Below are 212,943 nucleotides of genomic sequence, written 5' to 3' on the forward strand. Positions count from 1 at the left end.
TCTCACATAACTAGAATGACATTCACTTTTTATAATCTCTCTCCCTCTTTGCTCTGATATACATGAGCCTGCAACTCTCATCTATCCAGTGTTGCACTTCATCATTTATTTCCATATGGAATCATACCCGCACGAAGGGTTCTGAAGGAACTGCAGCACCCCATATCAATTGAAATACATTTGTCAAAGTTATAGAATGACTGCAGTCTCTTCAAAAATAAATTAAATCAATCAGAATAGCCTACTACACCGTGAAAAGGCCTACAATTTAGCCACAGAGGACCAATAGCTTTAAAAAATAAAATAAAAAAGCCGAGCTGTGAAATGTAGCCCAATAACAAAGAATAGCCTACAGTCGGGAACCTGCGGCAAATATGTCACTGAAAAAAACAGCACACAAACCAAACAGGTCTTTGCAATATTTGAAATACAATCGAGGGAAAACAAAGTTTGGAAAGAAAATGGCTCCTGCTGAAAAGAGAACACTATGCTGTAAGCTACCAACATATTTGATCAACTTCCCAATATTGTTTTCAGTGGGCAGGTGGGGCCCACCTGTGTTGAGCCCCACCTATTTAGCCAAAAAAATATATATATATAAAGTACCAGTTGAACGTTTGAACACACCTACAAGTTTTTTCCCCACAATTTTCTACATTGTAGAATAATAGTGAAGACATCAAAACTATGAAATAACACACATGGAATCATGTAGTAACCAAAAAAAAGTGTTAAAACAAATAAAATAATGTTATATTTGAGATTCTTCAAAGTAGCCACCCTTTCCTTGATGACAGCTTTGCATACTCTTGGCATTCTCTCTACCAGCTTCATGAGTTAGTCACCTGGAATGCATTTCAAATAACAGGTGTGCCTTGTTAAAAGTTAATTTGTGGATTCTTTCCTTTTTAATGCATTTGGGCCAATCAGTTGTGTTGACAAGGTAGGGATGGTATACAGAAGATAGCCCTAGTTGGTAAATGGCCAAGTCCATATTATGGCAAGAACAGCTTAAATAAGTAAAGAGAAACGACAGTCCATCATTATTTTAAAACATGAAAGTCTGTCAATCTGGAAAATTTCAATAACTTTTAAAGTTTCTTCGAGTGCAGTTGCAAAAACCATCAAGTGCTTTGATGAAACTCTCATGAGAACTGCCACAGGAAAGGAAGACCCAGAGTTACCTCTGCTGCAGAGGATAAGTTCATTAGAGTTACCAGCCTCAGAAATTGCAGCCAAAATAAATGCTTCACAGAGTTCAGGTAACAGACACATCTCAACATCAACTGTTCAGAGGAGACTACGTGAAAATAGTACAAATTAAGAAAAACACTTGAATGAGTAGGTCTGTCCAAACTTTTGACTGGTACTGTATGCATTTGTTGTTGTTGTCACGTGTACCCTCTCCTGTCTCTAGGTCACCAGGCTGCTCATTATGGTGGACACCTGTCACCATCATTACGCGCATCAGCACATAACGAGACTCACCTGGACTCCATCACCTCCTTGATTACCTGGCCTATATGGTTCCTTCCCAGGCGTCAATGTTTTTGTGCCAGTGTCATGTCTGTGTTTGTTGTTTTGTATTATGTTTTCATTTATTAAATTATTCACTCCCTGAAATTGCTTCCCGACGCCCAGCGCGCACACATTGCAGTTGTTGCCTGTTTTGCATGTTATTTTGGCATTAATACGTGTCACATATCAGTTTGCAAACAATGCAAATGCAAACAATGTAAAAAATATCTTTGAGTTAATAAAGCCGCATACAAACAGTCTCTTTTTTGCTTTCTTGAGTAAGGCAGCTCCAAAATACAGGTGTTTAAGCCTAGCTCAGTGCTTTCTGTCGGTGGTGGGGCAACCAGCGGAAAATACAGAGCGTAAGGGTTGGTAATGTTCTCTAGTTGCGCCGTAATTGGCTCAGTGATCTGTCACTCATGGGGACACTACGTCAGTGCAAACTCTACAGGGGAGAGCTCAAAAATTCAAGCCCCTTGGGTGTTGCCATAGATTTACATTAGAAGTGCCCATCTAAGAAGCCTCAAGGTAATTGGCCACAGATAAAATTTCAAATCACGTTATATCCACTGTAGCTTTGATTGGACTGATCATGTCAACATAATACTGTCAAAATCTTAGCAAGCTAGACAAGCATTCATCGTTGTGAATCAAGTTGACAATCCACTGGCAAATTATTTTCAAACCTTGCCATATAAAGAAATTATAGATGAAATGTATCGATGCTCATCGGCCATTGGACAAACATTACACAACAAGTTGGAAATCTCAAATTCAAGAGTGGTTTGGAAGGAATCAGTGGCTAACTGCAAGCATTGCAAAGCAATTCAATGGAGATGATGTGTGGGCCAAGTTTGGGTTTAAGGGTCTCTTTTCCAAGCTTAAATGGAAAAATATTCACATGCAACACCATGGGCCAGAAAAGGTTGAATACATTGGCCATACTGTCAATCCAGCATGACTTCTTCCATGTTCAAGACAACTGAGAACTCTGAAAAAAACTAGCTCCGCTGGGAAAATCCTTTTTGAAAGGTCATCCAACTCAGAATTCCAAGTCAGGAACTTGGGCCTCTTTCTAGAGCTCCAACCTGAAGATCACTGACATCGTGATTTGACCTTGTTTTTTTCAGAGTTCACAGTTTTATTGAAAGCACTATACATCCAGAGAATGCCAGACTTTGATGACTAAGTTTGATTACAAAATTTGCCCACAAGGACCGTCATGCCACCTTCCTGTTCAAGTGAGCACAGCATAACAAGGTGAGTCCAACTAGGTCTTATATGCTGCTGCATAAATGATGTAATATGCCTGGGAGATATGTATATCGTAGCTAAGAAAGCAATACTAAGTGTATGTTGTGTAGTAAGCTGTTAGTAGCCCATGTGCCTTACCCTAATAATTGGGTCCCTTTCCCCCTTCATAACTTAGCCTACTGTTCTGACTTGCTGCTGCACATGTTTGAGTTTATTTCTTTTATTTGAGTTTGAGTTTATTTTTACAGGGACCGTGCACATTAATCAACGTTTCAGTAAAAGTGCCGGGTTTTAGCCAGCCGGCTCATTTTCAACCGCAGTCCCTGGGCAGGTTATTAAAAACAATTACAATATAGACAATAGCAACATAGGACAAGCAAGACATAGCATACAGACAGACAGAGCAACATAGAACAAAAAGCAGCAAGACAAAATTCATAAAAGCAACAAAGTGTTTCCACACCTCACAAGTTACAGACAACAGACATGGAAAGCGGCAACACACAGCTATGTAGCCTATAGCCTGTTTTAGAGATATGTCATCATTGAATATTGCAAGAGCTTTCATTGTCTGCTGTAAGAACAGCCCATGTTCTGAATTCTGTCGCTACACTTTTAAAAAGTGCTGAACAAATAGTTATATTGAGTACGTCCGCCTTGAGTACGTCCGCTCGCTCATTAATGTCTTAATAAAAATGACGGATTACCTCTTATCCATTCATCGTTCCTTTATGCTATAGTTTGTACATCTCAATTGTCAGTAGAAACCACATTAATTTTCTCTAAGCAGGTCAGCCATATCAGCTATGTTTTTTTAAAGCAGTAAATGAGGCTGAATGAACTGTTTCGCTGCCAGACAAGGCTCTGCTGATATCCAGGTGTAGTGGTGGTAAGGATTCACTCCATGGTGCTGAAAGTAAGCTCTGCTGTTGGGACAGCTTTATGTAGGTCCTAACAGTTTGTTGACACTGTTATAGTGCAATTAATGTATTGTTTAGTGTCGTGTTGTGGCTTTGCTAACATGCATACAAAAATGTTGAGTTTGTCCCACTAAGATTTACATGCTAATATCGCCATTGGTTGTTTTACAAGAGAGATAGAGCGAAATAGGCTTTGGCACGAGCGCATCTGCCAGCCTGGGAGTGAGCTGCGCATCAGTGTGTGAGTCATTTTTAGGACTATAATTTCCTCCTCATATTGTAGCCTACAATGTCTCCACCTAGGCCTAGGCTATAGATGGATTCAAAGATGCTGCCAAAGTCTCCAGTCATGTAAAATGACATAGAATTGCACGAAATTTGTTTATAAAAGGCAAACATTTTCCCGGATAATAGACTACAACAATGTTTTCCCGTGTGCAACTTCTGTAAGTGCTTTTATTCTACTGCTCTATGCCACAACGCAAATGCGATGATATGCATGCAATGCCTTCTGGTACCTCAGAACTCCCAGGTCAGCCAACTCTCGCGCTCACTTTTTGTTCTGGCACCTCCCAATCTACAAATTAAGCACTCGTATTAGCCATCGTTTTGGAAGGTTATGAGGTTGGCGGTTGCAAGCTTCATGATCACCAAAAGGTGGCGGCAGTGATGCATTATCTGAACGTGTAGAATTTTCCCTTGAGCGATGTTGAGTTGTGTAGCCTAAACAGTATACCACCTTCAAACTGAAGTTTAGCTGTCTTTATACATGTCCGAGGTAGTCTATTGTAATAATTACAGTGAGTAGTTATTGTACATAAATCGAATGTTGGCTAATTACAAATATCCTCTCAACATAATTACAAACGTCCAACTCTAGCTCTCCATACCTATTGTGGCGTCTATTTTCGATGTTTCCTCTGCCATTCGTGAGGGTGTTGTGGCAGTACTTGGTCGCGGTAGTCTTGTAATTTACTTTTTAATGGTACTACTCCAATACTGTACTTAACCCTGACTCAGCTGGCTGCACATGTTGTATAAGGATTAGGCTCAACGCTAACTTCGAGACGTCAACACTAAAAGAAGGCGGTTCTTCATTGAGCCCTACAAAATCCAAAGGCAAAAGAGACCAGACTATTTTCTCTCAAGTCTGCAAAAACGTTCTGTTACAAACCCCCCGGGAAAAACTTTCTGCAGAATGGAAATATCCAAAGCAGATGACCTTTCGACTGAGCAGGCAGCCAATTTACTAGGTTCACCTGGTCGAGACAATCAGATGAGACAGAGTGGACAGGTCCATAAAAAGAGGTCGAAGAACCGCATGGTAATCGTTGCGGTGAGTGGAATTACTGTAACTTTTCGGGCTGGGTAGGCTATGGTAAAACTAGGATCAAGTGTACCTGCGCTGTCTGCACTCTTGGTGATGTTATATGGCATGATGATACAATATAACCTAGCCAAACTTTAAAGCCAATTACCAGCATGCATAGCCTACATTTCAATTCATTTGTGGGCATGTTATCTTTTGGATGGCACCCATTCAATGATTCGTTCATAGGCTATTGCAAGCGAACATGTGTTTATGTTATCGAATTTGATAGGCTATTGAATTACATAAAGGAGCAATGACATTGTTTATAAACAGTTGAGTAGGCTAAAACGATCTTTTATTTTGGGTTCTGATTGGGTAAGACAGTTAAACTAAGCTGATGAGGTATTTTTACATTGTATTTCTTTTAAACGTTATTTTACCAGGTAAGTTGACTGAGAACATGTTTTTATTTACAGCAACAACCTAGGGAATAGTTACAGGGGAGAGAGGGTGAATGAGCCAACTGGAAGTTGTGGATGATTAGGTGGCCATGACGGTATGAGGGCCAGGACACCGGGGTTAACACCCCTACTCTTATGATTAAGTGTCATTTAATCTTAAGTGACACAGAGAGTCAGGACACCCGTTTAACGTCCCATCCAAAAGATGGCACCCTAAACAGGGCAATGTCCCATATCACTGCCCTGGGGCAATGATGTTCAATCATTAATGGCGATATAGTAGCAATCCTCCATATATGAGCCACGTTACAATTCTCACCTAGCGGATTAATCCGATTGGCACGATTCGTAGGGTGTTTGCATTTCACACCAGGGACCTGGGTTTACTTCCTTGCCCGGCTGTTTTACTACAGTGGTGTCAGAAGTGAGATGGCGGCCATGAGGCCATCAGAACGCACTACAGGACATGTGAGGGGGCCATGCTAGGTCAAAGCACAAGGACCTGCCTTCCCATTTGGAGGGGCCGTTTAGCGATCCTCACCAATTCCCACCAAGCCAGTTAACCTCTTTCGTGTGACGGGTAGGGTGTCTGCCAGCGACCTGAGTTTACTTGCCTGTGCCAGCCATTGACGTTGTGGTTGTCTGAACTTGCAATTACTATATCCTTACGTTACAGCGCAATGTCTCAACAATCAGCTTGCGTGCACTTGGACAATATGTCCTGTCAGACATGAGTCAACTCTCTTCAGGAATCATTCTGCAAACATCGGTTTAGAGTTGTGAAATATTACAACAGATGGCAATATTAGAGCTTGTTGCCATACAGGCTGGTCTCATAGACTAGACATAACATAGTAAACATAATGCCGGGACACTCAACTTAGTATGATATGTTACATTTGGTATGGTTGCATAAGATTACTTAAGGCAAAAACATAAGGAGGGGAGGGTTGGTTGGTCTGAGTGGATGGGCAGGTGTATAACGTGACCGACCGCCTAGCAACCCGAAGGTTGCTTGTTTGAAACTCATCACGGGGACCTTAGCTAATTAACTTTGCAAATACTTACTACTGTTTAGTTACTTTGCAACAACTTAGCATGTTAGCTAACCCTTCACCTAACCTTAACCCTTTTAGCTAACCCTTTACCCCAAATCCTAACCGTAACCCCTAGAGCTAGCTAACATTAGCCACCTAGCTAACATTAGCCACAACAAATTGGAATTTGTAACTGTATCATACATTTGCAAATTCAGAACATATTGTACATTTTGCAAATTTGTAATGTACGTTTTGCAAATTTTGAACATAATGTACATTTTGCTAATTCGTAACATGTCATATGAAAGGGATGATCGACATCCGCAAATGAATACATATCATACGACACCAGTCAACGGTTTGGTCATTCTAGGGTTTTTCTTTATTTCTACTATTTTCTACATTGTAGAATAATAGTGAAGACATCACAACTGTGAAATAACACATATGGAATCATGTCATAGCCAAAAATGTGTTAACAAACCAAAATATATTTTATGTTTGAGATTTTTCAAAGTAGCCACCCTTTGCCTTGATGACAGCTTTGCACACTTGGCATTCTCTCAACTAGCTTCATGCTTTCCCAACAGTCTTGAAGGAGTTTCCACATATGCTGAGCACTTTTTGGCTGCTTTTATTTCATTCTGCGGTCCAACTCATCCCAAACCATCTCAATTGGGTTGAGGTCAGGTGATTGTGGAGGCCTGGTCATCTGATGCAGCACTCCATCACTCTCCTTCTTGGTCAAATGGCCCTTACACAGCCTGGAGGTGTGTTTAGTAGGGATGTACAATATATCGGCGAACATATCGGAATCGGCCAATATTAGCTAAAAATGCCAACATCGGTATCAGCCCGATGTCTAGTTTAACGCCAATGTTAAAATATCGATGTCAAAGCTGCCATGCATACCTATATAACGTAATGACGCCACGTAAAATGTTGCAACACAGCATCCCTAATCTAGCCAACAATGTTTGCTGTGTGGATTGAGCAGTCAACAAGTCAAACAGTCATTTGAAGGAGTAAGAACATTTCAGCAAGACGACTCAAAAGCAAAATCCATTAAAACCAAGATAATGGAATGCATTGCCCTTGACAATCAACCGTTCTCTGTCATGGGTGATGTTGGCTTTCGCCGACTGGTCGAGCACCGGTACACACTATCAAGTGCGCTATTTTTCAGATGTTGCCCTACCGGAGTTACACAGTAGTAGCGTCACTGCTATTAGCTTCACGACATACATACTATGGAACGCCGTTTGGGTCTTTGCGTATCAAAACATATATAGTAGCATTGTCAAAGCTGTACAAAGAAGTCTGTAAACACCAGCCACGAACAATGTGTTTTCAATACCGCGTTGGTAATAAAGTATAATTTGTTCGACCGCAACTTCAGGGGTAGCTAGCTTTAGCTTGGTACCAAGCTAGCACCAATACAACCAGCGTGAAAACAATGACCAGTAGAAACTGCAGTCATTTTCATTATTCTCAGCAATGATTTAGGAATCCTTGAATCCAAGTATTGTTGTTCGCCTATTGAAATTAAACTTCAGTTCATGAAAATAAACTCAGCAAAATAAGAAATGTCCTCTCACTGTAAACTGCGTTTATTTTCAAACTTAACATGTGTAAATATTTGTATGAACATAACAACATTCAGCAACTGAAACAAACTGAACAAGTTCCACAGACATGTGACTAACAGAATTTGAATAATGTGTCCCTGAACAAAGGGAGGGTCAAAATCAAAAGTAACAGTCCGTATCTGGTGTGGCCACCAGCTGCATTAAGTACTGCAGTGCATCTCCTCATGGACTGCACCAGATTTGCCAGTTCTTGCTGTGAGATGTTACCCCACTCTTCCATCAAGGCACCTGCAAGTTCCTGGACATTTCTGGGGGGAATGGCCCTAGCCCTCCGCGCCAACAGGTCCCAGATGTGCTCAATGAGATTGAGATCCGGGTTCTTCGCTGGCCATGGCAGAACGGACATTCTTGTCTTGCAGGAAATCACACACACAACGAGTAGTATGGCTGGTGGCATTGTCATACTGGAGGGTCATGTCAGGATGAGCTTGCAGGAAGGGTACCACATGAGGGAGGAAGATATCTTTCCTGTAACGCACAGCTTTGAGATTGCCTGCAATGACAACAAGCTCAGTCCGATGATGCTGTGACACACTGCCTCCAGACCATGACAGATCCACACTGATCCTCAACACTGGAGCCTTCAAGGGTGTGTGCTCAGTCCCCTCCTGTACTCCCTGTTCACCCACGACTGCATGGCCAGGCACGACTCCAACACCATCATTAAGTTTGCAGACGACAAAACAGTGGTAGGCCTGATCACTGACAACGACGACACAGTCTATAGTGAGGAGGTCAGAGACCTGGCCGGGTGGTGCCAGAATAATAACCTATCCCTCAACGTAACCAAGGCTAAGGAGATGATTGTGGACTACAGGAAAAGGAGGACCGAGCACGCCCCCATTCTCATTGACGAGGCTGTTATGAAGAGGGCATGACAGCCTATTCCCCCTCAGGAAACTAAAAGGATTTGGCATGGGTCCTGAGATCCTCAAAAGGTTCTACAGCTGCAACATTGAGAGCATCACTGCCTGGTACGGCAATTGCTCGGCCTCTGACCGCAAGGCACTACCGAGGGTAGTGCATACGGCCCAGTACATCACTGAGGCTAAGCTGCCTGCCATCCAGGACCTCTACACCAGGCGGTGTCAGAGGAAGGCCCTAAAAATTGTCTAAGACCCCAGCCACCCCAGTCATAGACTGTTCTCTCTACTACCGCATGGCAAGTGGTATCAGAGTGCCAAGTTTAGGACAAAAAGGCTTCAACAGTTTTTACCCCCAAGCCATGTTCGTCCTGTCTCCCTGTAGCGCTGTCTTAGGCATACTTCTCTGTTTATCATGTATGCATAGTCACTTTAACCATACATTCATATACATACTACCTCAATTGGTCTGACCAACCAGTGCTCCCGAGCAATCTACATTGTGTCCCACCACCCGCAAACCCCTCTTTTACGCTACTGCTACTCTCTGTTTATCATGTATGCATAGTCACTTTAACCATACATTCATATACATACTACCTCAATTGGTCTGACCAACCAGTGCTCCCGAGCAATCTACATTGTGTCCCACCACCCGCAAACCCCTCTTTTACGCTACTGCTACTCTCTGTTCATCATATATGCATAGTCACTTTAACCATACATTCATATACATACTACCTCAATCAGCCTGACTAACCGGTGTCTGTATGTAGCCTCGCTACTGTATATAGGCTGTTTACTGACCTAATTGTTCATCTAATACTTTTTTTGCACTATTGGTTAGAGCCTGTAAGTAAGCCTTTCACTGTAAGGTCTACCTGTTGTATTCGGCGCACGTGACAAATAAACTTTGATTTGATCCTCCACCTCTAAATCAATCCCGCTCCAGAGTACAGGCCTCGATGATAAAAGCGAATCCGACCATCACCCATGGTGAGACAAAACCGCGACTCGGAGGGTGAAGAGCAATTTTTGTCAGTCCCGTCTGATCCAGCGATGGTGGGTTTGTGCCCATAGGAGACGTTGTTGCCGGTGATGTCTGGGGAGGACCTGCCTTACAATAGGCCTACAAGCCCTCAGTCCAGCCTCTCTCAGCTTATTGCGGACAGTCTGAGCACTGGTGGGGGGATTGTACGTTCGTGGTGTAACTCGAGCTGTTGTTGCCATCCTGTACCTGTCCCGCAGGTGTGATGTTCGGATGTACCGGTCCTGTGCAGGTGTTGTTACACGTGGTCTGCCACTGCGAGGACGATCAGCTGTTCGTCCTGTCTCCCTGTAGCCCTGTCTTAGGCATCTCACAGTACAGACGTTGCAATTTTTTGCCCTGGCCACATCTGCAGTCCTCATGCCTCCTTGCAGAATGCCTAAGGCACGTTCACGCAGATGAGCAGGGTCCTTGGGCATTTTTCTTTTGGTGTTTTTCAGTCAGTAGAAAGGCTTCTTTAGTATCCTAAGTTTTCATAACTCACCTTAGTAGCCTACCGTCTGTAAGCTGTTAGTGTCTAACGACCATTCCACAGGTGCATGTTCATTAATTGTTTATGGTTCAGTGAACAAGTATGGGAAACAGTGTTTATACCCTTTACAATGAAGACCTGTGAAGTTATTTGGATTTCTACAAATTATCTTTGAAAGACAGGGTCCTGAAAAAGGGACGTATCTTTTTTTGCTGAGTTTAAATAGCTAGCCAGCTACTTAACCCTGTTGCCCAAATCCAACGTTATAAGCAACCAGCTAGCTTCATCTGGCTAGTGAGGCTCGACCGGACCGGGTTATGTATTATGTAACTTGCAGTCCCATTCAGATCCTGATTGGTCAACAAGCTTATGACACGTCAAATAGGCTTTATTTGACATTCAAGGACCCAAACGGCGTTCCATATCCTGGTTGAGAATGAAATGAACAATGAAACAGCACAGCAAGTAAGTGAAATAAATAGTTTTTGATTACGTTTTACTGGTAATGGGGACGTGTAAATGCCAACAAAATAATTTTTTGATCAGTGTGTGTAACCTTTTTTTAAAACTAGGCAGGTTAGTTAAGAACAAATTCTTATTTACAATGACTACTTCCCCGGCCAATCCCGGACAACGCTGTGCCAAATGTGCGCCTCCCCATGGGACTCCCAATCACGGCCGGATGTGATAGAGCCTGGGTTCGAACCAGGGACTAGTGACGCCTCTTGCACTGAGATGCAGTGCCTTAGATCGCTGCGTCCTTGTGTGTGTTAACTATTTAACTGTACTAGAATGCTTAAAAGGCCGCATTTTTTTTAAATATTGGTTAAATGACACCAATGAGAAGAAGAGACTTGCTTGGGCCAAGAAACACGAGCAATGGATGTTACACTTGTGGAAATCTGTCCATTGGTTTGATAACTCTAATGAACTTATCCTCTGCAGCAGAGGTAACTCTGGGTCTTCCTTTCCTGTGGCAGTCCTCATGAGATCCAGTTTCATTATAGCATTTGATGGTTTTTGCGACTGCACTTGAAGAAACTTTAAAAGTTCTTGAAATTTTCCGGATTGAATGACCATGTCTTAAAATAATGATGGACTGTCATTTCTCTTTGCTTATTTGAGCTGTTCTTACCATAATATGGACTTGGCCTTTTACCGAATAGGGCTACCTTCTGTATACCACAACACAATTGATTGGCTCAAATGCATTAAGAAGGAAAGAAATTCTATAAATGTACTTTTAACAAGACACACCTGTTAATTGAAATGCACAATCCCATATGTTATTTCACAGTTTGTCTTCTATTATTCTACAATGTAGAAAAAAGAGAAAAAAAACCTTGAATGTATTGGATTTACATACAGAATAATAATACAAAAAGTCAACCAATAACAGGAATCCTTCATGATTACATGAAGCAAATTGACATTTTTGAGTAGTCTTGCTCAATTAACCTGGGGTTTGTATAGCTACTCCCAACATTTGGGTTGTGAGATGTGTATTTTGTTTAGTGTCCTGAGGCGCCTGCTGTAGGTTTCCATCAGACAGGGTGTTTACTTTCACTGGACCTCGATACTTTACCCTTGGACACCCAGGACACCAGCCAGGTTTCTCAAACACCACACACACTATTACGCACGTGTACACACACACTCTTGCAAACATAAACACATCTACACACACACATATATACATACTTGCACAATATTTCGTTCTAATATGGCTTTTCCAGTAAGCCATATGCGGCTTACGACATCACACATGTACAGCATATGATTCATGAAACAAAGTCTTCAGAGTTTTCAAAGCACTCCAAGATTAGGACCTGAGTTGTCTTTTATGCTCTTTACTACAGGTTCTTGGTTTTAACCCACAATGAGAACACGCCATACTGATTAGAGCCCAGTTCTAATCCTGACAGGTCCTGCTAGCCTCTAATGAGACTCTTGACTCTCTTCAAGCCTTGATTATTAAACTTCTGTATATCCCTCCCTTTTAACATGGCTGACTCAGTTGAAACTTAAAACCACTGAGAACCACAGTCTTTGAACCGCCCACTAATTAAACATGTGGCCAGCCGTGCACCCTTCCATGGCCAGAAGAGCCAGTCGGAGCAGACCACCAGGCAGCCTGGAGGAGGGGAGTTGTCTTACGACCAGCATTTACTTCTCAGTTAGAGGGCCAACACCCAGATGTGGAGAATTACTGACATTTTATTTGTACCCAGAAGAGAGGTATACATTTGAATGGGAAAGATTAAAGTGTCATACGACACATTTTTAAGAAGATTAATTTGGGTATGGTCTTTAGTATTTCATTTATTGTTTTGGTTGATTATTATTCTAGGATGTGTCTATTTAAAAAAATAAAATAAGTTTGGTTTCTTTTGATTATAAACGACTAGATGTTTTCCTCATACACAAGTTACAATAATATTTCTCAAGGTCACAGCAGGAAAGACTACTGCCAAACGTCTCATCATTTTTCTGACACAATACTTTTCTGTGGTATGCGATGTCACTTTGCAGTCTCGATTTACTGGCCTTACTAACAGTGAAAGTGATTTAAAATCCCATGTACACAATATAAAAAAGCCACAAAACAATCCCCAGAAGATTGAATACTGGGATAAAGCAGAGAAAGAAGTACTCTGGTTTAACCAGAGTGAGTGCTACGTAGCGTCACAATAGGGATAATATTTTGATCGGATGAGAAGAGATCCAAGATGGTTTTTCAGGACTCAATGCTTTCATAACATTATATACCCATGATATGTACTGTGCTGGCCTCATACCTATCCAACATACAGTGCATTTGGAAACTAATTCAGACCCCTTTTTCCACATTTTGTTATGTTACAGCCTTATCCTAAAATTGATTAGGAAAATATTCATTTAATTAATCTACACACAATACCCTACATTGGCAAAGGGAAAACTGATTTAAAAACAGAAATACCTTATTTACATATGTATTCAGATGCTTTGCTTGAGACTTGAAATGGAGCTCTGGTGCATCCTGTTTCCATTGATCATCATCCTTGAGATGTTTCTACAACTTGATTGGAGTCCACCTGTAGTGAATTCAATTGATTGGACATGATTTGGAAAGGCACACACCTGTCTATGTAAGGTCCCACAGTTTACAGTGCATGTCACAGCAAAAACCAAGCCATGAGGTCAAAGGAATTGTCCGTAGAGCTCAGAGACAGGATTGTGTCGAGGCACATATTTGGGAAGGGTACCAAAATAATTCTGCTGCCTTGAAGGTCCCCAAGAACACAGTGGCCTCCATCATTCTTAAATGAAAGTTTGGACTGTTCGTAGAGCTGACCACCAGGCCAAACTGAGCAATCGGCGGGAGAAGGGCATTGGTTAGGGAGGTGACCAAGAACCCGATGGTCACTCTGACAGAGCTCCAGAGTTCCTCTGTGGAGATGGGAGAACCTTCCAGAAGTCCAACCATTTCTGCAGCACTCCACCAATCAGGCCTTTATGGTAGAGTAGCTAGACGGAAGCCATTCCTCAGTAAAAGGCACATGACAGCCCGCTTGGAGTTTGCTAAAAAGCAACTAAAGGACTCTCAGCCCATGAGAAACAAGATTCTCTGGTCTGATGAAACCAAGATTGAACTCTTTGGCCTGAATGCCAAGCATCACATCTAGCAGCATCCCTACGGTGAAGCATGGTGGTGGCAGCATGGTGGCAGCATCATGCTGTGGGGATGTTTTTAAGCGGCATGGACTGGGAGACTAGTCAGGATCGAGGGAAAGTTGAACAGAGTACAGCGAGATTGATGATGAACACTCCTGAATGCTCTGGAGCAGGTTATGGTTCACTCTACCTTGGGAGCACCATTCACATAACCTCCGCCGTGACCATGGCCTATGGACATGTTGCACCATTAAGTCAATGTTTTTACCTTGTCGTTATGGATTATCATAGTCTTCATCAGACATGTAATCAGGCATAGGAAAGATCTGGTAAATAGGGTTCTGAGGTGTCTCCTTCAGGGGTCAGTAATGACACGGCAAGAAATGTCAACAGCTTAGCTGCACAGTTTAACACAAATTATTTTTTATTTAACCTTTTTATTTAACTAGGCAAGTCAGTTAAGAACAAATTCTTATTTACAGTGGCGGCTAAACCCGGACGGCGCTGGGCCGATTGTGCGCCGCCCTATGGGACTCCCAATCACGTCCAGATGTGATACAGCCTGCAATCGAACCAGGGACTGTAGTAATGCCTCTTGCACTGAGATGCAGTGCATTAGACAGTTATACGTATTTATTGAAAAAACACATTTCCAAGACATAAATCAATCAAATAAACATTGTAGTTCCCATAACACCAAATAAGAACTGAACCCTTCAAAACGGATTCCAATCGTTGTCTGGTTGGTGTTAGTTTGCGAGATCACTGCTGAGCTCTTTCAGATGTTCCACTACAATAGTCAAGTTATCCTCACCCAGGATATGAATGTACAGCAATGGTCACCTGTAATTTTGGATAAGGCTAAATTAATTACAGGCATGGTTGACCACACCCTATTTCCCGGCACTCATCCTTCTGGCGTGTCTTCATGTTCTTCTTCAGATAGTGTTTCAGTTCGTCCTCCCGAATGGCACATGTTCACTGTCCTTTACAGTCTTATGTATTGTCCATTTTCCTACCAGTACACCAGCAGCATGAAGGAAGTTGACAGGATCTCTCTCCATGCTCACTCTACGTGGACTCATGTCGCACAGCGTGAGAGAAAAATACATGAGAGAAAAGGCAGTTGATGGCTTTGACTGGATGCTGTGTACAGGTTGCTGGCTCGGACTCAAGTCTCACGGTAGCAGTGGTGCAGGACCATACTGAATGCCATTGTCGCCATTGCTTCAGACGGTTGAGGTTCTGACTGTTCTTGGTCAAATTATATAACAATTTCATGTATCTAGATGGAATCTGTAGTCACTTTCGTCATAACCTCGAGAGGCCTGACCAGAACAGCAGTTTAGTTTAGGGCATTTCTGATTCAGAAAATCCAGACAAATGATTTACTGTATGACAAATGATAACTCCTAGCAATATTCTGAATACAAATTTCTAAAACAAATGTCAAAGAGAATAAAAAATACACAGTTTAAACCATTTTTCCCCAAATTGGATGAGCTGCACTACCTGAGTCACTTGTGTGGGTTGTAGACTCCGTCTCATGCTTACCACTAGAGTGAAAGCACCGCCAGCATTCAAAAGTGACCAAAACATCAGCCAGGAAGCATAGGAACTGAGAAGTGGTCTGTGGTCACCACCTGCAGAACCACTCCTTTATTGGGGGTGTCTTGCTAATTGCCTATAATTTCCACCTGTTGTCTATTCCATTTGCACAACAGCATGTGAATTGTATTGTCAATCAGTCTTGCTTCCTAAGTGGACAGTTTGATTTCACAGAAGTGTGATTGACTTGGAGTTACATTGTGTTGTTTAAGTGTTCCCTTTATTTTTTGAGCGAAATTATATATATATACATACATACATACATACATACTTTTGCTAAAAATTATAACCGTTTTTTGCTTTGTCATCATGGGGTATTGTGTGTAGATTGATGGGGGAAAAAAATGAATCCATTTTTAGAGAAGGTTGTAATGTAACAAAATATGGAAAAAGTCAAAGGGTCTGAATACTTTCCGAATGCACTGTAGGTACTGGAACCGTGCTGGAAAGATAATTTGACAATAAAATATCCAAGCCAGCACTGTATGGTTTGAGTCGGCAGAATACTGTGAAAATGGTAATAGTGGACTATACAGGATACAAGATGCTAAATGTATCTCTTTTCCTTTCCAGATGTTTTACTTGTAGGAACCTTTTCCTGCTTCTGCGTTTCTTCCTCTGAGTTCTAGGCCAGGGTTACTGTGAAGCACTTTGTGATAACTGCTGATATAAAAGGACTTTAGAAATATATTTGATTGCTTGGACTCCTACACTTGGGGAATTTTATCATATTTTTTATCTCGTCTCACCAATAGGTACTGTTGCTCTGCTTGCTGATGATCACTGTCATCGTGGTCGTATTTGCCTTGAAGCAGCGCTGCGATGTTAAAGGTACGGTTTAGTTAACAATGAGCCATCTCTGTCTACGGACCTTTTTTGTGCTTGGCAGCTGTGCAAAACTGACCATTTGTAAACACAGAAACAAACCCCGCCATTGTCTTTATGAACTCGCCCACTGAATAGACGCTTTTCAGTAAAAATAGAAATCCTGTTCAAGTCTAATTTAATGCATTGAATGTCCAGTTTAAATGGTTCAATATTTTATTTTGAGAAAAGGCAAAAAAACAGCTACGGGTCAGCATTAACATCCATGTTAAGCACAGCATTCATTGTGTTTTCATCCAGAACTAACCAATCATATGTACTTTTCCCTGCTTTTTGTAATCTGTCAAATGTTCCCAATTATTCTGAGGAATGTAAATAACATTCTGAGTAATATAAATGTAATTCTGTGTAACAAGTCACATTCTGAATAACAAATGACATTCTGATTAGCGTAGTTGACATCCTGAGTAACACAATGACATATTTTCCTCATCCCCTGTAGTGACAAGCTGTAAAAACAGGTGTGTGACGGGCAGCAGGGACAAGTCTGCATCGTGCCACTGTGACCTGTCCTGTGAGAAAGAGGGAAACTGCTGTCTGGATTACACTGAGGTGTGCGTGGAGCCTGGTAAGTCCCTAGACTACCTCAAGTGTTACTGCAACACTACACTACCAGAGGTATGTAGAGCAGGAGAGAATGGGCCAGGTTACCCACCAGCTACCCACCATCTATTAGCCCATAATGACAAAGGAAAAAACGGAAATATCGCATTTACATAAGTATTCAGACCTCAGTACTTTGTTGAAGCACCTTTGGCAGCAACTACAGCCTTGAGTCTTCTTCTGTATGACGCTACAAGCTCGACACACCTGTATTTGGGGAGTTTCTCCCATTCTTCTCTGCTGATCCTCTCAAGCTCTGTCAGGTTGGATGGGGAGTGTCGCTGCACAGCTATTTTCAGGTCTCTCCAGAGATGCTCGATTGGGTTCAAGCCCGGGCTCTGGCTGGGACACTGAAGGACGTTCAGAGACTTGTCCCGAAGCCACTCCTGCATTGTCTTGGGTGTGTGCTTAGGGTCGCTGTCCTGTTAGAAGGTGAACCTTCGCTCCCAGTCTGAGGTCCTGGACGCTCTGGAGCAGGTTTTTATCAAGGATCTCTCTCCAATTTGCTCCGTTCATCTTTCCCTCGATCTTGACTTGTCTCCCAGTCCCTGCCGTTGAAAAACATCCCCACAGCATGATGCTGCCACCACCATGCTTCACTGTAGAGATGGTGCCAGGTTTCCTCCAGATGCAATGCTTGGCATTCAGGCCAAAGAGTTCAATCTTGTTTTCATCAGGCCAGAGAATCTTGTTTCTCATGGTCTGAGAGTTCTTTAGGTGTCTTTTGGCAAACTCCAAGTGGGTTGTCATGTGCCTTTTACTGAGAGAGGAGTGGCTTCTGTCGGCAAATCTTAAAAGCCTGATTGGCGGAGTGCTGCATTCAGGCCTTCTAGAAGGTTCTCCCATCTCCACAGTGGAATTGGAGCTCTGTCAGAGTGACCATCTGGTTCTTGGTCACCTCCCTGACCAAGGCCCTTCTCCCCCGATTGCTCAGTTTGGCCGGGCGGCCAGCTCAAGGAAGAGTCTTGTTGGTTCCAAACTTCTACAATTTAAGAATGATGGAAGCCACTGTGTTCTTAGGGACCTTCAATGCTACAGACATTTTTTGGTACCCTTCCCCAGATGTGTGCCTTGACAATCCTGTCTCAGAGCTCTACGGACAATTCCTTTGACCTCATGGCTTGATTTTTTTTCTCTTACATGCACTCTCAACTGTGGGACCTTACATAAACCGGTGTGTGCCTTTCCAAATCATGTCCAATCAATTAAATTTCCCACAGGTGGACTCCAATCAAGTTGTAGAAACATCAAGGATGATCAATTGAAACAGGATGCACCTGAGCTCAATTTCGAGTCTCATAGCAAAAGGTCTGAATACTTATGTAAATAAAGTATTTGTTTTTTATTTTTAATGAAAAAAAATACATTTCAAAAAATCTTTTCGCTTTGTCATTATAGGGTATTGTGTGTAGATTGTAAATGTAATCCATTTTAGAATAAGGCTGTAATGTAACAAAATATGGAAAAATTCAAAGGATCTGAATAGTGTGTGTGTGTGTGTGTGTGTGTGTGTGTGTGTGTGTGTGGGGACTTAAAGATTAATGCTTTCTCCTGTACAGAATAAATTATTAACACCATTATAAAACACATTTTTTTTTTTAGGTGAACTGGAATGTTCACTGCAGATGGCAGGCATGTGGACTTTGAGATAAGGCAGAGCATGACAGTGTGGTCAATCGTGTGCAACATCATCCCATTTTTTATTTATTTTTTAACCTTTATTTAACCAGGCAAGTCATTTAAGAACATTCTTATTTTCAATGACGGCCTGGGAACAGTGGGTTAACTGCCTGTTCAGGGGCAGAACGACAGATTTGTACCTTGTCAGCTCGGGGGTTTGAACTCGCAACCTTCCGGTTACTAGTCCAATGCTCTAACCACTAGGCTACCCTGAAACCCACAGTGCCAAGTCCTCCCTTTTAGGGTCCTTTCTGGTGTAACAGTACTGCTTCCAACACTCTCCTCACCTCGAACCAGGGACCCTCTGAACACATCGATAACTGCCTCCCACGAAGCATCGTTATCTATCGCTCCACAAAAGCCGCAGCCCTTGCAGAGCAAGGGAAACAACTTCATCATGGTCTCAGAGCTAGTGATGTCAACACTAACTAGCTAGCCATTTCACACCGGTTACACTGGCCACTGTGGCCAGCGGTCCCCTAGCTTCCATGTGGTATTCTCGGCAGTGTGGTTTCCCCACACATGGTTTTATATTTTACATGACATTTTAGTCATTTAGCAGATGCTCTTATTCAGAGTGACTTACAGTAGTGAGCTCATACATTTTTCGTACTTGTCCTATGTGGAAATCGAACACACAAACCTGGTTTTGCAAATGCCATGCACTACCAACTGAGCCTCACAGGAACATGTTGGTTTTTCCCCTTGATTATTGTAACATGGATGCATGTCTCCTAAGACTAACTGAGCTTAGCATCCCCCTGTCAGACCTTCCACTTGACCAGTAGGGAGGGAGGTAGAGAGACCATCGCAAGTTGAATCGGCACTTCTGGTTCAGTCTGTGAGGAGATGTTCTGTAGACTCACATGTCAGTATCTGCTGTTGCTAGCTAAACAGCAACACTTACAGTAAGCTGGCTCTTAGTTTAATATCTTTGCACCAAAGAAAACAAGTGATGTGTGAGTTGGCTGCCCAAGGGCTTATATGAAAGCCACACCACCCAAAAATATATACAATAGCCAGTTTGCGTAGAATGCATGCTAGCAAAGCCACTACACAACACAACGCTAAACAATACATTAATTGCACTATACCACTGCTACACCTGTTTGGCAGCTACTGACTTTAACAAAAACATAGCTGATGTTGCTGACTTGCTTAAACAAATGTGGTTTCTACTGACAATTGAGATGTACAAACTATGGCATAACACCGAACCCAAACCGGCTGCGCGCGTGCGATAACGTGCATAAGTTTATTTTGTCCGAATACACCAAACGCGATAACGACACGCATGTTAAAATATCAAAACAAACTCTGAACCAATGACATTAATTTGGGGACAGGTCGAAAAGCATTAAACATGTATGGCAATTTAGTTAGTTAGCTTGCACTTGCGAGCTAATTTGTCCTATTTAGCTAGCTTGCTGTTGCTAGCTAATTTGTCCTGGGATATAAACATTGAGTTGTTATTTTACCTGAAATGCACAAGGTCCTCTACTCTGACAATTAATCCACACATAAAACGGCCAACCGAATAGTTTCTAGTCATCTCTCCTCCTTCCAGGCTTTTTTAAGCGTTTAGCTTATATGGCGATTGGCATCTAAACTTTCATAGTTTTACTACGACAACCGGCAACAGTTCGTCTTTCATTCACCCACGTGGGTATAACCAATGAGGAGATGGCACGTGGGTACCTGCTTCTATAAACCAATGAGGAGATGGGAGAGGCAGAACTTTCAGCGCTATCTACGTCAGAAATAGAAAGGAGTTCTATTTTAGCCCTTGGCATCGCAGACGCTCATTGGTGCGCTTGAGCAGTGTGGGTGCAATAATTGAATAACATGGATTTCTAAATATATTTTGCGATGCTCGCGCACGCGACGTGTCCGGTCTGGTCAGCATGTGCGGGGACGACAAGCGGATAGGAGGCAAGCTGTAATTTTGATTAAGATATTAAGTGAGCTAGGACAGACGTAGTCAATATAACTATTTGTACAGCACTTTTGAAATGTACAGCGACAGAATTCTGTCGGTGTACATTAGTGTTCTCTCTGTACTCTGTTCTCTAAGTCAGAACCGTAGGATAAATAAAGTGGGCATATAAGCAGACAATGAAAGCTCTTAAAATATTTGATGATTACATTTCCCTAAAACAGGTTATAGGCTGTGTGCACCACCAAGTCAGAACAGTAGTCACATTTAAGAGGGGTAAATAGACCAAATTATTAGGGTGAGGCACAAGGGCTAAACAGCCTACTACACAACATACACTTAGTATTACTTTCTTAGCTACAGTATACATTTCTTAGCTACAGTATGCATATCTCCCAGGCATATTACATTATTTATGCAGCAGCATACATTACATGTTAGGACTCACCTTGTTGTGCTGTGCTCACTTGAACAGGAAGGTGGCGCAGCAGTCCTTCGTGAGCAAATTTTGTAATCAAAGTCTGGCTCTAGAAAGTGGCCAGAGTTCCGAATGTTTACAATTTTTTGGATCAAAGTTCAAAACGTATTTTCTCAGTCGTAGCTCATTTTACCTGAGTTCCCAGTTGTCTTGAACTCACTAAAGTCAGATTTTGCAGTTCCGAATTAAGTTATTTTGAGGACGGCACAAATCATGCTTCATTGACAGCATGTTTATAATTTTACACTAGGAAAAGCGAACCTTAATCTTAGACTTGGGACCACATACCCACTCCACTGAATATCAGGCTAATGATTGCTTTACAATGCTTGCAGTTAGCCACTGATTCCTTCCAAACCACTCATTGTTGAATTTGTGATTTCCAACTTGTTATGTAATGTTTGTCCAATGACTGATGAGCACCGATACGTTTTATCTAGAATTTCTCTTAATTATTTCTCTTCATGTGACAAGGATTTGCCAGTAGATTGTCCACTTGATTCATGATGATGACTGCTAGCTAAGATTTTGAAAGTATAATGTTGACATGATCAGTCCAATCAAAGCTACTGTAGTGATTTGATGTCATTATATCTGTGGCCAATGACCTTGAGCCATCTTGGATGGGCACTTCTAATGTAACTCTATGGAAGCACCCAAAGGGCTAGAATTTTAGAGCTCTACCTTTAGACTTGGTGGTGACGTAGTGTCCCCATGAGTGACAGAACACTGAGTCAATCATGGCATAACGCTCCATATTTTCTGCTGGCTTGATACACCACCACAGAAAGCACTGAGCTAGGCCGAAACGCCTGCAGTTTGGAGCTGCCTTTCTCAAGAAAACAAAAAAAAACACCATGTTTGTATGCTGCTTTATTAACTCAATGATATATATATATATTTGTTTGCAAACTGATATGTGACACGTATTAATGCAAGAATAACATGCACACAAGCCTGTTTGTTGCTAATAATATGGGCTCAAAACAGGTAGTGCTCTGTCTCTGTCTGTTCTAATGGGTAATACTCACTTGCTTTACTGTAGTGCTTTGTGAGAAGCAGACAGCGGTAGGAGAGATGACAGATTCTTCAAATGCTGCTCTCTGAGTGTGTCCTTAAGTTGCACTCCTACAAACAAACACGCTCACACACACGTACTCGCTCTCTTCCTCTCTTTCTTCCTCTCTTTCCTCCTCTCTCTCTCGCGCTCTCCCCTCTCTGTCCTTCTCTCTCTCACATTCTCCCTATTTTTCTGTCATAAAATCTGTTTCTCTCTCTCCCTCATACTTAAATATTTTCCTGTCATAAACTCTCTCTCTCCTCTCAGGTCAGCGTTGGACCTGTTCCAGATTCCGCTGTGGTGAGGAGAGGTTGGCCAATGGCCTGTGCTCCTGCTCTGATGACTGTGTGAAAGCAGGGGACTGCTGTGCAAATTACTACAGCTCCTGCAAAGGTAAAACCATAGACTAAACTGTCCCTGCAAGGATTGCAGTCCCAAACAACATACATTTTTGCAACAGACCTTGGTCAAATACATTTATCATATAGACTCAAATATTTTAGATATGCTTGTTTTAAGACTATATCAAGTGCACCTCAAATACTTTCAAGTATTTTTCCCAGGTCTGTTACGTAAAGGCCTATACTCAGACAGTTTACAGTTGGTTGTTGACCGTTAGTGGGTGGTTGGTTGTTTAGAGTGGGTGGTTGGTTGTTTAGAGTGGGTAGTTGGTTGTTGACGGTTGGTAGAGTTGTATTCCAAAGGAAAGTAAAGGCTCACCAGATATTAGGACATTGTGTCAAGGGATTTTAGGATTTAACACATTTGCACCTGAATATAAACTGAATTCCACCTTTGATTGTAAAATCATCTTCCTATAGTTCCAATGCACTCAGTCCCACAGATAGACTTGTGTGTGTTGATTTCTGATTGATGTTGGTCTCTCTCTTTTCTAGCTCCTCCAGTGTGGTGGAATGAATTCCACAACATAAGGCCCTCTCAATCTTTCACTATCCCTGACCATCTTATAAGTGCTTAGACCAGTGTTTCTCAACCTTATTTGTACCAGGTACCAGCAAGCTAGGGCCTTCCTATTTGGACACCTACTTACACTAGCACTTCTAGAACTGAATAAATGAGTGTCAGAGAATTGAGGTTGAGAAACACTGGCTTAGACTATACAGGATCTCATATCTACATTTTAGAGCTGTTTTAGAGTCATCCAGTTGGCTTCATACGTATCACTCTTAACTACCCTAATAAAGCTTTAACTCATGGTCATTTCAGCTAGTATTCACCATTACTTGGCTTGCTTTAGCCTAAGCGATCCAAGCACAATGTTCACTTCATACATTTAAAAAATATATATATTAGATGTGGTTAGATGTGGTTTAAGTGTAATGTGATTTTAGTCTAGTAGATAGATGTACTGTCGATGTGTTTGGTAGTTCGCCACAAATGAGTGACGATAGTATGGTTGATTTTATAATACTTTCCAGTGGGAGTGAAGTCTTGGATAGAAGAGGAGTGTGAGGACATTCAAACACCACAATGTCCTGCCAGGTAAGTCATTTTCCACAACTACAGTACTTTCTCTGTGAGAAACACTTTCATACACCACAGTCTGAAGATAGTATCTACTGTGGAATTTGGAGGTCCCACTGTGCTTTAAGGCACAGCACAGTCCTTGATTTAAACAATGTGCTGTTGTTACTTAGTCACACTACAATCTGTGTGTACTACAGACAAAAACAGAGCACATTATGACGCAAATGCATTGTGTACAAGTTGAGGCCATTTGCTCTACTTGTGAGACTAAAACAGGATTAACACAAATGTTATTCCTGGCTTTTATGATGGAGAAGTTGGAGTGAAGATGTTCAGTGTCTATATGGAAACTTGGCTAACGGGGCTGTGTATTGAGTGTGTGTGTGGCATGTTGTGCGATTAAGGGTGGGACCACAGACTTGTTGGACTATGGAAAAGTTAACAGCTGGTTGTCTTGAAGCCATTTTTAGTCTGAAAGACTTTCCCAAAGGTCTAATTAACATTGTTTTTCTTTTGAATGTTTTTTCTTCTTCTTAATGACTGACGTCACTCATTCTTGTCTTTTCTCTTTTGGGGAAGGGGAGGATTTCTATTGGCTATAACTTCAAATTAGGGTTTATTTTGTGAGTTGTTAGCCTTTACAGGAAAACACAAATCTCCTCTGGTGCGGCCCTCTGTCATGATGAATAGATAAGTTTAAAATGCCTATTACTGAACCACAGAGAGCCTTAAATAACTTTAACATACATCACTTACCTCTGTTATCCCTCATGTTGGAGAAAAGAGAGGGAGAGCGGAAGGAGGAGTCAAAAGGAAGGAGAGAGAGAAAAAGCAACTGTTGTGTTCGACTGAAATCTGTCTTTACCCTGCATTGCATTTCAGTTGAAAAGGGGAAGGGGAAAGTTTTTAAAATGGGAACATTTTTAAGCCACAGGCCTTAGAAACATCTGACTCATCTTGGATGCAGCCATCCAGCCCCAGACCTCTTCCTGCCCTTCCCCTCCTCTCTGTGTGGGCTGAATCCATCCTGCCTATCCGTCTCATCTCGTCAGCTCATGTCAGTTCCCCACAGTCAAAGGGCTTGCTTTGTGTTCCTCCACACAAACCCACAGCACAACTACTGTAACGGTGGAACTGTACCATCCACACTGTGCCAGACTCAGACAGTTTTAGATTCATGCTTTCCAGGAAAAATGTATGTTCTGTTTTAACCTCAATACAGCTCATTCTCTGTTTGTATCCCCAGTTTTTCCAAACCCCCACTGATCCTGGTGTCTATGGATGGCTTCCGGGCAGGTTATTTAAAGGCCTATGGCAGTCTTCTTCCAGTCATCAGCAAATTACGTAAGCACACCATTGTTTTCTGGTACTTAGGGCAACATTTGGCATGAAACATTCTAAAGAAGTTATCTGGTTGAAATTTGGTTTCTGGTTGAAACGACATCAGATTACAATCAAGTGAAGACGTCGTGGAGGAAATGATCCTGTTTCAGGAAACTATTGTTTATTTGTCCACTTCTGTCCGCACCATCGCAAAAGACGTCAGTCTGACATCTTTTAAAACCATTATCCACATGGTGAAATGATCCATTTACTTTGGCAGCTTTTAACTATTTTTCGTCTCCATCTATTTCAGGCAACTGTGGCACTTCTACCTCATACATGAGACCTGTCTACCCCACCAAGACCTTCCCTAACCACTACACCATTGTGACTGTAAGTGTTGATGCTTGTCTTAGTTGCTCTAATATTGAACCAGTTACTCTGCAGAATTGTATACACAACTGGCCTATTTGTTTATTTGAAAATGGAATTCACTTAAAAGAAAGATGACTCTTTAAAATCACCTTATCCATCAAATTGTCACTTATGACTAATGATAACAAATTACCTCCTGTTGCTGGATGGCTAGGACATGCTGCACCTCAGGAGAAACTGTGTTGGAGGTGTGCAACCGTAGGTGGTGATTTCAGATCTACTGGACAAACCCACACCTTCCATTTAGCCTCCAGAATTCTTTCAACACAGTGGGTTAACCGGTGGCTCCAGTGGGTTTAACCGGTGGCTCCAGTGGGTTTAACCGGTGGCTCCAGTGGGTTTAACCGGTGGCTCCAGTGGGTTTAACCGGTGGCTCCAGTGGGTTTAACCGGTGGCTCCAGTGGGTTTAACCGGTGGCTCCAGTGGGTTTAACCGGTGGCTCCAGTGGGTTTAACCGGTGGCTCCAGTGGGTTTAACCGGTGGCTCCAGTGGGTTTAACCGGTGGCTCCAGTGGGTTTAACCGGTGGCTCCAGTGGGTTTAACCGGTGGCTCCAGTGGGTTTAACCGGTGGCTCCAGTGGGTTAACCGGTGGCTCCAGTGGGGTTAACCGGTGGCTCCAGTGGGGTTAACCGGTGGCTCCAGTGGGGTTAACCGGTGGCTCCAGTGGGGTTAACCGGTGGCTCCAGTGGGGTTAACCGGTGGCTCCAGTGGGGTTAACCGGTGGCTCCAGTGGGGTTAACCGGTGGCTCCAGTGGGTTAACCGGTGGCTCCAGTGGGTTTAACCGGTGGCGCCAGTGGGTTTAACCGGTGGCTCCAGTGGGTTTAACCGGTGGCTCCAGTAGCTCTCTGTGATGAAGTGGCTTAGATGTAAAGTTACAGATGATATGTCCACTTAGTCGTGCAGCTGTCAAAGCACTGGTGTGTGTTACTCCCACAGGGCCTCACTGGTGTGTGTTACTCCCACAGGGCCTCTATCCAGAGTCCCATGGGATCGTTGACAACAAGATGTATGACGTGACCCGCAACGCCTCCTTCAGTTTGAAAGTTCCCGAAAAATTCAATGCCAAATGGTACCAAGGAGAACCAGTGAGTGGATGCATTGGAATACACAACAGTGCAAATATCGCACCTTCATTCAATGTTAGTTTACTGCTAGAACTTATTGGTTTGAGGATAATATGGCCCTAGTGTTAGGAGAAATGTAACTTGACTGGTAGCAAAACAGGTTCTCCGTTTCAGGCTAACATTCCACTCCTTGTGTCATGTTAAGAATGACAAGGAGTGTAATGATAACTCAAACAGACTGGTACCCAGGCTAGAAGAGTGGTGCTTGGGAAGACATAAGGGGCCCTGTTGTTGTTAGAACAAGTCACAGATGGCACTTTGAGAATATTTCCTCCTGAAACATTTAGCTGGAAAAATGCATGAGGAATAATAACATGAATGTTGTTGAGGAAATTCATTTGAACGGTGTTTACTAAAACAACCCTAACTATGAGACATAATGACATTACAGAACAATGTTTACTAAAACAAGAGTTCCATAGGACGTCGCACAGCGTCGTCCGGGTTAGGGGAGGGTTTGGCCTGGGGGCTTTACTTGGCTCATCGCTCTCTAGAGACTCCTTGTGGCTGGCCGGGTGCCTGCAGGCTGACTCCGGTCGTCAGTTGAACGGTGTTTCCTCTGACACATTGGTGCAGCAGGCTTCCGGGTTAAGCAGGCGGGTGTTAAGGAACGCGGTTTGGCGGGTCATATTTGGGAGGACACATGATTCGACCTTCGACACTCCCGAGCCCGTTAGGGAGTTAGGGTTAACCCATTGGGAGGGAATTGTAATGTGGCTCATATCGTGAGGAGCTGAGGATCATTACACTGGGCCCTCCAAACGGGAAGGCACGTCCCTGTGCATCAACTTTCTTTCAACCCTGTGCATCAACTTTCTTTCAAGCCTCTTCACACGTCCGCCAGGCTTTCTGGTGGCCTCACGGCCGCCATCCCACTTCTGAAACCAATTTGGGGGGGGGTAGCCCCAACTGCGACTCAGACCTGGGTCCAACGACTGTCAAGCCAACACCTTAACCATTACACCAAGAGGTCTGAACCTCTTGATGAGGTTTCTAGGTGTTAATATCGCTACATTACCCCCTTCCTTCGGGAGAGCGTGCCCCTCACATCTACATGCCTCTCCAATAGCCTAACAGGCACCATCTCACTTCTGACAACCAATGTAGCGAACGGAGGGAGCAGGAAGCAAACCCGGGTGGCTGGAGTGAAAGGCAAACAGCGTATAGGGTCAGTTTTGATGAATTTATTGAGCTATTAGGGTAGCTCTTTCTAGTGGTCTGTGGTTGTTTTGATGATCAGAGCACCTCCACTGTCTGTCTCTCTCTCTCTAGGTTTGGTTCACTGCCATGGACAATAACCTGAAGTCAGCCACATTCTTCTGGCCGGGCTCTGATGTGGCAGTCAATGGAAGATTACCTGACTTCTATAAGAAGTATGACAAGTAAGAGACATGTGTAATGGTCTTTCTTATCCATGTTTGTTTGTCATAATAAAGAGGAGTAGGTAATTATCCGATAGTGAATACCCCATCTTTTTGTTTGGTAGGATATAAAGTATGAATGTGTTATTTGGAGGTGACCAGCATTTGCTGTAGTGTACTGTAGCAGTGTGTAAGCTATCCATAGTGATGCTTTCTCAAGTAAGAAATAAAGCAGTATCTTTGTTTTAGGAGCATCTCATTTGAGGAGAGAATCTCAACCATATTTCAATGGCTGAACTTGCCTCAAGGGGAAAGGTATGGTAATATGCTTCTTATAACCTTTAAATGAGCATCATTTTGAAGGACAGTCCAAACACTGTCGTCATCTCTTTCATTTGATCGGACCTCACTATGTAATCAGAGTCCTTTCATTTTGTTTTCATGTAGGCCAGATTTTTACACTCTGTACATGGAGGAACCAGACTCTGCCGGCCACCGATACGGACCAATGAGCAGCCAGGTCAGATCCATCTCTATTCATTCAACCCACCAATCAGGTGGGGGGTAATTTATAACCAATCAAAGCAGGCCCAGCAAAGACCACAAAGTAGTCAGGCAGAACTCCTGGGCCTTGTATAACATGTGGTGTTATGAATGATAATATATATAATGTATTTGCAGGTGATTGAGGCCCTGCTGAATGTGGACAGGATGTTAGGACTTCTAATGGACGGCTTGAAACAGAAGAACCTTCACCGCTGTGTCAACCTGGTGCTTCTGTCTGACCACGGTGAGCAGCATGTTGCCACAACACACAGCCGGATTGTCCTGTACACACAGTGGTCTCTGCGATCAACCGAGGAATCAGTAGCCTTGTTTTCTACACAGCATTCAGATGAAACAGTAGATTGGAAAGTGACTTGTTGTTTTAGCTCCTACTGGAGCAAAGGGCCTCGAGGGGAAATGTACAGTACAAGAGAAACAATGTTTCTCAGAGATAAGCACTAAGAAAGTCAATTGTGAAAGCAGGGGAGGCGGAGGTAACCCATTTAGTGTTTTTTGGCAAATGAAAAAAGACAAGTGGTTTACTTTATGGGTCTGCTGTAAATCATAAGGTGATGCGATAGTGAGCATCCACTACTACTCAACATGAAAGAGGAGTTGGTCTAGGGGGGAAAAGGGATGAAAATAAAAGGAAGAAGTATCTGATTTTCCTACATCCCTAAATATTAGTGACTCAAAGAAAAAGAGCTCATATCGAGTCAGTATCTGGCAGCTAAATGATGGCTAACGTCCCTTAGCTGTTGTATAACGGCTGCATAGCTCCTGCCTAACCTCCCTTAGCTGTTGTATAACGATGGCATAGCTCCTGCCTAACCTCCCTCAGCTGTTGTATAACGGCTGCATAGCTCCTGCCTAACCTCCCTCAGCTGTTGTATAACGGCTGCATAGCTCCTGCCTAACCTCCCTCAGCTGTTGTATAACGGCTGCATAGCTCCTGCCTAACCTCCCTTAGCTGTTGTATAACGGCTGCATAGCTCCTGCCTAACCTCCCTTAGCTGTTGTATAACGGCTGCATAGCTCCTGCCTAACCTCCCTTAGCTGTTGTATAACGGCTGCATAGCTCCTGCCTAACCTCCCTCAGCTGTTGTATAACGGCTGCATAGCTCCTGCCTAACCTCCCTTAGCTGTTGTATAACGGCTGCGTAGCTCCTGCCTAACCTCCCTTAGCTGTTGTAAAACAGCTGCGTAGCTCCTGCCTAACCTCCCTTAGCTGTTGTATAACGGCTGCATAGCTCCTGCCTAACCTCCCTTAGCTGTTGTATAACGGCTGCGTAGCTCCTGCCTAACCTCCCTTAGCTGTTGTATAACAGCTGCGTAGCTCCGGGCTAATGTTGTATAACGGCTGCATAACGCCTGGCTAACGTTGTATAATGCTGCATAGCGCCTGGCTAACGTTGTATAACGGCTGCATAGCGCCTGGCTAACGTTGTATAATGGCTGCATAGCGTCTGGCTAACGTTGTATAACGGCTGCATAGCACCTGGCTAACGTTGTATAACGGCTGCATAGCGCCTGGCTAACGTTGTATAACGGCTGCATAGCGCCTGGCTAACGTTGTATAACGGCTGCATAGCTCCGGGGTAAGGTTGTATAACAGCTGCATAGCTCCTGCCTTAACACACAATCCACTATCAAACTCAATCATTAAGTTATTGTCTACAGATTTTATTGTACAGGTAGCAATTCAGAAATAAAACATAACAATTAACAATGTAGCCATAGTGTATATTATCACAACATATTGTTTTGTTTAAATGTTATAGTTCCTCTATTGAGTAACTTTTCGATTTGTCTTCCAGCCTCTGGCCTGTACTCTGGGGTCTGCCATTGTGGGGGCATTTGAATGCTTACTGTCAGCCACACGTACTGTTTGTTTTGGCTGAGACAATGGATGGTTCCAAAATGGCTCCCTATTCCCTATTTAGTTCAATACTTTTGACCAGGTCCCATAAGGCTGGTTCAGAAGTAGTGCACTATTTAAGAAATAGGGTTCCATTAGGGACGCTGCCCTAGCACCTGTTGTGGGGGAATCACATGGCAGAGCGAAAACTTTTGTAAAACAAGATCAGATTGAATGCTGAAACCGCTGTGAAAGATTTAGCAAAACGAGGATGAGGGCGCCAGGGAGGTTTACAGAGGAGAGGTCTGTAAAGAAGAGATGCTCGCAACATCTGCATAGCATTTGACATGTGTCTAGTCTTGTAATTATGTCATTATGCGTGTAAAGGATTAACGAAATGAAATTAATTTGGTGGCACCGACCGATGGCTGCTCAACTGGCCTTGTAATAAGCTCCACGTTGCAGGGTTGTAATTTTGATGTCAGGTTTTTATAATAACAAATGTCATATGGGAATCTTTTTTTATTTAGCCTATAACAAATCATTGCATTGCTCTTGGGTTATTTTGTCAATGTTATTGATGTGATTGTTTTGATATTTTGATTGATTGGGAAATGGAGGATATAATCCTAGTAACAATAATCTGTTTATAATTTCAAGTTAACAGTTTGTTCAGTAAAAAAAAAAAGGTTCTTTGAAATCTGGTACAGATTAGACCACTTATGGTGCTGTTGAAGTCTTATACTGTCTTTTCTCATTCTCCATTTCTCTGCTCTAACTTCTCCTATTGCTCTGACTGCCCAGTTGCCAGGAACAACAATACAAACAATGGCAATTGTTTTTTAAATGATGTGTGTGTGTGTGTGTGTGTGTGTGTGTGTGTGTGTGTGTGTGTGTGTGTGTGTGTGTGTGTGTGTGTGTGTGTGTGTGTGTGTTTTGTGTGTGTGTGCGTGTGTGTGTGTGTTTACTGTAATTGCAGGAATGGAGGAAGCTTCCTGCAAAAAGGCTGCATTTGTAAGCTCGTACCAGGACAACATCGACGACTTCACTGTCATCCAAGGCCCCGCTGCGCGAATCCGACCCAAGAACCTCCCAGAAGACTTCTTCTCCTGTGAGTAACTGTTGATGATGTCAACGTGTCACTTCCAGCTGTTTTCCTCCCTCTTCCTGGCCTTATGTTGAAACACCATTCAGTGTTACAGCTGGTCCCAATTCCCTCCTTCCCCCTTAGATTTTTGTAAGATTTAGTCATGTGTAAGCATTAAGGTAGAAGCTTCACCACTTCACTGGGGCAGCAGGTAGCCTAGCGGTTAGAGTGAGCTGGCAACTGAAGGGTTGCTCCTATCAAATCCTAGATGCCATTGCCTACCATTATGCCGTTGAGCAAGGCACTTAACCCCCCACAACAACAGCTCCCCTGGCTTTCCGGGTGTGGCAGCCCCCCGCACATCTCCAAAAACCTGTATATATATGTGTGTCTTTCGCAGGGGCTGGGTTAAAGTATTCGGTTGGACTATGTGTACAATTGACTAAAGTGATTTTAATCTTAATCGCACTGTACCTATGCAGACCATCCAGATCTGCAAACATAATGGGAGGGATACAGCATTTGGGGCCAAGGGGAAGGGGCAAAGTGGTTGAGGGCCAAGTGGAAAAGGGTCAAGCGGTTGGGTCCAAGGGGTCAAGAGTGATTTGGGAAGGTCATGACCCTTGAGTTACCAACTATGTCTGTTTTTATTCCCCCAGTCGACTATGAAGGCCTGGTGAAGAATCTGTCGGTATGTGAAGTATTTGTGCCCAGTTGACTTCTGTGTTAATAAGATTAATTGAAAAATGATTTGCTTGCCTTAGCTTATGTCAAACAGGCCTCTCTCTCTGTCCCTTCATTGACTCTCTGCTCTTCTCTTGCTGTGTGTTTTGAAGTGCAGGAGCCCTGACCAGCCCATGAGGCCCTACCTCAAAGAGCACCTTCCCAAACGGATGCACTTTGCTAACAACGTGCGCATTGAGAAGGCCCATCTCTACATGAAGCCTGGCTGGCAAGCAGCTCTGTATGTCATAACATAACTCTTGTTAGCTTTTTTTTTTCATAACACATTTTGTGTTTTTACATCTTTATTCATACAGATGTAGGATCTTAATTTGAACATGAGTGAAATAATCCTGCAAATGGGAAATTAGCTATGATAGGCTATAGTTTAGTTGTTAGATCTACTGAGAGAAAGATAATTCTGGGTTTTCAATTAAGGTTTTCAATGAAGGTATGTAAATCACAAGGCTCATTCTCTGCGACAACCGGTCAAATTAAGATATGACATCTGTAGGAACCGTATACAGTATGAACCATAACCCTAAATGTAATTTCTTTGAAAACGCAACACTTTGTTTTATCACATAACCTAAGCTGCACTCTTGGCTTTACTCTGGAATTAAGCCAAAGTATCTGTTGTGGAATAACCTAAGTAAATAAGTACCATTTTAAATATTTAATAGCCTACTCATCACGGTTCACTCCTTTTTCAAGTCATCAGTTCCAGGCAAAACTAAATCCACACCGGTTAGAACTACACATTATCCACTGACATTCACTTTAAACGTTGTGCCTACATGCACTTGTCCCTATATACATTTCTCCCTACATGCACTTTGAAAGCAGTTACAGGTACTTGCAAAAGGTGATCCCACTTTATATTTCTACGGAAAAGTACAAAAATGTATGCACTCACTACTGTGGGTCGCTCTGGATAAGAGCGTCTGCTAAATGATTCAAAAGTAAATGTTTAACTCTCGTTATGTTTGTCTGTTGCAATGAGACATTATTCGACAAGACGACTCACGAGCCCTAATTTGACCGCTGACATTCTCAACAGCTGCCACATATGAAAAGTGATAGTTGGTCTCCGGTTAACAGAAAGTCTATTAACAGACCAACAGACATTTTGTTTTGCCCATGTTTGGGCATGTTTTTTTTACAGATGTCTTTAATGGGTGCTGAAAGCTGTTCCTTGTTGTTATGGTTGCCACAGTTGAGGATGTGAGCTATTATTAGTTGGGCTGGTTTATACAGCTGTTCAATTGAAAACCCCTCAATTTTAGTGTTGTATAAATATATATAAAATACAGAACTCCATGTCATTAGTAAAGATTGAAAAAAGTAAGGGGCCTAGACACCTGCCCTGAGGAATTCCTGATTCTACCTGGATTATTTTGGAGAGACTTCCATTAAAGAACACCCTCTGTGTTCTGTTGGAGGTGTGATGTTTTTTCTAGGAATTGAATAATGTATTTTCATCTCTGTTCATCCACAGACAACCTAAGGAAGTCAAGTACTGCACAGGTGGATTCCACGGCTCGGATAACGTCTTCAAAAACATGCAGGTCAGGGAAGGGTGAGAGGGATGATGCTGTACTTCCGTTGATACTCTGTGATATTACAGTATGGACACGTGGTTATGTACACATCCAGGGAAACCCATCCGAACATACTGTCTCTAACTAAAAAACAGCTAACGCTAATAGCTACATTACACTTGAATCACATGGAGATTACCTAAAAAACACAACTCATTTTTTATTTTATTTTATTTTGATGTGAAGTTCTATGATGAAAGCACTACAGAGAGGTAGCCTGAGTCCCAGATCTGATTGTGCCATCTCCTACAGATATAGCATCTTAATTTGATCACCCTTTTGTTTGCTGATTTGTCACATGCACCGACTACAGCAGGTGTAGGTAGACCTTACTGTGAAATGCTTACTTACAAGCCCTTAATCAACAACGCAGTTCAAGAAAGAGTTTAGTTTATATAGTAAATCTTTTTTTATAAAAAAAAAATTTGAATCAAAAGTAACAAAAAAATTACATAACAATAACGAGTCAATGTGCGGGGGTACAGGTTAGTCGAGGTATTTTGTACATGTAGGTAGGGGTAAAGTGACCATGCATAGATAATAAACAGTGAGTAGCAGCATTGTAAAAACAAAGTGGGTGTGGGTGTCAATGTAAATAGGTCGGGTGGCCTTTGGATTAATTGTTCAGCAGGCTTATGGCTTGGGGGTAGAAGCTGTTAAGGACCAAGACTTGGTGCTCCGGTACCGCTTGCCGTGCGATAGCAGAGAGTACAGTCTGACTTGGGTTACTGGAGTCTTTGACCATTTTTTGGATCTTACTAGGTGACACCACCTAGTATATAGGTTCTGGCTGGTAGGAAAAGCAAACTTAGTGTATTTGAGTTTTTAAAAGGCTTCTAACGTTTGTAATTTTCTTAATTTTTTTGTGGTATCCAATTGTTAGGAGCTACTATCTTGTCTCATCGCTACAACTCCCGTACGGGCTCGGGAGAGACGAAGGTCGAAAGTCATGGGTCCTCTGATACACAACCCAACCAAGCCGCACTGCTTCTTAGCACAGCGTGCATCCAACCTGGAAGCCAGCCGCACCAATGTGTCGGAGGAAACACAGTGCACCTGGCAACCTTGGTTAGCGCGCACTGCGCCCGGCCCGCCACAGGAGTCGCTGGTTTGCGATGAGACAAGGATATCCCTACCGGCCAAACCCTCCCTAACTCGGATGACGCTAGGCCAATTGTGCGTCGCCCCACGAACCTCCCGGTCGCGGCCAATTACGACAGAGCCTGGGCGCCAACCCAGAGTCTCTGGTGGCACAGCAGAGACTGGTGCCCTTAACCACTGCGCCACCCGGGAGGCCCTACGCTTGTAATTTTCACTTAAACATTTCCGCCTAGATTTGCAGAAAAATGTATCAACCCCTACAAAAAAGTCCATTATAATCCACATTTCCTGTAGCTGCAGGATTATTTTCCTGCTATAGCAAACTGGCTCAAATTAAGATCCTAGACCTGTATGGCCATTCTCAGGCCAAATGTCCCAAACAGATCTGGGAGCAGGCCACTCCAAAGGAGCCCCAGTTTGTTAAATCATGCCTGACATTCTTTAGGTTAAATCAAGCTGTGTCCTCCGAGAGAGTCAAGTCTCTCCCAAAGTAAACCCACTGCAACACCATCACCTATAACAGTACAATGTCCTCCCATTTGGAGTTGTTGTTTTCCCATGTACATTTTTACTAGGTTTACTAGGTTTTACTAGATTTCTCCCCGTCTTTATGTGTATGTTTCCGGCCTTTAGAAAAGCTCTCCCAAAATAAGCCTGCTGAAATACCATCCCCTATAACAGTATGCTTTGTTCCCATTTGTGTTGTGTTTTCTCATGGCTATGATTACTATAGTTTACTAGACGTCTCCCTGGCATCTCCCTGTTAGTCTTTATGTTTATAATAGGTTTGTGTATCTTTCTAGACGTGGTCACACCTGGAATGTGTTGCTATAATTATCCCTGCGACTTTACTCGCTAACCTAAATAAAACAGGTGCATGAGTCAAATGAAAGTCTGCTGAAAATATCTTCTGTGTGTCTTGATGCAGACCGGAAGAAAAGCAGACATGGTTAGCAAGTAGCAACATCACCTATTTAATTTAGTAGCCACCCACGTTTTAAAGGGGCAATCAGCAGTTATTACATACATTTTTGGACTTATAAATTAATTATGTGCCCATTGACTCATGAAGAATACAAGTTAAGAATGCCTCATGAACTATCATACCCCATCAGAACCCCAAATATACTGTAAGTTTGTTTTACTTAAATGTTTGTAAACTAAGTAAATGTGACCAAACACTATACAGCCGCAACATGGTTAAAGCTATCATTTTGATTTCATGGATGGTTAGTCCTTGCATCAATAGCTCTGAATTTGAGAGTGGTCGATTTCTCCAACCCCATCTCTCAGCTTTTTACTTAAACAAGGGCCCGGAGTCCCCTTGTTATTGTTTCTACTGCTGATTGCCGCTTTAAGGCTCATCTTATGATTATTTCAAAATGTTAATTGCTTTTCAACCCACCTTTTTGGAAGGTCATTTAAGTACTTAAACTCCCACACGGTTTACTTTTAGCTATTCTGATGTTTACACATGGTCTATTTGTGGTTTTGACTCCTTCGTAGGTGTAGGGAAATTTTAACTAAATGAGATGGTGCAATTTTGGTTACTTTGTTCTTCTCTCCATATCTAACATGTCTACTCCACTGTCATGAATAGCGTGTCTCTATCTATTCATGTGTCAGTTATTCTTGTGAAAATGAATTAAGTTTGTTTTTGTATTTTTCAGGCCATTTTTATCAGTTATGGACCAGGGCTGAAATACAAGACCCAAGTTGCACCTTTTGAAAACATTGAAGTGTACAATCTCCTGTGTGGTAAGCCTGTTAGTCAATGGACCATTTAACATGGGGACAATGTCCTGTTGCATAACTAGAAAGGATTAGCCTGGGTGCCAGTCTGTTTCCGCTCTCTTGCCAACTCCTGATGGAATTGTCATGCCAATGGAGTGGAATGATATCTAAACAGACTGGTACCCAGGCTAAGTAATACTTCTCTAAAGTGAAATGATTTCAGCAGGCCGAACTGGCTTTACATTCATTATAGCATCATTTCAACCACTTCTATACAGAACTCCCAGGACTATTTCTCAACATTGTGATACGTTTCAAAGAGGATGTGCCAGTTGAGAAGGCCACAGCACCACCACTGGAAACTAAGTCCATAGTCACACAGCTATTCTGTACAGTTAGCCCATTAGATCAAATCTAGTCAGTTAAAGAAAATACCTTTTCAACTCTCTACTATCACTTTATTTCTCCCCCCATCTCTATCTATCATCCTCTCTCTTTGCCTGTCAGATTTGTTGGACGTTCCCCCTGCTCCTAACAACGGGACCCATGGGAGTCTGAACCACCTCCTGAAGAACCCTCCCCACCGCCCCGTGTACCCAGCTGAGCTCTCCTCTAACTCCACCTGTAAGGCCAGTGGCCTTGCCCCCTCTGACCACCTGGGCTGTAGCTGCAGCACCCGCACCAAAGCAGCGGTATGACCATGGGGTACAATCAGGGGGGTGTATCCTCAAACTCGCACATCCATCCCCAGAGAGCAGGACTGGGAGGGGAGGGGTAGACAGAGGGTCTGTCCTGTCCATAACACTCTAAATACTCAATGTTTGAAAGGTGCTTCATTGAAAACTAATATTTATCCTCACTTTATGATTGATATCCCAGAAGCACTCAGAGGGAGAGAAGTTGACAGACACACTAACATGCTGAAAATATATGTTTCAGGAGAAGACTATGAACAGGCAACTCATCAAAGACAATTCCAGTGAGTACACACTTCATGGGGTCTCTTTGTAATGGCTTAGTAGTAAAAACTTTGCCAAACACTCCAGTTAGCGTAACCATGGCTCTATTTTGTCTATGATTATGTTTTTTATCACACCCTCCCCTCTCGCAGTTTCCGGAACCAAGGCTCTTCACCTACCATATGGAATCCCTCGAGTTCTCCAGGAGAATTCAGAGTACTGTGTCCTGCACCACGCAGACTACATCAACGGTTACAGCAAAGATACTCTCATGCCCTTATGGGTCGCCTACACAATTAACCCACTGGTGAGTCTTTATGTGCTTGTGTGAACAACCAGGTTTCATACCCAGGTATGTGTTAGTCTGCTTAGCTAAAGCCGAGGCATTTGCTTGGAGGTGTTAACGCAAGTCTTCAGAATCTTAGGAAATGTTACCCCTCACGCGTGGTTCTAAACCACCTCCATTACACTCTGGCTCTCTTTAATGTCTACAGATAGATAGTATGTTGTGTTGGTGATGCACTGTTGTATTATGTTTCTCTGGTTAGTGTTTCTCTGGTTAGTGTTTCTCTGGTTAGTGTTTCTCTGGTTAGTGTTTCTCTGGTTAGTGTTTCTCTGGTTTGTGTTTCTCTAGTTTGTGTTTCTCTAGTTTGTGTTTCTCTAGTTTGTGTTTCTCTAGTTTGTGTTTCTCTAGTTTGTGTTTCTCTAGTTTGTGTTTCTCTAGTTTGTGTTTCTCTAGTTTGTGTTTCTCTAGTTTGTGTTTTTGGCTAGGATATGAATTAAGATGTGTGAAGAGCTGAGAGCTGAGCTGCTGCCTGGCCCTGCTAGCTGGCTGTAGATCTTCCTAACTCGTGCTGGCTTTCATAGCTTCTTGTGTTTGTCATTATGTGGTGAAAACCTCAATGTAAATCAGGACGTCTCTCTACAGTATATCTATCCCTGGCTTTCGTTCTCTCAACATCCTCCTTTTATTCCATTACTTTCTGTCGAAAAGCTATTAAGAGGATGGAAAGTAGATGATTCATGGTTTTATTTTATCTCAGGAGAAGGTAACGGGAAAAGCACTATCCTAATGTATATATTGAGTCAACCCTGCAATAAGGAATGAAACCAGGTTCACATAAATAATACCAGAGCTCAAGAACTGGAATCATCTCTCTCGTCCCCATCAGAACAATGTCCAGCCACTGAGTCCAGTAGCGGAGGCCTGTGTCCGTGCAGACGTCCGTGTGGCGCCGCTCTTCAGCCAGAACTGTGTCAGATACAAGGACAACCCTGCGTTGTCCTACGGCCTGCTGCATCCACCCAGTGAGTACATGGGAGATTACACCCCAAAACCTTTTGTTAAATACCTACTCCATATTACTGTACATGCATATAGCCAGCGGTGCATCAGATTCTAACACTAAATCAGGACAGTTCTCATACAACTTTTGAAGACCAGTTGATGATTTAAATGAATTGTTAAATGAAGTGTTTGTGTGTGTAAGTGATTAATTAATGTTGATGTTTCAGATCTGGGTGCCAATGGAACAGAGGCAGAGTCACTACTCACCAGCAACATTGCGCCCATGTACCCTGCTTTTAAAGGTGAGCAGGTCAAGCTAGCTGGCTAAGAGACATAAATCTCAGGTACTGTGCAATAATAGCTCAAACACTCAACCAGGTATGTGTGATTTCTTATGGACATGCAGCTTCAGGAAATTACTTCTTAGGACACAGTGTGTCTTTGCATGATGTATGGTCCTTCTGTGGCTCAGTTGGTAGAGCATGGCGCTTGTAACGCCAGGGTAGTGGGTTCGATTCCCGGGACCACCCATACGTAGAATGTATGCACACATGACTGTAAGTCGCTTTGGATAAAAGCGTCAGCTAAATGGCATATATTATTATTATATATTATGTATAGGCCTACTATAAGATTTTTCTCACTGGACTAATGGGTTTGTTTTATACTGATCAAACATACTATGTAAAGTATTAATTCCATGTTTCATGAGCTGAAATAAAAGCTCCCAGAAATTGTTCATATGCACAAAAATATTATTTCTCTCAAATTTTGTGCAGAAATATGTTTACATCCTTGTGAGTGAGCATGTTTCCTTTGCCAAGATAATCAAGCTACCTGAAAGTTGTGGCATATGAAGATGCTGATTAAACAACATAATTGCACAGGTGCTCCTTGTGCTGGTGACAGTAAAAGACCACTCTAAAATGCAGTTGTCTCACAACACAATCCTACAGATGATTTGAAGGAGCATGTAATTGGCATGTTGACTCCAGGAATGTCCACCAGAGCTGTTGCCAGAGAATTTAATGTTAAATTCTCTACCATACGCCGCTTTAGAGAATTTGGCAGTACATCCAACCGGCCTCAGAACCGCAGACCACGTGTGACCACGCCAGCCCAGGAGATTCTTCACCTGCGGGATAGTCTGAGACCAGCAACCAGGATCTTGACCTGATTGTAGTTTGACTGTTGTAACCGACTTCAGTGGGCAAATGTTCACCTTTGAAGGCCCCTGCCACATTGGAGAAGTGTGCTATTCACAGATAAATCTCGGTTTCAATTGTACTTGGCAGATGGCTGTCGTGTGGGCGAGTTGTTAACGTTGTGAACTGCGTGCCCCATGGTGGCGTTGGGGTTATGGTATGGGCAGGCGTAAGCTATGGACAACGAACACAATAGCATTTTACCAATGGAAATTTGAATACATAGAGATACCATGATGAGATCCTGAGGCCCATTGTCCTGCCATTCATCCATCACCTCATTTCAGCATGATAATATGTCGCAAGGATCTGCACACAATTCCTGGAAGTTCAAATGTCCCAGTTCTTGCATGGCCTGCATACTCGCCAAGGACACTCTAGACTACAGCATGTTCCAGTTCCCGACAATATCCAGCAACTTCGCACAGCCACTGAAGAGGAGTGGGACAACATTCCACAGGCCACAATCAACAGCAGCCTTAATAACTATGTGAAGGAGATGTCGCACTGCATGGTTGGTTGGTTGGTTGACTGGTTCTGTTCCACACCCCTACTTGTTTTTTGAACGGTATCTGTGACCAATCGATGCATATCTGTATTCCTAGTCATGTGAAACCCATAGATTAGGGCCTAATGAATGTATTTCAATTGACTGATTTCCTTATATGAACTGTAACTCAGTAAAATCTTTGAAATTGTTGCATGTTGTGTTTTTGTATTTTTGTTCAGTGTAGTTTCTATCAGTTTTACTTTTACTCTTAGGCTTACAGCATGTAACACTCCCAGCCTGCATCTCTATTCTATTTTGAACTAGCCTTGGCCAATTAGGTATAAATTTCAGCCCAAAGATCCAACTGCTGAGATAACGTACTAGGACAGTTTTTCCCCCCTTGTATTTCCTGTTAGATCGTACCATTTTTCCTAGGATCTAAGGTTCTAGTTGAATAGTGGAAAAAAGCTTGACTCCGTAGTAAATATTTAACTCTTAACAACAAGCTGTAGATTTAGGAGCAGGGTTTAAAACTCTCACACCAACTGAGAAATCTCAGATTGGTCTGTCAACATAAAAGCTTCCCTGTGAATTTACATGGTAATCTGACCATGGTCATAGTGAGCCATATTTATTCAGTAGACATAGGATCTCTGTTACATTTTGTCTAGGGGACAGTAGTGTACAGTAGTGGTGCAGCAGGGCGTTACCATATCAGGCAGTGGTCACGGTAAAAACCCAGCCCACTCCCTAAGCTCTCTTTTAGTGTTTTATTGTTCACTTTCCATTCTGTGTAACTGGCTTGACAAAAGTGATTGCTTGCTATGCTATTCTAAAGAAGGGGAGTTTGTTACGTTTAAAATCCCACCCCATTTTGTACTCTCTGCTTGGCACATAATGTCATTTGTTAGAACATGAGCACTCCTGATGCAACAACTTGTGGTATAGTTACTCATAGACCGTCAATGTGTTGGTAGTAGACCTAAAGGTGTGTTCCTGACTTTCCCAGACAGACAATGTTGCTAATGTGGTGTGGGGTCATGTCTACTCTGATGGAAAATAATAGCACAGAGTTTTAAACACTGGGCTGTAGGATACTGTTTGGGACTCGGTTATGGGATAGCGGTTAGGATGGTACAATATGATGCCACCTTGTGGGTTCCATATTGATGAAAGGGATATGCAAATAGTTGTTACTTTTGTTGATGCCTGTGGACAAAGGTAATCCATCATAAAAGGGGTTTATGAAGTATGATATGTCATGCAAGGGGATTTTGTTTTTTAAATCCATGAACAGAAGCCCTCTGTGGATAACTTTACAAACACTCACTGCCCTCTGGTGGCAAATGGTGAAAGTCTACAGCGTAGAAATGCTGATCTAGGATCAGCCCCCAACACTGCCCATTTAATCACATTTATTATGATCTACAGGGCAAAACTGATTCTAGATCAACAGTCATACTCTAAGATATTTTTGTGAATACGGGCCCTGAAGACATTGTTCAATGACTTCTTGTTTTAATAAGTATATGATCGTATGTTTGCAGCTGTTTGGACGTACTTCCATGACGTCCTCCTGGTGAAATATTCCCAGCAGCTGAATGGGGTCAACGTTATGAGTGGACCTATCTTTGACCAGCACTATGACGGACACTTTGACACTCCTACAGTTAGCACACCACAGTAAGTGTTCATCATCCATGCATGTTGTTGCTGCTGGCTTTTTTTAAATTCGCAGTTGTACATGAACATGTTTCCATCTTTCTCTCCTGCAGACATGAGGCTCCCATCCCCACTCACTTCTATGTGATCCTGACCAGCTGTGGAAACTCTTCCTTCTCCCCTGCTGACTGCCAGGGTCCCCTGGAGACCACCTCCTTCACCCTCCCCCATAGACCAGACCACACTGAGACCTGTGCTGTGAGTCACACCGCTCTGGCTGGCTGTCCTACTCTTTCCTACTGGGCCACCTGAAAAGCCTGTTGAGGAAATGTAACATGTCAACAGACCAAAGGATGGCTGAGATAATCAGACCTGGTTTAAATAGATGCTGTATGTCAAATAATTTCAAATACTTGAGCAGCACTTCATTTAGTTAGCCGTGTACAATGCAACCAATTAAATCGTCTCAAATGTGCACATTTCAAGCTAAATCAGCTGCACCCGAAATATTTTCAGGAATTTCAAAGTATTTGATTGTGTATTTGACCTAGGTCTGGAGATCATATGGGATCCTCTCTAGTTTTGCTGTTTGTAAAGATAATCTATGAATATTATTAGTGACTCAGCCCTCCTTTTCCTCCTCCTCCCTGTCTCCTCAGAATGGCTCAGACTTCCAATGGGTCCAGGAGTGGGCCCAGTTCCATGCTTCCCGGGTCCGAGACATAGAGCTCCTGACTGGACTCAGCTTCTACCACAACAGGATATCAGTGGAGGAAACGCTACAGCTCAAGACATTTTTACAGACTTTCTAAGATTAAGAAGTTGCCTCCGGCAGGTTTTAGTGCCATATTTTTATCTCTGTAAGGCCTTATTACACATATGCAAGTAAAAAGGCCAGGGCTAAATGTGTAGCCTTGGATCCCATTAAATTAAAAAAGGTGTAACACTTATATTTAAGTGCATAAAGAGGGAAAAAAGCTGTACTGTTTAAGTGAGAAATTGCCTGAAAGTCGCTTGAACCTCAATCATAGACTTTAAACCAGAAAGGCATACACTGAAAGAAGCCAAGTTATGAGACATAATATAATAGACCGTTGTCTGTTTGGACTTGAGCCAGAACACTGAACCAAAGAAGTCATAATTACAGTGCATTTCAAAAGTATTCAGACCCATTTTCTTGTTACAGCCTTATTCTAAAATTGATTAAATAAATACATCTACACACAATACCCCATAATGACAAATATAAAAAAATAAAAACGTTATAGAAAAACTGAAATATGACATTTACATAAGTATTCAGACCCTTTGTTATGAGACTTGAATTTAAGCTCAGGTGCATCCTGTTTCCATTGATCATCCTTGAGATGTTTCTACAACTTGATTGGAGTCCATCTGTGGTAAATTCAATTGATTGGACATGATTTGGAAAGGCACACACATGTCTATATAAGGTCCCACTTGAACCCAATCGAACATCTCTGGAGAGACCTGATAATAACTGCAGTGACGCTCCACATCCAACCTGACAGAGTTTGAGAGGATCTGCAGAGAAGAATGGGAGAAACTCCCCAAATACGGATGTGCAAAGCTTGTAGTGTCATACCCAAGAAGACTTGAGGCTTTAATCACTGCCAAAGGTTCTTCAACAAAGTACTGAGTAAAGGGGTTGAATACTTATGTAACTGTGATTTCAGTTTTTTTTTATATACATTTGCAAAAATGTCTAAAAACCTGTTTATTATTTTGTCATTATGGGGTATTGTGTGTAGATTGAGGGATTTAAACAAATCTATTTTAGAATAAGGCTGTAACGTAACAAAATGGACAAGTCAAGGGGCCTAAATACTTTCCAAATGCACTGTAGATCCATCTACCACTCTGCTGAACCCCAAACACCCCTCTTTCATCCCAGAAAAACAAGGGGAAAGAGTGAGAATGGAAGAAAATACGAGGAAACCGGCATATAAATAGGAATTCTATTTGACTAAGTGATTATAATAGCTGGGACATTCTCAGGAAACCTCAGACATTCTGGAATGCAAAAGCTTGTAACGGCCACTGGCCGAAGGCCTGAAACACTGCCAAAGTTTTTGACTCAGATATCTGTGATTTGGAGAGTTGGCTGAAAGACATGGCATGGATGCTCAAAAAAAAGTGTTTAGTCTACAAGAACAAAAACAGGAAAACCACACATTCCACACACATGTTCATGGTTGCACTTGCCAAATGGTGTCATTGTATGTTTGACTAGATAGTGTGTTTATTTTGTTAATATCAATGTTTTTATATATTGAGTTTATTTTTATTGCACTGTCACTGTAAATTAAAGGTTGTGAAGTTGATGTGGGGAATTGGGATTAAATTCTTGACAGGACTATTGGTGTGTGTACATAAGTATGTGGTGTACATGTGTTGTGGTTGCAAATACATGTACATGTGTGTACTTTGGTCGTGACAGGAACTTAAAGTAATACCAAGATTAGTATGACTCTAAAAGACAGTATACAGTGTATGAAACAAGATATGCAGTACATGACATCCAATGTACAGTTGAAGTCAAGTTTACATACACTTAGGTTGGAGTCATTAAACTCGTTTTTCAACCACTACACAATTTTTTTGTTAACAAACTATAGTTTTGGCAAGTTGGTTAGAACATCTACTTTATGCACGACAAGGAATTTTTCCAATAATTGTTTAGACAGATTATTTCACTTATAATTCAGTGGGTCAGAAGTTTACATATACTAAGTTCACTGTGCCTTTAAACAGCTTAAATTCCAGAAAATTATGTCATGGCTTTAGAAGCTTCTGATAGGCTAATTGACATAATTTGAGTCAATTGGAGTGTACCTGTGGATGTATTTCATGGCCTACCTTCAAACTCAGTGCCTCTTTGTTTGACATCATAGGAAAATCACAAAAAAAAATCAGCCAAGACTTCAGAAAAACAATTGTAGAACTCAAGTTTCATCCTTGGGAGCAATTTCCAAACACCATGGTACCACATAGATGTCATACCGCTCAGGAAGGAGACACGTTCTGTCTCCTAGAGATGAATGTACTTTGTTGCGAAAAGTACAAATCAATCCCAGAACAGCAGCAAAGGACCTTGTGAAGATGCTGGAGGAAACAGGTACAAAATTATCCATATCCACAGTAAAACGAGTCCTATATCAACATAACCTGAAAGGTCGCTCAGCAAGGAAGAAGCCACTGCTCCAAAACCGACATAAAGAAGCCAGACTATGGTTTGCAACTGCACATGGGGACAAAGATGGTACTTTTTGGAGAAATGTCCTCTGGTCTGATGAAACAAAAATAGAACTGTTTGGCCATAATGGCCATTGTTATGTTTGGAGGAAAACGGGGGAGGCTTGCAAGCCAAAGAACACCATCCCAACCGTGAACCATGGACGTGGCAGCATCATGTTGTAGGGGTTCTTTGCTGCAGGAGGGACTGGTGCACTTCCCAAAATCATTGGCATCATGAGGTAGGAAAAGTATGTGGATATATTGAAGCAACATCTCAAGACATCAGTCAGGAAGTTAAAGCTTGGTCGCAAATGGGTCTTCCAAATGGACAATGACCCCAAGCATACTTCCAAAGTGGTGGCAAAATGGCTTAAGGAAAACCAAGTCAAGGTATTGGAGTGGCTATCACAAAACCCTGACCTCAATCCTATAGAAAATGTGTGGGCAGAACTGAAAAAGCTTGTGCGAGCAAGGAAGCCTACAAACCTGACTCAGTTACACCAGCTCTGTCAGGAGGAATGGGCCAAAATTCACCCAATTTATTGTGGGAAGCTTGTAGAAGGCTCCCTGAAACATAAGACCCAAGTTAAACAATTTAAAGGCAATGTTACCAAATACTGATTGAGTGTGTGTAATCTTCTGACCCTCTGGGAACTATTATTCTGACATTCTTAAAATAAAATGGTGATCCTAAAATGGAATTTTTGCTTGGATTAAATGTCAAGAATTGTGAAAAACTGAGTAGTTCCCTAACATTCAGAGATTCAGATTGTTTAATAGTCACATGTACAGGGTTGCAGGTGTGATTGCAGGGTACAGTGAACATCTAAGGCTTGGACCGCCAACATGCAGGACTAGTGAAATAAAATAATGAAAGTGGTAATGAAAATAATCTAAATAGAACTATGTCCATCATAACTGGAGCAGTGATGAATATATACATGTCCATTGGGGTGGAGGCAGAGTAAAGGCTTGAGGATGTGGGGTGGAATGATCATAGGGCGAGCAGCAGCATGACCACTGAGTGAAATAAAAACTAAAAAGTAATAATATACATATTAACAACTGCCACAGGGGGTCAACACTGGCTCAGTGAAAAGCTCCCACTTTTAGTTGGTGTTATGTAAGTTGTCAGTCTTTCAGCAGTGTGCACCAATTTATCCACAACAAGCAAACTGACAAGTCAAGAGCATTTTGACATGAGTTAAACTAAAACATTGAATACCTACATTATTTTCCCATTATGTAAAACAATTAAAAGTTAGCATTTTCCTCACACATCTGCCCATAAGTAATGACAGCTATAGTGACAGTGTACAAACATCTCTGCAAAGGATGGGCAGGAACGACCTTGGGGACTCATAAAGCCTTGTTTAACACAGCAAGACTGTAGTGGACACTAATATTTGTCATGTATGATATTATAAATACCTTACAGGCACCCTGTAATAAGACCTAGCAATTAGCCTATTAAAATGGTTATCTGACTCCATAAAGATACATTTACAAGCATTAGGCAATGAGTTGACGTTGACTAACAAGAATTGGTCTGGGAATGAAATATCTTCCTTTAATATAGACCATTAACATTGTACAATGAATGGATTCACATAAAAGGCATTAAGCTTAAGTTACAAAGCAATAACAAGCATTACAAGGCATTATTCCAAGCATATAGATCCTAAGGTTAACTCATAGGACAAAGCACGAACAGAGATGTTGACTAGGGCAGAGGCCTAGAAGTCTAGGAAATGAGAACTGATCAAACAACCTTCCTCTGTGGACTGAATGCAGGATTAGAGAGAAAACAAAAGCATTTAATTCCATTTATAACATCTGAAGGTGTAACCTTTCAACACCAAACCAACCACCATTGACCAATCAAACAATACCAAATTTACAGTGACCAAAACACTCCCAGATCCAATCTCCACAGGGTGTCACGGCATTTAAAGGCTTGTGTGGGTGAGCAAGCCAAAGTAAATAAGACTGAATTCCTGGGAAACGTTGGCCACCTGTTTTATATGTTATTTTGGCATTAATACGTGTCACATACCAGTTTGCTAACAATGTAAAAAAATATATATATACTGCTCAGAAAAATAAAGGGAACACTAAAATAACACATCCTAGATCTGAATGAATGAAATATTCTTATTAAATACTTTTTTCTTTACATAGTTGAATGTGCTGACACAAAATCACACAAATTATCAATGGAAATCAAATTTATCAACCCATGGAGGTCTGGATTTGGAGTCACACTCAAAATTAAAGTGGAAAACCACACTACAGGCGGATCCAACTTTGATGTAATGTCCTTAAAACAAGTCAAACTGCGGCTCAGTAGTGTGTGTGGCCTCCACGTGCCTGTATGACCTCCCTACAACACCTGGGCATGCTCCTGATGAGGTGGCGGATGGTCTCCTGAGGGATCTCCTCCCAGACCTGGACTAAAGCATCCACCAACTCCTGGACAGTCTGTGGGTAGGTGGAACGAGACATGATGTCCCAGATGTGCTCAATTGGATTCAGGCCTGGGGAACAGGCGGGCCAGTCCATAGCATCAATGCCTTCCTCTTGCAGGAACTGCTGACACACTCCAGCCACATGAGGTCTAGCATTGTCTTGCATTAGGAGGAACCCAGGGCCAACCGCACCAGCATATGGTCTAACAAGGGGTCTGAGGATCTCACTCGGGACCTAATGGCAGTCAGGCTACCTCTGGTGAACACATGGAGGGCTGTGCGGCCTCCCAAAGGAATGCCACCCCACACCATGACTGACCCACCGCCAAACCGGTCATGCTGGAGGATGTTGCAGGCAGCAGAACGTTCTCCACAGCGTCTCCAGACTCTGTCACGTCTGTCACATGTGCTCAGTGTGAACCTGCTTTCATTTGTGAAGAGCACAGGGCGCCAATCTTGGTGTTCTCTGGCAAATGCCAAACCTCCTGCACGGTGTTGGGTGTCCTGCATGGTGTCTGTTTCTGACCGTTTGAGCAGACACATGCACATTTGTGGTCTGCTGGAGGTAATTTTGCAGGGATCTGGCAGTGCTCCTCCTTGCACAAAGGCAGAGGTAGGGGTCCTGCTGCTGGGTTGTTGTTGCCCTCCTACGGCCTCCTCCACGTCTCTTGATGTACTGGCCTGTCTCCTGGTAGCGCCTCCATGCTCTGGACACTACGCTGACAGACACAGCAAACCTTCTTGCCACAGCTCGCATTGATGTGCCATCCTGGATGAGCTGCACTACCTGAGCCAGTTGAGTGGGTTGTAGACTCCGTCTCATGCTACCACTGGAGTGAAAGCACCGCCAGCATTCAAAAGTGACCAAAACATCAGCCAGGAAGCATAGGAACTGAGAAGTGGTCTGTGGTCACCACACTTTATTGGGCATGTCTTGCTAATTGCCTATAATTTCCACCTGTTGTCTATTCCATTTGCACAACAGCATGTGAAATTTGTCAGTGTTGCTTCCTAAGTGGACAGTTTGATTTCACAGAAGTGTGATTGACTTGGAGTTACATTGTGTTGTTTAAGTGTTGCCTTTTTTTTGAGCAGTGTATAATCATTGCGTTAATAAAGCAGCATACAGTCTATTTTTTTGCTTTCTTGAGTAAGGCAGCTCCGAAATGCAGGTGTTTCAGCCTAGCTCAGTGCTTTCTGAGGTGGTGGGGCAGCCAGTGGAAAATAAGGAGCGTATGGGGTTGGTAATGTTCTTTAGTTGCACTGTGATTGGCCCTGTGTTCTGTCACTCATAGGGACACTACGTCATTGCAAAATCTACAGGGAGAACTAGAAAATTCAAGCCCCTTTGGGGCTGCCATTGAGTTACATTAGAAGTGCCCATCCAAGAAGGCTCAAGGTCATTGACCACAGATAAAATGACTGATCATGCCAACATCAGACTTAAAATCTTAGCTAGCAGTCATCATCATGAATTAAGTCGACAATCTACTTGTAAATCCATTTCAATCCTTGTCATATGAAGAGAAATTATGGAGAGAAATTATAGATAAAACGTATCGGTGCTCATTAGCCATTGGACATAAACATTACACAACAAGTTGAAAATCGCAAATTCAACAATGAGTGGTTTGGAAGGGATCAGTGGCTAACTGCAAGCTTTGCAAAGCAATCACTTCCTGGCTATTCAGTGGAGTGGGTATGTGGTCCAAGTCTGGGTTTAAGGGTCTCTTTTCCAAACTTAAAATTATAAATAGTCTACATTGGCCATGCTGTCAATCCAGCATTACTTCTGCCGTGTTCAAAACAACTGGAAACTCGGCACTGGGAAATCTCTGACTTCAGTGAGTTCAAGACAACTGGGAACGAACTCCGACTGGGAAAATACATTTTGAACAGGCATCTAACTCGGAATTCCAAGTCAGGAACTTGGGCCGAGACATTGTTTTTTCCAGAGTTCCCAGTTGTCTTGAAAGCACCTTAAATCTGGAGAATGCCAGATTTTGATGACAAAGTTTGATGTCAAGATTTGCCCACTAAGGACCACCGTGCCACCTTCCTGTTCAAGTGAGCACAGCACAACAAGGTGAATTTATGCTGCTGCATAAATTATATAATATGCCAGGGAGATATGTATACTGTAGCTAAGAAAGTAATGCTAAGTGTATGTTGTTTAGTAATCTGTTAATAGCCCATGTGCCTCACCCTAATAAGTAGGTCCCTTTCCCCCTCATAACTTAGCCTACTGTTCTGACTTGGTGGTGCACATGTAGTCTATAGCCTGTTTTAGAGAAATGTCACCATCAAATATTGTAAGAGCTTTCATTGTCTGCTTATATGCCCCCTTTATTTATCCTACAGTTCTGACTTGGTGTACAGGGAGAATACTGTAAGCCAATGTTCTGAATTCTGTCGCTGTACAGTTCAAAAGTGCTGAACTCGCTCAATGTCTTAATCGAAATTACGGATTGCCTCTTATCTGCTCGTCGTCCCCTTATGACATAGTTTGTACATCTCAATTGTCAGTAGAAACCACATTTGCTTCAGCAAGTCAGCCATATCATCTATGTTTTTTTAAAGGCAGTAAATTAGGTTTTGCAGCCAGACAAGGCTCTGCTGATAGCCAGATGTAGCAATGATAAGGATTCACTCCATGGTGCTGAAAAGAAATCTCTGCTGTTGAGACAGCTTTATGTAGGTACTACAATTTGTGGGCACCATATGTCAGCTTCATAGTGCAATTAATGCATTGCTTAGTGTTGTGTTGTGGCTTAGAGTTTTCCACACCAAGATTGACATGCTAAAATCGCCACTGCCTGAGAGGACCATAAAACGTTTTTTGCATATAGTAATTCAGAGTTCACCCTGTACAGATAGATAGATACAAGTTACCACTGAGATCATACATCCATATAGATAGCATCAGAGTTATCCTCAGTAAACAAGTTTCAGTGTCACGACTTCCGACGAAGTTGGTTTGTTCGGGCGGCGGTCGACGTCACCGACCTTCTCGCTATTGCCGATCCACTTCATCTTGCCTTGTCTTCCATCACACCTGGTTCCAATTCCATCAATTACATGTTGAGTATTTAACCCTCTGTTCCCCCCCATGTCCGTAATTGTTTGTTGTTGTGCTTGTGCGCGGTATGCTGTTAGTTACCGGGTTTTGGTTTGACCCATTTATTGAATTATTCTGTTGACGGTGGTTTATGGTTATTAAACACAACCGTTATAAATCAGTTTCTGCTCTCCTGCGCCTGACTTATCTGCCGCCAGTAGCATCGCATTACATTCAGACAGAAACCAGACATGGATACTATAGTAGTATTCTACCATTCAGTGCTCTGGATACTGTACCAAAGAGATAAAGGGCTGACTAATCCTTAAATAAAAAAATTGTCCTTTGTTCCTTGACCGTTTTCTTTGCAACTCCAGGTGTCAGACAGCACAAATTAAGGCAGAGCCTACAAGACCACAACAAAACCTCTCACAATGGGTTTCCATTAATAATGGCTAATTTTACAAAAATACTTCCTCCCCTGCCACACACACCCTAAACCGGGCCCTCAACAAAGAAAACCAAAGGAAGAAGAAACTGCACCCGGGGCCACTTCAACCAACCTCATTCACCTCAGCTCTGTCAAGCAGCAGTTGTGTGACAACAGGAAGGAAGGAAACAGAAACTGAAGTGTTTTCCTTGTTACCTTGGCTGCACATAAGAATCTGCCTCTCTCAGGGTGACCACGAGTCATACAAACAGCACTGCACTGAGGCCTCAGCTCAAGAGGTAAGATCCTGTCTTCATCTGACTGTTTTACTTTTTTTGGTGGGGGGCTTTGAGAAGAAACGGCTCATGCAGCTGATACCGTAGTTGTTCTTCAGTAAGTGTCACAATTGTTTTTTCTTTGTTTGATTGGTTTGCACATGAGGCAATTTTAAGGATAAGATAAGAAACTAGGTATTCCATGAGGTCAATGCCTCAAGGCCTTGTCAGCTTGGTGGCCTCTACCTAACCCTGGCATTTCTGGATGATTCTTGGGATTTAGTCCTTCCAGTTGCCATCCACAGTATAGGACTATTGCATATTCCATTACTGCAATGCTCAGCAGTATACTAAGGAGGTAAATTACTTTTAGAAGTGATCTACAGCCTCTACAGAGCATTTAGGGTTTATCTTTATGACTGTGAGTGGTACTGTAGGTGTTTGAAATTGCTCTCATTCTGAATCTGCTGCAAAGCAATGCATAGGTTTCTATTCTGTGGTTGTTTCATCTGTGCTCTCTTTTAGTTGTCTGCATAGCCATGGCTCGGCAGCCGATGGGCGCTTAGATCTCTTCTGTGAGAAACACTGTTGTAGTCACCACATGTCAATTCCATTTCAATTGAGTCAATTCAGGGAGTTAACTTAACAATTCAGGGAGAAACCCATTGCTTATCCTTGCCTAGATTGACTGAATTTAAATTGATCTCAACCCTGGTGAGAAATGCAACCTATTTCAGAGGAGCTTTATTTGGTATCTGTGTTGAACTGTGAGGATACAGAAATGCAATGGTGGAAAAAGACTCCAACACTCAGACATCATTTACAAACTAAGCACGTGTTTAGTGAGTCCGCCAGATCAGAGTTATTAGGGATGACCAGGAATGTTCTCTTGAGAAGTGTGTGAATTAGCCCATTTCTTGTCCTGCTAGGATTCAAAATGTAAATAGTAATTTGTTGGGGTGTCGGGAAAATGTATGGAGTAAAAATAGTAATTTTTATTAGGAATGTAGTGAAGTAAAAGTAAAAGTTGTAAAGTAAAATACAGATACCCTAAAAAACTACTAAAGTAGTACTTTCAAGTATTTTTACTTCATTACTTTACACCACTGAAGAAATGGTGGTGTCTCCTGTTGCTATGTACATCTCTTCGGACGAGTTGAGTAAGGTAAGTAAGTATTGGTTATCAGCGAGGTAACTTCTTCCAGGAAACGTTTCTATGCTTGGGTAACGTGTCTGTGGGCCCCATGAGTTCTCACAGCAGACAGACACGTTTGTGGTCCCACACACATACACCGGGCCGGCTCCAGGCATAAGCGGTCACTTAGGACCCCCGGCTGCTGTGAGAACGCACTATACTCTCATGGTGCCCACTTTTTTAAAAATTAACTCAGTCGGGGTCTCAATTTACTATTGAGAGTAAGAATAGTACAATTCAATTTCAAAACTTGGTTGTGCATCAGCAGTTTCTCTTATTATGTCAGTCACTCAATTAGCTGACAATTGGTCAGCTATCTAAACTTGTGTTAATCATGGCCGAATACCAACCAGGCACACAGCGCACATGACTAGGGGGCCTGACCACCATGTGGCCACATTGATCTTGTTAGTCATTCTCACTCATATCATATTAACATGGCATAAGTCATGACAAATTGTGTAGAATTGTAGGAATTTTGCTTTCTGTCCTATTGCGGAAATTCTCGTTTATGTTTCACCTCCGAAGAATGACACAGGCTGATAATGCGTATTCACTAATTGGGGATGGGAATGTTGTGGTGATTTCCACGTGGAGTGGAGAAATAAAAACAAGAACCTGTCAGTGTAGCTAGCTAGCATGCTAACTTTATCTAGATAGCTAAAGTTAAATGTTGTTGCTACACTGTATTCAAAAGATTAGCCAGATGGCTAGGCTATGGCTGGTTCTGGATTTGTCAGAAGTAGTTAGGGAAAACTTTGCCACAGATGGATAGGAAGTATCTTTGACTTTGCCATCTATTGTAATCTCTAAAGTTTTGGCATTTTCTATATATTGCGGCAGCGAATGAGCCATAGAAAGAATAACATGAAGCTCCAGTAATATGGCTAGCCTAACTATTGAACGGTTTGGACTACATTATGATGGACACGGTGCAACCTTTAGTATTCTGCTGCAGGCTATTCGGCTTAGCTACAGCAATGTCAAATCAGCCCGTGCCAGTCTTGGGGAAGCTACACTGAAAATATAGTTTACTTAGCTACCAATTACTTCACACTGGAACTTCAGTTACATTAAAGCTAAAGTTAGAAAAAGTAGTTCACTACATCCAAACTACTAGATAATTATCATATCTAAATCTGAAATGTCATAGACCATAAATTGAAAAAACAGATCACTCTGGAGTCAGATGACAACAGAATGTGTAATTTAGCCTAAACACAAAAATAATTAGGCACACAGTGTTTCAAGCTAAAATTAGGCAGGTTTTATGTGAAACAAGTCTGTAAATTCTTGCCAACTTCACCTATATTTGGTTTTCATTTAGCAAAAAAAAGACTGTAGTTCCAGTAGTTAGCTATACCACATGTCAAAAAGTAATGAACTGAAAACACTACCAATATTTGAATTTAGTTAGGCTACCACCAAGCTACTGTAAAATTTAATTAAACTAGAAATGTAATTACATATAGTTCACTACACTGGCCCGTGCACATGACATGTTTCTCACAACTAGGGGGAAGTTAAATGATACAAAGTACAATGACTTTGATCATGATGCACGCGGCAAATTATACTGTTATGTATCAACAACCTGAACGCATCTTACACGAAACAACAATAGAAATGTAACAGCACAAAATAGATACATCCGTAAAAAATAAATGTGCGGATGCCCTTTCATTATCGGATAGACACTTGTGATTTCTAGATGCACTTATTCAAAGCAGTAGCCTCGTACGAACCATCCTGATCTCGCGAGCTCACATTCTGTTTCTCTACACGAAACACAGTCTGCATTAAACACTTAAAATACACACCCTCAAATTAAGTGGACACTTTATTTGTTTTATTAACAACAAATCAATACAGAAAGTACATGTATATAGATTAGTAGCACCATTTCTAACTTATTCAAATTCGTTTTTACTTACATGTGTATGTTGACTATATTGACGATGAGGTTCCAAGCTTTGGCGGACTTTTCTTAGCGGATGTACAATCATTGTGAATTGAATTATTGGGCGTTTCAGGCTTCGAAGTGAACATTGTGCACTTGAAAACTCAATTAAAAACGAGGGCTGACGTTGCAAACTTCTTTTGCTTGGCTAATTATTTGGACTGACGACAAATATAACCGAGGGAATTCCCCAAAGGGCATAGGGCTGAGGGTTTAGGGCCGTCTACTTCGAGCTTGAAACGGAGCCAGAATGTGAGCTGGCGAGATCAGGGTGGTTATTATAAGGCTATCAAGGCAGTGGTCAAACCATTCATCTCGGAGCGATGGGGGATGCGGGATTCCAAAATGCAATCAATTTCACCATTTACAAAATACAGACTGGCTCAAAAATAAGTGAAACTTGACAAATTATCTAATGGATTATGATAATTTGCTGGTAAAGAAAAGTGGAGGTGTAAAACAAGACATTTGCTCCATAGTTCAGGCGAAAAGCTGTTTGGCTCAGCTAAATATCATCGATTATATTGCTCAGCTCACTCGCGACTAGCAAAGAGGAAGAACTTTGCAAGTGTTTCTGATTAATAAATGCCATGTTGGTTGGTGGTAACATTCAAATAAAACCCAGCCCTGAAAAGATATGTAGACTGAAAAGTATTAGCTTGTCATATCACAAGGCCTGCAGCATACCACCCTGCATCCGACTGCTGGCTTTCCTCTGAAGCTAAGCAGGGTTGGTCCTGGATGGGAGACCAGATGCTGCTAGAAGTGGTGTTTTGGTGGGCCAGTAGGAGGAACTCTCTCCTCTGGTCTAAAAAAAAATATCCCAATTCTCCAGGGCAGTGATTGGGGTCATTTCCCTGTGTAGGGTGCTGTCTTTCAGATGGGATGTTAAACAGGTGTCCTGACTCTCTGTGGTTGCTTAAGATCCCATGGCACTTATTGTAAGAGTAGGGGTGTTAACCCTGGTGTCCTGGCCCAAATACCATGCTGGCTACCTAATCATCCCCAGCTTCCAATTGGCTCATTCCCTCCTCTCCCCAGTAACTATTCCCCAGGTTGTCTAAGTCAATTTACTGGTAAAAAAAATAATAGGGCAAATGCACTGAAAATATCTGAAGTTACCACATTGGATTTCCACATCAACCTGAAATATATAATACAATGATTTATTGACTTAAATTGTTGTGTAAATTATGGATATTGTCTTTCAGCCAAAAAGTAATAATTTTGGCTGTTTAAAATGTCAAAATGTTCTCTCCGCCCCGTGGTAAAATTGCAAGAAATAAACTGTGAAACTTACATTTTCTCTCTGCCGTCAAGAGCCACTAAAATGTTATGCCATCCATGAGGTGGGCCCCCCCCCCAACCAAATCTTGCTTAGGACCCCCAGAAGGACCTAAGCGAGTGTGTGTGTGCGCACGTACACACACACAGTGAGGTGTCCTACTGTCATTACTGTGGTGGATTGAATCAGGTCACCGTCACGTCTGGGAATTCATCATCCTCATTAACCAAGCATAGCCCTCATCCCCATTATCTACACTTAAGCTGTCATGGTGGTCTGCTAGCGCCAGTAATCATTAAATTAGTGCATTTCACCATAACAGTTTAACGGTTTAATATGACGGTCAGAAACGGACATTTGCCATTCAAATTTAGTGCTGTAAATGTTATTGACGTTAGGCTAAAGTCTGATGCTGCATTTGAAAAACAGCTCCTGAAAATACCTAATATTTTTTATAACCATAATTTCAACCCCCGCACACAATTGAGAAACAAGTGGAAGAGCTACTTTTAGTTATACATGGAATATTAATATATTATAACATTGTATTGTATAACTACAGTATATTATCAAAAGATAGCAGTTAATTGAATAGAAAACTTGTTACACTTGTTGCACTCTTTATGCTCAGTGTCTCCTGTCCACTCTCTTTATCAGAAATGCAGAACATGCATCCCAAATGACACCCTATTCCCTATCTAGTGCACTACTTTTGACCAGTAACCATAGGGCTGTAGGGAATAGGGTGTCATTTGAGACAGAACCATAAAGATGCTGCTGCTTCGCCATGGGGGATTGATCACATTAATTGTGACACCGATTGTTTACAGTGGCCCTCTGCTGTCTTGGAGAAAGGCAGAGACAACACATGATGGCCACCAGTCACTAATGAGGCTCTTTTACCCTTTCTCACCATGCTTCAGATTACATCTCCTCTCCCAAACCAAAATACACTCTGATGACGCTCTTTCTCACCATACTTCACATCCCGCCTCCCAAACTAAAAAAAGAAAAACAGACACATTAATAATGCAGCGGTTGGCATTTGGATAACGTGTGTGTGTCTATGTGTGTGATGCCTTCACTGGAGCATCACTACAATACTGGCAGAGTAGTCAGCTTGCTGTGACAGGATCGGTGCATGTGGGAGCTGTGGCAGGACCAAATGGGATTTACTATTCTGAGCAAAGCACTGTGACATTAAGGGCAAGTGTACAATACAGGAGTCGGGAGGAAGGGCGAGATACGTTCAATGGGTTATCAGATGGCTGTGATACTGTAGCATTATACACAGCACCAGTGGAGGCTGCTGAGGAGAGTACAGCACATAATAATGGCTGCAGTTGAGTTAATGGAAACCATATATTTGATACCATTCTACCTATTCCGCTCCAGCCATTACCACGAGCCCGTCCTCCCCAATTAAGGGGCCACCAACCTCCTGTGCACAGCATGCGGCATTGTCATTCTGTTGGTCTTTCCCTGTTCTGCCTTAGTGAGTGGGATGTTACTGTGAGGGCTACAATGACTAAATGACTGGTTGCTCTTTTCTTGTCCTAGTGAACAAAGTGAACATCAGTCATCGGACTTTGTGAAGAGGATCCCTGCGACTATAGGTCAGAGTTTGCTTCTTGGATGCAGCACTATGAGTGGGTTAGAGAGCAGAGCTTAAGAGGTAGTGCTGGTCACCAGAGCACAAACATATCACGGTCTGTGATGCGAAGCGGAGAGAGCTTCTGTGAATATCGTGACAGGGACATGGGATGTCTCTGACTGTGCAGCGAAATCAACATGACTTTCATTCTGCCCTCAGTCTGGTAACAAGTGAAGACGTCGTCCAGCTTGAAGCAACATCCGGCACCCAATAAAAAGAGAAAGAGGGTGGAACAAAGGGAGGAGACAGAAGAAGAATAAGCGAGAGAGAGAGAGAAAAGGAGAGACTAGAGAGGTAAAGTGGAGAGAAGAAAGAAACTCACATTTTTACAGATGGATCTGGGCGTGCTCAAGGCTCTGGAGAGAGAGAAGGTTCTGGAGGTTCTTCAGAGAGACAAACTTTTACGCAGCACGGATGACGACAGAATAAGGTAGACAACATAATTTACTTCAGCCAAGCTTTTCACATTCACTGCATGGACACACTGTATAACAACAACACTCAGAGGGTACTTCAGGATCTGTGGAGACAATGATAACGCTTAACTGATGCCCCTCAAAATAGTATTCACAATCGTTGGTATAAAATGTATCATTAATACTATAATGCATTTAATTAGAATGAATTGCCAGTGGCTGACTGACAGGAAAAGTGGATGCGAAGAGATGATCAGTACAGTTAAAGCACTGCCATCATTACTGTACCTCAGGCTGCTGAGGGGAGGACGGCTCATAATAATGGCCAGAACGGAGCAAATGGAATGGAATGGCATCAGACACATAGAAACCATGTGTTTAATACCATTCCACTAATTCCACTTCAGCCATTACCACGAGCTTGTCCTCCCCAATTAAATTGCCATCAACCTCCTGTGCTGTATCCCCCACCTGCGACCATCTACTGTTACAGGAGGCTGAAGACGGAGCTACAGGAGATCCGAAGGAAAGGTGCCAAGGGTTTTGCACGGCAGTACAGCGAAAGGACTTGCGCCCGCTGTCAGAGGCAGCTGGGAATGTTCTGGAACTCGGGCGCCGTGTGCCGAGGCTGCAGCCACCGCGTCTGCAACAAGTGTCGCGTGGGCGTGTCCGCCCTGGACTGGAAGTGCACCGTCTGCCACGCCTACAGGTAGGAGGCATGTCAGTGCCGTAACATAGACGTAGATGTCAGAACCGTAACATAGAAAGTTATGTCAATACCAAAACTGTAACATAGACTCACATGTCAGCACTGTAACATAGAATGTTATGTTATTGCTATAACATATACTTTTATGTTAGTGCAATAACATATTGTCATGTCAGTGCCGTAACATAGAATGTATGCTCTAACCTCTAACCTCTAACTGTATGCTCTAACCTCTAACCTCTAACCTCTAACCTCTAACTGTATGCTCTAACCTCTAACCTCTAACTGTATGCTCTAAACTCTAACTGTATGCTCTAACCTCTAACTGTATGCTCTAACCTCTTTATTATTGGTATCCTCTATCCTTTATTCAATATTTTAAGGCGTGTTAACATGTTGAGAGAATGAACTGACAAAATGTACAGTATTTCCTTTGTAATCTAAACCAGGGCTGTTCAATATCGGTCCTGGAGGGCTAAAACACTTCTGGGTTTCATCCTGTCCTTCTTATAAGGGACTAATTCCAACCTGGGACAACAGGTGAGTGTAATTTACTAGCAAGTAGAAACAAAAACCAGAAGTGTTTCGGCCTTCCAGGACCAGAATTGAACAGCCCTGGTAAACAAAGGATAATTTATCTCAAATCCATTTCTTCACACTTCTTAGGAAGGTTAAGATCAGGTCCGGGGAGTGGTTTTTGGAAGAAAGGGACAAGAAATTTCCACCTGACTCGGGTTTGTTTCCTTTACCCATCACATGACTAATTCTCTCATAAGTAAAATGCCAGTATGAAAAAGTAAGAACCCATATGCACTCATGAAATTACTAAAATGTAAAAATGCCTTGTATGTCTAAAAACACAGCTATACAGTACAGTACTAGTCAAGTAATACATCATACAGCTAGATGTGTTTCAGTTGTTTTGCATGGTATTGAAAAGTGGTCTTCTACATAATCTTCTGATGTGTGTATGGTTTAGAGAACTGCTTTGACTGAATAATGCATTGTTGCCGTCTGCTAGGACATTGCCTGGGAGAGTGGGATAGAGTCCATAACAGTAATATTTAATAGTGTATGTGTACTGGTGTTGGCAGCTATAGCAATACTCTTTTAATTTACAGAAAGGCATGAGACTGTTGGGGAGAAGCTACTAAAGTCTTACCAGAGGTTGAGGTGAGTCAATGGGCAGTCATAATTTATAAATGTATTGTATACTACTGTATTATGTGACCATAGTGTCTGATAGAGATATTAGACACAGATGGATGCAGGTATGTACTTTTTCAATATTTAAAAACATGTATTTCATCAGAAATTGGTGGGCAAAACACTGTTCAGTGAAAATATAACTTTTAAAAGCTCATTCTGTTAAGTCATGCCCAAATAATGGTTGACTTATCCTATACTTGTGCGGCCAAAGCATACATTTGTGAGAGGGGAAAAAAAACACTTAAAAACCCCCACTTCAAACTATCTGACTGTTTCAAAAATGTTTGCCATTTCCTCATATAACGTGATGTCACGTTTTTGGCCGAGACGTCTCATTGGCTGGCCTGGCCAATCAGCTGTTTACTTGTTATTACTATTTTTAGCAACCAGTATACACCTACACCGTTCAAACACAGAAAAACGGCTTATTTAACTACTTAATTACATTTTGGGGGGGAAGAAAAACTATTTAACTTATATTGTGATGAATTATAGGTCATGTTTAATAGAAATATGGAAATAGCATTCTCTGTGTGTGTGTTTCACTTTCCAGTCATATAACAGTCGTTCCGCCAACCGCTCCACCCTGGTGAGTCCCTGATCCACCTCTACGCAGAGGACACCATTCTGTATACTTCCGGCCCTTCTTTGGACACTGTGTTAACAACCCTCCAGGCAAGCTTCAATGCCATTACAACTCTCCTTCCGTGGCCTCCAATTGCTCTTAAATACAAGTAAAACTAAATGCATGCTCTTCAACCGATCGCTACCTGCACCTACCCGCCTGTCCAACATCACTACTCTGGACGGCTCTGACTTAGAATACGTGGACAACTACAAATACTTAGGTGTCTGGTTAGACTGTAAACTCTCCTTCCAGACCCATATCAAACATCTCCAATCCAAAGTTAAATCTAGAATTGGCTTCCTATTTCGCAACAAAGCATCCTTCACTCATGCTGGCAAACATACCCTTGTAAAACTGACCATCCTACCAATCCTCGACTTTGGCGATGTCATTTACAAAATAGCCTCCAATACCCTACTCAACAAATTGGATGCAGTGCAATCCGTTTTGTCACCAAAGCCCCATATACTACCCACCATCGCGACCTGTACGCTCTCGTTGGCTGGCCCTCGCTTCATACTCGTCGCCAAACCCACTGGCTCCATGTCATCTACAAGACCCTGCTAGGTAAAGTCCCCCCTTATCTCAGCTCGCTGGTCACCATAGCATCTCCCACCTGTAGCACACGCTCCAGCAGGTATATCTCTCTAGTCACCCCCAAAACCAATTCTTTCTTTGGCCGCCTCTCCTTCCAGTTCTCTGCTGCCAATGACTGGAACGAACTACAAAAATCTCTGAAACTGGAAACACTTATCTCCCTCACTAGCTTTAAGCACCAACTGTCAGAGCATCTTACAGATTACTGCACCTGTACATAGCCCACCTATAATTTAGCCCAAACAACTACCTCTTTCCCAACTGTATTTAATTTATTTATTTATTTTGCTCCTTTGCACCCCATTATTTTTATTTCTACTTTGCACATTCTTCCATTGCAAAACTACCATTCCAGTGTTTTACTTGCTATATTGTATTTACTTTGCCACCATGGCCTTTTTTGCCTTTACCTCCCTTCTCACCTAATTTGCTCACATTGTATATAGACTTGTTTATACTGTATTATTGACTGTATGTTTGTTTTACTCCATGTGTAACTCTGTGTCATTGTATCTGTCGAACTGCTTTGCTTTATCTTGGCCAGGTCGCAATTGTAAATGAGAACTTGTTCTCAACTTGCCTATCTGGTTAAATAAAGGTGAAATAAAAATAAAATAAAATGACGATGGTCCATCCTTCAGCAGATCAGGGGTAAGGTGAAATAAAGATATCCAAATGATCTCCCACTTAAAAGGCTTTAAAAACCATCTGAGAAGTAACATGTGCAAAAATGCTGAACTTATTGTAAAAGGGCAGGATTAACCAAGTAAAAAGGTACACAATGTATGGCTAAAACTGTCTCACCTTACACACACAATAATCTCTCAAACAATGACACACACCTGCTGTTAAAGGCCATTGCTTCAATAATTAGGTCAGTGAGACCACACCTTTAGCATTTAGCATTTTAGCATTTTTCGCGCATCATGTACAAACCATCCAAAAGTATCTCAAATTGATTGAAGCTCAACAAAGTCACTTAGAGGATTTGAACATGATGTCCAAAAAATCCAAGAGGTGCAATTGACATTGCAGCTATAGAATTGTCTGGAATTATGAATTGTTAAAATGAAAGGGATTCTGCATACAACTTATTTTATTCAATAAATAGGTTGTGAAGGGCTCACTCCTTCACAGTTTCATGAACCACAATTATGACTTGGTCTGTCAGATGTATTGTCAATCATCTCTAGGGACTGAACAATTCCTTTAAAAAAAACATTCACCAAGTCTATGGAGGACCTGATGGTTTCCCTCACAAGCCACATGAGAAGTAAGTGACTCTTTTGAGCCATTTTGGTATTTATGAAGAAAAAGGCTGCATTCCAAACACTTAAAAGACACACCCTGGGCCTCCCGAGTGGTGCAGTGGTCTAAGGCACTGCATCACTGTACTAGCTGTGCCACTAGAAATCCTGAGTTAGTCCAGGAAACTTCTGTCGCAGTAGTTTTCGTTGCAAACTTCCCTTGCTTGGCTAGTCATTTGGACCGAAGACAAATATGGCTACAGGGATTCCCCCAAGGGCATAAGGCGAAGAAGGTAAGTGGACTAGGGTGTGTCTTTTATGATTTTGAAACGCAGCCAAGGTCTCTGTAAAAAAAAACTGTATGATCTTTCAATGTGAAGTAATTTTATGTACATCTTGGTGAGAACTATGATCCAAGAAAATCAAAACAGTGACACATTTCCTCTGAGCGTTATCGCAAACCTTAATGTAATTTGTCGATAAGATATCCTTGCGATCAGTTGTCGGTGTTAAGGAAACCGCACCTAGGAAATAAGATAAGATATGATACTGTATCTATATTGAAGCTTGTTCGCAAGCAGCACGTCAGAAGTGCTATGTTATGGATGGAGACGGTCTGTGTGTGTTATCCACCCTACCGTTCGGGTTGCAGGGTTCTCCAGGTCGCAACAGGATGTACGAGTGGAACAGGATCTTCTTACAGTGGACAACAGGCAGGGACAGAGCACTGTCTGGAAAAGCCTCTCTGACACAAACATCAACAAATACAACAATGTAAGAGAAACCAAATACATATCAACCCCTCAACTTTGTCAAAGTATCACACTATCAAGTCACAGACCACATATATTTCGTCAAACCCCTGGGGTAAAATCAAAGAGACCCCACCTACATATGACACGTATGACACTGATAACTATTTCAGATAGGAAAGAGGGAGACTTTAGAAACAGCTATTGGACCAACCTTTAATAATGATACACATTTCCATCTTGTCAAGAGGTTCAAGCCTCTCAGTGGAATGGCTAAGATGTTGGACTGACAGACACAGGGACCCGGATTCAAGTACCAGTTGCGCTTCCCTGGAAATTCACTAGAAAATGAACAAAAGTATACTATATTTCAACAGACACAACCTCTCTCCTCAAAGCTTACCAAAGGCCCCAGTCTTACCAACCTGTTCAAGAAGAGCCGGAATGATGACCAGAGCAGTTCCTCGTCAGGGGCAGATGAGGACCTTTCTCTGGGTTCAGAGTACTCATGGGGAAAGAGGGTGAGTTGAGTGCCCTGATGATGAAGAAAAGAGACATAAAGAACACAGGGACTTGTGCAACAGCAGCCCGTGCCAAACTACACAATCTATTTGACATTTTATCAGATAAGGATTGTTGTTATGTGGTTGTCGTGTCTTTTTCCTGTCTCGCATAGCTGCATAGTCTTGTCGCTGGCGGAGAAGCTAGAAAGGAATGCTTCCAAAACCTATGAATACATTACGGAATAGACCTGCATTATGCTGTCATAACATCCTTTTAAAGAGGCAATGTGACATGTTGATCTGTATATAAAAATGTATATATATATTAATATTACAGGGCAGTAGTGCTAGTAGCACTGGTACAGACTGTGGACTCTTGGAGATCAACAGAGTGACAGGGGAGCTAAAGCTCGCCATCGCCTTCAACCACATCACTTCCTGCCTGGAGATCACAATAAACGGCTGCAGAAACCTGGCGTATGGAGATATCAAGAGGAAGAAGTGTCACCCGTAAGCATTATTACTCAATACACCAGATTATAGAAATAGGCCCTACCCATCATTGAATGCTTACTTGATTGGGGAGGCCCATTCTAGTAATTCTATGTCTTTCATAACAGATTATTACTCTCTGTTGTACTGATATATCCATTTGCAAACTAGATCTCCTCACGCTGTACTGTATGTGTCAACATCATTGGCAGGTACGTCAAAGTCTACCTACTGCCGGAGAAGTCTCAGAGCAGCAAACTGAAGACAACTATCAAGAGGAACACAACGGATCCCATTTATAATGAAATTTTACAGGTAAGGAGACAAATATTATGGGCCACAAAACATAGTAAAAACTTGTTCAACTGAAAATCAAAACAAGCTTCAATTTAGTGTCTAAAGAACACCCTGAACTGGCTTAAAAGTAGTGAGTGGAATAGGCTACATGGCAATGAAATCTCCTGTTTTTCACCCATCTACATATTGTATTCCCTGATGCACATTGCCAGATGGAGAGCCCCTTGTTGTCCAGGAGTACTCTGCAGGTGTCTGTGTGGCACTCTGCGACCCTGAAGAAGAAGGTGTTTCTGGGAGAGGTCCTCGTCCCGCTGGAGGGCTGTATATTTAAGGACAGCACCACCCAGGGCTCCAACAGGTACCCCCTGTGTCCAAAGGTAGGGTATAACTGCTGACCATGAAGAAACGTTCACACAATACCCTTTATCTTTATAAAACAATATTTTGGGGAAAAAGTTTTGTTCAACTTGCTGGTGTGTCTCCTCTGTCCTCTCTCTATCTCACTTCTCTCTCGGTCAATAGCCTGAGAGTCCAGAAGGGAATGCAGTAGAGCAGGATACAGCAGGTCAGAATGAAGTTCACCTCCTTGTCCCAGCCGTCCTGGGTTTGCCACACAGATGGTAAGTTGACTCTCTACCATTCACGCACCGAAACGTTTTGCTACAGAAAACAAATGTTTATATCTCAGTTAGTCCCTCCCTGTTTCATTCTGTTTTCACCTGTTTGGTGTCTAATGAATAAGACCTAATTTTGAAACAGTTTAGTGTGTTTTTACAGTACCAGTGGTCAGAAGATCCTTATATTGGTTTGAAATGACCTTGATTTATTTTGTTCTTCCTCACAGCGGTTCAGATTGGACCACATGTTGGTCAACTGACTGTTCTTGTCACTGTTGCCAAAAATCTGCCCACTAAAGCAAACAACAGTCAGAACACCTTTGTGAAAGAGTAAATGTATGATTAGCGTGTGTGTTTGCTGGGGTGTGATATTGTGTGTCTGTTCTAGGTGTGTTGTGTGTTTATGTATCTATGAGTACATGTGTTTCATGCATACATACAGTACGTGTGTGTGTGTGTTTTATCAACTATATGTTTATGTTAGAGGAATTTAATTATTGTGTTCATTAACCAATTCAATTAAAACACTGTCAGTTTCTAAGAATTTGTAAGATTGTTATTTGCATAAAATGGACAGAGACCAGTCTCAAAATGAATCAATAGCGTAGAGCTCTGGTCATAATACCATGTACATTGGTTTATATGCCTCACATTTCGTCATAAATGTCTCTCCTCCTCTCAGATACAATGGCAATATAGTTCACAAGCCTTCTCACATTGTCTGCCACCTGTTAAACAATCTACTACAAGCCCAAGGTCTCTCCCCTCCCTGGGTAGGGACAGAATGTCCTGTTATCGTCAGCCAGTCTGACGATAGCTCCATTTGTTTCTAACAAGGAACAGAAAGTCCTTGTTCTAATTCTTGACACAAGCTACACACATTATATTCAGTATTATGATTATAAGAAGATTCATACATTCATACAGTAACAGAATAGTATTCTGTTTAGTTATAATTCTAAGCTAAATGTGTACATAATTTAGTCATTATTCATAAAAAATCCCATAACAGTTTATCTTTACATGTTTGTATTTTAGGTGCTTGACTCTTCCCGGGCCCAGAGAGCTGGTCCAGAGGACCCCTGTCCTGAAGAAGCCCAGTCCGGTGTGGTCTCACCAGCTGCTCTTCAGCAGAGTCACGCCCTATGACCTCCAGATCTGCACTCTGGAGCTTGACCTCTGGGACCACACCCCCTTTACCTTCTCAGACCGCCTCCTTGGCTGGGTCAGAATGGAAGCCGATAATATGGCTGTCTGTCATACCTTTACAATCATACAGTAGATTTGAATCAGTTTGCATGAAAATGAAATGGCGTAAATAGAAAAGTTTGACCAGGCCCATCCAAGGGGGCTTGAGGTGAGATACATTATTTGTTTTTAAATTCTTCAACTGGGTTTACTTCATCTAATACCAACTCCAGTTGTCTAACATCCCAGACTGAGTCAAACGTCAATGATAATTGAATTAACAAGAGCACCAATGTCCTATTTCACACAAATGTAATTTAGAGAGCCATCTGAGGAAACAGGTTTCACCTATTTCACCTTACAGGGTATTGAGGACTCTCTCTCCTTAGCATATAATTTCTCTCTTTTCATTCTCTCGTGCTCTCTCTCTCTGTGTGATGGACTCAGCTTAGTGCAGTCTCTGGTTTCACAAAACTATAAAACATTGAAAAAATATTTGTGAGAGGAAGCAAGGAAGGACTGATGATGTCACTGACCTGGCACTCTGTTAACCACGTGTTTCTTAGGGTCATCATGGCAACTGGTGCTGCAGACACCCAACATGTGGCATGACTTCAGTTTACCCATGCAAGCCAACATCAACAGCAGGAGAACATGATGTCAGAGTCAACAGGGGAAAAAAGCAACTGGACTGGACTCCCCACAAGAAAAACCTTGGCACTTTAAGGGCTCTATTCAATCCGTATCGCAGAAATTCAGCGTAATTTAAAGGCAATGCTCCCACATTAGCGGAGTCTGCATTTACGGTAAACGTTGCGCATGTCGGCTCAATATGAAATGACTTTTACATTTCTGCAATACAGACTGAATAGAGCCCCTACTCTACCTTTACCTCTATTTGCACTGACTGTCAGGCCCTTGCTTAGTGAAAGTCCCTTCTATTAACTATTTATGTTCAATTGATGACCTTTTATGTATTAAAAGGATGTTCTACTCAAAAGGAAACCTATTGTTCTTTATTACTGTTTTTAAAGGGACGTTCCACTCAAATACAACCCAGCATGATTTTTCCACTTTCCTTGGAAAATGGCCTACAACTGAGGTGTTCAAGTGGAAAATCATATTAAGTTGTATTTTGAGGGGAATATTCCTTGTGCTTTAAGCATGCTCACCTGATAACATTGAATGAATGTCATTAAACGTCTGAGAAAGTGAATGTCTACAACATAAGAAAACATGTGGTTGTCTCATTCTTTCTTAGTTTCTTCTTGTCCTTTCTATTCATGAGTTTCTGTAACCTGTAGTTAACCCCTAGCTAACGTTTCTCCCTCAAGTCAGATCAAAAAGTGAAAACACAGTATGAAGCTGTAATCAGATCTTTATTGCCAATATGCTAAACACCTCATTATAAAATCCAGTTGAAATAAAGAACAGCGGGCCAACGGCAGCACTGTGTGTTTTGGTTATAGTGTCAGTAATAACCGAGTCTAGCACACATCCACAGAGAGGGAACGGTGAGACTGTATTCCCAGTAAACGCTGCATGTGTCGGCTCAATCGGAAATTACCTTTACATTTCTAAAACGCAATCTGTAACGCTTCAGTGATGCAGACTGAATAGAGTCCTAAGTGTTTTTGTATAAGCATTTTTCTACTGGAGAAGATGCACGTGTGAACTGCATGGCAAAATGCTGCTAGCTACCGTGAACTGCATGGCAAAATGCTGCTAGCTACCGTGAACTGCATGGCAAAATGCTGCTAGCTACCGTGAACTGCATGGCAAAATGCTGCTAGCTACCGTGAACTGCATGGCAAAATGCTGCTAGCTACCGTGAACTGCATGGCAAAATGCTGCTAGCTACCGTGAACTGCATGGCAAAATGCTGCTAGCTACCGTGAACTGCATGGCAAAATGCTGCTAGCTACCGTGAACTGCATGGTCTCCTTATGTTGATTTGATGACATACAGTGGAATATGTTCTAAAGTAAAAAAGAAAGTTATAATTTACAAATAAATCTCTTTAATTTACTGATCTAAAAGAAAACCTTATGGAACACAAAACTATCATTATTTTGGTTGATATAGAACCTGATACATTTTAAATGTTCTTGTGATCATTAGTAGAATAGCAGAAATATACAAACCAAGAGGAAATAACCCTTTTTTTAAATGAACCAACTATCATATAAATATTAAACTATTCTTGATTTCCCAGATACTGTAGAGCAATATTAAACATAAATGAAAGTGTTCAAATATTATGGAAAAGCACAATGAAACAGAACATAGTACACTTTTCTGCAAGTAAGAGTATGAAGTTAATATACTGTATGTTCCCCTTTCTGAGTGGTCCCTGTCACAAAAAAATAAATATATATTACCCTTTTTCAAAATTGACACCACATTTAAGAAAACACCAAAAAGCAAGGCTCTGATTGGCTGTACTTGATGTCTATCAGGTGCACATCATGGCGTACTATTACTGTGTAGTCCCACAACTCTTCATCACACCCCTGGTTAAATATAATGGTGAGTGATTTTGTTTGATCGCATTAAATTACATACAACCAAAACAGAAAGAAGATTTGTTATGCTAAAAGAAAATAATATATATTTTGGCACTAGTAAGTTCTTATAAGAATTTGAAAAGCCTTTTTACAGGAGTAAGTTCTCACTAAGGAGGAACTGGTAAAAGTGGTGAGGCAGATGTGTGTATCACTCACTCTCTTTATACTGCTCCTGTGTGTGTGTGTGTGTGTGTGTGTGTGTGTGTGTGTGTGTGTGTGTGTGTGTGTGTGTGTGTGTGTGTGTGTGTGTGTGTGTGGCAGTGGAGGGATTAGTTCAGTGACCATTCAGAAAGGGTACGTGGCTGTGTGGCCCTCATGGCCTCTGGGGAGGGGCCTTCTTATAAGGCCTCAAACTCATCAATCCTCTGCTTGGTGTTGCCCGATCGGATCTGCCGCAGGGTCTTGTACTTGTCCCGGCCGGCGCGCACGTTCTCCGTGTGGAGCAGATCGTTCTGGGTATGCTTAGTGTCGTCGCGGGCCTGGGCCAGCTCCGAGCTCAGGGCCTGCAAGGAGGAACACGATGAGTCAAGAAGAAGTCAACCATGGAGGAACATGCCAAGGACATGAGTGAACAACAGGACAACAAGCTGTTGAAGATCTGGATTTGAACCAGATCTTTATAATAATCCAATAAATATATCCAGAATATTCTATATATTATATTTAGACACAAATAGTACGTATGCAGTGTTAAACGCTTCACTTCTGCTCAGAAGCCGCGCTATTCTGAGAAACTACCACAATGCTGACGGAGAAATTCCTCTGCTAGAGCTGCTTATTCCAGACTGACAATGACACATTCTCCTGGAAGGGAAACTCAAGTTGTTAACCATATATTTTCACCTACCATTTTAGCTCCCTGGTAACATAATTTGAATGCCATATTTGGCTAAGTAGTTTTCACCTATTAGTCTATAATTATCTGTTGTATTGGACTACCGAGTAAATATACAAATATTCTGTACCATCCAATCAAAATTAGCAATGTGACAAATGGAAAAATGTTCTAAATGTTTTAAACTGCATTTTTATCTGTTTTCCGTTAAAACAACAAGACAAATGTTCTGTTCTGTCTCCTAGAGATGAACATACTTTGGTGCGAAAAGTGGAAATCAATCCCAGAACAACAGCTAAGGACCTTGTGAAGATGCTGGAGGAAACAGGTGCAAAAGTATCTATATCCACAGTAAAACGAGTCCTATATCGACATAACCTGAAAGGCCGCTCAGCAAGGAAAAAGGCACTGCTCCAAAACCACCATAAAAAAGACAGACTTCGGTTTGCAACTGCACATGGGGACAAAGATCGTACTTTTTGGAGAAATGTCCTCTGGTCTGATGAAACAAAAATAGAACTGTTTGGCCATAATTTCGTTTGGAGGAAAATGGGGGAGGCTTGCTTGCAAGCCGAAGAACACCATCCCAACCGTGACGCACGGGGTTGGCAGCATCATGTTGTGGGGGTGCTTTGCTGAAGGAGGCACTGGTGCACTTCGCAAAATAGATGGCATCATGAGGTAGGAAAATTATGTGGATATATTGACGCAACATCTCAAGACATCTGTCAGGAAGTTAACGATTGTCCATTTGGAAGACCCATTTCCGACCAGTAACCCCAAGCATACTTCCAAAGTTGTGGCAAAATGGCTTAAGGACAACAAAGTCAAGGTATTGGAGTGGCCATCACAAAGCCCCAAAGACCTCAATCCTATAGAAAATTTGTGGGCAGAACTGAAAAAGCGTGGGCGAACACCAGCTCTGTCAGAAGGAATGGGCCAAAATTCACCCAACTTCCGACTTCAACTGTAGGTTGATTTTCAACCAGTAATATATGATTCAAGACTGAGTGATTTAATGAATCAATGATTTAAACAATCAATCAAGTGATCAATCAAGTGATACTCAACCCATTAAGCAACCAACCAATCCCTGCAAATTCGCACGTCTTGCTGCAAACTAATTGCTCTTACCATGAGCTGCCTCTGCACACGCTCGTTCTTCTCAGCCTCGGTGAGGCGCTCCTCTTCCAGGCGGTGGTCGTTGAAGCCCTCGTTCTGCAGGTCGGCACTGTACGTGCTGTTGTTCTCGCTGTCGTTCTGCTCCTCCACCATCAAAAAGTCATGGTTGTCCACAAACATGGGCACCTCCACGAACATGGGGGGAGGGGGCGCCTGAGTGGGGGCCGTCATCACCATTTGCAGCTCCTCCTTGGTCTTCAACAGGTCGTCCTGGGCCTCCTGAGCCTGAGGGGGTGGGGTGGGAGGACAGGGAGAGAGAGAGGGTTATTACTACAGAACACTGTGGAATGCCCCACATTACAATACAACCTGTTCTCATCTTGAGCCACAGCAAAAAGTGATTCCATATCAAAGGTAGAGTAACTATAGTTACTTGACTGTGTGACATAGGCCTAGACTCAATCAGATCAAGCGTTAACCGGCGTTAGCAGACACCCGCATAGCTGATATATTGGCGTTGTTGGAGGTGTAACTACGTTGGTGCTGTCAAATCGGTGAGCAGCTGACCTTGTTCAATGTCACGAAGCCACAGCCGTCCCACTCTCGTTAGAACTTCTGAGCGAGAAAATGTAGGCTATCAAGAAATAATAGCGTTCAAATTGAAAAATCATTTACAAAGTAATTAGCATTTCTATTAGCCTAACGGAGGTATAGATTACATCTCACATTCCAGTGTTCAAACTTGTAAACAAGGCTGCATGGGATTTATGTTAATGTGACTCCATGCAGCCAATGGCAATATCCGCTTTAGGTATAGTGCCGGGAGCCGCTTGTGGATTTAAGAGCTCTAATGCAGTTTCACCTCCGATACCGGCTAAAGCGGATCTGATTTAATAGAGCCCTGATCTTGTGTGTGCGTGTGTGTGCGCATCCAACTGCGCGTGCTTGTGCATGCGTACAAATGCGTGCATGCATTTGTTCATGTATGTGTGTGGGCGACTCACCCTGTGTTGCCATGTGTCAGCCTCCTCCTCCTTGCGCCTCTTGGCCTCCTCCAGCAGGGCGATCCGAGCTGTGTGCTCTGCCAGCTCCGCAGCCTGAGAGAGACAACAGAGGAGAGAAGGGAAAGAGGTGAGGACTTACACATTTGGGAGAGACAAGGAGGAAGACAGAGGAGGAGGGCGACAGGTCACAAACAGTTGGGTACAGTACACAAAAGACTACAGGTCTGTGGGAAGGGATGGAGAGACAGCGAGGGGTGGAGGGGATAGTGTGGAGGCCTACAGGTTTTAATTCAGGGCTGAGAGCATAACAGGGCGGAGTAGTCCAATCTGACTCAACATGTGCTGGGGCTGGGCAGAGTACAATCTGACTCAACATGTGCTGGGGCTGGGCAGAGTACAATCTGACTAAACATGTGCTGGGGCTGGCCAGAGTACAATCTGACTAAACATGTGCTGGGGCTGGCCAGAGTACAATCTGACTCAACATGTGCTGGGGCTGGCCAGAGTCCAAACTGACTAAACATGTGCTGGGGCTGGGCAGAGTCCAAACTGACTAAACATGTGCTGGGGCTGGGCAGAGTCCAATCTGACTCAACATGTGCTGGGGCTAGGCAGAGTCCAATCTGACTCAACATGTGCTGGGGCTGGGCAGAGTCCAATCTGACTCAACATGTGCTGGGGCTGGGCAGAGTCCAATCTGACTCAACATGTGCTGGGGCTAGGCAGAGTCCAATCTGACTCAACATGTGCTGGGGCTGGGCAGAGTCCAATCTGTCTCAACATGTGCTGGGGCTGGCCAGAGTCCAAACTGACTAAACATGTGCTGGGGCTGGGCAGAGTCCAATCTGTCTCAACATGTGCTGGGGCTAGGCAGAGTCCAATCTGACTAAACATGTGCTGGGGCTGGGCAGAGTCCAATCTGACTCAACATGTGCTGGGGCTAGGCAGAGTCCAATCTGACTAAACATGTGATGGGGCTAGGCAGAGTCCAATCTAACTCAACATGTGCTGGGGCTGGCCAGAGTCCAATCTGACTCAACATGTGCTGGGGCTGGCCAGAGTCCAATCTGACTCAACATGTGCTGGGGCTGGGCAGAGTCCAATCTGACTCAACATGTGCTGGGGCTGGCCAGAGTCCAATCTGACTCTACATGTGCTGGGGCTGGCCAGAGTCCAATCTGTCTCAACATGTGCTGGGGCTAGGCAGAGTCCAATCTGACTAAACATGTGCTGGGGCTAGGCAGAGTCCAATCTGACTAAACATGTGCTGGGCTGGGCAGAGTCCAATCTGACTCAACATGTGCTGGGGCTAGGCAGAGTCCAATCTGACTAAACATGTGCTGGGGCTGGGCAGAGTCCAATCTGACTCAACATGTGCTGGGGCTGGCCAGAGTCCAATCTGTCTCAACATGTGCTGGGGCTAGGCAGAGTCCAATCTGACTAAACATGTGCTGGGGCTAGGCAGAGTCCAATCTGACTAAACATGTGCTGGGGCTGGGCAGAGTCCAATCTGACTAAACATGTGCTGGGGCTAGGCAGAGTCCAATCTGACTAAACATGTGCTGGGGCTGGGCAGAGTCCAATCTGACTCAACATGTGCTGGGGCTAGGCAGAGTCCAATCTGACTCAACATGTGCTGGGGCTGGGCAGAGTCCAATCTGACTCAACATGTGCTGGGGCTAGGCAGAGTCCAATCTGACTAAACATGTGCTGGGGCTAGGCAGAGTCCAATCTGACTAAACATGTGCTGGGGCTGGGCAGAGTCCAATCTGACTCAACATGTGCTGGGGCTGGGCAGAGTCCAATCTGACTCAACATGTGCTGGGGCTGGGCAGAGTCCAATCTGACTCTACATGTGCTGGGGCTGGCCAGAGTCCAATCTGTCTCAACATGTGCTGGGGCTAGGCAGAGTCCAATCTGACTAAACATGTGCTGGGGCTAGGCAGAGTCCAATCTGACTAAACATGTGCTGGGGCTGGGCAGAGTCCAATCTGACTCAACATGTGCTGGGGCTAGGCAGAGTCCAATCTGACTAAACATGTGCTGGGGCTAGGCAGAGTCCAATCTGACTCAACATGTGCTGGGGCTGGGCAGAGTCCAATCTGACTCAACATGTGCTGGGGCTAGGCAGAGTCCAATCTGTCTCAACATGTGCTGGGGCTAGGCAGAGTCCAATCTGACTAAACATGTGCTGGGGCTGGGCAGAGTCCAATCTGACTCAACATGTGCTGGGGCTAGGCAGAGTCCAATCTGACTAAACATGTGCTGGGGCTGGGCAGAGTCCAATCTGACTCAACATGTGCTGGGGCTAGGCAGAGTCCAATCTGACTAAACATGTGCTGGGGCTGGGCAGAGTCCAATCTGACTCAACATGTGCTGGGGCTGGCCAGAGTCCAATCTGACTCAACATGTGCTGGGGCTGGCCAGAGTCCAATCTGACTCAACATGTGCTGGGGCTGGGCAGAGTCCAATCTGACTCTACATGTGCTGGGGCTGGGCAGAGTCCAATCTGACTCTACATGTGCTGGGGCTGGCCAGAGTCCAATCTGTCTCAACATGTGCTGGGGCTGGCCAGAGTCCAATCTGTCTCAACATGTGCTGGGGCTGGCCAGAGTACAATCTGTCTCAACATGTGCTGGGGCTGGCCAGAGTACAATCTGTCTCAACATGTGCTGGGGCTGGTCAGAGTCCAATCTGACTCAACATGTGCTGGGGCTGGCCAGAGTCCAATCTGACTCAATATGTGCTGGGGCTGGGCAGAGTCCAATCTGACTCAACATGTGCTGGGGCTGGGCAGAGTCCAATCTGACTCAACATGTGCTGGGGCTGGGCAGAGTCCAATCTGACTCAACATGTGCTGGGGCTGGCCAGAGTCCAAACTGACTAAACATGTGCTGGGGCTGGGCAGAGTCCAATCTGACTCAACATGTGCTGGGGCTAGGCAGAGTCCAATCTGACTCAACATGTGCTGGGGCTGGGCAGAGTCCAATCTGACTCAACATGTGCTGGGGCTGGGCAGAGTCCAATCTGACTCAACATGTGCTGGGGCTGGGCAGAGTCCAATCTGACTCAACATGTGCTGGGGCTAGGCAGAGTCCAATCTGACTCAACATGTGCTGGGGCTGGGCAGAGTCCAATCTGACTCAACATGTGCTGGGGCTGGCCAGAGTCCAATCTGACTCAACATGTGCTGGGGCTGGGCAGAGTCCAATCTGACTCAACATGTGCTGGGGCTGGGCAGAGTCCAATCTGACTCTACATGTGCTGGGGCTGGCCAGAGTCCAATCTGTCTCAACATGTGCTGGGGCTAGGCAGAGTCCAATCATGTGCTGGGGCTAGGCAGAGTCCAATCTGACTAAACATGTGCTGGGGCTGGGCAGAGTCCAATCTGACTCAACATGTGCTGGGGCTAGGCAGAGTCCAATCTGACTAAACATGTGCTGGGGCTGGGCAGAGTCCAATCTGACTCAACATGTGCTGGGGCTGGCCAGAGTCCAATCTGTCTCAACATGTGCTGGGGCTAGGCAGAGTCCAATCTGACTAAACATGTGCTGGGGCTAGGCAGAGTCCAATCTGACTAAACATGTGCTGGGGCTGGGCAGAGTCCAATCTGACTCAACATGTGCTGGGGCTAGGCAGAGTCCAATCTGACTAAACATGTGCTGGGGCTGGGCAGAGTCCAATCTGACTCAACATGTGCTGGGGCTGGCCAGAGTCCAATCTGACTCAACATGTGCTGGGGCTGGCCAGAGTCCAATCTGACTCAACATGTGCTGGGGCTGGGCAGAGTCCAATCTGACTCAACATGTGCTGGGGCTAGGCAGAGTCCAATCTGACTAAACATGTGCTGGGGCTGGCAGAGTCCAATCTGACTCAACATGTGCTGGGGCTGGGCAGAGTCCAATCTGACTCAACATGTGCTGGGGCTGGGCAGAGTCCAATCTGTCTCAACATGTGCTGGGGCTGGGCAGTCCAATCTGACTAAACATGTGCTGGGGCTGGGCAGAGTCCAATCTGACTAAACATGTGCTGGGGCTGGGCAGAGTCCAATCTGACTCAACATGTGCTGGGGTTAGGCAGAGTCCAATCTGACTAAACATGTGCTGGGGCTGGGCAGAGTCCAATCTGACTCAACATGTGCTGGGGCTAGGCAGAGTCCAATCTGACTAAACATGTGCTGGGGCTGGGCAGAGTCCAATCTGACTCAACATGTGCTGGGGCTGGCCAGAGTCCAATCTGACTCAACATGTGCTGGGGCTGGCCAGAGTCCAATCTGACTCAACATGTGCTGGGGCTGGGCAGAGTCCAATCTGACTCTACATGTGCTGGGGCTGGCCAGAGTCCAATCTGTCTCAACATGTGCTGGGGCTAGGCAGAGTCCAATCTGACTAAACATGTGCTGGGGCTGGGCAGAGTCCAATCTGACTAAACATGTGCTGGGGCTGGGCAGAGTCCAATCTGACTCAACATGTGCTGGGGCTAGGCAGAGTCCAATCTGACTAAACATGTGCTGGGGCTAGGCAGAGTCCAATCTGACTCAACATGTGCTGGGGCTGGGCAGAGTCCAATCTGACTCAACATGTGCTGGGGCTAGGCAGAGTCCAATCTGTCTCAACATGTGCTGGGGCTAGGCAGAGTCCAATCTGACTAAACATGTGCTGGGGCTGGGCAGAGTCCAATCTGACTCAACATGTGCTGGGGCTAGGCAGAGTCCAATCTGACTAAACATGTGCTGGGGCTGGGCAGAGTCCAATCTGACTCAACATGTGCTGGGGCTAGGCAGAGTCCAATCTGACTAAACATGTGCTGGGGCTGGGCAGAGTCCAATCTGACTCAACATGTGCTGGGGCTGGCCAGAGTCCAATCTGACTCAACATGTGCTGGGGCTGGCCAGAGTCCAATCTGACTCAACATGTGCTGGGGCTGGGCAGAGTCCAATCTGACTCTACATGTGCTGGGGCTGGGCAGAGTCCAATCTGACTCTACATGTGCTGGGGCTGGCCAGAGTCCAATCTGTCTCAACATGTGCTGGGGCTGGCCAGAGTCAATCTGTCTCAACATGTGCTGGGGCTGGCCAGAGTACAATCTGTCTCAACATGTGCTGGGGCTGGCCAGAGTACAATCTGTCTCAACATGTGCTGGGGCTGGTCAGAGTCCAATCTGACTCAACATGTGCTGGGGCTGGCCAGAGTCCAATCTGACTCAACATGTGCTGGGGCTGGGCAGAGTCCAATCTGACTCAACATGTGCTGGGGCTGGGCAGAGTCCAATCTGACTCAACATGTGCTGGGGCTGGGCAGAGTCCAATCTGACTCAACATGTGCTGGGGCTGGCCAGAGTCCAAACTGACTAAACATGTGCTGGGGCTGGGCAGAGTCCAATCTGACTCAACATGTGCTGGGGCTAGGCAGAGTCCAATCTGACTCAACATGTGCTGGGGCTGGGCAGAGTCCAATCTGACTCAACATGTGCTGGGGCTGGGCAGAGTCCAATCTGACTCAACATGTGCTGGGGCTGGGCAGAGTCCAATCTGACTCAACATGTGCTGGGGCTAGGCAGAGTCCAATCTGACTCAACATGTGCTGGGGCTGGGCAGAGTCCAATCTGACTCAACATGTGCTGGGGCTGGCCAGAGTCCAATCTGACTCAACATGTGCTGGGGCTGGGCAGAGTCCAATCTGACTCAACATGTGCTGGGGCTGGGCAGAGTCCAATCTGACTCTACATGTGCTGGGGCTGGCCAGAGTCCAATCTGTCTCAACATGTGCTGGGGCTAGGCAGAGTCCAATCATGTGCTGGGGCTAGGCAGAGTCCAATCTGACTAAACATGTGCTGGGGCTGGGCAGAGTCCAATCTGACTCAACATGTGCTGGGGCTAGGCAGAGTCCAATCTGACTAAACATGTGCTGGGGCTGGGCAGAGTCCAATCTGACTCAACATGTGCTGGGGCTGGCCAGAGTCCAATCTGTCTCAACATGTGCTGGGGCTAGGCAGAGTCCAATCTGACTAAACATGTGCTGGGGCTAGGCAGAGTCCAATCTGACTAAACATGTGCTGGGGCTGGGCAGAGTCCAATCTGACTCAACATGTGCTGGGGCTAGGCAGAGTCCAATCTGACTAAACATGTGCTGGGGCTGGGCAGAGTCCAATCTGACTCAACATGTGCTGGGGCTGGCCAGAGTCCAATCTGACTCAACATGTGCTGGGGCTGGCCAGAGTCCAATCTGACTCAACATGTGCTGGGGCTGGGCAGAGTCCAATCCGACTCAACATGTGCTGGGGCTAGGCAGAGTCCAATCTGACTAAACATGTGCTGGGGCTAGGCAGAGTCCAATCTGACTCAACATGTGCTGGGGCTGGGCAGAGTCCAATCTGACTCAACATGTGCTGGGGCTAGGCAGAGTCCAATCTGTCTCAACATGTGCTGGGGCTAGGCAGTCCAATCTGACTAAACATGTGCTGGGGCTAGGCAGAGTCCAATCTGACTAAACATGTGCTGGGGCTGGGCAGAGTCCAATCTGACTCAACATGTGCTGGGGTTAGGCAGAGTCCAATCTGACTAAACATGTGCTGGGGCTGGGCAGAGTCCAATCTGACTCAACATGTGCTGGGGCTAGGCAGAGTCCAATCTGACTAAACATGTGCTGGGGCTGGGCAGAGTCCAATCTGACTCAACATGTGCTGGGGCTGGCCAGAGTCCAATCTGACTCAACATGTGCTGGGGCTGGCCAGAGTCCAATCTGACTCAACATGTGCTGGGGCTGGGCAGAGTCCAATCTGACTCAACATGTGCTGGGGCTGGGCAGAGTCCAATCTGACTCTACATGTGCTGGGGCTGGCCAGAGTCCAATCTGTCTCAACATGTGCTGGGGCTGGCCAGAGTCCAATCTGTCTCAACATGTGCTGGGGCTGGCCAGAGTACAATCTGTCTCAACATGTGCTGGGGCTGGCCAGAGTACAATCTGTCTCAACATGTGCTGGGGCTGGTCAGAGTCCAATCTGACTCAACATGTGCTGGGGCTGGCCAGAGTCCAATCTGACTCAACATGTGCTGGGGCTGGGCAGAGTCCAATCTGACTCAACATGTGCTGGGGCTGGGCAGAGTCCAATCTGACTCAACATGTGCTGGGGCTGGGCAGAGTCCAATCTGACTCAACATGTGCTGGGGCTGGCCAGAGTCCAAACTGACTAAACATGTGCTGGGGCTGGCCAGAGTCCAATCTGACTCAACATGTGCTGGGGCTGGGCAGAGTCCAATCTGACTCAACATGTGCTGGGGCTGGGCAGAGTCCAATCTGACTCTACATGTGCTGGGGCTGGCCAGAGTCCAATCTGTCTCAACATGTGCTGGGGCTAGGCAGAGTCCAATCTGACTCAACATGTGCTGGGGCTGGCCAGAGTCCAATCTGACTCAACATGTGCTGGGGCTGGCCAGAGTCCAATCTGACTCAACATGTGCTGGGGCTGGGCAGAGTCCAATCTGACTCAACATGTGCTGGGGCTAGGCAGAGTCCAATCTGACTAAACATGTGCTGGGGCTGGGCAGAGTCAATCTGACTCAACATGTGCTGGGGCTAGGCAGAGTCCAATCTGACTAAACATGTGCTGGGGCTAGGCAGAGTCCAATCTGACTCAACATGTGCTGGGGCTGGCCAGAGTCCAATCTGACTCAACATGTGCTGGGGCTGGGCAGAGTCCAATCTGACTCAACATGTGCTGGGGCTGGGCAGAGTCCAATCTGACTCTACATGTGCTGGGGCTGGCCAGAGTCCAATCTGTCTCAACATGTGCTGGGGCTAGGCAGAGTCCAATCTGACTAAACATGTGCTGGGGCTAGGCAGAGTCCAATCTGACTAAACATGTGCTGGGGCTGGGCAGAGTCCAATCTGACTCAACATGTGCTGGGGCTAGGCAGAGTCCAATCTGACTAAACATGTGCTGGGGCTGGGCAGAGTCCAATTTGACTCAACATGTGCTGGGGCTGGCCAGAGTCCAATCTGACTCAACATGTGCTGGGGCTGGCCAGAGTCCAATCTGACTAAACATGTGCTGGGGCTGGGCAGAGTCCAATCTGACTCAACATGTGCTGGGGCTAGGCAGAGTCCAATCTGACTCAACATGTGCTGGGGCTGGGCAGAGTCCAATCTGACTCAACATGTGCTGGGGCTGGGCAGAGTCCAATCTGACTCAACATGTGCTGGGGCTGGGCAGAGTCCAATCTGACTCAACATGTGCTGGGGCTAGGCAGAGTCCAATCTGACTCAACATGTGCTGGGGCTGGGCAGAGTCCAATCTGTCTCAACATGTGCTGGGGCTGGCCAGAGTCCAAACTGACTAAACATGTGCTGGGGCTGGGCAGAGTCCAATCTGTCTCAACATGTGCTGGGGCTAGGCAGAGTCCAATCTGACTAAACATGTGCTGGGGCTGGGCAGAGTCCAATCTGACTCAACATGTGCTGGGGCTAGGCAGAGTCCAATCTGACTAAACATGTGATGGGGCTAGGCAGAGTCCAATCTAACTCAACATGTGCTGGGGCTGGCCAGAGTCCAATCTGACTCAACATGTGCTGGGGCTGGCCAGAGTCCAATCTGACTCAACATGTGCTGGGGCTGGGCAGAGTCCAATCTGACTCAACATGTGCTGGGGCTGGGCAGAGTCCAATCTGACTCTACATGTGCTGGGGCTGGCCAGAGTCCAATCTGTCTCAACATGTGCTGGGGCTAGGCAGAGTCCAATCTGACTAAACATGTGCTGGGGCTGGCCAGAGTCCAATCTGACTCAACATGTGCTGGGGCTGGGCAGAGTCCAATCTGACTCAACATGTGCTGGGGCTGGGCAGAGTCCAATCTGACTCAACATGTGCTGGGGCTGGGCAGAGTCCAATCTGACTCAACATGTGCTGGGGCTGGCCAGAGTCCAAACTGACTAAACATGTGCTGGGGCTGGCCAGAGTCCAATCTGACTCAACATGTGCTGGGGCTGGGCAGAGTCCAATCTGACTCAACATGTGCTGGGGCTGGCCAGAGTCCAATCTGACTCAACATGTGCTGGGGCTGGCCAGAGTCCAATCTGACTCAACATGTGCTGGGGCTGGGCAGAGTCCAATCTGACTCAACATGTGCTGGGGCTAGGCAGAGTCCAATCTGACTAAACATGTGCTGGGGCTGGGCAGAGTCCAATCTGACTCAACATGTGCTGGGGCTAGGCAGAGTCCAATCTGACTAAACATGTGCTGGGGCTAGGCAGAGTCCAATCTGACTCAACATGTGCTGGGGCTGGCCAGAGTCCAATCTGACTCAACATGTGCTGGGGCTAGGCAGAGTCCAATCTGACTAAACATGTGCTGGGGCTGGGCAGAGTCCAATCTGACTCAACATGTGCTGGGGCTAGGCAGAGTCCAATCTGACTAAACATGTGCTGGGGCTAGGCAGAGTCCAATCTGACTCAACATGTGCTGGGGCTGGCCAGAGTCCAATCTGACTCAACATGTGCTGGGGCTGGGCAGAGTCCAATCTGACTCAACATGTGCTGGGGCTGGGCAGAGTCCAATCTGACTCTACATGTGCTGGGGCTGGCCAGAGTCCAATCTGTCTCAACATGTGCTGGGGCTAGGCAGAGTCCAATCTGACTAAACATGTGCTGGGGCTAGGCAGAGTCCAATCTGACTAAACATGTGCTGGGGCTGGGCAGAGTCCAATCTGACTCAACATGTGCTGGGGCTAGGCAGAGTCCAATCTGACTAAACATGTGCTGGGGCTGGGCAGAGTCCAATTTGACTCAACATGTGCTGGGGCTGGCCAGAGTCCAATCTGACTCAACATGTGCTGGGGCTGGCCAGAGTCCAATCTGACTAAACATGTGCTGGGGCTGGGCAGAGTCCAATCTGACTCAACATGTGCTGGGGCTAGGCAGAGTCCAATCTGACTCAACATGTGCTGGGGCTGGGCAGAGTCCAATCTGACTCAACATGTGCTGGGGCTGGGCAGAGTCCAATCTGACTCAACATGTGCTGGGGCTGGGCAGAGTCCAATCTGACTCAACATGTGCTGGGGCTAGGCAGAGTCCAATCTGACTCAACATGTGCTGGGGCTGGGCAGAGTCCAATCTGTCTCAACATGTGCTGGGGCTGGCCAGAGTCCAAACTGACTAAACATGTGCTGGGGCTGGGCAGAGTCCAATCTGTCTCAACATGTGCTGGGGCTAGGCAGAGTCCAATCTGACTAAACATGTGCTGGGGCTGGGCAGAGTCCAATCTGACTCAACATGTGCTGGGGCTAGGCAGAGTCCAATCTAACTCAACATGTGCTGGGGCTGGCCAGAGTCCAATCTGACTCAACATGTGCTGGGGCTGGCCAGAGTCCAATCTGACTCAACATGTGCTGGGGCTGGGCAGAGTCCAATCTGACTCAACATGTGCTGGGGCTGGGCAGAGTCCAATCTGACTCTACATGTGCTGGGGCTGGCCAGAGTCCAATCTGTCTCAACATGTGCTGGGGCTGGCCAGAGTCCAATCTGTCTCAACATGTGCTGGGGCTAGGCAGAGTCCAATCTGACTAAACATGTGCTGGGGCTAGGCAGAGTCCAATCTGACTAAACATGTGCTGGGGCTGGGCAGAGTCCAATCTGACTCAACATGTGCTGGGGCTAGGCAGAGTCCAATCTGACTAAACATGTGCTGGGGCTAGGCAGAGTCCAATCTGACTAAACATGTGCTGGGGCTAGGCAGAGTCCAATCTGACTAAACATGTGCTGGGGCTGGGCAGAGTCCAATCTGACTCAACATGTGCTGGGGCTGGGCAGAGTCCAATCTGACTCAACATGTGCTGGGGCTGGCCAGAGTCCAATCTGACTAAACATGTGCTGGGGCTGGGCAGAGTCCAATCTGACTCAACATGTGCTGGGGCTAGGCAGAGTCCAATCTGACTCAACATGTGCTGGGGCTGGGCAGAGTCCAATCTGACTCAACATGTGCTGGGGCTGGGCAGAGTCCAATCTGACTCAACATGTGCTGGGGCTGGGCAGAGTCCAATCTGACTCAACATGTGCTGGGGCTAGGCAGAGTCCAATCTGACTCAACATGTGCTGGGGCTGGGCAGAGTCCAATCTGTCTCAACATGTGCTGGGGCTGGCCAGAGTCCAAACTGACTAAACATGTGCTGGGGCTGGGCAGAGTCCAATCTGTCTCAACATGTGCTGGGGCTAGGCAGAGTCCAATCTGACTAAACATGTGCTGGGGCTGGGCAGAGTCCAATCTGACTCAACATGTGCTGGGGCTAGGCAGAGTCCAATCTGACTAAACATGTGATGGGGCTAGGCAGAGTCCAATCTAACTCAACATGTGCTGGGGCTGGCCAGAGTCCAATCTGACTCAACATGTGCTGGGGCTGGCCAGAGTCCAATCTGACTCAACATGTGCTGGGGCTGGGCAGAGTCCAATCTGACTCAACATGTGCTGGGGCTGGGCAGAGTCCAATCTGACTCTACATGTGCTGGGGCTGGCCAGAGTCCAATCTGTCTCAACATGTGCTGGGGCTAGGCAGAGTCCAATCTGACTAAACATGTGCTGGGGCTAGGCAGAGTCCAATCTGACTAAACATGTGCTGGGGCTAGGCAGAGTCCAATCTGACTAAACATGTGCTGGGACTGGGCAGAGTCCAATCTGACTCAACATGTGCTGGGGCTGGCCAGAGTCCAATCTGTCTCAACATGTGCTGGGGCTAGGCAGAGTCCAATCTGACTAAACATGTGCTGGGGCTAGGCAGAGTCCAATCTGACTCAACATGTGCTGGGGCTGGGCAGAGTCCAATCTGACTCAACATGTGCTGGGGCTAGGCAGAGTCCAATCTGTCTCAACATGTGCTGGGGCTAGGCAGTCCAATCTGACTAAACATGTGCTGGGGCTAGGCAGAGTCCAATCTGACTAAACATGTGCTGGGGCTGGGCAGAGTCCAATCTGACTCAACATGTGCTGGGGCTAGGCAGAGTCCAATCTGACTAAACATGTGCTGGGGCTGGGCAGAGTCCAATCTGACTCAACATGTGCTGGGGCTAGGCAGAGTCCAATCTGACTAAACATGTGCTGGGGCTGGGCAGAGTCCAATCTGACTCAACATGTGCTGGGGCTGGCCAGAGTCCAATCTGACTCAACATGTGCTGGGGCTGGCCAGAGTCCAATCTGACTCAACATGTGCTGGGGCTGGGCAGAGTCCAATCTGACTCAACATGTGCTGGGGCTGGGCAGAGTCCAATCTGACTCTACATGTGCTGGGGCTGGCCAGAGTCCAATCTGTCTCAACATGTGCTGGGGCTGGCCAGAGTCCAATCTGTCTCAACATGTGCTGGGGCTGGCCAGAGTACAATCTGTCTCAACATGTGCTGGGGCTGGTCAGAGTCCAATCTGACTCAACATGTGCTGGGGCTGGCCAGAGTCAAATCTGACTCAACATGTGCTGGGGCTGGGCAGAGTCCAATCTGACTCAACATGTGCTGGGGCTGGGCAGAGTCCAATGTGACTCAACATGTGCTGGGGCTGGGCAGAGTCCAATCTGACTCAACATGTGCTGGGGCTGGCCAGAGTCCAAACTGACTAAACATGTGCTGGGGCTGGCCAGAGTCCAATCTGACTCAACATGTGCTGGGGCTGGGCAGAGTCCAATCTGACTCAACATGTGCTGGGGCTGGGCAGAGTCCAATCTGACTCTACATGTGCTGGGGCTGGCCAGAGTCCAATCTGTCTCAACATGTGCTGGGGCTAGGCAGAGTCCAATCTGACTCAACATGTGCTGGGGCTGGCCAGAGTCCAATCTGACTCAACATGTGCTGGGGCTGGCCAGAGTCCAATCTGACTCAACATGTGCTGGGGCTGGGCAGAGTCCAATCTGACTCAACATGTGCTGGGGCTAGGCAGAGTCCAATCTGACTAAACATGTGCTGGGGCTGGGCAGAGTCCAATCTGACTCAACATGTGCTGGGGCTAGGCAGAGTCCAATCTGACTAAACATGTGCTGGGGCTAGGCAGAGTCCAATCTGACTCAACATGTGCTGGGGCTGGGCAGAGTCCAATCTGACTCAACATGTGCTGGGGCTGGGCAGAGTCCAATCTGACTCTACATGTGCTGGGGCTGGCCAGAGTCCAATCTGACTCTACATGTGCTGGGGCTGGCCAGAGTCCAATCTGTCTCAACATGTGCTGGGGCTAGGCAGAGTCCAATCTGACTAAACATGTGCTGGGGCTAGGCAGAGTCCAATCTGACTAAACATGTGCTGGGGCTGGGCAGAGTCCAATCTGACTCAACATGTGCTGGGGCTAGGCAGAGTCCAATCTGACTAAACATGTGCTGGGGCTGGGCAGAGTCCAATCTGACTCAACATGTGCTGGGGCTGGCCAGAGTCCAATCTGACTCAACATGTGCTGGGGCTGGCCAGAGTCCAATCTGACTCAACATGTGCTGGGGCTGGCCAGAGTCCAATCTGACTAAACATGTGCTGGGGCTGGGCAGAGTCCAATCTGACTCAACATGTGCTGGGGCTAGGCAGAGTCCAATCTGACTAAACATGTGCTGGGGCTGGGCAGAGTCCAATCTGACTCAACATGTGCTGGGGCTAGGCAGAGTCCAATCTGACTAAACATGTGCTGGGGCTAGGCAGAGTCCAATCTGACTCAACATGTGCTGGGGCTGGGCAGAGTCCAATCTGACTCAACATGTGCTGGGGCTAGGCAGAGTCCAATCTGTCTCAACATGTTCTGGGGCTAGGCAGAGTCCAATCTGACTAAACATGTGCTGGGGCTGGGCAGAGTCCAATCTGACTCAACATGTGCTGGGGCTAGGCAGAGTCCAATCTGACTAAACATGTGCTGGGGCTGGCCAGAGTCCAATCTGACTCAACATGTGCTGGGGCTGGGCAGAGTCCAATCTGACTAAACATGTGCTGGGGCTGGGCAGAGTCCAATCTGACTCAACATGTGCTGGGGCTAGGCAGAGTCCAATCTGACTAAACATGTGCTGGGGCTGGTCAGAGTCCAATCTGTCTCAACATGTGCTGGGGCTGGGCAGAGTCCAATCTGACTCAACATGTGCTGGGGCTAGGCAGAGTCCAATCTGACTCAACATGTGCTGGGGCTGGGCAGAGTCCAATCTGACTCAACATGTGCTGGGGCTGGCCAGAGTCCAATCTGACTCAACATGTGCTGGGGCTGGGCAGAGTCCAATCTGACTCTACATGTGCTGGGGCTGGCCAGAGTCCAATCTGTCTCAACATGTGCTGGGGCTAGGCAGAGTCCAATCATGTGCTGGGGCTAGGCAGAGTCCAATCTGACTCAACATGTGCTGGGGCTGGGCAGAGTCCAATCTGACTCAACATGTGCTGGGGCTGGCCAGAGTCCAATCTGACTCAACATGTGCTGGGGCTGGGCAGAGTCCAATCTGACTCTACATGTGCTGGGGCTGGCCAGAGTCCAATCTGTCTCAACATGTGCTGGGGCTAGGCAGAGTCCAATCATGTGCTGGGGCTAGGCAGAGTCCAATCTGACTAAACATGTGCTGGGGCTGGGCAGAGTCCAATCTGACTCAACATGTGCTGGGGCTAGGCAGAGTCCAATCTGACTAAACATGTGCTGGGGCTGGGCAGAGTCCAATCTGACTCAACATGTGCTGGGGCTGGCCAGAGTCCAATCTGTCTCAACATGTGCTGGGGCTAGGCAGAGTCCAATCTGACTAAACATGTGCTGGGGCTAGGCAGAGTCAATCTGACTAAACATGTGCTGGGGCTGGGCAGAGTCCAATCTGACTCAACATGTGCTGGGGCTAGGCAGAGTCCAATCTGACTAAACATGTGCTGGGGCTGGGCAGAGTCCAATCTGACTCAACATGTGCTGGGGCTGGCCAGAGTCCAATCTGACTCAACATGTGCTGGGGCTGGCCAGAGTCCAATCTGACTCAACATGTGCTGGGGCTGGGCAGAGTCCAATCTGACTCAACATGTGCTGGGGCTAGGCAGAGTCCAATCTGACTAAACATGTGCTGGGGCTAGGCAGAGTCCAATCTGACTCAACATGTGCTGGGGCTGGGCAGAGTCCAATCTGACTCAACATGTGCTGGGGCTAGGCAGAGTCCAATCTGTCTCAACATGTGCTGGGGCTAGGCAGTCCAATCTGACTAAACATGTGCTGGGGCTAGGCAGAGTCCAATCTGACTAAACATGTGCTGGGGCTGGGCAGAGTCCAATCTGACTCAACATGTGCTGGGGCTAGGCAGAGTCCAATCTGACTAAACATGTGCTGGGGCTGGGCAGAGTCCAATCTGACTCAACATGTGCTGGGGCTAGGCAGAGTCCAATCTGACTAAACATGTGCTGGGGCTGGGCAGAGTCCAATCTGACTCAACATGTGCTGGGGCTGGCCAGAGTCCAATCTGACTCAACATGTGCTGGGGCTGGCCAGAGTCCAATCTGACTCAACATGTGCTGGGGCTGGGCAGAGTCCAATCTGACTCAACATGTGCTGGGGCTGGGCAGAGTCCAATCTGACTCTACATGTGCTGGGGCTGGCCAGAGTCCAATCTGTCTCAACATGTGCTGGGGCTGGCCAGAGTCCAATCTGTCTCAACATGTGCTGGGGCTGGCCAGAGTACAATCTGTCTCAACATGTGCTGGGGCTGGCCAGAGTACAATCTGTCTCAACATGTGCTGGGGCTGGTCAGAGTCCAATCTGACTCAACATGTGCTGGGGCTGGCCAGAGTCCAATCTGACTCAACATGTGCTGGGGCTGGGCAGAGTCCAATCTGACTCAACATGTGCTGGGGCTGGGCAGAGTCCAATCTGACTCAACATGTGCTGGGGCTGGGCAGAGTCCAATCTGACTCAACATGTGCTGGGGCTGGCCAGAGTCCAAACTGACTAAACATGTGCTGGGGCTGGCCAGAGTCCAATCTGACTCAACATGTGCTGGGGCTGGGCAGAGTCCAATCTGACTCAACATGTGCTGGGGCTGGGCAGAGTCCAATCTGACTCTACATGTGCTGGGGCTGGCCAGAGTCCAATCTGTCTCAACATGTGCTGGGGCTAGGCAGAGTCCAATCTGACTCAACATGTGCTGGGGCTGGCCAGAGTCCAATCTGACTCAACATGTGCTGGGGCTGGCCAGAGTCCAATCTGACTCAACATGTGCTGGGGCTGGGCAGAGTCCAATCTGACTCAACATGTGCTGGGGCTAGGCAGAGTCCAATCTGACTAAACATGTGCTGGGGCTGGGCAGAGTCCAATCTGACTCAACATGTGCTGGGGCTAGGCAGAGTCCAATCTGACTAAACATGTGCTGGGGCTAGGCAGAGTCCAATCTGACTCAACATGTGCTGGGGCTGGCCAGAGTCCAATCTGACTCAACATGTGCTGGGGCTGGGCAGAGTCCAATCTGACTCAACATGTGCTGGGGCTGGGCAGAGTCCAATCTGACTCTACATGTGCTGGGGCTGGCCAGAGTCCAATCTGTCTCAACATGTGCTGGGGCTAGGCAGAGTCCAATCTGACTAAACATGTGCTGGGGCTAGGCAGAGTCCAATCTGACTAAACATGTGCTGGGGCTGGGCAGAGTCCAATCTGACTCAACATGTGCTGGGGCTAGGCAGAGTCCAATCTGACTAAACATGTGCTGGGGCTGGGCAGAGTCCAATTTGACTCAACATGTGCTGGGGCTGGCCAGAGTCCAATCTGACTCAACATGTGCTGGGGCTGGCCAGAGTCCAATCTGACTAAACATGTGCTGGGGCTGGGCAGAGTCCAATCTGACTCAACATGTGCTGGGGCTAGGCAGAGTCCAATCTGACTCAACATGTGCTGGGGCTGGGCAGAGTCCAATCTGACTCAACATGTGCTGGGGCTGGGCAGAGTCCAATCTGACTCAACATGTGCTGGGGCTGGGCAGAGTCCAATCTGACTCAACATGTGCTGGGGCTAGGCAGAGTCCAATCTGACTCAACATGTGCTGGGGCTGGGCAGAGTCCAATCTGTCTCAACATGTGCTGGGGCTGGCCAGAGTCCAAACTGACTAAACATGTGCTGGGGCTGGGCAGAGTCCAATCTGTCTCAACATGTGCTGGGGCTAGGCAGAGTCCAATCTGACTAAACATGTGCTGGGGCTGGGCAGAGTCCAATCTGACTCAACATGTGCTGGGGCTAGGCAGAGTCCAATCTGACTAAACATGTGATGGGGCTAGGCAGAGTCCAATCTAACTCAACATGTGCTGGGGCTGGCCAGAGTCCAATCTGACTCAACATGTGCTGGGGCTGGCCAGAGTCCAATCTGACTCAACATGTGCTGGGGCTGGGCAGAGTCCAATCTGACTCAACATGTGCTGGGGCTGGGCAGAGTCCAATCTGACTCTACATGTGCTGGGGCTGGCCAGAGTCCAATCTGTCTCAACATGTGCTGGGGCTAGGCAGAGTCCAATCTGACTAAACATGTGCTGGGGCTAGGCAGAGTCCAATCTGACTAAACATGTGCTGGGGCTAGGCAGAGTCCAATCTGACTAAACATGTGCTGGGACTGGGCAGAGTCCAATCTGACTCAACATGTGCTGGGGCTGGCCAGAGTCCAATCTGTCTCAACATGTGCTGGGGCTAGGCAGAGTCCAATCTGACTAAACATGTGCTGGGGCTAGGCAGAGTCCAATCTGACTCAACATGTGCTGGGGCTGGGCAGAGTCCAATCTGACTCAACATGTGCTGGGGCTAGGCAGAGTCCAATCTGTCTCAACATGTGCTGGGGCTAGGCAGTCCAATCTGACTAAACATGTGCTGGGGCTAGGCAGAGTCCAATCTGACTAAACATGTGCTGGGGCTGGGCAGAGTCCAATCTGACTCAACATGTGCTGGGGCTAGGCAGAGTCCAATCTGACTAAACATGTGCTGGGGCTGGGCAGAGTCCAATCTGACTCAACATGTGCTGGGGCTAGGCAGAGTCCAATCTGACTAAACATGTGCTGGGGCTGGGCAGAGTCCAATCTGACTCAACATGTGCTGGGGCTGGCCAGAGTCCAATCTGACTCAACATGTGCTGGGGCTGGCCAGAGTCCAATCTGACTCAACATGTGCTGGGGCTGGGCAGAGTCCAATCTGACTCAACATGTGCTGGGGCTGGGCAGAGTCCAATCTGACTCTACATGTGCTGGGGCTGGCCAGAGTCCAATCTGTCTCAACATGTGCTGGGGCTGGCCAGAGTCCAATCTGTCTCAACATGTGCTGGGGCTGGCCAGAGTACAATCTGTCTCAACATGTGCTGGGGCTGGTCAGAGTCCAATCTGACTCAACATGTGCTGGGGCTGGCCAGAGTCCAATCTGACTCAACATGTGCTGGGGCTGGGCAGAGTCCAATCTGACTCAACATGTGCTGGGGCTGGGCAGAGTCCAATGTGACTCAACATGTGCTGGGGCTGGGCAGAGTCCAATCTGACTCAACATGTGCTGGGGCTGGCCAGAGTCCAAACTGACTAAACATGTGCTGGGGCTGGCCAGAGTCCAATCTGACTCAACATGTGCTGGGGCTGGGCAGAGTCCAATCTGACTCAACATGTGCTGGGGCTGGGCAGAGTCCAATCTGACTCTACATGTGCTGGGGCTGGCCAGAGTCCAATCTGTCTCAACATGTGCTGGGGCTAGGCAGAGTCCAATCTGACTCAACATGTGCTGGGGCTGGCCAGAGTCCAATCTGACTCAACATGTGCTGGGGCTGGCCAGAGTCCAATCTGACTCAACATGTGCTGGGGCTGGGCAGAGTCCAATCTGACTCAACATGTGCTGGGGCTAGGCAGAGTCCAATCTGACTAAACATGTGCTGGGGCTGGGCAGAGTCCAATCTGACTCAACATGTGCTGGGGCTAGGCAGAGTCCAATCTGACTAAACATGTGCTGGGGCTAGGCAGAGTCCAATCTGACTCAACATGTGCTGGGGCTGGGCAGAGTCCAATCTGACTCAACATGTGCTGGGGCTGGGCAGAGTCCAATCTGACTCTACATGTGCTGGGGCTGGCCAGAGTCCAATCTGACTCTACATGTGCTGGGGCTGGCCAGAGTCCAATCTGTCTCAACATGTGCTGGGGCTAGGCAGAGTCCAATCTGACTAAACATGTGCTGGGGCTAGGCAGAGTCCAATCTGACTAAACATGTGCTGGGGCTGGGCAGAGTCCAATCTGACTCAACATGTGCTGGGGCTAGGCAGAGTCCAATCTGACTAAACATGTGCTGGGGCTGGGCAGAGTCCAATCTGACTCAACATGTGCTGGGGCTGGCCAGAGTCCAATCTGACTCAACATGTGCTGGGGCTGGCCAGAGTCCAATCTGACTCAACATGTGCTGGGGCTGGCCAGAGTCCAATCTGACTAAACATGTGCTGGGGCTGGGCAGAGTCCAATCTGACTCAACATGTGCTGGGGCTAGGCAGAGTCCAATCTGACTAAACATGTGCTGGGGCTGGGCAGAGTCCAATCTGACTCAACATGTGCTGGGGCTAGGCAGAGTCCAATCTGACTAAACATGTGCTGGGGCTAGGCAGAGTCCAATCTGACTCAACATGTGCTGGGGCTGGGCAGAGTCCAATCTGACTCAACATGTGCTGGGGCTAGGCAGAGTCCAATCTGTCTCAACATGTTCTGGGGCTAGGCAGAGTCCAATCTGACTAAACATGTGCTGGGGCTGGGCAGAGTCCAATCTGACTCAACATGTGCTGGGGCTAGGCAGAGTCCAATCTGACTAAACATGTGCTGGGGCTGGCCAGAGTCCAATCTGACTCAACATGTGCTGGGGCTGGGCAGAGTCCAATCTGACTAAACATGTGCTGGGGCTGGGCAGAGTCCAATCTGACTCAACATGTGCTGGGGCTAGGCAGAGTCCAATCTGACTAAACATGTGCTGGGGCTGGTCAGAGTCCAATCTGTCTCAACATGTGCTGGGGCTGGGCAGAGTCCAATCTGACTAAACATGTGGGCCATATAGTAGATACACCATTGTACCAGGGAGACCTGCAGTAGAGTACAGTGCTTAGTGCTTATTGTAGGGCTCAGTACGCTGCTTTGTTGTTCACACACACACTTGACCATAAAACACCTCTGTCAAGTGTGTTCAGCTGTAAAATTGGTGTCTGGCCCAAAAAGGGCCAACACAGCCTCTATTGAAAACAGTCAACAGGTTGCTAGGCTAGACTGCTGCTTAGTCACTGGAGATTCCAGTCTACCTAGTTAAAGCTGAGGAGATGTTGAGAGAAACAGTAGATTGTGTTGTAATGTTCATACTAGTGGTGCCTGTTGTATATATGGGTTCATAGCGAGGCATTACATGTTTGAGGAAAGCCCCATTAGAGGAAACCCTGTAGCGTATCCGACATTCTGTTTCCTCACAGAGACGGACCATTTTGGTGTTTTATAGTGGCTTATTGTCTTGTATCTGTTTATCATGACACATTGCTCTGTTATGGGGTTGGTTCAGAGTGGCTGTTGTCCCATCTTTTCCCTGCAAAAACAGCCTCAGTGTTCCACTGTCAATAGTCTTCTCCCTAGACTACAGGTTTACTGTCAGGTCTGTTACAGTGACCCTGTGTGTGGTCTGGTGCAGAGCAGGGTGCAGAGCAGGGTGGAGTGGACACTGTCTGGCATAAAGGGATGTAGTCCACTTTTACTGTGGTGAAGGACATTATTACAGTAAGGTACAGAGGTGCAGTCTTCAGTGCTGCATGGAGGAGTTCATTTCAGCTCTGCACAGTGCGCTAGTGAGGTGAGGTTTGGAGTTTTACATGTTGAAGAGGTGTTGTCTAGGCTTAAGCTCAGTAGTAGGCTAACACAGTCTTGTGTCACAGATAGGTCAATTTCAGAATTGTACAGTATAGTAAGGTTATAGCAGGGTTTCAATTTGCTGTGACATGGTAGCATTATGGTACAGTGAGGTAAGGTTATAGGGGGGTTGTGACATGGTAGCGTTATGGTACAGTGAGGTAAGGTTATAGGGGGGTTGTGACGTGGTAGCGTTATGGTACAGTGAGGTAAGGTTATAGGGGGGTTGTGACATGGTAGCGTTATGGTACAGTGAGGTAAGGTTATAGGGGGGTTGTGACATGGTAGCGTTATGGCACAGTGAGGTAAGGTTATAGGGGGGTTGTGACATGGTAGCGTTATGGTACAGTGCAGTAAGGTTATAGGGGGGTTGTGACATAGTAGCGTTATGGTACAGCATGATAGCGTTATGGTACAGTGAGGTAAGGTTATAGGGGGGGTTGTGACATGGTAGCGTTATGGTACAGTGAGGTAAGGTTATAGGGGGGTTGTGACATGGTAGCGTTATGGTACAGTGAGGTAAGGTTATAGGGGGGTTGTGACATGGTAGCGTTATGGTACAGTGAGGTAAGGTTATAGGGGGGTTGTGACATGGTAGCGTTATGGTACAGTGAGGTAAGGTTGTAGGGGTTGTGACATGGTAGCGTTATGGTACAGTGAGGTAAGGTTATAAGGGGTTGTGACATGGTAGCGTTATGGTACAGTGAGGTAAGGTTATAGGGGGGTTGTGACATGGTAGCGTTATGGTACAGTGAGGTAAGGTTATAAAGGGGTTGTGACATGGTAGCGTTATGGTACAGTGCAGTAAGGTTATAGGGGGGTTGTGACATGGTAGCGTTATGGTACAGTGAGGTAAGGTTATAAGGGGGTTGTGACATGGTAGCGTTATGGTACAGTGAGGTAAGGTTTTAGGGGGGTTGTGACATGGTAGCGTTATGGTACAGTGAGGTAAGGTTATAGGGGGGTTGTGACATGGTAGTGTTATGGTACAGTGAGGTAAGGTTATAAGGGGGTTGTGACATGGTAGCGTTATGGTACAGTGAGGTAAGGTTATAGGGGGGTTGTGACATGGTAGCGTTATGGTACAGTGAGGTAAGGTTATAGGGGGTTGTGACATGGTAGCGTTATGGTACAGTGAGGTAAGGTTATAGGGGGGTTGTGACATGGTAGCGTTATGGTACAGTGAGGTAAGGTTATAGGGGGTTGTGACATGGTAGCGTTATGGTACAGTGAGGTAAGGTTATAGGGGGGTTGTGACATGGTAGCGTTATGGTACAGTGCAGTAAGGTTATAGGGGGGTTGTGACATGGTAGCGTTATGGTACAGTGAGGTAAGGTTATAGGGGGGTTGTGACATGGTAGTGTTATGGTACAGTGAGGTAAGGTTATAGGGGGGTTGTGACATGGTAGCGTTATGGTACAGTGAGGTAAGGTTATAAGGGGGTTGTGACATGGTAGCGTTATGGTACAGTGAGGTAAGGTTATAGGGGGGTTGTGACATGGTAGCGTTATGGTACAGTGAGGTAAGGTTATAAGGGGGTTGTGACATGGTAGCGTTATGGTACAGTGAGGTAAGGTTATAGGGGGGTTGTGACATGGTAGCGTTATGGTACAGTGAGGTAAGGTTATAAAGGGGTTGTGACATGGTAGCGTTATGGTACAGTGCAGTAAGGTTATAGGGGGGTTGTGACATGGTAGCGTTATGGTACAGTGAGGTAAGGTTATAAGGGGGTTGTGACATGGTAGCGTTATGGTACAGTGAGGTAAGGTTTTAGGGGGGTTGTGACATGGTAGCGTTATGGTACAGTGAGGTAAGGTTATAGGGGGGTTGTGACATGGTAGTGTTATGGTACAGTGAGGTAAGGTTATAAGGGGGTTGTGACATGGTAGCGTTATGGTACAGTGAGGTAAGGTTATAGGGGGGTTGTGACATGGTAGCGTTATGGTACAGTGAGGTAAGGTTATAGGGGGGTTGTGACATGGTAGCGTTATGGTACAGTGAAGTAAGGTTATAGGGGGGTTGTGACATGGTAGCGTTATGGTACAGTGAGGTAAGGTTATAGGGGGGTTGTGACATGGTAGCGTTATGGTACAGTGAGGTAAGGTTATAGGGGGGTTGTGACATGGTAGCGTTATGGTACAGTGCAGTAAGGTTATAGGGGGGTTGTGACATGGTAGCGTTATGGTACAGTGAGGTAAGGTTATAAGGGGGTTGTGACATGGTAGCGTTATGGTACAGTGCAGTAAGGTTATAGGGGGGTTGTGACATGGTTGTAACATGATTCTGACATGGTTATAACATGGTTGTAAGATGTTGTAACATGGTTGTAACATGATTCTGACATGGTTATAACATGGTTGTAAGATGTTGTGACATGGTTGTAACATGATTCTGACATGGTTATAACATGGTTGTAAGATGTTGTAACATGGTTGTAACATGATTCTGACATGGTCATAACATGTTATAACATGGTTGTAAGATGTTGTGACATGGTTGTAAGATGTTGTGACATGGTTGTAAGATGTTGTGACATGGTTGTAACATGTTGTGACATGGTTGTAACATGTTGTGACATGGTTGTAACATGGTTGTGACATGATTCTGACATGGTTATAACAGGGTTGTAAGATGGTTGTAACATTGTTGTATGATGTTATAACATGGTCGTATGATGTTTGTGTGGTGGTTCTCACCAGCTGCTCCTGGTTGTGCATCTGGTCCTGGGCGTGGCGGGCCAGCTCCTCCTTGGCAAGCAGGGCGGCCTGACGCTCAGCCTCCAGGCGGGCAGCCTCGTCCTCTGCCATCCTCCTCTCCACCTCCAGCTGCATGGCACGCTGCATCTGCTCCTGCAGGTCTGGAGTGGAGTGGAGAGCGAGAGAGAGAGAGAGAGGAGGGGGAAGAGAGAGAGAGGGGAAGAGAGAGTACAGAATATATATTTAATATTGAATACTGCACTGTTGTGAAGGGCTTGCAAGTTAAGCATTCCACTGCACTTGTGACAAATAAAATGTGAAACTTGAAGCTAATGTGGTTTCAGAGATGCTGGTTTAACACTTTTTCAGGCGTTGTGAGATCTGATAGTAGCCTAACACGATACACAGACTAGTAAGGCATCAAAGACGACCTGGAAAACACCTAAAACACCCAAACACATGCTCCTCATGCAGGTCAGACTCAGAGAGACACTGACAGATAAAAGACAAATACACTTCTGCAAGACAGAGATATTCATAAACACATATAGTAAATAGTACCAGACATACTACAGAACTACACTAAGAAACACATATAGTACTAGACATAGCACAGAACTACACTAAGGAGCACATATAGTCCTAGACATAGTATATAACTACACTAAGGAACACATATAGTACAAGACATAGTACAGAACTACACTAAGAAACACATAGTCCTAGACATAGTATATAACTACACTAAGGAACACATATAGTACTAGACATGGTACAGAACTACACTAAGGAACACATATAGTACAGAACTGCACTAAGAAGCACATAGTACTAGACATAGTACAGAACTACACTAAGGAACACATATAGTACTAGACATAGCACAAAACTACACTAAGGAACACATATAGTACTAGACATAGTATATACCTACACTAAGGAACACACATAGTACTAGACATAGTACAGAACTACACTAAGGAGCACATATAGTACATAACTACACTAAGGAACACATATAGTACAGAACTACACTAAGGAACACATATAGTACAGAACTACACTAAGGAACACATATAGTACATAACTACACTAAGGAACACATATAGTACTAGACATAGTACAGAACTACACTAAGGAACACATATAGTACAGAACTGCACTAAGAAGCACATAGTACTAGACATAGTACAAAACTACACTAAGGAACACATATAGTACTAGACATAGTATATACCTACACTAAGGAACACACATAGTACAGAACTACACTAAGGAACACATATAGTACTAGACATAGTACAGAACTACACTAAGGAACACATATAGTACAGAACTACACTAAGGAACACATATAGTACATAACTACACTAAGGAACACATATAGTACTAGACATAGTATATACCTACACTAAGGAACACACATAGTACAGAACTACACTAAGGAACACATATAGTACTAGACATAGTACAGAACTACACTAAGGAACACATATAGTACAGAACTACACTAAGGAACACATATAGTACATAACTACACTAAGGAACACATATAGTACTAGACATAGTATATACCTACACTAAGGAACACACATAGTACATAACTACACGAAGGAACACATATAGTCCTAGACATAGTACAGAACTACACGAAGGAACACATATAGTACTAGACATAGTACAGAACTACACTAAGGAACACATATAGTACTAGACATAGTACAGAACTACACTAAGGAACACATATAGTACAGAACTACACTAAGGAACACATAGTACTAGACATAGTACATAACTACACTAAGGAACACATATAGTACAGAACTACACTAAGGAACACATATAGTACTAGACATAGTACATAACTACACTAAGGAACACATATAGTACAGAACTACACTAAGGAACACATATAGTACTAGACATAGTACAGAACTACACTAAGGAACACATATAGTACAGAACTACACTAAGGAACACATATAGTACTAGTTATAGTACATAACTACACTAAGGAACACATAGTACAGAACTGCACTAAGAAGCACATAGTACTAGACATAGTACAGAACTACACTAAGGAATGCATATAGTTTTAGACAAACACTACAACCACATAGTAAACATAAGGTCAAGAACAAACTAACATTACAATCAGAACCACCCTAACAACTCTCTAACATCACAATCAGAACCACCCTAACAACTCTCTAACATTACAATCAGAACCACCCTAACAACTCTCTAACATTACAATCAGAACCACCCTAACAACTCTCTAACATTACAATCCGAACCACCCTAACAACTCTCTAACATTACAATCAGAACCACCCTAACAACTCTCTAACATTACAATCAGAACCACCCTAACAACTCTCTAACATTACAATCAGAACCACCCTAACAACTCTCTAACATCACAATCAGAACCACCCTAACAACTCTCTAACATTACAATCAGAACCACCCTAACAACTCTCTAACATTACAATCAGAACCACCCTAACAACTCTCTAACATTACACTTAAAATGTTAGTAAGGACAAAGGACCGACCTCTGAAGCAGACCTTCAAAACGAAGTACAAAATCTTAGAAATGTATGATTGCATTATGGATAGTATGGAACCACCAGGCACTTACTGTAGTTACAGGGTTGTTCTACTTCCATGATGTAATCCTAAACCCTCTCCACAGCTATTCATGGAAATAATAATACAATAATAATCCGGTTAAGTAAATCCGACAGAAGGTATACGCTGTCTGCTAGACTGAATATGGAGATAAACCATGGTCATATTCATTAGGGCTCACCATAGCAAAACATTACAGAAATGTTTTGCAACGGAAAACAAAAGCAAGCATTTCTTATTGGACACGTTCAGGTAGTCCCTTCCTGTTTTAGTAGCTTTTCCTCCAATTGATGCCTAATGAATACGACCCATGTATAGTATAATAATATATAAGGTTACAAACAAAGGTCGATGAGGAAGCATTGGCAGTCAGTAAATGCCTTATCAACCTGATAACTGATATCTAACCATGCAGAAACAATACCGCCGCGCTATCTAAGGTTCACCGGGACATAAAGTCACACATAGCACAAGGTATAGCTGTATACCACTACTTCCAGTAAAATAGAACTTCAATAGAAATTTTCAAACTATTTAATTGCAAATTGTTGTCAACAGAGTAATCTTCTCAAATATCATTACTGTTTTAAGCTATTTAATGCGGCATGAAAATGCAGCACACACACCAACAAACGCATGTACACACACATTCTCTGTCTCTCTTACTCACACATCTCCCTACATTTAGGTGATAAATGTGCTCTGGTTGACCCTAGTGTCCTCACCAGTCAGATCCTGTTCTCCCCGGGCATACCTTTCTCTGCCTTCTTGGTCTTCTCCTCAAACTGGTAGAGTCTCATCATCAGATCCTGCTTCTCTCTCTCCATCTGCTCCTTTTCTCTCTCTATGGCCTCCCTCTTCTTCTTCTCGTTCTCCAGCTGGGCCCTGCAGATAAGAGAGGGCTGGTGTGAGACACAAAGAGAGGCTGACGTGTGCTGGCTAATTAAGTAATAATCACCCTGGGGTCATTGGCCCCTCTCGCTGTGTGATATTACACACACTTTGTACACACACACACACACACACACACACACACACACACACACACACACACACACACACACACACAGTGTAGCAGGCATAAACTGTCATTCTACAGATACCCTTCGTAGTTTGTTCAGTGATGTTAAATAAGCTGGTTAGACAATCTAGACTAATGACACAAAAACACCCTTTCCCCTTTATTGTTGATGGTTGGCAGTGTAGGGTTAGGCTCCTGTGTAAGGTTAGGCTCCAATGTAGGGTTAGGGTTAGGCTCCAATGTAGGGTTAGGGTTAGGCTCCAGTATAGGGTTAGGTTCCCGTGTAGGGTTAGGCTCCCGTGTAGGGTTAGGGTTAGGCTCTAGTGTAGGGTTAGGGTTAGGCTCTAGTGTAGGGTTAGGGTTAGGCTCCAGTGTAGGGTTTAGGCTCCAGTGTAGGGTTTAGGCTCCAGTGTAGGGTTTAGGCTCCAGTGTAGGGTTTAGGCTCCAGTGTAGGGTTTAGGCTCCAGTGTAGGGTTAGGCTCCAGTGTAGGGTTAGGCTCCAGTGTAGGGTTAGGCTCCAGTGTAGGGTTAGGCTCCAGTGTAGGGTTAGGCTCCAGTGTAGGGTTAGGCTCCAGTGTAGGGTTAGGCTCCAGTGTAGGGTTAGGCTCCAGTGTAGGGTTTAGGTTCCAGTGTAGGTTTAGGTTCTAGTGTACATTTACATTACATTTAAGTCATTTAGCAGACGCTCTTATCCAGAGAGACTTACAAATTGGTGCATTCACCTTATGACATCCAGTGGAACAGTCACTTTACAATAGTGCATCTAAATCTTAAAAGGGGGGGGGGGTGAGAAGGATTACTTATCCTATCCTAGGTATTCCTTAAAGAGGTGGGGTTTCAGGTGTCTCCGGAAGGTGGTGATTGACTCCGCTGTCCTGGCGTCGTGAGGGAGTTTGTTCCACCATTGGGGGGCCAGAGCAGCGAACAGTTTTGACTGGGCTGAGCGGGAACTGTACTTCCTCAGTGGTAGGGAGGCGAGCAGGCCAGAGGTGGATGAACGCAGTGCCCTTGTTTGGGTGTAGGGCCTGATCAGAGCCTGGAGGTACTGAGGTGCCGTTCCCCTCACAGCTCCGTAGGCAAGCACCATGGTCTTGTAGCGGATGCGAGCTTCAACTGGAAGCCAGTGGAGAGAGCGGAGGAGCGGGCTGACGTGGGAGAACTTGGGAAGGTTGAACACCAGACGGGCTGCGGCGTTCTGGATGAGTTGTAGGGGTTTAATGGCACAGGCAGGGAGCCCAGCCAACAGCGAGTTGCAGTAGTCCAGACGGGAGATGACATGTGCCTGGATTAGGACCTGCGCCGCTTCCTGTGTGAGGCAGGGTCGTACTCTGCGGATGTTGTAGAGCATGAACCTACAGGAACGTGCCACCGCCTTGATGTTAGTTGAGAACGACAGGGTGTTGTCCAGGATCACGCCAAGGTTCTTAGCGCTCTGGGAGGAGGACACAATGGAGTTGTCAACCGTGATGGCGAGATCATGGAACGGGCAGTCCTTCCCCGGGAGGAAGAGCAGCTCCGTCTTGCCGAGGTTGTAGGGTTAGGTTTGGGGTTAGGTTCCAGTGTAGGGTTAGGTTCTAGTGTAGGTTTAGGTTTAGGGTTAGGTTCCAGGGTAGGGTTAGGTTCCAGTATAGGGTTAGGTTTAGGGTTAGGTTCTAGTATAGGGTTAGGTTTAGGTTAAGGTTCTAGTGTAGGGTTAAGATTAGGTTCTAGTGTAGGGTTAGGTTCTAGTGTAGGTTTAGGTTCTAGTGTAGGTTTAGGTTCTAGTGTAGGTTTAGGGTTAGGTTCTAGTGTAGGGTTAGGTTCTAATGTAGGGAAAGTCCTACAGGTGATTGTGACGGACCCTGGCCATCTAACATCATGTTGAAGAGCTGTGCGAAGGCCATCCTGTCCCGCTAACACTAGAAGATACAGTAGCCAGCTCCCACAACCTTGTCTTTAGGTCGCGTCACTCATTCCAGAATGAGGTCATGCTACTGAATCATCAGTGCTACGCTGGGATTACTCTAGTTATGCTAGTGGCCTATCTCTGCAGTACTTCATGTACCTGTGAAGCCTGCAAAGGTGCTGAGCATGTCTTGCTATAATGAAGAGCATGCTATGCTTTGGAGCAAGAGATACATGCTAGGATATGATTCATGGCATATTTTTGTAACTTTGGGCAACTCCGATCATGGGATACAATATATCCCTTTTCGTGAGTGATATTCTGAATCTGATTATGTGTGTTTGTGTAGGGATGGAGCAAAAGCATGCACATGCAGTAGTTCTCCAGGAGGAGAGTTGGCCACCCTAATTCTAAACTCACTCACACACACACACACACACACACACACACCTCTCCATCTGTTTCTGGTGTTTCTCCTCGCGGGCCTGGGCCTTCATCTGCTGCACCTCGATGGTGTCTGGCTTGCGGCGGCGCATGTACAGCTCATGGTTGCCCATGCACAGCTGCAGGATACGCTTGTTGATGCGCAGGCGAGGGGCAAAGAACACAAAGTCCTGAGATAGGAAGAGATTAGAAAGAGAGGGGGGTAGGAAAAGAGAGAGAATGAGTAGAGAGAAAGGGGGAGGGGTGAGTAGAGAGAGAGAGAGAGGGCAGGGGAGAGTGATGGGTGAGAGAAAGGTGAAGGAGGGTGGAGAAAAGAACAAAACTCAGGTCAGACTAAATGGTTTTGCAAACAGCCATCTTTAGTGTTTCCATAACGTTGAAATGACAAAGGCTCTACGAACAGTAGGCAGGTGCAGAGCCCAAAACTCGACAACACCCATAGCGACCATTTAGTTTGGAATGGAAAGTTAAAATGGCAGCTGAAAGGAACAGTAGGGATGACTAAACCAAACCTTTAATTTGAAGGAGACACCTCCCATCTGCGGTTACTGAACACAGTTAGGCTGACCCCCCCCCACCCCCACACACACACACATCAGGGTTCCCGTTAGGAAAATGTGGCACTGGACAACGTGACCGGAAATATTTTAATTTACTGGAACCGTATGCTATTGGTGCATAACCATTTAGGTCATCTACCCACGATGCTCAGAATGACAGACATCACATGTACAGTTGAAGTCGGAGGGATACACTTAGGTTGGAGTCATTAAAACTAATATTTCAACCACTCCACAAAATTCTTGTTAACAAACTATAGTTTTGGCAAGTCGGTTAGGACATCTACATTGTACATGACACAAGTCATTTTCTCAACATTTGTTTACAGAGATTATTTCACTTATAATTCACTGTATCACAATTCCAGTGGGTCAGACGTTTACATACATAAGTTGGCTGTGCCTTTAAATAACTTCCATTCCAGAAAATGATGTCATGACTTTAGAAGCTTCCGATTGGCCAATTGACATCATTTGAGTTCATTGGAGGTGTACCTGTGGATGTATTTCAAGGCCTACCTCCAAACTCAGTGCCTCTTTGCTTGAAATCATGGGAAAATCAAAAGACCTCAGAAAAAGATTGTAGACCTCCACAAGTCTGGTTCTTCATTGGGAGGAATTTCCAAAAGCCTGAAGGTACCACATTCATCTCTACAAACAATAGTACGCAAGTATAAACACCATGGGACCACGCAGCTGTCATACCGCTCAGGAAGGAGACGCGTTCTGTCTCTTAGAGATGAACGTACTTTGGTGCGAAAAGTGCTAATAAAACCCAGAACAACAGCAAAGGACCTTGTGAAGATGCTGGAGGAAACGGGTGCAAAAGTATCTATATCCACAGTAAAACGAGTCCTTTATTGACATAACCTGAAAGGCCGCTCAGCAAGGAAGAAGCCACTGGTCCAAAACCGCTATAAAAATGCCAGACTACGGTTTGCGACTGCACATGGGGACATAGATCGTACTTTTTGGAGAAATGTCCTCTGGTCTGATGAAACAAAAACAGAACTGTTCCGCCATAATTACTATCATTATGTTTGGAGGAAGAAGGGGGAGGCTTGCAAGCCAAAGAACACCCTCCCAAACGTGAAACACGGGGGTGGCAGCATCATGTTGTGGGGGTGCTTTGCTGCAGGAGAGACTGGTGCACTTTACAAAATAGATGGCATCATGAGGAGGGGATATATTGAAGCAACATCTCAAGACATCAGTCAGGAAGTTAAAGCTTGGTCGCAAATGGGTCTTCCAAATGGACAATGACCCCAAATATACTTCCAAAGTTGTGGAAAAATGGCCTAAGGACAACAATGTCAAGGTATTGGAGTGGCCATCACAAAGCCCTGGCCTCAATCCTTTAGAAAATGTGTGGGCAGAACTGAAAAAGTGTGTGTGAGCAAGGAGGCCTACAAACCTGACTCAGTTACACCAGCTCTGTCAGGAGAAATGGGCCAAAATTCACCCAACTTACTGTGGGAAGCTTGTGGAAGGCTACCCTGAAATGTTTGACCCAAGTTAAACAATTTAAAGGCAATGCTACCAAATACTAATTTAGTGTATGTAAACTTCTAACCCACTGGGAATGTGATGAAAGAAATCAAATCTGAAATAAATAATAATCTATACTATTGTTCTGGTATTTCACATTCTTAAAATAAAGTGGTGATCCTAACTGACAAGGAATTGTGAAAAACTGAGTTTATGGAATACCTTCCTATTATGGTAATTCATTGTAACAGAACATACAACTCCTGTAATGAAGCAGACAATAAAACGTAATTTTCAAACATTTGCCAAAATGCAATTGGCAGGAAAATACCAATCTAAATGGCCCACCTGATAGTGTTTCCATAGTTACACAATCTCTGTTAGAATCTAAATATGCAACAACTAGGATGGGTTGTTACTAGGACTAAGACGGGTTGTTACTATGACTAGGACGGGTTGTTACTATGACGGGTTGTTACTATGACGGGTTGTTACTATGACGGGTTGTTACTATGACTATGACGGGTTGTTACTATGACTATGACGGGTTGTTACTAGGACGGGTTGTTACTATGACTAGGACGGGTTGTTACTATGACTAGGACGGGTTGTTACTATGACTAGGACGGGTTGTTACTATGACTAGGACGGGTTGTTACTATGACTAGGACGGGTTGTTACTATGACTAGGACGGGTTGTTACTATGACTAGGACGGGTTGTTACTATGACGGGTTATTAATAGGACTAGGACGGGTTGTTACTATGACGGGTTGTTAATAGGACTAGGACGGGTTGTTACTATGACGGGTTGTTACTATGACGGGTTATTAATATGACTAGGACGGGTTGTTACTATGACGGGTTGTTAATAGGACTAGGACGGGTTGTTACTATGACGGGTTGTTACTATGACGGGTTGTTACTATGACGGGTTGTTACTATGACGGGTTGTTACTAGGACGGGTTGTCGATACGACTAGGACGGGTTGTCGATACGACTAGGACGGGTTGTCGATACGACTAGGACGGGTTGTCGATACGACTAGGACGGGTTGTCGATACGACTAGGACGGGTTGTCGATACGACTAGGACGGGTTGTCAATACGACTAGGACGGGTTGTCAATACGACTAGGACGGGTTGTCAATACGACTAGGACGGGTTGTCAATACGACTAGGACGGGTTGTCAATACGACTAGGACGGGTTGTCAATAGGACTAGGACGGGTTGTTACTAGGACGGGTTGTTACTAGGACTAGGACGGGTTGTTACTAGGACTAGGACGGGTTGTTACTAGGACTAGGACGGGTTGTTACTAGGACTAGGACGGGTTGTTACTAGGACTAGGATGGGTTGTTACTAGGACTAGGATGGGTTGTTACTAGGACTAGGATGGGTTGTTAATAGGACTAGGACGGGTTGTTAATAGGACTAGGACGGGTTGTTAATAGGACTAGGACGGGTTGTTAATGTGACTAGGATGGGTTGTTTCTATGACTAGGACGGGTTGTTACTATGACGGGTTGTTACTATGACTGGGATGGGTTGTTACTAGGATTGGTTGTTAATAGGACTAGGACGGGTTGTTACTATGACTAGGACGGGTTGTTGCTATGACTAGGACGGGTTGTTACTATGACTATGACGGGTTGTTACTATGACTATGATGGGTTGTTACTATGACTAGGGTGGGTTGTTACTATGACTAGGGTGGGTTGTTACTATGACTAGGGTGGGTTGTTACTATGACTAGGGTGGGTTGTTACTATGACTAGGGTGGGTTGTTACTATGACTAGGGTGGGTTGTTACTATGACTAGGGTGGGTTGTTACTATGACTAGGGTGGGTTGTTACTATGACTAGGGTGGGTTGTTAATAGGACTAGGATGAGTTGTTAATATGACTAGGATGGGTTGTTATTATGACTAGGATGGGTTGTCACTATGACTAGGATGGGTTGTCACTATGACTAGGATGGGTTGCTAATAGGACTAGGATGGGTTGCTAATAGGACTAGGATGGGTTGCTAATAGGACTAGGATGGGTTGTTAATAGGACTAGGATGGGTTGTTAATAGGACTAGGATGGGTTGTTAATAGGACTAGGATGGGTTGTTAATAGGACTAGGATGGGTTGTTAATAGGACTAGGATGGGTTGTCACTATGACTAGGATGGGTTGCTAATAGGACTAGGATGGGTTGTTAATGGGACTAGGATGGGTTGTTAATAGGACTAGGATGGGTTGTCACTATGACGGGTTGTTACTATGACTAGGATGGGTTGTTACTATGACTAGGATGGGTTGTTACTATGACTAGGATGGGTTGTTACTATGACTAGGATGGGTTGTTACTATGACTAGGATGGGTTGTTACTATGACTAGGATGGGTTGTTACTATGACTAGGATGGGTTGTTACTATGACTAGGATGGGTTGTTACTATGACTAGGATGGGTTGTCACTATGACTAGGATGGGTTGTTAATATGACTAGGATGGGTTGCTAATAGGACTAGGATGGGTTGCTAATAGGACTAGGATGGGTTGCTAATATGACTAGGATGGGTTGCTAATAGGACTAGGATGGGTTGTCACTATGACTAGGATGGGTTGTCACTATGACTAGGATGGGTTGCTAATAGGACTAGGATGGGTTGTTAATGGGACTAGGATGGGTTGTTAATAGGACTAGGATGGGTTGTTAATAGGACTAGGATGGGTTGTCACTATGACTAGGATGGGTTGTTACTATGACTAGGATGGGTTGTTACTATGACTAGGATGGGTTGTTACTATGACTAGGATGGGTTGTTACTATGACTAGGATGGGTTGTTACTATGACTAGGATGGGTTGTCACTATGACTAGGATGGGTTGCTAATAGGACTAGGATGGGTTGCTAATAGGACTAGGATGGGTTGCTAATAGGACTAGGATGGGTTGTTAATATGACTAGGATGGGTTGTTAATATGACTAGGATGGGTTGTTACTATGACTAGGATGGGTTGTTAATAGGACTAGGATGGGTTGTTACTATGACTAGGATGGCTGAGAGGTTAGGATAGGGCTGAGAGGTTAGGATAGGGCTGAGAGGTTAGGATAGGGTTAATGAAGGAGAGGAGAGGAGATAGGAGGCAGGTAGAACTGGCAATATGGGAGGTGAGCGAGCCAACACCCACATAGTGTAATTGTACTTACAGTAAACATCTTCCTGTACCTCATACTTACACTGCATTGATTTGTTTGTGCTGTATAGCCAACTCCTATGGTTGTTGTTTGGCCAAACACAAACAGATCTGGGACCAGGCTTACTGTGTTTTAAATTCAGCTGCTGCAGCTGTTTGCTGATGCTTTCAGTGGTCCTTCTGTAGCTCAGTTGGTAGAGCATGGCGCTTGTAACGCCAGGGTAGTGGGTTCGATCCCCGGGACCACCCATACGTAGAATGTATGCACACATGACTGTAAGTCGCTTTGGATAAAAGCGTCTGCTAAATGGCATATATTATTATTATTATTTATTATATTATTGTGATTTAAAGTGTGGTGTGTGGAGACAGTGTGTGATGTGGTGAATGCCATCCATCATCAAAACAGTGTCATTGTGATTCAGGATCATGGCGACCTGCATATGATGCCTGATTCAGACTGTAGGGCTGACCCAAACTGTAATGTGTTGGCTCTAATAAGTTTATTTTCACATTGTCCTATACAGCACAGTTCCAGCAACTATGGTAGATGCGTAACCAGGCCAGAACAGCTTGGCTTGGTTTGGCTCTGTAGTGTGGAACTATAGTGTAACTCACTGGAGCCTTCCTGGTTTGGCCCTGTAATGTGGAACTATAGTGTAACTCACTGGAGTCTTCTTGGTTTGGCCCTGTAGTGTGGAACTATAGTGTAACTCACTGGAGCCGTCTTGGTTTGGCCCTGTAGTGTGGAACTATAGTGTAACTCACTGGAGCCGTCTTGGTTTGGCCCTGTAGTGTGGAACTATAGTGTAACTCACTGGAGCCTTCCTGGTTTGGCCCTGTAATGTGGAACTATAGTGTAACTCACTGGAGTCTTCTTGGTTTGGCCCTGTAGTGTGGAACTATAGTGTAACTCACTGGAGCCGTCTTGGTTTGGCCCTGTAGTGTGGAACTATAGTGTAACTCACTGGAGCCTTCTTGGTTTGGCCCTGTAATGTGGAACTATAGTGTAACTCACTGGAGTCTTCTTGGTTTGGCCCTGTAGTGTGGAACTATAGTGTAACTCACTGGAGCCGTCTTGGTTTGGCCCTGTAGTGTGGAACTATAGTGTAACTCACTGGAGCCGTCTTGGTTTGGCCCTGTAATGTGGAACTATAGTGTAACTCACTGGAGCCGTCTTGGTTTGGCTCTGTAGTGTGGAACTATAGTGTAACTCACTGGAGTCTTCTTGGTTTGGCCCTGTAATGTGGAACTATAGTGTAACTCACTGGAGCCGTCTTGGTTTGGCCCTGTAATGTGGAACTATAGTGTAACTCACTGGAGCCGTCTTGGTTTGGCCCTGTAGTGTGGAACTATAGTGTAACTCACTGGAGCCGTCTTGGTTTGGCCCTGTAGTGTGGAACTATAGTGTAACTCACTGGAGCCTTCCTGGTTTGGCTTGGTGGAACTATAGTGTAACTCACTGGAGCCTTCCTGGTTTGGCCCTGTAGGAACTATAGTGTAACTCACTGGAGCCGTCTTGGTTTGGCTCTGTAATGTGGAACTATAGTGTAACTCACTGGAGCCGTCTTGGTTTGGCCCTGTAGTGTGGAACTATAGTGTAACTCACTGGAGCCTTCCTGGTTTGGCCCTGTAGTGTGGAACTATAGTGTAACTCACTGGAGCCTTCCTGGTTTGGCTCTGTAATGTGGAACTATAGTGTAACTCACTGGAGCCGTCTTGGTTTGGCCCTGTAGTGTGGAACTATAGTGTAACTCACTGGAGCCTTCCTGGTTTGGCCCTGTAGTGTGGAACTATAGTGTAACTCACTGGAGCCTTCTTGGTTTGGCCCTGTAGTGTGGAACTATAGTGTAACTCACTGGAGCCGTCTTGGTTTGGCCCTGTAGTGTGGAACTATAGTGTAACTCACTGGAGCCGTCTTGGTTTGGCCCTGTAGTGTGGAACTATAGTGTAACTCACTGGAGCCGTCTTGGTTTGGCCCTGTAGTGTGGAACTATAGTGTAACTCACTGGAGCCGTCTTGGTTTGGCCCTGTAGTGTGGAACTATAGTGTAACTCACTGGAGCCGTCTTGGTTTGGCCCTGTAGTGTGGAACTATAGTGTAACTCACTGGAGCCTTCCTGGTTTGGCCCTGTAGTGTGGAACTATAGTGTAACTCACTGGAGCCTTCCTGGTTTGGCCCTGTAGTGTGGAACTATAGTGTAACTCACTGGAGCCGTCTTGGTTTGGCCCTGTAGTGTGGAACTATAGTGTAACTCACTGGAGCCGTCTTGGTTTGGCCCTGTAGTGTGGAACTATAGTGTAACTCACTGGAGCCGTCTTGGTTTGGCCCTGTAGTGTGGAACTATAGTGTAACTCACTGGAGCCGTCTTGGTTTGGCCCTGTAGTGTGGAACTATAGTGTAACTCACTGGAGCCTTTGGTTTGGCTCTGTAATGTGGAACTATAGTGTAACTCACTGGAGCCGTCTTGGTTTGGCCCTGTAGTGTGGAACTATAGTGTAACTCACTGGAGCCGTCTTGGTTTGGCCCTGTAGTGTGGAACTATAGTGTAACTCACTGGAGCCGTCTTGGTTTGGCCCTGTAGTGTGGAACTATAGTGTAACTCACTGGAGCCTTCCTGGTTTGGCCCTGTAATGTGGAACTATAGTGTAACTCACTGGAGCCGTCTTGGTTTGGCTCTGTAGTGTGGAACTATAGTGTAACTCACTGGAGCCGTCTTGGTTTGGCCCTGTAGTGTGGAACTATAGTGTAACTCACTGGAGCCTTCCTGGTTTGGCCCTGTAGTGTGGAACTATAGTGTAACTCACTGGAGCCGTCTTGGTTTGGCCCTGTAGTGTGGAACTATAGTGTAACTCACTGGAGCCGTCTTGGTTTGGCTCTGTAGTGTGGAACTATAGTGTAACTCACTGGAGCCTTCCTGGTTTGGCCCTGTAGTGTGGAACTATAGTGTAACTCACTGGAGTCTTCTTGGTTTGGCCCTGTAATGTGGAACTATAGTGTAACTCACTGGAGCCGTCTTGGTTTGGCCCTGTAGTGTGGAACTATAGTGTAACTCACTGGAGCCTTCCTGGTTTGGCCCTGTAATGTGGAACTATAGTGTAACTCACTGGAGCCGTCTTGGTTTGGCCCTGTAATGTGGAACTATAGTGTAACTCACTGGAGCCGTCTTGGTTTGGCCCTGTAGTGTGGAACTATAGTGTAACTCACTGGAGCCGTCTTGGTTTGGCCCTGTAATGTGGAACTATAGTGTAACTCACTGGAGCCTTCCTGGTTTGGCCCTGTAGTGTGGAACTATAGTGTAACTCACTGGAGCCGTCTTGGTTTGGCTCTGTAGTGTGGAACTATAGTGTAACTCACTGGAGCCTTCCTGGTTTGGCCCTGTAGTGTGGAACTATAGTGTAACTCACTGGAGCCGTCTTGGTTTGGCCCTGTAATGTGGAACTATAGTGTAACTCACTGGAGCCGTCTTGGTTTGGCTCTGTAGTGTGGAACTATAGTGTAACTCACTGGAGCCTTCCTGGTTTGGCCCTGTAGTGTGGAACTATAGTGTAACTCACTGGAGCCGTCTTGGTTTGGCCCTGTAGTGTGGAACTATAGTGTAACTCACTGGAGCCTTCCTGGTTTGGCCCTGTAATGTGGAACTATAGTGTAACTCACTGGAGCCGTCTTGGTTTGGCTCTGTAGTGTGGAACTATAGTGTAACTCACTGGAGCCTTCCTGGTTTGGCCCTGTAGTGTGGAACTATAGTGTAACTCACTGGAGCCGTCTTGGTTTGGCCCTGTAATGTGGAACTATAGTGTAACTCACTGGAGCCGTCTTGGTTTGGCCCTGTAGTGTGGAACTATAGTGTAACTCACTGGAGCCTTCCTGGTTTGGCCCTGTAGTGTGGAACTATAGTGTAACTCACTGGAGCCGTCTTGGTTTGGCCCTGTAGTGTGGAACTATAGTGTAACTCACTGGAGTCTTCTTGGTTTGGCCCTGTAGTGTGGAACTATAGTGTAACTCACTGGAGCCGTCTTGGTTTGGCCCTGTAGTGTGGAACTATAGTGTAACTCACTGGAGCCTTCCTGGTTTGGCCCTGTAGTGTGGAACTATAGTGTAACTCACTGGAGTCTTCTTGGTTTGGCCCTGTAGTGTGGAACTATAGTGTAACTCACTGGAGTCTTCTTGGTTTGGCCCTGTAGTGTGGAACTATAGTGTAACTCACTGGAGCCTTCTTGGTTTGGCCCTGTAATGTGGAACTATAGTGTAACTCACTGGAGCCTTCTTGGTTTGGCTCTGTAATGTGGAACTATAGTGTAACTCACTGGAGCCTTCTTGGTTTGGCCCTGTAATGTGGAACTATAGTGTAACTCACTGGAGTCTTCTTGGTTTGGCCCTGTAGTGTGGAACTATAGTGTAACTCACTGGAGCCTTCCTGGTTTGGCCCTGTAGTGTGGAACTATAGTGTAACTCACTGGAGCCTTCCTGGTTTGGCCCTGTAATGTGGAACTATAGTGTAACTCACTGGAGCCGTCTTGGTTTGGCCCTGTAATGTGGAACTATAGTGTAACTCACTGGAGCCGTCTTGGTTTGGCCCTGTAGTGTGGAACTATAGTGTAACTCACTGGAGCCGTCTTGGTTTGGCCCTGTAGTGTGGAACTATAGTGTAACTCACTGGAGCCGTCTTGGTTTGGCCCTGTAGTGTGGAACTATAGTGTAACTCACTGGAGCCGTCTTGGTTTGGCCCTGTAGTGTGGAACTATAGTGTAACTCACTGGAGCCTTCCTGGTTTGGCTCTGTAATGTGGAACTATAGTGTAACTCACTGGAGCCGTCTTGGTTTGGCCCTGTAGTGTGGAACTATAGTGTAACTCACTGGAGCCTTCTTGGTTTGGCCCTGTAGTGTGGAACTATAGTGTAACTCACTGGAGCCGTCTTGGTTTGGCCCTGTAGTGTGGAACTATAGTGTAACTCACTGGAGCCGTCTTGGTTTGGCCCTGTAGTGTGGAACTATAGTGTAACTCACTGGAGCCGTCTTGGTTTGGCCCTGTAATGTGGAACTATAGTGTAACTCACTGGAGCCGTCTTGGTTTGGCCCTGTAGTGTGGAACTATAGTGTAACTCACTGGAGCCGTCTTGGTTTGGCCCTGTAGTGTGGAACTATAGTGTAACTCACTGGAGCCGTCTTGGTTTGGCCCTGTAATGTGGAACTATAGTGTAACTCACTGGAGCCGTCTTGGTTTGGCCCTGTAGTGTGGAACTATAGTGTAACTCACTGGAGCCGTCTTGGTTTGGCCCTGTAATGTGGAACTATAGTGTAACTCACTGGAGCCTTCTTGGTTTGGCCCTGTAATGTGGAACTATAGTGTAACTCACTGGAGCCTTCCTGGTTTGGCTCTGTAGTGTGGAACTATAGTGTAACTCACTGGAGCCTTCCTGGTTTGGCCCTGTAGTGTGGAACTATAGTGTAACTCACTGGAGCCTTCCTGGTTTGGCCCTGTAGTGTGGAACTATAGTGTAACTCACTGGAGCCGTCTTGGTTTGGCCCTGTAGTGTGGAACTATAGTGTAACTCACTGGAGCCTTCCTGGTTTGGCCCTGTAATGTGGAACTATAGTGTAACTCACTGGAGCCGTCTTGGTTTGGCTCTGTAATGTGGAACTATAGTGTAACTCACTGGAGCCGTCTTGGTTTGGCCCTGTAGTGTGGAACTATAGTGTAACTCACTGGAGCCGTCTTGGTTTGGCCCTGTAGTGTGGAACTATAGTGTAACTCACTGGAGCCGTCTTGGTTTGGCCCTGTAATGTGGAACTATAGTGTAACTCACTGGAGCCTTCCTGGTTTGGCCCTGTAATGTGGAACTATAGTGTAACTCACTGGAGCCGTCTTGGTTTGGCCCTGTAGTGTGGAACTATAGTGTAACTCACTGGAGCCGTCTTGGTTTGGCCCTGTAGTGTGGAACTATAGTGTAACTCACTGGAGCCGTCTTGGTTTGGCCCTGTAATGTGGAACTATAGTGTAACTCACTGGAGCCGTCTTGGTTTGGCCCTGTAGTGTGGAACTATAGTGTAACTCACTGGAGCCGTCTTGGTTTGGCCCTGTAATGTGGAACTATAGTGTAACTCACTGGAGCCGTCTTGGTTTGGCCCTGTAGTGTGGAACTATAGTGTAACTCACTGGAGCCGTCTTGGTTTGGCCCTGTAATGTGGAACTATAGTGTAACTCACTGGAGCCGTCTTGGTTTGGCCCTGTAGTGTGGAACTATAGTGTAACTCACTGGAGCCGTCTTGGTTTGGCCCTGTAATGTGGAACTATAGTGTAACTCACTGGAGCCGTCTTGGTTTGGCCCTGTAGTGTGGAACTATAGTGTAACTCACTGGAGCCTTCCTGGTTTGGCCCTGTAGTGTGGAACTATAGTGTAACTCACTGGAGCCGTCTTGGTTTGGCCCTGTAGTGTGGAACTATAGTGTAACTCACTGGAGCCTTCTTGGTTTGGCCCTGTAATGTGGAACTATAGTGTAACTCACTGGAGCCTTCCTGGTTTGGCTCTGTAGTGTGGAACTATAGTGTAACTCACTGGAGCCTTCCTGGTTTGGCCCTGTAGTGTGGAACTATAGTGTAACTCACTGGAGCCTTCCTGGTTTGGCCCTGTAGTGTGGAACTATAGTGTAACTCACTGGAGCCGTCTTGGTTTGGCCCTGTAGTGTGGAACTATAGTGTAACTCACTGGAGCCTTCCTGGTTTGGCCCTGTAATGTGGAACTATAGTGTAACTCACTGGAGCCGTCTTGGTTTGGCTCTGTAATGTGGAACTATAGTGTAACTCACTGGAGCCTTCTTGGTTTGGCCCTGTAGTGTGGAACTATAGTGTAACTCACTGGAGCCGTCTTGGTTTGGCCCTGTAGTGTGGAACTATAGTGTAACTCACTGGAGCCGTCTTGGTTTGGCCCTGTAATGTGGAACTATAGTGTAACTCACTGGAGCCGTCTTGGTTTGGCCCTGTAATGTGGAACTATAGTGTAACTCACTGGAGCCGTCTTGGTTTGGCCCTGTAGTGTGGAACTATAGTGTAACTCACTGGAGCCGTCTTGGTTTGGCCCTGTAATGTGGAACTATAGTGTAACTCACTGGAGCCTTCTTGGTTTGGCCCTGTAATGTGGAACTATAGTGTAACTCACTGGAGCCTTCCTGGTTTGGCTCTGTAGTGTGGAACTATAGTGTAACTCACTGGAGCCTTCCTGGTTTGGCCCTGTAGTGTGGAACTATAGTGTAACTCACTGGAGCCTTCCTGGTTTGGCCCTGTAGTGTGGAACTATAGTGTAACTCACTGGAGCCGTCTTGGTTTGGCCCTGTAGTGTGGAACTATAGTGTAACTCACTGGAGCCTTCCTGGTTTGGCCCTGTAATGTGGAACTATAGTGTAACTCACTGGAGCCGTCTTGGTTTGGCCCTGTAATGTGGAACTATAGTGTAACTCACTGGAGCCTTCTTGGTTTGGCCCTGTAGTGTGGAACTATAGTGTAACTCACTGGAGCCTTCTTGGTTTGGCCCTGTAATGTGGAACTATAGTGTAACTCACTGGAGCCGTCTTGGTTTGGCCCTGTAATGTGGAACTATAGTGTAACTCACTGGAGTCTTCTTGGTTTGGCCCTGTAGTGTGGAACTATAGTGTAACTCACTGGAGTCTTCTTGGTTTGGCCCTGTAATGTGGAACTATAGTGTAACTCACTGGAGCCTTCCTGGTTTGGCCCTGTAATGTGGAACTATAGTGTAACTCACTGGAGCCGTCTTGGTTTGGCCCTGTAGTGTGGAACTATAGTGTAACTCACTGGAGTCTTCTTGGTTTGGCCCTGTAATGTGGAACTATAGTGTAACTCACTGGAGTCTTCTTGGTTTGGCCCTGTAGTGTGGAACTATAGTGTAACTCACTGGAGCCGTCTTGGTTTGGCCCTGTAGTGTGGAACTATAGTGTAACTCACTGGAGCCGTCTTGGTTTGGCCCTGTAATGTGGAACTATAGTGTAACTCACTGGAGCCTTCCTGGTTTGGCCCTGTAGTGTGGAACTATAGTGTAACTCACTGGAGCCTTCCTGGTTTGGCCCTGTAATGTGGAACTATAGTGTAACTCACTGGAGCCTTCCTGGTTTGGCCCTGTAATGTGGAACTATAGTGTAACTCACTGGAACCTAACGTAAACTCACTCACTTTTGTACATCGCCTTGGTCCGTACAATTGACTTTATTTTAGCGCCCCAAAAACGTAACACTTCCAGATCAACTGTAATGTCAATACCATTGTAAAGCACAATTTTTCCCCTTTCCAACAAAATCAATGACATGACCTCCACGCTGCACATTTCTGCATGATTCAAGAAGGCAATGAGCTCCGTCGGGTCTTTGTTACTGTAATTGAATTATTCCAATATGTTTTCATTAATTTAATTTGCTTAATCTATTTCATGAGAATTTGTAAGATTCTTGTTTGCATAAAATAGACGGAGACCAGTCTTATCAATAATAGATAAAAGTATTTATTCTCGGAGCACGCTGCCACATTATCACGAGCAACAGTTTATATACAATAACATGATGTCATTTCATTGCTTCTAGAACGAATCCCCTCCTCCCGACCTAGAATTAAGTGAGTTTAAAAGTTCATTCCAACTCACTAACACACTCACAGGTCACACAACATAACTGAATTAACTCTTGACCCCTCACCATTATCGATCACCACTTAGCTGATAGTGCTAATTAACAGAAAAACTAGGAATGCACTCATGCCTTATCTAAAACACACCAGAGCTCAGTTTCGTCGGTTCAACCATAGGTTAACGACCCCATCTGCTTACTTAACCCACTCCTCTCCAGACTAGTTTGGAATGGTGTTCGTTATATTTAATTACTCCTTGTCCGTGTCACACAATCCCTTCTTATGAACTCATATTGTTAATCAGATATAAGTTTACTTAGTTACAGTTCCATTTAAAATGAGAATATTGTTTAGTCATTTATTCATAATATTCCTAACAGTCTTTTTAGAAATGGCGGGTGGGGAAGAGAAACTAATGCGTGATAGTGAGAAGGAGAGATGTCGTGTAGGAAAACTGCTTTTTTCCCCACTCGATCTGTCCAACTTATCACCTTATCGCCTCTAAAAATGTAAATAAAACACTATAAAGAGTTTATATAATGTGTCATTACATACCTATGCCATTAGTTTTCTTTGTAGCCTCATTTGAATGTCGCGGTTGCGCACATTTGTATGGAACGGGGTGAGTTTACGTTACTTGGTTTGGCCCTGTAGTGTGGAAATATAGTGTAACTCACTGGAACCTTCTTGGTTTGGCCCTGTAGTGTGGATCTAAACTGAGTGTACAAAACATTAGGAATACCTTCCTAATATTGAATTTCCCCCCCCTTTTGGCCTCAGAACAGCCTCAAGTCGTAAAGGCATGGACTCTAAAATGTTTCAAAAACATTCCACAGGGATACTGGCCCATGTTGACTCCAATGCTTCCCAGTGTCAAGTTGGCTGGATGTCCTTTGTGTGGTGGACCATTCTTGATACACACAGGAAACTGTTGAGCATGAAAAACCCAGCAGCGTTGTATTTCTTGACACACTCAAACTGGTGCGCCTGGCACCTACTACAATACCCCGTTCAATGGCACTTAAATATTTTGTCTTGCCCAGTCACCCTCTTAATGGCACACATACACAATCCATGTCTCAATTGTCTCAAGGCTTAAAAATCCTTTAATAACCTGTCTCCTCCCCTTTATCTACACTGATTGAAGTGGATTTTGCAAGTGACATCAATAAGGGATCATAGCTTTAACCTGGATTCACCTGATCAGTCTGTGTCATGGGAAAAGCAGGTGTTCCTAATGTTTGTAGACTCAGTTTATAATGTGTAACTCACCGGGGCCTTCTTGTCGATGGGTTTGATGATGAACTTCTTGTCATTGAAGGAGATGTTCCTGATCTCGCTCCAGGGGAAACCGATCTTTGGGGTCAGTCTGGTGGGGGAGGAGGCAAACCAGTGTAAGTATTGTGTAGGCCGCATGTGCTTTAAACAGGTTGTCATTTATTGGGATTACTCATGTACTGGAGGCAGCTCTGCAGGGTGGTCACTAGCTGACACAGCCACAAAGTCATAAAATCTCATTTTAAACCTAACCCTCACCTTAACCACACTTCTAACCTTATGCCTAACCCTAAACAAAATTAAAACCAAAAAGCACATTTTTGTTTTCATGAATTCTTACGATATATAGCCAATTTTGACTTTGCAGCTAGCCCATCTAGTGGAAATCACTGCCTCCAGGACAAGCGTCTTTACGTGGCTAAATAGTGGACATTACAGTGTACATTTTCCATAGATTTATTCCAGATTATTTCCCAACTCACAATCCAGGGATTTTGTAGCCAAATATTTCAATGGAAATGATTTTAGGCAGGAGGAACAGAGCTAGGTGGCTGGGCCCGCCCCACCCCCTGGGGTTTGTGGTATATGGCCAATATACCAAGGCTAATGGCTGTATCCAGGCACTCCACGTTGCATGGTGCATGGAACAGCCCTTAGCAGTGATATATTGGTCATATACTACACTTCGTTGGGCCTTATTGCTTAAATATAGTGAACTACTTTTGACCAGGGCCCCATAGGGCTATGCACTACATATGGAAAAGGGTGCCATTGGTTACGCAGCCTGGGATGTGGTAGGAAACAATTGCAAATAGGATATGATTCATCCATGTGTGAGGCAGGACTGTGTGTTGTACTACTGTGTTGTACATGTTGGCCTCTGTATCAATAGGGCTAGGTGGGAGGAATCTGGGGTGGGGCTCGTCCATTGTGTACTAGAGAGAGACACATTGACTGGATGCCAATCTCATTTGGCAATTTACGGACACACACACACGAGAGAGCACACACACACACACACACACAGTTGTTTGATCCGCCTTGCAGTGACACCCAGTGAGACACAGCGAAACCCTGCTGCTGCCTGAACTGGTATTTCAATTCCTGGGTGACATACACCTAACGAATCCCAGATCTGTTTGTGCTGTATTGTTAACACCTACGTCACGTTTTGTCACCTTTTGTACAAACAGATCTGATACCAGACTAGAGGTTATTTGAGCAGTTCTCTCTTCAACAAGCTTTCCATGAAGATCCAAACCTGAACTCTACAGGATATTTTAGCATCAATGTTAGTGAACACTGTTAAGTTAAAGGGATAGATCATTTTTTTGCTCTGTACTGAAAGTGCTCCATCTTGAAAACATAACTGCTGACATGCTCCAGATCTCCAGTACTGGGATCTCCAGTAGTTGTCTGTCTCTCTGGGCGTTAACTCTAGGAACCTGGTTATCCTGTTTGTGGTAGATGTGGATCAGGTAGAGGAGGACTGAGACATAACACTGATCAAGGTCTTATCTAGAGACAGAGGACTGAGACATAACAATGATCAAGGTATTATCTAGAGACATAGAGGAGGACTGAGACATAACGCTGATCAAGGTCTTATCTAATAATATAATAATAATATATGCCATTTAGCAGACGCTTTTATCCAAAGCGACTTACATCTAGAGACAGAGGAGGACTGAGACATAACGCTGATCAAGGTCTTATCTAGAGACATAGAGGAGGACTGAGACTATGCTGATCAAGGTCTTATCTAGAGACAGAGGAAGACTGAGACATAATGCTGATCAAGGTCTTATCTAGAGACAGAGGACTGAAACATAACGCTGATCAAGGTCTTATCTAGAGAAAGAGGACTGAGACATAACGCTGATCAAGGTCTTATCTAGAGACATAGAGGACTGAGACATAACAATGATCAAGGTATTATCTAGAGAAAGAGGAGGACTGAGACATAACGCTGATCAAGGTCTTATCTAGAGACATAGAGGAGGACTGAGACATAACGCTGATCAAGGTCTTATCTAGAGACAGAGGAGGACTGAGACATAACGCTGATCAAGGTCTTATCTAGAGAAAGAGGAGGACTGAGACATAATGATGGTCAAGGTCTTATCTAAAGACATAGAGGAGGACAGACATAACGCTGATCGAGGTCTTATCGAGAGACAGAGGAAGACTGAGACATAACGATTATCAAGGTCTTATCTAGAGGCATGGCTAAGTGTTAGATTAGACGTTGTATAACATATTGTGTGTGGGGGGCAGGATTTTTGTTTTTGGCAAAAAAATGTACCCATTTGAAACTGCCTATTTCTCAGGCCCAGAAACTAGAATATGCATATAATTGTCAGATTAGGATAGAAAACACTCTAAAGGTTCCAAAAACGGTCAACATATTGTCTGTGAGTATAACAGAACTGATATTGCAGGCGAAAACCTGAGGAAAATCCAACAAGGAAGTGCTTTTTTCCCTGAAAGCTCTCTGTTCCATTGGATGCCTTGCCTATTTAAAGGGATTATCAACCAGATTCCTTTTCCTATGGCTTCCTCAAGGTGTCAATAGTCTTTAGACATAGTTTCAGGCTTTTATTTTGAAAAATGAGCGAGAAAGATCACATCGCGTCAGTGGATAGCTGGGTGTTCGCAGAGTTTTGCAACAGAGTGGGGCAGCCATTGTCTCTCCCTCTCCTATTGAAAAAGCTACAGTCCCGGTTGATATATTAGCGATTATATATTTTAAAAACAACCTGAGGATTGTTTATATAAAAACGTTTGACATGTTTCTGTGGACATTACAGATATTATTTGGAATTTTTGTCTCTGATGTCGTGACCGCTCGAGCCTGTGGATTTCTGAACATAACGCGCCAAACAAATGGAGGTATTTTGGATATGAAAATAATCTTTATGGAACAAAAGGAACATTTATTGTGTAACTGGGAGTCTAGTGAGTGCAAACATCCAAAGATCATCAAAGGTAAGCAATTACATTTATTGCTTTTCTGACTTTCGAGACCAATCTACTTGGCTGCTAGCTGTTTGTAATATTTTGTCTACTGAGAGAGATGTTCTTACATAAACGCTTGTTATGCTTTCGCCGAAAAGCTGTATTGAAATCTGACACGCCAGGTGGAATAACAACAAGCTACGCTGTGTTTGCTATATTGCACTTGTGATTTCATGAAAATTAAATATTTTTAGTAATTTAATTTGAATTTGGCGCGCTGCAATTCAGCGGGTGTTGATGAAAATGATCCCGCTAACGGGATGGGTGCGTCAAGAAGATAAGGTAACCCCTTCCAATGACCCCTAACAACTGTTATCCACAGTACCCACAGAGGTTGAACAGAGATGTGTTCCATAGAGAATATATAAAGAATATATGTTGTGTTCTGCGTTATATATATATAGGACTAAAACCTTGGCAGAATGGCAATATCTGACACAAAAAGGAGCAATGCTACGCTAGTGTGTCTATGTGTGTGAGTTCTTGGCAGTAATGGTGCTATATATTGTCTATGGCCTGGAACCCTCGTTGCGGGGTCTGCGCTCTAAGTTAGTCTCGGATTCTTAAGGCACAGCTTGAAAAACCAGTCAGCGTTGCCATGGTTACAACCGAGCCCCAGAATGCACAAACACACACACACGCATGCATACACACTTAAGGACACTAAGAATCCTACATACACACACAGAGCCCTGTGTTTGAGTGTCTCGCTCTTCTTTATGGTTAGCCAGATTTACAGGTATCAGACTACTAACTTAAAATAAGAGCGTTAGATTCATTTTAAAGCCATTCTATGGTACAAAAGTTTCTGTAAATAAACACTTTGATGGAACTCTAACACCCATCAATGTGTGCTTTATGTGGATTTAAAGCGAAATATAAAACCTCCAGACAATTTGGACACAAGCCACAATAATGTGGGTGGAGAGTAAGACAATGGGGAATCCCAAACAATCCAAGTTACAGCACACCATCTGTGGCCACTCAAGTTACAGAGTTACAGCATTGCCATCTGTGGCCACTCAAGTTACAGAGTTACAGCATTGCCATCTGTGGCCACTCAAGTTACAGCATTGCCATCTGTGGCCACTCAAGTTACAGAGTTACAGCATTGCCATCTGTGGCCACTCAAGTTACAGAGTTACAGCATTGCCATCTGTGGCCACTCAAGTTACAGAGTTACAGCATTGCCATCTGTGGCCACTCAAGTTAAAGAGTTACCATCTGTGGCCAGACAGAGTCTTCTAGGGGCTCTTGGATCAGACAACTTTCAAGAGACATTTGGCATGGAGGGTTTAAAAGGTGCATGGAGCTGTAGGGAGGGAGTAACGGCCGTTAACAACACAATCCAGCAAGAGGTTAGTCCACTGCACCCAAAACACTACTTTGGCATGTCTTCCAGACATACTTTTCTGTGCTTGATTGTGTGGAGTAGTCCCAAAAGTGCAAAGTGTAAACCCCAATCATCTAGCACTCTGACAGGTTCACTCAAACGCTCAAAGTATTTGAAAATAAACAAATACTACTTGACTCCTCTGCTAGAGGGTCAGTGACTGCAGGGCCATCGGCTGTATAGAGAAGCTGGGGACAAATCAAATCACATTTTATTGGTCACACACATATTTAGCAGATGTTATTGTGGGTGTAGTGAAATGCTTGTGTTCCTAGTTCCAATAGGGCAGTAGAATATAACAATTCACAACAATACACACAAATCTAAAAATTAAATATATATTTATAGAAATATTAGGACGAGCGCAAAGTTGCTTAGGAGTTAGAAGCAGAGCTGCCATGTCTGTCATCTGGAACATTACGTCACAATCTACTTTAACACATTACCTTTAGTGACCTCAAAGGGAACAAGTAGTAAACACGTTACCTTTAGTGACCTCAAAGGGAACAAGTAGTTAACACATTACCTTTAGTGACCTCAAAGGGAACAAGTAGTAAACACGTTACCTTTAGTGACCTCAAAGGGAACAAGTAGTTAACACATTACCTTTAGTGACCTCAAAGGGAACAAGTAGTAAACACATAATCACGCAGTTACCGCATGTGTCGCTCAAGCAATCTCGTAAAATATCGTACTTTTGAGCTTCAGCAAAGTGTTTGGTGGATCGCAGATTCACAGAGAAATCTTGGGTAGGAAGACACAGTAAAAGCTCATCAAAAGATAGAGAGTGGAAGGGAAGAGAGTTGTGGTAACTGTCTGGTGAGAATCATCTTCATTGGTACTGATTAAGTAAAGACGTGGGTTAACCTGTACGGCTCCAATAGTCAAATCCATTGGAATTAGGCTTCAATGTCTGACACAGAACTGTGGCTAAGGCCGGAAAACACACCGGTGTCATTGACAAGCAGAACGAGAATGGGTAGATAGGCTACATTACTTTATACCTGGGTTCAAATAGTATTTAAAATCTTTCAGATGTGTTTGATGGAGCTTGTCTGGCTCAATGGAAGCATTAGGATAGACCCAAAAGCGTAAACCTTGCCCAACTGGCACACCAGGCATTATCAAGCAAACCCAAATCAAGTTTTTCATGAATTGACCCCCTAGTGGTCAGTTCAGAGAGGGAACATGGGTGGTGTCCAGTAGGGAATAAATGTTTTGAAACAGACTAAAACTGGGAGGGACTACCTGGACATTTAAATGTTTCTTTGCTAAACATTTTGCTACGGTGTGACCTACTGAACAGGACCCTGTTTCTTACTTGTCCTCCTTCTCGTAGATGTTGAGTCCCAGGGCGTCTACTCCCAGCCACAGCTCGGTCCCCTTCTTGTTCTTGATGTCGAAGTAGTTGACTCCGTACATCTCCAGGTCCTGAGCTATCTTCAGGTACTCCAGCATGGCATCCTCCCTGCACAATCAAACATGACCAAATTAAGGACTGGTTTGGAATTGATTTGACTCCACACACACACACACACACACACACACACACACACACACATACACATACACATACACATACACATACACATACACATACACATACACATACACATACACACACACACACACACACACACACACACACACACACACACATACACACATACACACACACACACACACACGCACACACGCACACACGCACACACGCACACACGCACACACACACACACACACACGCTGCTGTACTATTCATTCAACTGCTCTACAAGAAACTATTCACTGCTTTTTGAGGTACAACAAATAATGCAATTGACCTGTTTCCTTATGACAGGGACACCAACATAGATATTCATACAAACCAAAACAGACCGAAACTCACTTGAGCATTCCACAGTGTTCCTCATGCCACACCTGGATCCTCTCCTCCCACTGCTCCCTGGACAGCTTGTGCTGCTCAAGAACCCTACAGAGGAGGAGGAGGAGAAAGAAGAGGAGGAAAAGGAGGAGAAAGAGGGGAAAGAGGGAGGAGATGGAGGGAGGACAGAAAGGAAGAGAGGAAGAAGGAGAAGGAACAGAAGAGGGGGTAAACAGAGAGTACACTGAATAAAGGGTACTCATGTTATGATCAATATCTGGATTCCTTTGTGTCTATGTATGCATGTGAACACAAAACTTCATCCTGTTCTGGTTTATAACAGCAGCACACTGAGCTATTGTCTAGTATCTGTACTCCTGGCTTCCTATGTTCCAATGTCGATACTAGCATACCACTTAGAATGCACCCACAATACATTGATATGAATGAAGCAAAGAGTATGCTTCATGCTACTGTGCTAAAATAGCTCTCGTATGTGTCCTAAATGGCACCCTATTCCCTATGTAGTGCACAACTTTTGACCAGGGCCTGGATAGGGAATAGGGTGCCATTTGGGATGCAGCCCTAGTGTGGGCTGTGAGTGGATTGACGCTCACCGCTGGGGCAGCAGACGGTCTGAGGTGAGGTAGCCGGGCCGGTGGAGGTCCCGGGTATAGTCTCCGAACTTGGCCTGGACAGAGTAGGAGGCCAGCAGCACGGCCGTTTCTGGGGGACAGTACACCTCATCGCTCAGGATGCCCTCCTTCACCTGGACACACACACACACACACACTTAACAACTTTGTTTGTATCAGCAATGAAGCATTGTGAGTACAAACAATAGTATAACAGTGTGTGTGTGTGTGTGTGTGTGTGTGTGTTACCTGCATGAAGAACAGCTTCTGGGTGATGTCCTGGATGAGCTCCTCAGACACATCCTCGGGAAAGAACTTGGCGCGGAACTTGAACTGCAGCGGGTTCTCCTTCTTCACGTCCTGGGAAGACACCTGGTTGGAGAGAGACGATTTATTGATCATTGATTGATATATGTCCTTCAAGAATGATCTGCGTCCCAAATGGCACCCTATTCTCTATATAGTGCACTACTTTTGACCAGAGCCCTGTAGTGCACTACTATGAGGGAATAGTGTGCCATTTGGGATGTAGCCCTATGTCTACTAGTTTCATGAGTAGCAAAGAATGATGGTATTGGATCAACTTTATTGTTCCCGGAGGGTTAAATTATCTTGGACGCACGATGCTGCATTCAAAAAATGCACTGTTATATTCCTCTTTAAAAAAGGGATGGGTAAAATGGTACTGATAAACTTGAATGATCCTCTGTAACGTTGTTTGTTTACTAGCATTGGTCTCTTCTGTGTTGGCTCCGAAACAGGAACCATAAGGTATTGAATGGGAAAGGCGAATGGGGTGGCTGTGTGAAATCACTGGAATGTTCCTAAGTAACTAAGTAAAGTTCTCTACTACCCCTATAACCACTTATACACCTTTCACTGTAAACTAAGTAAAGTTACTCTACTACCCCTATAACCACTTATACACCTTTCACTGTAAACTAAGTAAAGTTACTCTACTACCCCTATAACCACTTATACACCTTTCACTGTAAACTAAGTAAAGTTACTCTACTACCCCTATAACCACTTATACACCTTTCACTGTAAACTAAGTAAAGTTACTCTACTACTCCTACAACCATTTATACACCTTTCACTGTAAACTAAGTAAAGTTACTCTACTACCCCTATAACCATTTATACACCTTTCACTGTAAACTAAGTAAAGTTACTCTACTACCCCTATAACCACTTATACACCTTTCACTGTAAACTAAGTAAAGTTAATCTACTACCCCTATAACCATTTGTGTGACCTCTGATGTGATACCAGAGCTATGTGATACATACAGTACATATCCTGTATATACAGCTCTAGTGATAACCATCTGACCCATTTGGAAATGCTGCACATTGACACAGGCTCAACTCAATTCCACAAACACAGGTGGAAGTGTTTTACCTATAATGTAAATATACTGTAGATATACTGTAGCTATACCGTCGCTATACTGTCAGTACAGAGTCTACATGATCTACGAGTGAATGAAGACAGAGCAGTGTGAGATTTCTGTTTGCTCAGGAACAACAGCAAGAGTGAAGTAGAACTAGTATTTTAGTTTCTAGCAGTTCACCAAGAGTTCACACTACCGACTACACAGGAATCTCATTGCAGTGGATTCACTGGAAATTGCTTACGTCACAAATGGCGCCATATTCCCTATAGAGTGCACTACTTTTGACCAGAGCCCCGTGGGGATCCTTATGGGCCCTCGTCAAAAGTAGTGCACTAAATAGGGAATAAGGTGCCATTTGACAGAGTCCCTGACAGGATGTGAAAATAAAAGAAGAGAGATTAAGAATTAGCCACCGGCCTGCACAGGAGTGAGAGAGGGTGGCCATTGGGCAGCCGCAATGCATTATGTGAATTGAATAATGCAGTGAGTATGTGGCAAGCAAATGTAGTGTGGAGTGATTTGACCCCGCCTTTAAAAGAATGTGCTCTTTTTGTATGGCCTGTTTTATATTGTTTACCATAGAATGGTTATGGAGTCCAGCAGTTTAAGAATACAGCGGGAAATGGTTTGAGAATGCCTGAGCAGATATGAACAAATATTTGTACAGTACTACATCAGGCAAAATACAGGGGACTTGTAACATTTTTAGTCCTAGATTAACCTTACCTTTTTGTCAAGCTTCAGCCAGGTTAGGTATCCTTTACCGTCTACATACTGAAGACCAGAGTACCAGACCTCCCTCAAGCCGATGGTCTTCACCACCTGTGAACGAGAAAGAGACAGTACCATGAATCAACACTGTCAGTAAGACAGTTACTAGAGACAAACTGTACATACCAAACACAAAATAAATAGGATACACTGTGAAGGCAGGAACCTGAATTGAGATCTGAGCACTTCTTGATAATTGCATAAATCATGCATTGATGTCAATGGAAGATTTGAGTGAAAACTCAAGTTACATGCACAGATCTCCAGGCCAAAATTAATGGATATAAGTAAACAATGTATAGTACCTCTATATATTAAATCCACTAGCTAACACAACTGCCACACAGTAGTAGTATATACAATACTGGTCAAAATATATACAGTACCGGCCAAACCTACTCCAAGGGTTTTTCTTTATTTTGACTATTTTCTACATTGTACAATAATAGAGAAGACATCAAAACTATGAAATAACACATATGGATTCATGTAGTAACCCAAAAAGTGTTAAATCTAAATATATATGAGATTCTTCAAAGTAGCCACCCTTTGCACACTCCTGGCATTCTCTCAACCAGCTTCATGAGGTAGTCACCTGGAATTAATTTCAATTAACAGGTGTGCCTTGTTAAAAGTTAATTTGTGGAATTTATTTCCTTCTTTAATGCATTTGAGACAATCAGTTGTGTTGTGACAAGGTAGGGGTGGTATACAGAAGATAGCCCTATATGGTAAAAGACCAAGTCCATATTATGGCAAGAACAGCTCAAATAAGCAAAGAGAAACGACAGTCCATCATTACTTTAAGACATGAAGGTCAGTCAATAAGGAAAGTTTCAAGAACTTTGAAAGTTTCTTCAAGTGCAGTTGCAAAAACCATCAAGCGCTATGATGAAACTGGCTCTCATGAGGACCACCACAGGAAAGGAAGACCCAGAGTTACCTCGGCTGCAGAGGATAAGTTCCTTAGATTTAACTGCACCTCAGATTGCAGTCCAAATAAATGTTTCACAGAGTTCAAGTAACAGACACATCTCAACATCAACTGTTCAGAGGAGACTGTGTGAAATCAGGCCTTAAAGGTTGAATTGCTGCAAAGAAACCACTACTAAAGGAAACCAATAATAAGAAGAGACTTGCTTGTGCCAAGAAACACGAGCAATGGACATTAGACCAGTGGAAATCTGTCCTTTGGTTCCAACCACCATGTCTTTGTGAGACGCAGAGTAGGTGAACGGATGATCTCTGCATGTGTGGTTCCCACCGTGAAGCATGGAGAAGGAGGTGTGACGGTACTCTGCTGGTGACACTGTCTGTGATTTATTTAGACTTCAAGGCACACTTAACCAGCATGGCTACCACAGCATTCTGCAGCGATACGCCCTCCCATCTGGTTTGCGCTTAGTGGGACTATCATTAGTGGGACTATCATCAGGACAATAACACAACACACCTCCAGGCTGTGTAAGGGCTATTTGACCAAGAAGGAGAGTGATGGAGTGCTGCATCAGATGACCAGGGTTCCACAATCTCCCGACCTCAACCAATTGAGATGGTTTGGGATGAGTTGAACCGCAGAGTGAAGGAAAAGCATCCAACAAGTGCTCAGGATATGTGGGAACTCCTTCAAGACTGTTGGAAACACATTCCAGCTGAAGCTGTGTGTGTTATTTCAGAGCTTTGATGTCTTCACTATTATTCTACAATGTAGAAAATAATAAAAATAGAGAAAACCCCTTGATTAGTATGTGTGTCAAAACTGGACTGGTACTGTATATCGATTAAAAACTTGATCACTGCCTGGTATGGCAATTACTCGGCCTCCGACCGCAAGGACATACAGAGGGTAGTGCGTATACCCAGTACATCACTGGGGCTAAGCTGCCTGCCATCCAGGACGTCTACACCAGGCGGTGTCAGAGGAAGTGAAAAGTAAAAATGGTCAAAGACCCCAGCCACCCCAGTCATAGACTGTTCTCTCTACTACCTCATGGCAAGCAGTACCGGAGTGCCAAGTCTAGGACAAAAAGGCTTCTCAACAGTTTTTATCCCCAAGCCATAAGACTCCTGAACAGGTAACCAAATTTGCTAACCGGGCTATCTGCATTGTGTCTCACTACCCGCCAACCCCTCTTTTTATGCTTCTGCTACTCTGTTCATCATATATGCATAGTCACTTTAACGATACCTACATGTACATACTACCTCAATAAGCCTAACGTGCCTAAGCCTAATGTGTCTGTATATAGCCTTGCTACTCTTTTTCAAATGTCTTTTTACTGTTGTTTTATTTCTTTACTTGCACACACACACACACACACACACACACACACACACACACACACACACACACACACACACGGTTAGAGCCTGTAAGTAAGCATTTCACTGTAAGGTGTATTCGGCGCACGTGACAAATAAACTTTGATTTTATTTGTAAAATAAACTAGATTGTACCACCAGTGCTGCATGATCACAAGCAGAGCAGAGCGTCTTGTATAAACAGGCCTTTGAGCCCTGTGGCATTATGTTGGCGCGGCCCAGAGCGCTTGCCCTTAAAATGACATACTCAGGTACCAGGCTTAATCTGGCCAGGCCTCATAGGATTACGCTTTTCCAGCCCCGGACATACGGGTTAGCTCCTTCTAGCCTGGAGCCAGATCCGCTTGTGCTGTCTTGCCAACTCCTATTGGTCCCAGATCTGATTGTGCTGTCTTGCCAGAGTTGATAAAACAGCACATACAGATCTGGGACCAGACTCGGCTCATTCTCCACAGGAGACTTTGACTGGAAAAAGCAGTAAGATCAAATCTGCACTGACTGAAAGCAGCGACTAGCTAGCTACAACAACGTCATATATATTCAGTTGTTGTGCTTCAATCTATAGCTAGAGGACTCCTGATATCTCCAGGAGTGATAAGTACAGTTTTACCCTAATCTGTTCTTGTCTAGTACTGTCTTTTTTCTAGCTAGTGCCATCTATTTTAAATGTTGTGTCTACCCAGTAGCCTACTTGGTGTGTGAACTGTTGGCTGCTCATAACTTGCAGCTGATTCTTGAGCATCTGATTGTCGCAGTTCATCAGGTTGTCGCGGTGGTGGCACAGGGATACTCATTTCTCTTAAGTGGAGATTCTCTTTTCTCCCTCACTCACCCTATCCATCTCCTCATTTGCTTTACATGCTGTCACTGTCACTTGTCCACTCAAGCTTAACATCGTTGCCATCTACTGCCCACCAGGTAACCATAGAGTTCCTCAATGAGCTTGACACCTTGATAATCTAATTTCCTGACAATGGCTCAACACTCATTGTACTGGGCGACTTCAACTTCCTGGCGTCTGCCTCCGATTAATTTCTTTCCACCTCTTTCTTTCCATTCATTATCTCTTTTGGGAGGGGTCCCACTCACAAGGCAGGAAATGCGCTTGACCTCATCTTTACTAGATGCTATTTGCCTACTAATCTCACTGCAACCCCATTCTAGGTCTTTGATCACTACTTTGTTTCTTTGGTAGTTTCCGTCTCCTCCAACCCTACCAACTCATCCCCTACCCAGATGGACATCCGCCATCGGAATATTCATTCTCTCTTTCCCACTACCATCTCCTCTTCTATCCAATCATCTCGCTCTAAATCCTTCTCCCTCCTGTCTCCTGATTCTGCCTCTTCGACCTTACTATCCTCCCTTTCCACATCCTTTGACTCACACTGCCCCCTTTCCCCCCGGCTGGCTCAGCCCTTCCCTCCTGCAACGTGGCTGAGTGACTCATTGCAAGCTTAAAGAACAGTGCTGCAGGCAGCTGTGCAAAAATCGAGGGGAACTAAACTTACGGAGGACCTATCATCCTTTCACTCCCTCCCTCCTCCCTACCTTCTCTTCCTCTGTATCCTCTGCTAAAGCTACTTACTATTTTTACTAATGGTATGGCACTGGCATTAAACAAAGCCTGTCTGTCTATGTATGCTGATGATTCAACACTATATGTGTCAGCAACCACAGCAAGTGAAATCCCTGCAACCCTAAACAAAGAGTTGCAGTCAGTTTTAGAATGGGTGGCCTAAACTAGTCCCGAACATCTCTAAAACTAAGAGCATTGTATTTGGTACAAATCATTCCCTAAATCCTGGACCTCAGCTGAATCTGATAATGAATAATGTGGCTGTTGAGTAAGTTGTCATGGTCAAATTGATTCAATGGTTGTAAAGATGGGGAGAGGTCTGTCCATGATAAAGAGATGCTCTGCTTTTTTGACACCACACTCGACAAAGCAAGTCCTGCAGGCTCTAGTTTAATCTTATCTTGATTCTTGCCCAGTCTTGTGGTTAAGTGCTGCAAAGAAGGACCTAGAAAAACTGCAGCTGGCCCAGAACAGACCGGCACATCTTGCTCTTCCCTGTTTTTTTTTTTTTTTTTTTTTTTTTTTTTTAACCAGGCAAGTCAGTTAGGAACAAATTCTTATTTTCAATGACGGCCTAGGAACAGGGGGTTAACTGCCTGTTCAGGGGCAGAACGACAGATTTTGTACCTTGTCAGCTCGGGGATTTGAACTTGCAACCTTTCGGTTACTAGTCCAATGCTCTAACCACTAGGCTACCCAGCCACCTGTAATCAGAAGGCTAATATCAATAATATGCATAGCAGTTTCTCTTGGTTAAAAGTTGAGGAGAGACTGACTGCATCACTTCTTGTTTTTATAAAAACAATGTGTTCCAAATAGTTTGTATAGTCAACTTACACACAGCTCTGACACACACACTTAACCCAGCAGACCTGCCACCAGGGGTATTTTCACAGTCCCCAAATCCAGAACAAATTCAAGAAAACTTACAGTACTATATAGAGCCATGATTGTATGGACCTCCCATTTCAGATTGCTCAAGGGAACAACAAACTTGGTTTAGATAGTTTGTGTACATACTCATATGTAAGCTATGTCAGATGTTTTAAATGTATGTAGTTCTGTCCTTTTGTTGTTGTTGTCTATTAATGTTCTGTATTATGTCATGTTTTAGGTTGTGTGTGGACCCCAGGAAGAGTAGCTGCTGCTTTTGCATTTTATCACTCTAAATTTAAAGCTTCTGCATCTAACCCAAGGAAACTCTTTTCCACCTTCTCCTCCCTCCTTAATCGTCCACCCCTACCCCTCCCTCCCTGAGGACGACTTTGTTAACCACTTTGAAAAGAAGGTTGACGACATCCGCTCCTCATTCAATTAGCCTATTGAGTCCACTGGTCCCACTCACACATAACTATCCTACGCCTTGACCTCATTCTCCCCTCGCTCTCCAGTTGAAATTCTGTGACAAGTGAGGTCCGGCCTCCTGACAACATGCCCACTTGACTCCAAACCCCCCTCCCTTCTCCAGTCAGCTCTGAAGACCTTTTCCCATTCCTCACTTCCCTCATAAAATCATCCTCGACCACTGGCTGCATCCCATCTGACTTCAAAATGGCTGGAGTCTCTCCCCTCCTCAAAGACCAACACTCTCACTGGTCTCCCTTATGTATCATCTTTCCAAAACACTTGAGTCTTTGACCAACGCTCTCCCTATCTCTCTCAGAATGATCTTCTTGACCCTAACCAGTCAGGCTTCAAGACGGGTCACTCAACCGAGACTGCTCTTCTATGTGTCACAGAGACTGTCCTCACTGCCAAAGCTGACTCATCTCCTCTGTTCTCATCCTCCTAGATCTCTGCATTCCGCACCATGAAGCATCAGATTCACCTCTCCACCCTCTCAGGGCTGGATGTCTCAAGCATCGCATACTCTTGAACTGCATCCTACCAATATTTTGTCTTCTTTTTGCAACAACAAAAAAGTGATGTTAGTGTGTAGTTCTAGTAGTAAATAACTACTGAAAACACTACCAAGATCTGAATTTAGTTAAACTACCACCAAGCTACAGTAAAATGTAATTAAATGACTACATATAGTTCACTACTGGTCTACTACACTGGTCTACTCCCCAACACTATGCCTCTATTGTTTGACTTCTGAGGAACCCTAATAGTGAATGACTAGTGTGTACTGTCTGTATGACTGGTTTCTTTACAACACCCTGGAACATTAGGAAATAATGGGCTCGGAATTGCCAGGGACCTCACGAACCAGTATTATTATGATACTTAGGTGCCGATACGATATGTATTGCAATTCGATACTATCATTCTATTGCGATTCGGTGTCACAAACATATTGCTCCCCATATGTTTGCTGCAGCAGAGGGAGAAGAGAGAGCCATGAGAAAACCAGTTCTGATCAGTCATGGAAATAAAAGGGCTGAAAACGAATTGGCTCCCTATTTAAAAAGAAGATGGAGAACAAGCTATGAAGGAAAAATACTGGAGTTTTGGTGCAGGTACAGCCAACTAGCACAAAAATAATATTATGCTATTGTCAAAATTATAAGATAACATATATCGTAAAAGACTACACCCTGATATGTAACTATATCGATTTTATTCTCTCATTAATCAGGGATTAGCGTAGTGAGAGGGAAGAGTAGTCAATTACAGATCTGAGAAATCACTTGTTGCTGTAAGGAGAGGTGCTCTTTTCCGCTGACTTCGGAGCTCAACTGTGATAGACCAGAGACTTCTTTGATCTCTAGGTTTTTTAATTATTTTCCAAAATGACTGCAACATAGATATATGTATAGGCTGAAATGGCACCCTATAGTTATATATTATGGGTTATAGAGAGTCTATAGACCAGGCATTTCAATTAGGATGAGACACACTCTCACCAGTCGCCAGGCCATGTTCTGTTTGTGTCGCTGCCAGATTCCCCACCCAATCATCATGTGGGGTGCTTAGCTGGTTGGGTGAAGCAGCTTGAGTGAACACACACACACACACACACACACACACACACACACACACACACACGCACACACGCACACACGCACACGCACACACGCACACGCACACACCCATTCCTATCCGATAAGCAGTGGCCAAGGTTAACATAAAATCAAGCGCCCAGTACTTACTTAGCTGCCACCAAATATGGATCTGGGCTAACGTGCCAGAGTTGCAGGAGATGAATGACTTTGATTCAGGTTAAGTTTTTTCTCTCCAAATTGTATTTTAGCACAACAAGCACTGACTAGTCAGGCCTGAAATGAGAGAGTGCATCTGACTGTGTTGTCTCCCCTGGAATGAACATCCTGAGGGTTTCAGGACACAAACAGCCCCTTTCATGGGTCTTTGGGACCGGGAACCACACAGAGAGGAGGTAGAGAGAGAGAGGGTATTGAGTCATCTAAATGAAGGATTCCTTTTCCCCAGGGGAATAAGTACAACTAGAGGCCTTTGTCCGTCTAGGGATGGGTCAAACAGATTTTTATCAAATAACAATAGTACCTGTATTAAAGACAAAACCCCACCGTAAGTACTGGAATGAACTAATCAACCTTCCAGGAGTTAAAAGGCTGCAAAGTACTTGACCAAAGAGTTACAAACTGGGTGTGACACTCACTGCCAGGCCATCAGCCAATCATTAAACAGCTCTAAGACAAACATTTGCAGTTGAATCAATGAAGCTCAAACTGTAGATTACATGTTAGCTGTTCTCACCCAACACAAAAGACCCAGTTTAGTCCCACAATGGATTCAAGAATTGTGCCATGCAATGACATCAAAAGATTCTCTCATTCTTTATCTTTGGGGCGCAGATCATTGTTAAATATGCAGTATTATTCAAAGGATTAACGATGTATAATATACACAATCTACATCCCGTATATAAAACTGGAGGGGGAAAAAGCTAAAGCAGCTTGAACCACCTCTGGACAACTTTAGAGAATCTCCCACTCTGCATCACATGCAGTCTGAACAGTGAGACAGAAGCACGAATGCCACACCTTGCACGGTCACTCCAGTCAAACTTCACAGTGAACGTTTCTCTCAGCAGTGTTTATGAGGGCAAAAGCCCAGAGAGAGAGTAATCTGTTTAGGTGGCCTGTCCTGAACGTATACATTCACAGTATCTAAGAAAAACTGTGGGGGAAAAGGCTTTAAGCAGTTCTATGTAAAAATCAAAGTGAGTGTGTTGAAGAGGTAGGGCTGAGGCAGCAGGGGTGCACATCAATGGTCCTATGATCAGGGCCCACCACAGAGAGGAGGATATGATCAGGGCCCACCACAGAGAGGGGCCCACTCCAGGCCGCTTTAACAGGGGATGGGCTCACCACTGATGCTGAGTAATACCAGTGTGTGTGGGGGGGGGTCACTCTGTGTGTGTGTGTGGGGGGACTGGGCTGCTCATTTGACGGCTATACAGTATGGAGCAGGCCTTTGCCGAGAAGCTGCTTAAATAAACAGCCCCTCATGGCATGCTGGGACAGCCTCACATGAAGGTGCAAGCTGGTGGCTCTGATATTCAGCAGTCTCAGCCATGTACACAGGCTTGCGTGGCCTCCAGATTATGGGCCTCACAAAAACTAGGGCAAAGCAATTGACTAGGTACTGGTCTGTTTCAGCTGTCGTGGGCAGCCTAGCTGTTAGGAGAAGGAGACCAGTTGGCTAGGCACGTGTCTGTTTCAGCTGTCATGGGCAGCCTAGCTGTTAGGAGAAGGAGACCAGCTGGCTAGGCACGTGTCTGTTTCAGCTGTCGTGGGCAGCCTAGCTGTTAGGAGAAGGAGACCAGTTGGCTAGGCACGTGTCTGTTTCAGCTGTCGTGGGCAGCCTAGCTGTTAGGAGAAGGAGACCAGTTGGCTAGGCACGTGTCTGTTTCAGCTGTCGTGGGCAGCCTAGCTGTTAGGAGAAGGAGACCAGTTGGCTAGGCACGTGTCTGTTTCAGCTGTCATGGGCAGCCTAGCTGTTAGGAGAAGGAGACCAGTTGGCTAGGCACGTGTCTGTTTCAGCTGTCATGGGCAGCCTAGCTGTTAGGAGAAGGAGACCAGTTGGCTAGGCACGTGTCTGTTTCAGCTGTCATGGGCAGCCTAGCTGTTAGGAGAAGGAGACCAGTTGGCTAGGCACGTGTCTGTTTCAGCTGTCATGGGCAGCCTAGCTGTTAGGAGAAGGAGACCAGTTGGCTAGGCACGTGTCTGTTTCAGCTGTCGTGGGCAGCCTAGCTGTTAGGAGAAGGAGGTGCCTTCTGTACACTTGAGTGCCACGCATACAGGGAACCTTTGAAATGTTTGTACATTTGACTGGTGGATTCAAATAAAGTATTTAAAATGTGTGTGTGTGTGTGTGTGTGTACGCTTCTGTCTCGCTGTCTGTTCTTTCTGCTACTGACTTCACCCGCTCATGCCAAGTTTCTAATTCAATTAGGTCACAGGCTTTGGACAGACACATTTCTAACCAGAGGAAGCAGTAGTTCAACGTCAGTAGACTTCAACTTTGGCTGCTGGTGCTTATCAGATGGACAGTTCACAAGACAAACCCATTACGTGCACCTGTATTGTGAGCGTCGACAAACTGTTTCCCAACACAGATTATTCTGGTGCACGACAATGTCTGGCACACCCCGCTGAGGCCTTTCAACACGTAGCGGACGGAATTCTTAGTGACACTGAAGTGGAACATCTGAATCTAATGCTGATATCTCTGCAGAGAGCCTGAAGGTAAAATTCCCTAGACATGTATCCACATACACACTTTATTCAGGAAGGGGCTATGCCAAGCCAAGATAAGGCCTTTCCTCTCCCCATGGCGTGGTGGAATAGAGGCCTGTTACAGATGTAGGATCTTAATTTGAGCCAGTTTGAACTGTACAGCAGGAAAATATTCCTGCAGCAACAGGAAATGTGAGTTATTATGTAGATCATAATTATTGGACATTGTAGGGGTTGATACATTTTTTTGTTAGGGCAAATCAAGTCTGACATTTTTTTGGTGGAAATTACAACATTTAGAAGCTATTTTTAAACCTTGTATATACTACAAGTTTGCATTTCTTACAGTGCAGGAAAATAATCAGCAACAAAAGAGTGAGAAAATTAAGATCCTACATCTGTACATCCCATGATGCCTTTGGAATCCAGTCCATACTGTGGCTACAGTATGGGACTCAACCATTACATAAGCACACATTTTTTTATTTGACAAATACACCAGAAAGGTGCAGTGAAATGTGTTGTTTTACAAGGTCAGACATGGTAGTATGGTGCCCCTGCAGCACATAAGAGCAAAGTGCCTTGCTCAACGGCACATCGACAGATTTTTCACCTTGGGTATTCGAGCCAGCAACTTTTGCTCTAACCACTAAGATAGCTGCCGCCTCTTCACATCCAGTACATTACACTGAAGTACCAACCAACAAGAGGTTACGGCAGCAACTTACTACAAGCTCAATGTACAGTAATCTGAGAACAATACGATATTGTCTTATTGTCCCTCTATACTTACTATACAAACATGCTGTATTCAAAGATGTTGTACAGAAAACATTGATGTCAGGAACCGGCTCAAATACATGTATTTCTGGGTTCCATGGGAAGGACAATGGTTGGAATGATTCACTTCTAGAGGTCGACCGACTATGATTTTTCAAAGCCGATGCCGATTATTGGACGACAAAAAAAGCCGATACTGATTACTTGGCCGAGATATAGATATATATATATATGTAATAATGACAATTACAACAATACTGAATGAACACTTATTTTAACATAATATAATACATCAACAAAATCAATTTAATCTCAAATAAATAATGAAACATGTTCAATTTGGTTTAAACAATGCAAAAACAAAGTGTTGGACAAGAAAGTAAAAGTTCAATATGTGCCATGTAAAAAAGCTAACATTTAAGTTCCTTGCTCAGAACATGAGAACATATGAAAGCTGGTGGTTCCTTTTAACATGAGACTTCAATATTCCCAGGTAAGAAGTTTTAGGTTGTAGTTATTGTAGGACTATTTCTCTCTATACCATTTGTATTTCATATACCTTTAACTATTGGATGTTCTAATACGTACTTTAGTATTGCCAGTCTAATCTCAGGAGTTGATAGGTTTGAAGTCATAAACAGAGCAATGCTTGAAGCATTGCAAAGAGCTGCTGGCAAAAGCAGTAAAGTGCTGTTTGAATGAATGTTTACGAGCCTGCTGCTGCCCACCATCGCTCAGTCAGACTGCTCTATCACATACTAGACTTAATTATAATATAATAACACACAGAAATACGAGCCCTAGGTCATTAATATGGTCAAATCCGGAAACTATAATTTCGAAAACAAAAAGTTTATTCTTTCAGTGAAATACAGAACCGTTCCGTATTTTATCTAACGGGTGGCATCCATAAGTCTAAATATTGCTGTTACATTGCACAACCTTCAATGTTATGTCATAATTATGAAACATTCTGGCCAATTAGTTCGCAATGAGCCAGGGGTCCCAAACTGTTGCATATACCCTGACTCTGCGCGCAATGAACGCAAGAGAAGTGAAACAATTTCCCTAGTTTAATATTGCCTGCTAACATGAATTTATTTTAACTAAAAATGCACGTTTAAAAAATCTATACTTTGTGTATTGATTTTAAGAAAGGCATTGATGTTTATGGTTAGGTACATTCGTGCAACGATTGTGCTTTTTTCGCAAATGCACTTTTGTTAAATCATCCCCCGTTTGGCGAAGTCGGCTGCCTTTGTTAAGAAGAAATAGTTTTCACACAGTTCGCAACGAGCCAGGCGGCCCAAACTGCTGCATATACCCTGACTCTGTTGCACAGAAAGCAAGAGAACTGACAAAATTTCCCTAGTTAAAAGAAATTCATGTTAGCAGGCAATATTAACTAAATATGCAGGTTTAGAAATATATACTTGTGTAATGATTTTAAGAAAGGTGTTGATGTTTATGGTTATGGTTAGGTACACATTGGTGCAACGACAGTGCTTTCTTCGCGAATGCGCTTGTTAAATCACCTGTTTGGCGAAGTAGGCTATGATTCAATGATAAATTAACAGGCACCGCATCTATTATATGTAACGCAGGACAAGCTAGATAAACTAGTAATATCATCAACTATGTGTAGTTAACTTCTTAAGGTATAGGGGGCAGCATTTTCACTTTTGGATAAATAGCATGCACAATTTCAACTTCCTGCTACTCATACCGCTTCCACTGGACGTCACCAGTCTTTGGAATTTGGTTGAGGTTATTCCTTTGTGCAATGAAGAAGTACGGCCATCTAGGAACTGGGTGACACTGTTGAGTGTTGCGCAAGACTTGAAAAGTAGCGTTGGTTTGTTGTCTTCCTGTATTGAACACAGATAAACCCGTCTTCAATTTGATCGATTATTAACGTTTAAAAATACCTAAAGTTTTATTACAAAAGTAGTTTCAAATGTTTTGGCAAAGTTTACAGGCAACTTTTGAGATATTTTGTAGTGACGTTGCGCAAATTGGAAGCTGTTTTTTTCTGGATCAAACGCGCCAAATAAATGGACATTTTGGATATATATGGACGGAATTAATAGAACAAAATGACCAATTGTGATGTTTATGGGACATATTTTGGCCAAGTGGGATGCAAGCGTCTCCTATCCTAGAGAGGTTAACTAGTGATTATGTTAAGATTGATTGTTTTTATAAGATACGTTTAATGCTAGCTAGCACCTTACCTTGGCTCCTTGCTGCACTCGCATAACAGTTAGTCAGCATGCCACGCAGTCTCCTCGTGGAGTGTAATGTAATCAATCGGCCATGATCGGTGTCCAAAAATGCAGATTACCGGTTTTATGAAAACTTGAAATCGGCCCTAATTAATCGGCCATTCCGAATAATCGGTCGACCTCTATTCACTTCCATAAATAATGTCAATTTTACATCTAGATTGTTATATATATATTGTAATCTGATAAAAAGGAAAAGGCTTTCATCATGCTCTCTCTTCTAACACTACTGGTAATCAGTTTCAGTAGCCTCACACTACCAGTAATCAGTTTCAGTAGCCTCACACTACCAGTAATCCGTTTCAGTAGCCTCACACTACCAGTAATCCGTTTCAGTAGCCTCACACTACCAGTAATCAGTTTCATTAACATCACCCTACCGGTAATCAGTTTCAGTAACCTCTTGGCTCTAAGCACAACACCCCTTTCAGGAAATGGTTGCTAGAGTACGTGAGGAGAGAGGGTCTGATAAGAACAATTCCAGTTCAAATCTCTTGAAACCCTGCCTTAGATAACATATCAATGGCTGTGAGTGGGTACAGGACAGGCCTGGAGGTATGGAGAGGTGGGGGAGTGGGCTTGGGGCCGGGTCACTAGAGCAGGGCAACTGATAAGCACACACACACACACACACACACACACACACACACACACACACACACACACACACACACACACACACACACGAGAGGATGGCTTCAAAATATATTTAATAAAAATGTCTGCAAAAATATATTGTAAATACTCTAGGTGCTCTGTTGTTGCTGGTAATAACAGGACCAACCCTATGAATATAACAGCAAGAAGGATACTGTAAACACTGACCTGGTCAAAGAGCTGTTTACCAGTGGTGCTGGGCTGGACGGCAAACTCCAGCTCAGCATCCATGGTGGTGACACGAACATTGACCTGTGGAGGGAGAGACATGACAGAAAGACATTAGTAACACAAAAACATGACTATTTACTATCTAGTCAGAGAGTGAGGGGTTAAAACACTATAGGAACTAACAGTGACAGAGCAGCTGAGGAGCAATCTACATGTCACACAGACGTGTACTTCAAAGGGGATGATACTGTATGTAAAGACAGAATAAACACAACAGAGCATGTGTTTGTTTATCTATGCTTTGTAACAGACAGAAAGACTGATCGGAGGGAACTGAGTGGGAAAATCACGATGTGTTTTACCTCAAATATTTACTCCTGAGCTCTCGTTTCAGATTTCATACTAAGCTAGTCTGGTAAACTTCTCTGTTTGACTATAAAGTAAATTGTGTGTGGTTGTGAAGCACGTCAGCCTTTTGTAGCTACCAGCTGCAGTTAGCTAGTTACAGTAAAGGCACATGGTTGACTTCAGAGGGGGCCCCTGTCGGAGATAGCCATAGGTGGTGAGGGCGATAGTGTCATAACCCCTTGACACAGACCAGCCTATCAGGATAGCGTGGGTGGGCAGGGAAGTTTGTCAATACAGGCTATGTCCATTCACTGCAGTTTTGAGAGAAAAGACATGCGTTTCCATTCTTCGGTTAATGATTGATAAGGCTGACCTATGCTGCACAAACAGTCCTTCTAGTTTTGGCCTGCTTACGGAGGTCCACTGAGGTAATAAAATGATTCAAACAACTAAAACGTTGAAAATACGGAGAAAAACGTAGGGGGAAAAAAACAGCCTTGTGAGTTGCAATGAGAGCATCTTCCCGATTTCCATGAATGAGACATGACATCAACTGTGTAAGGCTTTCACAATAGAGACCCGTGATAGGATATCACCACTTCAGTGACTAAAGTCCTGCTAAAATACATCATATTCATTACAATGTCAGCATTGTGAGCTCTCTAACACACACCAGTCCTTCAACTCTCTCTTCTAGGTCAGATGTTGTTTCAGTTATGATTCGGTTCTACAGTACAGTATTTACCCAGGTTATTGGTTAGCACTGACTGACAACCCTATAAAGAAGTGTGTGGACTTAGAGATGAGGGAGCGGAAGCCTGCTGTTAGCAAAGCCTTTGGTGTAATCTGTCATCTCCTGGCCATTGTGAATGACATTGAGGCTCTGTAGTGAGCAAACTCAATGGTGCCTAATGGAAACGGCCAAACGGGACGTCTGCTGGGCTGGGCCCTGGGCTCTTACTGACTGACTGTTGACTCACAGCTATGCTCCCTAGCTGCCTCGTAGGCTACATACTGAGCCTACACAGAATAACTGACGTGACGATGGCAGTAGACAATTATTCCATAGAAAGAACAATTCAACCCTTTCAGAACAAAGTGAATGTGAATGGACTACGAGAGAAAATTGCATCTACATTTAGGTCATTTAGCAGATACTCTTATCCAGAGTGACTTACAGTCAGCACATTCAACTACGGTAGACAAAAGGTAAGGTCAGTAAGGTAGGTGAAAGGTAAGGTAGGTAATGTAGATGAAAGGTAAGGTCGGTAAGGTAGATGAAAATGTAAGGTAGGTAAGTTCAGGTAAGTTAGGTAATGTAGGTAAGGTAGATAAAATGTAGATGAAAATGTAAGGTAGATGAAAAGGTACGGTAGGTAAGTTTAGGTAAGGTAGGTAATGTAAATAAAAGGTAGGCAAGGTAGATAAAAAGTAAGGTAGGTAAGTTTAGGTAAGGTAGATAAAAAGTAAGGTAGGTAAGGTAGATAAAAAGTAAGGTAGATAAAAAGTAAGGTAGGTAAGGTAGGTAAGGTAGATAAAAAGTAAGGTAGATAAAAAGTAAGGTAGGTAAGGTAGGTAAGGTAGATAAAAAGTAAGGTAGATAAAAAGTAAGGTAGGTAAGGTAGATAAAAAGTAAGGTAGGTAAGGTAGATAAAAAGTAAGGTAGATAAAAAGTAAGGTAGGTAAGTAAGTTTAGGTAAGGTAGATAAAAAGTAAGGTAGGTAAGTAAGTTTAGGTAAGGTAGATAAAAAGTAAGGTAGGTAAAATAGATTAACGGTAAGGTAGGTAAAATAGATTAAAGGTAAGGTAGGTAAGTTAAGGTAAGGTAGGAAAGATAGATAGATAAAAGGTAAGGTAGGTAAGGTAGTGTAGATAAGGTAGATTAAAGGTAAGGTAGGTAAGTAAGTTTAGGTAAGGTAGGTAAAATATATTAAAGGTAAGGTAGGTAAGTTAAGGTAAGGTAGGAAAGATAGATAGATAAAAAGTAAGGTAGGTAAGGTAGTGTAGGTAAGGTAGATTAAAGGTAAGGTAGGTAAGTTAAGGTAAGGTAGGAAAGATAGATAGATAAAAAGTAAGGTAGGTAAGGTAGATGAAAAGGTACAGGTTGGTAAGGTAGCATGAAAGGTTGTTTATTTTTTGCATTGGAAAAGCCTCATAATGGACATATTGAATGTTGTGGTCAGCTGTGACTGGGTCAGTCTGAGTCTGGGAGTCCAATTGGAGGTAGTTCAACAGGAATTCAGCATGGCACACCGTAGCAAAACATTTTCCAACAGAAAAATTAAAATATGTGTTCTTATTGGACAAATTTAGCAAGTACCTACTTGTTTGACTCCAATTCAAAATGCTTTCTCTCTATTGAACACAACCAGAGACTGACAGTATCATCACTAAACCTGGAGGTGAGGGGCTCCTAGCTCACACTGTGGGAAGCAGCATCCAAAACAGAGGTAAAAAAACAGAGAGAGAGAGAAAACTCCATTAAACAGCAACACAAAGATCCCCTTTCAGCTGGGCCTCCCCAGTGGTTCCTCTCCTATACCACTATGCCTTCTAAACAGACTCCCAGACTGCACACAGTCAAACTGACTCCAGATCAGCTGTGTGAGGGAGACAGACAGGCCTTTTCCCTGTGATGACACAGATAAACTGACTCCGGATCAGCTAAGTGGAGGAAAAGGACAGGAAACATGCACAACGTTATCCCTCCACATCGTTGTATAATATACCTAGAATAATGACTAAATCGGGGCACCCTAAGTCAACACACCCAGACCAACAGAGAGAGGAACAAGTGAGTGGGCACCGCCACACACACAAAACCAGTGGGTGAGTGACATCTGATCTCATGCAATTCGACTAACGGTAAGTCACTGAAGCCATTCAGTCAGAACATTACCAGAAAACATGACATTAATGATAAAAATACACAGGGCAAAGACCTACATTTCCAGAAAGTGCAACTCTGGTGAGAATGACTATAATTATTATTCTGAAACCATAAGAGAAGTACACGTATGCTTATGACAGCAAACTTTCCAACTGACTCGAAATTATCCTTTGTATATTAATCAACAAACCAAATGTGATTTGACTCAATGTGATACAATAACACTTGTTGCATAAACACATTCATTTTCCATTCTAAATTATGGGCCTCTCTGAACTGTCTGTCTGTCTGTCTGTCTGTCTGTCTGTCTGTCTGTCTGTCTGTCTGTCTGTCTGTCTGTCTGTCACAGGAAAGGGGCCTGTAAATGATGTATATGTCTACGGTGTATGTAGACACCTGAGCATCTACCACCACGATGGCAGTAGACAATTATTCCATAGAAAGAACAATCCCCCCCACACTTTCAATCTGAAATCCCCATCACCAACTCATGAATTTGTTATTATTGCAGATTAAACGTGTTTGATACATTACTGGCTGTATATTTATATTTTAAAATCGCCCCCGTCTCATCTCAATCGAATAGTTTAGACTGTTTGGATGTGTTGACAGACTCGGAGTGAGTTGCTTCTACCATGCAGTGCGTGTAGCAAAAGTGATTACTGTCCTCGTTATGAAATTATCAACTTTACCCTGTATATCCAAAAATTACCATAATACTGATTGTTTCAAGCAAAACTACCAAAATTAGAAAGCTCAAGCCATTTTATAAACATTTGAATGCTGAAGGTGATGCGCCGGTGTGCCAGATCACTAGTGCTGAGCGATGAACCCAAATGTTGGTTATTTTCCATTTTTTAAACAACTAATTGACCAACATTGGTTCAATAATTTGAATTCCATTTCATGTGGGGTTTTTTTGAGAGCTCAGTGCACACATCGCACAGTTTATCTAGAGATAAATCAAATTCAGACTACTAAAATAGTGATTTTGTCAGGCTGCATAGGCAGCCCCTCTATAGAGATGAGATGATGACTTGGAACGAAATAAAGTCATCAAATAAAACAAATGTAATATACACAACAACTGAAATATTTTATTAAAGTCATGTGAATAAATTATGGTTAATAAGTGTAATGGGCCGTCACTACCATCATTGTACTTTTATTAATAGTTTTATTCTGTGTTCTTAAGGCATTCAACCCTCATAATGCATAGTGCGTTTAATGTTTAAAATAATAATAGAAAACAGAGATGATTATTTTTATAATCTAACAGAAACCGAACAGAATAGCTCTACTTGGTCATTGTGCAAAGCTGCATAGCACGCAGTTTGACTATGCTACTGATAGTGCCTAGGGTTGTTGGGAATGCAAAATGACTTGTAGATCAATGACTGTCAACACAATTACATGCTAAGTTCGACACTGAAGGCGAGGATGCGGTTGTCACAAAAGATGAGAGGTATTTTCGGAAGGTATAAAGAAAATAATACAAAAAAATCCAAAAAAAGTAAACTCCGATTAAATACACTTGAATACATTTTCTGACCGATGCATGCTACATTTGGATCTTTTGGTGTCCCGCGGACCGTTGCACTCACATCTTATTAAACATTTGAACCGGGGACCGATGTGTATCTGTGAATCATTACATCCCTAGTCGTAACCAAATTGAGGTTGAGTGGATCGCAGGTGTCTAAGTAAAAAAAATCTAGAAATAGATTTTTTTTTTTAAATATAATACATTTTTGGGGGGTGAAAAAATACTGCAGTCTGAATTTAAACAACATACCAGGTAGAAAGTGTGTAGAAATGTATTCTTTGAAAAAAAAAGCTTTAATAAATATATTTTCAATATGTAGTTATTAGTGCCAATTAGCAGATTTTGTGGTTTCAACATGTGAGCTTGAAAACATTCTTCATCAAGAATATGATCCATATGGAATTATTGACAATGAAAAAGTTAGGAATGTTGTTCACTTGTGTAATGTAATTGCTACATTTACAGTCAATATAGATAGCATTAAAACTAGTTTTCCAGATTGCATTTCGGCCTTAAAGATATGAATATTGGGTCACGACTGAGACAACCTGGTTCATTCTGGGTCCCGAGGCAAAACCATTTGAGTACCTCTAGTCTAGTATGCAACACCCTTCACTGGTTAATGAGTTGGTTGACCGATGGTGATCATCATCTCACCACAGTGGCTCAACAGAATGGGCTACATGCTGCATTCCCATTCAATATTTAACAACGGTGTGGCTTTAAAGGAGTCTGTTGCAATGTGGGGTTGTCATGGGAACATGTCTGCAATGCCCCACAGAACCATATAGCCATAAACTCCCACTGGCCTGGGTCCTACCTGCTGACCAGCTGAAGGTCCCATGGAGACTGGAGTGGGGGTAGAATACACCCCTGCTGCTCCCTTTCAATAAGGTATTTTGGACTGGGTTAGTTTTGCAGACTGGTGCACCTCAGCTTGGCCAACTTGTTGACTGAACATAGTGTATTAACTTTTGTTAACAACTAAAGACTATATAATGATGTCTAAATATATAATGATGTGATAAGTACCAACATGATGACTCTTCGGAGTGACATGCCCAGAGGGCGTAACAGCAGGCATCGTCATATTATTGAGTTATCAATTATACACGAGAACAAATTATTAACAATGGGTTTCAGACAAGAGAAGGAAACACCCACATCTGTGTGTGCGCGCGTGTGTGTGTGTGTCAGACTGTCAAATGGATGTTCAAGGGGCCGTGAAACAGGATTCAGGGAGAGCCAAGGAGGGAACATGATTCACTTGATGACAATGTGCAGGTTGGCATTTATTGGGATGACTCATGTACTGGAGGCAGCTCTGCAGGATAGTCAATAGCTGGCATAGCCACAAAGTAATACAATCTGAAATCTAACCCTAATCTTTACCGCACTGTTTACCTTATGCCTAACCTTAATTTAAGACAAATTGAAGCAATTTTTTGTTTTTGTGAATTCTTACGATATATAGCCAATTTTGACTTTGCAGCTGGCCCATCTAGTGGAAATCACTCGGCTCTGCCTCCAGAACAAGATGTATCCTATTAAAGGTCAACCTGCTGACAATGTGTCATTCTGAGAAGTGTAAATTGAGAGAGAGAACACCAAACCAGGATCTCAATCTCAGCTGCTCAAATCTCAACTTTCTCTTGTCAGATTACTTTCTCTTCTAAACCAATGAAATCTACTCTAGTTGCATTTCTCTATATGATAGATACATTCTACGAGGTTTGATGTGTTTTTCACAGTAAATAGGATTTTGGCTTAAATGGTTGATAGTATTGCATCACAACTCACGATACTGAATCTCAATATGGGCTGATCATCATGTCAGTGAATCTCAGTTTGTGTTAGAGAAAGCCCTTCTAGTCAGTAGTGAGCGTAGCAGCCACAGCCTAACAGAAAATGTTGACCAACCAACGCTATAAATAGGAGCAAGATCATTAAAAAAACATTGGCAATATTTAATGTCTTTCTTAACTCACGATATATAGAGAGAAGCCAGTAAGTGGCAGTAAATCAATGCTTATGCCTCATCATTGATATCGTGGAGAGAAAATAAAACGGTCTGCCATTATATTACCAAAAAGGGCAGGTTTTCAAGTTGTGTGCCTAAATGTGGATTACCAGAGAGTGCTACTGTGTCATGTAGCCAGCACCACAAAGATGTCACTTTCCAGTGATGCTCTTAACACTTTATGACTCCTAGTCTTCTAGTGTCTCGGATGAGAGACTAATGAAAGTCCATAGTTTTTTGGGGAAGTGCTGTCAAAGACAAATGTCACCAAAAAAATGACCAGCTTTAAACCCAGGTAGGCCTCAGCTAGGATATTATATTAAGTAAAATAAAAAGGTTCTGAGAGTAAGACTAATGAAGATGACTAAACTTCATGTGAGGAAGCACATATATTCAGACAGTGTGACCACTTACAAGAGGCCAACTTTTTATTCTAATCTTCAATGTATTGATATAAGTGAGGATGTTTGTATTTTCATCTACAAGTGAAACTACAAATTAAACCAAATAATATACATTTGGTGTAAGATAGTCATTACAGCACAAATAGCTTATAGTATCTCCTCTTATCATGAGCAGACATCGTGTCTCTTGCCTGCCTGGGCTACTTGGATCTCGACTCAGGACTGCCAACGTATCCTCTTTAGTTACCAAGCATATGTTTAGACAACTCAGTAGAACTCTGACGACCTTAACATCTTTGAAATATATAAAATCACTGCAATACTTACAGATTTAGGCATTTTGTGTCCTTTTCCTGGGTCCGTGCGCGGAGCTGTGAAGTTGGTTTCCAAATACTTCGGATAGTCTACTAAATGACGTCTCCACAGTCAGTGCCTTCCTGTCAGAGAGAGCGAAAGAGGATAAACGCGTTTCAGCCACTCCGGTGATAACCAGTCAGACGGGACTACCCTTCCTTCTTTAAACGCTGGTGCGAAATAGAGATTGGTTGACACAGCCGTATGAATCATTTTTTATAAATAGTCTATGGAAATTAAGATTAAACGAGCCTCACCCATAACAGCCACAAAAAGGAGAGTCGAGCTTTAACAACGAAATAAATTAGGAGTCTCCACCCTTATAGGTAAACATCTTACTTCAGCACCACTACTGTGGTATCTAGGTGTGATCCTTGCTCGGATAAAATTATGAGGGGACGTTCGATATAGCCTACAGTATATGATACACGGTGTACTGCAGATACATTTTCCTTCAGAATCAATTAATATTGGCTACTACTGGGTGATGTGAAGCCAATACAAAGTAGCCTATCCATCAAATATACTGTTGAGTATCAAATATAATATTGCGCTTAGGGTCTGCCGTCTGTTACAATGTAACACCTTGTCTATATCCTTTAACAGGGCAGTTGGGATCACAAAATAGCCACGAGCTTCATTAACTTCTGAAGAAAATACACATTAGGCCAACACTGTTTAGGCTATTTCAAAAAGAACAAAACCTATTAGGTTACACGACATGTGTGGAAGTAGACTGGATAGCCTAGTGGTTAGAGCGTTGGACTAGTAACCGAAAGGTTGCAAGTTCAAATCCCCGTGCTGACAAGGTACAAATTCTGTCGTTCTGCCCCTGAACAGGCAGTTAACCCACTGTTCCTAGGCCTTCATTGAAAATAATCATTTGTTCTTAACTGACTAAAATAATTCAAAGACAGACCTACAAAGGAAACAAGTTGAGTAACTACCTAAATCTGTAGTTACCTAGCATAGGCTAATCAGTGAATCTTCTTTGTTGTCATAATAGATAATTATTTTACCTAGTCGAATAGGCTTTAAGTGTGCATTTTGGAGCAAACATTCTAATAAAATAGCCGTTGCATCATGGATACATTTTTACACTTGCAAGCTACATACTCTTCCATTTCTAGCATTTTACCAAGCCACAGCCCACTACAATTATCCCAGACACCTGTTGTTATATTTCTCCCCTTTGTGGGAAGCGGCGGCAGAAGTGGTGCAACAAGTGCGGAAACAAAGTAGTGAGCATCCCTATTCTGTTCAACAGTCTCACGTTCACATAAATATTCGATCGCCTATTCATTAATAGGTACAATGGCTTACCAGAGCAGGTGTGATTTAAGATGGTTCTACCGCAGGGCAGCCTCGGACACTCCTCTGCAGAAACTAACAGCGCGGCAATATGGCTGACCCTCCGCTACTTCAGCGCTCCGACTATTGCCGCCTGCTTGCATGAGTTCCTGTTTGTCACCGGTGCCAGGCAAGAGGGAACCGTCATTCGTACAACAGCGACTCCCATTAATGACACGTAGTTTATACTGAAAACTGTTTGAACTCAAGCAAGCTTGTAGAAAAATGAAAAATAAGGGCAAAACCCTACAACTTATCTACTGTAGGATTAAAATGGTATGTTTATTATGGAGAAACATTATTTTAAAATTAGTAACCTAATTTGTGATAAGTAATTCAAATGAATTTGGGGTGAAAATATATGGCAAAGCTTTAAAATTATCATAGCAAAATGTTGACCATTGAAGGATCAGTGATTCAATGTGGCACCCAATTCTGTGGTCAATAACTCTTTATGGGCACATTGTTTCTGGTACCCTGACAAACCTTTATGGGGCACCTACAGTATGTCATTTATCACCGTTGAAACCACTCAGTAGGCCTGCATTTATATCAAATCAAATCAAATGTATTTATATAGCCCTTCGTACATCAGCTGATATCTCAAAGTGCTGTACAGAAACCCAGCCTAAAACCCCAAACAGCAAGCAATGCAGGTGTTGAAGCACGTTGGCTAGGAAAAACTTCCTAGAAAGGCCAAAACCTAGGAAGAAACCGAGAGAGGAACCAGGCTATGAGGGGTGGCCAGTCCTCTTCTGGCTGTGCCGGGTGGAGATTATAACAGAACATGGCCAAGATGTTCAAATGTTCATAAATGACCAGCATGGTCAACTAATAGGTCTGGGACAGGTCAGGGACAGGTCAGGATTCCATAGCCACAGGCAGAACAGTATAATCATTTATATTCTGAGTCTCGCTATATCAACCAGGCAGAATATAACATTGGCTACAGTCAAAGCAAATGTTCTTAATAGTACATACTGCTCATTGTTGACTAGATCTAGCAAACAATTATAAAATTAGCCTGTTATATTTGGCTAATTATAAAAAGACAGGCACTAAACAGCATATTTATTTCACCAATGCAATGGCTTCACTCCATGACCTTAAGGATAAAAACAGACCAGATGGAATAGTTGTCATTGTACAGAAGGGAAGACCTTGAGATAACCAAGAGGCCACATCATAAGAGTATTCAGATGAGAGCATTATGTGAGCATTATGTGCCATAAGTTTATTATCAGAGTAGCTTTAACATGATTCATTGGGTTAAGGGTTTTGGCATACAACTACAAAAAAAGTGCAAAATTACATTTTTTTTTAAAGTCCTTAAAAAGACACCCCATAATCTGAGAATTTTACGAATTGCTGTTGCTACATTAAGTCTATTATGGGAAGTGGTAATTAAATACCACACATTCATTCTAACAAAATAACTATGGCGTCATGAACAAACAAAAGCAAGATATTAGATGCACGTGTATATTTGTTTGGATTACCATTCTTGTGTTTCTATTTGTATAGTTGAGTAATAGTGCGCGTCAGAAGCACACCCTTTAAAACTCAACCTAGGAAAACGCTGTGAACGGGTTGGGGAGGTTTCATAAATGGAAACGGACCAATAGTTGAGTAGGATTAAAATAGAACGGTATATATCAGAGATAGACGCTGAAGTGCGTGCACTAAAATGCGCGCTATAGGTCACAACGCATGCATTCTATTGGACCGAAACAGCCACTTGTAAAGAGGAAATAGTTTACAATTTATTTATAAACAACAAGGATCGTATACATGTGTCCTGAAACAGATGTACTGTACTTTCCAGCATGTCTTATTTGTTAAAAATAATAATAAATACCATAATGGTATGACCGCAAGAAGTAGGCAATATTTTTGGTTTAGCAGATTACTTTCAAATTAAGGCACTGGCACAAATACTATAGGATTGTTGTTGAGGGATGTGACTTTTTGTAAACCGGAATTCAGTGATTGAACACCAGTATAATTTCAAGAGACATAACATTTTGGGAAATTGACTGTACCAGCAGGGAAAATAAGAGAAGTCACCAATTGCAGAGTATGAGCTACTGAAACACAAGCCTCCAACACATTACATGAAAAGTCAGTAAACTCTATCTACAACACTAAGGGTACGGACAGGAAACTAATAGGCTATAAATGCACTGTCCATGAAACCAGAGACTAATGCGATTTGTGGAAAATGCTAAGAGTTAAATCTATAGTCTTTATTGTAGACAGTTGTTCAATATTTTCAAATCATGAATACAAGTAGAGTAAATATTTTTTAATAACCATTTAATGTACTGTGCTGCACAGATATGTAGAGATTTTCCTTTCGCCATTCAGCTCCTCAACTTTTCATTTGAAATGCATTCCCTGTAAAGAAAACAGACCAAAAAAAAGCATGGTTTGTGTTAACTTCCTGGACACAGTAGCAGCAGAGATTAACTTTGTAATGGATTACATTATGTACAGTACATATGATTAAAAGGTGCCGTGCTGCCTGGGTTAGATTAAACACTTTAAAATAATCAAATTGGTGTTTGTTCAGAATATCAACCAATAATGTGATTGGATTCTGTTTGGGGAAAGACAGAAGTGTCTGATTGGAGAGGAATGCCCTATACGTAATCTTGATGGATTTTTGCATTTAGCCAGGACCGCTGGATTAACAACATGCTGATGCAAATATTTTTATTTTTAAACACTGTGGCTTTAGACAGCACAATCAGATCTGAGACCGGCTATAATAGTATGGGTTATTTACTGTATATGCAATAGCAATGATTCGTCAGGTGTAAAAACAGTGCTCTAAGCCTCTTCTATTCTTACAGATGTGTGGTTAAAAACATTAACATCAACCTGCTTCATCAGTCACTGTACCATCCTGATTTTGATTGTAACTCAAGGGAGGAGCTGTTAAGTGGTGTAGGCCAGCATGAGGAACATGTAGTACATCTCTCTAAGGACCGAATCATAATTTGAAAGGGTTCTATCTGGAACCAAAAGGATTCTACCTGCAACCAGAAAGGTTTCTTCAAATGGTTCTCCTCTGGGGACAGCTAAAGAACACTTTAAGCGTGTAGCTTGAAATCCATGCCTGCATAACTCAAGTTGTCATACAAATCATTCATGCATGTTAAGTCTGACGCACTTAAGGTGTGACAAAAGTCAGACTTAAGTGTGCCTTTTAAGTCTGACTTGTGTGTAACATGGATGAAAGATTTGCATGAAAACTTTAGTTATGCAGGCATGGATTTCAAGCTACACGCTTAAAGTGTTCTTTAGCTGTCCCCAGAGGAGAACCATTTGAAGAAACCTTTTCGACAGAGGGTTCTACACGGAATCCAAAAGGGTTCTCCTATGGGGACTACCGAATAACGGTTTTGGATTCAGGCCTGACAGAATGGGGAGGTCTCTTTCATTCAAATGAACACACTCACAGCATCAATGGTTCTGGCTCCAATATCAAATAACTAGCCTTAAGAAGCATACAGGCAGTGGGTTTATTCATTTGTTTATACCGTTAACAAATGCTGGTTCTTTCGAATTGGCTGATGTTACCTGTATGTCCCCCCATAGTGGTACAGGCCCTCATTGGGTGGAGTGGTCGTGGGGCTGCATCTGTTGGAACAGCTCCAGCCTCTTCTGGGTGACATCATGGATAAGCACTAAAACAAATACGGAGAGGGTATGCTATAACTCTTTGGTCTGTGTCGGAGTACCCTGGTGGGTTTAACCCTCATGGTTCTAGTACCCCTTGTGGACATAACATAGGCATAACACGTGTCTTTGAAATGGCATTTTATAGGTTGCTGTTGCATCAATGGTCTTTGTAGGATATGAGTTCAGAACTGCAGCGCTATAAATGCCAGGGGGGTGGTTCTCTAAATTGCAATCGCTTCTGTAGTATTAAATAATAGCCACTAGATGGAGCCAAAACAATGTTTATGACCAGTTAAATCTCAAGAGGGCCTCACAGCAAATGCACTTCTGTGGAAGGCTTATGGGAATATATTAACTGCACAGATACTAAGATTTAAAGTATTGATATTTGAAAAATCTCAGAAGTGCATTCCTCCACTTACTGTCCAACACTGCTCTTGCCACGTATCTCTTCTCCAAAGTGTTACTGACATGAGCCATCAGCCACGGGAGGAAGCCAGTCTCAATATCTGGACATTAGAGAAGACCAGAGCACACACGCAAAAAAAAAAACCACATTGAACGTTAAATACTGTAAATATGCATGTATCTTTAGAACCAAATACTTAATATGTTGGTACTCGAACTATACATAGGGAGAATCTCAATTGCATACTCCGAGTCCTCTCTCCTCAAAACCCATTTGATGAGAAAGCCAGATGTCCCTCCGATCTGACCTTCACCTCCAGGAGGCAAGGAGCAAGGATGCGAGGACTATGCAGTGAGATTCTTCCATGGATCTTCACGTGGATCCGAGGAAGACCAGCTGCTGCCATCGCAACAGCTAATGGGAATTCTAATAAAATACCAAACTAATACCAGTCTTGGCAGTCCTCTCTTGTGCATTGAACATCTCATGTAGCACGACCACTTATGTAACTGTTGGAGGAAAGGGTCAAGGGACAGTCAGCAGGGCCCTGGGGGAAGACTGACCTCTCTCCACAGGGTCGTAGAAGTAGCCGTGTTCCCTCAGCGTGGTGTAGACCGAGGGGAGCAGGTCGGCCAGGTAGTGCTGAGCAAACGCTCGCGCCGCAATCTTGTCCGCAGTCTCCATCTCCTTCTTCAGCACCTCTCGCTGCTGGGTGATCCGACGCTCCTGTTCAGAGAAGAGACAATGAAAGTCATGGGTCTGTTTCCCTCCAAAGAGTCTGTCTGGAACCTCATGCTATGGTGCCTGAGTCGGTATCAAACCCAGGTCAGGGATTGAGGGTTGCCTTATTGCCTGGGGAAAGTGCCCTGAGCAGTCGCTCAAATTAAGCATGCTCTGAGGCTACTCCATTCGTCAGGTGTTTTATTTTACTTGACTGATAACAACCAAAATGCAAAGAATTCCAATAGTCTGGTCTTTCTGGTTCCTCCCATGTGTGTTGGTAAAAATAGCTACTTTAAAATGTTCTGGCAAGTTATCATAATTTTGGGGAACACCAAAATACTGCTGACTTGCCCAAGGGGCGATTGCCTTTCAGACCTTAATGTCAATCCCTGCAGGCTGATTAATTGGCACAGTCTTCCCTAGTGAAAGCCTCGGCATTCACTCAAGAAGCAAATATTTTCAGGTCTCAGGCAAGCAGACCACCATTCAGCACCCTAACAAACCACCTCTGTTGCACTATTGAGAGTAATGGACATTAACTTTTTTAAACTAATCTATCCAGTCACTCATCTTTGGCCTGAGAATTGGTTACATGTATCCGTGTGGCAGCAGCCATGTCTGGTGGTCCTGTTCCTCCTGTACCTTCTCCTCACGGTGGCGTCTCTCTTGCTCCTCCAGCCGCTGCACCTCCACCAGCTCGGCGTTGCGGAGCTCCTCGAAGGCCCGCTGCTGTGCCCGCAGGCTGGCCAGCTCCTCCTCCTCCATGACCTCCAGCAGGGCCTGCTCCACAGTCTTCCCCACCAGCACCTCCAGCACCGGGCGCACCTCCATGTCAAAGTCAAACAGCTGCAGGGCAAGGCAGGGGACATGGGCAGGGGTTAGAGGGGTTAAAAAGTGGGTAAAAAAATAAATAAAGGGTTAAAAGTGTGTCGAATACATTTTCAAATATACCGTTTCAGATTAAACTACACCTTTTAGAACAATGCGGACTGTGAAGAGACACCCACACACACATTGTTATGTTATACATTTTGTATTGTAGATATGTAGTGGTAGAGTAGTGGTGTAATCATGTGTTGAATGATGTACTGTTTTGTTTATATTTTTTCTGATGTAATCACCTTAATCTTGTTTGGACCCCAGGAAGAGTATGGGGATCCATAATAAATACAAGATATGCCTAACGTGTTTTCAACCTGTTGCCAATCCATTTGAAGGAAGCTCCTTCACAAAATGTTGAATTGTTTTCATTGCATAGCAATGAAGAAGAGGAAAAATAAAAAGATGTAATACCTCTCCCTCCTCTATCTGTGTGGCCACATCTTTACCGGACTTGGCAGGAATGAAGAGGGGGGTGGCCGGTTTGTCCAGGAAGGCATCGGTCTGGCACTCGACGCTGGTGTCCTCTATGCGATCATTCAGCTCCTCAAGATAAAGCTCTGAAATAATCCATGTAATTATTTCCAGCTCTGGAAATAAACCAACCTCTGTGTTGTCCTATCAATCAACAATGACAGTAGGCAGCTGAGATGTTTTACCCATAGATTTAGGTTTTACCTGTCTGTACATCTATGTGCTTCCTTCCCTCCAGAGCCTCTGGAGTCCTGGGCCTGAACTGCTCCATGGCACGCTTCCGAGCGACCGATCTCCTTCTGGACTCCTGCTGTCTCTGGACCTCAATAGGGTCAGGTTGAGCTGCCTGGCCAATACATAATTATACAAGACGTGATGGAAACATTTTTACCAATGTGGTTATCACTTTCAATATCTGACTTGGTGAGCTGGAAACTCACCACTGGTAGGATGTGCTGGGCATATGTGTTTCCCCTAACAACACGTCGGTCATACATGATGTTTCCATAATTGCTCTGTCCATCACTTCTGCATGACAAGGAAACAGGTGCTCTTTTTTTTCTATGTACAATCTTGATAAAAACGAATTAGCATACACTTATCCACCGCCGTGCACTAACGCAGTTACATTAATGAACCAGGTTTTGCACCTGTTTTTTAATCAATCAAGACTGGATAGCGTACTTATTGAAAAGCTGAACAATTGCTAGCACCATTTCAGCTGCCTGACCCTGCAAAATATACAGTGCAACAACTGGCAGGAATCGAAATGGAACTGACCCCAACTCTGCTATACTGGCAATAATCTAGCTACCCATTTCATTATGCAAAAAGTCTAGTTGTTTACGCTGCTGAAGTGAGCTTTTGGCTAATCTATCAGTTACTGACAGCATATGTCGTTGTCTATCAAACTTACTGCTCCGCGGCGGGCTCTCTGTATTTGGTGCGGTTTTGAACAGGTCTTGGGCGACTGGCGAATGTGTAAGTCCCGTTTGGAGCCTCCTTTTGAGGCTGTAAAACGGATGTCATTCTTTGACTTACAGTTAGCAATTAACTAATCTCTAACTAGCAAAATTATTCTAATGAAAACAAACCGTATTATTTGATAAAAACATTCAAACTGGTAGCTAAATTAAAGTGAAGAAGAGTGTCTAGTTGTTGACGTTTGTCATAGCAACGATTTCCAGGAAGTGTAACTTTGCTGTTACATCACTTCCTTGGTTGCCTGCTAGTAGTTTTGTTTTTTTGGTTGGGGGGGCTAGCAAAGCAAGGCATTTACATTTTATGCAGGACTGACATATATTCAGCTCAAGTAATTTCATTTTAATAGGATGGTCTTCCACTCCACTCTTATGGACCCTTATGTACAGTTCAATAATAAATAGAATCCTATGCACTATGCAGTATGGAAAAACAAAATCTTTACTTTAATTCAAATATTGCCTAATAAAATGCATATAGGAGAAAAAGCTCATTATAACGTGGCTTCAATATAGTTTATGTACAGAAAAGGCAACAATTATTATTTTATAAATGTTATTCAAGTGGTACCGTAGTTGCGTAAATGTCATGGGATGCATCTGCTCTTTGTTACTGTTTTGTTGGTTTTGGAACGACCCATTATTGGATGGTTTAAGAAAGTAACATTTTGGCTCTGGATTTCAGACTCTTCCTCTTCATCCTCATATACCTCCCCCTCGGCGATGGCATCCTGGTACTCCAATACCAAGTCGTTCAAATTGCTCTCTGCCTCGGTGAACTCTATCTCATCCATGCCCTCCCAGGTGTACCAGTAGGAAGGCCTTGCGACGGAACATTGCAGTGAACTGCTCAGAGACACTTAAACAGCTCTTGGATGGCTGTATTGTTGCCTATGAAGGTGGCGGACATCTTGAGTCCAGGGGGTGTGGTGTTACAGGCAGCACTCTTAACGTTGTTGGGCATGAAGTGCAGACTCGGGAATGGTACCATGTTGATGGCTAGCTTGTGGAGGTCGGCGTTGAACTGTTCTCGGAAGCGAAGGCAGGTGGTCACCCCGCTCATGGTAGCCGAGTGGTAATGAGGTCTCCATAGGTGGGCGTGGGGAGCTTGAGCTTGCGGAAGCAGATGTTTCATTACGCCCTCCTGTAGTCCTAACATGGACCATTGGTGCCGTTCAGGGACCAAGCCCACACACTGAGGCGGTGCGGTCTCGGATGCCACAGAGTTCCACCAGCCTGAGACAGCAGATTGGGTCTCAGGGGCAGTTGCCAAGGTGTCCCAGACAACAGGGACAGGAGAAGGCTGATCAGGGGAAAAGGGGGGGAATGCGTAAAGCTCCTGACCTGGCCAATGAGCCAGAGCATCCAAGGCCAGAGGCCCTGGTGGCTCCGACATGCAGTACCACAGGGGGCAGTGTGCATTTTCCAGGGAGGCAAACAGGTCCACCTGCGCTCTCCTGAACTTTTCCCATGGGTGCTGCACCACCTGGGGATGTAGGCTCCAGTCTCAAGGCGGCGGGCCCTCTTTCGAGAGCATATCCTCTGCCACATTCAGGATGCCATGTACACCTCTGCGGTGTTGTCCATTCTCACCAGGACATGTCTTCCCTTCAGACGTGGAAGGAAAGACCGCAGGGCCAGCAGTACAGCTCGGAGCTCTCGTGTATTGATGTGCCGGCCGCTCCAAGGGGATAGCCAACAGCCACTGACCAACCTGCTCTAGGTCACCCCCCCAGCCAATCTGGGAGGCGCCTGTGCTAACCAGCTCCCGGCGGCACATCCTCAGCATCTCCACCCCACCTGAGAGAAAGGACGTGACAGCACGGTGACATTGGCGCTCCCACCGGGTGCAGCCGGTGGGAGTTGAACCACCGTTGAAGAGGCCGGAGATGGAGCAGGCCCAGTGGAATCAGCAACGGTTGTTGGCAGGTCAGGGCGGCCCCTGCTGAAAGTGGTCGTGGCTAGATAAGATTGCCTGAACTCTCCTGGTGGGCAGGTGTACTCTCATTAGGACTGAATCAAGTTCCATGCCAATGAAGGCCACCCTCTGGGTGGGGGTCAGATGACTATTCTTCTCGTTTACGTAATGCCCAGTCAGCCGATGTGGGTCAGGAGTATGTCTCTGGGTCCTGGTAGGGGCACAAATCAGCCAAACGTCCAGGTAATTGACGATCAACAATCCTCGGGATGCGAGAGGTGCCAAGACAGCGTCCATGCACTTTGTGAAAGTGTGGGGTGCCAAGGAGAGGCCGAAGGGAAGAACCATGAAGAACCAAGAACCATCCCTTCGAAAGCGAATCGGAGGTACTGCCAATGAGCTGGGTGAACAGGAACACGGAAGTACGCATCCCTCAGGTCCAGTGTCACAGCCTACTGATCCCTGGACACGTCCTGCAACATGCGGGCTGGGGGCAGCATGTGGAATCTCAGAACCTTCAAGTAAACCATTGAGGTTGTGGAGGTCCAGAATCGGCCGAAATGCTCAGTCTCTTTTTGGAACCACAAAATAAGTGTAGTAGAACCTAAGTCGGTACCCCTTGAGCATTTTGGACAACACCCAGGGGGACTCCACACCCTCCTCCCACTTTTCCCTTGGAGAACAGGAGAAGCGGCTGAGGTCGTGTATGTCACGCCTTGGTCATTGTATCTTGTGTTTTTGTTATATGTTTGGGTAGGCCAGGGTGTGACATGGATTTATATGTTGTATTTCGTATTGGGGTTTGTATTAATTGGGAGTGTGTATTATTAGGGGTGTGTCTAGTTAGGCTTGGCTGCCTGAGGCGATTCCTAATTGGAGTCAGCTGATTCTCGTTGTCTCGGATTGGGAACCGTATTTAGGTAGCCTGAGTGCGCGTTGTATTTCGTGGGTGATTGTACCTGTCTCTGTGTTAGTCACCAGATAGGCTGTAATTAGTTTCACTCGTTTGTTGTTTCCTTCTTCAGTTATTTCATGTACCGCATTATCTTCATTAAAAGTCATGAGTAACCTACACGCTGCATTTCGGTCTGACTCTCTTCAAACAACAGACGAAGTTCGTTACAGTGTAAGGGGGTGTCAGGGGTCCTGCCGGGGCCCGCCTCTCCTCTGGCGCACCGAGCAGTGACGTTTGATAGGTTGTTGCTCCACCGCACGCTGTGACCTCCCTGCTGTCATCCCTCAGCACGAGGTGATGGGGCAGGAGAGGGACCCCAGCATAGTTCTGGTGTAGGTGGGTGGCGACGGTCCGTCTGCCTTGAACCCGGGACCTGAGGAGGCAGCATGAACCGCCACAGGGTCTCGCCGGTCCCTACAAACGTTATCGGTCTGCTTCAGAATGTCATCAACCCCAGCGCCAAACGTCAGCCCTGGGGTAATAGGGAGAGTGGCAAATGTGCTCTGGAGAGCAGCTGGCAGATGGGATTGGGTCAGCCACGGATAATTCCAGGAGTTAACCACCTGCGCTATCGCCCGTCTGTTGGCGCAGGCCACATCCCTCTGGAGCAGGGAAAGCATGCAAGACACCTCCGTCGCTTAACGGAGGAGTTCCTCTGTGCCCTCCTGCAGCCGGGGCAACAGAGTCTGCTAGTAAGGCGGCCAAGAGAGCAGAGTGACCCATATTTTCTTAACTCTTCTTGAACTGCACTGTCGGTTAAGGGCTTGTAAATAAGCATTTTACAGTAAGGTCTACACTTGTTGTATTCGGTACATGTGACAAATAACATTTGATTTGATTCACCCTCCCCAAATTATCATACCCAAATATAACTGCCGAAATGCTCAGGCACTAAAGCAAGGATATGCCTTTTCTTGGTACTATTCGAAAGGAAACACTTTGAAGTTTGTGAAAATGTGAAAGGAATGTAGGAGAACACATTAGATCTGGTAAAAGATAATACGAATAAGAAACCTACGTTTTTTCGTGTACCATCTTTGAAATGCAAGAGAAATGCCATAATGTATTCCAGCCCAAGTGCAATTTAGATTTTGACCACTAGATGGCAGAAGTGTATGTGCAAAGTTTTAGACTTCCAATGAACCATTCCATTTCTGTTCAAAATGTTGTATGAAGACTGCTCAGATGTGCCTAATTTGTTTATTAATAAATTATGTAAAACTGTGCACTCTCCTCAAACAATAGCATGGTATTTCACTAGTTACTGTAAATTGGGCAGTGCAGTTAGATTAATAAGAATTTAAGTTTTCTGCCAATATCAGATATGTCTATGTCCTGGGAAATCCTTGTTACTTACAACCTCATGCTAATCGCATTAGCCTACGTTAGGCCAACCGTCCTGCAGGGGACCCACCAATCCTGAAGAAGTTTAAATCTATTTGGATCCCACTATATAACAAAATGTGGAAAAATTCATAGACTGTGAAAACTTTCTGATGGCACTGTATGTGCGGTGGTATACTGTATCCTGAATTGACACTTTGTTTAGCATTTGAAACATTCTCACTGACACCAGGAAGCAGTTGTGGTCTCATAGTAAACAGAGAGAACACTAGTCATGCATGAGTGAAATGAAACCACATTTGAAATGTTTTTATTTTGCTCTGCTTATATGGCTTTAAAAAAAGGCTTAACAAAACTATATGAATCTGTAACAAAATGTGCATGTCAACCACCAACAGCATAATGAGTTCTCTAAAGGTGTCCGCATGCAGGTTTGGCTTGCTCCTAGCAGAACTCGGCTAGGCAAAGGAACGTCTGTGCTCGCATACTCCCTAAAGACATTTGCTTGAAAAATGAGAAGGAAAAAAAATATACTTCTGTTGTCGTTCCCTCCTCAGCCACCGTAGCAACAACATAGCCATAACACCTCAGAATAGTCTGTATGAATCTGTAAATATGTAATTAATTTAGATGTTTTTGCAGAGTGTAGATATTGTTAATGTTATAACATGACTATTGTAGCTGGAAACGGCAGCTTTTTTTAATGGAATATCTACAACTACGACTAGTTGCGCAATTTTACATCTAAGATGTTTGGTACAGTATTAGTCGTCTCTCATTGAATAACAAACACTTAATTCAAGAATCCGTCCATAGTTCCCACTCCTACTAGTAGTACTGTTGACCAATCACAGAAAAAGGGGCGTAGACTTCGGTTATCGCACTTCGACTTGCCACAAAAAAATATGTCAAGAAAGTTCATAATATATGAGCTATGTCACGCCTGCTCCCGCTGCCCCTCCCTGCCCATCTTTACACGCACTTGTCACTATCATTGCGCGCATCAACGCTCTTCACGTGGTTGATTGCCCCTGTATATCTGTCTGTTCCTCTGTCTGTTCCTCGGTGGTGTTCCCTGTGTCAACATTAATTGTTATTATGTGTTCCTGTCCAGACACTGTTCCTGTTCTGTTTTGTGTCTGTCAGTTATTAAACCTTCACTCCCTGTACCTACTTCTCATCTTCTGTATCAATCCTTTCAAGATAGCTGTTTCGAATGGAAAGCATGAGACAAACCAAATCTGCGTTTACACAGGCAGCCCAATTCTGATATTTTTTTCCACTAATTGGTCTTTCGACCAATTTTCAGAGATGATCTGATTGGTCAAAAGACCAATTGGTGGAAACAAATATCTGAATTGGGCTGCCTGTATAAATGCAGCCTAAATAACCCCAAAAGTGAAAGAATGGAATATATGCCACAGGAAGTAGACGCAGGCTAGATCTATGTAGTGACAGAGGTTAAACCACTGTGGTAAAGGTAAACATTACATTTCTATGCCTTTGTTCTATGCCAGTGGTTAGCTGCAACTATGCAAGTTTGTACAAACAGTAATGATCCGATATTTATGGTTACACTCTGTTATCTTTTAAATTAGGTTCTCTGATCCTCACCACTCACACACAGACATTTTCTCCATATTTAATTGTATTTGTGAATGTTTATTTACATGATGTAGTGTACCTGCCTATATTCCATTATTCATATTCAAACCATAGTTTATATATTTCCAACCATTTCATCCCATTCAGTCTATTCTTTATTGTGTAATTGTTGTTCATGTATGTTTGAACAGTTATTGGTTCATTGATAATTAATAGCCCTCCCACCGATTTGGCCTGCTAATTATGTGTGGGAGAAGCACATGGTTCTCAGTTCAGGCAAGGATGGATGACATGGATCGTGACTTCTATCCTTGTTTTTTAAGTCTGTGTATTTATTATATTTATGGAAAATAAAATGGATATTTTTGAGCAAATCCTGTTCCAGTCATATTGTAAAACGTTTTAATGTGAGAAACATCGGCCAGCTTTGTCACACTATCCCTTCTGTGTTAAATTCATACGCTATGGCAAAGCAAACATAATTTCTTGTTTTTTGTTTTGTGTGTTATTAGCTGTTACAACACTAAGCAAATTAATTAGGCTACATCAGTTGTGGGGGTCATGGGGTCAACATTTACATGATTAGTGGGAAAGAAAACCTGCCGAACACCAAAATGAAAGAAAACATCATAATATATGTGCAAACTGCTTCAACTGGAATGCATGAGACATGCCTTAGGCCACGTTTACACAGGCAGCCCAATTCTGACAAGAGCCCAATATAGCACATGGACACTAATAAAACATCTCAGAAGGGCTATTTTCAAACCATCCCTTTACATCCGTCCTCCTTTGAATAGCTGGAGGGATACGGTCTCCCATTCATTAAAAGTATGTGATGCTGGCCTCCCGGGTGGCGCAGTGGTTAAGGGCGCTGTACTGCAGCGCCAGCTGTGCCATCAGAGACTCTGGGTTCGTGCCCAGGCTCTGTTGTAACCGGCCCCTACCGGGAGGTCCATGGGGCGACGCACAATTGGCCTAGCGTCGTCCGGGTTAGAGAGGGCTTGGTCGGTAGGGATGTCCTTGTCTCATCGCGCACCAGCGACTCCTGTGGTTGTCCGGGCGCAGTGTGCGCTAACCAAGGTTGCCAGGTGCACTGTGTTTCCTCCGACACATTGGTGCGGCTGGCTTCCGGGTTGGATGCGCGCTGTGTAAGATGCAGTGCGGCCTGGTTGGGTTGTGTATCGGAGGACGCATGACTTTCAACCTTCGTCTCTCCCGAGCCTGTACGGGAGTTGTAGCGATGAGACAAGATAGTAGCTTCTACAACAATTGGATACCACGAAATTGGGGAGAAAAAGTGGTGTAAAAAAAAAAGTATGTGATGTTGTATTGATGTTTGTCGGCCTCCTCCTTCACCCTCCCTTCACACTGTTCTCTCTCTGGGTGTACATTGTTTAATGCTGTCACCGGTCATTAAGGGTTGTAAAAAGCCTGTTATTGTAGTGTGCCTCTGCTCATTAGTCATTTCTGTAGACACCATGTTCTTATATACCATGTTCTTATACTGACGTAGAAACTTCCATTAATTCTGTCAATCACTCAGTCCAGCCCTTTACTTTACAAGGCTCAATGGCTGTGTTTACACAGGCAGCCCAATTTTGATTTTTTTTCCACTAATTGGTATTTTGACCAATAAAATCAGATCTTTTCACATTAGATATTTTTCTTCTTTTTTTTAACCTTTTGTAGTTGTCGGTATAGAGGTAATGTGTGCAGGTACAGTAACCTGGCTGACCCCTTTCTCTGTAGTCTCAATCTCAGCCTCAGTCCCCATCATGCTTTATTCCATTGTTATCTAAGGCTCATAATGGTTAGGTTCAACATAAAACATTGGATCTTCATGTGCTGTAAAAAAATAAAATAAAAAATACATGTACTGTAATCACAGGTGGTTGGTGGCACCTTAAATGGGGAGGACAGGCTTGTGGTAACATCAGGACATAAGAACATTTTTCTAAAGTGAGGTTGTGCCACGCCTGCATGATTCTAGTGCCTCAACTGTCAAATGCAGATGTATAGTGGCAGTTAGGCTAGCGGTTAGAGCAGGACAGCCCCAGATCTACTCTCTTGTAGGTTTTCAGTCCAACCCTAATTGAGCATATCTGATTCAGCTGGTTAAGGTCTTGTTGAGCAGCTAATTAGTCAAATCAGGTGTGTTGAATTAGGGTTGGACTGAAAAGGACGGTAGATCTCCAGGAAGAGGGTTGGGCAGCCCTGGTCTACAGGACCTGAAAAACATCACATAGCCTTTTGACTATAGCTTCATATTCTCTTCACACAGTCCCCAGAATGTGTTCAGAAAACCAACAGCATGCTTTGTGTGTTAACCCAGCTCTCTTCACCTCTCTCTTTCCCATTGCTTAAGTATTGTAACGACATTTGCCAAAATAATAATATGGTGGGTGCTTATATTTGTCCTCTTTCACACATGTGCAAGTGTGTATTAATACGCATGACCCTGGAGCAATTAGTGTTAAGTGCATTGCTCAAGGGCACATCAACATATTTTTATGGACGGTCACGTTGCACTTGGTCGTTTACTCTCTTTCTCATCATGGCTACCGGCCTAACAGGCATCTTGGATTTTAGGAAATTAATCATGCTCCTAGTAAATTCATCTAGGAAAAATTCTAGGAAATTAATCCTTCTTGGTGAGAATAGTCATGAGTAGGTAAGGCCTTAATAATCACACTTTAGTCCATTAAGGGTGTTTGCCCTGCAGGAAAATGAAAGCCTACTAGAACTGAACACCATTAATGAATTAGAGACCAACGCTAAGAGAGGAAACATCTAACTAAAAATTTGAGAGAGGAAAGGGAAGCCATGGCATCGGATTTGCTCATCAAGGCAGCCACGACAACAAGCAATTCAGAGAAAAACCAAATCTGTCCACGTGATCAGTGTCTGGTTTCCTCTTCTGCGAGCCACCAGCCAGAACATGCTGTTCTCTTAATGAAGGCTGTTAGATTGTGTTGCATAACTGGCCTAAAAAGGAGAAGAAAGTCGGGCCTAACTGGTCTAATACTCACAGCCCCGACTCCTCATTAATGCATTTGCTAATGGCGTAGTTGAATGGTGAGAGGAAGTCCATCTAACCTAGCCTGGTTCCAGATTGGTTTGTGTGTTCTTAGTGTGACAATAGTAAGACAACGCAAACATCTACAAGCCTACAATCCTTCTAAAATGGCTGTGTTAATGTTGGTAGAGCCCATGGGATGATCTGAGAAAGCAGTATGGCTTATGTATGTATGGGAGCTCATCTCTTGTACTTGCATGCACACAAGGTTGTTTTTGAGTGGAACTGCGTGCTTGGGGTTGCAATGGCCAATCGATTCTAGCCAAAGCTGCAAAGTCACAGGACTTGAATGCTCCTAGGGCCCCCAAAAAAAAAAAATCCCCCCAAAATAGTAGAGACTTTAATAACTGGAGAACAAAGTAACATTGTAACATAAAGGTGCTTTATTGTAGTGGAAAGAAATATGTTGTAGAGTCAAGACACAAAAATACACACATTTTTACAAAGTTACACATTTATGTACAGTACATATCAGTATATTAACAAAAGTAAAACTGGAGGAGATATATCCAAAATACCTGCAGATTCAGATTGTGATTATTTACATAGCTTTTCTGTAGATACACTAGAGGAGTATCTACCTTCATTAATAGCTTTTCGGGTGAAATATCTTTCATTCTGTACTCTAAACAGTACTACTCAGCCAGTTCAACCTAGCAGTTGTACATTATAGTTTGTGTACATTCAAAGTGAAAAGTGAGACATAATGTCAGAAAAAGGTCATTAAACGTAGGACTCCTTGGCGTAAGAATACTCCTCGAATACGGGCTGTCTGCACCTCCGTGACACCGTCTCATGGTGTGACATGGTCTCATGGCGTGCTTTCGACACAGACTCAGACATCGCTCGCTGGCAGAACCCTCCGGAATGTTGTTGGACTGCGGTGACATCATCACTGTCTGTCCCCTGAAAGAAGCAGTCTGCGTATTGATTGACGGTACAGGAGTACATGAAGTTTGCGTTCATAGAAGCTGGGCGGGAATTCCTGCTAAGAGTGGCGGCTGCGGCCTTGACAGTCATGGAGCCGTAATGTGACAGGGTGAGCTGAGCCACATTCTGGACTGCCTGCTCGTACGAGGGGGGTTGCAAATCCAGTCTGCTATCCACCTGCTGGAAGGCCTCCATGGCAGACAGGGGATGCTTCTGCCTGAGAGGAGCCTCGGCCTCACTCTGGGAGTCCTCCTGGAGGGTTCCACAGGGGAAAGGTTTCTCCTTCTGGAGGTGGCCTTTCTTCAGACTGATTCGGGCGAAGGTTCCCAGGTTCTTGGTCGTCATCGGGGCTTTGCTGTTCACCTTCATGGACTGGGTGCGTCGCTTGGCCACTTCCACCGTGTCCGCCCTCAGATGTGTGGACCGGGCCCTGCGTGGGCAGCCCGGGGAGGCCAGCGGCGAGCTGGTAAACACAGAACCCTCCGATGCATTGGAGGTGGTGCTCTCCAGGGAGCAGGATGACGAGCATGACGGATGGCTGCCGCCGAGTTTGGGAAGGGACAGCGTGGCGGCAGGCCTGGTAGCGGCACCATGCCCCGGGAGCAGGAAGGAGTCATTAGAGATCTGCTTTTTGAGTGGCTGCTCCTCAAAGTCCCGGCCCTCCACGGAGAAGTCGTCATGGCTACGGGCCAGGTTCCTTTTCCCAGCAGAGGGGAAGATGATTGGCTCTGAGCAGCGGCGGTTAAAGGGTGTCTTGTTGGTGAAGGAGTGGAAGATGGCATTGGTAGGGCAGGAGGGGACAGTGCCACGTTCCATCCCGCACGCGGAGAGGAGAGATGGGGACGAGCTGCCACTTTCCCCCTCTCCCTGCATGGACACCATGCTGTCCCCCTCAGAGTCCGGGTCAGTGCTGTCATATGCAGAGTCGTGCCGCTGTGACAACACAGATTCTGAGGAGAAAGAGGCAGAATGTTGATCCGTTGCAGTGTATGATTCCTATTCCCATCATTCTACTTTGAAATGTGTTCCCAGAAATCTGTGTTCACAGAATGTTTTCATTTTCTGTGATACAATGTGTAGCACTGCAAAGAGTGGTGCCTAAAGCAGCCCAGTTCTCTTACCTGAGCTATCTTCATCAGGATCTCCCAAAAGGCTCAGGATGTCTTTTCCAAAGATCTCACTGCAATGCTCTATCAGGAACTCTGTCAGCTCTACCACCTAAAGGAAACATCACAAAGAGCATAAAAGGTCAACATTACTTAGAAAGAGGGTTGGCATCTCCTTTCACTGAACAACTCAGTCCGGTTTCAGTGCAGACTACTGTAGGGTAAAGTTCTTGCGAAACCACAGGCCTATACACAGACACACAAAACACACATACACACACTGTGGTTTTCAGTGCATGAAAACCACATTGGCAGCTTCAAAGAGTCCAGTCAGAACCGTATTCTCACCTTGTTCACGGTCTGCACGTCTAAGGACATGTCGTCTTTCCGCAGCAGAGTGGGAGCGATGCACACCGCCAAATTATTGGCGTCCATCATGTTGGCGTGCACGCTCTTCGTGATGTGGTGGAACACACACAGAAGGTTCCGCAGCAGCAGGATGTTGGGCCCTGGTAGCTTGTCAACCACCCTGAGAGGAGGAGGGAAGAGAGAAGGGAGGAGAGAAAGAACAGGAAGAAAATTTAGATCAGTTTGCCGCTCTTTTTTAAAATTATTATTTTAAGCTTCTCTTTTTGAGAGGGGAATTGAATGAAAAAAGAGAAGTGCCTTGTCTGAAATATACACATTGAGGAGAGAGACACTACTTCCTCTTTATCTGAATCTCTGAAAAACCCCATTCAAAAGCCCCTTGAATATATACTTTGCCACACCTACAATAGCAATGGAAAAGTTCAGGGATTTTTGTATTCAAACAAACGCCTTAGTCTTACATTAGCATAGCTTACAGTTTTATAGGTCACCAATGGGGGTGACTGGACAGGTGGTATAGTAGCTAGTAGCTATAGTAGCTAGTGCTAATGCCACATTTAGCATAGCATTAACAGTTGGTCCTAGTAGTGGCTAGCTAATGCTACTTTTAGCCTAGCATCAGCTTGTTAGTGTTTGGTAGCTTACCTCTTGAGCTGCAAGCCTCTCTGGTGGACATCCTCACTCTCGAGGGCCTTCGTCCAGGTCTCAAACAGCTCCGACACTAGCAGACGTCCCGGGAGCTCGTTCAGAAAACTCTGTAATTTGGAGGGAATGTGTTGGTGGTTAGAACACAATGGAAGACTGCTGATAAGTAGCGAGAGTGTCCAATGGATGGATGGACGGACAGATGGGACAGATGAGTGAACAGATGGATGACTCTTTACCTTGAGTAGACCCACCAGGAGAACCACGGGCAGGGCATCCATCTCCACCTCCGTCCCACTGTTGAGCTGCTCCCTGATGGCCTTTAGTGTCTTATTGTTGCATGTCGTCCTGAACACCCCCTCTGTGGAGGGGCCTTTCTTCCATAGAAGCACCAATATCTCCTGGTGGGGAGAGAGAAGAACAAGCAGAGGTCAGACCAGACTGAGAAAAGGCATGAACAAATCAAACAACCTGCTGTGTGTGTGTGTGTGTGTGTGTGTGTGTGTGTGTGTGTGTGTGTGTGTGTGTGTGTGTGTGTGTGTGTGTGTGTGTGTGTGTGTGTGTGTGTGTGTGTGTGTGTGTGTGTGTGTGTGTGTGTGTGTGTGTGTGTGTGTGTGTGTGTTCTGTGTGTGTGTGTGTGTGTGTGTGTGTGTGTGTGTGTGTGTGTGTGTGTGTGTGTGTGTGTGTGTGTGTGTGTGTGTGTGTGTGTGTGTGTGTGTGTGTGTGTGTGTGTGTGTGTGTGTGGGGGAGGGGGAGGGCAGGGTCAGAGTGAAACAGGAGGTTGGTGCATTGTGCGTGTTCATCAGCTAGAACATCACATGTAAATCAAATCAATGGTTGGGTTTCAGACAGGCAGGTTCTTAGCAACCATTATCAAATGCTTTGTTAACTGCACTTATTAGTGACAATTTAATGACCTGATTAATCAAGTGCCCTAATCAATAAATCACTTCATAAACTGAACTACCATAATGATTCCTAGTGATTCCTAACTATTGAATTGACATGCATCTTATTCTACCAAGGTGTTTAGTTAAAAGGGTTTCTTTATTTTAGAGGATGCTACCTAGTGGGCACTACCTAGTGGGCACTACCTAGTGGACACTTGGTAGAATGAGGTGCGGGTCAAATCAACTGCTCTCACTCCAACTCATTATGGCAGTTCATTATGGCAGTTCAGTTCATGAATTGAAAGTGTTATGTTATATCGCACAATCAATCAAATCTTTCTCACTCAATGCTGACATACAAAGATAGTACAGAACCAAGATAGTTGTGGTAGAGTGACGTACTGTGATGGGCTTGGGAAGCATCCCATCCTCTGGACAGATCTTGGAGAGAGGCTGTCCAAACAGTTGGCTCTTGGAGTCTGTGTCTGAACATGAGGACATGCTGCTGAGGGTGGAACTCCTCTTCAATTTCCTCAAGATGCTGATGCTTCTCTTACTGTTGCCGCCCTTTTCTGTTATGAAAGAAGCCAAATGATTAGAGAACTTGAGTAGGTATAGATGTAGTGTGCAGTATTGGGCACAGTATACAGTAATGCTAACTGATACCATGACGTTGTTTTTCAGCGATGTTCAAACTCACCAATGGGCTGCGTTGCTTTTGCATTACACAACTCCCTGGGCAGGGTGGGGATCTTTGTGCCGCCCTGGAAACACAAAACAGGAGATGTTGTCATGAGAATGTGTGAGGAACGTGTTGCAGGGGAGGGAGGGGAGGAGCCTCTGCTCTATGCCCCTAAACCACACCCCCTGTGTCTGCACGCCTGTTTCCATGTGAGGGTGCAGGGTGGTAAGAGTGTTACTTGCCCACACACCCTCCTTAAACTCCTCCATCACAAACAATTTACCCCTCAGAATTTACCCCCCCAGAAACCCCCCTCAAAACACCCACCACTTTCACACCAATATGTACTCAAGATCAACACAAGGTTCTCCATTTGAACGAAACAACACAAACCCTCCAAAAAGCATCATCACTGTACAGTATCAATCAACTGTTACAACAAATACACTTGTGTTATGTAAGTGCTTATTATCTGAGCAATAGATTGCAGTAGTTAGAATTCCCCCATTAAACCTAAAAATAAACGTTTTCCCCCTGAGGTCTAGGGAAATCAAAGGTGTTTCCAGAACAGTTGACACATGGATGAGAGAAGCAGAAGCAGGGTCTGTACTGTACGGTACTCACATCAAGGGGAAACTCGATAAATGGGTCCATGCCACTTCCTGTTAGAGTTTTAGCCTGAAAAACACACACACGCAGAGAGAGAGAGAGAGAGAGAGAGAGAGAGAGAATTATCTATAATGCAGATTAAAGTTGTTGAAGATAAAGTTGACTCCTTCCAGAAGCAATTATAATATTTTGGTAAAGGTCAATGTATGCTGATTCTAATTCTATATTTACATGGTGTCAAACAATGGCCTATATATGTCTGAATGACCATAGATCATGTTTTGACGTACTGCAATGTGTGTCTGCATTGAGTGACTTTCTAAGAATGTCCAATACTCCGTCCTTACTGATAATGGCCCTTTCTAGAGGTTACAGTATATTCCTCTTCAGAGCCATCAAAGCCCATCAACATGAGAGAAATAGATTGAATAAGAGTGAATATTATGAAGTGGCAACACAATGATATCTTGAAATCAATAGCCGAGCAATACAACGGTATCTCGATATCAATGACCGACTGCAGACAGGCGAAAGCAGATCCATCTTTTCTACAGTATCTGCCATCACCCCCTTTGGTAAGGAGAATCTGAGTAAGGTATCAGGGAATAGGTCTACATACGACACAGTATGTGGTAATAAATCACACAGCTCTTCTCTGTTTCAGCTGTTCTAATTGCTGTTATTGTATATTTAGCACACTGGAGAGTAAGCTAAAGCTTCATCCCAAATGGCACCCTGTTCCGTATAGTTTTGTTCAGTGTACTGTATACAGAATAGGGTGCCATTTGGGACGGGTCCCTAAGTGAGAAACTTACTGTGGTACTGTTGCTCAGCACCTTCATCAGAACACTTGGGAGGGGTGTGATAGAACCTGCCCTCTCTGGTGCTGCTTTAATTTTCCTGGAAAGATTAAAGGACATACATACAAATATTATTATTTGATTGACCTCAAGTAAATCCCTGGTTATTCTGGTGAGCCATAATGGAGAAAGATGGATAGAGACTAGTCCCTGTTTACAGGGGTGTGGAGAGAGACTAGTCCCTGTTTAGAGGGGTGTGGAGAGAGACTAGTCCCTGTTTAGAGGGGTGTGGATAGAGACTAGTCCTTGTTTAGAGGGGTGGGGGGGACCATCAAAAGATGGTCAAATGGATATTGTCAATACGATAAAATCTTTATTATTATTTATGAGTGAAAATGTATGAGTGATTATGAGTGAAAATGTATGAGTGATTATGAATGAAAAGGATGATTACCACTAATAATTGTATGACAGAAAATGTTTAACTATATACAATAAGTTGTGATATCATGAAGAATGGTAATATTAACTAAAATACAGTTCCTATCTCCATCACAGATGTCTTTATACTACCTTTCAATACTAATTACACTTAGCCCAATACTAATTAATATAATCATATGTGCCATTTAGCAGACGCTTTTATCTAAAGAGACTTACAGTCAAGCATTTTATATCTTATACTGTATGTAATTGAATGACATAGACAGTACAGTCCCATTGATACTGCAAGTTACTACAAATACATTGATAGATCCCACAATGTTTATATAATACTCAAGCAGAGACCCCCAAAAATAAAATAAAAGGGTTATTATAAATAATTGTATTGTATAACCCAGTAACCAGGTTAGCCATTTACGGCACAATCAAGGGACATTTACAGTATCTATAGAGGTAATAGTGCTGTGTTTTAGTTAGTTATTTTATTTTTCTGTTTTTTTTGTTTTTGCATTGTATGTGCAGGGCTCCCTTGCGAAAGAGACCTTGGTCTCAATTGTGACTCCCTGTTTAAATAAAGGTCCAATAAAAACTAACAAAATAGTAGTGCTTACCTGTGAAGTGTATCCAACCAGCGTTCTTTCCCCTCAGGCAAGCTGCAGGCAAAATAACAGCGTGGCGTAAGTTACTAATCCACAGTGAAAGAGGAACAAACCAAACGCACGGACAGGCAGACTAACAGACTGAAGAGACACAGCACGCCCTCTGGCTCTTTTAACTACAGCCCGTTGGAAACTCTAACTCAGTCATGGGGACAGGAAGCAGCGTCATGGCGGCCCCCGACCAAAGACACCACTTCCTCTTGGGTTGGGGCTGCTGCTGTCATCGCCATGTGGAAAGAGACACTTGGAGACTAAGCCTCAATCACCTGTATAGATGATAGGAATACCTTTATTTGTAAAAGGGGATCACTTCACTCTGGGGAAGCCTGGATGTCTGAGTGAGGCCTTTAGAAATTATGTTTTCTTCTGGTGTTTTTGTTTTCCTTCACCTTTGGCCTACACTAGGGAGTACATTAGGGCCACATTAGGGCCTACACTAGGGAGTACATTAGGGCCACATTAGGGCCTACACTAGGGCCCACACTAGGGCCCACATCAGGGCCCACACTAGGGCCCACACTAGGGCCTACATCAGGGCCCACACTAGGGCCCACACTAGGGTCTACATCAGGGCCACACTAGGGTCTACACTTTGGCCCACATTAGGGGCAACACTAGGGCCCACACTAAGGGCCTTACATCAGGGCCTACATCAGGGCCCACACTAGGGCCTACACTAGGGACCATACTTTTGGATTACTGTAAAAGAGAGCTGTAAAAGAGGCTTTTACATACCCTTTCCCAAAAGACCAGCTCATGTACAGTTGGTGCTTACTGGTAAACAGTAGGCTGATGAACTGGTGAACCCCAGACTCTATTCAACAACGGTCACACTTATTTGACTAGTTTGTGTGACAAGAAACCGTGGGAGTCTATGACTCAGACCCCAATAACATGACTAAATTACCCATATCTACACCAACAAGGGATAGCTATCATTCCTGATCAAAACAGGCACTGATTGTTATTAGCCATTTATAACATTAATAACTAAATAACTTTTCAATCCCCTTCAATTTTGTTCCATTCAATGTTATGTCTGTTTGTCTCCATTTGTGACCATGCAATTTCCAACCTCTATATTTATTTGAAAGACCCAGGTTTCCTGATAAAGTCCATTGCTGTAAAGCCTCTGACATGTGACCTGAGGTCTGATGGTCAGCTTCACACTTCCTGTTTCACCAGCCATTATCTTGTGATGATTTGTCGAACTTCCCTATTTCATTCAAGACCTTATGGAAAGCATCTCTGAAGAACCTCAATATGTTTTTAGGTCAATCCAAGGATACTGGATTTTTGTGCTGCTTGTGCACAGTATATCTCCCAGGAAAACCAAAAGGGTCAAACTTAACTTAAAGGAACTGTTCATTTGAATCTTGGATTTGAACTTATGAATAATAGAGTTGACTCTATTATCCTCGTATTGTAATAGTTGTAGTTTGAAATGCCAGCAAGCTGAACTTATTGCTCAGTAGTGGCTCATTGTGTAGTTTTCTAACCTTTAAACTTTGGGAGTTCAGAGAATTAGTCATTGTCATGTAATGTCAGTAGTGAGAAAAAACAGAGAAACATCACTTGTTATTTGTTATGTCTATGTTGAGAACGATGAGTGAGAAATGTTTTTCACTGAGTTAAAAGAGACGTGTTTCCATCTGAGTGTGCCTGCCAGTTCATATGTCTCTCTCTCTGTGTGTGTGTGTGTGTGTGTGTGTGTGTGTGTGTGTGTGTGTGTGTGTGTGTGTGTGTGTGTGTGTGTGTGTGTGTGTGTGTGTGTGTGTGTGTGTGTGTGTGTGTGTGTGTGTGTGTGTGTGTGTGTGTGTGTGTGTGTGCATGCCTGCGCATTGTGTGTGTGTGTGTGTGTGTGCCTGCACGTCTTCTATGTGTGTGTGTGTGTGTGTGTGTGTGTGTGTGTGTGTGTGTGTGTGTGTGTGTGTGTGTGTGTGTGTGTGTGTGTGTGTGTGTGTGTGTGTGTGTGTGTGTGTGTGTGTGTGTGTGTGTGTGTGTGTGTGTGTGCGCCTGTCTGCATACGTGTCTGTGTGTTTGCACATGTGTGAGTATGAGTGGGCACTCATGTATGGACACGGAGGATGGCTGTTGCTCACCAGAAGGACACCACACAGACGGCGAGTGGCCAGGCCCAAATGAGGGAGGTCCTGAGGTCGATCTCTCCCTCTCCTCCCTCTTCCTCAAAGCCATAAAGCCACAGATCCTCCAGACTCACCCTATGCTTCAGACGGTAGCTAGCACTGGATCTAAATGAGAGACAGAGAGAGAGAGACAGACAGAGAGAGACAGAGAAAGAGAAAGAGAAAGAGAAAGAGAAAGAGAAAAAAAGAAAGAGAAAGAGAGACAGAAGGAGAAGCTTAGGTGGCCGTGATGGAATATGAAGACTAGTAGGCCTGACTAGGACTGCATCTCTGCTCATCAGGACTAGATAACTCCACTTCTCTATCCAATGGCTTCTATAGGTACTAATGTATTCCTCATTATTGTCTGTCTGTCTGTCTGTCTGTCTGTCTGTCTGTCTGTCTGTCTGTCTGTCTGTCTGTCTGTCTGTCTGTCTGTCTGTCTGTCTGTCTGCTCGTGAGGAGGAAGGCACACTCTCATGGCCTAGGTCACCATTTTTGATTTGCTACGAAATTCAAATTGTCACCTTGTCGCGTGTGGATCCACAGACCTACGCATTTACTGTATGACTGGTCGTGGAAACATTTTGTGATTTTGTGTAGAGCCTAGAATCAAAGTGTTCCGGTAATCAGGGTCCATTCAGGCAAAGTAAATAGAATGGAAAGTGGTTGCATCCAAAATGGCACCCTATTTCCTCCCTGTGAGCTCTAGTCAAAGTACGGTTGTGCACTATAGAGAAAATAAGGTGCCATTTGGGAAACAGAATCGATGGAAGGTGGGATGGGGGAGAGAGAGATGGGAGGAAGAGAGGAAGGAAATTGAGGTTACATAATTATACTGGTTAGTGAGGAAATCTACACACAATACCTCATAATGACAAAGTGAAAATGTGTTTTTATAAATTTTTTAAAATGTATTGAAAATGAAATGCAGAAAAATCTAATTTACATAAGTATTCACACCCCTGAGTAAATACATGTTAGAATCACCTTTGGAAGCGATTACAGCTGTGAGTCTTTCTGGGTAAGGCTCTAAGAGCTTTCCACACCTGGATTTTACAATATTTGCACATGGTTATTTTTAAAATTCTTCAAGCTCTGTCAAGTTGGTTGTTGATAATTGCTAGACAACCATTTTCAGGTCTTGCCATAGATTTTCAAGCTGATATAATTCAAAACTGCAAGTAGGCCACTCAGGAACATTAGAGGTCAGGGAAGATGTCAGTGACCTGGAGTGTGGTGCCGGGAACAACAACCTCTCCCTCAACTTCAGTAAGACCAAGGAGCTGATTGTGGACTAGATGAAACGGGGGGGCGAGCACACCTCCATCTACATCGACAGGCCGCCGCGGAGAAGGTCGACAGCTTCAAGTTCCTCACTAGAGACTTAAAATGGTCCTAACACACGCACAGTTGTTAAGGCGCCTCTTCCCCCTCAGGAGGTTGAAAAAGTTTGGCATGGGCCCTCAAATCTTCAAAAAGTTCTACAACTGTACTATTGAGAGCATTTTGACTGTCTGCATCTGTTACGGATACAGTTATCCTGTGTGTGTGTATCCTGTGTGTGTTTCTTTTCTCTCCTTCTCCCCTCACAGGTGAAAATCATCACTCCCCAATCAGTCAACAATCAAAAGACACACATCCTCCTATTTCCTAACCTATCACAGTTCCTTCCCCATGGTTTAAAAACCCCATAATTTGTTTGTTCTAGAGCTCAATCTCTCTGTAAATGCCATGTTTGTAGGTCTCTGTGTTTCACTCTCGCTTTGTGTCTTAACCTCTCTTTTGTTTAAGCACCTCATAGCACCTTGTCATCACCTGTGAGTATTGTTTTTGGTTATGGTGTTTGTTTGTTGCTGGTGGGAAAAGGGGGAAACCAAGACAAATCGCCCATGGGCATACACTACCCGTAGGTGAACTTTGTTAAATACACTAGTTAGAACTGGGCGGACCACCCACTGTATTTTTGGTTAGTTAGTTAGCTGTTGTTAAAGTAGGCTAGTCTAGCTTAGGGGTGTTTTTGAATACTTATTGTTTCTTTCCTTGGGTCCAGCTCAGCCCAGTACATCACTAGGGCCAAGCTCCCTGCCATCCAGGACCTCTATATCAGGCAGTTTGGTAGGAAGGCCCGGAAAATTGTTAAAGACTTCTCTCTGCTTCTGAACGGCAAGTGGTACCGGTGCATCAAGTCTGGCACCAACAGGCTCTTGAACAGCTTCTATCACCAAGCAATAAGACTGCTAAATAGCTAACTTAATAGCTATACGGACTATCCGAGTTAACCTTGTATCCTTATTGACCTTTTATTTTTGCACAGGGCCCTACACACTCACAGGGCCCTACATACTCACACTCACAGGGCCCTACATACTCACACTCACAGGGCCCTACATACTCACACTCACAGGGCCCTACACACTCACAGGGCCCTACATACTCACACTCACAGGGCCCTACATACTCACACTCACAGGGCCCTACACACTCACAGGGCCCTACACACCCTACATCACACTCACAGGGCCCTACATACTCACACTCACAGGGCCCTACATACTCACAGGGCCCTACATACTCACACTCACAGGGCCCTACACACTCACAGGGCCCTACACACTCACAGGGCCCTACACACTCACAGGGCCCTACATACACACTCACAGGGCCCTACATACTCACAGGGCCCTACATACTCACACTCACAGGGCCCTACACACTCACAGGGCCCTACATACTCACAGGGCCCTACATACTCACACTCACAGGGCCCTACACACACACAGGGCCTACACACTCACAGGGCCCTACATACTCACACTCACTCCATCTGCTCACTCACACCTAACATGCACATACAGTACATTTATACTGACTCCATGCACACCCATTTACATACATTTATACTGACTCCATGCACACCCACTTACATACAAGCTGCTGCTATGTTTATCTTAAATCCTGATTCCTAGTCACTTTACCCCTATACATATCTACCTCTATCACTCCAGTATTCCTGCACATTGTACATATGGTATTGGAATTTACTCTGTATATAGCACGCATACTTAATGTATTCTTCAAATTTCAGGACATAAAGTTCATTTCTTTGACACATTTTTTGCAGTTTTACTTCAGTGCCTTGTTGCAAACAGGATGAATGTTTTGGAATATTTTTATTCTGAACTGGCTTCTTCCTTTCACTTTGTCATTTAGATTAGTATTGTGGAGTAACTACAATGTTGTTGATCCATCCTCTGTTTTCTCCTATCACAGCCATTAACCTCTTTAACTGTTTTAAAGTCACCATTGGCCTCATGGTGAAATCCCTGAGTGGTTTCCTTCCTCTCCAGCAACTGAGTTAGGAAAGATGCCTATATCTTTGTAGTGACTGGGTGTATTGACACACCATCCAAAGTGTAATGAATACACCATGCTCAAAAGGATATTCAATGTCAGTTTTTTAAATGTATTTTTTATCTACCAATCAGAGCCCTTCTTTGCAAGGCATTGGAAAACCTCCATGTTCTTTGCGGTTGAATCTGTTTGAAATTCACTGCTCGACTGAGGGCTCTTACAATTATCTGTATGTGTGGTATAGAGATGAGGTAGTCATTCAAAAAGAATGTTCAACATTATTATTGCACACAGAGTGAGTTCCATGCATCTTACTATGTGACTTTTTAAGCACATTTTTACTCCTGAACCTATTTAGGATTGCCATAACAAAGGGGTTGAATACTTGACTGAAGACATATCAGCTTTTAATTTGAATGAACTAGTAGCACTTTCTAAAAGCATAATTCCACATTGACATTATGGGTTATTGTTTGTAGATCAGTGACACAAAATCTACATTTAATACATTTTAAATTCCCGGCTGTAACAAAATGTCAAGTGGTGTGAATCATTTCTGAAGGCACTGTATTCAGAAGAAGACATCTGCATTTGTCACAAATGTACTGAGCCTCTCGTGGTGCCTCTGCTGGAAAAGAGGGAAAGCAAAGTACAGTAGAGTGAAAGGAAGACCTGCCTACACAATGGACCAGAGTGATTGATTCAACTCCCACTTGAGACGTGAAGAATGCGTCCACTGTTTTCGTTGAAACAGAGGACATTCTGAATATTTTATCTTGGTTAGCATCAAGTTTTACAATCTAAATTTAGATTACACTAATCTACTTTCATACTGTATTGTTTAACCTACGAGCTTACTACTGTCAATATCTCATAGTAATAGAAACTCTGACCTAAATGTGCACTGTCTATTTATTTTATTTAATGTAGTGGGGTAAAACTTCAGAGGTAGAGATGTCAAATATTATCTTAGATATTTATATCACATTGAAAAAGGAGAAGACAGATGAAGAGAAAATGAAAGTTCCTCCAGTCATATCCATTTCCTGTTTGGGCTAATATAACTCTTAGAGGAAATCACCCTGCTTTCTGCTTTGTATTTAGCCAGCCAACGATGACTTTACTGTTTACTATAATAGAAAAGCTGTTAGGAAAGAGAATTCCCCGGACTCCCCGAGCATATACCCTCCTGCTGCGCTGTTACACTAACTTCACCTTTCAGCCTACCTTACTGTAAACCTTCCTACTACGCTGTTACACTAACTTCATCTTTCAGCCTACCTTACTGTAAACCCTCCTGCTATGCTGTTACACTAACTTCACCTTTCAGCCTACCTTACTGTAAACCTTCCTACTACGCTGTTACACTAACTTCATCTTTCAGCCTACCTTACTGTAAACCCTCCTGCTATGCTGTTACACTAACTTCACCTTTCAGCCTACCTTACTGTAAACCTTCCTACTACGCTGTTACACTAACTTCATCTTTCAGCCTACCTTACTGTAAACCCTCCTGCTACGCTGTTACACTAACTTCACCTTTCAGACTCCCCTACTGTAAACCCTCCTGCTACGCTGTTACACTAACTTCACCTTTCAGCCTACCTTACTGTAAACCCTCCTGCTACGCTGTTACACTAACTTCACCTTTCAGACTCCCTACTGTAAACCCTCCTGCTACGCTGTTACACTAACTTCACCTTTCAGCCTACCTTACTGTAAACCTTCCTACTATGCTGTTACATTAACTTCACCTTTCAGCCTACCTTACTATAAACCTTCCTACTATGCTGTTACATTAACTTCACCTTTCAGACTCAGGACTCATTATTTACTCAAATTCTGTTTTGTTATTCCAGGTTTCAGTTTTTCCCTATTTTTGTCCAGTTATTCGTGATATAATTCCGCCAGATACTATAGGTATAGGCTACTTTGTATTCAAAAATGTAATTGAGAAGGTTTTTGGGAAAGCTTTTCCATCGACCATTACATTTGAATCATCACTAAACGCTAGACAAAGTGGTAGACAAAGCACAAACAGGCAGTTTCTGCCGTTGCCTCTAATGTTGAAGGAAAATACAAATCACTATGTATGTTTTCATCCAATTGGCGACAGATTTTCATGCGAATATGCTAAAATCCGCATAAAAACATTACGTGCATTTTCCTACATGAGATTTTTCCTTGTTGCGGGTGTAATGAACACGAGGGAGACAGAGAGCTGGTTTCAAGTGCAGAGCGCAGCAGGTGTTTAATTAAAGGGACCATAGGAGGAGGCAGGTAGCTGGGTCCATACACAGGGGGCCCAAAAATGGCAACAGTACAGTCAGGGAAACTGCTAGTAACGTCGTCCGTGAGATCAGGCAATAGGTAAATAACAGGAAATCCGATAGGCTAAGGTACATGAATGGAATAGGCAAAAGGCACTGTGGGTGAGGCAGGCAAAAACTATCAGCGAGAAGGATGGGGGAAAACCAGCGCTCCAAAAGAGTGTGCCCAAAACAAACAATACCTCACAGTGATGAGGTGCAAGGACCTGAAGTAAATAGTGTGGGAGGATGACATACAGGTGTGTGAACAGGTGATTCGAATTCCGGTGATTGGGATCTGGAGAGTGAGCTGGAAAGTGGGCTGCGTTCCGAGATCTATGTGTTTGGGTGTGAGTTGGACTCAGATGTTACAGCGGGTAAAAGGCTCTGGTCTTGGCACGTTCGCTCTAGCTAACAGCTCACAGATACAGTGCTGGTATAGCCTACATGATGAGACTATTATAGACAGAACAGCAAGATTATTTTTATTTGTCAAACAGCAGCCAAGCATCGATCATCATGTCACCAGAATCAGACCCTCGATATTTATTGGAAGCTCATCTCCTTGCACTTTCACCACCCTGTGAAGTTCATCATAACTTAATTCATCTGTAGCTTAATAAACCGCATGGTTTCCTGACTAGTCGTAGTGGGAGGACCACACACCACATCATCATGTGACTCCAAGTTTACTTCAATATGATGGTTATTATATTAATATTTTCACATATAAGCTTTCCACTGACATTTCTCACGTAATGAATTCTATCTACGCATAAAGATCCCACCTTGTCTAGCACATTTTGTTTTGTCGACATTTGGAAAGTTTACCGACAAGAGAAGAAGTGCTGTATCAACAAGAATGAGCACAAATTATATATTGACAGGGGGTTATTGGGCAGTTAATCAGTTCTGTTCTCTGAAGACAAAACTTTAAAGAGAAAACTAAAATAATAAGACCATCTATAGTATGTGGTGTGTGCTGCTCTGTGGACTGTGTGTGTACGTATTAGTGTGTGTCTGGGTCCATCTGTGTGTCTGGGTCTATCAGTGTCGGTGTGTGTGAGTGTATCTGTGTCGGTGTGTCTGGGTCTATCAGTGTCGGTGTGTCTGGGTCTATCAGTGTCGGTGTGTCTGGGTCTATCAGTGTCGGTGTGTCTGGGTCTATCAGTGTCGGTGTGTCTGGGCCAATCAGTGTCGGTGTGTCTGGGTCTATCAGTGTCGGTGTGTGTGAGTGTATCTGTGTCGGTGTGTGTATCTGTATCTGTGTCGGTGTGTGTATCTGTATCTGTGTCGGTGTGTGTATCTGTGTCGGTGTGTGTATCTGTGTCGGTGTGAGTGTATCTGTGTCGGTGTGTGAGTGTATCTGTGTCGGTGTGTGTGAGTGTATATGTGTCGGTGTGTGTGAGTGTATATGTGTCGGTGTGTGTGAGTGTATATGTGTCGGTGTGTGTGAGTGTATCTGTGTCGGTGTGTGTATCTGTGTCGGTGTATGTGTCAGTGTGTGAGTGCTTATTATGTTCTATATCTTACTTCAGCTTAGAGATGACGATCATGTCGCTGAAGAGGAAGAGTTGTCTCTCTCTGGTCTTCATTCCCTCTGTGATCTGAACACAGGCATCCAAGACCAGCTCTACATTCTCACTGCTGAGACAAAGGACGAAGGGGCATCCAAGACCAGCTCTGCATTCTCACTGCTGAGACAAAGGACGAAGGGGCATCCAAGACCAGCTCTGCATTCTCACTGCTGAGACCAAGGACGAAGGGGCACAGACACAAAGCACTGAGTCTCCTCCCTAGGGTAGAGGGCAGAGAGAGTGGGGGGTCAAAACCATGGCGGAACCGTGTGTGCCTGTGTGTGTGATCAGCCTTCCATCCCACTTGTACCCATTCATCAAGACACAGATCAGTCTTGGACATAACTGAGGGCCAGTTTTTAACTATGCCTCATGAACATTTTGTCTCGTGAACACTTTGCCTCGTGAACACTTTGCCTCATGAACACTTTGCCTCATGAACACTTTGCCTCATGAACACTTTGCCTCATGAACATTTTGCCTCATGAGCATTTCAAATCATTTTGTTATTCTTTCTTCATAATATTTTCATGAAATGTCATAGTTTGGTTTGTAGGGGTGTGACAGTAAAACCTTAATTTCTGTCACATATACTCCCTCTCCGGCACTCGAGGTCACCAGGCTGCTCATTATTACACACACCTATCACCATCGTCATGCCCACCAGCCACTCATCAGACTCACCTGGACTCCATCACCTGCCTGATGTCACTCCCTTTGGTTCTTTCCCCAGGCAGTATTGTTTCTGTTCCAGTGTTCATGTCTGTACACTACCTGTGTCTCTTGTTTTGTTCTATGTTAATTTATTTATTAAATACACTCCCTGGACTTGCTTCCCGACTCCCAGCGAACACGTTACACTTTCAAAGTAGGAGGTTATAGTTTGTTACACTAAAGCCTTTATTTCAAAGTAGAAGGTCAGTCATTCCAACACTCAGGGCCTATGCTACCCTTGGATCAATGCTAGATAAGCTTTTCATAACGGTTTTATTATTTTATATTTTTATTAAAGTACAAAGACAGTATTTTAATGCTTTATTTAGACAGATTGGGATATAGACGAAAAAGGAAGGCACTCTCTCTCTCTCTCTCTCACACACCCTCACTAACACCCACAGTTTCCCTCTGACCTTCAGGACTTTTTCTTGCCTCCCACAGTTGTGAATAAGAAAGAGGATGTTACATGCAATTTTTATGTTTTGTTATGTTTGTCATCTTTTTTAGAGACCTAATATATCTTCTAATTTGTTACATGTTTCCCTGTATAAACAAAAACATTCACTGTTCATTGTGTCATTCCCATGCTTTGAGTGTCTATGAAGAGAAACCTTTGGCTGTTTAAGCCCTGACTTCGTTATAGTGATATTCTTATAAACATGAAATAAATAACATTAGGGACATAGAATACAATGTGAAGTCTCATAACTATGTGGAACTTATGTCATTTGACGATTTCCCTCTTTCAACGTGTGTGTTTTGGACTGCTATTCAAATCGATATCACAGAGGGACTCTCAAATCAAATAAAATCAAATACAATTTTATTTGTCACATACACATGGTTAGCAGATGTTAATGCGAGTGTAGCGAAATGCTTGTGCTTCTATTTCCGACAATGCAGTAATAACCAACAAGTAATCTAACTAACAATTCCAAAACTACTGTCTTATACACAGTGTAAGGGGATAAAGAATATGTACATAAGGATATATGAATGAGTGATGGTACAGAGCAGCATACAGTAGATGGTATCGAGTACAGTATATACATATGAGATGAGTATGTAGACAAAGTAAACAAAGTGGCATAGTTAAAGTGGCTAGTGATACATGTATTACATAAGGATGCAGTCGATGATGTAGAGTACAGTATATACGTATGCATATGAGATGAATAATGTAGGGTAAGTAACATATGAGGTAGCATTGTTTAAAGTGGCTAGTGATATATTTACATCATTTCCCATCAATTCCCATTATTAAAGTGGCTGGAGTTGGGTCAGTGTCAATGACAGTGTGTTGGCAGCAGCCACTCAATGTTAGTGGTGGCTGTTTAACAGTCTGATGGCCTTGAGATAGAAGCTGTTTTTCAGTCTCTCGGTCCCAGCTTTGATGCACCTGTACTGACCTCTCATTCTGGATGATAGCGGGGTGAACATGTTAGCTTATCGTCGCTGACCTACTTGGCCTTACCACTAAACACAGTGCCTACAGGACTTAACTACAGTTCATAACATATTTCACCATTATCAGTAGAGTATATGCTTAAAGTAACTGTCCAGTGTTTCCACATTTCAAACAAATATGACCTATACATAATTACAATACGAGTGAAATAGTTTTCCTTCCCAAATGTTATTTTCTAGAATTTTTGGGGGTTCAAATCAAATCAAATGTATTTATATAGCCCTTCGTACATCAGCTGATATCTCAAAGTGCTGTACAGAAACCCAGCCTAAAACCCCAAACAGCAAGCAATGCAGGTGTAGAAGCACGGTGGCTAGGAAAAACTCCCTAGAAAGGCCAAAGCCTAGGAAGAAACCGAGAGAGGAACTAGGCTATGTGGGGTGGCCAGTCCTCTTCTGGCTGTGCCGGGTGGAGATTACAACAGAACATGGCCAAGATGTTCAAAAGTTCATAAATGACCAGCATGGTCCAATAATAATAAGGCAGAACAGTTGAAACTGGACCAGCAACACGGCCAGGTGGACTGGAGACAGCAAGGAGTCATCATGTCAGGTAGTCCTGAGGCATGGACCTAGGGCTCAGGTCCTCCGAGAGAGAGAAAGAAAGAGAGAAAGAGAGAATTAGAGAGAGCACACTTAAATTCACACAGGACACCGAAGAGGACAGGAGAAGTACTCCAGATATAACAAACTGACCCTAGCCCCCCGACACATAAACTACTGCAGCATAAATACTGGAGGCTGAGACAGGAGGGGTCAGGAGACACTGTGGCCCCATCCGAGGACACCCCCGGACAGGGCCAATAGGAAGGATATAACCCCACCCACTTTGCCAAAGCACAGCCCCCACACCACTAGAGGGATATCTTCAACCACCAACTTACCATCCTGAGACAAGGCCGAGTATAGCCCACAAAGATCTCCGCCACGGCACAACCCAAGGGGGGCGCCAACCCAGAGGATGATCAGTGACAGACACACCCTCCCAGGGACGGTATGAGAGAGTCCCAGTGGAAAGAGGGCAGAACCCAGTGGAAAGAGGGGAACTGGCCAGGCAGAGACAGCAAGGGCGGTTCGTTGCTCCAGAGCCTTTCCGTTCACCTTCCCACTCCTGGGCCAGACTACACTCAATCATATGACCCACTGAAGAGATGAGTCTTCAGTAAAGACTTAAAGGTTGAGACCGAGTTTGCGTCTCTGACATGGGTAGGCAGACCGTTCCATAAAAATGGAGCTCTATAGGAGAAAGCCCTGCCTCCAGCTGTTTGCTTAGAAATTCTAGGGACAATTAGGAGGCCTGAGTCTTGTGACCGTAGCGTACGTGTAGGTATGTACGGCCAGGACCAAATCAGAGAGATAGGTAGGAGCAAGCCCATGTAATGCTTTGTAGGTTAGCAGTAAAACCTTGAAATCAGCCCTTGCTTTGACAGGAAGGTAGGTGTAGGGAGGCTAGCACTGGAGTAATATGATCAATCTTTTTGGTTCTAGTCAGGATTCTAGCAGCCGTATTTAGCACTAACTGAAGTTTATTTAGTGCTTTATCCGGGTAGACGGAAAGTAGAGCATTGCAGTAGTCTAACCTAGAAGTGACAAAAGCATGGATTAATTTTTCTGCATCATTTTTGGACAGAAAGTTTCTGATTTTTGCAATGTTACGTAGATGGAAAAAAGCTGTCCTTGAAATGGTCTTGATATGTTCTTCAAAAGAGAGATCAGGGTCCAGAGTAACGCCGAGGTCCTTCACAGTTTTATTTGAGACGACTGTACAACCATTAAGATTAATTGTCAGATTCAACAGAAGATCTCTTTGTTTCTTGGGACCTAGAACAAGCATCTCTGTTTTGTCCGAGTTTAAAAGTAGAAAGTTGAAATGGTGTGGGCATACCCCAATAACAGAAGGGTATGGGCCTTATACATATATATAATGTGAATACACAGCTGATTGGCCAGCTCATTCTCCTCAGGAGGATGACATCATCCACTGAGAAAATATCAAGCATTTTTGAAAAGGTCTGTTTGAGATACAAGTTTGAGGTGGGTTTTTTGAAGTGCTTTTTCTTCAATTCATTCTTTGGCCAAAAAATATGAGTATAGGATGAACCAACAACATTATTTGGATATTAGTTATCCGAATATTAACTTTTAAAAAGGGTGATTTCAACTGGATAGTTACTTTAAAGATCAAATGACCATTTATAAAATGTTCTACTTCAAAGACACCCACCCGCTGTAGTGAAACTAGAACCCTCCGCCCCCTCACTGTAGCTCAGGGTTCGCTTGCTTGTTGTGTGTTGAACTTGTGGGAGTGAGCGGTGTGACGTCTCTGATGGAAGTTATATTGTGTGGTTGGAGTGGACTCCCCCACCTCTCTGTTTGTGACTGGGTGGTCTGGGTATCAACTACTGCATGGGCTGATCAAAGTCTGGAATAATGAGCAGACCATAGACTTAGATAGACAACTCTAGTGCCCAAAAGCCTATTTTAGCACGGGCAGCACCATTAAGGACTTTCGTAATTTTAAAGTAGTAAACTGAGTGGGACTTCGTATTGGTTAAGGAATGATCACATAATTCCATCCAGGTCATAAGGAGGGATCAGCCAATTCATTAAATAAATACATTTATGTTTTTTGTCACATACACCGGATACTCGTGAGCAAACATTCCAGAACTGCAGGTGGCAGTAAATCGCCAAACTTGGCTTTATACCTGTTCAAACAACACACTACAGATGGCATTACAACATGTCAGTTTGTTTACCAACTCAGAAGAAGTAGAAGAAGAAAATTGACTACTTCCAAATGGAAGTAGCCTTAATTAATGGTGCTGCCTGTACTCTCACAGACTCCATAATGGGACAGATGTAAAGATGGGTTGTCTATCTAAGTCTATGGATCAGCCACATCATTCAACAATATAGAAAATGCCATAATTGAATCCACTGGATGAAACCATATAAATCTTCAAGACACAATTCGTTAAATGATTTATAAAAGGGTTTATACGTATTTTATAAACTGATCATTTTTAGTTTAAAGATGTTCACAAAATCTGTAGTAAATACTTAAAATAGATTGGTTGAATTTGTTCTTGATACAGGATCACCTAAGACATACAGTATCATTCAATATGAGACACCATAGATGAGTTCTCACACAATAGTACTGCAATAATGTGAGCCTGATAAACCTTACAGGCTGCATTTACATAGGTAGCCCAATTCTGATCTTTCACCCCAATTATTGTAGAAAGCTGATCTGATTGGTCAAAAGACCTATAAGTGGAAAAAGATCAGAATTGAACTGCCTGTGTAAATGGAGCCATATTGACTTTTATCAGTAATCCCTTGAACCACATGCTGGGAAGATAACATTATGTTCAAGGATTTGGTATTGAGTGTTGCCGGATGGACAGTCAGTTATTATTGGGGTTATCTATTAGATTATCCCCCTCTGTCCGTTTGATATTTACTGTGGTTGATTAAAACAAATAAAATCAATCAAGTAAATATCACGTTTACCATCTTCGCCATTTGTTTGTCTGTTTCCTTGTTTAAATGTCAATCACCCCTCCACTGTCTATGTGTCCTCAGAGTCACACTTATTTTGATGGGCTGATGAGGGAGTTTTGAGTGGGTTCAGAAAATGTTTGCCAGAGCTTGTGGAAAATTCCCCTACATGACATCTGTGTCCACAGTTACCATAGAGAGTGGGCATTGCAGCCCCCTTTACAGCTACTGAGGTGTCATTATGAGTCATAGTAACACCATTCAACATGTGTTCAGAGCAGGGGGAGCAGGGCAGGGCTGATCTCTGTTTATTTGTATGTCATGTACTGAATGTAGGCTGTGAAGTGATGTGAACAGTTGCAAATGAGCAATTATTAGGAAAATGACAGGTCCCTTTGAATTGTGCTTAGTTCTTGTTTGCTTGTGAAGAAATAATTTCATGGTATTGAATATAGAATAAGCAATTCGTTTTTTCACACGTCAATGAGGTGATTTAGAAGCATATGTTTATGACATAGTTCTGAAAGTTTGCTTCTGAAGAAAAAGCAATATTGAATAAGCAACGTGTCTTTTCACAGGTGAATGAGGTTGACTTAGTTGCGTATGTTTATGATATAACCCTGAAATTTGAAAGTGATAAAACTGAAACAAAAGGTCAAAGAATTGTACCCCAAAAACAAGTAGTATAAAGTACTTAAGTAAAAGTACTTTAAATACTTTTTTTTTACTTTACTATTTATATTTTTGCCAACTTTTACTTCTACTTCACTACATTCCTGAAGAAAAATATACATTTTCCCTGACACCCAAAAGTACTTGTTCCATTTTGACAGGAAAATGGTCCAATTCACACACTAATCAAGAGAACATCAAATCAAATCAAATTTTATTTGTCACATACACATGGTTAGCAGATGTTAGTGCGAGTGTAGCGAAATGCTTGTGCTTCTAGTTCCGACAATGCAGTAATAACCAACAAGTAATCTAGCTAACAATTCCAAAACTACTACCTTATAGACACAAGTGTAAGGGGATAAAGAATATGTACATAAGATATATGAATGAGTGATGGTACAGAGCGGCATAGGCAAGATACAGTAGATGGTATTGAGTGCAGTATATACATATGAGATGAGTATGTAAACAAAGTGGCATAGTTAAAGTGGCTAGTGATACATGTATTACATAAGGATGCAGTAGATGATATAGAGTACAGTATATACGTATGCATATGAGATGAATAATGTAGGGAACATTATATTAGGTAGCATTGTTTAAAGTGGCTAGTGATATATTTTACATCATTTCCCATCAATTCCCATTATTAAAGTGGCTGGAGTTGAGTCAGTGTCAGTGTATTGGCAGCAGCCACTCAATGTTAGTGGTGGCTGTTTAACAGTCTGATGGCCTTGAGATAGAAGCTGTTTTTCAGCTTTGATGCACCTGTACTGACCTCGCCTTCTGGATGATAGCGAGGTGAACAGGCAGTGGCTCGGGTGGTTGATGTCCTTGATGATCTTTATGGCCTTCCTGTAACATCGGGTGGTGTAGGTGTCCTGGAGGGCAGGTAGTTTGCCCCCGGTGATGCGTTGTGCAGACCTCACTACCCTCTGGAGAGCCTTTCGCTTGAGGGCGGAGCAGTTGCCGTACCAGGCGGTGATACAGCCCGCCAGGATGCTCCTCCTGAGGTTGAAGAGGCGCTGCTGCGCCTTCACGATGCTGTCTGTGTGAGTGGACCAATTCAGTTTGTCTGTGATGTGTATGCCGAGGAACTTAAAACTTGCTACCCTCTTCACTACTGTTCCATCGATGTGGATAGGGGGGTGTTCCCTCTGCTGTTTCCTGAAGTCCACAATCATCTCCTTAGTTTTGTTGACGTTGAGTGTGAGGTTATTTTCCTGACACCACACTCCGAGGGCCCTCACCTCCTCCCTGTAGGCCGTCTCGTCGTTGTTGGTAATCAAGCCTACCACTGTTGTGTCGTCCGCAAACTTGATGATTGAGTTGGAGGCGTGCGTGGCCACGCAGTCGTGGTTGAACAGGGAGTACAGGAGAGGGCTCAGAACGCATCCTTGTGGAGCCCCAGTGTTGAGGATCAGCGGGGTGGAGATGTTGTTGCATTTACATTACATTTAAGTCATTTAGCAGACGCTCTTATCCAGAGCGACTTACAAATTGGTGCATTCACCTTATGACATCCAGTAGAATAGTCACTTTACAATAGTGCATCTAAATCTTAAAGGGGGTGAGAAGGATTACTTATCCTATCCTAGGTATTCCTTAAATACCCTCACCACCTGGGGGCGGCCCATCAGGAAGTCCAGTACCCAGTTGCACAGGGCGGGGTCGAGACCCAGGGTCTCGAGCTTGATGATGAGCTTGGAGGGTACTATGGTGTTGAATGCCGAGCTGTAGTCGATGAACAGCATTCTCACATAGCTTTTCCTCTTGTCCAGATGGGTTAGGGCAGTGTGCAGTGTGGTTGAGATTGCATCGTCTGTGGACCTATTTGGGCGGTAAGCAAATTGGAGTGGGTCTAGGGTATCAGGTAGGGTGGAGGTGATATGGTCCTTGACTAGTCTCTCAAAGCACTTCATGATGACGGAAGTGAGTGCTACGGGGCGGTAGTCGTTTAGCTCAGTTACCTTAGCTTTCTTGGGAACAGGAACATTGGTGGCCCTCTTGAAGCATGTGGGAACAGCAGACTGGTATAGGGATTGATTGAATATGTCCGTAAACACACCGGCCAGCTGGTCTGCGCATGCTCTGAGAGCGCGGCTGGGGATGCCGTCTGGGCCTGCAGCCTTGCGAGGGTTAACATGTTTAAATGTCTTACTCACCTCGGCTGCAGTGAAGGAGAGACCGCATGTTTTCGTTGCAGGCCGTGTCAGTGGCACTGTATTGTCCTCAAAGCGGGCAAAAAAGTGATTTAGTCTGCCTGGGAGCAAGACATCCTGGTCCGTGACTGGGCTGGATTTCTTCTTGTAGTCCGTGATTGACTGTAGACCCTGCCACACGCCTCTTGTGTCTGAGTCGTTGAATTGAGATTCTACTTTGTCTCTGTACTGACGCTTAACTTGTTTGATAGCCTTGCGGAGGGAATAGCTGCACTGTTTGTATTCGGTCATGTTACCAGACACCTTGCCCTGATTAAAAGCAGTGGTTCACGCTTTCAGTTTCACGTGAATGCTGCCATCAATCCACGGTTTCTGGTTAGGGAATGTTTTAATCGTTGCTATGGGAACGACATCTTCAACGCACGTTCTAATGAACTCGCACACCGAATCTGCGTATTCGTCAATATTGTTATCTGACGCAATACGAAACATATCCCAGTCCACGTGATGGAAGCAGTCTTGGAGTGTGGAGTCAGCTTGGTCGGACAAGCATTGGACAGACCTCAGCGTGGGAGGTCACCTTATTTTAGTTTCTGTCTGTAGGCAGGGATCAACAAAATGGAGTCGTGGTCAGCTTTTCCGAAAGGGGGCGGGGCAGGGCCTTATATGCGTCGCGGAAGTTAGAGTAACAATGATCCAAGGTTTTTCCACCCCTGGTTGCGCAATCGATATGCTGATAAAATTTAGGGAGTCTTGTTTTCAGATTAGCCTTGTTAAAATCCCCAGCTACAATGAATGCAGCCTCCGGATAAATGGTTTCCAGTTTGCAAAGAGTTAAATAAAGTTTGTTCAGAGCCATCGATGTGTCTGCTTGGGGGGGAATATATACGGCTGTGATTATAATCGAAGAGAATTCTCTTGGTAGATAATGCGGTCTACATTTGATTGTGAGGAATTCTAAATCAGGTGAACAGAAGGATTTGAGTTCCTGTATGTTTCTTTCATCACACCATGTCTCGTTAGCCATAAGGCATACGCCCCCGTCCCTCTTCTTACCAGAAAGATGTTTGTTTCTGTCGGCGCGATGCATGGAGAAACCCGTTGGCTGCGCCGCCTCGGATAGCGTCTCTCCAGTGAGCCATGTTTCCGTGAAGCAAAGAACGTTACAGTCTCTGATGTCCCTCTGGAATGCAACCCTTGCTCGGATTTCATCAACTTTGTTGTCAAGAGACTGGACATTGGCGAGAAGAATGCTAGGGAGTGGTGCACGGTGTGCCCGTCTCCGGAGTCTGACCAGAAGACCGCCTCGTTTCCCTCTTTTTCGGAGTCGTTTTTTTGGGTCGCTGCATGGGATCCATTCCGTTGTCCTGTTTGCAAGGCAGAACACAGGATCCGCGTCGCGAAAAACATATTCTTGGTTGTACTAATGGTGAGTTGACGCTGATCTTATATTCAGTAGTTCTTCTCGACTGTATGTAATGAAACCTAAGATGACCTGGGGTACTAATGTAAGAAATAACACGTAAAAAAAACAAAAAACTGCATAGTTTCCTAGGAACGCAAAGCGAGGCGGCCATCTCTGTCGGCGCCGGAAGCTAGTTCCTTACGGCCCTTGGGGTCTGTCCCACCTGCACCTACAGTTGATGTCGGAAGTTTACATACACCTTAGCCAAATACATTTAAACTAAGTTTTTCACGGAGGACACGTGATGCCACGGAGCTGAGCAGACATTGACAAACCGAGCTCTTCAAAGTTATTCTATTTTTACCTAAATAACAACGTTGAAACAATATTCTAACATCGGCTGATAAATTGTCAAGTACTTACCTTCCCAAAGAGCCATGGACCCCCGACCGAGAGGCAAGAAGGACGACCAAAACGTAGTTGATTCCCAAGATAACGATAACGCTACAGCTAGCAAGATTAGCATTAGCCCTCATAACTCAGACGACAGTTCCAGACTGTTGCTCTCAGCAGCCTCTTGCGAGCCTGCTGACATGCTGGCTACTCTCCTCCGGGAAATTCAGGATGGTAACAGAGGTCTTTCTCTGAAAATCGATAAGAAATCGGCTGAACTCCATTCTTCCATTGACGACCTGAAATCCTCCATGAATGATCTCCTTTTGAGAACGACTGAGGCAGAGCTGCGCATTAGCACAGTTGAAGATACCATCGCTAGACATGACCAGGCCTTGACACAACTGCAAAAGGACAATGCCTACCTCAAAAACAAAGTAGATCAGATGGAGAACCCGAGTAGACATAGTAATATCCGTGTGGTGGGATTGAAAGAGGACAGCGAGGGCCGTGACCCGGTCCGTTTCTTCACTCAATGGATCCCGGAGGTCCTAGGCATAACCAACTTCACCAAGCCGCTGGAAATCGAACGCGCCCACAGAACATCAGCGCCGAAACCCCGGCCAGATGAACCCCCACGAGCCATCCTGATCAGGTTCCTCCGTTTCCAAGACAGAGAGAAGATACTGCAACTCGCAAGAGCCAAAGGGGACATCGCCATCGATGGGAAGAGGGTCAGCCTTTTCCCGGATATGAGCGCGGACCTCGCCAGACGCCGCAAGCAGTTCAGACCTGCCGCCAAAGCACTGAAGGAGAAGAACATCACCGGCTACGTCATCCACCCTGCGCGGATGAAAGTTCAGTACAAAGGCCGAAGCCATCTCTTCAACACACCGGGAGAAGTGCACACTTTTCTCAAAGAACTGAGCAACGTCTGAGTCTGAGCCAGGACGGTCTCTCTGGGGGATAAAATGCAGTTTGTTTGTTTTCTCTTATCTGGATTGAACTGCTGGTATCTCCCGGTCACTTTAATTGATTTGTACATTTTCAACTAACCGTATCTTCCCGGGGTGAGTTCTATTACATTTACAGGAGAGTATATTTTGGTTTAGTCCATAACTACTGGGCGAAGCAATAAGTGGGTTTAGGCCCACTGCTTTCCCCCTCATTTATGTTCATCTTTCCTAAAGAGACTCAAGCAGCCCTTACCGTGGGCAGTAAATATTCAGCCATAAATATCTATTCACAACGTTTGTTTTCAATTTAGAGAGCTCGCAGGTTTTAGTTTACACCAAGGTTTAGCTAGTAAGAGCAAGATGGAAAGCGAGCAGCAACGTATCTCTACAAGTGTATTCATGTTTGATTGTTGGGACTGTTGTTCTAGTCTGACAATCGGGGTGGGTGGGATTTTTATTATTCTTTCCTTCCTTTTTTCTATGTTTATTGTTTCCCTCCTAAAGAGACACACAGGTCACTTGTGCTCAAACCAAAGTTGAAACATTTCCTAATTATCTGCATATGATAGATTTCTATACAGTTACATATTTGAAACCCAACCTATGCTTAATCCACTAAAATATGTCACATTCAACGTAAAAGGTCTTAACAGCCCGATTAAAAGGAAAATAGTCTATACATACCTTAAGAAATTAAAGGCTGACATTGTGTTTCTACAAGAAACACATCTTACAGCCAGTGAACACGAGAAATTGAAGAGGGAATGGGTAGGACATGTTTTTGCATCCTCTTTTAACTCCAAAGCAAGAGGAACTGCAATTTTGATAAGTAGACACATCCCCTTCTGCGTCAACAACACCATCTCTGATCCCTCTGGCAGGTTTGTTTTGGTGCAGGGGCATATGTTTTCAGAGTCTTGGACCCTATTGAATATTTATGCTCCTAACTTCGATGACCATATGTTTATTCAGAATGTCTTCCTTCAGGTTGCTCAAGCACCACCAGGATGGCTACTGGTTGGAGGAGATTTTAATTTTTGCTTAGATACAGTTCTTGATAGGTCTTCTGATAAACCCTCACTTCTTACCAAAGCTCTCATTTTACCAAAGCTCTCATTTTACTAGACATCTGGAGACAGTTGCACCCACAGGATAGGGACTACTCTTTTTATTCACACCCACACAAGACACACACACGCATAGATAACTTTTTACTTTCGACACAACTGTTTCATAGAGTGTTAGATGTCGAGTATCTCCCCAGATTGCTTAGTGACCATTCTCCTCTGGTATTATCAATCTCCATTCCTACCAAGGTAAATGGAGCATATAGATAGAGACTAAATTCTACACTTCTAAAGCAACCTGAATTTTGTGCATTCATCAAAGAGCAGATCAATATTTTTACTTTGACAAACAAACCCTCTGCTCCTGACAGCTTCATTCTTTGGGACACATTGAAGGCCTACCTGAGGGGACAGATTATTTCCTATTCTAAAGGGCTGAAGAAAAAACACGGTGCGGAACTGAGTGCCCTTGAATCTGAAATCTCCGAGCTAGAGAAAACCTACCAAAGAGGCACGACTAAAGATCTATACAGGCTTTTGGTAAATAAAAAACTTAAATATAATATTCTGAACACATATCAACCTTATGGAGGTACTTAAAAAAGCCAGAGAAGACAACTGCTTTCCAGAGTCCTTCTCTCAAGCAGTGATTACTGTAATCCACAAGAAAGGGAAAAACCCGCTAAAGTGCGCCTCCTATAGACCAATCTCTCTCCTTAACACAGATTGTAAACTGGTCACCAAGATGCTATCTAAGAGACTGGAGTCATGTCTTCCCCTGTTGGTCAACCCAGATCAGACTGGCTTCATAATTAATAGATTGTCCTCCAATAATCTCAGAAGGTTCTTTGATATAATTCACCTTGCTAACAAAAACAAAATACTCTCTACAAACAAAATCACTCTACAAATCTCCTAAAGCTAGGATTGCTACCAATGGGATTACTTCCTCCTCTTTCCCTCTTTATATGGGGAACAGACAATGTTGCCCAATTAGCCCCCACCTCTTTGCCCTCGCCATCGAACCGTTGGCTGAGACTATTAGAACGTGCCCTGACATACATGGCTTTGAGGTGGGCCCCTATACCCATAAATTATCACTCTTTGCGGACGACCTTATCTTATTCCTAACAAACCCAGAACACTCCCTCTCTCACTTGCAGATCCTACTACAGTGTTATAGTTCTTTCTCTGGATATAAGGTCAATCTTGATGAAAGCGAAATCTTACCGTTGTCTGTCTTTGACCATCATACCATCAAGCACAAGTTTCCTTTTAGATGGTCGCCTATGGGCTTCACATATTTGGGCATAATGGTGGATGGTAATCTGAACAACCTCTATAAACTAAATCTGGCCAGTTTGTTGCAAAAGGTGGAGGCTGACCTTTGTAAATGGATGGACTTACCTCTCACTCTACTGGGTAGAATCAATGTAATTAAAATTAATGTCCTGCCCAGGTTTCTATATCTGTTTCAATCTCTCCCTATCCCTGTTCCCGCAGCATTTATTTCCTCTCTCGACAAGCTGACCAGACGGTTTATCTGGCACGGCAAAACCCCTAGGGTTGGCCTGGATAAACTGACCCTTGATTAAACCTCCCCAATTTTAGAATGTACTACTGGGCTGCACAGTCTAGGTTTCTGGCTCAGAGGTTTGACAATGGTCCCTCTCCCTCATGGTTGAACATTGAAAAGCTTGAGGTAAATGATGACACTGGGGCAGATTTGTTTTACAAATGGGACAGAAAATCTATAAAAACCATCACAGACAACCCTTTAATCATACATTCTGTCCTGGCATGGTGCAAACTGCATGAGCTGTTCGGACGAGGGGGATTCCTTTCCCCTAAAACCCCTTTATGGAACAATAGATTGATCCCTATGTTTTTCCAGAATAGTAACTTTAGACTGTGACGACCCTCCCACTCTGTCTGCCGTATTCTCTCTTTGTTCTTGTTTCCTTATTAGGATGCCGGTGGGCGGAGTTGGGAGGGTCGTCAGCTACATGGGAAACACCTGGGCCAGGTGTCTCCCAGGATAAATAGACCTCTTCCACATTCATGGGGGAGACTCTCTCCATGCAGACACCTTTTGTAGATTGTGTTGTGGTTCTTGGTGGCCTTTTGTTTGTTTGTTTGTTTGTTTGTTTGTTTGTTTGTTTGTTTGTTTGTTTGTTTGTTTGTTTGTTTGTTTGTTTGTTTGTTTGTTTGCTTTGGCACCTTTCATCACCCTGCATTATCACATTCATGCATGCAAAACACTCACTTACACTACTGATTACTGATTACACACACCATTGTATATTATACTTAGTTGCTTTAGTTAATAAATATATATTTTGCTACTCCTTATCTCCACGTTGTCTCCCTTTGTTACAGGCTTTGAGCCGGTTCGTGACAAGACCATGGTCTGATAAGGGGATCACTCCTCTGGAACATTGTTATGAGGAGGGAGTTCTTATGTCTTTTGATCAGCTGAAACAGAAATACCACTTGCCTAACAGGGACTTCTTTAGCTACCTACAACTACAAAACTTTATTAGGGTGACTCTCAAGGGACAATGGAACCTACCTAAGATGTCACCTATTGAACAACTCTGCCACGCAGACCAACCACTGTTCAAGACCATTTCCCGTGTTTACAATGCTCTTATGTCAGGACTAACACTGCCTGGGCTAGATAAACCCCGACTTAGATGGGAGAGAGATCTGGGTATTGATCTTGATGAGGATCTATGGAGTGACCTGTGCAGGGATGGGGTTACATCCACATTGAACTCCAGATACAGACTGATCCAGTTTAATTTCCTCCATCAGCTCTATATCACCCCATCTAGACTGCACAGGTTCAACCCAGATATCCCCTCCCTATGTTTTAGATGTGGCTCAGATGAAGGAACATTCCTCCATTCCACTTGGCAGTGTTCAAAACTACACGGTTTCTGGCAGGGGGTATGCGATACCATATCCTCAATTCACGGGGCTGCATTCCCTTTAGACCCGGAGGTCTGTCTACTGGGTAACTTTACTAACCCCAATCTTAGGCAAAGCCATACTATAAAGCTAACAGAAATATTGCTAGCGATTGTCAAGAAATGTATTGCCTTGAAATGGAAATTGGATTCCTCCCTGCCAGTTGCAATGTGGCTTTCGGAAGTTAATAGTTGTATCCCTTTGGAGAAAATCACTTACTGCTTGAGGAACAAGTTAAAGACATTTTACAGAATTTGGCAACCTTTTATTGACTATATGGAGAATCTCCCCCACATCTCATTGATTGAATCTATATATAATCCTCACATAATGTTTCACACGTAATGTATAATATGTAGCCTACGGCAGGTGATCCAATGTCTCGTTATTTTTTCAATTTTTTAATTTTTTATTATTATTATTTTTATTATTGTATGTTTGTTTATATAACTATAATTATAATTTATTTTTGTTACGTTCGTCTGTTAGTGTCACTTTATCCTATCGTTGTCTAATATCTTTTCAATTTTGTTTTGAATGTTCTTCATTGGAAAATGCAAAAATAAAATATTATTATTTTTTTTTTTAACTACGTTCTTCACAATTACTGACATTTAATGTCAAATGTCAGAATAATAGTAGAGATAATTATTTATTTCAGGTTTATTTCTTTCATCACATTCCCAGTTGGTCAGAAGTTTACATACACTCAATTAGTATTTGGTAGCATTAACTTGGGTCAAACGTTTCGGGTAGCCTTCCACAAGCTTACCACAATAAGTTGGGTGAAATTTGTCCGATTCCTCCTAACAGAGCTGGTGTAACTGAGTTAGGTGTGTAGCCCTCCTTGCTCGCACACGCCTTTTCAGTTCTGCCCACAAATTGTATATGTGATTGAGGTCAGGGCTTTGTGATGGCCACTCCAATACCTTGACTTTGTTGTCCTTAAGCCATTTTGCCACAACTTTGGAAGTATGCTTGGGGTCATTGTCCATTTGGAAGACCCATTTAAAACCAAGCTTTAACTTCCTGACTGATGTCTTCAAATGTTGCTTCAATATATCCACATAATTTCCCCTCCTCATGATGCCATCTATTTTGTGAAGTGCACCAGTGCCTCCTGCAGCAAAGCACCCCCACAACATGATGCTGCCACCGTGCTTCACGGTTGGGATGGTGTTCTTCGGCTTGCAAGCCTCCCCCTTTTTCCTCCAAACATAACGATGGTCATTATGGCAAACAGTTCTATTTTTGTTTCATCAGACCAGAGGACATTTCTCCAAAATGTACGATCTTCGTCCCCATGTGCAGTTGCAAACTGTAGTCTGGCTTTTTTTATGGCGATTTTGGAGCAGTGGCCTCTTCCTTGCTGAGCAGCCTTTCAGGTGATGTTGATATTAGAGGTCGACCAATTATGATTTTTCAACGCCGATACCGATACCGATTATTGTTGGTCCAAAAATTATGCAGAAAAATTAATCAATGCTTTTGTTACTTCTAGGTTAGACTACTGCAATGCTCTACTTTCCGGCTACCTGGATAAAGCACTAAATAAACTTCAGTTAGTGCTAAATACTGCTGCTAGAATCCTGACCATCCTGATCCATATTATTCCAGTGTTAGCCTCCCTACACTGGCTTCCTGTTAAGGCAAGGGCTGATTTCAAGGTTTTACTGCTAACCTACAAAGCATTACATGGGCTTGCTCCTACCCATCTCTCTGATTTGGTCCTGCCGTACATACCTACACGTACGCTACGGTCACAAGACGCAGGTCTCCTAATTGTCCCTAGAATTTCTAAGCAAACAGCTGGAGGCAGGGCTTTCTCCTATAGAGCTCCATTTTTATAGAATGGTCTGCCTACCCATGTGAGAGACGCAGACTCGGTCTCAACCTTTAAGTCTTTACTGAAGACTCATCTCTTCAGTGTGTCATATGATTGAGTGTAGTCTGGTCCAGGAGTGTGAAGGTGAACGGAAAGGCTGTGGATCAACGAACCACCCTTGCTGTCTTTGCCTGGTCAGTTCCACTCTTTCCACTGGGATTCTCTGCCTCTAACGCTATTACAGGGGCTGAGTCACTGGCTTACTGGTGCTCTTTCATACCATCCCTAGGAGGGGTGCGTCACATGAGTGGGTTGAGTCACTGGCTTACTGGTGCTCTTTCATGCCGTCCCTAGGAGGGGTGCATCACTTGAGTGGGTTGAGTCACTGATGTGATCTTCCTGTCTGGGTTGGCGCCCCCCCTTGGGTTGTGGTATGGCGGAGATCTTTGTGGGCTATACCCGGCCTTGTCTCAGGATGGTAAGTTGGGGGTTGAAGATATCCCTCTCGTGGTGTGGGGGCTGTGGTTTGACAAAGTGGGTGGGGTTATATCCTTCCTGTTTGGCCCTGATATCATCGGATGGGGCCACAGTGTCTCCTGACCCCTCCTGTCTCAGCTTCCAGTATTTATGCTGCAGTAGTTTGTGTCGGAAGCTAGAGTCAGTTTGTTATATCTGGAGTACTTCTCCTGTCTTATCCGGTGTCCTGTGTGAATTTAAGTATGCTCTCTCATTTTCTCTTTCTCTCTTTCTTTCTCTCTCTTGGAGGACCTGAGCTCTTGGACCACCTGGCATGATGACTCCTTGCTGTCCCCAGTCCACCTGGCCGTTGCTGCTGCTCCAGTTTCAACTGTTCTGCCTGCGGCTATGGAATCCTGACCTGTTCACCGGACGTGCTACCTGTCCCAGACCTGCTGTTTTCAAATCTCTAGAGACAGCAGGAGTGATAGAGATACTCTTAATGATCGGCTATGAAAAGCCAACTGACAACTCCTGAGGTGCTGACTTGCTGCACCCTCGACAACTACTGTGATTATTATTATTTGGCCATGCTGGTCATTTATGAACATTTGAACATCTTGGCCATGTTCTGTTATAATCTCCACCCGGCACAGCCAGAAGAGGACTGGCCACCCCTCATAGCCTGGTTCCTCTCTAGGTTTCTTCCTAGGTTTTGGCATTTCTAGGGAGTTTTTCCTATCCACCGTGCTTCTACACCTGCATTGCTTGCTGTTTGGGATTTTAGGCTGGGTTTCTGTACAGCACTTTGAGATATCATCTGATGTACGAAGAGCTATATAAATACACTTGATTTGATTTGATTTGATGAGTGAACTAAAGTGTAGGATTCTGTCTGTTTTGTGATAGGAATGTGTCCAAACTCAGTCCAGGGTCATGTTCAGTGGGGAGAAAATGTTTAGAATTTTTAAAAATTAGAACATTGATTTGTTTTTTGTGTCCAAAACCCAGGTTTTTCTTGCCTAAAACATTGTAATGCCCCTGTAACCGGCGTGAAATGTCTGGCTAATTAGCGGTGCATGCTTGAAGTCGCTCTGCAAGGGCTACAGCTTTTGTGGAGTGATAGGTAACGATGCTTCGAGGGTGTCTGTTGTCGATGTGTGCAGATGCAAAAGGATGCTGTATTTGCTCACATGATTAAGCATGTATTTAATGTAGCAAAAATTACATTAACTCATTTTTTTACCAAATGAGCAGTTACTGCCTTTTTGCTTGGTAGGGCAGTATGGACAAATATTTAAAAAACATATTTTAATATATTGTATTATTTTTTTAAGAGCTATTTGTGTATAAATGATCAAAGTTACCATAGATTGCCATAGATTACCTGTTAATTACCCAAATTACTGAAGATTCAGGTAACTTTGGAAAATTACCGGAATCTTTGCAACCCTACAGCAATCACATGGCAACACCCCTGAAACCATTATGATTTGACCCTTGCCATGGCAATACCCTCAGTCTGCACAACTCATAAATTGTACCATAAAGGCTTACTATAGTTGGTTAATTCCTACAGGACATAGTCTTTAAGCCTTAGCTTCATCATAGCTTCCCCTCCTCATCGGTGCGATCCCAAGATCTTCCAGCGTTCGTGTTTTTGGAGCTTCCATGTCTCTGTATCCCTGTCCGTGTCTCTGTATCCCTGTCCATGTCTCTGTATCCCTGTCCGTGTCTGGTCTGTATGTGGAGCGGAGTGCAGGGGAACAGTGGAGGGACTTGCGGGAGCAGACCACAGGGGCTCTACAGTACACAGTAGGAGTACAGGAACAGAATGGGGCACCAGGTCCTTCTGACCGGCTTCTTCAGCTGGTGCTAATGAAGGTTTAGAACAACGGAGGCCCTCTGGACAAAATAGGAATTGGGGATCTGCTTGATCTGGGCCTGCTGGCCCCACTGTCCCCCTCCTCCATCTCTCCATCCCTCCGGCTCCACTCAGACAGGCTTCCTGCAGTAATGAGATCGCCAGGCATCCCACCAAAGCACTCTCCCCCTTTTCGAGTATAACGAGCAGGGCACCGCCATGACAACCAGGCCCAACAATACCTCAGAAAAGAGGGGGCTCACACACACACATGAACAAATACATGCATGCACACGCACACCTCAACTCTCTCAGGTCTGGATGTGTTTGGAGTGTGACAGTGATTTAAAAGTATATGAAGAGGTATGAATAAAGTGTCCTCCCACCTGCACCCTTACATCCTTCTCAAGCCCTCGCACCAACTATGGGGATATTGTTAGGTTTGTAAAACAAGAGGTAAATATCCTCACCTCTAACCTACATCTCATTATTCTCTGTTCCTGGACTTGTGGCACTCTGATTCCAAGACCTGGGGTATAATAAATGGCATACTCTTGACTTGATTGATTTCAATCTAATATGTCTGACTAGTCATTCATTACCTCAATAGTCAGTTTGAAGAGGATATTGGCTATTGTTTTGAGGAGTCTTGAGGTTGATTCCATGGAGATGGACTTGGGTTGCACAGACAATTTATTTCCAGCTTGGTAACCAAAGTAATTTTCCTTCCAGTGATCAATGGAAATAGGATATAGTGTTGAGAATATCAGAAGGTATTTAAAGGGTCAATCAGCTGTTAAAACGCTGAGGGATGGGGCTGAAGAAATGTAACCAATCTCAAATTCATAGACAGAGGGTAAAAATTTAAAAAGTTATCCTTTATAGATAAAACTATATTAAATATATTAACGTAAGCAAATAATTTATTAAAACACACTGTTTTGCAATAAAGGTATACAGTAGCCTCAACAGCACTCTGTAGGGTAGCACCATGGTGTAGCCGCAGGACAGGTAGCTTCCATTCTCCTCTGGGTACATTGACTTCAACACAGACCCAGGAGGCTCATGGTCCTCACCCCTTCCATAGACTTACATAGTAATTATGACAACTGTCGTCCAACCTGTATATATCAATGATGTTGCTCTTGCTGCGGGCGATTCTCTGATCCACCTCTACGCAGACGACACCATTCTATATACTTCCGGCCCGTCCTTGGACACTGTGCTATCTAACCTCCAAACGAGCTTCAATGCCATACAACACTCCTTCCGTGGCCTCCAACTGCTCTTAAACGCTAGTAAAACCAAATGCATGCTTTTCAACCGTTCGCTGCCTGCACCCGACCTTGAATATGTGGACATCTAGAAGTACCTAGGTGTCTGGCTAGACTGTAAACTCTCCTTCCAGACTCATATCAAACATCTCCAATCGAAAATCTAATCTAGAGTCGGCTTTCTATTCCGCAACAAAGCCTCCTTCACTCACGCCGCCAAACTCACCCTAGTAAAACTGAATATCCTACCGATCCTCGACTTCGGCAATGTCATCTACAAAATTGCTTCCAACACTCTACTCAGCAAACTGGATGCAGTTTATCACAGTGCCATCCGTTTTGTCACTAAAGCACCGTATACCACCCACCACTAAGACCTGTATGCTCTAGTCGGCTGGCCCTCGCTACATATTCGTCGCCAGACCCATTGGCTCCAGGTCATCTACAAGTCCATGCTAGGTAAAGCTCCGCCTTATCTCAGTTCACTGGTCACGATGGCAACACCCATCTGTAGCACGCACTCCAGCAGGTGTATCTCACTGATCATCCCTAAAGCCGACACCTCATTTGGCCGCCTTTCGTTCCAATTCTCTGCTGCCTGTGACTGGAACGAATTGCAAAAATCGCTGAAGTTGGAGACTTTTATCTCCCTCACCAACTTCAAACATCTGATATCTGAGCAGCTAACCGATCGCTGCAGCTGTACATAGTCTATCGGTAAATAGCCCACCCATTTTTACCTACCTCATCCCCATACTGTTTTTATTTATTTACTTTTCTGCTCTTTTGCACACCAATATCTCTACCTGTACATGACCATCTGATCATTTATCACTCCAGTGTTAATCTGCAAAATTGTAATTATTCGCCTACCTCCTCATGCCTTTTGAACACAATATATATAGACTCCCCTTTTTTTTCCTACTGTGTTATTGACTTGTTAATTGTTTACTCCATGTGTAACTCTGTGTTGTCTGTTCACACTGCTATGCTTTATCTTGGCCAGGTCGCAGTTGCAAATGAGAACTTGTTCTCAACTAGCCTACCTGGTTAAATAAAGGTGAAATAAAAAATCATAAAAAAGAGCTCTTTCAGCATGAATTGACATGTTGTCCACCCAATCAAAGGATTAGAGAATGAATCTTGATTCATTTGACTCAAAGAGAGAGAAAAACAATAGTTGAATCATTTAGAACAAATTAATTTCTTTAAAAAAGAAGGGGAAGCAAGAGAAAGCGAGAGCTAGCTGTATTTCTTTGTATTTTTTCACTTTCACTTTCACTTTGTTAGTTAGCAAATGCAGCTAACTAGTTTAGCCTACTCAAACAGAGAGGGATGCTATGTTAGCTAGCTGGCTATTCAACACTGGAACTCTTCCAAATCAAGGTAAGCTTTAGGTTTGATTAATTTCGGCAACCAGGGCCCGCCAGTGTAACTGCTAAACTGCCTGCTGACTGTACACTATACTGCGCGATTGTAGCGGTTTTACTAACTCGTTAGTTCTACTAGCTACAGTATGTTGACTATGATGATAGCTAATGTGGTGAAAACGATGTAGGCTGTGTGTAGTGGCTTTGGTTTGAAGGTTTGGCTTGTAAAGCTTTTTTCGCCAGGTCACAGACAGCTGATGTGTTGTGCAGTGAAGTCCGCAAGCAAAGGAAAAAGGTGAGAGGAGGAGAGAGTGTAGATGCGAGAAGGAATTACGCAACAATCAAAGTAATCATGCTGTTTTTATGTGGCTGCTATGAAAGTGAACAATGTGTGAGTGTGATCAGGGGTGTGTTCATTCCACCGATTTTGTTGAAAAACGGTTCTTAAACAGAAGCAAACGGAAAGAAACTGTGATAAACATCCCTGAATTTGTCCAATAGAAATTCTCATTTGCAGCTGTTGGACTAAAGATTACACCCTACATCAACTAGATGTAGGCAAGAGTGTGTAAGACGGTATTGAACGTGTCACTGTCTGTCATCTTGATTACTTCCATTTGTCTCTCGACCTATACACACCTACGTTGTAAACTTTCATTCATAGGCTAGGTTGTAGCAACCTCATGATGGGTATAGGGAAAATGTGAGTATTATATAGTAGCCTAAACCTATTGATGTTACATTGAGTTGGGCGAATGGAATACGAATGAGAGTCATCCAATATGCTGTAATAGAAATAAGGCCATGGTCATAAAAAAGCACTAAACAGCGCTGACTGCCACTGGTTTTGAGGCTGTACTGTATTTGTTCACATTTACTTTGTTTACAAACATTGGAGTAAAACAAGCTTATATTTGGGTTCTAACGGGGTGTGACAGTTGAACTAAACTCATGAGGCATTTAAGTTATATTCTTCAAGAATCAATGGGTACATAAATGGATGTAGCAACTGCAGATTGCCCCTTTAAATGTGAATGTGGAGTCTACTCACTACACAAACAGGCCACCAATTGTGCATGTTCTCCCACTTAAAAAGATGAGAGGCCTGCAATTTTCTTCATAAGTACATTTCAACTATGACAGACAAAATGAGAAAAAAATCCAGAAAATCACATTGTATGATTTTTAATTAATTAATTTGCAAATTATGGTGGAAAATAAGTATTTGGTTTATCTCAATACTTTGTTATATACCCTTTGTTGGCAATGACAGAGGTCAAACGTTTTCTGTAAGTCTTCACAAGGTTTTCACACACTGTTGCTGGTATTTTGGCCCATTCTTCCATGCAGATCTCCTCTAGAGCAGTGATGTTTTGGGGCTGTTGCTGGGCAACACGGACTTTCAACTCCCTCCAAAGATTTTCTATGGGGTTGAGATCTGGAGACTGGCTAGGCCACTCCAGGACCTTGAAATGTTTCTTACGAAGCCACTCCTTCATTGCCCGGGTGGTGTGTTGAAAGCATTGTCATGCTGAAAGACCCAGCCACGTTTCATCTTCAATGCCCTTGCTGATGGAAGGAGGTTTTCACTCAAAATCTCACAATACATGGCCCCATTCATTCTTTCCTTTACACTGATCAGTTGTCCTGGTCCCTTTGCAGAAAAACAGCCCCAAAGCATGATGTTTCCACCCCCATGCTTCACAGTAGGTATGGTGTTCTTTGGATGCAACTCAGCATCCTTTGTCCTCCAAACACGACGAGTTGAGTTTTTCCAAAAAGTTATATTTTGGTTTCATCTGACCATATGACATTCTCCCAATCTTCTTCTGGATCATCCAAATGCTCTCTAGCAAACTTCAGATGGGCCTTGACATGTACTGGCTTAAGCAGGGGTACACGTCTGGCGCTGCAGGATTTGAGTCCCTGGCGGCATAGTGTGTTACTGATGGTAGGCTTTGTTACTTTGGTCCCAGCTCTCTGCAGGTCATTCACTAGGTCCCCCCGTGTGGTTCTGGGATTTTTGCTCACTGTTCTTGTGATCATTTTGACCCCACGGGGTGAGAACTTGCGTGGAGCCCCAGATCGAGGGAGATTATCAGTGGTCTTGTATGTCTTCCATTTCCTAATAATTGCTCCCACAGTTGATTTCTTCAAACCAAGCTGCTTACCTATTGCAGATTCAGTCTTCCCAGCCTGGTGCAGGTCTACAATTTTGTTTCTGGTGTCCTTTGAAAGCTCTTTGGTCTTGGCCATAGTGGAGTTTGGAGTGTGACTGTTTGAGGATGTGGACAGGTGTCTTTTATACTGATAACAAGTTCAAACAGGTGCCATTAATAAAGGTAACGAGTGGAGGACAGAGGAGCTTCTTAAAGAAGAAGTTACAGGTCTGTGAGAGCCAGAAATCTTGCTTGTTTGTAGGTGACCAAATACTTATTTTCCACCATAATTTGCAAATAAATTCATTAAAAATACTACAATGTGATTTTCTGGATTTGTTCTCCCTCATTTTGCCTGTCATAGTTGAAGTGTACCTATGATGAAAATTACAGGCCTCTCTCATCTTTTTAAGTGGGAGAACTTGTACAATTGGTGGCTGACTAAAACCTTTTTTGCCCCACTGTATATATATATATGTATTTGTATGTTGGGCATGTGACTTGCTTTTCGGACAATGATTTTTTTGTGTAAACAGCGTGAACCTTTTCAAGACAAGTTTCTCAAGACAAGAATGCCCTGAGAAACTTCCTGTGGTTCAATTCTTCAACCCCCTGAGTCAATACATGTTAGAATCACCTTCGGTAGCTTTTAATGCATCCTCTGTCCAAAATCAATGTGTTTAAAGCTGAAAAGTAACCCTACAGGTTCACTTCAATCCGTTTTAAGTGGCTACTGAGAAATGGTATTTGATGCTTTACAATTTCACAGTGAATGGGATGAAATGGGTGGGGGGATAATGTGTGTGTGTGTGTGTGTGTGTGTGTGTGTGTGTGTGTGTGTGTGTGTGTGTGTGTGTGTGTGTGTGTGTGTGTGTGTGTGTGTGTGTGTGTGTGTGTGTGTGTGTGTGTGTGTGTGTGTGTGTGCGCACCAGTGTGTGGGACATATCCTCCAGAAAAATATCCATGAGTTGGTCACATATATCTGACTCATGTTAGAGCACGGTGTCGGCGAGAGCACTGCATGTTAGAGCACTGCATGTTAGAGCACAGTGTCGGAGAGAGCACCGCATGTTAGAGCATGGTGTCAGAGAGAGCACTTAATGTCAGAGCACGGTGTCGGAAAGAGCACTGCATGTTAGAGCACTGCATGTTAGAGCACTGCATGTTAGAGCATAGTGTCGGAGAGAGCACTGCATGTTAGAGCACTGCATGTTAGAGCACTGCATGTTAGAACACAGTGTCGGAGAGAGCTCTGCATGTTAGAATACGGTGTCGGAGAAAGCACTGCATGTTAGAACACGGTGTCGGAGAGATCACTGCATGTTAGAGCACTGCATGTTAGAACACGGTGTCGGAGAGATAACTGCATGTTAGAACACCGTGTTGGAGAGAGCACTGCATGTTAGAACACGGTGTCGGAGAGAGCTCTGCATGTTAGAACACGGTGTCGGAGAGATCACTGCATGTTAGAACACGGTGTCAGAGCGAGCACTGCATGTTAGAACGCGGTGTCGGAGAGAGCACTACATGTTAGAACACGGTGTCAGAGAGAGCTCTGCATGTTAGAACACGGTGTCGGAGAGATCACTGCATGTTAGAACACGGTGTCGGAGAGAGCACTGCATGTTAGAGCACTGCATGTTTGAACACGGTGCCGGAGAGAGCACTACATGTTAGAGCACTGCATGTTAGAGCACTGCATGTTAGAGCATGGTGTCGGAGAGAGCACTGCATGTTAAAACACGGTGTCGGAGAGAGCACTGCATGTCAGAGCACGGTGTCGGAGAGATCACTGCATGTTAGAACACGGTGTCGGAAAGAGCAATTAATGTTAGAGCACGGTGTCAGAGAGAGCACTTAATGTTAGAGCACGGTGTCGGAAAGAGCACTGCATGTTAGAGCACTGCATGTTAGAGCATAGTGTCGGAGAGAGCACTGCATGTTAGAGCACTGCATGTTAGAGCACTGCATGTTAGAACACAGTGTCGGAGAGAGCTCTGCATGTTAGAATACGGTGTCGGAGAAAGCACTGCATGTTAGAACACGGTGTCGGAGAGATCACTGCATGTTAGAACACGATGTCGGAGAGAGCACTGCATGTTAGAGCACTGCATGTTAGAACACGGTGTCGGAGAGATCACTGCATGTTAGAACACGGTGTCGGAGAGAGCACTGCATGTTAGAACACGGTGTCGGAGAGAGCTCTGCATGTTAGAACACGGTGTCGGAGAGATCACTGCATGTTAGAGCACTGCATGTTAGAGCATGGTGTCGGAGAGAGCACTGCGTGTTAGAACACAGTGTCGGAGAGAGCACTGCATGTTAGAACACGGTGTCGGAGAGAGCTCTGGATGTTAGAGCACTGCATGTTAGAGCACGGTGTCGGAGAGAGCACCGCATGTTAGAGCATGGTGTCAGAAAGAGCACTGCATGTTAGAGCACGGTGTCGGAAAGAGCACTGCATGTTAGAGCACTGCATGTTAGAGCACTGCATGTTAGAGCACTGCATGTTAGAGCATAGTGTCGGAGAGAGCTCTGGATGTTAGAGCACTGCATGTTAGAGCACTGCATGTTAGAACACGGTGTCGGAGAAAGCTCTGCATGTTAGAATACGGTGTCGGAGAGAGCACTGCATGTTAGAACACGGTGTCGGAGAGATTACTGCATGTTTGAACACGATGTCGGAGAGAGCATTGCATGTTAAAGCACTGCATGTTAGAACACCGTGTTGGAGAGAGCACTGCATGTTAGAACACGGTGTCGGAGAGAGCTCTGCATGTTAGAACACGGTGTCGGAGAGATCACTGCATGTTAGAACACGGTGTCAGAGCGAGCACTGCATGTTAGAACACGGTGTCGGAGAGAGCACTACATGTTAGAACACGGTGTCAGAGAGAGCTCTGCATGTTAGAACACGGTGTCGGAGAGATCACTGCATGTTAGAACACGGTGTCGGAGAGAGCACTGCATGTTAGAGCACTGCATGTTTGAACACGGTGCCGGAGAGAGCACTACATGTTAGAGCACTGCATGTTAGAGCACTGCATGTTAGAGCATGGTGTCGGAGAGAGCACTGCATGTTAAAACACGGTGTCGGAGAGAGCACTGCATGTCAGAGCACGGTGTCGGAGAGATCACTGCATGTTAGAACACGGTGTCGGAAAGAGCAATTAATGTTAGAGCACGGTGTCAGAGAGAGCACTTAATGTTAGAGCACGGTGTCGGAAAGAGCACTGCATGTTAGAGCACTGCATGTTAGAGCATAGTGTCGGAGAGAGCACTGCATGTTAGAGCACTGCATGTTAGAGCACTGCATGTTAGAACACAGTGTCGGAGAGAGCTCTGCATGTTAGAATACGGTGTCGGAGAAAGCACTGCATGTTAGAACACGGTGTCGGAGAGATCACTGCATGTTAGAACACGATGTCGGAGAGAGCACTGCATGTTAGAGCACTGCATGTTAGAACACGGTGTCGGAGAGATCACTGCATGTTAGAACACGGTGTCGGAGAGAGCACTGCATGTTAGAACACGGTGTCGGAGAGAGCTCTGCATGTTAGAACACGGTGTCGGAGAGATCACTGCATGTTAGAGCACTGCATGTTAGAGCATGGTGTCGGAGAGAGCACTGCGTGTTAGAACACAGTGTCGGAGAGAGCACTGCATGTTAGAACACGGTGTCGGAGAGAGCTCTGGATGTTAGAGCACTGCATGTTAGAGCACGGTGTCGGAGAGAGCACCGCATGTTAGAGCATGGTGTCAGAAAGAGCACTGCATGTTAGAGCACGGTGTCGGAAAGAGCACTGCATGTTAGAGCACTGCATGTTAGAGCACTGCATGTTAGAGCACTGCATGTTAGAGCATAGTGTCGGAGAGAGCTCTGGATGTTAGAGCACTGCATGTTAGAGCACTGCATGTTAGAACACGGTGTCGGAGAAAGCTCTGCATGTTAGAATACGGTGTCGGAGAGAGCACTGCATATTAGAACACGGTGTCGGAGAGATTACTGCATGTTTGAACACGATGTCGGAGAGAGCATTGCATGTTAAAGCACTGCATGTTAGAACACGGTGTCAGAGAGATCACTGCATGTTTGAACACGGTGTCGGAGAGAGCTCTGCATGTTAGAACACGGTGTCGGAGAGATCACTGCATGTTAGAACACGTGTTGGAGAGAGCATTGCATGTTAGAACACGTGTTGGAGAGAGCATTGCATGTTCGAGCACTGCATGTTAGAACACGGTGCCGGAGAGAGCACTACATATTAGAGCACTGCATGTTAGAGCACTGTATGTTAGAGCACTGCATGTTAGAGCATAGTGTCGGAGAGAGCTCTGGATGTTAGAGCACTGCATGTTAGAGCACTGCATGTTAGAACACGTGTCGGAGTGAGCTCTGCATGTTAGAATACGGTGTTGGAGAGAGCACTGCATGTTAGAACACGGTGTCAGAGAGATCACTGCATGTTAGAGCACTGCATGTTAGAACACGTGACGGAGAGATCACTGCATGTTAGAACACGGTGTCGGAGAGAGCTCTGCATGTTAGAATACAGTGTCGGAGAGAGCACTGCATGTTAGAACACTGTGCCAGAGAGCACTACATATTAGAGCACTGCATGTTAGAGCACTGTATGTTAGAGCACTACATGTTAGAGCACGGTGTCGGAGAGAGCACTGCATGTTAGAACACGGTGTCGGAGAGAGCACTGCATGTTAGAGCACGGTGTCGGAGAGAGCACTGCATGTTAGAACACAGTTTCGGAGAGAGCTCAGCATGTTAGAACACGGTGTCGGAGAGATCACTGCATGTTAGAACACGGTGTCGGAGAGAGCACTGCATGTTAGAGCACTGCATGTTAGAACACGGTGTCGGAGAGAGCTCTGGATGTTAGATCACTGCATGTTAGAGCACTGCATGTTAGAGCACGGTGTCGGAGAGAGCTCTGCATGTTAGAGCACGGTGTCGGAGAGAGCTCTGCATGTTAGAGCACGGTGTCGGAGAGAGCTCTGCATGTTAGAGCACGGTGTCGGAGAGAGCTCTGCATGTTAGAGCATGGTGTCGGAGAGAGCTCTGCATGTTAGAGCACGGTGTCGGAGAGAGCACTGCATGTTAGAACACAGTGTTGGAGAGAGCATTGATTGAGGAGGGTATAATCACAGATAGAGTATGTACTGTATGTCTCTTGCCCGTTCATTAAAATGCATGAGATGAGGCAGTCTCAGAGGGTTAGTAGAAGGGTTATTAAGACTGATTAAATGCAACTATTCTACCCATATCTAATCATTGTTTTAATTTTTTCCAGTGTCCATTAGTGGTCCAGTATCTCTAATGGAATCAGTCCCTCGTTTGGGCTGTATAATAAGAAGGGAAGAGAACATTTATGGTATTTAAACATTGAAGTCATATCAGAATACCTACAGAATAAATATTAAGAGAGAAAATTGCCTTAACTAATTGCCTTTAATTATTATTTTTTAACTAGGAATATTGTTGTGTTAGGGTGTAATTCAGTGTTTTCTTTTTTGGACATTCACAGCACATTAAATATATATATATTGGCACCGTACTTAAATCTGAAAGGTATAATTCATTATGGCATGTGATAATCATGTATAAGCATTTATAATGTCATAATAAGTCATTTAATGCAGAACACATTCTAACAGAGATAGACTGCAACTTATGGTATGATATCATTTAATTCATTACAAATGATAATAATCAGTGGACTGAGTGACAGATTTTCTAATGTATTCAGAAATATCATAAATAGTAGCGGAAACAAACTAGAATCCAATAAAAATTCTGAAACATAAACATCCAAACAACAAACATCTGACACCTGGCGCTAAATGATGCAATGTATCCAAGGACATGACCGTCCATTATATGTTTTAAACAGGAAGCTGTAGGCTACATGGTAGGTTTACACTCAAATGACAACAACATTAACAGTGGAGTAATACAAACTTAGATTTATGAGTTCTGATAGGACAATTCTACCAAACTACTACTAAGCTCATAAAGCATTTATAAATTATATTATTTAACAATCAATATGTGTATATTATCAATTGAAAATGTCCATTAACAGTAACTAACAGCAAATATTGAATATTGTACTGAAACATACAGCAAATCATGGGTAAAAGCCTATCTTAATAATGTTATGTAAGCCCTTGGACATCTAAGAACGTGTGACACAAACATACCTTACAAAGCTTATATATATATATATTTAAATGTATGTCAACATCCAAACAAGATGCCTACAGTCAATGCTTTCAAACTAGGCTTTTTTTAACTGAAGTGATTGACAAAGCAGTCAAGCATCACATTGTAAAAACCCCTATGATAACTCAATAGATGATACGGATAGAACAAGGCAACACATTTGAAAGCACCGCTCGTCTGGATAATACGGTGAAATGATGGTAAAATCAATCAAATGAAGAGAAGTTTGATTTTGACCCATAACCACAATGTGTGAAAATCATCTTTCCAATTGATCCTGTCAGTGCAATCATGTAGATAGGTACAACATGTAGATAGGTACAACATGTAGATAGGTACAACATGTAGATAGGTACAACATGTAGATAGGTACAACATGTAGATAGGTACAACATGTAGATAGGTACAACATGTAGATAGGTACAACATGTAGATAGGTACAACATGTAGATAGGTACAACATGTAGATAGGTACAACATGTAGATAGGTACAACATGTAGATAGGTACAACATGTAGATAGGTACAACATGTAGATAGGTACAACATGTAGATAGGTACAACATGTAGATAGGTACAACATGTAGATAGGTACAACATGTAGATAGGTACAACATGTAGATAGGTACAACATGTAGATAGGTACAACATGTAGATAGGTACAACATGTAGATAGGTACAACATGTAGATAGGTACAACATGTAGATAGGTACAACATGTAGATAGGTACAACATGTAGATAGGTACAACATGTAGATAGGTACAACATGTAGATAGGTACAACATGTAGATAGGTACAACATGTAGATAGGTACAACATGTACAATGTCTTCAAACAGTGTTCAAAATGTGCCTTTTCCCACATTTTGTTCTGTTACAAAGTGGGATTAATATGGATTTAGTTTTAATTTTCTGTCAACGATCTACACAAAATACTCCGTAATGTTTTCAACCCCCTGAGTCAATACATGTCAGAATCACCTTCGGTAGCAATTACAGCTGCACGTCTTTCTGGATAAGTCTCTAAGAGCTTTGCAAACCTGGATTGTACAATATTTGCCCATTATTATTTAAAAAATGATTCATGCTCTGTCAAGTTGTTGGTTGATCATTGCTAGACACCCAGTTGCAGGTCTTGCCATAGATTAAATCAAGCAGAATTAAGTCAAAACTGTATATTAGACCACTCAATGTCATCTTAGTAAGTAACTCTAGTGTATAATTGGCTTTGCGTTTAAGGTTATTGTCCTGCTAGAAGGTGGATTTGTCTCCCGGTGTCTGTTGAAAGCAGACTGAACCAGGTTTTCCTCTGGGATTTTGCCTGTGCTTAGCTCTATTCCTTTTCTTTTTATCATAAAAACTGTTTTAAAGTTACCATTGGCCTCATGGTGAAATCCCTGAGCGGTTTCCTTTCTCTCCGTCAACTGAGTTAGGAAGGACGCCATATCTCTTTGTCTACCAATAGGTGCCCTTCTTCGCAAGGCATTGGAAAACCTCCCTCTTCATTGTTGTCGAATCTGTGCTGGAAATGTACTGCTCAAATGAGGAACCTGACAGATCAATGCATGGAGTACAGAGATTCGGGAGTCGTTCAAA

At 44.1% G+C, this 212,943-nt stretch overlaps 5 protein-coding genes and 1 long non-coding RNA gene across 8 annotated transcripts; 3 read left to right on the top strand and 3 right to left on the bottom strand.

The window, feature by feature from the left end:
* The first annotated feature begins 4,424 nt into the window (after positions 1–4,424).
* On the top strand, positions 4,425–44,807 carry enpp1 (ectonucleotide pyrophosphatase/phosphodiesterase 1). Its single transcript, XM_035757563.2, has 25 exons — positions 4,425–5,028; positions 16,558–16,633; positions 17,130–17,255; positions 22,712–22,837; positions 23,884–23,947; positions 25,179–25,276; positions 25,569–25,648; positions 26,657–26,776; positions 28,088–28,197; positions 28,426–28,491; positions 28,624–28,696; positions 28,858–28,966; positions 31,560–31,691; positions 32,327–32,358; positions 32,504–32,631; positions 33,889–33,958; positions 36,763–36,850; positions 37,334–37,518; positions 37,766–37,805; positions 37,938–38,092; positions 38,958–39,093; positions 39,301–39,375; positions 42,316–42,451; positions 42,544–42,688; positions 43,090–44,807. Exons 1-25 carry the CDS (start codon positions 4,891–4,893, stop codon positions 43,240–43,242), a joined length of 2,661 nt encoding a protein of 886 aa, XP_035613456.1. The 5' UTR covers positions 4,425–4,890; the 3' UTR covers positions 43,243–44,807.
* Positions 44,808–51,887: 7,080 nt separating this feature from the next.
* On the top strand, positions 51,888–67,990 carry sytl3 (synaptotagmin-like 3). Its single transcript, XM_052468963.1, has 13 exons — positions 51,888–51,943; positions 57,920–58,443; positions 58,923–59,138; positions 59,805–59,872; positions 60,260–60,311; positions 60,901–60,936; positions 63,052–63,112; positions 63,949–64,092; positions 64,412–64,584; positions 64,779–64,881; positions 65,076–65,240; positions 65,386–65,483; positions 66,519–67,990. The coding sequence occupies exons 2-13, from the start codon at positions 58,346–58,348 to the stop codon at positions 66,760–66,762; spliced, it is 1,458 nt and encodes a 485-aa protein (XP_052324923.1). The 5' UTR covers positions 51,888–51,943; positions 57,920–58,345; the 3' UTR covers positions 66,763–67,990.
* Positions 67,991–68,028: 38 nt separating this feature from the next.
* Positions 68,029–148,424, bottom strand: LOC118371909 (ezrin-like). Of its 2 annotated transcripts, none has more exons than XM_035757564.2 (15): positions 148,260–148,424; positions 146,910–147,019; positions 139,372–139,455; positions 125,870–125,965; positions 123,993–124,115; positions 123,726–123,877; positions 123,133–123,216; positions 122,569–122,715; positions 116,831–116,927; positions 101,698–101,861; positions 99,096–99,226; positions 95,708–95,868; positions 72,197–72,289; positions 71,205–71,477; positions 68,029–69,738 (listed from the first exon to the last, which is right to left on the bottom strand). In XM_035757564.2, exons 2-15 carry the CDS (start codon positions 146,919–146,921, stop codon positions 69,574–69,576), a joined length of 1,782 nt encoding a protein of 593 aa, XP_035613457.2. In that variant the 5' UTR covers positions 146,922–147,019; positions 148,260–148,424; the 3' UTR covers positions 68,029–69,573. The 2 variants fall into 2 exon arrangements, with proteins under 2 accessions (XP_035613457.2, XP_035613458.2); XM_035757565.2 differs by having other exon boundaries at positions 146,910–147,015; positions 148,260–148,402.
* A 1,612-nt stretch (positions 148,425–150,036) lies between these two features.
* rsph3 (radial spoke head 3) lies at positions 150,037–155,640 on the bottom strand. Its single transcript, XM_035757567.2, has 9 exons — positions 155,375–155,640; positions 154,899–154,986; positions 154,663–154,804; positions 154,399–154,544; positions 153,748–153,951; positions 152,946–153,108; positions 152,396–152,482; positions 151,872–151,978; positions 150,037–150,683 (listed from the first exon to the last, which is right to left on the bottom strand). Exons 1-8 carry the CDS (start codon positions 155,485–155,487, stop codon positions 151,902–151,904), a joined length of 1,020 nt encoding a protein of 339 aa, XP_035613460.1. The 5' UTR covers positions 155,488–155,640; the 3' UTR covers positions 150,037–150,683; positions 151,872–151,901.
* A 9,059-nt stretch (positions 155,641–164,699) lies between these two features.
* LOC118371911 (T-cell activation Rho GTPase-activating protein-like) lies at positions 164,700–171,581 on the bottom strand. The gene is made up of 10 exons (XM_035757568.2): positions 171,426–171,581; positions 170,386–170,470; positions 169,586–169,639; positions 168,980–169,043; positions 168,682–168,851; positions 167,629–167,790; positions 167,390–167,499; positions 166,724–166,904; positions 166,391–166,487; positions 164,700–166,219 (listed from the first exon to the last, which is right to left on the bottom strand). The coding sequence occupies exons 2-10, from the start codon at positions 170,410–170,412 to the stop codon at positions 165,063–165,065; spliced, it is 2,022 nt and encodes a 673-aa protein (XP_035613461.1). The 5' UTR covers positions 170,413–170,470; positions 171,426–171,581; the 3' UTR covers positions 164,700–165,062.
* Positions 171,582–173,581: 2,000 nt separating this feature from the next.
* LOC127909470 (uncharacterized) lies at positions 173,582–182,125 on the top strand. 2 transcript variants are annotated; one of them, XR_008071340.1, is made up of 2 exons: positions 173,582–175,419; positions 180,801–182,125. It is a non-coding gene; the product is annotated as an uncharacterized LOC127909470 (long non-coding RNA). The 2 variants fall into 2 exon arrangements; XR_008071339.1 differs by having other exon boundaries at positions 180,880–182,125.
* The last annotated feature ends 30,818 nt before the right edge of the window (positions 182,126–212,943 follow it).

The sequence above is a fragment of the Oncorhynchus keta genome, chromosome 19 (assembly GCF_023373465.1).
Source record: "Oncorhynchus keta strain PuntledgeMale-10-30-2019 chromosome 19, Oket_V2, whole genome shotgun sequence".
NCBI lineage: Eukaryota > Metazoa > Chordata > Actinopteri > Salmoniformes > Salmonidae > Oncorhynchus > Oncorhynchus keta.

Bases quoted from the DNA above. Each gene is read 5' to 3' on its own strand.
- enpp1 (XM_035757563.2), top strand. From the start codon at position 4,891: ATGGAAATATCCAAAGCAGATGACCTTTCGACTGAGCAGGCAGCCAAT. The intron at 26,777-28,087 runs GTGAGTGGATGC...CTCTCTCTCTAG, and splicing joins AATGGTACCAAGGAGAACCA to GTTTGGTTCACTGCCATGGA. The intron at 38,093-38,957 runs GTGAGTCTTTAT...CGTCCCCATCAG, and splicing joins CCTACACAATTAACCCACTG to AACAATGTCCAGCCACTGAG.
- sytl3 (XM_052468963.1), top strand. From the start codon at position 58,346: ATGGATCTGGGCGTGCTCAAGGCTCTGGAGAGAGAGAAGGTTCTGGAG. The intron at 64,882-65,075 runs GTAAGGAGACAA...GCACATTGCCAG, and splicing joins TTTATAATGAAATTTTACAG to ATGGAGAGCCCCTTGTTGTC. The intron at 65,484-66,518 runs GTAAGTTGACTC...TTTGTATTTTAG, and splicing joins CTGGGTTTGCCACACAGATG to GTGCTTGACTCTTCCCGGGC.
- LOC118371909 (XM_035757564.2), bottom strand. The intron at 101,862-116,830 runs GTGAGTTACACA...TTCCTATCTCAG, and splicing joins CCATCGACAAGAAGGCCCCG to GACTTTGTGTTCTTTGCCCC. The intron at 72,290-95,707 runs GTGAGAACCACC...TGTCTCTCTCAG, and splicing joins TGCACAACCAGGAGCAGCTG to GCTGCGGAGCTGGCAGAGCA.
- rsph3 (XM_035757567.2), bottom strand. From the start codon at position 155,487: ATGACATCCGTTTTACAGCCTCAAAAGGAGGCTCCAAACGGGACTTAC. The intron at 153,952-154,398 runs GTATTACATCTT...CTTGCCCTGCAG, and splicing joins CACAGATAGAGGAGGGAGAG to CTGTTTGACTTTGACATGGA. The intron at 153,109-153,747 runs GTACAGGAGGAA...TTCTCTGAACAG, and splicing joins GACGCCACCGTGAGGAGAAG to GAGCGTCGGATCACCCAGCA.
- LOC118371911 (XM_035757568.2), bottom strand. From the start codon at position 170,412: ATGAAGGTGCTGAGCAACAGTACCACA. The intron at 169,044-169,585 runs GTGAGTACCGTA...TTGTGTTTCCAG, and splicing joins TTATCGAGTTTCCCCTTGAT to GGCGGCACAAAGATCCCCAC. The intron at 167,500-167,628 runs GTAAAGAGTCAT...TCCAAATTACAG, and splicing joins TCCTGGTGGGTCTACTCAAG to AGTTTTCTGAACGAGCTCCC.